Source organism: Chamaea fasciata, unplaced genomic scaffold (assembly GCF_029207755.1).
Source record: "Chamaea fasciata isolate MVZ Bird 193981 ecotype frontalis unplaced genomic scaffold, bChaFas1.0.hap1 SCAF_14, whole genome shotgun sequence".
NCBI classification, from domain to species: Eukaryota; Metazoa; Chordata; class Aves; order Passeriformes; family Sylviidae; genus Chamaea; species Chamaea fasciata.
Window position 1 is genome coordinate 10,482,592 of NW_027094099.1, and position 238,037 is coordinate 10,720,628.

A 238,037-nucleotide genomic window follows, 5' to 3' on the forward strand; every position below is an offset into this window, starting at 1 on the left:
TGCATTTTCCCAGCCCAGTGGTCTGGGGTGATATCTATGGAGGAACATTACCCTGCTTAGTGTAAGTTGCTCTGATCTGAAGAGCAGGAAAGTCACAAAGAGGATCATTGCTGCTTCACACTGTAGTTCTGGAACTGGCAATAACTGTGAAGCCTTTCCTTCCAGCAGCATGGGACTGGCAACATAAGGGCTGAAAACTTGTGGGGATGTAGGTATACTCTTTTTTCAGAAAAAAAAAGAGTTCTCAAAACAATTCTTAGGAAAATCCCTGTCTCCCATGTCAGATTTTTTCTATGCTGGTACCTTGTTTTAATGAGTACTGCTAGCACAGTAGCTGCGTGTGCTGGTGTAACATTTGCTAGCTTTTATTTGGTTTGAAGGCTTTTGAGCTTTTTCTCTCCCACAAGTCTCATGTTATTGTGCCTCATAGTCATGGCATGGATTACTGTGAGACTTCTGAAAGACTGATAGAAAATGAGAAAGTGCAGAGGCAGTTCCTCTTAGTGATATACTATCTTACACATCAAAAGAGCACAGATGAGAACAAGAGAGATTGTAAAAACCTCCAGCTGGGAGGAGTTAGATAAACACTCACCAATAACCTGCCTGTTAAACCTTTTCCAGATTGTGTGAGTCTGAGAGATAAAGGCAGCTATAAAGGGGGAAGCAGCTGGCAGGGCACCAGACCAAACTGACCACAGCTCCCAAAAGGTTGTGGCCCAGGTCTGCATAGGTGCATTCCTACGGAATCAGCATGGAGCCTGAGGAGTACCGACAGAGAGGTGAGTGAGCCATGGCTCTTGCAAATAGGTGACATTTGTTCATGGAGATCAGCTGTTGTAGGGCTGCAAGTGATACCCCAAATTAGGATGAGCTATATGCTCTTTATTTATCTGCTTGTCCCTGGCACTTGGATCTGCTGAGATGAGGCAGAAATGTATCCCAGGGTTGAGTTTAAATGAATAGATTTAGAGTCTGTGGGTAATTTAGCCTTTTGGTCTTACATCTAAGATGCTGTGGGAAAGCTGCCAAGCTGTAATTCTGAATAAACTTGTGCTAAGGGTTATGCACAGTAGCTCTTTCCTTGCTAACACCCTGCCTTGAGACAGCAGTGGTACTTGGACAGTTATTGGAGATGGAGAACCTTTGGTTCCAGGGCTGCAGGAGATTGCCTTAAAAAGTGGAGAAAAGGTGTGAAGCTATGCAGCTGATCAGAGGATGCAAAAGGGGCTTTGCTATAATGCCAAGGAAGTGTAGGACATTATGAAAATTTAATTCCTGTGAAATGCAACTTTAGTTAATTTGTAGGCAAGAAAATCTATCCTTTCAGTAACCAAACAAACTGTACCTGTACTGTGATTGTGTTTTAAAGGTACATTTGTACAATTCAATGATGACACTGAAAAAACCCTTTGAGCCTGTTTTAGAACATTATTAGATGGGACAAGTAGGGTGTAGGAGGGAGGAGCTAGGAGCAGTATTCCAATGCCATTGGAATCTTTCTCCGATGCTAAGGACAGGTTGTGTGAAGTGCTGGTACTGCTAGTTAGTGTTTGCCTGACTGAAACTGAAAACACTGGTTTGCCTCTTCCAGGGAAAGAGATGGTGGATTACATTTGCCAGTACCTGAGCAATGTGAGAGAGAGACGGGTCACTCCTGATGTGCAGCCAGGCTACATGAGAGCCCAGCTGCCAGACTCTGCCCCAATGGACCCAGACAGCTGGGACAACATCTTTGGAGATATAGAGAAGATTATTATGCCAGGGGTAAGAAATAAAGTATAATCATGACAGGAAAGAGCCATTACTACCTGGAGTGAACACCAAATCCTGGGAATGCACAGGTTCTGCAGAACATTGTTTTAAATAAAGTACCCAAAAACATAACATAAATCTTGTAGATGTTATGTCCACAGTTGTGTTCCTAACTAATTTTAGGGGTTAGATTGTGAGTGTATTTTTAAACTACTTTGTATATAACTCATATTTGCTTATAGGGAAACAAATTCACCAGTATGAGAAAATCATTAGCTTCATAACGTCTCTGCCTGCTGAACCATATAATCTTAATTTCAGAGATGTGGAAACTCAGCACAGCAAGGTGAAACAACTCTAGCCCAATTTCATGTACATACAAGGGTAGTCTCCTGCGCTTTGAATGTAAAAGTCTACTTCCTCTTGTACAGAGATAATGCAGATTCTGCTAAGGGAGATCATATTGCCAAATTGTATGTTTTATGTAAGAAACTTTTTCAGCCTGTTCTCAAATTTTTTAATAGATATTTGCAGAAACTTGATCTGATGTAGGAGAGGCAATCAGATTATATGTAATTCTGGTGTCCCCCACACAAGCTCCTTCAGGTGTATAGAAGGGTTTATATAGTTGTAAATTGCTGTGTGTAACTAAAGGCAAGTTATTGTTTGACAAAATGAGCAGTTTTGTTGCAAGGATTCCCTTTATAAAGATATATATTTTGATAAATCTTTCTGGCCCTGATCTTTCAAAGATGGCACAACATTCTTTCCTGTTCAGAATCTTTGTCTGCCTGTTTAATTCAGATAAATGTTTTTGCTGTTATTGGCAATTTATCTGTTAATAGTGCAGTGTTATCATCTGCTAGTGCTGCTCCCCCGTTGATATTATCTTTGCAGCTCTCTGCTAGGAGATGTATAGTTGCACGTATTATGTTGCTGTAATCCTTTTCTCTCACTTTAAACAGATACTAACCACTACATCTCATGCAAAGTTTTGTGACATTTTCAGACTTAACTTCTACATAATTCTATTCTAGGTAGTCCATTGGCAAAGTCCACACATGCATGCCTACTTTCCAGCTCTAACTTCCTGGCCTTCACTCCTTGGAGATATGTTGGCTGATGCAATTAACTGCTTGGGATTCACATGGGTAAATTTTTTGGGGCTATTATAGACATCTCTCTCCTGTGTGCAATATGCTAGAGCAGATCATAGTCGTTCTTTCTTGTTCTCTGAGTCAGTATAATTATTTGTTTAAATTTGTTTATTTGTATGTTGTTGCGTAAATGAAAATTGTCACTTGTAAAAAAACAAACCAAAAGAACATATAAGAACAAGCATTACCTCGTAGTAAGAGGTGAATGAAGAAAATATGCTAGAAATGTCTGTTTTCAAATTCTTTGCATATCCCACTGTGAGCATTGTTCGTTGTCATCTAGTGTCAGTGCCAAGACAGTTACACAAGCAGTGTAAGCAATAGAGCAGCCACCATCCATGATTGCAGACTAGATTGGGCTCCATTCCAGTTCTCTTGCTCCCTTGGGAGAACACACTTCCTATTTTTCCTCTTCTGAAAATAATTGTTTGATGGCCTGAGCCAGAATATTTGTGTATGTTGTATCCTCCTGGTGCAGCTACAGACCACTACTTGCTTATGATTCCGCACACTGCAGTAGTTTCTGAAGCCAATGTTTTCCCCAGTGCCAAAGTTGCCCAGGTTTTAGATGTGTAACTCCGTTTAAGAAAGTGGAAGCTCATAAACCTATAAGAAATTGGTGGGTGTGGTCTCCATGTAGCTGTATCAGATTAGCTCCTTGCCTCTCTTAGCTCTCAGCTGGACAAGGGATCAGTGCCGAGGGTGAATTACAGCCTGATTCTCCTTTTTAAATTTTTTCTAGGCCTCCAGCCCAGCCTGTACAGAACTGGAAATGAATGTGATGGATTGGCTGGCTAAAATGCTGGGCCTTCCAGATAAATTCCTGCACCACCATCCTGACAGTGTGGGGGGAGGAGTATTACAGGTAGGGGAGATTAGAGATGTCTTCATCAACATTTTATTTTCAAGTGAATTTCTTTCTGGGTGATAGTTTTCCTAGAGACAAGACCAACAAAATTTTCTATATGCGTCTGAATCCCAATTTGGCATTATTTCCCCCCATTTTAATATTAAATGTGGAAGATTATAGACTAGAAACTGATATTGCTTTTAGTGCTGGGTTATGGCCAAACAGTAGGTATTCTTGTGGTCTTTTCAAGGATAAATGAGTTAGATTTCATTTCTTCTGCTTCACATCACCAAATTTTGCACTAAAGTGATTCTTACATAATTAGAGAAGGAATCCATGTCACTATCCTTCTGCCACAGTCCTTAGCCACACAAGAAATTATTTTTCTTTTTCTCATGTGTAGTTTTTGTCTCTGAGAGGTGCAAGATCAAGGCCTGAACTGTTACCTCCTTCCAGAAGGTGTAAGCAAGAGTTTCCTGCAATCAGTGCTGCTGTTATAATAGGGGCTTTGTTATTATAGGGGCTTTGATCATGTTTGTAATTTTATGGAAAATGCAACGTTTTATCTGTAGAACAAAAGGAAAACGTAGCTTATTTACTCCCCAGAACTTGGTGCTGCACGTTAAAATAGACAGCAGTTGAAGGGCTTTGTTTTGTGTTGCTGGCCCAGAGAGCTGCTCATCAGCTAATGACTCTCCACTGTGTCAGAGAAAAGCAGGGGGAGGAATAAAAGTGGGGGTGGGTAGCTGGACACTTCACTGATTTCAGCAGATCCCTGGCAAATTAGCAATGAAGTAGCAGATGCGGTAAATGAGCAATGTCTTTGCAGAGCACTGTGAGTGAATCAACCTTGGTTGCACTGCTGGCAGCAAGGAAGAACAAAATTCTGGAGATGAAGGTGTCTGAACCAGACACTGATGAGTCCTCGCTCAATTCTCGCCTCATCGCTTATGCATCTAATCAAGTAGGTTCTTATGACTCCAAGGAAAACAAATTGCTTCTGTTGTCTCACTCAGCCTTTGCCATGTGGAGTCACATTTCTGCAGAACACAGGAATGCCTCACAAGCATGGACCAGTTCCCCTACTGTTGCTTTCTGCAAATGGGGAAGCTAAATCAGTATGAGGCGAGGCTTTTAGGGTCTTGGCAGTCCTCAAGAGATTGTTTCACATTATTGATTTCTGCACTTCCTTCCTGTTTTTCACAAAGCCTTACTCCAGGAACTAGGTGCTGATCTCATGCTGCTTCATCTCATGTTTCTTCCCAGCCTCCTTCCCCTCAGAGACAGGCATGCCCAGGGTATTGTTACCTAAATGCTGCTTCTGATTGTGGGCTCCACTGTTGGCTTTTGCCAGCAAACTTGTTCTGTCCTTGGCCTCCTGAACTGAGCAATTATATTCCCCCGGGAAAATTGCCACAGGAGAGACACTCATATAACTAAAAGAACTTTGTCTTGTCAGGTGTTTTGCTCTATCCAGAAGTAAACACACTTCAGGGGATTTATCTTCTTGCAGCAGGGAGAAGGGAATAAACTGAGGTTGATTCTTTTCTAGAGGCTCCTTTAAGAGCTGAGTTTTGATAAATGGCCCCCCAAACACAAGATGAGGATGCCTATTCTTATATTTTAGAAACCAGTACCCTAGTAAATGAAGCATTCTTTGGAATTACAGTGTACTATTTCATACAGTTACAAAGAAGATGCTTTCAGACTTGTATTAATATGGATTACAGTAAGGTCATTATCTCTGTATTTCTTGCCACCACTGTTCTTCATAAAGCCATAACTTACCACAGCTGTGCAGCTTCAGAGCTTGAGTTCTTACTGTTTTTCTTATTTTAAAGGCACATTCCTCTGTAGAAAAGGCTGGCTTGATTTCTCTTGTGAAGATAAAATTTCTGCCTGTGGATGAGAACTTTTCCCTCAGAGGTGAAACTTTGAAGAAAGCTATCGCAGAAGACAGAAAGAAAGGCCTAGTGCCAGTCTTTGTATGTTCAACTTTCTGGTGGGGGGTATTGACATACTGTTATATTCTTAATGTCGACATGAAATGATATACAAAAAATTTCTTGTTGTGTTAAAATACATCAGCTGAAGATTCAAATGTATACAAGAATTTCTATTTTATTAAATTAAAAAAATATTTTGACTGTCTGCAATAAACTGCCCACTTTTAAAGTGCTGCATCCATGTGTTAAAAGAAACCAAATCCATTATAACGGGTTTGTTTTTTTCTAGGTTTGTGCAACTTTGGGTACAACTGGTGTCTGTGCTTTTGACAATCTATCAGAACTGGGTCCAGTTTGTAAGTGTCTTTTTTCCCCCTGATTTTGATCTATGAAAGTATCTAGAAGATACTCTTAGACTTTTTCATGCCAAAACCAAGGAGAGCTGAGTTTTTCAGACCTGTCTCAGGGAAGGCTGAAGTCAGTACAAGATTTCAGTGATTTCTGTGAGATTTAGATTAGGATGCTAAAATACATTCTATTCAAGATGGATGAAATTTGCCAACTGATAAATACTTAATGTGGTTATTCAGGAAATATAGACCGTGTGGTACTGTTGTAGGATGGATACATTAATATTTAATCTAGCAAAGGAGTTTTGGAGGTAGATTCTGGTAGGACATCCTCTTTATCAACCAGTTTCATAGGTAACCTTGACATGGTTGCCAATTCTATTCCTCCATAAATTCTGACCAGTAGCTGCTGAAGACCTGAGGAGCTTTCTCTTATAGGTCAGATTGTGGTTTCTATTTCTGGGTCCTTTTTTGCTTGCCACTATGACTTTATTTTGGCTTTGTGCAACCAAGGGGTACAGGGGAAAGAGCAGGTGAAAGAAATCAAATGCTAAAAAGACACTCACACAAAATGTAGAATAGTGAATTTTGTTGCAGAGTCCACCTGGTTTCAGTGTTACCCTATATTTTGGTATTGTGGATCCTCATCTTTAGAATAAAACTAGGTTGTCAGTTGCTGGTCTGCCTCCTCCAAAACACTGCACCTGGTTTGCAGAGAGGAGAGATTAGCATGCACTTTGTTTCCCTATACCCTTACATAACAAGAATCGCAATTCCAACAGGTGATGCTGAGGGACTCTGGCTTCATATTGATGCTGCATATGCAGGAACAGCATTTGTATGTCCTGAATTTCGATTGTTTTTGGATGGAATTGAATATGCAGATTCCTTTACTTTCAATCCTTCTAAGTGGATGATGGTCCATTTTGACTGCACTGGATTTTGGTGAGTATAGTCAAAGCACAAGCAACACCAAAAGGGTAACATGCAAATTGCAAAGTTCTTCTCTGCACTTATTTTGCTAAATCTAGTTCCTTCTACAATTGATAGGGTTAAAGATAAATACAAGCTACATCAAACCTTCAGTGTTAACCCTGTCTACCTCAGACATGCCAATTCAGGAGCTGCAATTGACTTCATGGTAAGTTATTATTTAAGTTGATATTTTATATTGCTTATAAAATTTTCAAACAGACTGTTAAATTCCTCTTACATTCTGGAGTATGATTATCTTATAACTGGTCTTAATACATAAACCAAAGTATACTGAGATCCTAATGCAGAGAAAAGAGCAAAACTTTGTAGTAAGTCCTGGTTATGAAGTTTAATTATGAAATTGCTTTCCGACTGAAGTACTTAAGATTTTTACACAGATCCAGCCTTGCCTTTCTAATGCAAAGGGTCATTTCTGTGTATTGTGTTGCTGAAGTAATTCCTACTGGTGCCATTTTTGGTGGATTTCTTGTATCTTTGATATGCAATAAAAGAGAGAAAGGAGTAAGCAATGGAAAACCCATGCTCTGAAACAGCAGGGGAACGAATTACATTTTTTCTTAGATTAAGGTATTCATAGGAGAGCTAAGAGGCATTTCACTGCAGATACATCTTACAGCAGATTTCAGTACAGTAATACAAAGGAATATTCACTGCCAATTTTTTCTGCTATGATCTCACCCTAGTCCTGAAAAGATAATTGTTTTCTTGAAATCAATAGTGCTTTTCACTAGAGTGGAGAGAGGGAGGGACAGAAAAAAAGATAGAGTCCCTCTTGTGGTTAAATTGGATCCTGCACGTGATTGTACAGCTCCCCTGAGATACTACTTTGCATGTTTTCTTACTCTTTTCCTTGGAGCAGGTGTCACTTTGTCTGCAACTGTCTTCCCCAGTATCAAATCTTCCTATTTATGGTTGATTTGGGAAAATGTTCAGGAGCTGAAGTGTGCACTAGTCAGTCCTAAAGTGTAAATGGCCACATCTTAAATTGATTAGGTTCTTAAATGCTAAACGTTGTTGTTATAAGCTGGTAATTAATTTAAAATTCTAAGCATATCGAGGTCATAAATTAGGGGGGAAAGCCCAAATCTTATTTTTGCAAATAATTGAAAAATATGGGGACACAGTGTTTCTTTGATGGTTGTTTCCTAGGCTTAGCGGATTTTCAGTAATATGACGCTGTTCATCTCAAGAGAGGTTTCTGACCTGAGTCTGAAGCAAGAGATGTGGCAGTGGAAGAGGAACTCTCCTTTCTGTTGTTTCTGCACTCACTGATGCACTGTTGTGTTTTCACAGCACTGGCAAATTCCACTGAGTCGTCGATTTCGTTCTTTGAAGCTTTGGTTTGTGCTTCGTTCTTTTGGGGTGAAAAAGCTTCAAGCTCATGTCAGACAGGTGTGTGAATTACCAGTGTGTTGTGTTCAGCTCTTGGTGGGTGAGATTAGTAAACTCAGGGATGCAGAGAGGAGTAACAGAAATCCTCTCACAAGCAAAGCTTCCATGTGAATTCTAAATGTGAGCTGGTTTTACTCTAAAATAATCTGCAAAGATTGACTGTGTAGATAAAACATTTCCAGTCCCCTTCTTGACAGCACTGGACAATGGAAAGGGGCTTGGTCAGACACTGCCTTCTGCACTTTACTGAGCCATAGTCTCAAAGGAGAAGCTGTCTTTGAGGTCAAGTGGCAGCTCTTTGGGAGGCAGGCTGTGATGAATAGCTGAACCCACGACTATGAAAATGTACAGGCTTAAGTCTCTGATGGAGTGTAAATATGAGGGGTCACATTGTGGATCAATGAGTGTGCAAAAGGACTCTAATATGAGAAGGCACATTCTGTTTTCAAACCTCCTTCTAGAAAATTCCTATGTACAGGCCAGTTACTCATGTTCGTTGTCAAGGGTTTGGGCAAATAGAGACAGACTTTAAAATTCTTAGCTTTGATGTAATTTTTCCGTTTGCTCTTATTCATGCATTGGAATGATGTGTTTTAGTAAGGCAAGGAATTCCTTTTAAGTACCCAGTTTAGCGTCTTACAGTGGGTTTGTGATAAACAAATAGATAACTTTTTTTTCCTTAATTATAGGGTACTGAAACAGCCAAATTCTTTGAATCCTTGGTTAGAAGTGACCCACTCTTTGAAATTCCTGCCAAGAGACACCTGGGACTGGTTGTATTTCGCTTAAAGGTAAGGACTGGCCCTTTTGCATGTCTCTTTGGAAGGAAGTGGCCACAGCTGATCTCTCCCCAGACATTAATAACTGTGAATATACTTCCATGTAAGAATTTGTGATTGCAATTCTTAGATATGTTTGGATGTCACTGGAAATTCTAACTGTAGTATTTTTTTTTTATTATTATTCATATTTAAAACAGGGTCCCAACTGGCTGACAGAAAACCTCCTGAAAGAACTGAGCAGTTCTGGCAGGCTCTTCCTCATTCCAGCAACCATCCATGACAAGTTCATCATTCGCTTTACAGTGACATCTCAGTTCACAACCAGGGAAGATATTCTGCAGGACTGGAGCATCATTCAACACACTGCAGCCCAAATCATTAGCCAGAATTATGGGTCACACTACATCAATTCTGGTGATGGGGCAGGAATCCCCACTACAATAGTTCAGCCTACTTCTGATGCCATCAGTAATGTTCCTCAGCTTTATTTAGATGGAGGGAATCACAAAACACCTTCCAGAAAAACAGTAGTTCAGCCTAAGAAGGTATCAGTAAGTCCCAGTACATGTGTGATTAGTCAGCAGGTGAAAGGTCAAGAGGATCCTCTGGATGACTGTTTTCCAGAAGATGTCCAAGATGTGACCAAACATAAGTTAACCTCTTTTTTGTTCAGTTATTTGTCTGTTCAAGGCAAGAAAAAGACAGCACGATCCCTTAGCTGCACCAGTGTGCCAATGACTGACAATCTGGAGCAATGTAACTCCAAAGCAGCAGCCACTGACAAGAAGGAGTCTCGTGCAAATGCCAGAGTTCTTTCCAGGCTGCCTGAAGACATGATGATGTTTAAAAAAGGTGCCTTCAAAAAACTAATTAAATTCTACAGTGTCCCAAGCTTTCCAGAGTGCAGCATTCAGTGTGGCCTTCAGCTGCCTTGTTGTCCTCTCCAAGCCATTGTTTAACAAGTAAGAGAGCTTGGTCCTTAGAAAGAGAACCAAAGTCTGCTTATTCACATGCAATACTACATGTTCTTTTGTTCAAAATGTAAGCTGTGGCAATGACCACTGAGAAAATGCCTGTGCTTTCACTGGTGAAAACCTCATGTATTTATAGATTAAAATGTCAAATAAATCTTGTAGGCCTATAACATGAAACTTTCTGTTTTGTAGACTGTGGTAAAGAAAATGCCAATTTCTACCTTACCAGTCCTGGTAATGGACAGTTTCCAGCTGGTAGGCTGGAACCACTTTGTCAAAGTATGCTGGCCTCAGGAGGGGATAAACAATTTAGGCCTCTATTTGCACCACAGGTTGGGGGTTTTTTGGGGGTAGGGGGGTGCGGTGTTCATACCTTGACTTAAACTGTCCAGACTGATGTGAGGATCTGTGTGAGCAGACAATGCCAACATCATTGTGAACTGCGCAAAAAAGAAGGATGTAACTCCTCCAAGAGATTTTGCTGCAGTAGGGCAATTTTCCCAGAGTTAAACACAGCAGCCCTGCCAGTCCATCTGCTCTAATCAGCTAAGGAAGGCTTTGTGCAACCATGTTGCAAAACAGTTGCCCTTGCAAAGCACCTGTGGCCTTTCTCAGCATTACCTAAGGTCTGTACATCACAAATGCATGAGGAAAGAGAGCAGGAATGGTATTTCCCTCTCTCTCATAACAGAGAACTAAAGGGACATTATGGAAGAAAGGGTCTCTATACAGAAACAAATGTTTTGCTACAAGAGACCGGTGATTTATATATATAAAAAATTGGGGGAGGGAGAAAAATCTATTGGGGCAAATTTCAATTTAGGGATAGTACAGTTGAGTCAGGAAGCATGGCGCTTGCTAGGACTTTATTCTTGGAAAGCACTGCTAGATGCTCACTGCTTTCCTTGTAGTTGTTTTCAGACACCTGCAGTCACCCTGTCTTGAAGGCAGATGGATCTTCCCTCTGATCCAGAACAACTATTCCCAGGTTATATAAATAATGAGCCTGGTTAACGTCTAGACTCTAGAGTTGGAATAGCTCTGTTTCATTAGGACAATCTCATATTCGCACTTTATTTCTACTAAAAAATCGATAACCACGTTTCATATCACTTTTAATAGTGCTATTAAATCTTTCTGTTTACATAATAAAGCAATAAACACACAGTGAGGATGGCAGTCCCTTTGTAATCAACAGCCTGGAGAGCTGAAACCCTCAGGTTTATTGATCGTGAATGTAACATTTTGAGGGACTTTTGTCTGCCTTATTCAGGGCTAATTTGTTTTAAAACTTGTAAATCTTCACACAATATATACTTGGTTTGCTCACCAGGTTTTTCAGAAGATATTGAGTTTCTAAGCTACTCCTTGAGATAAATATTTTCCACTGTTCTCCAGCTATGTTTCTCACGAAGGTTTTCAGCTCAAGGCTTTGCAGGGTTTGTCAAAAGACAAAGACATCTAGCTATGATCCACGAGATGTCACCAGAGGGCAACAAGGAACTGGAAGTTTGTGTTAAATTTGGATTCAGGCTCAATGTACAGTTAATTGAGAGAAAGGTACGTAGAAAGAGAGCATGGGAAAGCACTCCTCATGCTGACTGACATAGGATGCTCCAGGCTGCAGCATTTTCTGTGCAGACAGCCTCTTCTCTTTTTTCTGTTTTGTTATGGTTTAACAGGAATCTTCACTGTACTGCTGCAAGTCAGAATGCACCATTGCAGCCAGCTCAAGGGACGATAATTATACAACAAAACAACACTTACCTAATTACTGATGAATGGCAGAGAGATGCACTCAGCCTGGACGACTGGTGGCTTCAGTGAACCTGTGTAACGTGTCAGCTGGGTTTGTTCTTTCTTTGTTTCACCTGACCATTCCCACGGAAAATCCCAGCTGGGTATTTTTCAGGATTGCTAAATTGAAGCCTTCAAGCTTTGTTTTTCAGTTTCAAATCTCCTTCTGTCACATTTCAAATTAATAGCTACTACAATTTATTCTAAAGGTTTATTTGCAGATTTACCACTGTTTTTCTCTAAGGTTTCAATCAGATCAGATAGGTTGACCTGTTCTAATTAATTGGTGCTGCCAAAAGGGGTCATTCTGTTTCCCTGTCCTCATGTGACCTTCTAGTTCCACTGCCTCCCTTGCTCCAGCTCTGATGCTCTTCTGACAGTACAGTGATGGATTCAGCTCACTAAGCCAGTAAAAAACTGGGCCATATTTTTGGGGTGAGTCACTGAGTAGAACTGACTTATTGAGGAGTCATATTAGGACCAATACTGGAATTAATACAGAGGAAGGAATAAGGAAATAATAAGAAACAGCTTGATCTCCTTTCCCTACATGCCTACATCTTAAATTCTTCTTTTCCCTTCCCAGTAGGAAAGGAGTGTGAAGTATCTATTAACGAAAATAATTTTTGTAAATGTAGGAACCAGGTTCATAGTCTGTGCAGAGATAAATCACCAAACCTACTCACAGCAGAGTTCAAGCCATTCCATTTTCCCCCCTCTGTGCCTGGCAGAGGTTCAGGAGATGAAGGTCAGTACATACATGCTCTGGCACTACTGACACTGTGCTTACATCAGCAGTTTATTGGTATTTTTCCACATCTTTCCTTACTTCTGAGGGATGATGCTCACAAATCTGTAATGCATCAGGATTTCTAGTAGCACAGCCAGGTGAGTTGACTTGCTGGTCCAGTTGCAGCTGATTTGGCAGCACTGGAATACTTTGCAATCACCAACCTTGAAAAAAGTCTCCTTCAAAAGGAGCAAGTCACTCCTGTGACTAGAATTTCCAAGGAGGTCTGCTCTAGTGGATTGCCCAGGTCCCTCCTAAAATCTAGAAATTGAGATGTTACAGGGTGCCTTTGCTGCATTCTGTTACAAGCTCTTTTATGTTCCTTTATGTTAATGGCATTGCTTTTGAAAGATAAAATGGTGCAACGTGGCTGGGAATAAACATGTCATGACTCATTAGACAAAGCCATACAGACAGTCCAGATTTGTGTGTTAAACTGGAGGTATACAGGAGATCTGCTACACTCCACAGAAGATGAGAGGTGTGAGTGGGGTAGCATAAAATGACAATACTATACATATGCATTTGCATATGGATTCATGGATCTCAGCTACTCCATATCATGACCTGTCATTTAGACCAGTGGTCAGAGGACGGTATCTTTGATACTATGGTGGTTTCTGGTCTATTGAAACTAAAATTCTTAAACTATTTTGGATTCAGTGGTGAGCTTAGATTTAGCTCTCTGCTCTTTTATAACTGGCTAAAGAAACTCTACGTGAAGTTGTCTGAGTCACAGTGAGACTCATCTTTCTGTTGCAGAGGTGTTAGAAGCAACTGCTATGAAATTCTAGGAACAAAATTTGAATATTCTGTAGTGACATGTGAGAGATTCCTGGTGCTGGATGGTAACTAAATTCTTGGCACTGAGCCCATCCTCATCTTTCTTGGATAGACATGGTTGGGTTTCATCAGAACAGATGTGCTCTCCAGGATCAGAGAAGGGAGCTGTCAAAGCTCAGGAATTATCTCCTCTCCTTTTAGAGAACTTCCTAAAGGAGCCTTTCTCATTCTCTTTCATGAAGTTGAGAAAATATTTCCATCCCATTAATAGATTTTGAATTCTGTTGGTTCATGACAGACACAGAGCGAAGCTCATTCCAGAGCTATGCCAGCAGAGTTAGCTCAGAGTTCAGTTAGCTGGGTTAGTACAGATACCCCAGTCATAGCAAGCTTTTTGCTCTCTCCTCTGCTGAGAAATTACCTGTCAAAAACTGGAGTCACCATGGGGACATGAAAGGGTAAGGATTAAGCAGAAAGCTTAGCTGAGAATTTAAAAGTATTCATTTCCACCAAATTTTGACTTTGCCATTTTTTTTTCATTTATGATGGAAGAGTAATTAACATCCATGTGTCCAAATCCAGTGGGGTTTTTTCACCACTAACTTAAGCTTGACTCGGATTCAGCATAAAACTCCCCATGAATTTATTAAACCCTCTGAAGGAGACACTCAAATCCTCCTTGTATAATTTGTTGCTATCTTACCATCAAGGCAAGATTATACTCAGCAAAGTTTTCAAAGGCGGTGCAGTATGAGCAATGTTCAAGGTGCTGCCAAGAACACCATCAAATGACAGGGTGTGCTTATCAAAGAACAGTGTTTTCTTAGAAAGAGGAATGGGGGAAGAGGCTTTGCTCTCACAGCCTTTATTGCCTGGGCAGCAGCAAACTGAATAGGTGAGCTCTGCCATCAGGTTTAGTGTAAGGGTACTTCAGCCTCTTTCACATGAATAAACCCCTTCAAATTACAGGGTCAGTAGCTTGCTTGCAGTTGCCACTCACACAATGGTTAAAGAAGCTAGAATTTGTATAATGTGACATGGCTGCAGTTCTAACTCTAGTGTGAGTGAGGAGGAAACTGAATGCAGGTGTTATGTCAGGGGCACAGCAAAGCCATATTAACAATTTCTATAAATATTCTTCAAGAAAGATGTGAAGTGGTTTTCAAATTTTAAATGCTTTAGTACAATGGGCAGTGTTGCAAGACCATATATTTGAGATGAAAGAAATTTTAAATGTCCTAGAGCCATGAAGTCCACTTGGCAGCCCTGAGAGAAAGTATTGTCACAGTACTGACCCTAGAACATGTTGGCAGATCGTGTTACGGTATACATGGAAATACTGGGCTGAACGAAATCTATCCCACCAAGTGATGTGCCTCTTGCTGCATGAACCTCCAGCATTTTTCAGTAGTCAGCACTGCACTGCCTCTGCAAAAGACAGAGTGTAAAATGTCAGGGATTATGGCCACCAAATCCTTTGCCTTCATAGAACTTCATTCAGCTCTGTCACCTTTCTATAATAGAAACGTGACATCTAAAATTAAACCAGGTATTTATGTGTATGCTGAAACTCATCTTTATATGCACATACAGTGCAGCTAATCAGAATGCAGATTTCTGCAAACTCAGGGAGGAAAAGAAATTAATTATTAAGTCAGTCATTTCTTTGATGTAACATAGTTTATGATTGGCCAGAACGACAGTGGAAACGTTTATCTTCCTGAAATCAGGTGGATTCAGTCAACAAGACCTATTTTATTTGCTCAAAAAAGTTCCAAACTTTTTTTTTTAGTACTTTTAAGCCAAAAATTTAGTCTAACAATTATCTCACCATAGCTCTGTCATTGTGTTTTCTATTTCTTTGCAACTTCTATCTCCTCACTGACTGATGTCCTGCCCTTCATGTTTATGCACCTCTACTACCTGTTCTGTTTCCTTGGCTCAGTTCCTGAGCCTTACTTTGGGTGGGGCTACATAACTGTATTTCTCTATATTCTTTTAGTATTCCAGGTACGTGGGTCCCAAAAAAATGAGTTAAATTATTTCCTAAGTTATCAGACATGGTTGAAATTCAGTGCAATCCAGATTAATATTGGCATATTATATTATATATGTTGAAATGCATTTTTTGATTGCATTTGGCAGTTAATTTTTAAAGACATTTTAACAAATACATATGAAGTGCAATGTTTGCTTAAATAAAATGATGCACTAAGAATTGCCTGATACCAACAGACTTACAACCTTACAAAAATTTGATGTATTGCTACCTAACTTTCCTGTAGAAAACATCTACAGAAGTCATCTACTTTCACCAGAGGAGGTTTGATTTCTTAAGGACAAGGAAGGTTTTGGCCTTTCTTCCAGGAACATGAGGTTACACGGCCATGGGTTGCGTATGTGCATCTATATGTGTCTGCTCTCTCCTTTCCCTCCCTGCAACTTGAACCTGCTGGCTGCTTTCAGGCACACTTGGGAAAGGGTCATAAGTCTCAATGGCATTAGGTTTTTATGAGTTTCATGATAATAGCTAGCAGGATAGAAATAAAGAGACTCCTTAAATGCCCTAGCAAAAAGGGGCAGAGCTATTAGATACCAGTGTGTCCACATAATGGAGATTCCATTTAAATCCTCATCTGTGATTGTAGTAAATGTGAATGTAGTAAATAAAGGTTTATGTTTATGATTTAGCATTTACCATAGGGATTGCACAAAAATACAGGAGATCGGTTTCATCTTAGTTCTTGTGCTCATATGAGTGTTTCATTCTGTAGTCAAAACTCCATAGCAGCAGACTCTGTTCAGTCTGATGGACAATTTGGCATTAGCATGTCACACAGGGAAGATGTCCTGACAAGGAGAAGCAGAAAATCTCCCAAGAAATATCCAGAACTGGTGCCTGGGGAAAACTATAGGATCCTTCAATAACTACAGAAGATAAATAGGCAGAAGCCATGTGGAATTTGTTAGGAAATTTAAAGATTAAATCGGGTTTGGTGAAGCTGGGATTAGGGAGAAAGAATTTCCTGCCATTTTATATACGCAGCTTGTTTAGTTGGATACATTTAATTATATCTTTTGAGTGTGAAGAATGATAAAGTAAGACTTATTAAATTAAAATAGAAATATCTTTTGAAGTACTTTGACAATAGTACACTGCTTTCGCTCCATAATAAGTCACAAGTTAAAGTAAGATATTTTAAATTAGAGAAATTGTTTTAATTGTGGGTAATAATATTTTGACTCTTTTTAGAGTTCAGAGTTAACTGCAAAATTATGAGCTTAAAGGAGCGGGAAAACGTAATTTTAATCTTTCCAGATGCATTTATTCTTTCCATTTGGAACAGTTCAGACTTTTGAACTTCAGGAAGTTTGAAGTTTGCTTTCTAAGAAGCTTACTCGATTCTTCTGTGTTGTTTCTCAAAGCTAACAGATAAGATTTGCTGGGCCAAATTCTCTTCCTGGGGGCGATGGTCTGTTGGAATTTAGCAAGCAGTATCCTTGACAAGGCAGTAGAAGGAAGGAACTGAAGTCTCTTACGTTTGTATTTTTGCACAGATTAAGTTTCTGTAAGTAACGTAAAAACTGTTGAGTAGATGGAAATGTTAAGACTAGCTCACACTAGATTTACCAATTTTTTTTAAAATCAGTAATATAACAGAAATACTGGTAAGAAAGGGTAAGCTGTTCCTTAGCCTTAGAATCATATCCCCCAAGTCACACATGTTGCTGTACCACACTACAAATCTAAATAACAATTGAGTGCCTCAGTTACTGGGCAGATGGAAATTCACATCTAAGCAGTAGGAAAAGCCACTGAAACTTCTGTTTCTCTAATAGAGATGTCTTAGAGATAAGATAGGTGAAGCTAAGACAAGATATTGTCCTATAACATAGATGAGTCTATACTTTGAACTTCAGTAAATCTGGTTTCGTTGCCAAGGATGATTTCTCTCTACTATGTCTCCTGTTGCTTTTTCTAGTTCTCTAGTTTTAAGCTAGATTTTTACTACTTAGTATCCTATTCTCTCATGCTGTTGGGCCAGAATGTTGCTCCTCAGTAGCTGGGACTACACTGTTTTAAATGCATTACCTAGTGGTCAGAATGAAGTGGTTTTATATAAGCTTTCAAGGCACCTTGTGTCATTCAAAAGTGATGGATAGACTATTACGAAACATGCATAGAGCCCCATTAAAAAAAAACAAATCACAACTTGCTAGTTAAAATTCATAGGCTAAATGAATAGCAATAGCAATAGCAATGTGAAGCTCTTTCTTCTGTTTCAAGTTAAAATCCCATACTAAGGTGAGGTTTGCAGAGGAAGAAAGTATTTTTACTAGATCAGCACATAATTTAAAACTAATTGTCAAGCTTTTGGTTAATGAGGTGAGCTTTCAAGGTGTTACAATAATTCTCGCAATTTTATGTAATAAAACTAACCATGGGATCTTTATAAAAAGATTTTTGATCCGAAAAGTTCCGTGCCTGCTTAGACAACCACATGTTTACATAAACTTCTTGTATTTGAATGAATGAACTTGGCTTTCTCTAAATCTGGACAATCATTACTGGTGTTGTGCTCCTTGATTTATGTCTCTGTTAAAATGTACACTGCTAGATCAAGTCCTTCTTGTAGGAGTAGAGGAATAAAGAGCTGCCTACTATACAAAAAGCAAGAGAACTCCTGTTTTGATGCCAGAGGGAACTGTAAGGAACGACACTTTCACACACTACAAATGCAAACTGATGCCTGTATTGGATGTTAAGGAATAAAAAGATGTAAGCAAAGAAACAATAAGTAACTGCTTAAGGAGACAAATGAGGGTTTTTTTCCAGTGATTCAGAAGATGGTCAAGTGAGGACAGAAGTGTAGCCATACCTCTAGGGTGCATTGTAGATGGTTAGGGCAGTCTGGGGGTCAGACGACTGGCATAAAGGCTGGGAGGAAAATGCTATTTATCATGAGTAAAGGCTTCATGGTCAGACTGCTAATGTACCAGTTAGTAAAAGGAAAAAAAATTCTGCTTTCATTGTGCTTAGATGAAGATTGGCTTGTGTCCATGAGGACCTACCCCTAAAAAAGGAAGAAAGAGACCTATGAGATATGGAAAGAATGTTTTCACTAAAAAAAAAAAATCTAAACAGAAAAAATGCAACCCAGAAGAAAAATTTTAAAAAATGTTGGAGCATTCAGCAAAAGCTTGTTGCTGTGATGGTGAGGACTCTATAAAGCATCAGACCTATGTAGTAAGTGGGGAAAGAAGGGTTGTGCAGAGTCAGAAAAACTATGTAAACTGAGTTGATAAAGAATGATTCAAAGGTCCAAAACTAGCTGATAAGTTGAAAAGGACAGAAAAGGAAGCAAGACCTTTGGATTTAGCCACAAGCCAATCATTAATTTTTTCAGAAGGTCAATGTGAGTAGAGTGACCTTAGCAAAATCAACTGAACCAAAAAGCAAGAATTTGAGCAGAACTAGTATAAACTTCATGGGTTTTTTTATTTTTTTTTTAATTAGATGACAAAAATTGGTAACTAGGAATTAAATAGCATGAAGAAAATTTCTTTTTGAAACTTGAAAAAATAACCCTGGTATACTTTTTGGAACAAGAATAGTGTTTGATGCAATTAATGTTACAAATGAGTCCTAACAAGCTGAGCGAGCTATGAGAAAGTTCTGCAGTCGTATGAAACTGGGTAATGCATATTTGGTATTGTGCCAATTAAAATAATCTACTTTTCTCTGAGACCTATATAAACTCACACTGTGTTATTTGTCCTGGGAAGGTGTAGTGTTTACCCGTGCCAAAAAGACAAACTGCTGAATGAATAATTACCTAGTAGAATAAACCATGGTTACCTGTGTATCTAAAGCATGTTAAAACTGTGGCTGATTTGCTGTATTCTAAGACCATAGCTTATGTTTTAATATATGTAACCACTGGTGATGTTTACCCTTTCCTGCTATAGATATGTATGGTGAGTTCACCAGCACTACATGCAATTGTGCATGTAGAAATAATATTAAATATTGTGTCTGTTCAAGCCGTGCCCCACTGTAGGAACTCTGGAGAGCAGAGCATAGGCTGGAGGAGCATTGAGCAAGGCACTTCATGGATGATAACAGCAGAACCAAAAATCATGTTGGAAGAAAGATACAGATTTTTCACAACTTTAAACAGAATAATCTGGAAAAGACAGATTTTTTCTATGTCTGCTTTTTACTTGGCAAAGTGAAATTATTTAAGTGAACTTATGTCCAGAGTAAAGGAAATGCAGAATAAAAGGCTAAGTGGGATATACTAAATATGAGTAGAGCCGGTTGCAACCACGCTTCTTGTAGACTATTTCTGTTGAGATAGAGGTATTTTTGAAGATAAGTCTGTTGATTTCATCATGGAGAGGTTTTTCAGAGAAACTAATGTACAGGTCTACTAGGAGCTAACCAGTGTAGGTTTTAAATTTAGCGTGTCTTTTCATCATATCACAATATGGATTTTGAGAAGCCAGAATTTGAAATTGTTTGGGATATTCTTGAAAAACCGCTTCAGTAATTAAAGAATTTAAATATTCTTTTAGGTGAATCACAAACTCTTTAGGTTGTAGTTTAAAAATCTGAATTGTCAATGTATGAAATACTGGAACTTTTGGTAAAGTTGAATTTGTCAACTACAGGCTTAATAAAATTCTTTATGCGTACTTGGTGACTAAAAATAACCATGTGGTGTGCTTTCAGTATACTTTTCAGAGAAATTTTTTTTAAACGTGACTTTTTCCAAGCCGGGTTGCTGCTCAAGAGCCCTTCGTGGAAAAGAAATCCAGGTGTGTTGGATTCGGTCAGCTCTGGGGCCGTGTCTCCCGGGGCTGCCTCCGAGCCCGGCCGCTCCAGCTGCCGCTCCCTCGGGACTGCCGGGGCAGCCGGGCTGGGAGCGGGAGAGCCGGGACAGGAGCGGGGGAGCCGGGACAGGAGCGGGGGAGCCGAGCCGGGCAGCACCGCGGTAGCCGGACCGGGAGAGGGGGAGCCGGACAGCGCAGGGGGAGCCGGGCCGGGCCGGCCCCGCCCGGGCGCCGCGGGAGCCGCGGGCGGGCGGGCGCTGCCCCCGGCGGGGCGGGCCGGGCCGAGCCAGGCGCGCATAAAGCGGAGCCCGGCCGGGCCGAGCCGAGCCGTCGTGTCCGGCCGGCCGAGATGCTGCGAGTGCGGTGCCTGCGCGGGGGCAGCCGGGGGGCCGAGGCAGCGCACTACATCGGCTCGAGGGTTGGTGCCGCGCGGCTCCGGGCCCGGGGATGGGGCTGAGGATGCTCCGCGGGGCGCGGTCCCGTGGGGCCCCTCCGCCGGGGCGCTCCGAGCCGGGACGGGAGGGTGCGGGACGGCCGCAGGATGAGGTTCACCCGGTATCCCCCCGCCACAGTCTGCCAGTGCTGTGTTCCGATCTCCTTACCCTTCGAAACTAAGCGTATCTTAAAAGGCAGAATTTCCTTTAGGCGTCTGCCAGGCTGTGAATAGATTAGAATGGATATAACAAGCCGTGTTTCTGTTAATACTCCGAATAATATACATCTTTGGGGTTACAGTGTTGAGGCATTTGGGGGCTGAGCCAGAGCGTTTTGTCTTTTGTAAGGGCAGCATAATTTTGTTTTTTATTTTTATTTTAAGCTTCGAGGAGTCTGTACAGGATGGGTGCAGCGAACTTTCCAGAGCACCCAGGCAGCCGCAGCCTCCCAGAACACCTGTGCTGCTGATGACAAGGCTACAAGCCCTGTGCCCAAGGACTGTCTTGTTTGCTCATACAATGAATGGGATCCACTGGAAGAGGTCATTGTGGGAAGAGCTGAAAATGCTTGTGTCCCACCTTTTTCTGTGGAGGTTAAGGTAAACAATAGAAGCTAACCTTAAATAGAAAATGTGGAATTTATATTTAAAATTTACTTAAACTGTACAATGCATAAGGTATGGTGTTCACTCTTGAGAATTTTTCTTTCAAGGTAGCTGTTTACATCTGTGAAACTTTTCAGCATAGCTGTGTTGGTGAGAGATGTGCTTTTTTCTTTGGACTTTCAACTGAATTAGCTGTTTTAACAGAAGTCATTAGCAGAGACAACTCTAATATATGCAATCTGCTCTAGTAATATAGCCCTGATGTTATCAAAGTACACACACAAACTTTTGAGATAGTTGGTTGGACTGATTAAACTTTAATTTGGCTTGAAGCTAAGTAGAGTTACCACTTGAAAAAAAAAGTGTTGCTTTCTACTTAATAGTCTGAGCAAAATTGAGTTCTGTACCTGAAGACCAACAGGACTCTTGTCAGACAGCTCTGAAGTAGTTTACTGAAACTCCTGTGTGCTACAGTAAATACTTTGTGGAAATATATAGTCCACTGGTTTTTCAGGATTTTTCTGTGCCTTAAACTATGTCACCAACCTAAATAAATCCATAATTCTTTTATTCTCTGGAATCTTGTATTTAAAACAGTTACACTCAAATAGTGGGCTTGCTCCAGATTTTTGTGCTCTTCACCTGGACTTTAAAGTTGCTGAATATGTGTGTTACCTGCATTTATGGGCATGCTCTTGGATCTTTCTCTTTCATTGTTACAGTACAGTACTACCTGCAGGGCAGCATGTAATCCATGGCTATCACAACAAAATGAGCTGGCACACAACTTCTGCCCAAGAGATCTTAGTAAAAACCCAAAGGATATCCTGACAAAGTTGACCAGAAGACCTCAGTTAAAAAAAAAATAAAAATCTGACATTGAAATAATGGCAAACAAAGATACCAAAAATATGTTTAAAGTGCTGGAAGTGGTTGTTTAGAGGAAGTTTGGGGCATACTTGTATAGAAGATTTCTCTTCCCTTAGCCCTTTTTGTATTTCTATATATTTCTTTTTTAGAATCTAGGTTATGTCTTTCAGAGACTCCAAAGATATCTGAGCAGCTTCAGAGAAGGAGGTGAATGAGGGTTAGCATGTCTAATATACAAGTGTATGTATGTGCATTTATGTAAAACTGACATAGTGAATGTATAGAAACAGTAAAGAATGAAAGGTCTAACATTTTACATTGTGACCTTAAATGTGGCAAAATTCCTAAGCAGTGGACAGGGGCTTGCTTTGGCACCAGAAAAAATATTTCAAGTGTCTAACTTGCTGAAGTGTCACATGCTATACAGGTTTTACTGCCTATTAAGCCGTAACTATTCACATGAGGTCAAGAACTTCACTTTCTCTTACGTGTGATATCAAAAGCTCAGTGAGGAATGCCAAATATAGGATTACCTCTGCAATTCAAATACCTATGATTTAGAGTCAAAGCAAGATTTAAATTTGCTTTATGTCGATTGCCAAGTCCACAACAGCTAATGGGAACAGAGCCATTTGAGATGTTGTTTCCTCTAATTTTCTCTGCTTTTGTCTGAAATACTGCTGTAGGAACTGGAACAGTAACACCTGGAGGTTGTTGCTGAATAATCCAAGCAGCAGTCCAGTCCTACCTTGACATTATTACTATTAATTAATTAATAGATTCATGATTATTTGAATCTCCATGTGGCCAAGAGGTAAGGTCTGTATGTGTGTATTGCTCCAGTATAATACAGCAACCATAATTCCTTGTTCCTGCCCCTGTAAGCACAAAACTTGAGTTGATGGGTATCATGTGCTGTCTGCCGAGTGCATGAGGGTCACTGCTTAAAAGAACTGCCGCTTAAAACGAATGAATTCTACATTTCTAAGGAAAGTTTGAAGCTTTGGACCTGAGACATACTAAAAAATGTATCCAAAATTATAGCAGTTTGATAAAGACTTGCGTTGAGATTGTGTTTTAAGATTGTATGCGCGTTTATTTACTAAATATTTAAATGCAGGAAGTATGGCTGCATTCAGCACTCTCTTCCACTTCGAGACAAGGGTCTAGTATACTCAAGTGTTTTTGCTGTGATGTGGGAATGATGTGCTTGGCATTAGAAGGAGGAAGGAAGGAGTTGAATAGGGAGCCCTGCATCTCTGATGAATATTAATGAGCTGACACTTCCTTGCATATCCTTTTCAGAGCTTGAAATGGGCTATGTAGAGGTAAATACAATACTTGAAAACTTGAAAAATGTTAACATTAACTAGGCAGATGCCCTTTTTTGAATCAGAACTTCTATGAAAAATCCCACAACTGAGATGTATTCTTCTGAAGCAGTTAAGAGTCAATCAGTTGAATTTTACTGCTTTGTATTCTGTAACGTTTTTCAGTGTATTTTGTGAATAATAATGCATTTTGGGTGAGGAGTATTAATAACATAGATCCTTTTATTTTGAGTGAGAAAATGAGAGTGTGTACATGTGTTTACTACTGAATTAGGCAAAAAGAATTTTGATCTGAATTTAAGTTTTAATATCCTAAATTTATTAACTGTCTTTACTAGGTAAATCATGATAATGTTAATTATTTTCCATGACATATGTTTAAGGTAAATAGCAACAATAAGGAACAATACTGCTGTTTCTTAAAGACAACTTTTCCTTACAGAACACTCTTAAATTTATTTCTGAAAAGAAAGAGTTTGTTTTAAATGTTGTCTTTTCTGTGTCATATCCATGGTCCTTTTTGAACATTCTGAACTGACTTGTATGTCTATGACAAAAGGGGCCTGAAATGCCAACCCTGATTTGCTATGAAATACATGTCCCAACCATATATAGCCTTCTCCCAGTTATTCAGAAGGCAGGGAATAGGAATAGTGTTACAGTGTTAACCTTTATTCTGTTGTAACTTTAAGATTACACCATCCCATTAGTGCAACACAAGTGTGGTTCCTCAGGTTTGAAAATAAAGCAGTACTAGAGGATGTGGTGGAGAGATGAGCTGCACCTCTTAGGGATTGGTGATATTCACATACACCATGGCTGGCTCTGAAAATAACCGGCTTCAATCCACAGGACGAATTTATCTCATTAGCAGAACATGTTTCCATAGGAATGCTAAGCACTTCATGTGATCTGCATGTGACTTCTGACCAGCTGCCAAGTTTGAGGTGATCAAATTACCCAAGACCTTACTTACAGAAAAAGAACAAATTCCCTCAGGAAGGATGGGAAGAAGCTTCAGTACTGGAGGAGCAGGATGGCCATGCTGAGGCTCTCTATGTAAATGTTAAGGCTGAATTTTCTTTCTTCTCTCTCTTACCTCTATAGCATGAGGCAAATACCCAGAAATAGCAGAGGATAGAGTGAATAGGCTGGATTGTTAAAGGGGATCAGGCATGCCTTCAGATTGATGCCCTTCCCTGCTCGGGGCTCAGTGGCAGTGCTAGCACAAAGGAACATTATGGCTCTGATTTTGGTGAGAACATTGTGTTCTGGGAGGCAGCCAGGACTGCAGTGCCAGGAGACAACCTCATGTTTGGAAGGGCAGGTTCTTCTGCATCCCCTTGCTGTTCCTCCAACTTGCTGACCTGTTCTGACCTCTTCTGCTGCCATTCCAGAAGGGCTCCATATGCACTTGCATCTCAGCTGACACTGACATGGCAGAGGAACATCAGATACATCAAACTGAAGGAGCATCATTTGTTTTGATTATATGTCTCTTTTTTCTCATCCATGAGAACTGGGACATTATTTTGAATTTGGTTTTAATCGAAGAAGGCTATCACAGCATTTCAGCAGAAGATTTAGGTCTGTAAATGTTGACCATGTTTTAATCCAACCTTGGCAGGTGAATTCAGCATCTTTTGCCTCTTCTAGACTGCTGCTGCACCTGAAGAATGGCCCCTTCTGGGCCAACAAGGCATATACTTGGGATGGCTTTAGAATTTCTGATGTCACCATTGTGACATTACTGAAGTAAGGTTGTAAGAAGGTGACTATAGATGTATGCATTTTGCAGATGAGCTTAAGCTTGTTTTAATTTAAAAACATGTCTGATAGCCTTATATATAGCAGAGTCTACAGTGTTTGCCATGTTTGGTGTGTTTGCACAAGTGTTCTGTAATAGGGACCAAATGACCCCTTGGCAACACTAGTCACTCAATACTTACTGAAGTGTAATGTAGTCAAAATACTGCAGGACTCAGATAAAAGGCACACTCCAACATATTAGGATTGAGAACAAGAAACTTTAACATTAAGAATTGCATCTTATGCCTCTATTTTGCTCCAGAATAACTGGTGATTATTCTTTGTCACTTCATGTTCTTTTGTTTTAGGCAAACACATACGAAAAATATTGGGGATTTTACCAGCAATTTGGAGGCCAGGGTTTCCCCAAAGACCATTTAAAAAAAGCTGTTGCTGAAATTGAAGAGATGTGCAATATTTTGAAGGGAGAAGGTGTTATTGTCAAGAGGCCTGATCCAATTGACTGGTCTGTGAAGTATAAAACACCTGATTTTGAGTCTACAGGTAAATGGTTTTCTATTATTTAAGGTCTTGTCTGTTTAGCTCTTGTCTGAGACATTTGGGATGTCATCTAGTCTACCTTCCAGCTAGGAGCAGGATTATCACCAGCACGAAGTGAGGTCAGAGATTGTTTTCTGTAGCTAAGACTTGGAAGATCTCCAGGGATGGAGATTCTGCCCCCTGATTTGCTGAGCAGTTTCAGTGCTGGGTGAATTTCCTGAGGAAAGACCTTTTCCTGATACCCCACCTGAACCTCCCACACCAGCATCTCTTGCCAGGTTCCCCCTCTATGTTATCACTGCCACTGCCAGGAAGTGCTAATCTGTCATGGCCCTCAAAGTGGCTGTAGAGTGTTTCTGCTTTGTCCCCTACTTGCCACATGAAAGTGAAGTGCTCAAATTCCCTCTGACTCTCTTGATAGTTCTCTGTTGGATCCTGGAGTTGGATCCATCTTAAACTATGGAAACAAAACAGTTGGAGGCAACATTTTACCAGGAAGATCCTCACTAGTGTCCAGGAAATTTGAATGTCCCTTTACCTACACACATTCCTCCATGTATGCGTTTGGTTATCTGCAGTGAGAGCACATTGGCTCACCAAGATTTGCATCAAGTGTAGTCCCCACGCTTCTTTCATGTAAAATATGTTGTTAATTTTTTCTAGTGGAATTCAAATTCATTAAGGAACAGAAAATGTTAAGGAAAAGTCTAATGGGACTACTTTCTGCACTGGTTTTGTGTTTCATCAAATTCCTCTTCTGTGCTATTACTTTTTAAAAGGATAATATATAAAGAAATGCTGTTCACTTGGAAATTTGCTGCCTGTCATCACTTTCTAAAATCATCTGCGTAATGCATAAGCCTTGGTCTAGTTAATTTTCATCAGCCAAATTATGAAGTGGAGGTTTGATGGTGGATGGCTTTCATCTAGTTGTGAATCTGTTACGAGTGAGGCTTTGTAGCAAAAGGTCCCTGTATTTTGAAAGAAAAATATTACTTTGAAAAATTACTGAAGAATGCAAGGGTCTGATATTACATGCTGGGTTCCTCATATTGCTTAGAATTATTTTTGCTATCATTTTGGGTAGAAATAATGGTAAAAAGAAAAGGGAAAAGTGCCTGAGCTGAAAGAGCTGAGAAAGGCTTATGTGTCTCATTAATGGCCACTTTGCTTTCAGGTATGTATGCTGCCATGCCAAGAGACATCCTGTTAGTGGTGGGAAATGAAATTATTGAAGCACCTATGGCTTGGCGCGCTCGGTTCTTTGAGTACAGGGCATATAGACGACTAATCAAAGATTATTTCAACAGTGGTGCTAAGTGGACAACTGCCCCAAAACCCACCATGGCAGATGAACTCTATGATCAGGTACTGCTCTAATTTTCCTGCAGAACTTCAGTTCTCGTTACACAGAATTTTGTTGATAGTTTCAACTTGATTTTTAGGATTCACAAAATTGTGAGGGGGAATGGCACAAAACAACCTGGGAGACTTGGGGGTTTTTTTAGTTTTGTTGTTTTTTTTTTTTTTTCTAGTGTATGCAAACATGCTGCAGCCTTTCCAGCTGAAACTCAGTGTGTGCAGTTAGAGAACAAGGAACAGGAAGTTGTGTCTATTGAATTCCTCTGCTTTGAATTGTTTTGGTTACTGGCTGTAACTGAGCATTACTAAAGAGGAAGGAATGCTAGAAAAACATCACAGAGATTACTTTCAAGAATAAAGATTCCCTGAGAATGTCCATATGTCCTGAGTGCAGTAAGAAAGTGGGAAAGAATATATATTTTGTCACAGAAAAAAACCCCAGCTCATAATCCTTATTTTGCATGATGATTGGTATTTTGAAAATTACATAAAAGAAATAGTGAATGATCCAAACTGTATTTACCTTCCAAATATTATAGCGAATAGTTTCCTAATTTTTTTCCTAATAATTTTGACTTGGACAATTTTGGTAGTTTCCTATAAGGCCCCAAATGCATCAGAACCTTTGTGACAGCATTTACAATAAATGCAGTAAACTAATTGTTAAATCATTGCAACTTTCTGGGAACAGTGTAATCAATGATAGAAGGGAGACTTTGTTAAACAAAATTACCGTAGAGTCACCTTCAGTATTAGAAAATTTTAGAGCCTGTAACTACTTACCTGGTATTTTTTATTTGTGCTGGATTTTTACATCTCACTTGTTCTGATCTGCCTTGTTTAGTTTTAAAATTATTTGTAATAATTAACCATCTTCTAGCTTTAAGTTCTGCTCCATTCTAAAATGTGGAAAAGTAAGGAGTAAGGGAAATAGCTTCCATTCCAGTATTTCTGTCACTGTGCAGTGATTTGTTGGACTGGTATTAAACTCCACTGGTAATGAATACTTTTGATCGTGAAGTCAGAATATTATCCACACAGTGGTTCTGAAGAGCAATTAATTTCTTGATATAACTCGTCTCTTATCTTGTGACCTATCCTTGAATGTGCTTAAAGCCTTTTATGTCCACATTTAGATTTTCTTTTCTATTCTAATAAGAAGTAACCAAAACTACCTCCAAGGAACACTCTAGCTATCAATATTAACACATTTTCCTAATTTCAAATTACTCTCCACTAGCAAATTAATTGAGAACTTTCTTTCAACATCTCCAGCCTAAAGTTTTTCTCTTTTCTACAACTAGAATTATCCAATTCACTCTGTTGAAGACAGGCATAAACTGGCTGCTCAGGGAAAATTTGTAACTACTGAATTTGAGCCATGCTTTGATGCTGCTGACTTCATTAGAGCTGGAAGAGATATCTTTGTACAAAGGAGCCAGGTAAACAAAGCTTTCTTTCAACAGTTTTTGTATCTCTTTTAATGACTCGTATTTTGTCTTTTAAAATTCCTGAGTAGCGTTAAAACAAGAGAGTTGGCAAAAGAAATCGGTCTTCATAGAATGTTTGATATACAGATTAAGATTGCCTTCCAGGTAAGGAGTTAGCTAAAGGCACAATGTTCTCTATTATATTGGCTTTAAATATTTAATGAAATAAAACCTTAGACAAACTAAGCTTGGATGCAGTCTATATTCTAGCCTAGTAAAGCTTAATTTGTCCTGTTTTTCAGGTTACAAACTACTTGGGTATTGAATGGATGAGGCGACACCTTGCACCGGACTACAGAGTGCATATAATATCCTTTAAGGATCCCAACCCTATGCACATTGATGCCACTTTTAATATCATCGGGCCTGGTCTTGTGCTCTCTAACCCGGACCGTCCCTGCCATCAGGTGAGAGTGTACAAGGGGGGAAAGTGTTTTGTGTTTAAAAACCACTCAGCTGGGTTAGTTCCCTGCTGGGTAATTACTGTTCCACGCATTCCACTGTCTGTTGCTTCCTAGGTCCAAGGTTAAATATGATGGAAGTAACCTAATTTTTAATAACGTATGAAAACAAGCACCTGGGATGTACTACTTCTCTGAACACTTCCACTGCTTAAATACTTTAATAGCATCTGAAGAGAAAGGCTTCTACTGCTCAGATGAAAAATCTCCCTTTTTAGTCCTATTTTGAAAGCCTCTGCTTTGGTATTAATTGAACCAATGGCATTCAGCTTTGAGTACCTTCTGAAGACAAGAGACGTATAAAACCTGCTACTACACTGAGAAAAAGCTAATATTGCTGAGCAGCACAATGAGGTCAGAAAGCTTTCCAGAGAGTGAGAGCTCATCTCTGTTACAGTCATGTTCTCTGCACTGCAGTGCTTGGGGATTTTTGTGAGGATCCCTATGACTTCAGAAGCTGCAAACCACAGGGAATAGCTGAGCTGACACTGAATCAAAGGGACAGAGCTGGGTGCTGCACATTATGGAGCCAGCTAAAAGCAGAGTTAGTCACTTCTTGGCGAGTCGTTTCAATTCGAATGGTCTAATTGAAATACGACCTCCTTTAGCAACCATTCTGAAAACATAATTTGAAAAACAATCCTTTTTTCCCCTCCTCTTTTCCCTTCCACAGTTTTTCATAATGTTACTTGGAAGAGGATGTTCTTCTTGGTCTCCTTGTATTAGACCCATGTTCTGGGACTTTTTTTCAGGGAAAAGTGCTGTTTGTGTAGATAGAAAAGATAAATGCAGCTCGCTTCCCCAAAAACTGGTTTGGCAGTTCTGGATGACAGGGGAGTGGTGTGTGTGAATGGTGCGGATGAAAGGGAGCGTTTCTTTAAAATCCTGGCAGGCCGGGCCGGTTATTAAAGTGTTCGGGATTGGAGCTCCACCTCGTGGTAACGCTGGAACACTCGCGAATACTCTTCCAACTATTCAGACAACGGAGATGAAAAGTCAATTCTCCTTCGCCAAATTATCGTCCTCTTCATTTTAACTTAATTATGTAAATCTTAGAGACACAAATTATTCCTTGGGATGCCCTTATATTGTTCCCTTTGTTGAATGAACTGCATATTAATTTTCTTATAAAGTGTGAAAGAAAGGTAATTTTGTGTTATTTCTGATGGGTTTGTTTTTAGAAGCACCAGTGTAACTCATATTCATGGCTTTTATAATCATATGGGAAGAAATAATACAAAAAAAGGGCAATTGAATATGTTTGGGTGTTACCAATACATTTACTTAACAAGATCCAAACTGCAAATGCTAGCTTTTGTCTTTAGCATATCTAGCATATATGAACCCAATAGAAAGAAGTAAAATTGGTGTGCAAAATCTAAAAAACTTCTAAAAATGCGTGTATGAAAGCTGGGTTTGTAGATGAATGAGGGCCAGAATAGTGAACTGAGGGCAGGGGATGTCATGTACATTGGAATATTCTGAGAAAATCTGGCATAGGTTGGACGAAATAATGTGATACTCCAAGAACCCTCTTGAGAATATATTAAAATTGCTCTTCCAGATTGAGCTCTTCAAGAAAGCTGGTTGGACTGTGATTCAGCCCCCAGTGCCACTCATCCCAGATGGTATAGTCACCTTTCCCTTTCTAAGGATTCCAAGAGTACCCTTAAGGGTATTAATATGGAGTAACATTGGTGCAGTACAAGGTTTATTCTCCTGTTTTAGATCATCCGCTGTGGATGTCTTCTAAGTGGCTCTCCATGAATGTCCTGATGCTGGATGAGAAACGTGTGATGGTGGATGCCAATGAGACATCTATCCAGAAGATGTTTGAAAAGCTGGGTATGTCCTAACACACTTCTACAGATATTTAAAAGAAAATGATTGTACTACCAACCAGGGTAAATGGAGCTTTCACTTAAAGTAGTCAAAGCAGCCAGCACTTGAAAAAGTACTCAAACAGCTGGATTAGCAAGGAAGAATAATTCAGTGATTTTTCTGCTGAATACTTCAGTCATAGAAATACGGTCTTCCTTTCCCCCTACAGCTTGCAGCACATAAAGGTATGAGTAGGAACTGAAGTTATTGCTAGGATGCCTTTGAAGGATCTTTTTTAATGTTAACTGTCCAGTTTGAGGCCAACATCTGTCTTGCAGAGGTTGAGTGCACCTATTGCTGAATTATATAGAGCTGGGAATCCATCATTGCCAAAATACTTTTTCTAGTTGCAAACTCATTGTACTTTAATATGTCAAATTAAGATCACTTAACCCAGGTATTTCTGCTCATTTACGGAGAATCTCGGTCCTGTGAGATGTAACTTCATGATAGTGTGGAATTCCTTCAGATATGCAGTGACAGAAGAACTGTATTTGAACATAAAATACGGAAGTCTTGTTTTACACAGCTGCTCAGTCTTAGGTTGTTTTATTGCATGACCAAAGAGTTGAAGATTTAAAAATACTTGAAAGTACTTAAAGAATGAGGCTATTAATGCTAATCATGGCTTATCTTTCACCCTTGAACTTCATCCTCTATATAAGTTCTAAATAAAACTCAGAGTTTGTAGGACTGAGATGGGTCTACTGGGAGCAACACTATTGCTGACCTAGGAGAGATTCTACTGAGCTGCTCCTGAGCTCCTGAAAGTGCTGAGAAGCAAAAAGGCAAGCTCTGTAACACAGAAGTTGTCTGATCCTTCTGTTAGGACTTTGTATAGGAACCTTAACCTAGGCAAAGAGCCTCTTTTCCCTTTCAGAGAAAGAGGGAGTCAGAGCTATCTACCTTGAATACTTTTTTTCTTGAGAGGCACTTGAAAGAGCCCATTCAGTGTCTGAATCATAAATGCACACACATATTTATGAAAATGTGCCCTGATCATATATTGTAGCAGAATTCCAGCTAATCCTTCACATACTGCAAAACCTGAATTTATCTTTTTAGTGCTGGCACATCATAACACATCAGACACTGGCTGTGCTCCAGGCACTGTGTATTCCTGAGGGTGTCACCAGAATAAACAAGCCAGCTATATTCCTAGTTTTTTCTCTGCCTAAAATTTGGGAAAACAAATTCTTAACAAACTAGTAGGAAATACCTTCCACATTTACATCTAGCCATATGATCTGATAAAGTATCATCTAATGTTCTGATCAGAGCTCGCCATGTGAAGCTGAGAATCTAATTTTAAAGTGTGCCTTGTACATTTCTTCCAGGCATTTCTACAATTAAAGTGAACATTCGCCACGCCAATTCTCTGGGAGGTGGCTTCCACTGCTGGACGTGTGACATCCGCCGCCGGGGCACCCTGCAGTCCTACTTTGACTAGCAATGAGCCCAAGAGCTCAGTGAGCCCAACAGCAATGGTTCAGCTTCTAAAATAGGCATAGGAAATGAGCAAGTCACTGTCACTCTTGTTAAAATGACTGCATGAGCTCTAGTGCTTGATAAGTGGTGTCCTCATAATGGTCTGGGTAATGTTTTATTCTTAAATACCCTTCACTTTCAGTAGGATAATTGAAACTACTTCCATCAGCAATACAGGTTTTCTGGCTGCCTTTTTGAAAGACATCCTTCATCTGTGAAGCCTTTTCACATTGGCTTTGAATGTAAAAGCTTGACAAGACAGCTAAAAGGTCTTGCTAGAATAGCTTGGCCACTAATACTGGATATCTACCTCTGTCTAGTTACCTTATCAAATAGGCAGCTTGAAATATGAAACTTGAGTAAACTTTCCTTATTCCTTTTAACCACTTCATCATTCTAATACATTCATGTCTAATGAAGTTGAAATAGATGCAACTGTATAGATCTCTTAGGGAACCAAGTAATTTTATCATGTTTTTCATGTCTAGCCATACAGATATTTACAGAAAATTTTCAGTACAATCTAACTTTTAAGACATGTTCACTTACTTGCCATGTTCTTCTACATTTTCTTCTGATGCATGTCATGCACCTGAGTACTTTTTTTATATTGCTTTTTGTATTGCTGAAATTGGATTTTATTTAACTTTTAAGTGCACAAATGATAGCTAATATTCTGCTTGTACAGGTTTCACTCTGAGTTGTTTACATAACTTAAAAAGAGGCACAAAAGAAAAACCCAACAATAACTCCCTCCCAACCTTCTGACATCTTACAACCCGGACTTCCTTCAGCTGTAGCAGATACAGAAATATGTATCAAACATGCCTGATGCTATGGAGGAATTTGAGTTTTGATTCCTAAATATGTACTTTTTATGCTAATAAAGTTTTTTGCATTCTCAATTTGTTGCCCTTCTGTTAATGTGTTAATATGAAATGTCTGGATGGAGACAAAATACACATGGAATTTTTTTCCCCTGTAAAACGGGTAGCATCTTAAACTCTTTTATAATGCAGAAAACCTTTGTAGTGTATTATTCATATACCATGTTTCTACTTCTGTTTTTCATAGAAGCATGGCTGATGGGGGGAAGTACCGCTGATATATCTTGCTACACTATAGATGAATCTATTACAATGCAGTGTACCCTGAGAGAAGAGATGTCAGGCACATACATGCTGTATGGCCACACTTTAGAGCTGGGTAGGCTTAAACATATCAACAATCAACAGTTAAATATCAACATTCTAGAATGATTTGACATGTGCAAAATAGAAAGAGATGATTAGACAGCTGCCAACACTTAACAAGGTAGAAATTGTGTCAATTTTCCCTTTAAAATCAAGGCTTGATAGATAATGGAAATTTGTCTGAGTCTTCCTCTAACCCAGCTCTGTTTTCCACCATTGGCACTGGAGCTGGGCAGCTGCATTAGAGCAGCATGCACAGCAGGTCATCTCCCCCACTGCTCTGCATGCTGCAGTGCTAAAATATCTGTGTGTGTCTGCTTGTCATAAGATACCACCAACTATGACTGAAACCACTAGAAACTGGCCAAATGTGGATTAATAACAGCCATGCGCACCCTGCATGCCTCCAGGATTGAGGAGACTATATTTTCATATGTTATACATGACAGTCTAGTTTTATAAACATTTCAGTGTTCCCCCCCCCTTTTTTTTTTTGTTTATCCCTCATTAAATGCCTTTTTTTTTTTTTTAAAATCTTAAACTCTGCACACAGTAGCAAGTCTTTCAGCTTGAACACCAGCATTATGTTTCTGAAGTTGTTTGGGTTTTTTTCTGCCAGTAATACAAGTTCTTTTAGCTAATCCATGGATCCCTTGACTGGTTTGGGAACAGACTTATCTCTTAAGTCATCTTTCCTTCAACATGAAAGGCAGAGAAGTTGTTCCATTTGAGCAGAAACTTCCTGTTCAATATCATCAGTAGTGTCAGAATACAGATTGCAGACACATAGTAGTAGGAATGCACTGGCCTGAGGAAGTGTTACTACCATCATTTTGGGACAGAGCAGGATCTGGTGCTGTGAATATCTTTGGGACTTTCTCAGACCTGACTCTTTCACTGACCATGAAGCGGTCAATCAGCCAGTCCATTTCCATGTTAAATTGCAAGGGAACTACGCTTGGGTACTCCATGAGGTACAGTGAGGGGTAAACAGTAAATGCCTGGGACCTGCTCCAGCCTACAAGAGCAAGGATCATTTAGGAACAATGTGGGATTCTCTCTAAGTCTTCTGCAGCACAAGACCAGGGAGGACAAAGTTTGTATCTCTCCTGAGCAGTTATATTTTCCCCCCAGTGCAGGGAGCCATTTATTCACAGGTATGTTTACAAATGTCCCTTGGTGGATGTGCATGTCTGAATTGCCAAATGCAAAAACTGCCCTGTCTTACAGTCTCTTCTGTGCTATCAGTGTTAGCTGGAGATAAAATTGTGCAGCTCTAGGGGAGAATTTATGAACTGGAATGCAATGATAAAAAAAAGTTCAAAGGTAAATTTTAAAGCTCCAAGGGGCTTTCTTTACAGTGGAATAACTTGAAAGATACTGATAAGAGGCAACATTTTCCCCAGTAACCTGTTCAAGAGGGACTAATACAGAGACAGCAAAGCCTTTAGAGGAATGATGAAGGGAACATGATATGTAATAGTGTTATGGTGGATGCTACCACATAATAGTAATACATATAATCTTCCAAGTTATTTTTATTCTTGCGTAAAGGGAGGTCAGCCTGTGTCACAGCTGGTTTTGGTTAGACAAGAACCTGCAAATGGGAGTCTGCAGTGAAAAGCAGACCTGGTTTCTGCTCTGATATTGAATTACAAGCAATCTTATGAAGCCAAATTACATGTGGGCAACAGGATCCTACTGGCCACAGGAAGCAGGCATGATGGTGTTTGACCACCTCTGTTCCAGACTGCAATTTATATGAAAATAAAGCAAATTGAATGGGGGCTGGACTTGAATTCTCCATAATTAATTTCCACTGGCTATGCAGGCCTTAAATACTTGCGTCAGAGAAGGTCAGCTTCAGCTTCCAAAACAGACAGTCTAAAGCTGCAGTTAAGAGCTGTAAGGACAGATGATAAATCAGTTGGCCAATTCCCAAAGAGGTTTTCAGGGTGGGCTCAATTAGCTGACCACTCCCTGGGCAGGGGTCCTGGGGAGTTGGGATTTTCCTCCCATTTTCCTGCTGAAACTAGGCTCCAGTAAACTTGCTGGTTATGACAAGGCATGTGTACTCACATAGATGCCTGTAATAAAGGCTCTTCATGTCTGCTTTTTAGATAAGATACAATTCTTAAAGTATCAGCACCAAGCTAGAGAGGATGTGGGAGGAAGGTAAGTCTCTGAGGCAGGAATAAGCTCCTGTTTGTAGGTGGAGTTCATGGTTGGGAATGCTGAGGGCCAATGTGAGACAAACTGCAGGAGGGGAGGGGGGTGTTTGCTCTACTTAGTGGGCAAAAGGAAAAGCATGTTTTTATCCAGTCAGTTGCTTTCAGCTATATCTGTCCTGGCAGAAATTGGTTGATTCTTGCTTCAGTGTCTTCTGAGTGTTTCTGCTGTCCAGTTTAAAATACTCCATTTTGGCTCCACTAGTTGCCACCTGTGTGATTAAAACCCCAAACTGGAAAGCCTGGTGGACAGTTCTACAACTGCTGTTAAGGCCTAACAAGGGTAGGCTGATGTCTGCTCTCTTCCATTTAAAATTAGTCTTGGTTTCTAGGTCAGAAATTAGGGCCATTGCAGATTTTTTCTTCTGGTGTTATGCAGTGCAGGTGGGAATTTGAGTGTTGGATCCACTCATATTTCTGGTACTTCAAGAGGCTTCTAGAGTTGATTTCCTTGTTTCAGTGTTCCAGACTATCTGAGGCATTTTGTTCTTGCTAGGGAGCAACCCAATGTGTTTAGCTGTACTGAAACTGTCAGGATACCCCTCAGCCTCCAGCATTTATCGCTTCCCAAGAGGGTCTGCTTCTGCTTTCCTTCTGCTAGAGCATTCTCTGAGCTTAATTAAGCAGGCAGGAAATAACTTTATGATAATGAATGATGTCCCAAGTTAGCGGTTCATTCATTAGTTTATAGCAAATTGTTGCAAGTTATGACTTAATGAAGTTGAATACATGAATGAGAAACACAACCTTCCGAAGAGTTTTTTACTGCTATGTTATTTTCGTAAGATTGGGAGCGTAATGAATCGTGCAGCCCCTCAAAAAATGAGCTACCAAAATCCAAGGCATGCCCTGTGATAGTTTACAGCCTCTCTCTGCTCTTTCTCAAATGGCAAGGATGAGGGAGAAACTCTTTGTCTGAGACCCAGAGAGTGTAACATGAGGGTGATTCCAGCTGGCAGAGACTGAGGTATTAACATACCCTCAGGTATGTTAATCTATCTGTTATCCTCAGGGATGACCCTTAAAGGACCTGATAGACTCAATTATGCTTCTTCAGGAAGAAAAAAAGTATAGAAATACTGGTTTGTGTTTTTGTGTTGGTATCTCACTGGTGTCATTTCCCAAGATGTAATATACCTGTCCTACTGCATCAGAGGATTTTTTTGACATTCCAGCACTTACCTTTGGGGAGTTTTGGATGTTTGCCTTATCTGTTTGGGGTATTGGACAATGTGATTAAAATTGTGGCCTTGTCCCACGTGAGGCACTTAGAGAAAGGCATGTTGTGAAAATTGCATGTAATGGGATGAAGGTTGAGTTGTTAACAGGTTTGGATGGACGTGTCTCTGTGTAGCACTTAAGGCAACTTAATTTCTCCCGGGCTTTCCCTACAGCTGGAGGGAAGGAGGAGGAGAAAGGGTGGTGGTCACTGTGGCTTGGTTGCCTTGCAGCTGCTCCCTGACTTTAGGAGAGCATTAACTGTTTTTGTGAAGTCATGCTTAACATTCTTATTCTCAAGTATGGTACCTCACCCACCCTGTTTTACATTCTCAATCTTGCCTTCATCTTTTTATGTTCACCACTGTGGCAGATGAGTACTTAGCTCATTTATGGACTTAGACTTCTGCACCTATTTTGTTGTGACAATGTGCTGGTTTTGGCTGGGACATAGGTAATTTATTCAAAGTAGCTGGTCTCGATTTGTTTTGGATTTGTGCTGGAGAGAGTGTTGATAAGACAGGGATGTTGTAGTTATTGCTGAGCAGAGTTTTCACAGGGCCAAGGCCTTTTCTGCTTCTCACAAGAAGCTGGGAGGGGACAGAGCTGTGACAGCTGATCCCAGCTGGCCCAAGGAATATCCCAGACCACGCTCAGCATAGAAATAGCATGGTGGGGAGGAGGAGGAAGAGGGAGATGTTCAGAGTGATGGTGTTTGTCTTCTCAAGTTACTGTTAGGTTTGATGGAGCCTTGCTCTCTTGAAGAGCCTACCCATGGAAAGTGGTGAATAAATCTCTTGTTTTGCTTTCCTTGTGTGCACAGCTTTTGCTTTACCCATTAAACTGTTCATTTCAACCCATGAACTTCGTCACTTTTACCTTTTCAGTTCCCCATTCCACCAGGGAAAATGAGCAAGAGGCTCCGTGGGGCTTCATTGCTGCCTGGGGGTAAAACACAGCAGTCTGACTGTTGGTAATTTTGGGCTACGTCTCTACATTACTTGGACTCTGTGGGAGCAGTCTCATTTCTTTTCCACTGAACAACCAAAAAAGAATCCCTGCCTTTGCACTGGTCTTTATTTCCATAATTTGGGAGTTACTGGGCTGTAGGTGCTGTTAACACAGCTAATTGCAAGCTCTCTCTTAAAATATTTGTTAGTAATGGTGGATTTGTCTCCACAGCCAGCTATGTCTCATTTTGTCCATAAGATGATGTTGATATTCTGACCTTATTGTGAGCTGTGTCTAGGACAAAAGAAGTTTAATCCCGACACCAAATGTCAGATTTTATCCAGGGAGTGCTGGCAAAGCCCAGCGGCAGCAGCACTAGAGGGTGCTGCTGTGACACCAGTAGCTTTCCTCCAGCCTATCCTAAGGGATGTTTTAGAACCATTTTTATTGACTTATCTTTTTTCTGATGATGTTTTGATCAAAGTCCTTGTAAACACCTCAAGATTTTTCCCAACTGTAGATATAATTTGTTTGATAATACATAAAGCACTATTTCTCAACATCAAAAAAGTGCGTATCTACACAAGGGGAAACAATGGCTCTGAGTGTGGGGACACAGACGTTTCCTTAAGGACTGTCTGTATTGTTTAGGCTTACACAGGTTGTCAGAAATCAAGTCAGGGCCAAATGAGGATGATTGTTGCCTTTTTAAACCTCCCTCACATGGGCTGAGCACCCCATAATTTAAAATTATGGCCCCAAAGCCACATATATATAATTTCCTGTTCTTTTAGATACCTTCTTGGGGTTCAGTTATGCTTCCTGATTTACAGGAAATTAGGACCAAATACTGATATTTTATTGGAACCCAATACAGGTGAGATTTCTGTGGATAATGTGGTCTATCTTGGCAGTTCCTGTTCCCTCAGATTAAGTCTAGAGTATTTCCTTCAATTAATGAAAATATGCCACATGTTATTAGAAATATAAAATATACTTGGAAGAACTAGAATTTAAGATGAACTAGAATCTATTCATATTACCCTTAAGAAACTCCAGCTCAGGATAAAATGCAATTAAATTTCTACCAAAGCAGGGGTTGCCTGCAAATTGCATGTTATTTCTTTTGCAAGTTGAAATATCATCTTGGTACAACCTCATGCTGCACAGCAAATTCAAATCCAAACACAACCTCTCCTGTTTCTTCTTTTGTCTATATTACTTCTGAGTCAGCAAGGCACTGAAATAACTGCTGGGACCTGCTTGATGCTTATAGGGATGTTGAATAGAGTTTGGCCCTATCTAGTTTTTACACTGAACTGTGTTCAAGGGAGCTACAGTTCAGTGACCCAGGTTTTGTTACTCAGCTCATGCAGAACTTGTGAGGTTTTGTCCTGTCAAAGGACTTTGATCAAAACAACATCAGAAATAAGATGAGTTGTCTAGTGAGCAATACAACTGTCACTGAGCATGGGGCATCTGTGTGGAATAGGAAGTGATAGCACATTTGGGATTTTTTAAATATCACTGAAAGTACCATTACTTAACACTTCATCAGTATTTATCTAATACTTAATACATACAAGTATTTGGTTTACCACAGTCTTTTCTCTCATGGGAGAAAATAGTTATTGCATCCTTCAGTGTGCTAATGGCAATGGAGGGTGTGGGCTTGCTGTTCTCCAGTCATAAATTTTGGAGACTGAGAAATTGCATACCTCCCTCTTCATTTCAGGGTGAGAATGTGTAAATCATTTCTTTGGTCTTGTGGTGGGCTGGACTTTTCCTGGGATTGCTGACATCAAGAGCTGACATCTCATGCTGCAAGGTGTTATGGTGTCCTAGGGAGTTCCTGAAAAGAAGGGTGAAATGGGAATGACTGTCTTGGTTTGAAACAAGGCATGAAAAAACCTCATTCTGCAAAGCAAAGGCCTCCTAAAAGAGTCTTCTGCAGCACCTTGTACATGGCACCTGACATGGCTTTCTTTGAAGGGAAAGAATGAGGTTGGGGTTTCTCCCCCTACCCTATTTGCAAAGCTCCATTTCTTGGGAGAGCTCAAGGGCTGTCAGAAAGATTGTAAGTATTGTCATGAAATGGGTAAAAAGAGGAATTGCAAAGACTGAATTACTTGGCCAAAGGTGAAAGAGGAAACCAGACTAGACATGGAGATAAATTCTCTGTCTTTTATGTGTGTGGCTTGTACTTTACCCACATTGCCATTCTCCTTTCTATATATCCAGTAATGTGGTAATTGGGATGCTGGCCAAGGGGAGGCAGGGAGAGGATTGCAGCAGTTGTCCTTATCAATTGTTAGGCAATGATTTCACAATTGTAGCTCGTTTTCTTCACTGTGAAACTGAGAGACAGGCTGTACTCCACCACTGCTGTCTGCAAACACCAGCATTTTCAGATTCTGGCCCTGCTTCTGCTAAAAGATAAGCACAATATCATGAAAAATGAGATTTCTTTCCTAAACAAGAAAAGATTTATAATGGTCAAACACTCAAGGTATGCCTAGCAAATACCAAAACCTTTGCAATGGTCTTCAAGATGCTGCCATTTCCCTGATAACTTGGGCTCCTGAGTTCAGCTCACAACCTTTTGTAACTGGAACAAACAGGTTTATTTCACTACACCAAGAGTCCATGTTTTCTCACAGCAGCCCTGATCCCTGCCTTGTGGCTTATCTTGGGAGAGAAAAAAAAATAGTAAACTTTTGTTTAATGTTGGCTAATAGCGTTGAAGTTACAGCGGGATGTCTAGTAACCTGTTCTGGCACCTCTGCTTGAGGCAGCAGCTTGGAAGTGCCAGGCCAGGTCTGAGGTCCCAGACCTAGGCTTGCACCCACCATGTGAGCAGCTGAACATGCAGTTTGGTGAGGTCTGAACAGCACTGGGGTGTCACTAATGGCCAGCCCTGCCAGGCTCAAGGCAGCTTGGAATAAACCTGCCCCTAGACTGATGTCAAGTGCACCCTGTCTGCGACACTGGTGCCTTGCCTCTGGTCTGCCTTCCCTTGATGGCAGGAACTGAGCTGGGAGCCTTCCACTCTGGGGATATTTGCAGGACCTCTCTGGTCTGCTGGACTGTCCACTTTTGTGAACCTGATGTCTCCTCTCTATTGAGTTTACTTGAACCTGGCCCCATTTCAAGGAACTCGGGCAGAGCTCACAAGCAACACAGTGCAACTTCCTTAGGAAACAAAATAAGAAATAGTTTTTAGCTTTCCTGGCTGGTCCAGAAGTAGTAATTTCAGACATGTTCAAGGTACTTTCTGTTTGTCTCTGCATTAGAAATGCAAAGAGCTGTTTTGTCTCTGTGGCTCTTCCATTTAACAGCAGCTTCTGTTCTCCTGTAGAGGTGAGTGTTGTTCCTGCCTGCTTTCTGAGGGAGAAACTCCGGCATGCTGTGGGCGATCCTGAAATAAAAAAGGAAACTGATACCCAGCTGCAATTACAGCTCTCACTTCCTGATCTCCGCTCCTGGGCTGTACTTCAAAGCCATCTTTAGAGCCATTCTGCACTTTCCCTTTTCTTTTTCATCCTTTCCTTTCCTTTCCTGGTGGACTTTGACATCAGGACTGCAGATGCACAAATGGGCTTGGTCTTGGGGCTACATCCTCCAGCTGCAAGTCACCTCCAGATGGGGGAAAGAGCCGCCACCCGTTTTACAGGGAAAACCACCGAGTGCAGAGACAAATGTGTCTGGCCTGTCATTGCCCAAGAAGCTTGTGACTCATCCATGGGGAGAGTTCTGATTTCCTAAATTAGTTTGGAGTAAACCAAGCTGTGGGCTATCCTTCCTGTGATCTGACACAACTCGAAACAGATGTCTGGTTTATACTAAAGGTTGAAGCTGAAAACCTTGTGAGTTTGCTTCTCCACAGCAACCATAGGAAAGTTTATCTTATGTTATGCTGCATATGTGGAAAGCGTTTCCTTTGATTGCTCTGTTTCAAATTAGGAAATGGCCAATTCAAAACCAAAAAAACCTGTGAAAATTACTGCCACAGAATGTCATCAAAGCAGAAGACATAACATGGACACCTACGTGGATAATGAGATACAGCACTTTTGCCTGGTATTTAATGCAAGCAGACTTCAGAAGGCTGGGTTTGCCTACTCTGGAACATAGCTAGTATGTCACTAAACGGGTGACCTGTAAAGAGAAACCAGAGAATAAACAAAATACAAAGCAATTTGATATTTCAGGCAGGCCCCTTGCCTGTTCTCTTAAAATTCGGATGGCAATTAGTGATCAGAGACTTTTTGCCCAAGAGAATTAAAGGAATGGTAGAAAAAAAGAGTCCTTGAAGCTGCTGTAACAAAAATAAACAACCCTTGTGAATAATTAGGGCAAAGATTGGTACAGTCCCCTCCCCATTCTGTCCTGCACCCTGCCTGAGGCTGAGCTGGCTCCCAGCTGGGCAGGGAGGGCTGGCCAGGGGTGCCCCAGGAGCCAGGAACGAGAGACTCTGGGGTTCTGTGCTGGGAAAGCTCTTTGGCTCTCAGAAAATCACCTGGGCATACAAAATCACAGAAAGGGACATTTAAACTTGGTGAATATTTGTAGCAGAATCTTCTAGCTGGGAAGAGAGTACCTCATCTGGTTATCTGCTGGTTTGGATAGTGAGCTCACGTGAATTATTTCAAAAGAGACAAAACTTGCTCAACTGTGTTGCTGCAGTGAAATGAGCCAGTGCCCGGGAGCCCAGGGACTGCAGGCTTATGGTGGGCCCTGGGAGAAGGCTCGGCTGGGGTTACACTTGTGCATGTTGGGGTTAACTCAGCTTTGCTTTTCCTTGAGTTTCTGTGGGCAAATCATAGAATCACAGAGCCTGCCTGCCTGTCAGTAGAGAGAGGTGCAAGTTTGTGAAGATATTGAACATTGCCAGTGCACTGCTTGCTGGTTGAGATACTAATGCTAAATACTGCTGGTCTCACAGCATAGGAGGGGAAACTGAGGCACAGGCATTTTGATTATCCTCTCGAAATCACAAAATCAGTGGCAGAGACAAGCCAAATTGCCGGTTTCCAAATCTGCACTCACCTTTTGCCTTGCTCTCTCCCTGGAGACACACCTATGCCCTCATAATTCTTGCCTTTTTTGTCACATTTGTCTTCACTTCCTTGAAATAAATACATAATCAAGCAATGTGCACACTGGGCTCATCAGATATACCCTACTCAGTGTTTGAGGGCCTGTAACTATTGTCACAATAAAACAGACACTTTCAGTTACTGACAATTTTGATAAAATGTAATCTCAAACTACTTAAAAACTGTTGAGAAATATCTCATGAAATCCTATGTGACTAATTATGAGTACAATAGAGCATGTGATCTCAACCAAATCACTTGTGCACTTTTTGTTTCAGTGGCAGAAAGAGGTCTACAAATCAGATTCCTGTACAGCTAATTTTTAATGATGCTGCCAATATGAGCATTGGATTAACATATTTTATATTTGAACAGAATTAATTTTAATCTTTCTGCCCAGTTGCTACTGTCCCCCCTGTCCCCCCCACAACCCTCCCCCCCCCCCCCCAAAAAAAAAAGTTGTTTCCTGCCATATAGAAAGAAAAGTTGCATATCAGAGGGGGGAAAGTCGCCTTAATTTCTCAGAGCAGCCAGTGACCCTGGATTCCTCTCTTTTTCTTTAAAGAGAGGCCTTTCCTGAGACAGACCAAGTGGCTGCACTGAAAATGAAGCCATGTTTGTCTTTGAATAGATGTCAGAGATCACAGTTGGTTTCGAAATTTTAGAGCAGCAGTTATCTGCAGTGGCACTGCCTGATACACAGTGCAAACAGAACAAAGCGGGTCGATCTTTTGTTATCTGCTTTTATTTATGTTTTTTGTAGCCCTTCTCTCTAACATGTACGTGTATTTAGAGAGAAACGTCACTTTCTAAATTGAGTGTGCTCCTTTTGGTATGTGGTTGCTCCTGAGAAAAAGAATCCATTTGCTTGAGAAAGCTCCCATAGGCAGTTTTATGGTATGACCTGATTTTTACTGACTCTGGCAGGGAATGGAGGCTATTTTGTAAATTCATCCCTATTTCATGTAGACTTTTGAGAGTGAGTGGAACTTTTTTTGAGCTGAGCATGTAGCAGATAAAAGCCTTGTGGGCACCTGGATGGGATCTCTGCTGAAAAACATCCTGTGGACATTACCCACCCAGCCCACTGGGATACAGGGTCTATGCATCCTCAGGGAAAAAAGCTCAGGGGTTTGACCCCAATGGCACTCACAAACAGAGCCTTATGGGTTTGTATGTGGCCATGAATGTCTGCTGAAAGCTGTGCATCGATCAGAATTTATGTATGTCAGCTCAGAACAGTTAGCCCCCTGCCATCTTCTCTGGGCTGCTTTCTTTGGATAAAAGTATTTATCTACCCAAGCAATAGGTTGAATGTAAGTTGGCTTTATTACTGTAGTGACGTTGAATGGCTGGTTGCTGGGTGACCTTGCTTCTGATTTTATGGTCTAGGCCAGTTCTGGCAGCAGAGAGGTGTGGCCACGTATTGCGCTCCGTTGTCAGGCTTCTCCTGAGATCATCAGGGGTTCAGTGTCAGCTCCCCTACAGCGCCTGGGAAGCTGTAAACCTTTGCCATTTGTTATGTGGAAGCCTGGATCCACAAGGAAGGGTTGAAGGAGATAAATGCCTGACAAGAGGAACTATTAAAGCTTAAAAGAAAGGCTAAGCTCTGTGAAATCCAGCACGGAGCCAGGATCTGCAACCTTGGATTAGACCAGTGACCACAAACCCGACATGTGACTTACTGCAGGGCTCTCACAAACTGGGGTACTGGAGCCTGCATGGTTTGCTTTGCTTTTACTTGGAGGGTGATTTGATGGTTTTCATTGGAAAACAAAGTTTTGCAACTAATCAGACATGGAAGAAAATGAAGGAGCAGATATTTTGGAAACCAGCTCTGTCTCTAATGGTCCTTGGTGCAAGGTGAGAACTTTTATTCCCTCTTCCCCCTCAGTTACAGAAAATATTATCTTTCTGCTGTTTACTGGTGACTTCAGCAAACCATTGCCCTTGGACCAGACTGAATGCAACCTCTGCATCAGCTTTGTAAACAACTTCAGAAATTCCTTAGAGCAAGGTTGTGCTAAACATTAGGGACAGAAATGAAATGGTAATGTGTGTGGTTAAGTGACTGTCATCCACCTCACTGGAAGTAACAAGTATCTGACTAACTGTAGGTTTCTGTGCTGTGGAAACTACCAAAATAGTTTTCTTAGGTGCTGGGAGAATCCAGAAACTTCATATAATTTTAGCAAAGTCACTGCTTTAAGATTTGCAGGTCAAGTGTGCTGAGTAAAACCGTAGCAAGCATAGGGTAAGATAAGCATTAACTTGGGAAAACAAATTGACAATTTAACTGCGTGGAACTCAGTGTCCAGCAGCAACTCCCCCTATTCCCCCAGAGCTCACTCGAGAGCATTTAACCTCCCGAATGGGTCAGCTGTGCTTCTTGTCAAATCCTGAACAGTGACGTTCAGAGATTGTTTTCTGTTTGCTTGTGTTTGTAATTTGATCTCATGTAACAACATTGTCCTCGGCTCACATATAACCACGGGGGTAACTCTGACATCCTGCCTGAAAAAAAACCCTTGTTGTTTCCTGTGTTTGACGTTTGAAAGATTTCCAGTTTGGACAGGTTAGCGTGTTTATATTAATCTCATCCTGCTTCTTGAAATTAAACGATTAGCATTTTGGAAGTTGGACATTCTACTTCCATTTTGGTTTCCCCCCCAAAAAAAACTGGGGTTTGTTATCTTCACGAGTTTTGGAGGGGACTGCTGAAAGTTTTTCTGTTTCCTGTGCTGAGGCCAGGATTTCAGTCCAGACATTTGTGCTATGAAAAAGGATTCTCTGGGAGGTCGTGTCAGAAATGTGCCAGCTTCGATTTGAGCTCAGTATTGCCTTCATAGGAGTTACTGTAAACTAAGAAAACTAAGGAAACAGGAAATCTGAAAATATGAGTGCTTGCCACTTGTTAGAAAATATTCTTAGTCAGTACTGACACGTGTGTATCTAATGAAAAGAAGTTTGAAGAGCTGGTCAAGCAGAAGAAAAACAATCACCTTGTCCTGTTGGAACGTCTCATCATTGATTGCTTGGCGCATGTCCCATGGCACTGCCCAGACAGTCGTTCTCATCAGTGCTTAGGGTCCTTCACTTCAGCATGTCTAACAAAAACGAAAACTGCTGCTGCATTTGCTGTTTACCACGCTTATTTTTTTGCTTACAAAGTTGGATATCCAGTCAAAAGGCAGAAGCGACACTCAAAAAAAGAAAGGGACAAAACAATGAGAGTAGTTTGTAAACATGAAGGCTGAAAATTATTCACCTCAAATATTTGGCAACAGGGCAACAATAACCAAACACATTCAGAGAACTATAGAGCAGTTTGCAATCAGAGAGTCTGTGTTTTCATAATATATATTATTCATCTCAGATCCTGATTTCTGTGGAGGTGGAGGGCTAGAAACTGATTTCTGGAAGTAGTGTACTCAGTCAATTTTTACTACATCTACAAGTGTGCCTATTGGTGCTTTTTAGACACAGATTTTAATTCATGGAGCCTGGGCAGGATGCATGGTTGCAGCAGGAAAGAATATATTGAATTGCAACATGCCTATCACAGCCTAAAATTCACAGAGTAAGTGAAGATTTACACTATTGTTTTGTGCCTCATAGGGTATGATTTTCTTTCTGTGAAACTGATATTTTCTAGATTTTCTTTAAAGAATGGGGAAAACTCCCCCCTACCCTGGTAAAAACCTAGAGGATTTTTTCAACCATATTTTAATATGGTTGAATATTTTAATAAATTGGTTACAGTCTTAAAATTTTTACTTCACTGTGTTAGCACATTTTTTCTAAATAAATATTGAGAAATAATATAGAGTATAGCTCATTATTCAGCTGTTCAGCAACTGCCTTCACATCTTTCAAGTGCAAATTTGTGTTTGCAAATAACTTTGTCTGCCTCTCATTGTGGGTACAAGTGTTACTCATTAGAGCTTTTTGTCAGCATCCCAAAATGTGGTAATTGAAGATCCAGCTACAAATATTTCTGTTTGTGTTTCCTATCTTAGTGTTTAGTTTAAGAGGGTTGAATCTTAAGCAGAAGTGTGTTGATGTTCTTTTGTTTATGTTTATTATAAAATCATAAAATACTGTCAATTTCTGTGGTTAGCCTGGGCTGTGCCTGTGCTGTGGCTGAGCACGGAGACCTGCACGTGGGCTGGCTTGCACCAGCGCCAGCAGAGCCTTGCTGTCATACAATTTTAAATGCACTTAGAGGTTTTTAAATGAAAAAGAACTGGTTAGTTATTAACTTGAAGAAATATCTGATTTTAGAGAACAGAAGATTACAAAACAAACTGGATTTTCACCAGCTCCTGAAGGGCAAACAGTACACTACTCTCCACATTTCCTTGCAGTGTGTGTTTGTGTTGAAGCTTTTTCACTCTCATAGTACTTGATGTAAATGTTAATTAGCACTCCAGGGGAAATGTGTTAACAAATGTACCTTTGACACAGGTCCACAGCTATGCTTTGCTCTGTAGCTGCAGGCTGGAAGGATTAGCTGGCAAAGTAGCTGGTGCAGCTTTTGAGGAAAGTTTTCAAACAGGAGTTCAGGAGAGCTTGCTGAGCGCTTGGACTTTGTTGCTCTGCTGCAGCTCAGGCTGCTCTTGCTGCTCTATGGAAGAGGTGCTGGGTAAAATGTGAGCACTTCTAAGAAAAAAGAACAAACTCCTAGAAAAGGGATACTTCTAACCATTAACAGTCTTCAAATAAGACTGCCTGGGCTATGGCTTTCATGTGATGAAGAAAAAATGACTTAGCACAAACTTTGTGGCAGAACTTACTCCTTCTCCTCCCCCAGTGCTGAGCTCGATTAGCAATAAGTAAGTGGTAAAGTAATTCCTGTAAGTTGTTAAAGTAGAAAGGTAACAGTAGTGCATTCATAAACACATTTACCTCATCACTGCACTTCTTTGCCTTTCCATAAACAGCAGGGCAGGAATTCAGAAATGGAAATCATTCACAGGCTGAGATTTTTCAGCAGTATTCAAACCTGCCTCTACTCAGGTTTGCACGTAGATATATTGGTGGTTTCTGGCCAGATTAATTCCAGAACCTGCCATGACTTCTATGAAAACATATGCAGAGCCACTTCTCAAGACTTGGGTTGTTCAGCTATTCATTTCTTTGCAGCATCAAGTCCTGATTTCTCCCTGATGAGGAATAGCTCATATTTAAGACACAGTGAGAAGAGTCCAAGGTTATTAACAACTCTCTGGAAATGAGGTCGGTGATTTAAGCCCAGCCCTCCTGAAACTGGTCTGGGGTTTGCAGGAGCATGCCTGTGCCTCCAAGAGCAAAGGGGAAAACTGCTGTTGGGAGTCCCCTCCTTTCCTGGGGCAGGGTGTTGCATGAAGGATGCTGGTGTTACCACACGGGTCTTGATCAGCTGGGCTAACCCTGGCATCCTTCTTGTGTTGCTCTCACTAGGTATTTGCAAGAAGGGTGCCTTATGCTTTTCTCCTTCCTGTAAAATTGTTTCTTTCTGGCTTTTATAGCCCTGTGGGGGGTTTCAAACCAGTGAGCTGCTGCTGGCGAGGGGCCATCAGGCTTTGTTTCAGAGCTGACTTGGAGGTTTTCAGGGACTTCAGCAAGGAGTAGGAGGGTGGGCAGAATGTGAACTGGTGCATATCTGAGTGGTGAGCAGCCCACAGGACACGGTTCAGAGCCCCTGGGCAAGCCTGACCTCTAAGTAGGTCAGCCATGGAGAGACACTGCTGCTTTCTGCTCACCCCGTGTCCAGGCTACAAGTGTGAACCAGGCTGTGCAGAGTGCACTTGGGCTGTAGGTCCCAGCCATGCCTTCGGGTTGGCCTGGCCTGTGCGCTGGGACAGCCCTGAGAGGGCTTCCTGGCAGAGGGAGTTCATGGGAGCACTCTTATTTTGAAGTGCAGGTGAAAGAAACACCAATCCTCTCCACAGTGGGAGATCTCCTCACTTTGAATTGCTGCTAAATAAATGTGGCCTTGACTCGGTCAAATATGTCCAAAACTACTGGATGGAAGCCCTCTGGCAGGGTACTGCCTGAAGATGCTGCTGCCTGGGAGGAGAGTTTACTGTTTAAAACTGCTCCCTCCTTGTCCCCAAAGAGCACGGCGCACCCCAAACCCACCATGTGTGAGGCACTGAGCAGGGATGGGGAGCCTGGGAAGGCACCCACCACCGCCCAGCACCTGAGCCTGTCCTGGCGGGTGCACCTGTGGGTCCCCTGACTCCGGGAGCCCCTCTGTGAGCAAGGCTGGATTTTGGCACCATCCAACTGCCCATGAAGTGGTGACAGAGGTCAGACCAGAGCTATGCTGGTTGGTGCCATGGATGTGTTAAATCACTTTATTAAGAGTGAAGGGCTGGATTAGCATCTGGCCCTGCTTCTGCTGAAAAATTCCGTGTGGGAGATACTGGGACGTGGGTTTAGCTGCCCAAAGAGGAAACAGCACATGGCACCTCCAGAGTCAGCTAGTGATAGGTCATAACCAAGAAGACTGCCTGCTTCTGTGTCCTGTGGCAGTGACAAAAGATAGAAGTAACTTTTATTGTAAAAAACCCCTTGTTTCAATAGCCCCCCTCCCCATCTGATTGCAATTAGTTTTCTCAGCTGCTATACTTTTGCTGTTTGTTTCCATATTCATAAATCTTGTCTTCCAAATTTTAGCAACAATAGATATACCAATCAGAAATCGTCCAAGATCATGTGAAAGTTGAAACTTTAATTGAAACAGTTTCATCCAGAGAGTTGCTGTCTATCTGGCTGCTTTTATTTTGGCTCTTGCTGTAAGTAATCTGACTTCACAGTATCCAGCCAGGGGTTAAAATTCAGCTCAAGACAAGTGCAAAACTCTCTCAGGTTTTGATAACTTGTTTGCTGTCTAACTCAGCAATAATCTGGTTCTCGCATTCAAGTAAACTGATCACCCAGCAGGAACTGGACTTTTGCCTTGTTGAAGGATGAATGTTGCTTTAGTTGCTCAAAAGGAAAACATACAAGAAATGCAGAATCCTTGTTGACCCAACAACTGAAAGAAACATCACAACATTTCCTAAATCAACACATGGCAATTCTCAAAACTAAGTCTGAATAGCAGCCAGAAGTTTACAAGGCAGGAGATGATACTATGAGCAATCTGAGACCTTGAATCCTCCCTGCCTAAGCCATGGGGGTGAGCTGGGAGCTCTGTCTAGTGATGTTCACTCGTGTCTCAGAAGAGCTGTTTGTGCATGAACCTACTTGCTTTGCAGTCAGGAAATTTAATTATTGCTTCCACAGCAGCCCTTAAAGAGTACCCTGCGCATGAAATCTGCATTCATACCTGATATGTCCCATAATTTCTTCTGTTTCCACATATGGAGTTAAGCTTAATGTTCCATACACCGTGGACAAATAGTAGTTGTCATGGGTACCATAGCCTTGAATTTCCTGTCTCCTGGGTGATTAAATTCCCCACAGTAATTTTACTTTATTGGTTTGTGTCAGTAACTCCTTGTTTCCTTGGTTTGCTCTCCTTGAGGACGTTTCACAGGATACTTGGATCTCCTCAGGCTTTTGCACTTTGTGCACCAGTTTCAGGAAAAAATCGTGTGTTCTGTACAAGGTGTGTGAAGCAGCAGGAAACAGAGCGGAGCCAAGCCCCCCCAGGGGCTCTGTGAGCCCCAGGCTCTGCAGTGGATCCACTTCAGCTCGTTGAAGTCTGTGCTGCTGGAAAACCCCAGCCTCACTGGGCAGCACACTCCAACACTTGTACAGCTTTAGCACAGTTTGCAGTGTTTCCTCCTACCATGCTGTCCCTGTGCTGTGTGAGTGCACCTCCTCATGCCCTGTCTGCAGGAGATGTGCAGAACAACTTTATCTGTTCTCCCCAGGAGCCTGGTGCTGGTAACAGCCAGAGTGAGTGGCCAGCCTGCCTGCTGGAATTCACAGAGTGTCAGCAGGAATCTGATGGGCTTTGAGATATTCTGTCTCTGGTCCTACAGAAACAAAAGGTCTACGTTTGGCTGATGGGATTTGGGAGCCTTTGCAACACTGCTAGCTGCTCTGCCAGTGCTTTACAAACTGCCCAGATGTTTAGGTTTATTCCATAATCCTAGCCCTCCAGAAAATGACATAAAATAATATGGAAATGGGAACAACAACCTGTAAAAATGTAGCCTTAGCTGGTAAGTTAAATGAGCAAGTAGCTGTTAAATGCAAAAATTTCTGCAACGGGCATAAAAAGACAGTGGGAGCTTTTGCTGTTTAATATGAAATGCTCTATAAATAAAGCTAGGTGGCTACATATTGACAAAATTGGTCACCCCTAATTTAAGGCATGTCATAGGCAGTGGAAAAAGTGTTCCCAGAGACCTCACTAATGTGGATAGAAATAGAGAGCAATTTGGAAAACTAAAGCTAGAATGGCATGATTGTAACTGCAGACCCTGCAGGCTGGATGTCAGTGCTGCCAGCTGAACAGCGCTTTCCTTCAACAGCCTCCCTGGTACTGGGCTTGATTAACTGGCACTGCTTACTTTGAAGTCCTGATAATTAAAGTTGGAGTGTCATCTGCATTGTAATTAATATGCTCCTCTGCACCTAATTCATTCTGACAGTATAGATTAATGATGGTAAATGACCAACAAGGATTTATCATGAGATGATTCTTAGTTCTACAGGCTGCCTCAGACAATTACAGGAAGCGATTGTTAACTTCAGGTTATTGTCCTGGTGTAATCGTGCATGTGCATTCTCAGCGTTGTTTTGCAGTAAAAACCATCCAAGGGCTTCATAAAGGTTCAGTTATGGCCCCTAAGAGGCTGAGCCACCCTCGTAAAAATGGGAGAGGGGAAGCACAGGGTGGTGATACCGCTCTGATTTTTCAGTATCCCAGTGCATGTAGTCTCTGCCGGTATTGGCAGGAGCTGAGACTGAGCACTATTTCTGCAGATCAGATGCTTTTATAAATATAATTGCGTTGGGAGGTTGGGCAACAGGGTCATCTGTGCAGCGGGGTGCACAGCTGGGGCTAGGCAGCTTCGTTTGTTACCAGTGCTCTTCCTCTGTGGCAGTGCTGATGTCTCCTCCATCTGTGCCATGGTGAGGAAGGACCTTTACCTCTGAGCCACAGTAGCTCAGCAGTCCTGTCTGCCAAGAAGTGCTGTGCATCTAAGCAATAGCCTCAGGAGTGGTCATTATTTTGAACCACCAAAACACACTATATAGAAGAGATGCTCCCTCAAAAGGAAGGTACTGAGCTCCCTGAAAGCTTAGAGCCTCAGGAGGTTTCACTAGTCAGGCTTGCAAAATCTTGACTTTCAAGCCAAACTGGTCACAGCTGGGGGACAACACCACGTCATGCTAAGCAAAAGGTAATGAAAAATGATAAAAATGAAGTGAAAATTTCCAAAGCATATAAAGCGCTCAAGCTCTGCTTGCTTCTTGCAAAAAGTGGTTTCATCATTACTTTTTCTTGTAATAGCTTCCTTGTGTACACAAGGAACTTAACCTGGCTTATTTGAACTGCATCACGCATTACTGCAAGAATACCTGATTAACAAGATGATCAATGTGTGCTATTCCACTTGTCAGTCAATAGGAATTAATATACAGGAGACTAGTTCAGAAATGAGAGATTATAATGGACGTTTGCTTTTCTTTGTGCTGAAGTGTTGCTGCGTGAACAAACAGGTGCTAATATGATGAACGGAGCTCCACTGCCTCCCCTCCCTAAAGGCTGGCATTTTCCTCACTCCTTGACTGTTGCCTCATTTGCACCAATCCCAAACTCCCTCCTAGGAATGGTGAAGCTCCTTTGTGCTTGTAGTAGAAGCCTGGGATTTTTTTTCCCTCTGCCCCTGAGGTGTTCCTGGGAGTGCCTCTCCAACCTCCTGTCAGTCCTCTCCAGCCTCTGCAGCACCTTTTGCAGTGCTGGCCATGAGCATGTGGTTGGCTGAAGCTGTCATTGACCCCAAATGGACCCGAGTCAGTCTCTGGTGTGGTTGGTCTACCAATGTCATGTACTCCCATGCCAGATCAAGGCTTAACTGCAAGTGGTTTTAGTGTTTATCGGAAAATATTGCTCCGTTTTGCCCGTGCTGCCCTGGGGACACGAGCGTGATCCTGGTGGCTGCTGGTTGTGCAACACTGCTCCCTGTGCTACTTCTCTGCACTTTAATGACATTGTTTCTCTTCTACCAGTAACCACATGGGATGGGTAACAAGACCAGAGCAAATATGAAATGTGGGAAAATAATGAAAAAACCAGAAACACTTTCTTTTCTTCCCCCTTTCTTCTTCCCCCTAGTAAAAAAATCTATTGGTAAGTGGGTGTAGCTGACCTGTCCCTCCTTCTCCATGATGCCTTGAGAGGCCACCTAGAACAGAGGCTAGACAGGGTTAAAGCAATAAAGTAGGTATTTATTAAAAGGCCTTCAAAGGATGGACCTTGGGCAGTGCAAGAGCCCAGCCAGGGCTACACCAAGATAGACAATGGGTCACTCGTTTTCACACTTTTATAAGTTTTGGTCCATTTACACATTGAGGTTAATTGTCCAGTTACAGCTTCAGGTTATGAAGTCCCATCCTCCCAGACTGCCCTCCTCAATTTGCTGTTTGTACTTTTTGAGCCTGAAGCTGCCATGGTGTCCTTGGTTCTGGGGCTGGAAAAAGATTGTTTTGTCTAACTAAACTGTGAAGAGAACTTGCTAACTTGCTATATGAAGTTCAGAGTTATATACTAATGCAATACGGAATCTGTAAAACATGAAAGCTAAAACTTAAGGCATCACCCAACCTCAGAGAGAAGGTGGTGAGGCAGCTTTGGAGGGGAGGAGTGTGTGGATGAAAGAGGAGGTCTCTGGGGCACCATGGCCATGGAAACATGCATAGCTGGTGTTAGTGTTTGTTATTGTTGGCTGCAGAGACACCTGCTCTGCACCTTCAGCCCTGAAGGAACTGGGATACATCTGAAAGGGTTTATCTGTGAATAAGAAAATAGGGGTTGAGAGCAGAGCTGGATCAATGGTGAGTTTTTCTGTTTGCCCTCTGACCCTTCTCCCTCTGCTACGAAATATAAACATAGGTCTAATGAAACTGAAAGCAGAAGTTGTTTTGTAGAAAATTGAGGAGGTTTAAGAGGAAAATTCTTAAATTTTGCAAAATGTTTTTATTCAGTCCAAACAGAATGCCTGCAGTTGCTTTATAAGCTGTTTCTGTTTGTCCCCTTTCATTTTAGAAAAAAAAAAAATCAAACTCAACCCATTCAATTTAGAAAATACCAAAGCAAAACATTTCACAGAACCATAGAATAGTTGAGGTTGGAAGGGAACACTGGAGATCATCTAGTTCAATCCCTCTGCTCAAAGCATATTTGAATATGCTATACATTTCTGTTTTGAATTTTTTTCTGTGTCCATAGTAATTTCTCAAATTTGGCTTGAATTTCTAAACAGATATGTGTTCCCTCCCTAGCTGCATTTTGGGATCAACTTTGTACTTACTGATTTTTATTTTCTTAGGTTTCTATTTGGGAAATCTATGTCCTCTGTGCTAGGCTGGCAATGTATGCTGTCTTCAGACTCCCTGTAGAAAGTGTTTTCCAGATGTCATGGATTCCACATAGCTTTTCTTTTCTTCCACATAACTTTATATAACCACAAGTGTTTGACTTAATATTTGCTTATTGCAGCACACTTGTGACTTAAAAAGATGTGGATACTCATGGGAGCAAAACATTAGCATTTATTATAAAAGGTAGTAACATACTGTCTGGTTGGCTTCCTAGCTGTGTACATACATAGAATTACAGAGTCATTTAGGTTGGAAAAGACCTTTAAGATCATCAAGTCCAGCCATAAAACCAACAAGTCCACCACTAAACTGTGTTCCTCTCATCTCAAAATGCTGACCTGTGTCTGCCAATGATTTACTAAAGAGACGTGGTAGTGTCTGTCATTTATCCACTAACATTTTTTTGTCGAGTTAATATAAAAAGCAACCCAAAACTGAAAAAATTGCGAAACATTCGTAGCCCATAAAGAGCAGCTGAGGATACAGACACATGAATGACTAGGATGCCTCAGACTTGGATGTGCCCAAAAGCTTACACAAAGACTAGAAAACGGTTGCTTTGTGAAATCCATTTGTTGGTGCCCATGACAGTGTCACCCTTGGTGCCCTGTGGGGTTTGACGCCTGAATTCCTGCTGGTTGGGGGTGAGTGCACTGTCTGAGCTGCCATTTTGGCAGATATTAAATGGAAATTGGTGTGGTTTGGACATTGGCTGGGGCAATACAATTGTATTTGTCCCATTTGTAGTCACAAAGTGCTGTGGGTCGGGACCGTGGAAGTGTCTTTCACCTTTGTATGAGAGCTGCATTAATGTCAACTTCATGGAAAGGAAATCCCTGACTTCCACTACAGCACGAAACTTGTCCACTCTGTGAAATGGAAGGACAGTAATGAACCTCAGAAAATTTAACTCAGCCCTTCTATAATTTTTTTTTTATCAAGGATTTTAATTTCCTTTTCTGCCTTTTCTTATTGCAAATTAAAAAAAAAAAAACAAACCAAACCAACCCAAACGAACAAATACCAAATGGCTAAAACTCCAGGGTTCCTTAGCAAAACTATTCCCTCGTGCCTTCATCTGGAGCAGTTTTCCAACAGTGACATGAGCTCCCAATATGTTAGTCTGACTCTAAATAAGATTTTCCAGAGTTGGATGAAGGTTTTGGCTTAGTTCTAGAATAAACTGCTTTGGAGACCTTTCTGGAGTGGATTCTGGATAACCTGGCATCATTTAAAGGATTATAAATTATGCATAATTTGCCCTTTCAAAATACTCAAGGCCTTTAAATTTCTCACCCCAGAAAATCTCTTTCTTTTCATCAAACATCAGCTGCTTCCAATTGCTTCATTCTATTTTGGTCACTTATTCCCTCTTTTCCTTCCCATGCATGACTAAATATCTCCTTTAAATCAACGTGAAGCAATTTGTTTTTCCATTCATCCATTTGGTTGTGCTGGTTCCTTTCACCATTGGAATGCCACATGAATGTCATACATTGAGGGAGGAATATCATCTATGCAGTCCTGAGTGCAGGAGTACTCAGCGCCAGTTCTGCAGCTTAGCATGGGAAAAACATGCCAGCTGCTGATTCCTGCATGTTTTAACTGGTTCATTTTCTGCAGCCCTTACCAGGAATGCTCAGGCCATGGCAGCCCCACACAATGGTGCAATGCCCAGGCTTGTGGTCTCATGGTGAGCTCTGGACCAGTGGGACCCATTCTGCCTCAGCTCAGCACTAAGCTCAAGCAAAGTGGTCCTTCTGAGGGTCAGACAGGCTGAGCCTGTGAACCAGGACAGGCCAGGGCAGGCTGCTCTGGCCGTGCTCCTTGGGACGGCTTTCTGAGCCACTGGTGCAACGCCCGGCTGCTGGTTTGGCTGTGCCGGCTGCTGAGAGGCACAGGCTCTGTGCTGTGCACAATTCCTGGCGTGGATGGGGCCGAGGAACAGCTTACCCTGCATAGAGGGGACTGGATCCCTTGTTGAAAGTGCAGTGAGGTGCAGGTGTCAGCCTTCCTGACAAGATGGTCCATGCAAACCCTGCATCAAATTCCAGTGTCCAGACAAGCATCCGCAGCTCAGTCCTGCCAGCTCTGAGGCTCCTAACTGCAATCTTGCATTTGCCTGCATCTGTACAGCTGATGAGCAGGCACACTGCTCTTCAGTAACCTTGTTTTGTTGCCCTCAGGTCAGAATGAAATTTCTCTAATCTTTGATCTCTTGTATAATACATAAACACCCACCAGATTTCTGACCCATTTGTATTTGATACATGCATTTTCCTTTCAGTTGACAAACACAGAAGCTGAAATTACCCAGAAAAAAAAATAAATACCAAGGCAAGGCATAGGAAAGGGTTTGTTTTGGTTTGGGTTTCTTCTTTTGGTGAAGTAAAGGATATGCTGGAGACAGATTTGACAAAATGATTGATCCAGATTTTTGTGGCAGCTGCATGCCAGCTCTAGCTGTCATAGCCACAGCTGATCCAAGCTGTGCTGTATTCTGCAAAGGAAAGAGTCAGGTTCAGACCTGCCAGAAGGCCCTGAGCACTAAACCCTTCTGTCCAGAGTGGGATATGTAAAGCTACATTTCCTCAAGACTGCTGCCAAATGACTAATCTTGGACACTTTCAGGCATTCCAGCGTGTCTGGTTAGTGGTTGCTCCAGCCATCCTATCGTGATTTTGGGAACCAAATGTCTTGCACACTGAAGTAAGGTGCATATTATACAAGGAGTCCCTATAATGGATGTAGGTAGAATTACTGGCCAGTGCACAGTGGCTTTACATCAAAGATAACCTTGTGAGCAGGGAGCATTTTGTGAATGCTCAAAGTCAGACATGCAGGGGAATCGGGTCCCTTTCTTTACAGTTTACTTAGGAGTCATGGGCAGTGAGGGATTTTTAAACACAGATTGAATGAATTAGTCCATCAACTTCTGTTTTCCTTTCCATGCAAGTGATGACTACCTGTTATGGCCAGAGGTGAGCTAACAAGACAGTGCTCTGCAATCAGCCACTGGTCAGACCAGATCACACTATTTACAGTAAAAGAGAGCTTGTGCTTTCTGCAAAGACATCCCAAGCTCAGACAGTATTCTGTCACCTAACCCTGCTTATTTGCATTTACTGAGGGACTCCCTAAAATTGGGCTGTGGTGATTCTTTCACTGAATGTTGAGAGCTGTCTCAGGGTATACTCCAGGGACTATTCAAGCTTCATCTCATGGGAGTTTCCTTTTTGTTTAAGGTGCAATATTATTTGTTTTCAAAACATAATGATATGTCCAGACCCTGACTACGTCCTGTGCATATTTGAATGCTTTCCTGCAGGCAGTACATCTCCCAGAGGCTACTTCTGGTTCATGTCAATGATCCTTGGGGTTTCACTGTACTTTTTACTTCCATAATAAATTATTGTGGTTTCCAAAGGTTAATCATTAGTGCTCTGCAGAAGAGATGTCCTGTCTAGATAGTGTGGTTTCCTTTTAATTGTCTTTTTGGATCTAGCTTTGTTCTTATACTGGGGATAATGTGCCAAAGATGGCACTGTGCAGGCTGTGTTGATGAGTTGAACTATGCTACAAAATACTCCTTTTGATCCTGCCTTTTTTTTTTTTTTTCTGAACTCCAACAGCTCCTTTTTTTTTCCCCTTATATAGAAGCCTTTGCCTTGTATCTCCTGTTTGCATCAGGGCATGATGGGTTGGATCAGGTCACAGTACTTTCTTGTCTGACTGAGACAGGATGGATGTCCAAGAGGATGAGCTGACCTCCATCATGGCTGGTTTTGTGAGGAGGGAGCCATGCACCAGTGAAATTGGCTTCCCAGCCCCAGCTAATATATTGCATTGCCTTGTCTTCATAGGTAACACGGAATTTTCTTATAAATCTATTCAATTTTATGGCTACATGAATCTATTTTATGAATCTTTCTTGAGAATTACAGTCAGTAATGAGTTGTACCAGCGCAAGGAGCTATTGTCATGTCCTAACCTGTTACTTAAAATACCAGCTGTCTTCACTGAGGAGGCTTAAAAGCTCCTTTTCAGGGTCCATCCACCCTGGCTAGCTAAGCCCAATTTTAAACTCACACAACGCAACACTCGTGAAACACACTTCAAAAGAGGACTAAATTGCTGCTTTAAATGGGAAGAAGTAGAGTCTATGAGTGCACCCACCAGTTTCCTGCCTGTCTGGCTGGGCTGTGGAAGGGTTGGGGATTTTCCCCCTGAATGCCATCTCCCAGGCAGTGCGGTGACCCATCCAGGTCTCTGGACAGCCTTGCCTGGCCTCCCCGACTCCCCTCTGCACCAGGAAAGGGAGGGAGTGCTCCAGCTGCATCCGGCCCGCCCGCCTGGCCACGGGAGGCCCTTGAAGTACAGAACAAAATAAATTCCTTCAATCCTAGCAATTTTCCCCAAAGCAGATCAGCAGGCAGCAGGCCTGTGTTCTGTGGCTTGCAGTGGGCATCACTGAGTGTCCCAGGATGCCTGTGTTTGATGACTATATCCCAAAGCCATGTCTCTGATGGTTTTCTGTGCCCACAAACAGCATTTGAAAGACATCACATAGAGAATCAAAATCAACTCCAGAGTGGAGTTGCTCTTGATGCAAGAGCTCCTTTCCTGGGTACCAGCACTCAGGCACTCCAGGTGATTTGGCTGCAGAGAGCACACCAGCACACCTCTGGGTCTGCTCTCCATCCCACCAGGAATGCTGCTCTCCAAGGCCCCCTTGAACAGGAATTGAACTGTTATACAGAAAACACCAACAGTTCCATGCTCAAACAAGAGTTAGGGCGTCTTTTAAGTAAGCAGAGTTAAGAAAATAGATGGCGATGAGAATTGTTTCCTTGTACAGCGGTGTAAATGTTCTTTCTGGGTTTCTGAGCTTCCTCAAAAGTGTCAGGTTATTCCCCAAATCCAAGTCAGATATGAATAAACCCACTGCATGTGTCTCCACAGCCACCAACTCCTTTTTCTGCAGTGGTTCCCCATTAGTAAAAAAGCTGGGAGACATTCCTTTCTAGGAGCAAACCTGCTACACTAAATGTCATCTCTCCTGACTGTTACCAGCATTTTCCTGATAAACTGACCTTCAGAGAAATGCACTCTTATCAGAAAGCTGTTTTGTTTAAAACCTTTTAGATGATCATTAGTCAGCTCAAGCTTTTTCACTGGTGCAGATCAAGATGTGCTAACTCTAGGAGAGGCAAAGAGTCGCTGCAGAATCATAGGTTATGTTGCACTTGAAAAATATGGAATTTTACTTGGCTATACTAACTGTCTGAAATATATGATTTCCCAGAAACCACTGGAGCTTCAAAAGGTGGAGGCTGATGAAAGAGGTCAGATTACAGCCTTGCTTCTGGGCAATGACAAATACTTCCCAGGTCATTAAGAGCAAATCACTCAATATTTTCCCATCTCTAAGGAATTAGAATAATAAATCAACTAGTATTTATGATGTGTTCCAGTATGTCTGTGATAGGGCCATGTAAATTTAGATAAAAGAAAGTTTACTTTTATTTGTTATTAAGAGATGAAAGGAAGTAGTACAGCATCTGTTCTAGAAGAAATCCATGGTTTCTATAGTCTTTTCTGAAGTTCTTTTCTCACTGAAGTGGTTAACAAAGCTTGGATGTAATGTATTCTAACCTAATGTGCCTAATTTAGCTGAACACTTTAAATTCTTTTAAGTATATGGCTCCGGTCTGTCTGTTTTTGTTTTACCTTTTTTTTCCACTGCTGAGCTCCATAATTGTTCCTTTTAGCCACAGTCACCTAAGGTCAGGCTGTACCTTGCTAAGGAGCCGAACTGCAAACAAGGCTAACTCAATCACGTGTCTCCAGCCCATTCCTGTTATTAATCCTCCCAAGTTCTGCCTAGCACTTGGCAGAGCAACTAAAGTAAACTTTTTATCAGAAGTTCACGTTCTCCTCAAGCGGAGGAAGAGCTGGATAATTCCTGCCTTTATTTTTTTGAAGAATATTGTGACATGGGAGCTACCTCAGGTTTATTTCAATAATGCAGGGGGCACAAATGTATTGAAAAAACATTGTTTGTGCAATGTGAATTTAGTCTGATAAAATTCTGTTTCTCTTTCCAAAATGTCTTTCAGAGTGCTGTCATCAGTAAATATGCTGTCATTGTAACAAATATGATGCTGGCTTTGAACTGATAAGAACATGGCCAAAGTATAGACAGTTTATACTCTGACAAGAAGCTGGTCTGGGGATTTAACTTTTGTCTGAAATCTACAGCATGCAAAGAATTTTTATTTCTGCTTCAGTCTCTGTGTAGAAAAGTCCCGCTTAATTTACTTTCTCTTATATAATTTTTGCAGTCTTCATCTCGGCTTCCATTCTTTGTCTGTTAGGTTCACTGCATGGGAGCAGACATTGCAGATTCAGAAAATCTAATTGGAAAGGAGAGCAAGGTTAATATATTTTGCCCCCAGTGCCTCTGGGACGCCCAGTGCTGCCAGCGCCTTGTAAATACAAAGATCTAACTCAAAATGCTACACGGGGATAAAGGTGGGATCAATCTGTCCTAATTAGGGCAGCTCAAATAGCATCAGATAAATGCCTCAGATGGGAAAATAGAACTGTAATTCTTCAGGTGTTGATATTATCAAAAGGGTCCTATATTAAAATAATAAAAACGTGTCATGTGACAAAAGGGTGAGAAAATTTAAAAAATAAAAATAATAATAATTAAAAAATAGAAGTAGAAATTATGAGGGATGCCAGGAGAAGACATTGATATTTTTATATTCCTCATCCAATATAGAGGGCTGCAGTGAGGTGGTGCCATTATGCTGCTGTCAGGACGAGCTCCTCACACGGTGGCTGCCCACCCTGCCCAGGGTGCTGTGACAGCCCAGGCACCTTCACAGGGTCCTTTGTATCCCAGAGCCATCTTTTGGTGATAATTTCATTTCTCTCTTCCACATGTTAAGAAGCAGCCAACACAGCCAGCAAACGAATAAGTAACAACGTGTTTTACAAAGCACTTGCAATCTTATTTAAACCTGTGTGGCAGTGATTTCCCGGCGCGTGTGTAATTTTGCAAGTAATTCATACAGTGATGAAAATCCTTTAAATATCATTGTAAGCTAATGCCCTTTTCCATTCTTAAATGTTCAACAACCTGAGCTGACAGTCAAGAGAGCTTGCATTTTTCTGGTTTGTTTTCTAAAAACAGCATCTACATGAAAGAAGTTGAAGTATGTACACCTAAAGTTTCTCTCCTAGCAGAGTGCTTCCCAAACAGCCCTTGAATACTAATTGTTCTCTGTTGCTTATAATATTAATAAAAACTTGAATATAAGTGCTATGAGGGATGGAATTTTCTATATTGCTATTTACTTCTTTAATGTGTTTTTCTTTTTGATCACCCATTACACAACCAGTGAAATATTTCACAGCTGGACCCAGTTTCAGTTGTGAGACTGGGCTTCTGCCTAGACACCAAATTAATTGCAACTGTAAAGGGCCTGTTACATCTCTCCTCTTTCTCTCTGCAGGGAGTTTGGTAGAGACCTGACGGGTGCCTTGCTTAGTCAGTGGCAGGTGTCAGTCCAGGATAACTGTTGCTATTTTGAGGGAAAACCTGCAAGAGTAGGCAAGTGTTTCCTGATGTCCCTCTCCCAGAACTTCCTAAAAATTCTCCCTGGGTGGCAGTGAGCCAGGGTGGTGGCCCCAGCAAGGTTTGCCCACCTGTGCATGATGTATGCATGAGTCGGAGCACTGAGTGAAAGCTCTTAAAGTAAGAGCAACTCTGGGTGCAGGATGTGGGGAATAACCCTCCTGCTGCCCAGAACTGATCCTCTGGAGAACCAGGCACAGCTGAGTCACAGTGTTCCACACAGCTGCCATCACTGCCTGCCCCTGTGCAGCACCAGTCTGTGCAGTCTGCACTACATAAACTGAATTTAAACTGTTATCTCTTTTAGTATTTTTCTTGAATACCTGTATTTCTCCCCAGAGAAAGACTGATTTTTCTGAGATTCGCTGTTTCTCCTGAAAAAGAAATGTGGCTGTGTTTGGAAAAAACTTTTATAGTGAGGTTATCTTACAAAAGGCATCTTATGTACGTACTTTGTTTTCTTCTCAATTTACCCCCCCTCCTAAAAGGCCACATAATTTTTCCCCTGTGAATCTGTGAAATGCAGAGTTTCTAACTTAGTTTCTTTTTTAAAGGATAATCACTTTAGATCAGATTTTTGAAGTCCTGAAGATTCGGCTTTGTTTTGAAAAGTGGTTATTTCTTTTGGTGCCCAAGACTGTCAAAAGGAAAATGTGGTTTTCAGGTGTTTATACCAGCTGAGCAAGAGAGAAGCAGTTTGCATGGGCTCTGAAGAGCTGTCGTGTGCGTGGCATGATCCTGACCTTCTCAAACAACTCTGACACTTGCCCAATGAACTTCCAAGAGTGCAAGGAGATGAATAAATCTTCAATTGCTTTGTCCAGATTGGTATACCTGTTGTGGTAGTGAATTTAAGAGTGATTGTTTTGACTTGGTGAAATTAACTCATTGTAAAGGGAATGTGTGGAATGGTTTGCTCTGAAACCCCCCAAAAGCAGAAGTGTAAACCAGATTATAGTTGTGGGGAAATGTGTGTTTGGCACTGGGGCCGTGTGGGAGATAAGGGTTACCTGCAGCCACCACGGTGAGAGGCCTTTATGTGAAGGGGTGGGAAGTGGGGAGCTGTGCCTGGAGATGTCTCGGGGAGACAGAGATGGCACTGGAGCTTATTTCAAGTGAGCACAGACTAAAAAGCCTCTTGATGGAGCGCTAGTAACCCACCCACTTGGGCACAGTCAGTTCAGACCCAGAAGACCTTGCCAAGGCAGATCCGAACCATGAGATCAGCCCCCTCAATTCATCAGATCATTCCCCACCCCATCTGTTTGGAAGTCTCTCACAAATTTAAAGGATGTGTTTTAAAAGTATTTTTCAACTCTGTTCCCAAAACATTTTGAAGATTTTTTTTCTCTTTTTTTTAGTGGTTGCTATTGTGCTCGTGTTACAGAGCCTGTCAACCCCTGCAGCACCCAGCTGTGCTGGCTGTAGCCATAATTCACACAAACTGCCAAGTGCTGTTCTTCTTAATATGACAGATCCTTCCGTGATCGCTGTGCTACAGCCAGCCCTGGTGAATGTGTTGGGAAGGATGGTGCCCATGTGAGTAAGATTTATGTTTGTTAGGGCTGTGGTGAGTGAGCCTGCAAGCGCTGCCTTCCCCTTTTCAAAAACCCAGAAGATTTATCTCCCCGACACATCCTGAGTCTGTTTCTTTTTTTAAAATAGCTATCCCCAGAAAACTTCCATGGCTTGGTTTTTCTACTTGCCCTCTCCCTTGAGTGTGGTTTCTCCTTATGTCTCCCCCAAGCTGTCATCTCCTCTTGCAATTCTTGTGGTGTTGCTCTTCCTGCTGCTCAGCTGGATGCACAAGAGCTATAAAATGCAGTTTACAAGAACCATGATCTATGGGTGATGTGCCATGGAACCACCGAGATTCTTGTACATTCCTCCTTACAACTGCCTGCATGCAGAACTGCATGTTGGCAACAGACAAGGACTGCAACTTCCCTGGTGGGAGCTTACAGAAATGAGAATACAGTTGGAAAAATAGTTGGAAAGAACAGTGTTGGATAAATGCTCTGCTATTGCTGGGCAATCAGAGCCTGATTACAATGAAAGAATGGATGTGAAACATTCCTAAGACAAGGGATATATTCAACTGCACAATCATCTCTGGGTTACCTGTTGGTGGTAGAGTATGATCCTCTTTGTTAATTAAGGGTTCAGGTTCTTGCATATACTTGCATAGATGCTCCACAGAAAGACTTAACACTGGGGAAGGACTGTACACAATTAGGTATGACTGAGTGTATTTAAAGGTATTGTTTTGACCCAAAGAAAGAAAATGTACTTGAGAACACCGCTAGGAGTTAAATATTCAAATGAGGTCCAGTTCCCTGTGTTATATTCAGACAAGTTTGTAGGATAAATTCTTCAGTAGTTTCAGTGATCTAAGGACATATATCTCACAGCCAGGACACGGGATTTTTTGCTATTGTGAATATATAATAAATCACTGTTCAGTATGACCAGGGATGATGTATCTGTTCCTTAAATAATAAATTCAGCAACCATGAAAGCCATCTGTTTTGCAGGTGTACAGTCTAGTCTTAAAGAGAAATTTTAGAGAGTTTTTCAGCTTCTGCTGCTGCCATACAGCAGGGATGAGTTTCTAGCTCCATAGTTTGTTGTTCTCTGTATAATTTTTACTCTGTCTGCCCTTGGGAAGGGTTAAGGATGGGCCCAGGAAGGCAGGCTGCTGGCCACTAGCACTGCTGGTTAACCAGGAGCAAACAAGAAAGTGGCTGCTGGGCAGGAGACAGTGGGATCCCAGGAGAGACTCGGGGGCAAGGTGTCTGTGGATTTGAGAGCCTGTCTTGAATGAGTATTCCCTCATTAGCCTGAACTGATCTTTTAGTTGCTGGGGTAGACAACAAAGACTAAGAGCTTATCCTTCTAGCTCTGATGACCAAAGAAAACTGACTTACTGATGGAGGACACAAGTTGCTTGTTTCTTTTACTGATTTGTTTTGTTTTCTCTTCTTGGATCCGGGCAGGCCACAATATAAAATAGGGGGTTGTGGCATTGGGAACCAATTCAGGAGTCTGAAGGGTCCTGAGGCTGTGGTCACTCTTGGGCTGAGCCTGGCTGAGGCTGACTAGCTAAGAAAAGGATACAGTGCCCCTAGAAGCAGAAGGACAACAGGCACTTGTAGGGTGTAAGAATTTGGTATACCACTCCACCTAAAAGGACCAATTGTCATCCTTGGTTTAGTAAATCACAAACTGAAAAGGTTGCATGCTAAATAAATGTAAGTTGGCTTAAAAATACTTAGGAAGAGAGAAGGGGAAATTCTCCAAGAGGGGAACAGCTAATTCTCTATGGTCACAGCTGGCTGCATGGCACTGTGTATCCAGACAGATAATACTGCTTGTGAAGCACAGGGTAATTATAGGGGAGTGCATGGGGATGGCAGTGCTTTGTTCCTCCCTTCCCCACAAACTTTTGGTCAACTCAAGGCGAGGCCAGGCAGTAGGAGCTGTTGGAGGCTGCTTTGGCAGCAGGGCCCCCTCCTGCTGCTCCTCCTTCCCGCTGGGCTGTGCAGCTGGCAGAGCTGGAGCAGCTGGGTGAGGCAGGGCAGCCTCCTGCATCCCATAGCTGTTGCAGTCCCTGGGCTGTGTAGGGCTCCAAGCACTGGACAGATAGGGTTAGGGGTGAGCAGTAGACACTGCGGAAAGGCAGGACTGGGAGGGAGAGCAGCTGCATCTGAAGGCCTGTGCCCAGTCATTAAAGTTGAGTGGCAGAGATCTGCTCACTTTCACTCTGCATCTGCTCCTGGGCAGTTTGGGGAGAGTCTACTAAAAACAAAGTGGAGAAAGTATAATGCTGAGAAACTTGAGAAGCATTGGACAGATGGACAAAAAGCAAAGAAGGTAGTCAAAGTGGAAAGAAGGTACAGTGGAGAAGGGGGTACATTCATCTCCTAGAAATAGTGTGTCTATCTTGCTGATCACTGAGCAGTGCTGAGTGTGATGTGTAAACTACAGCTACAAAAGCTGTTCTGACACTAGTTATGATGATGAAGCCTGTACATACATGAAGTATCTGAGCCTGAGATTTGAATGTCTTTAGTGCTAGAATTGAAAAAGTTGCTGACTTAGACTGCCTTGAAGGCTCTGATTTCCAAGTGGTACAGACAACTGTCTGTGTTCTGCAATTGCAATTACACAACAGCAGCAGCTGGACAGCCTGCCAGGACATCAGGACGGTCTGCTCTCAGCTGCTTTGGGGCTTTTCAGGACATCAGGAAAGTAGTGCAGAAAACAAACTAACTCATTGTACTTCTGTACATTCCAGGAGCTGGAGATGAGCTGTCTCAGGACAAATTTTACTCTTGTGTCACCTGAAAACATGCTGTTCCATGATACCTAATGCTTATACACAAACAAGCAGATGTACCCTCGTGGAGTGTAATGCTGATACTCACCTGTGGCTGAGGCAGCACATGGTCCTTGTTTCCTCTTCTAGAATATCTTGGGATGGAGAGACACATTCTGTCACAGCTTGCACGTGTCAGTAGTTAGTGTTGTACAGTCCATTCAGCTGTTTGCGTGCTGGCACATTTTCCACAGTTCCTTCTCCTCCTTCCTCCCACTACCTCCTTCACTGGTCTAGAGACCAACAGAATTGCCGAACTTTTCAGAAGGCCAAAGACACAATTGGAACATACAGCTGACTTAGGGGGAGAAGCAATTAAAACCACATAGAGTAATCTCTTACCAAGACTGCTGTCTGTGCTCACAGGACTGCAGTCATGCTCCCTCTGCTTTTGCTGGACAGACACTTTTCCAGACGACACTGATATTTGTTGTTCATGCAGATGTTAGTCCATCATTCCTTCTGCATAATTCTGCCTGCCTGTAGCTCGGGTACTGAAGTATTACCAGAACTGGATTTTGGCAACAAATTTTTGCTCTGGGCCTTTGCCTGCATCTTTGTGTAACTGGACAGGAGTGAACTGTCCCAGTGCTCATGCATGAACTCATAAAATGTGCAATGGGAATTGGTCAAGGTCTGTGTGAAATGGATGGACACTGCTGATACATCAAGGGAAGTGGTTTTGCTTATGGAAATTTGGGGGGAGATAACAGATATGGGGGATATCTGGGGGGGCAGTGTGTTGTTCAGTCTTTTGTCAAAAACATGCAGGATCTAATGTAAAATTTCTCAGTGAGAAGGATGAGGATGTGGCTGAATAGTGTCTTTTCAATCCTTTTAAATTTTGACACTTATGTATTTGTTCTCTAAATGCTTTGATCTTCCCCAACACCCACTTGTCTGCAGATGAAGCTGATAATAATTCCAAGCTCTTTCCTAGCATTCTCTCTTATTCTACAATCCTGAATGAAATTCAACCTTATTCTCCATAAAAAACCTTTCTCATTCCCCCAGCTGTCTCCTAGAGCTAGTTCTCTTCTGACCTTTCCCTTACTGACTCTGTACTGACCTTGCACTTCCCCCACAGCCCTAATCTGCTGGTGTCTACACTCCTAGGTTTCCTCTGCTATTTTGCATGATTTCTTTTTTTTTTTAAATAATAGGGCCCACCATTTCCTGAGCTACACTTCAGCAATAAGTGTGAACAAGGCTCTTTATCCACACACTTCATACAGTGCAGTGACAAATTACTACCATTGGCAACAATTTTGATGTTTTCACTCCTTCTCTCTGATTCTAGGTTCTGTGTAAATCTATACTTTCAACTGTACTTTTGTATCTAATAAACCCCAGCATCAGTGTTTCCAAATTGTAGAGAAACAAGACAATTCCAGTGCCAGTATGTTTGAAGAGCAATTCTGTGTCTTTAGTTGAAATTTTATCAGTGTAATGATAACTCCAGTGATTTTTCAATGGCTTTTATTAAACTACTAAGGGATTATTCAGTCTCATCTCACCCTCCCATTCAAGGCACTGAGTTCTCATCTGAAAAATCTTGCAAATGGATTTGGTTTGGTTTTTTTCATTAAGTTAGGCTGTAGAAATAAACAGTAATAACCTGCCAATGGACAGTTGTGGAAAAACTTTAGAAGAGCAAAGTGTTCATGCACATCATATCTGCATGTACATTTTCCTTGTTTTGCCATGCTGTTGCCAAACAAAGCGTTCTCCCCTCCTCCCAGTATTTGCCTGTCATTTACATATATTTTTGTATTAGTTGAGTGGGAATTTGTTTGCATTCAAAGTGGAAAGCAGACTTTTTCTGATATTGATTTTTTTTAAATGACACCATGATTTGTACATTTCATCTCTCTGTACCTGCAAACCAGACCCATTTATTTTACAAAGTAGAAAGCTTAACTCTAGGTGTCAGCACTGCAAACTGAATGTGCAGCTCTGAAAATGAAGTTTTGCTGTCTCTGACTCCTCCAGTGCCACCAGAAATAAAGTGCAATAGCAGTTTTGCTGACAGATCCATTAGGGCTGAGGAAGGGAGCCTGCATTTATGCTTAATGACACAAGTAGGAATTGTAGCATTCTCTTCTTCCAGTTTTTTTTTCTAGCTGCACATGTGTGTTCTTTTTAATGGCATCTAGTAAATAATGTTTAATGTAAAGGAAAGAATGAGGATGAGATCCATCTCCAAACGGTGCCCACCGCTTCAAATGGGTATGTTAAGCCTTTCCCTTTGTTTGTTGTTAAATGCTTATGTTAAGTGGGTGTCCAAAGTGATGAGAGGGCACAGGAAGCTGACTTCTTTTTCTGGTTCTAACAGGGTGTATAGATCAGCTAAACTAATGGGGTGGATGAAGTTTATGTGACTATTGCTTATACTCGAAACTGCCCAGTAGCAGAAACATTGGGGAAGGAAAGACTTGATTTTCCAGCCTTTAATGCTAGCAATTATGAGAAGTAAATAAAAGCATTTCTGCATCGCAAGTACTGTGGTTATCCTAAGAAAACCACATTTCTCAAAAGCACTGACATTTGGCTTTGCATCTCTCAACTTTACAAGGTGCTCTCATCTGGATCAACTGATGCTGTTACATATATAAGTGAAAAGCTGCTTCTTGCCATTCTTCTTGTCCATAGTCAGCACTTACCTGCATGTTTTGCTTTTAATTATGACCTGATGGCATTTGTCATGTAGTTAAGGTACTGTTAAAAGTGTGGCTGTCCTGAATGCAGAGAAGTTCTCCTGCTGAATTGGATTCTTCCAAAACACAATGATTTTGCCAGGGGATCATGGAAGTGTTCATGGCGTGAAACTGGAGTAAGTTAAATAGTTTCCTCATGTAGCACATCATTTTTCCCTCTTCAGATGCTGGCGCTTGTTGATAGAAGTCATGTCTCTGATATTTGGTTTTCACCATGCTCCTAAATCTAAAGTTTGGTTGGGCTTTCCCTAAACTGCTGTTGCCTCTGAGCTGTTCCTCAGCTAGCAAAAACAGGCAGGACCTTGGAGAAGCACCTCTGTGAGTCATTGAGAATAAAGGCGGCAGAAGCTACAAATGACACAGTGAAAAAGGGGAAAGGCATGTGAGGATGCCGTTGGGTGGTGTGTGGTCTGTGGTAGAGTATGGTGTTATAGCTCTGTTGTTGAAGCTGGGCTACACTTGGGCTGATACTTCTGGAACACGAATTGTCTATGGCAGTAACTTGTCTTGCCTTGGGCATGGTGTCTAAAAGGGCTTTAAATACAGCGTGTTTTCTCTTACAGTACATACAGACATCTAGTCTCCCAGCACCTCTATAGCATAAGGAAGCATAGTTACTTTCGCATGACACAGAAAGAGAAAGGGTTTATTTTACATACATATTCCAGGAAAAGTCTCCCTGCAGTTGATTTCCCAAGCCCCGGGGCCTGGCTCCACCCATAGCACCATCTTCCCTTTTCACAGGCTGTGCTTTCAAAAATATTTTCAAAGAAATTGGCACGGGCAGAGTCGAAAAGGAAAACGATGGGAAGCAACAACCGAGCCCGTTGTCCGGTTTCTGAAGAAGGGCACCAGGTGTCTCACGGAGCGGCCGCTTGCCGGCTCCCCGAGGCGGCGTCGCGGGGTTACCCCGCGCCCTGAGCGGGAGCGGGCCCCGCAGCGGTGCGGCTGCGAGCGGCGGTGCGGGGCCGCGGGCTCGGGCGGGGCTGGCGCGGCATTGGCCGCGGCCGCTGATCTGCATTGACGCCAGCGCGGGCCGGAGGTCAGCGCCGCCGGGCGCTGCATTGGCTCGGCCGGGAGCCGGGGCCGGGAGCCGGGGCAGCGCGGGGGGAGCCGCGGGGCGGGGCGGGCCGGGCGGGGCGGCGGAGGGGCCGCGGCCGCCGCCGCCGCCGCCGAGGAACATCAATAATAACAAGGTGAGCGCGGCGCGAGGGACGGCGGCTGCGGGGAGCCAGGCATTTCCCTGCTGAGGGATGCAGACACCACGGCCCCGGGAACCAGAGCTCTCGCCGCTGCAGCCCTTGCCGCCGGGATGGGACGCTAGGATCGTTTTTCTTCTACTTCTCGCTCTTTTGAATTTTTCTCGCCCTTTTTTTTTCTTTTTTTTCCCCTCAAATTTTAATTTTTCCCCTCTCGCCGTTTCGCATCACTTGTCTGCCCAAAAAACCAGCCGCATCATGGAGGCCCTTTGATGCGTCCGCCCGCCGCGTCGGCTGCCCCCGCGGCTGAGGGAAGCCCTCCGGGCCGTGCCCGATTCCCCGAGGGGGCTCCCCGCGGCCCGGCCCGCCCCTGCCCCGCGGCGCTGAGCCGGGATGCCGCTGCGGCGGCCGGAGAGCCCCGCTGCCGCCTGACGGGGGGCTCTTCCTTCCTTCCGACGACGGGAACCTGAATGTCACCCCCGCGGCGGCCGCCCGCCCGCCCGCGACCGAGGCGGCGCGGGACGTGCCCAGCGCGGCGTGAGGAGCGCAGCCGGCTCCCCGGGGCGGCCGGGCGGGATTCGCTCTTCGCTGTTATTTTTTAATAAATAGTTGATTTTTGTGGGTTTTTTTGGCCCCAAAGCGCGCCCCAAAGCGCACCCCAAAGCGCACCCCCGGTACAGCGCAGCGCCGAGTGGGACCGTGAGGAGTGAGCGCTGCTCGGCGGGAGCGCGGACGCGGAGGTGGGGAGCGGCCCCCGGCCCGGTCCCGGGTTAATCGGTAACGCGGAGCAAGCCCGGGTGGAAAATGCGCCGTGCTCCGGGCTCAGGGGAGGAGATGGTGCCGTGCCCCCGGCCGCTCTGAGCGCCGAGCCGAAGCCGGGGTGTGTATTGTTTGGGGCTTGGGGTGTTTTTGTTATTTTTGCTTTTGATTTTTTCCCCTTTTCTCTTTTTTTTTTTTTCCTGCTTTTACAAGAAGGAGAGAAAACCTTACCAAGATTCTCAGATGGCTTAGAAAAATTAATAATAATCTGTGAAAATACGAAGTCGACCGGTTCTTGATTTCCCCCCTTCCCTCCCCTCCAGCTCCCCAGCCCACTGCTGAGATTGAGCTAAAGGACCTGTTTCCTGGAGGACGAGAACAGACACGTTTCTGGTGGTGTAGAAGGGACCGATGGCAATGCTTCAGAGTGTAGCGGAGACGCAGGAGAGAGATTCAACCTGTTAACAAAAAAAATTAAGCAGGGGGAAAATATCAACGGGAAGGAAAGATATATATATATATATACATATATATATACACGTATATATATACAATTTAGAAGTATTCCCCAGGTGGCCACAAAGCATGGGCTGTGTTCCAAGCACCAACCTCTCTGACAGCAGAGTGATCTGTCACAGTAGCAATGAGTCTGAGGAGTACAATTTCCCTCACCAGACCAACACAACCATGTCTCAACAGCAGCAAGGCAACCCCGTCCCAGGATTATTCATTAAATGCTACAACACATCCACTTATGAGGCGAGGACTAATTCCTCTAAGAAAGACAAGAGGGAGAACAGCCAGAGCATGGAGGCAGAGGCCCAGACCGGCAGACCCAATGTTAAGGTAAAAAGGGTGCTAAACACGAGCACTGTTTCTCTCAGAACAGGAGTTGGCTGTAGCGGTCGAGCCCAAGGAGTCTCCCTGCAGTTGTGCGGGAGCTTTTCCTGGCTTGGGCTTTACTTTCGTTTATGAACTAATCAGTGTCTTGGCGACTTTGTGGGGATACCCAAGCCTCTTTCTCCATTCCACAGAATGAGTTTTCCTAATTCTGGGGAGGACAGCGGTGTTAATTGTCCTCGTCGATCGTTCGAGCCGGGGGTCCCTCCGCCCGCGCCGTGCAGGGGGGATGCGCTGAGCCCCGGTGTGTGCTGGCTCGTCCCGCGGGGCCGTTTGTGCTCGTCCCCTCTGGAAACGGGCAGATCGCGGTCTGAAGCGATCTGCGAGCTGGGCTGATCACTCTGCATACCTCTTCCATTTGGAAAGTTGAAGGGAGACAACTTGTTGACCTTGTCTGTTGCTGCAAATAGGGTATTTTTTGCAATTTTTTTCCCATGTGTTTGCGCCCATACTTTTGAGTAGAGGTACGACACAAGACTACATGGAGTTGACAGACACATACTGAAAAAAAAAAGTGATTTGTGATTATTTTCTTGGAAGTGAGACAGTGGTGTGGAGTGCTTGCTTGTCTGTTTGCTTTTTATCGATGGACTGTTTATTTATGGGTTGTACTTTAGCTCCTAATGTTATAGGCTTGGATTACATCTTTGCTTTTTTTTGGAAACTACTTTTATTTTGTAAAAATGAGTAGTTGCAAATGTAAGAAAAATCACATTGTAGCAGCCCTAGGGATATTATATAACATGACTGATCTGTTCTGGTTGCTGTGATAAGAACTGAGATACACACGCTGTAAATATAAGATACAGGCTTGATATGCAAGTGAGATCTAGCTGAATGTCAAGTGTTTTGCAGACTAACAGAAACTCTAATGACTTTGTTTTCTTAGGGTTTTAACTTGCTTATTAAGATGACTTCTAGAGTATTGACCTGGAATAATTTACTTCAGTTATGTGGGTGATTTTCTTTGATTGTTTTCTCTCAGATTTAATAATCTTTGTTCATAGTTCAATAAGTTTCATAGTTTGAAAAAGTCTAGAAAAGTAGCAGATACTTTGAGAGTAGTGAGCTGGGGAGGAATTAACAATACTTAGCGCAGAACATGAAGCTGAATGGTGGTGTACTAAACTGAATTTTTGTGTTAACAACACTGCACAGGAAATGAACTTTAGGGCCCTCTTCACACGCGATAGAGGTGCTCACGGCATGTTTAATGCAGCAGCCACACTGAGGAAGCTGAAGTTGTCATCAAAGTCCTGACAAATTGTTTTGCTAGCTGAATTTTTAATAGTGATTATGATTGTATGTTACAAAACCTAAATCAAAAATAGTATATTAAAAATTTTGTTCTGTGAATTTGTCTTGTGTGTAATTGTTTAAGGGGAAAGATCCCTTAAACTTGTTTCCAGAAGCATGTGTGGGCAGCAGTCTTAATTTTGTTAAATTTTGTTGTTCACCTTCAAGAACTTAGTACAAATTCTTGTTACTAGGTTTGGATAATTCAGCCAGACACTATAGGTTGCTGTTGGTTTGTATGCATACTGTCATCTCACTGACAGTCACTCAGATTTTTATCACTCAGTCACATTTTCTGCCCTTGTCATCACTCTTTAGCACAGTTCTGTGAAAGATGGGTTTTGAGAAATGAAAATGGAGTTCTGTTTGTGATCAGTTGAATACAAAATGTGTTGGACACATCACTTCTACATTATTTTCACGTGTGAAATCCTGTAAGAGTCTTTAGAGCTGTCAGGCAGCGTGGCATTTCTTTCTCTGCTTTTATCATTAGCGTGTGTAGTACGATCAGATTTGCAGTTCTTAGAGTGCTAGATAACTGTGCTGCCTCAGAGATTGTGCCGGAGTGAGGGATCACTGCAGAGCAGTTTTCACAGCTCAGTGAAGTTGTTTGGAAAGAAAGAAAGAAAGTGTGAGATACTTGAAAACAATGTGCAGGAGCCTGAAATTCCTGAAGGCAAAAGGAGCATTGAGCAGGATGTTGTGCTGTTTTGTAATTAAAAGGATTTTTGATTTAAGGAAGAACTGTAGGAGTTAGGGTGCTACTAAGAACCATTGCTATTTCTTGGTGTGTGTCATACACTCTTTATGGCCCTGGGGATTCCTTCGCACAAACATGAAATGCTACAAAACTGGTGTCCTTTGGGCACTGCTGGTGTCACCCAGGATTTGTGTGAATCGCCAGTAATCTGCCTGAATGACATTTTCACTTGGTTTCAGGGCGTTTTAAATTGTTGTATATTCTCAGATTAAAGCCAACAGAATGCTGTGTTAGAGCTATGAAAAAAACTTGGCCTGTGTGTAAATTTCATGTTTTCACTTTGGCTGGCATTAGTGTCAACATTATTAAAACATGTGTAATACATAGTGCAATAATATTTACTGAATCTGTTTGCTAGCTACAGTGCCCATTTTTCAAGTCAGAAAATGCAATAAAAAGGAAAAAAAATCCCATGTTACTTGTAAAATGGCATTATGTCCACTATTAATTAACCCCTGACTTAACTCTGGTTTTGTGTTAATGTCTTGTTATATCTTTCTCCTGGTCAAGTAGCAGAGGATCATTTTCTGGATGGGTGGTGTGAGCATACTGTATTTTGTGATATGCATCAATTTTTAAACTGTACCTAAAAAAAGTGATGTGTTCTTTTCTAGTATGGGGAACCTTAAGTTAATCCACTCAAATTTGGAGAATAATCCTAAAAGTGTGTGCATGCAGAGGTAAATGCTGTAATAGCTGTTTCTGTTGTGTATGAATATGGTGACAGTATGTTAGCTATGGAAGACCTCTTTTAGGTCATGGCACCTGGCTCTCCCTCCTTCATTAGTATCTTCATATGTGGCTTTTATTTGAAAATTATGAGCATCTTGGAATAAGTGCCATATTTAAACAGTGAACCAGCCATGGAAACTCTTCCCTTAATTTTCAATGTATTGCCTCTGCAGATTAAATCCTGTGCTAGTGAAAGATGAGCAGGACTTGGATCCAAGGACTGGGGTTTGATTATCTAGTGCTACATAAAGAATATCAAATTACACTTAACCAGTACTGTTGCAAAGAGGAGTTTCCCTGATTTTTGTTTTAACTCTGAAAATCTCAAGAAAGTGGACTCAAAATTTTGACAGTCTGTCCTTTTCATATATATTAGTTACGATTTTGAGATTTTTTTTAGTTGGATTTGTGATAAAGGTACTTGGATTTATAGAAACCTGCTTAAACACTGTTAGAATAATAACTGTTTAATCTATAACATACATGGAATAAATGCTGAAAGGCATAAGGATTTCATGGGCGTTTATTTAAAATTGGCTTGGATATTCATAATCATTTGCTATCCCAGCATCCTGTGTGTGCGTGGCTCTTCTCCAGTGTATTAATATACACTGTAGCACCTTGATTTTGCTCTGTCATTCTTTTACGTATGTAAGATTTCCTTCCTCTCTCCTTGAGTAACTCTCCCTGTCGGGTACATTTCATACAGAAATATCTGCATTTGGGTGCAAGGAGATCAGAGAGTAAGCCCAAACTTCCTTTGTTTGAAATTACTCCCAAGTCAGAACGACCAAATGTGAAATAGTATTTTGGTTTATCAGCTGACGTGGGGCAGCCAGTTTAAATCCATGCCCCTACAGCCAGTAAGTTTTCTGCATTCAAACCCTGAAATTGCCTGTGAATTTTGCCGTCGCTGCAAACCCATGTTGCATGATTCTGCATAGGCTGTATGCTATATGGCACCTGCAGTGCTGAAGGGGATCTCATTTCAGCAGTTAACAGCACGTTATTTAGTCCATTAAGCTGTCTGCTCTTTTCCTCCCTGTCTGGTAATTCCTTTCCCTTGGAACACACCAGCACTCCCTCCCTTTGATACTCCCACACTTTCTGTCCATGCTTCCACTGAGGCCATCCACCCTTTCTTGAATCCTCCCTGTTCCCACTGAAACTGTCCTCAATCATTTCCCCCGACAAACTTCCCATCACCATTTCCCTCCCACTTCCACTGACGTCAGCTCTTCTGTACAGAGATCCCTGCTTCCACTGAGAGGATCCTTCCCACGCTGAGATACATGAACTTTTCTCAGTCTTTAGGGCTCCCGACTTCTCAGACTGATAGTTTTTATGCTGTTGTTATAAGGCATGAACCCTTTCTCCAGAAGATGGGAATCTAATTTTTAAATTGTATGAAGTGAAGTGCTGTAGTAACATGTAATCTGGGCTCATATTTAGGTTTAATTTTTATCTTTTTAAATTTCCTGTTGTTTGTTATGTAAATTGGAAAAAACCCAAGCAATAAATCACTCACAGTATATAGATGGCTACGCTACAAAGCATAAGCTGTGTTTTCAATTTTTAAAGCATTATTATTGGTATCTCTTCTTGCAAACCAACTCATGCAAAATGTGTCACTGCATCTGAGGACAATTCTTGGTGTGACTGAGATGAGCAAGGTTAGATCCTGAATTTTTGGAGTATTTACTGTTGATAAAAAACACTTCACTGAAACTCCTTCCAGCTGAAAATTCTTGTGCCTTTCCTGTTGTTCCTCAATGCTGCTGTCTGAACTCGCTCTGTGCCTTTTCCCTGGCCCTTTTTATGTAGTTAAGTACTAAGCTTTTCCTTTTCTGCCACCTGAATCTGCTGATAGAGGAAGTATTAAAACCAAGCCTTTATTTCTGCAGTTCTAGATATTTTTCTTACTGTGTTGTACCTTTTATATTCTTAATTGTATGGCTCAGATTGAAGTGTAAGTACACCTACAGTGAGAAATTTTCTATTTGTAGAATGTACTTATAAGCCACTCAGAATAACAGGAGGTGATGTATTAATGAGTTTCTACCATTCCCAATATCACACTTGGTGTGAAATTCCAATGCAAGTTAACAGCTTTGCCTTGTCATTTAAGATACCCGCAATTCAGATTTTACATCCAAAATGCTAAGTATGAATTAAAGATACATGGTTACATGGGCTTGCAAATACTTCTCATTCAATGAATGGTAGATTAGAGGCTGCTTACAAACTATATGACAATGGAGAATGTCTTGCTAAGAAAGTTGTTCCTGGTTCATTTGAATATAAGAAAAAATACTGTTTGGAAACTCTTTTGCTTTCCATTTTACATGCATATTTTCATATTTGTTCCTCATGTTCAAGTAAATGTCCACATCAAGAAAGGGAGAGGTATTTGAATGAGAATTATTTTTATCATCCATTGAAATTGTTTTATCCAGCAGTCGCCACCACCAACAGTGATAAATAGCTGTTTTGTTTTAGTTATTGTATGAACATTTGTTCACCTCTCTTGGCTGTCACATTGAGAAAGGACTCCAGAATTGGGTTACTTCAGCAATAGTAACTATACGCTGAAAATATTACACTTTTTGAGAAGTTGAAATCTCAACTGACTTTCAAATGAGTCCTCAAAGAAGAAATAAGTATTTTGAGATATGGACAGCTAAAGCTTTTATTAGGTCTCAGCAAAAAAGTGAAAGAAACTTAAAGCAAGTATGATAATGGGCAGACTAGCCTCAAGGTGAAATAGTTTCTATACAAGATTTACATAAGTTGTTTTTTTATCAGGGAGTCACAGAAGCACCTGCACACGTAGGAGAACAATTTAATTTAGCATTGTGCTCTGTTTTGGTGGCGTGTATGGCTATAATATGCCTACACTGTAAACTGCTTTACCAGCCATGGATGGTATTAAAACATTGTTAGCAATGTTTCCAAGGCTGCACACAGAGCATGTTTTCATTCATGTCCCAAGCTCAGTTTTCCATGTGAATTTCAGTGTTTTTATATATAAGATCCATTCATCCAGTGGAAGTTCAGTAGGAATTTCCTTGGCCCCTTGGCATTCTACACATTGCTATCTGTTCTTTGGGTAAAATAATTAGGTATCATCATTTAACTGTAATTTAAACTGGCACAGGATGACAAGATACAAATTGAATAGCTTTAATGTACATGACATACTAAATAGTTTTATTGCCCAGAGTCAGATTTTTAAGTTTTCAAAGGCACCAAGGAAGTGATGTTAAAGTCCTCTGCTTTGCAAAAAGATTTCATCATTCAGTTCCTTTTAGGTTCTTTCTTGATACCCCTTTTAGGGGCAAAAATGTAATAAGTGATGGTGTTACACATGCTGTGAAATTAAACAGCAGAGTCTCTAATTTGTGCATTCTTCCAGATCCTTCTCTTTTGCTATGGGTTGTGCTGTTGGCCTCAAATCAAACTCCCAGGCCCTTTTTTTCACTTTCTTATAAAATCTGTAACTCTGTCACTCTACATCAAGTAAAAGGCTTAGTATTCTGTAAGCCAGCTCCCACATGCATGGCTTGGTTCCAGAAGAAAGGAAGAGAGCTAGAACCTGCTTTATGACATGGAAATGTGTTGACATAAATTAGGTTATATCTGTTTTGAATGTGGTAGACAAGGTAATTTGAGATGGGTTTTGATAGTGTTTTAAATGTTCAAAGGTAGTCTGCAGATATATGTAGAGAGTTAATGTTCTTGCATAGCAGAAGAGTTTGGAATGGAAAAGGAATATTCAAGATTTAAAAACAGTTTTGGGAATAAAATGTTGCTCATGAAAAAAACTGATTCCAGCATGAGGGACTCAAATAAGAATTCCTACCCTTGCTTGGAGTGGGAGGAAATGTGGTTTTTGGTTCTGCCACTTCATTATCTGATAGACAATTTTTGAGCACTAGATCCCAAGAAATTAGGATAACATATTTTTGTTGGTGTAAAGAAGATCTCTTTGTTGGCCAGATGAATCTTTCATTTCTGAGCAAACTAAACTGATACTATTCCAAGGATTTTTTAAAATCAGGATATGTATTAATCTGTTTGTTAAATAATATTTTAACATATTTAAGATGTGTCTTTTTCTTTGTTGGAAATGAGAGCTCACTTTTTTTGGCAAAACCAGGATTATTTTGCGTGTTAATTTGAAAGTTGCATAGAAAACCAAACATTTTATATGCGTTTTTCACGGAAGATGTATTTTGCTTTGTAAATCAAGCATTTGATACAGTGACATGAACAGATTATTGGTCTTGTTACAAGGAAAATGGTGACATTGAAATCTTTTCATTGTGTTTTATACTTCCCAGTTTCCTAAGTAAATCCATACAAAGAAAACACAGAATCACTGGACAAATATGAGAGAATGGCATCCTTTACTTCCCATTGTTTTCATTTTGAGTTAGCAGTGACCTTTAGCACCCTGCTGGGATGTGGTGGAAACCTTAGGAGGCCCCATCTTACTTGCCACTAAAAGACAACTTATTTTTAAAGTTACACATTTACTATCCCATTCTGTCTTTGAGTTGGAGGTTCTGTTGTCTCTAATAAAATTTAATCAGAAAAACAACCTCAGTAAGTGATCGGCAAAGTAAACTTTCTTTATAAGAATCTTGCTTGAAAAATCCCTATGCTGATTTGTTAGTTAAAGCACAACAAAAGAACCTTGATCTGCATTGAATGCAATCTTCCTGTATTTAGGCATAGCTACACTTTTGCATCATCAGAAAGATGTTTCTCATTCACACTGAATTATCAGGGTTGTGACTTTTCTGACACTGAGCTGAGGTTTTAATTCCAGGTTTAAATGCACAAACATATCTGTGGGATATGTAGGTAGGTCAAGATCAGTGTTCACCTGAGATGATTAGTTTGCAGATATATGTTCTTTTTGGAGTACTGTCTGCTCTTCCTTCCAATTTTTAGTTTTTTGGGTTTTTTTTTGTTTTTATTTTTTGGGTTTTTTTTTTTGGTTTTTTTCTTTCTTCCTTCATAACTTTTCGTAAGTTTGGTGAGAAGTTCCACAAATGGTTGAGGACAGCCACACCTAGTACTCTGGTAACTTGAAGCAGAAGTGATGTGTTCTGCACACAGTTTAACTGCCAGGTAAAAACTGCACTTTTACATGAGCTTTAACTCAAATATTTCATCATAGGATGAGTATCAGAATGTAGGTCTATAAATACTGGAATCCAGAGTTTGTACTGAAGTGTGTGGATGGTGCTGGGATTGCTGGCAAGATCCCTGCTTTTTATTCTTCAAACTGAAGCAAAGTATTATTCTCAAATACCGGAGAGATTTATTAGTGGGCCAAATTCTTACTAAAATGACACTGTTTCAACCTTGTTAAGATCTTTGGGCTCAGAAATTGTGGCTGTGGCTTTAGAGTAACTTTGAGAGTGATGACTCTCGAAGTTAAAACCTTCAAGTTCTAAGCATTCTGAAGGATTTTTTCCGCATGTATTTGTACCTGTGTTGTTCTTCACTTGCATCGGAGGATCATTCTGTAAGCAGTGAAGCAGTGGTGATCCAGACTTCCCCTGGATAGTGTGTGCCTGCCTGGCCAACTTGCTGTCTGTTTCCACTTGGCTGCCTGGTGTTAATTGTGTGTCACGCAGGATCAGGGCCCCCATGTACCCAGGGACACAAGGGCTGCGCTCAGACCAAGCTGTGCTTGTGTGTGCAGGGCTTTGTCTCCACCAGCCCTCAGCTGAGTATGCTTTGGAGAGAGATGTGAGGGAGATACTTGAAGGTACAAAACTGAGAAGAGTTCTTCATGTTCCTCTTCTGGCTTTAGTCTGAACATACTGATTTACTTTTCATTTTTCACTATTTTGGCAGGTAATATGATACCGATATTTTAGTTCTATGTCCTTAAAACTTGGGTGATGAGTGCAATGACAAATTGTACTCTTGAGGGGAATTTGTGAAGGGAGAATTAATTTCCAAACCAGTGTTAGCACATACTTATCGCGGCAACACCACCGATGTGAATGGTTGATGTATTTGTTTCTGCAGATACTGTTGCAGGGACCATGAACAAACAATGAAAGAGTTTAGAAGAAAGTAGGGGACATGAATTGAGACCAAATATGGACTTGCATTCTGAAGAGGACTTCATGACCAGGGTAGTTTGGTTTTTTTTTTTTTTTTCATATATAGGTCAGATTGTCCTCCAGATGAAAAAAATCTGAGAGTAAAATTGGTATTTTAGAGGAATGAAACATGTCAAAGCCAGGCAGAAGAAGTTTTGCAAACCCAAACAGCTTTTGTTTTATTAACAAAAGGAAGAAGAAGTCCTGTGAACTCAGGTACTGCTTCATGCTTCCATTGATGCTGCTTTTTCCTTTTCTTAGTATTTGGGGTTTTCCTTTTTGTCTTTGGCAGGAATGGGTCTACTTTCTGCAGAATTTCAGATGAAAGGGCTCTTCTGCTCATCCCGTCAATTAGTGATGTTATTGGCATGTCCTCAGTTCTGGAGGTTGTGGTCTTGTTCCTTGCTGTGCAATGCTGTGGAGCTGAGATCTGTCAGGAGAACACCCAGCTCGTGTTTTGTGGCACTGCTGTCACTCACAGCCCCTAAGCCTACCAATGACACTTCTTCCCTCAGCAGATAATGTCACATTGTGTCTCTTCCAAAGCAGGGAATATTTTACTGTGAGGCAGCTTCCTAATTTTTAGGAGGGATTTATGTTTCCTGAAAATTTATTGCATGTTACAGCTCTTAGAAATGAATGTATTAGAGCAGTAGCTTGTTGGAAGCCAAGTTTTATCCAAAAAGCAGTTGCCTCTGGCAGTGGTACTTGGTAGGAAAAGACAGATGGAGATAAGAGAGATTTAGCTTTTATGATCCTTGTTCATCTACTAAAAACTCATTGAACTAATGAAGCTGCTCAGTGTGGAGGCTGACCCATCCCTTTCCCCCTTGGCTTTGGTGAGAAGGGCAGGGATTGTATCTGTCTGTCCTTGAAGGACAGGCAGTCGTGGCAGCTTGCTGGTTTGGTAGCAAATAATAAAAAAAGAAATTTTGTTGGGAATTCTATACTTTTGGTTCCGAGAGCTAAATACTGATGTATTCGCTTATGATAGTTTTCTGAGAAGCATTATTCTGCTGTCGCTGTTTGTAAGCTGGAGGTTTTTTTCCCCAACACTTCCCAGTTAGAAGTTTTTTTTTTCCTTGTTTGCTTGTATCAGTGCAGAGCCTCAGAGTTTGAGTGGGAGTGGGGCAGGGGGAGCAAGTCCTGCCAGTGGTTGGCGGGAGGTGTGGGAAGTCCAGAGGCTTGTCACATCCTCAGACTTAGCCTCTGGTCACAGGGTGACCATGGGAACATTGCCAAGCACCAAATTTTTGGAGAAGTGTGGCTGAAGTTCACATTTTCTAAAAAGCTAAGCTCTCCTATGAATTACTTACAGTGAGATTTGTAGCTGGACTGTCAAAAAAAGCAAGCTGAAATTGTAATCTCTTATTTTGCCAATTAAACTGAAAGCAACTTCTTTTTGGAGGTCACACAGCTCTGAAGTTTTCTGCTAACTTTATCTTGGCTGTTCTGATGCTAAGAGCTCCTACAAGGCTCTCTTGTGCTCTTTGGGCAAGATAAACTCTCTCCTGCTGTGCCCTGCTCAGTTTGTGGGACGCTGTTCATGGGGTAGTTTTTGCTTTGTGGGGTAACCTTGTTTGGTTTTTTACAAAGTCTAAGCAAACCAGAGAATTTTAAGGATTGTGGAAATGAAATAGGCCTGGTGCAGGATTAGGGAATGGCAATCTTTTCCTTCATTTCTACTGAGAGCCTTTGAGCTGTGCTAGGAAGTACAGGCTGTGGGTGTTAATAGGTAGCTGTGATTTTCACCCTTTTATTGGGTGTACAGGATTTATTGTGGGTTAGGAGGTGCCTCCCTGATATGATGCGCTGCTCTGTCAGTCCCTCTGAAATTAAACCAAGACCAGAGGCCAGTGGAGAGTGTAAGTGGTGGGGTCCGGTACTTGCAAGGCTCAGAGGTCTCTGTGAGGTATGGTTTAGTTGCAGAAATCACTGTTGTCTCCACAGGGAGATTTACCTAGTTATGGAAAAGTGATTTGTCCTAAAAAGTTGAGAAACCTCATAAATTCTCCCATCATCAGTTTGAACAAGGACACAGTCTTCCTCAGTCTGTTGTTTTCTCAAGTGTGTGTTTAGCAGTGAGGCCGTGTAGTCTCTTGCCCTTTCTCCACGGATGACCTGTAAAGAAGAACTATTAACCCCCTTCAGGAAACCTGATGCTTTTGGTCAATGGTCCCTTACATTTTTCCCCAGCTGACTGATATTCCAGCTGACTGATCAGAGAAGTACCCAGCTGCATCCACCTGTTAGGAGTTGCTGTGCCAGGGCTGTTCCATTCCAGGACAAAGGTACCAAGGAAGTGAAGTTGTGTTGAGCTCACCTGAAAGCTGAGCAGCTTCCCTGGCTGTGGCCAATCACTTTGACTACTTTGGGATCTGGTTTCCACTTACCCCCGTAACAGTAGACTTGGTAAATACTCATGTGAAATATTACCTGGGAATCTTTAAATGCTTGACTGCTGTTGCTTCCTGCCAGTTTGTGAGGTCCAAGGATTTGTATCATACCTTTTTTTTTTCTTCTTCTCTTTTTTCCTCTCCATTTTGCAGAGACAGATGTGGGTGAAGGGCTTGGTGTTTTTTTGTCATCTTTCCTAACACCAGGGCATCCCAAGACAGCAGGTAGAATTTCTAAGAGATTCTTCTAAAGGAGGGTCCTTTAGCCCATCCCAAAATAGTTTAATGATTTTTTAAGGCAAACCAATAGAACAATCATGTAGAGAAAAAAGCACAACAGAGGATTGCCAGGATAAAGGGATTATGGCTTACAGCACTGCCCCTGTGCTTTTGCTGGGTGTTGCAAGAGGTCTTCATATCCTTAAGAGTCTGAGTTAGGTTTGGGAAACCTTGATCTCTGTACCAATGAATGAAATGAGGCCAGCAGTAGTAATTTGCTTAAACACAAGTTCTTAAATGTAGATTAATTGATTGCCATAACTACAGATACTTTTGTCCTAGAGCAGACATGAGCAGATTGCCCAATGTGGCAATTCATATGGACAGGATGTTTGCTAATTAGCTGGTGGTTAATTTAAGTAGAATACAACCCCCTGACTTAGTAAACCCTCAACTGTGGCAGCGCCGCAGCCACTTGTCCTCACCTCAGCACCACTCTCAACCTGGCAGCCCATGTAAAACAGCATTGCCTTTAACATGCAGAGTTTATCTGCAGTGATGTGTAGCACTGCACTGCAGAGCAAAGTATTTTCAGTGTCTCTTATAGGAGGGCTGAACTGGCTTTAGAAGAAGCAGAACTTCAGTAATAAATCTGATCTCTTGAAACATGGGTTGGAAGTTGTAGCTCCTGTCAGCAGGTTCACTCTATGATGTATTGTGGAGCCTTGGCTGCAAAGAAGCTGTAGCCTGCAGTTAATGAGCTGTTCAAAGTAGCTGTGAAATTGTCAACTTAATTAAGCCAAGTTTAGTTACCAGTCTTCTTGCAAAGATTTTGTGTGAAGAAGCAGGCCCTGGAACTGCCCAGCTGTGCACTGTAGGAAAGTGCTGTGTGCTTTTCTGAACTGACAAATTAAGAGCTCATGTGGTAAGAGAGAGTGCTATTTTGCAAAGTGTTTAAAGAAAGCCCCTAGCTATCCCAGCATGTTGGGGAGCTTCATAGTTATTTCCATTTTTAGATAGTTAAAAAGCATAAGCGCGCTAAAACAGTCAATGGATTGCAGCTCCTGTGTGATTCTGATTGAAGATCTGCTGTAGTTTTTTTACTTTTTTTTATAAATGATCATACATGTGCAATTATTTTAATTGTTATCTGTTTCTTTATAAAATAATGGATATTTATTTTTGTGCTTTCTCTTGAATCCTTTTCACTCCTAACAGTATCGAAAATTTAGTCTGAGCACTACTAAAACACTTGTTGAAGTCAGTGGAGGCTGCAGTTCAGTTAGCTGGGTTTCTTCAGTTTGTCCTTGGAGAAAGAGTAGATACTCTTGCAGACATTTGGAAACTTCTTCTGCCCATGACCTTGAAAGGACACATCAGATGTTACAGAAACAAGTGTTTAGGGTCTTGGCTGCTGAGGCATCTCCTCCCACCTTAAGTGTCAGTTATTGCAATGCTCTGTTCTTCAGGTTGGAGATTTCTTTCTGGCGAAAGTAGGGTAAAGTCCTCTTCTAATTACAGCAATACTGATACTACTGTGCTTGTAACAGCATAGTTTATGCCATTTGAGAGTACAAATACAATGTTACAACTTTTTCCACAACAGAAAGCTTTCCTGTGCTTTTTGACATGTGGAACTGTTCTTAGGACATGTTTAGGTGAAGTCTTAATACAGTCAAGGACAGGACTGTATGAGGAATGTTACCTAGATTAGAAACATCGGTGAGGGATTTGGGTTGTAATTATATTTTATTTTGGAAAAGATCTCTGTTATGAATATAGTGGTAGTGGATAGAGGGAAGCATGCTTTTGTTAGAATAGCTTGTTTCAGCTGAGGAACTGATATGAAATATACCAGCAAAACCAGTTTTACTAATGTTAGCTCCATTTGCAATAAGAAGGCTTCCCGGGACATTTGTGTTATACCTGTGCCAAGAATTTAGGACTGTGCAAGTGAAATGGAAGTGAAGTGAGCACATGGAGCCTTTTGCTCCTTGTTGAGCCTTTGGACTGTAATAGTTTCTGGCAGCTGATGCCTATGAGCCACTTACCTGCTTTTATGGTGCCTTTACAGCCAGCATTGCTAGCAGTGAGAGCTCCAAGGACCTCTGGAAGCACTCTGAGGGCTGCCACCACACTGGTGCTTTTTTTGGAATTTTTCCTCTTTTGGACAGATAGATTTAACAGGAAATAGTTTGGCTGAGGTGTGAAATCATGATGTGTGTATTTGCACACTTTTGGGAAGAATGGATATTTTCTGTCAGAAAGAGTTTGTAGGCTAGATGAGGCAGTAGAACAAACAGAGGGGGGAACAGTCCTTGAATTAGGACAAATAAATGATTGTTAATGGCCTTTGTCCTCTGTTGCTGTTTGTTTGCCTTTTGCTATAGGACACTGCTCTTCAGAACAGGCTGTAAGTGGCTCTGCATTCTGTGACTTCAGGTTATTAAGGAAAAGTTGAAGTATCAGTTAATTAATTGCATTGTTTAGAACCGACTTAATGTTAATAATTACCTCATGAAACGAGTCCAGATTTATGTTTGAGTATGGGACAAGTATGTACAATAATACATATAATAAGTATGGAAGATACTGAATTATCAGGTGGGATTTAGTGACAATTTGATTGTAACGCCAAATTGTGGCAATTTGTGATAGAAATGTTGTCACATCACAGCTGCCTCTGTGGCAAAACTTCGATTTTACTGCCTGTTTTTGCTTAACCTTCTTACTTTGTCATCTGTGGTGGTCTGTAGTTTTTATTAAACTTGTTCAGTCACACATAGCAGAAGTTTCTTCCTCCAGCCCCTTTTCTTCTTTTTGCCACTATGTTCTACCTTTGACTGCAATTTTCATGTTTCTAATGCTCAGAAATCCATATATTTATAATTTTGGGGGGTTACAAACAGTGTGTGTCCCCTTCACTGACAAAACTGATATCAACCCCTTCAGGGCTTTTTTTACACGAAGTACTTCTGTTGGCTGAAGGTCTTTGAGGAAGGTCCAGCTTCTTCCCACTCTCTGGCATAGGACACTATCCTGGAAATGGCAGAATCTTGCTTACAAAGAGGCATAGCTAGTAAACAGATGTCTCCCTGAAAATCTTTATTTAGTACACACAGAGTACTCTTAATCATTTGCACCAAGGTCAATAGCCCTTAAAGAGCTGTTATTATAACTCAATCTGATATTGGAGGAGTATTTTCGTAGATGTGTACACAAACACAAATAAACAAACCAGGGATTTTTCTTCTCTAACTTCAGCTAAAATGCAGTAAACTTATTTCTAATCTGCTGTACTAGAAAAATTATTTTTTTTTCATCTTTCATAAAGCTTTCAAAACTGCAGTGCTGTTCTATGCTTAAAATGTTTTCCACTCTGACATGTTAAATTTTAGGAGTGTTCTTGTGTTGCTTAACAGAAAGTAATATTGTGGGGAAAAAGAATTTTGTTTTTCATAGCACAAAATAGAAATAATCAGTTGATGGGTAAATTGCTTGACTGAAGTTTGTGGACATGGATTTTAGTTGTTTAACTGTGAAAAGAAACTGTCATGAATGACACTAATCTTGGACTCCTAGTCTTACATGATTCAGCTGATGCTCATACAATTTCATGATAAAAATTAGACATTTTTCACCTATTTTGTAACCATATCAGTTCAGATACTTGTAAAGGGAATATCTGCACGAGTAGTTGTGATCAAACTGAACTTTGATCTGAAATGGAAATTGATTTTTCTCCTTACTAGGAATTTTACAATGTCTTCCCAAAGTGTTGAAGCTCAAGCTGGTTTTATGACAGCTTTCTTTTGGACAAGGACTGAGTGAAAGAAATTGTTACTTTTCCTCCAGGTACACTCCCCATAACTGCCATAATTCCCATATTTATCATGGAGTCATGTTCAGTGTGTCTCTAATGTAATGAACTCCTTTTTTATATCTTTAATATCCATTCTTTCTTGCACTTGCAGAGTTGGTGACCATTACTGAAAGGTGGCCCACAAGAGCTCTTTTGCTTATGGAGCTTCACCCAGGAGCTCCCTGCTCTGATTTGGGGCTACAAACTGGTCCTCTTTGTTTTCATTTGAGTAGTGTGACAGCAGATGAGAAACCTGACTCTCATCTAGCTGGCATTGAGGGTGGGGTGATATTTCATTTCAGTGATACTCTGCAGGTAAACCAGAGCCATGTGCAAGACTCAAGAGTTGAAGCCTCTTGCCCCTGTCTCTGTACCCACATTCTGGAGCCCAGGTTTGTGTCTTGTGGGGAAGCTCTGTTGAGCTCTCTTAGCAGTTGTTTCTGTTACACTTCATCATCTTCCAGTTCAGTCCACGGAAAATAAACCTGAACTCTAATTACCGTGTCTGTTTTACTTTTTGCTGTTTAAATTTTCTTCACCTTCTTTATAGCATCCTTCCAAAATGTGTTGCCGTCTATAAATGTTAGGCTATTAAATTTTTGAAGGTCATGACAATGTTGTTCCACAGATCATGCATTTGCATTTTCAGGGTAAACACCCTCCAACCAGAAACTAAGCAAGCTCAGTCTTTCGTGGTCCACTCTGTCATCATATGCCCTGGGATCAGGAGTCCCTTGCCTGTTTTCATGTCACTCACATGATGTTGTTTCACACTTGGGAATTACATTTTTGGGTCAGCACTTCCTTGCTTTTTGGAAATACGCCTCTCTTTAGAGAAAGCAGTTGCTTGATTTTAACTGCTCTTAGTCAAATCAGTAGATTTTAGTAGATTTTTAGGACTAGTAAGTAGGTCTTTCTAAACTTTACAATCCTTCCCCAGAGGAGGTTAGCATCATAGAATTAGAAATTACCATAAAGAAACTTAGCAGCAGCAAATCTAGCGCAGATAAACAAAGAGAGTTATTGGGGAAAGGCATTCAGTATTTCCAGCCATCATTTTAAACCCACCAGATTCCTCTTGGAAAAATCCTTGAGACTGATCACATTGTGCCTTGGCAAAGACTTTTGGGATCTGGAATGATATTTTACTTAGTGACTCGTGGGTTTCCTCACTCAGGCAGGGAGATAAAGGAAGATAAGATGGTCAAATAGAAAAATGTTAACGTTGAATGATGTATTATGGTCAGTCAAGGCCGTGGTGTGGCTTGTCTGCTTAGTGACAGATAAGCAACTGTGGTGCAAGGACTGCACATGGTTTTTAGATTAAAATTTTTTATTTAGCTATTTAGCTTTGCCTAAATTATAGGAGGGTTTTTTTTTATTTATTTTTTGGGGTTTTTTTTGTGACTTGAGTTGTGGTTATTTATTTTTCTGTATTTTTTTTTCTTCTGGATACAAATGATACCAAATCTTGCTGAAGCAATGTGCTATTCAAAAGCTTAATCAATGTGATATTTGAAAAAAAAAAAGTGCAAATATGTATAAAATATCTAAAAACTGTTTTTCGTTTCAATATTTTGAGCATTTCAGATGCCGTTGCTAATGTTCAGGAATGACTGGCTGTGCTTGGGAGTTCAGTGTATTAAGCTCAGTTGGATAATTTCTGTTCCAAGTGTGTTGCTGGGGAGGGCAGAGAGGAGATGGTCATACTGCATTGTGGAAAATGGATTTAGGAAAAAGCCCAAGTAATGATAAATCTTATTTGTGTTAGCAGATGACAGCACACATAGTTTGTAAAGGTCTTTGTAATTGTTTTTGATAATCAGTCCAAGAAAGTGGAAAGAATTAGTGCTAACAAGAAATTCCATCTTGGAATGCAAACTCACTGGGACAGGGCTCATATTTTCCTGTCTGTTTGTAGGGCTGTTGTACACTTCAGTGCTTACACAGTACAAATGTAAAAATAAAATAAAAACCAGTGATGGTGATGTCAGGAAGTGAACTCTCTGTCAATTCACTCCCTGTAATGACATGCACTTTTAAAAAAAAGACATGAACTTCTTTATGCATAAGGAGAGCGCAAGAATTGAGTGTGCAATTAGAAGTAATTTAGCTCAGAAATAGATGACTTCTTTGTCTGCTGGCAGAACTGATGATAGTACTGGTATCCAGTGTCCCAGATATTTACTGTAAAACCAGGAAATTAACAATAAAGCCATCAAACTGAAGTTATCAACTGATGAGAAAAAATATCTAGGCAAAAACATCACTGGCTAATATTCCTTCAGAAACAAACCCATGTGGCCAGTTAACCACAGCATTCCCAGTGCTCCTGTGTGATGCTGGCTGGAACAGTCCTCTGTGCTTCCTTCCTGCCTCTGCCCTCCTGTCTGGGGCCTCTGCTGGCCAGGGGATGTGCCTTGGGAGTCCTGGCACAGCTGAAACTCAGGGTAGCCTCAGTACTTGATATGCTAGGTCTGGTGGTTGGAAAAGAAACCATAGTTAAAAATTAAAAAACTTAGGGTTTCTTTGATAAGATCTTGGCTCCTAAGGCAAGTGCTGGAATCACCTGAAGTACATCTTGATAGGAAGATATCCAAAAGCATGGTCTCAAGCAATATGGTCTAAATTGAGACTTCATCTTCTCATAACAGTTTTTTCTTCCCTGCTGGAATGGGCAATGTCCACATGTATTCTGGAAAGTAGTCCCTAAAGGATGGATAAGGGGGCTGGCAGCTCCTCTTGAAACAGAATGCTGACCTTAGAGTGGCTCAATGCCCTGGGAATAAAAGGTTATTTATTTAGGGTTTAAGTTATTAAATTTGGATTAAGTCATAAAAGATTGTTGTTGAACTCACGTTCTTGGCTCAATCTTAGGCTGTGCAGAGATTAAAAAAACTGTTTCCTGGATATAGAAAGAGGTTTTAATATGGGCCAAGTGGCAACATTTTTTGTTTTCAGAGAGGCAGGAGACACTTATCTCACATCCAGGTGTAGAGGGTTGTATTCATGGCATTTGCTTTTCCCAGTTTGATTCTTCCTCATCTGATCCAGTAAAGAAATCTCCTGCTGTATCTGAAGGGCAGATGTGGAGCAGTAATACCCAGAAAAACATGAATTAGTTTTGAGTGACCTGGTCAGCCTGGGCAGCAGCAGTAGGAGAGCTGTGTGAGCATCAGCTCAGATGTGTGCAGGGTGGTGCAGCTCCAGTGCTTCCAGTCCTCGAGTAAACTCAGAGCTACCTCTGACACCACCTACACCCTGCTGTGTAGGTCCCCTCACAAAAAGCTGAGGAGATCAAGCCTTTAACAAGATGAGTAAGGAGCACAGAGCTGCTTTTTTTTTGTTCGGCTCAGCCTGACCGAGGACTGCCTTTGGCAAAGTGTGGGACAGCAGGTCCCCAGTCCTGCAATAAGGACTCCAGTTCCTGTCAGGAGCAGACCAAATCCCAAGGGTTGGGGAGTTCAGTGTGCAGGAATCTTAGAGGAGGTCAGCAAGTCTGTAAGGGGTTTTTCTAGGCTTGCACTTTTAGGTCTTGTGAAGATGGGAAAATCTTTCTCTCAGGGGGGCAGTGGCAGAGCCCGGAGTGTAGCAGGGCAGAGCTCCAGAGGAAGCTGCATGTTTTCTTCTACATCTCTTACCTCTTGGAGTAATCCAGAATGATCTCGGCATACCTCAGGAATACTCAGAGCTCTGCAGCACTCCAGCTTGCTCCTGCAGTTGTGCTTGTGTGTGGTGGATGAGGGCTGGCAGAAAGGGAAAGGGGCAGAGGGTTGTAACCCTTCAGCAGAAGTGTTTCCAGAAGTAACTGTGAAAATGACAGCAGGAGATTCTGCACTCGGTCCATCTCTTTCTGATAAAACTTTGCTAAGTTTACAAGTCAAAAGGTGATTTTCCTAACAGCCAGTCTTTCTTTCACACACTCGGGTTTGACAATCAAGCTGTTTTCTGTCTGAATTTTACTTCATTGCCAGTAATAAAAATTCCAGCTTGTTCAGCCATGGTTATATTGGTTTTGCAGAGCTAACAGTAATAAAAGCTTGTTTTTGTCCACAAAGTTAGTAGATTAGGTTTCAGGGAAACATCACCCAGACAGCAGATGTATAGAAAAATCTGTATCTTTTTTTTTTATTGGTGACTTAGCTTGAACCAAACACTACAGAAACAACGGAGTACTTCTTTTAGCACCCTCAGCCCCTGTGCATTGCCTTGCATAGGTAAAGAAGGGATTCTTGCTGTGGAAGTACTAATGAAGCTTATGCCACTTGCCATGTATTACTTACTATTCCAACAAAAATACTCGTGTTATAGGACATACTTCCTCGGCCTTCTTATTTTCAATGCCAATATTTGAATCTCTGAAGTGAAACTATGTGTTATCAACCAGTACTTTTTTCCTCATAGAATTTTTAAAGCACTATTAAAATGCTGATGGCCTCTGTTTCTTTTGTATGTCCTCTCACTTCTATTATTTCCTTACTTCAATGGCAGCAGACAATTTCTGTTATGATTAATCCTTTGTAGAGGTGACAACAAGAAAAGATGAAACTTTGGTTTAAAGAAACATGAAAAATCTATCTGCTTAATTTTTATTTGTTTACTCTGCAGTCTGTCACCAGAATTATCTGTCTTCCCAGCCTCCTGCTGTTTGTAGTTTTCTTGCTGTTACGGAAGCTGCCAACATACAAATGTCCCTTTGAAGTCAGAATGTATTTCCAAAGTCATTGGTCTGATTTATTCTTTCCTTTCACTTCTAACTTCTAGGAATGAGCAAGGCAAGTATTTTGTAGTGCAATAAAATTCATTATTTGAGAGTGTCCTTTGAAGGTGTAGATGAAACATCAGTTATGGAGAAGGCTGTTGCTGCAATTAAGTGATGCAATCCTTCTCTGATTGCTACCTTGATCTTTTATTGGAGAGTAGTAGTGTGTGCTAGGCTTTTCCAGCTGCTGACAGAGATCTCTCCTGGCTGTTTAGCCATGGCACTTGTTCCTGGCAGTGCTGAAAACATGGGAATTGGTCATGCCACCCCATGCACTGTGCAAGCTACCCTACCTTGCCACTATCTTAAAAATAAATTCCTGATAGCATTAAGAAAAAACTTTAATGGAAAAAGAACAAATAGAAAAGATCACAATACTATAAATCACTGCTTCTGTATCCTGAATATACAACATGGAATTGGGGGAGGGGAACTACTTTCGAAAGCTCTGTGTACAGCTCAGGAACGAGGCTGCAGCATCATGTGCCCATGCCTTCATGGATCTTGGATACCCACAGGCAGCAAACCATGGACTTGTTAAGTTGTTCTAGTATTTCATTGCTCTCTTTTCTGAAGGGTCTAAAGTCCATTTGTTATTCCATAATATGAAAAATCCTGCTTCACGTTCAAATACTGGGCATTCGTCTGTTAAATGATGGTCGTACCTTGGTGCATAGGCACCTGCTGGCTGGAAATGGACATACCATGTGCTTGAAAAGCACGTTATCTGGTGCTTGGGTTTTGCTCAGTGATGAATGAATTTCTTTCTAAGTGACAAGAGAAGGAATATGGCCTTCCAGGGGCTCCATAAAGGCACTGTGATCTGTACCTCTAGAAGGATTTCTTAGTCTGATTTATCTGTAAGATGAAACATGGCAGGGTACCCTGAGTATGGAGGGCTCTTGTTTTAAAGCATAAATACCACCTGTATCCTGTAAATTAGGCTGACAGCATTGAAATCTGCAGTATCCTTATTTAGAAAGGAAAGAGCTTCCAAAATGTCATGCATTTTTTGGTGGATGCACTGCCTGGTCACAAACCTGGGATAGTCTCACAAGTATCTAATGGAAAAGCAGCAAGCAGGATATTTTGGTTTGCCTTTCTTAACTGACTTGTTTTCTTTTTAGGCAAATACAAAGTGGCTTTTCTAACCACTGGATGTGCTGTGCTTTCTGTACTGGAATTTACAGAAAGCTGAAAAGGGTCTAAGATATGTGGAAAAAATGAAACGATGTGGTGAGAGCAGGATTATGGATTATTGTGCAGATACTGTATGCTTTGTGGTCTCCTGGGAAGCTTGTGAAGGCTTCTCTAGTGGGGCATGTCACAGTGACTGTCAGATATTTCTCATGTGGCATGTCCAAGCTATTCAGTCCCTGTCCTTGTTAAAGGATAGACGTCCATGTCTTGTTTTGAAATTAGTGTATCTGTTAATTAGAGATTCTGGTAGGAGTCACTTGGGGGTTAAACTGTTCCCAAGGGATTATTTTCAACACTGTTCTTCTGCTCTCTCTCCTCTCCATTACATTTGTTCTACTGAGCTCCTGTTTCACCTCATTATGGGGCTGATGCACTACCTTCATGCATGCTGCCTTCTCCTTTATTCAGAAGACTGAAAGACCCTCTGCTGTGATTGACAGAGATCCCAGCCTGCAGCACCAAACTGAAACACACCCTGATCTCTGTGCAGAGACCTTGGGGCCACTTCCAGCAGTGCCAGCTACTGCATCTGATTGTCTCTTCTGATTTGGAGCAGGAGGAATTATTCTGAGATTATTTTGCCTCTGCAGTTTTTACTGGGGAGGTTGCTGGTCTTAGCTGTTGATTCTAAGCCCTGTGCAGATCAATAGAGAACATAGGAACATAAACAAAACCAAATTAGACACTGCCCGTTTGAGGTTTCCCCCTCTGCAGGGCCCTTGTGGTTCCTGGGCTCAAGCTGTGAAAGGAGGCGACTGTGCTGCCACAGCAATCTCCTATCCCATGGCAAAGGCTGAGTTCCTGAGGCCATGGTTGAGAGTCTGGCAGGGAAAATAGTGCTTGCTCTGATCATTCTACCATTGTTCACTTTCCTTGCGAAGTTAGCAACTCTGAAGGCCCCAGTTTCCAATCTCTAGGGGAGATTTAGGGGTTTCTTTATTTCTCTTCATGGGACCAAACCTGTTCACAGGCCAGGTGTAAAGGCTTTGGATGGCTAGTGGGATTTCTTTTTTCTTCAGAAGCCTACACAAACCAGTTTTAGTAGCAAACAGGCTTCCTTTTATAGTTTCTGTTACGCACAGAGACCCTTTCAGTTTACATTTGCCCCATTCCTCAAGTGAAGATTATGTTAACAACTCTTATTTCTTTCTTCTGCCTTCTTTTCCTAATCTGTTTGTTTATTCCCATTTATTTCTGGCATAGTTTAACTAAAGCTGAGAGTTCAGTCAAACCTTCTGGTTCAGATTGCTTCAATGCTTCTGTGCAAACTATTTCTTCACGACACTCAATTTACTTATACCCTTCCTTTGGGAAATGAACACTGTTTGAAAAAATTTTGGTAGCTGCAAGAGTGGATACCTCTTAACCATGTCCTAAATCATAAAATACTGGAGAAGCTCTGCAGACTCCTACAACTTATTGTATTGAAAAAACCTCAAACTTTTTAATGTGCATGGTGATACATATCTCTTCTTTCTATTTAAGATTAGCTATTTTTTTTTCACTTACTGAATTAAAATGTGTACAAAATCCTGATTTAGGAGATAACATTTTCTGGATAAAACAGCAGCAAAGTGCTGCTTTTGATGATCCACCTCAGTGTGACAAATGCTCTTCCTTTTGATGAGGCATTAACCTTTCAGCTGACACATTGATGCTTTCACTGCTATTCAAATACAAAGAAGTTCAGGAAATGAACAACACATAGATTTTCAAAAATTTGCTGTACAGTCTCAGCTAACTTTGGCATCTACACATTGCTAATGAGATACCACAGACCTGTTTTTCAGTCAGAATTAGGGTCATCTGCAGCTGAATGGAAGAAGGCTGCTGGTGTCTTAGCTGCTTTGGAGAACAAACTCTCCTTGATCAAATGGTGCTACAGTCTAGGTATTAAAAGAAGATGGGTTTGTTAAATGAAAACTTCCTTCCTGTTTCATGGCAGGGAAATAAACGTAGCTCTTGAGCTACTGTGAGGGGAAAAAGAAAAAAAAAGTAGAGAAGAAATAGTTAGTAGTCCTAAAAAATCAACATTCTGGATATGAGCAGCTATTTTCTGGGCCATGCAGATTGGGTAAACTTGTGTGGGTTGAGTACTCTTGTTTGTGCATGTGGCTGATTAGCATGAGCCCTGTACCCAAGATTGTTGGTCTGTGTCAATCACATGTGGATCTAACAAAAAATGGCATTCTGCAGCCAAGTCCAGTTCTGATGAGTCAGCGGGTTGGGTGTGCAGCCAAGCTCTGTGCCCTTCAGTGACATGGAAACCACAGCCACTGGTGGAAAACAGGGCTCTTTTCCTTTCCATGAAGCAAGTGGAGCAAAAGAGTTTGCAAATATGGCATATTTTCTGGATTATATGATTGGTTTTCAAGGGCATACCATGAAAAATTATCACTTTATGGAAATGTCCCTAAGAAAAGGCAGCATTTTGTAACTGTATCCAGTCTGGTGAAGTTCTTATGTGCACAAAGAAGAGATGCAAAATGTCGGTGTCTTGTTTAGTAAGAAACAGTTTAAGAAGAAAGTTAACTCGTAGGAAAAAAGATTACATAAGGCTGTGAATATACGTTCCTTTTCTTGCCTTTTAAAGTAATCTGAGCCTTTACATTAAGTAAACCTAATTTTGTCTTGAAATTACTGTACCCAGAAGAAGAACTGGTAAGCTGATACCTTTTGTAACCAAGCAGAGTAGAAATTTATTTCATGCCAGACCTGAGATTTAAAGCAAAATAGTTTTATAAGGATGTAAATCTCTAAGACTTAAAAAAGCCCCATTCCCCCCCCAATCATTCATCATTAGTAAGATTTAAATGAAACTATATTTGATAAAATACTAGGTATATGTCCAAAATAAGAATGATCATATTTTCCTCACATGAATAGAAACTCGTTTGCTAATGCATCTTATTGAAAAGAAGATTTTAAACAACAACATGTCGGTTTTCACACACGTAAACTGCACTACAGATAATCTGCAGTTTTAAAACACTGATTATTTCGGGGGGAGAAAAAAAATCTCTAGATGATGATCCCTGCATTCAGATAACCTTCAGAAAGCCGAGAGCAGGAGCAGGTCAGGGAGGAGGAGGAGGAAGGAAAGGGGCTGTGGGGTGAGGCAGAACCCGGGGAGTTGGAGCTGGGTGTGAGCTCCCCTGTGTCGCCCACCGACAGAATCCCTGGTGGTGCTGCGGCTGCCACGGGTGACCCTGAGTGCGGGGCTCACACCCCGCAGGAACCTCCCGGAGCATCCCCGACCCGCAGGTACCTCCCGGAGCATCTCTACCCCGGAGGTACCTCCTTCCTTCCCTCCCGGAGCATCCCCACCCCGCAGGTCCCTCCCTCTCTCTCTCCCGGAGCACACACCTGGCCCAGGTGTTGGAGCGAGCTGCTGCAGTGTCTGCAGTGTGTGGAAGTTCTCTGGGGCACAAAGGAGGTGGTGGGCACTGGGCAGTGCCAGGCTGGAATTGGGACAAGGCTGCTCCTTTACGTGTTTGAGTGAAACAGGAGCTACTCCTGGGAAAGAGGAGCTGTCTGTGCAGCTAATAAGCATGAGAAGCTGATAGGTGATGGTGCTCTGTGCAGAAAAACATTCAGTTAAAGGTAAAAAGAGGTGAAATCCTCGGGAAGGTACAAATTCTTGTACTTTTTTGCAGTTTAGTGGAATCCTGGGCAACTAATTTTCTTCATTTTTCAGTGTTCGTGGTATATCCTTAAGCCCAGTGTTGTTTTTTCTTTAGGAGATGGAATGTTTCTTTAGGGAGTATGAAATCAGAAACAGAAGCGAATGCTACCTGGCTGAGAAGACCATTTCTGAATTAATTTTCTGTTCCTTTTGTTGTTCCTGTTTCTGTTGATAACTCTAAATATTTCTACACAAACTCAGGCAGTGTTTTAGCAAAAATGGAATGTGTTGCTTTCTTAAAACAGCAGATTATGGCAAAAGCCTTTTCCTCCTTGTCTTCTGAACTGTCAGCAACAAAGATTTAAGTACTTTCAGTGGAGGTTTAATTGACTGTCTTTCTATAAACATTGCAGCTACCCAGTTGTGTATGTAATGTAAGACTTGCTGGTTCTTTGTAACAAAATCACAGACTATTTATTTTCCTCTTTTAAACAGAGCATTTTTGAGAGTGGCAATGTAACTTCTTAATATACATAACTCTTAGATTTATAGTAGTTTGTGATGTTCTTTTAGAAATCTTGTATAGACAACTATTCTGTTTATTGTAGAGACCTTTGAGCTATTTTGCAATCCAACATTAAAATAAAATGGTTTGGATATCTGGATGAGTTTTCTGAGTTAAAAAATAAAATTTAAAAAAAATCGTGTTTTAGAATTAAGGGATATTGCATAATCATTCATCTGAATATTTTAAAAAATTGTCAAATTTTAATTCTTCAAATACAGACAATAACAAAGGAGCAAATTTGGAAAATGGCTGAAATTCAATTACAGTTCTTGGAAGAGTTTGCCATTAAATTATCTAATGGCGACTGCATTGCCATCCGGAACTCCACTTTCTAAGTCTTGAATAAGAGCAGTAATAAAGTAGTTATATAAAGTCATGTTAGTAAAAGGGGAGAAAGGGAGATGCTCAGAAAATACTGCCTTTAGGAAATGATTTAATGAATGAGCTTTTTTTCTTAAACTACAATTTCTGAGATATTTTTGCAGTACCAAAAGCTTCTGCTCTATTAGAGAACTGTGATGTAGATAATGATTTTTGCCCTTTTATGTTTCTTTATTCCTTTTCTTTATTTTTTTTTTTATTGAAACAACAGAAGGGTAAAATCCTTGCTTTTTTTCCCTGCAGTATTTCTGTATCACACATACTGCTTGGCTGAGGGTTTTCTCTGGGCTAAGAAAGTTTTGCTCCTGCAGTGGGCATGTGGGAAGCACACTGGGACAGTGGAAGTGACACTGGGTGGGCAGCCAGTGTTTGCCCTGTGCTGCTCCTGTGCAGCTCATCCCAATCAACCTGGTTTTCTGCCCTGCTGTGAAAGCCTGAGACAGCTGACAAAGCTGAAACCACCAAGATCCAACTGAAATTGCATTAAATTAACAGAGGCCAAAGCAAACGTAATTGGGTAGGAATTTATTTTGTGGTGGGGTGTGTAGAGTGACTGCTGTAAATGTTTCCTGACACAGTACACTAGTAAGCTCTGGGGTTTTTATTTTGTTTTATTGTTATTTCATCAGATTTCAAGCACTGAGTTTAATTTGTCTGGGGTCTGCCTCAGGGGTAGTGTATGTTTCTGTTTGATTGCGTGCAAAATCTTCAGCCAAAATAGTGCCATTGTTTCTAAGAGCAGTGTCATAAAAATATGAATTTGGGTCATGCAAAACTCCTGGAAGTGTTCTCTGTTAAAATGTATGGTATCTTGGGACCAGGAGCTTGATAATTATTTGAAGTTTGGTGGATCGATGCTGTCCTTAAGGATTCAAACTCATTTGAGGCTTTATGGAGAAAAAACCCACTTTAAGGAGGAACAACTTGATGGGTAGCTCTCTATATTAATTTTGGGGGTTTGTTTGAACAATCTGACCGTAAATATTTTTCTGTCATATAAATGATGTTGATGTTATGTGGGAACAAACAGTGTTTATAACAGGAGGAAAAAATTAAAATCAGATTATTTAATCGAAGCAGAAATTGTTGCATATTGTACATTTTAGGAAATAAGAAACTGTTGACAGAGAAAGGACAAAATGCAAGAGAATTGGAAGAAACCACATTTTTGTCAGGTTCCACTAATGCTTGAAATAGCATGCACAGTGTAAGTATAAAACTGTGATGTTAATAGGAACCACAGCACTTCATCTTTATTACTTTTTATGATAGTAAGTAAACAAATGGCCACTACATATGTAGTGATTCTATGGCTGCAAGAAGCATATTTTTAAAGTCAACTGAAATGTTGGTACACAAAAAGTTATTTTTAAACTTCACTAAGTTCTGTTTTCCCATTGTTCAGAAATACCCAAGGGAAAAGGCTGTATAGAACAGATTAACAGTTTATATATTTTCCTGTCCACAGCTGAAAAATAAGATTGATAATGTATGGGCATGCAGAGTCTGAGTATGTGGTGTAAAGTTATAGACTTCAAAGGCTTTCATTCGTAGTGATTGTCAGAATTTTTCAAGTATTTTTAACCTCTCTAACATGTTTTTCCTTTATGGATGCTTTTAGCCAAAATGTATTACTTACTGGTATAATTTGTGACTGGACTTAATAAGCTGACAATTTATTGAGATAAATCATGAAAATATTATAGTCAGATAGCCAGATGTCAAACAGTTAAAATTGTTGTAGTACGTTTGTTAAAGCTGTGGGCCATTCTTCAGCCTGGTAACTATAATTTTTATGCAGTGACTGTTTTGAAAACTTTCTGCCTTTCAGCCTTGCTTACTTTTATTCCCTCCCTTTCCTTCAGCCCAGAGTCTCACCAACAAAAAACCCCAAAAGAGAGCCTATGCTTTGACTGGATTGCTCTTTGTCAGGAACGCAGGGAATTAGAATACTATTCAGTTCTTTAAACAAATTCAGAAGTTTTTCCAAGGTCAAGCTCAGAGAGAGAAGAGCTTTAATAACACTACTGGGCTTCATTTGGCTTAAAAAATTTGTGCCTGTTCCCACTGACTTCATTAGAAACTGCTCTGGGCTGCGGGTGTGAAGGGGCTGCTCTCACCTCTCTTCTAGCCCACATTTTCCCTGTTTTTCACTTGGGTGCTGCAGTGCTGTCCACAGGCACCCGTGTTGGAGCCAGTGCTGAGTTACAGAGGGAAATCCCAGCTCCCCCTGACACGGTGAACCTGGAGTTTGTGGGACTGGGTAGTGCTCTAGGGCTGCGGCCATGTTAAATTTTAATAATGCAATAATTGTGGAGCAAATATGATTCGTTCCCTCTTCATTCCTTGTTTTGAATGCCTCGCTTCAGAGTATTTGAGCATTTTGTGGAAGATCATTTGGTTGGCTGGAAAAGGCGGGACAACATCTCTTTCTATAAATGGAATAATAATTGCACTGTGTGCTGGCCAGCAGAGACCAACATCTGGATCCTGGTTATCAGTTATCTTTTAATCATGAACGTGTAAAACGTCTTTTTTCTCAGCTGCTCTTTGCCAGAGCCAAGGCAGTCAGGAGAACAGAGTTACTGGCCTTGTATTCCTTGCCTGGAAAGTCAGGAGAGATCCAGAAGAACAAGGAGTGATAGCAGATTAGGATGGCATTTTAACTGCACAAATGTTCCCTTAAGAAACTAAAACCTCACCTCTTGCCTAATGGTACCATTTTTGCTCTTCGAGATTTTGGAATAAGTAAAGAATAAGGAAATCTTTGAGCATATTTTACATGTTGAGAAGAAATACACCTTGTGTTAGTAAAACTCAAGGCATAGATAGTGAAAGTAAGCCAAATCCTCCTGTTTGGTACAGAGTGGGGAGTATGCAAGTTCTCCTCCATCCCCCAAGGGATGTCCTTGCTCTGTGACACTCCAAAGTGCTGCCTTTGCTGAAATTAAAAAGGTGCTGCTGAGGACTTTTGGATATCTTTAAAATGGAGTATGAGTGTGTATTTGAAAGGTGTGGAGTTGGCTGTGGTGCAACAGATTATTTGTATTGATTTGAACAGAAAATGAATCTTTGTCTAAAGAGTAAGAGAGAAAAAACTGGTAGTTCTGTAACCTAGCCTTGAGGCACAGAGGATTTGAAGCCTTGTAAAAATCAGTCTCTAATTAGTACAGGAATTTTGGCTGGAATATGATCTGAATGCATACCCATTTGGAATTTCCAGTTCAGTCTTTTTGGGCTTCCTTTTTCAGTAGCAGAGGTTTTCTTTTTCCCTCTCTGTATCACTGTAACTAAGTCATTCTTAAGCCATTGTCAGTAATGTATCAGTTCTTTAAAAGTATGTTGATTTAGTGCAGCCTAATTTAATAGAAAAGGATGGGATATTCTCACACAAAGAGTTTAGCTGCTAGCACTTAAAAAATAGCTTTAAAGGCCTGTCTTTTCAAAGTGTGACCTTTGTCTTCCTAGTCTTCAGGGAAAAGGAGGTTGGAAAAGCAGAGCTGAGTTCTGCAGCTATGATAAACACACATTTATCAAGTGCAGTCTGCCTACATGCTGGGTTGTGGAAGTCCATGGCGTCATATTCTGGTGAATAGAGCCCTTAGTTAGGGCTCTATCCCACAGAAAATATTTGAGGTTTTTCAGTCTATACAACCCTAAAAGATGTAGTTTTCAGCTTTGCAGGAGGCCTACCAGTGTAAAGGGAAAGTGGCCTGCTGTGAAAATGGGAAGCCAATTCAAGCACTGTCAGCTCATGTCTGGAGTGACACACTCAAGCTCTGTCAGTGGAACGGTCATCAAAACACTGTCGCCTCTTCCCTTTGGAAGATGCTTGGATCTCCCGGGACTCCTGTGCCAGGTTGACCAGGTAAAATTCCTAATGTGGGCAGGGACAGTGAAGGAAGGACTCTGTGGTTATAAAAAGGAAAGAAACCCAAATAGACAAAAGTATTCTGAAAGATGAGAGGGAATCTGTGGGAAAGGAAAATGAAAACTGGAAAGTGAGGCTGGAGAAAATGAAGGCCAGAAAATGAACAGAAATGCTAGGGAAGGTAGATAGAGAGAAGGGAGAAAACTGGAGTGTGTGGAATAAGCAGTATACCGAACATGAGAAGTAACAAACCAAGGATTTGGAAGTTGCTAAAGGAAAAAAATCTGAAATTTTTTGTCTCAGCTTTGACTGGGAGGAGACCTCAAGCTCTGTCTCCTTTGAATACTGCAGAGTGCACACACTTTTTCTGAATATGTGCCATGGGTAACCTTTGTGGGCTGGCAGCTATGGAGATACATTTAAAAACAGATCAAAACTTTAGGAAATGTGGCTGCTTTTTAATTTCTTTTTAGTTCTAAATCTGCTTGCATAGGAAACTGGTAGAATAAACTCTTCAGTCTAGAGATAAAAATGTCACTGAGGGATGAATACAATTTTTCAAGCTGAAGAGATGAGTTATCTGGTAAGAAAAGTATTTTCAAAAAAGTTCAAAAAAATGTAATTAGTAGTGTGCTGTGGTCTGATGGGGGGAGGACTGAAGTGAATTTAGTGTGCTCACGAGTCTGTTACCAGAAATGCAGCAGCACTGCAAAAATGAGATCGCTGAATGATTTAATGTGAACAGAGTCTTAAAAAGAATTATAACCATCTGATGTATCATTATGAATGTCACCAAGAATTAGAGGCCTGAGTAATGCCTACTGTCTCCTGCCCTTTATCATGCTGCTTGCTGCTAATTTAGTTGTGTTTCAAAAAGGAGAGCAGCCCAAGGACAGACAGAGAGGAGGATTTTGCAGGAGCTGGTCTGTGGCAGTGCATTTTGAGGTGGTATCTCTTTTGTGCTTACAGATATAAAGATATTTAGATTTGGGTGACTTGGCAAGGCTTGAATTTTATCTTTCCCTGAACTGCAATCTAAAAGTCACTTATTTTAGTTTGTTACATGGGCAGCACTGTTAGAGTGAGTGAAAAGGTGGATTTATGGTTGAGGAAGATTATACAGTGGTGAATATGACTGAGTGATTTTACTAACTGAATTGCTCAGGCTAAAGACTTTTGCTTATGTGTTTGCACAGCCCGGAGCAGAATGAGGTCTGGTATAGGGGTGGGGTCTGTGGGCTCTATCACAGAATGAATGATGCAGCAGTAAGGAATAATAGTAAGTAAGGCAGTAGTACTGGTTGGCTTCCCTGGGAAATCTTAACTCCTCTTCTGTGGACATATATTCTGGAATTTCTTTGGCATCAGCCTGGAAATGAAATACTTCTGTTTGCCTGAAGGAGTTTTTTCAGTTCTTTACGACACATAAGGCTGAGATCCCCTTGAGGCTACACACACACACAAATGTTTCTACGAGCTGGCTTTGGAAGTTAACAATGGCTGCCTAAATTACTGCTAAATGGATTAGAAATCTAAGCTTACATTTTTAAATCAATGCAAAACATTTTCTGTACCTTTTGTTGTTTGCATTTTATTTTTCTCTAAGACGTTTGGGGTTCTCTACTGTCCCAGACAGAGTGAGGCACTTCACTTGCAAGAGGGAAGTGTCTTTTATTGATACAGTGAGTCAACAAAGTTCAATGATAAATGTGACAGTGGTTTAACAAGATTTGATGGCAAGGTACACGTGAGTATTTAATGCATAGAGAGCTGCATAAATCAGATGTGTCAGGGAGACCCTCCCATCGAGTCATGAGGTTCAGATTCTTCCTGTGCAGAGCAGTCCAGGTGCAGCTGTATCCAGTCTTAGGCACAGACTTGGTCAATGGTTTATACCTCAAGGATTACGTGTGCACAATCCATCTAAGATAAAATATTAGTGAAGCTTAGCAGGCTCTTAGCCACTCACCAAGGATCTGCTGCAGGAAGGAATCTCAGCCTGGAGGAGTAATGCTGGGAGATGTCCCTGCACAAGTGGGAGAGCCTGGCATGCAGAAGAGCCCCATGGGCCCTGAGCTGGCCACTCTTTACAGAGTGAGATAACTAACTTAAAGTCATATTTACACACTGGCAAAACCTTTGGGTTGCTGCTCCAGACGGCCTATTGCTACTGAGTTGCCATTCATTTCCCAAAAGTCCAACCTAGGGTGGATGCAGCCCTCAGGACACTCTCTGGTGGTTATTGCTGAAGTGGAGGCACAGATGGGAGCACACTGCCACATCTGCTACACATTATAACTTTTAGCTCCGTCAATTATAAAAGTACATGTTCAATTAAGCCCCAAAGCTATTTGCCTTTGCATTTTAGCATAAGACTTTATTCAGTTCAGCCTTAAAAAATCAATTAGAAAAGGCAACACATCAGGTAGGAGTTTGAAATCCAGTTTCTGCTGATTAAGACACAGCCACATTGCTGAGCCTATCCCACCTGCAGGTTAAGTTGTATATTATTTGATGTGAATCTCTCTGACTGCTGTTTTCCTAAGTTTTTCTATCACACACCATTAAACAAATTAAAGGAGCTTTAGGAGCTAACAGCCAATGCATTTGTGAGAGGCTACTGAAAGTGTCTTGACCTGCATGGGAATGGCCATACTGTGCCTCTCCTGCAGGCCACTGCACTCATCTTCCTACAGCCTGGTCAGGGTGGGCAGAGGGAGGGAGAGGAACTGCTCTGTGGGCTGGTGCAGGCAAATTGCACCTAGAGCCAGGCTGGTGTTGATGGTACCACTGATAAATGAAGCGTTGAAAACAAATACTGATGCAAAATGATAAGCAACAGATTCTTGTTTACACAGTGAAAATTGTGCATTTAATCCTCTGTTTCCTCCCTTTTGATCTGTGGTGGTATCATTAGTTAGCCATCATCATCGTCATAGTTTCTTTCTAGTGCATCTCCTTTGTTTCTGTTCTTGTAGTTCGAAAGTCACAACTACAGTATCCAGAATTTGTTGGGTTTTTTGGGTTTTTTGCTTGGTCGGTTTTTGTACATTAATATACTTCTCAAAGAACGTGAGTGGGAACATGGGTACTTTGCAGAACATTTCCTTGTTTTTTATATTGTTTTTTTCCAGGCTATTTTGGTTCTACCATTTCAGCCTCTGAACTGGGCATAACTGCAAGAGCTCATTGATCTAAATTTCCAGGATTGCCTACTCTAGTACCCTGAAACTGGTGGTTTTTTATTGAGAAATCTCTTTTGTTAGCAATTCTGACATCCTTTAGCACTTTGTTTGCTACATAGGATATTGAGACATAACTGTTCTTTTAGGCAGTTATGTATTCGTATGCAAATAGTTTATTTATTTTCTATTCATTTACCCTTTCTAACACGTCCGATGCTGAGTATATTGCCTTCCCTCTGGGGAAAGGAGGATGTCAGGATACATTTCTTCCCAGCACTTTTGTGAATGAACAACATGAAGCCTCTCAGAAACAGCCCAGGATTGCAGTGGCCACTGTGTCTAAGGGAGTATTGTTTGCTTTTCTACCTGTACACTCATTTTGTCTTTGAAAGCTCCTTTAACAGTTCCCTCTTAAATATTGCTTGTTCCACACCTCATTGAGATGAACGAGCCCATTCAATCAGTGGAGGAAGAACATTGCTAAGTATTGCTCCAGAGGAACTGAGGCAGGGGTGGCTCTTGGCCATGTGTGTGTGTTTGCCACAGAAACTGTATACAAAAGGTAAAAATACTGAAAAATGTTTCCTACTAGGGAGGGTCCTCGCTTCAGCTGCTGCTGTAGCTTTTGTTCTTTGAATGGCAAGGTGTAAAGGCAGGGGGGTGCTTTTGTCATTCTGTAAAGCTTCCAGTACTTTTTATCCTTTGCCTCATAAAACCATTCTGGTGTTTACCAAAGGGGCAAAACTTAGAAGAAATGTGTTTTGAACATGGATATTGATGTAAAATATTAATGAGTGGTTTCTTTAAAAAAAAAAGTTTGAGCGTAAGACTTCATATTTCAGCTGCAGGTCACCTGCTTACATGTGAGAGGGTTTGAGATGGTGGTTGGAGCTGTACTTTTTGTTTACGTCATTAAATGTTCTCAGGACTTTAGTCTTTGTGCACCAAATATGCCATGCTTGTCAAAGATGCATGAACTGTGTGCTGAGTCAGAGCCATACGAAGTAAAATGTTTGATTTGGGGCCTGTAAGAAAACAGAGAGCAAATAAAAATACAGTGTCATTTATGCTCCCCTTTAACAAAACAGATCACCCAGCCTCGAGGGTACATTATTACTGAGTTTTCCCTAGCATGACATAATAGTAAATTAAGGCTCCTTGGTGTGCTGAGGCCACTTTAGCAGCTCCTACCCTCACCCTAAACGTGAGCAAATTGCAGTTGGTTGGGTGATTCCTCAGTTGCATCTGAATTGCAGAGAATTTTCTGTAAACAGGTCCCAGAAAATTGCACGGAGATTGCTGTTAAAGGAATAACTTTGTCCTGTTAATTCTGTCTCTGCACTGACCAAGGACGGGAGTTAAACATCTCCATGATTTTATGCCAACCAGGAAGAATTTCACTTTTGCTGGCTCAAACTACTTGATGTGTTTTTGTGCTTTGAAAACCTAAAAGCTTTGATATGGTGCATACTATGAACTGATGCCAAGCTGTGACTAAACAATCTCATTAAAAACGCAAGGTAACTGAAGCAAATATTTCCTTTGAAGAGACAGTATCAGTTAAGTACTCATTTCCTCTTTAAAGCCTGACATTAAAGGGGCAGACAGGTGGGCTAATAAGAACGAGATAAAGCTTGTTGTGCTAGTTTACCAGCTAATTTGGCAAAAAAGCAGGGTCTTGTTTCATGCAGTTTTAAGAGCTTGTATCACTTGCATTTGTTGTATGAGGGATCAACTGTCTAAATATCTAGTGTAATTGTGAAATGCTTTTGTGTGCACTTGTAACTTGATATATTTACATATTTTCCACAAGATGTCGTATCACTAAGATAAGATCTCACCTTCATAGTACCCATAATCTCTGATGCTAATTCTGAGCCTCTGCATAAGCTTCTTTAACACAGCAAACCCAAACCAAATGCAGGAATGTTTGCCGTGGCACTGCTGGAACTCACTGGAACCTGGTCAGGGGTAGCTCCATTCTGAGCCCTTCCACAGGCTGTACCAGCTGAGATCCAAAACACCCAACTTACATGAGTCTGTCATGCATTTCCAAAATAATGAAATAATGCATTTTTTGTTAAATCAGTGTACAGGATGAGGTAATCTTTCTTAGCATTACGTTCTGGTTGGTGGATTGCCCCAAGAGGAGGGTGTTCCTTGAACACTGAAGTAGAACAGCTTGTGTTCTTGGGTGGTTTTGCCTGTTTTCTGTAAGGATCTGGACTCATGATCCCTGCTGCCAGCCATTCCACACACATTTGGGCAGGGGGCACCTCCTCTGCAGAGCAATGTGTGTCAAGCTCTGGCACTCCAGAGCAATGCAATAGGTGCAGGACACCAGAGCAGCTGACGTGACTGTATTTTTATGGTAGTCATGGTAAAGTGAGCAAAATTATTTGCCATCCAGGCACCAAATATCATAGGCATGAGCATGTTTGGTGATCAATGGCTACTCACTGTTTTATAGTTTGTTCCTCAAGTCTGTCTAAGAGACAGAAAACAAGAATTTTCTTTGCTTTCTTAACATTTTGAACCCCATTGAACACCACCATGCGGAAGCCAGGAAAGCAAACTCCTATGGCAGAACTCTCATAGATGTATTTTATGTATCAGAGCATCTTACACCATCTTGCCCACAGATGTGACAAGAATATAATTGCACTAAGTGCTAAAGATGTGTACATCAGTGTAAAGGCTAAAGCCCAGGCCTGGAGAGATTCCCATTAGTTTCAGACAGTGTTGGATAAAGCCCTAAGAAAACACGTAAGACATTCTACAGAAGAGACTAAGTTTTTGGCACATTGCTTGCCTTCCAACCTCTACCGTTTCTCTTTCCATGCCCTAAAAATATATAGATATTCTGATTCTGAAATACAAATGTGTGCTATCAGAGTCTGTATCCCAGACTGAGCAGCAAATACCAAGATACTGGACAGATTAGCTCTGTTGACACAAAGTATTTTGCATCATTACAAAACACAGAAAACTGCTCTAGAAACTTCATAAACGAAATGTATAGATTCCTGACTGCTCTTGTGGGACTTTCAGCACCCTGTGGTGAGTCATAACATTGAAGTCTGGAAGGAAAGAACATCTTGTAAATTGTTTCAGAATTGTCTTTCACCTCCTATTCTAATGGGCTCTCAAGCTTTTCTCTGGGTCAAGATGCATTTAATTATAAAAGATGGGAACATGAGGGATTACAAGACATCCGTGACTTTTTCCATGAGAAAATAATAATAATAAACTTTCAGTAATTTAAGGATAAGTTCAAACTTCCCTCTGGAGACTTGTACATGCATTTGCAAATGAGAGAGTTCTGATGTCTGCTAAGAAAAAAAATAAATATCTCACAACAGGAAAGGATTTGTTTGGAAGAATCTCTCCTCCACAGCTGAGACTTTTAATCACTGTCTGCACTAGAGAAGCTTTATGCTGTGTTCCCAGCCTTGCAAACACCCTCTCGTGCCCACAGTCAGTGGGGAGGGAGCAGTGAGGTGCACACATTTCCTCTGGCCCCTTTGTGTGCCAGGCTGGAAGGGTCTGGTTCTGTCCCCAGTAGAGCCCAGTGGGAGTGTTCCATTTTCTTCATGAAGGTCTGGATTCCTGGTAAAGCAGTGGAGAAGAAACATCAGGGCTATAAAGCCACATACCAGATCTCCTGGCTTTTAATCACAAGAGGCACATTAGTGCCTCCCTGGGAGAAGGGAAAAGGGATCCTGGTGAGGTGCAAGAGGAACCTCCAGTGTCTTTGGTAGTTAGATCGTGTCAGAAGGTTGTATAGGTAACTGCTAAGCTGATGACTGTATTCTTCGAGCAGCACCATTGAAAAAAAAATCCTGTACTACAAAATGTCTTAAGGTCTCCTCCCTCCCCACCCTAATTCTCTTCCATTTTCCTGGGCTGCACTGGGGCCGAGAGCAGCATTGTCTGGCTCCGGCACCCTGCCTTGCTGCTTCCTCTCAGTCAGTGGCAGGTCCTGCCTCTTGCCCTCCCGTGCACCTGCATCCTTAGCTCTGGGCAGGGGCCTCTCCTGCTGCAGAGAACCTTTCCAGGGAGCAGCAGGACCATGGGGAGGATGATTGGGGCAGCCTGCACAGTGCCCACCGAGGCCTGACAGCACAGAGCCTCCCACGCAGCCCAGGGCACAGCAGCATTCAATTTGTGCAAAAGGTGAGAGCACTTCCCAGGAAAGCTCTTACCTGTGCCTGGTGAACAGGCAAGCGGGTAGTTAAGGCCCTGACACTGTCATCTGCTTTATTTTTTTTTTCCCCGTCAACTTTCTGAACGTTCTTTCTGGGCATAAGTGGCCCTTTAATGGAATTGTTTTTCCTGTATCTCATCACAAGTCCTGCACATTTATCTTCGTGTTTGGAAAAAATTCTAAATATTCACATGAGCTTAAGCATAATTTATTTTCTTTTGTAGCTTAATAAAACCTTGGGTTTCATTCCATCTAGCTATCTTCAGGGATTTACAAAAGGCCAGTGGGGCTGAACTGCAGGACTGAACTAAGAGATAAAGGAAAACAAACAACTGTAGGAATACCTAGAATTGGCTCAGAATGCAGTGATGCAGCTCCAGTGCTGCTTTTTTTAAAAAAGATGGTAAATTATTAATGCTTCTAGGAGGAAATAAGTACAGTAGTGGTTCTGCAATGTCTGGCTTGCTCTAAAATGTAATGTATTTATGCAGCCTTCTTCCCTAGTCCTGTTGAGCTGTGCTGAGTTCCACGTGTGCCCCCAGGACACAGCTCTGACACATGGGTTGGCAGTTTCCTTGTTTTGCTGGAATGTCACTGGTGTGGGGCATAGGAGAAACAATTCTGTAGGCAGCCATCCTTCCTTGGCAGTGGAAGGTCTGTATCTCGTGCAGGAGAATCTCTTACCTGGTAATGATTTACAGCTAAACAAATGCATTTTCTCCTGTCCCAGCCTGGATGTGGGTAAGTGTGGATGGAGTGTGTGCTCTGTGCATTGGGGCCTCAAAAACCACTGATTTTATGCTGGCAGTGACAGGCTTTGGACTCATAGAACTCATAGAAGCCCTTTTTTTTTTTTTTTTTTTTTTTTTTTTGAGACCACCAGCTTCTCTTCGTGTGAATCACAGATGTTTATTTGGCATAGTGAAAAAATGATGCAGAAGGAAGAGTTTCTTAAGTTATTGTCATGCTACAATATTTTGGCTCCCATATCTCATGCCAAAAAATAATAAAAAAAAAGCCAAAAATTAGAGGTTGATTTTCAACATTTCTGTAACAGACATCTAAAAATATTCTACGAAGGTGTCTGCGTCAGTAACTCAATAGAATTCACAGTTCTGTAGAAATATGATGGCAATGATTATTTCAGACTGCCACTGTTTTCTTTTTCATTTCTTCAAATGTATGATGGTTGTGACTTTACCGTAATTTCTGCACTTCTTTTGGAAGGTAATTTGCAGACTAAGGCAGGAAAAGGGAATTTGCTATTCTGCCGTTTCTGGCCTCAGTGAATGATGATGAAATGAAAATGAATGCATTTAAGTTCCTTAACATCTCTGAAGAATCAGACATATTTCCTAAGCAATAGAAACAAATTTAAAAGCAGTATAATATTAGGGGACCTTTTTCAATTTTAAAGACTCATGTTTATAAGGAAGTGAGGCACCATTACTAGAAATACTTTGAATATTCTAATGGCATGTATTTCAGTATAGTTTTACCCTGAAAATTTTGTTGCCATATCAGATGTTTTGCCAAATACAAACAAATATTAGTAAGTGTTTGTGAGTTATGGAAGGTTTGCTACTAACTTAAATCCATACCATGCAGTACAAGTTGCATGAGCCCAGGGGGGGTGAATTTGTGTGCCCCCCTCTTCATGCTGTAGGAGATTTTCCATTTATTAGCCCTTAGAATCATTTTAGGTACTTGGGACCAATGTATTTTGTTTAAAATATTCCTTGTATCAGGCAAAGATGATTAAACCCAAGTTTATTTAGTTTTAAAAATTATCTATCACCCTTTTAGTGAACGAGTGATACTGCATTCCTCAAACTGGAGACATGCTTGGATTTCTCTTAAAGCAGACAAATCAGTACAGTAAAAATACTGGAGTAGTTAATTATGTTTTGCATTTTGAAACAGTCTTTACTGAGACATTTACTATAAACATGGCAAACGAGACGTATTCACTTTAAAAGTCCTTCCATTGTGTTTATCAAATAGCTGTTACAGTACTTTCAATGCTGTATTGAGTTGGAAAAAATCTGAAGCTGCTTTGTGTATTTTCCCTCAAGGTTAAAGGTTTGAATCATGGGATAATGTGTGATATCTCTAGGGCTCCTTGAAACAGTTCAAGAACATGCACAAAGGACTGTGGTTTGTGCTATATTTGCACAGAATTTAACATCATGTTCCTTTGGCTTAAAAACAAAGATGAAGATACTGGGAAAATATCCCCTCCTTTAACACCATGATATACATTTTCACAGAAAAACCCGTAACTGTTTTGTGAGGTGCAAAAAAGTAGTCATGCACCATTTTTATCTGTTGTGATTTTTCTTTTAAAACTGCCCTATCAACGAGGAATGAAAAGAAGTGCACTTTGAAAAGCAAATGTTCCCTTTTTCAATTAGAATTTAATTCTTTAACAAGTTATTTATGGTTTGCTTTTGGTATGGCAAATTACAATATTTGAACTCAAAATCTCTCTCACATTTAAAAAGTAATTGTTAAAAATTTTGTTCACTTAAGAGAAAAGCTGTAAAAAATTAAAACCCTTGGCATGTATTTTTAAAATATATTCATCATGGTTTTTCAGCTGACATGTCCCAAGAAATGCTAGTGAGCTCTTGGGTGAGACTTGTGTCCTCTCTGATTAATGAGGATTTCCTGTTAGCTGCTGGGCAGAGGCTATACGAGCCAGCCCGTGTTTCCACTAGGAAGAGAGTTAAACTTGTGCTCTCTGGCTCTACAATGGCATTTGACTGTCTGCACAAAGCTGGCTGCAGCTGCAGTCACCATGATTTACTCTGCAGCCACTTCCAGTCGTTCCAGGTCAGACAGGACACAGCACACAGGTGCTGTTTCTGCTCACTGGCTTTATGGGCAGATGTAATCCCTCACAAAAACCCCCGCAAAGTTAGTTTTGTAAGAAAAGACCTTTTCTTGAGTTGTAGGACCGTGTGATTAGCTGAGGGAAGTCATCGCTGTTGTTGTGTCCCCTCCTGGTTTCCTCTGTTTATTCTTACTTCAGCATTTGCCATCAGTGCATTTATGCTTTCTGAGCTATTGTCTCTGAATGTTCTCTGTATGTATAAATATGCCAGTCGTACAGTTCTTAGGTACTCCTGTATCCAGACACCTCCTGGTTTTTAATGTATTTCTCCTCTGCACCACCCACGGAGCTATTGCTCAGGCGTGCAGGGAATAAACAACTCCGCCGGAGTCACACAAAAACTCTGTGGCAGACCAGCAACTTGAACCTTGCCTTCCTCAACTGCCTGTCAACTCTTTTTCTGATCTTTTTTTTTTGTGCTTGCTTTTCTTACCACAAAAATCAAACATGCTCCACTTCATGCTTGCTTAGTCGTTGTCATGGGCTGTGTGTCACATACGGACCTGAGGTCTGTTCTGTACTCCTGGTGTCCGTGGGACACCTTTTTATGGCAGTCGACACTTTGGAAGCCGAAGGGGCAGCAGGGCCAGGACAGTCAGGTTCTGCCCAGGGCCTGGCTGCCCTCACCTCCTTCTGGTGCTTTGAGGCTGTGGTGTGGTGTTAGCAGTGCCCACGTTCCTGTCTGGCTGGGGACAGGGTGTGTTTCTGCACGGGTGGCAGGTTGTCTCTGTATTTGCTGTCTCTGTGAAGTTTGTCCAGAAGCCAGGGGCTGACAGTCTGTCGAGTGAGCAGTGAAGGGGTGGAGGTTCCTCTTTCATTTTTCATCATTTGACCTCTGGACGTGTGTGAGGCTGTTTCCATCTATTCTCTCCTGTGCACAAATAGCATGGTATTTTATGACTAGAAAAGGAAGCAAATGTGGACATCTGTGTTCCCAATGTATACAATTCGATATCCATTTATCTTTTACTTGAGTAAGAGATGAAGTGCTGATTTTGCTTTCTGTTATCTTTTTAGAAAGTTGTCTCTGAGTGTATTTTCAGTCTGTATTGTGCATGTGTGACACCTTGGTAGTGTTTACTGATCCCTCATTTCGTAGCCTTACTCAAATACTGCCTGAGTTGCTTTCTGGATATAATCAGAGGATTTGTAGAAGCTTAATACTGATGCAGTCTCTACGTGAATGATCACATGGAACCAGTTATGATTCATTCTTTTAGAGGGCTGTTTGAAGATTCCACATTACATCCTATTCATGCATTGCAGCAAGTTCCTCAGACAGCAGTGTCATGCTTGTTACCTTGCACATTTTACCTTGCTGTGCATCATCTTTGTTGGTTCTGTTTGGGTGGAAGTTGGTCTTACGGTTTTAGTCTCAGCTTTGACCGTTCTCCTGTTGAACCTGTCTTTTCAGCAGTTTGCATGAGTTTTAAAAGGGGACAACAATGCTTTGGATTTTTTTTCCAAAATCAGCACTACTCCTGGAATGAAATAAAGTGCAAAACAAAAAGGCCATATACATCTTTGAAGGCAAAAGCCTTCCTTGGTGAACCGTCGTCGCTCGTTGGACTGCGCTCGAACAAGTGCAGGTTTAGACAGCTGGAAGTGTCCCTAGTGAAGCACAGAGCTTGCTTTTTATTAACTTCTTCAGCTTCAGTTTTCAACTGTGCCTTCAGAAAAAGGGAAGACTTACAAATGAAATCATAGTCTGGTTGCTGAAGAAAGACAATAGAGTGAGCTTCCAGAGTAAGTATCATTCTTTGTGACTGATGAATCTTGCTCAAGTAATTTTCCATTGTTTTGGCATTCTGTGGTCACTGCATAAAAAGAGCATCAAATTAGTTAACATTGCCAAGTGAAAAAAATACTTTAGTGTTAGAAATCAAAAATAAGGAACTACTTTTACACTGAAGCTAAAAGTATACTGAAAGTATATTCTTTCTTTCCCCTGTGATATGATCACCTTTTCAAGGTGGCAACACTTTAGGAAGGGGAGCTGTCTTGTAGGTTCATCTAGAGCTGTGCCATTTCCACCTGAACAAAAAAATAAAAGTACAGTCATGGTGACTAATAAATATATGAGATGTGCATCTCTGATTTGCTTACAGTTAAGTAAAATTCCCACACACACAATTTCTTCCTGTAACTGTGTGACTACATTAGTGATTGCCTTTATTGGGTAGCTTCTATTTTTAATTTTGAGCTGCTTCTGTGTTCTAATGTAAAACTTGAACTCCCACTTGGATTCAATACATTTATCTTCAAGAAACTCCTACAGCACGGTGGTTATTTGTTCCAACCTTTTCTTCCCTGTGAAGAAATGCTGAAATTATTCTCAGGATGGGATTCTTGTATTGAAGAGGTTAGAAGTTAATGTAGGGAGAGGCAAAATCAAGCCATGAAGAAATACTTTAGGGGACAATCTGAGTATTGGTGGTTAATGAGTAAAGAGCAAAAAGAAAAAAAGGACTTGCATAAACTGGCTGAAGAGAAGTGAAAAGCTACTCTAGAGGGAAAGGTGGAAAGCTGAGAAAATAATAGTGGGGACAATGGTATGGGAGGAGCTGGTGGGGAGCAAAGATGTAGATGGTGTGAAAAACATCTACAGTACTGACAGTACTGTAAGTGAGGAAGAGGCTTTTTTAGTTAGCAGCAGTTACAGGAAACCACTGGAGAAATTCAGAGATTTTAGCTGCTCAGTTTAGGGTGGAGTAAAAAGTCTAGAGGTTGGGAAGCTGGACAAATAAAAGCTGAACAGTCAAGGTGGTGAACCAGTAACAAAGAGTTTTAGCAGTAAGGAAAGGGCACATCTTGGAGCTGCTGGAGAGGAGAAACACAGGACATATGCAGAGAGTGAATTTATTGTCTAGTTTTGCAGATTGTTTGTAAAACTGATAGCAACAGTAAGTTTTGCTTTTAGCTTCAAGGCAAAGATTTTGAAGCAGAATCCTCCTGCCTTAAATAGTCAAAACAAGTTTTTCTATGTTTTAATCAACACTGCCATTTTTAGATGAAATCCAGCAAATGTTCAGAAAGTAGAGTAAAACGTGTCAAAGGAGAACTGTCTGTATTGTTTGCTTCCTCATGGTATGGGTTGTTGCACAGGTCAGAAGTACATGGCATGTATAGTACTAGATTGATTTGCAAATGGTCAGGCTGGAAACTTGGCAGTGTGGTCGATTGTTTCATTAAAACCAAGTACAGAAACCAGCTCGTGTCCTTTCTCCCATTGGCCAGGGAAGCTGGGACGTTTCCTGAAGGTGAAACACTTGAGCTTGGAGGGAGGAAAGAGCTCAAACTGCTAGTGAATGTCACAACCTGGAAGCAATAGAGAATACTGGGGGGGAAGGGGGAAGTGCATGTTGCAATAACAGCCAGTTGTAACATCTCAGAAAATGCTTACACCCTTGGGAAGGAGGGAAATGTCATGGTTCAAATGGCAGTACATTCACTACTATTCCCAGAAAACGCAGAGGGAGCTATATGAAAAAAAATCAGATGAATGTATTTTGAAAGGTGTCTTGAGTTCAGTAACCTTACATAGCCCAGACAAAGAGTTTCTTCTGAATTCTGCGTGGCTGAGAAAGACAGGCTCCTTGGAGTCCATAAGAAGGCAGTGTCAGCAGGGCCTCCTGCAACATTTCCATGGTTGGCTGAAATGTAAAGACACAACTTCCCAAGGTTATTTTTGGGAACCCAGAATATTGTGGGGGTGTGACATGCTCTCCTGAAGCACTGAGCACCTCAGAGCCCTCACTGGCTTCTGTTGCTTAAACAGCAGCTATGAAGCACAAAGGGTATCCTAACCTTTAAAGTAAAATGAACAGGGGAAATGTTTGACTTGTGTTTTTTCCTCCAACTCTGACACTGTTTCCCTGAACTTGCGAGTATTTTTAGTTAAGTTAGTTAAATACAATTTAAGTAAACCTATTACTTCTCATCCTAACACTGCTTTTTGGACTATGGCTGGGTGTAATGTAGTGTAGGAGAGGAAAAGAAAGAGATAGATAGATAGATAGATAGATAGATAGATAGATAGATAGATAGATATTTTTTTGTTGTTGTTGTTTATGTCTCCATTTTATTTCTGTACGTATTTCTGTAAACTGATTTTTTCCCCTTCTTATTGTTGTCCCTTTGGTGGAAAGTTAGTGAGAATCCAAAGCGTCTGGGAGAGTGCATGGATAAATTAGGGTGATATCTAAATTCGTAGATTTTGGATTTAGGCATGGTGCTTTAAACCCAAAGGTCTCTGTCTCCATCTGTTGGAACGAGAAGGACATAGCCCCAATGGCTACTTGTTTGGGCCCATCACATGGAAATTGTAATTTTATTTTATTGTCTTCTTCCACTATGTTCACTTTACCCAACATTAGCAACGGCAGCGACTTGATGGTCGTTTTGCCATGGAGGCTGAAGTTTGTCTTCACTGGAAAATAACAATTGTGGCAAGCCCTCTTAAGGTGCTCAAACATAGAGGTGCTCAAACATTCTGCCTCTTTAAAGACAGGCTGAAGTACTTAGAAATACTTGGGATATGAATTACTTACGATCCAGTGCCAATCAGAGTGATCACTGTCTGACAGTAAGGAATAGACCTGAGCCTTGGAAATAGGAGAAGTTTCTATCCTACTCCACCCAAACTACGCACCATATGTTACTACCAGGGGCTTGAGTGTGGAGAGGACTGTGCAGCCTCCCCAGGGCCTCTCCTCAGAAGCTAATTGTTCAGAATCTTCTTCCTCAAAGAGAGCTCCCTCCTGACCCTAGAGCACATTCTCTGGAGAGTTCTCTACCTCTGCCTGTCCTGGTATGTCAGGAAGCATGTCATGGATATCACAGGACTTAGCAGAGATGGGGCAACTATATGACTTGGACAAAATTTGTTTCTGAATGTTAAAGTAATGTGTGATTGTATTTTTCTGCTCCTATGACAAAGGGAGAATACTGCCTATAAATGTTGGGGTGAGTTTTTTTTTCTTCAATTAGTACTGATACAGTTACACCCATGTAAAAGGTAGAGAAATGAGAGAAGCTCATTCAGTTTTCAGACATCCTTACATTGCATCACAATATTCAAAATGGTCCAGTGGTAAAAAAGATTTTTGTAAATGCCTGAAAGCAAACATTGGAACCACATGGTCTTTAAGGTCCCTTCAAACCCAAACCATTCTATTTGTTCAGGGATTAAAGGACGAGCTTTGAGAGGTTGCCGAAATGCACGTGAGCATCAACTAGGATTTTCAGCAATACTCATCTTACGAATTCTCTTGGATGCTTTAAGAATTCATGAGTCACCTCTCTGTCTTCATGTGCTTAAACACCCATAAAGATTATCCCTGTATTTGTTCACTAAGAAAATCTCAGCCTTGTAAAGATTAAATTAGGGAGCTGTCTTGATATGAACTGTGTAGTTCATCTAAGATCTAAGAATTTCAGTTTAGCAGGCTAAACATATCTTCTTTTGTTACCATTTTCTCAGAGTTTTCTCCTCTGTAAGAGAACTTCCTTCTGCCTGGCAGCAGATGTGCTGTGGCTCCTAGCTGGTCAAGTGGCCATTCCCAAGAGGGGAGAGGAGGAGTCGTGCTCTGATGCTAGTGCCTTATCTTGAACTTGCTAACTGGTGGGGAAGAGTCTGTCCTTTGAAATGGTAAAAGTTTTCAGCGCTGTCTGAAACAATCACATAGCACTTTCCATTTCTTTCTTGTTCATGGTGTCTCACCCTATCTCAGCCTGAGTTTTAGACATCCAGCAGAATTTAGCTGGGTACTCACTCACTTATTTTGGCTTTTAATGAACTTTAATGAGTACGTTTGACTTTGGAAAGGATAGTGTTTCCTTCGATGGGTGTTTGGAACTTCCTGGTTTAATAGGGTTTTAATGTAGTGCTTGTTAGGTTTATTAACCCACTCAAATCATGTCCCTTCTAAGGGAGGGTTTTTTTCTGTTAGTAAATGCAGTCTTAGCAGTCAGACTTACTATCGGGTTTTTCAAGAATAGCACGCCTAACTTAAATACAATGTTAAAAAAAAAAATCATCACACAAACTTCAATAAAGCCACCCCATCATTATCTGACACATCGAACAGTCAGATGCAAGGTTGCCAATAGCAGATCTGAGATAGCAGGTTTAAAACAGGTTACACTTTTTCATGCACTGTATGAAAACCAGCTGGACTGATTGACATTGCCTCAGCTCTTCTTCAGAACAGAGAAAATTTTTTGGGGGCTGGTGGTATTTTTATTCCTCATATAGATTACAAAACAAAACAAAGCAGTTGTTGCTTAGCTACCCCTCTGGAGTGATGGTCTCTCACCATTTTGCAACTCTCTAATCTCAGTGTTGCATTTTCTGCTTGTTAGAATCTATTTTTACTGGCTGGTGTTTTATACAGACACTTCTGGAACTTTTTCATCTGCTGGAGTGGGATGGCTGGGTACTGCTGTCTTAAAACTACAGAAGGGAGCCTAGTTGGGGAGTCTGGGAAAGGTCCCACAGCCAGGAATCTTCCAGCAGCACAAAAAGGAGTTTGCTGTAGGTTCAGAGATACTAATTCCGATGAAATCGCCCACTTGGGGTGAAAGGGTCTATATTTCTTTGCCATTACCACATGGCTCTGTGTTAAGAATAGATTCATTTTGGATGAGGATAAATGCCAGAAAGCAAAATATCTGACTCCTATCTTCTTCAAGACTTCCTGAGTGAGAAGCTGTAAATTGGCATTTTGGAGTCATGATACTAATTAGTGCAAAGTACAGTGAAATGGAGCAAGCACGACTGTTTATGCAGTCAGAAATGAATCTGAAAAAATCTCTAAATTATTTCTTCTGAAGGAAGCAAGACATACCTAATGCTCACAGCTGTACCTTTACCATTTTGATGCAGCACTGAGGCATAAGGGAAGTCAAGAGTTTTGCTTAATGAAGAGAAAAATGTGGGTAAATACTGTGGATTCTGTTTGCACCAAAAGGAGGAAAGTATTTGGCTAAGCAGCATTTGATTTTTGTTACTTTTCCTGGAGAAGGAGTTCTCCAGGGCTTCTGCACGCAGAATCAGTCTGAGACTACGTGTGTGCTTTGGCCACTGAGCTGTCTCTCTTTGCCTTCTGCCTTTTCCCCTCCACGGCATCCCAAGCAGCACTCAGCCATGCTTGCAGAAAGAGCCTCGTCTCAAATACAGCCCATTTCCCCTGCTAGTCAACAGATCTTGGCAAATTTCTGTCAACCTTGACAATGCTTAATTTACAGCCTTTAGCCACAATGCCACTTTCTGGCATTGTTAGAGAAATCAGAGTCTGTTCCCATAAAGCTTGTTACTTGACAGTATTTATGTTGCATGACTAATATGGCAATGGCAGCAATTTGCAATTAGCTGTGTGTCTCTCCTTGCCTCCCTGCCACGTGCCCTGGACCGTACGTGTCTGTCTAAGCCTGACCTGCTTCCCTTTACAGTTCTCTTTCTCTATAATGCATTTTTTTTGAGCTCACAGAGGGAAATGTGTGACTTGGATAACTAAACAGTTGAATGAAAACTGTAGACTTTTTATCATCAGTTTACATCAGGCGGTGCTGCACAATCACTGTCCTCTCCAGGCTTGCTGACGTGTGATAGCCAGTGGGCTCAGAGCAGGGCTCAGGTCAGCTCTGCTGGTTACCCACCACCACTCTGCTGGGCCTGTGCTAGGAGCTTTGGTGGAGAGGGCCGCAGCCAAATACCCAAATACCTGAACACATGAGGAGAAGAAACAACACTGTCATCCATGGACTGGCCCCTCCTGGGGAGGGCTGGGGCATTTTGGCAGGCTGTGCTGGGGACCTGGTGCTGCCAAACACTGTTTTGCACTTGACAGGAAAAGCCAAGATCTAGTCTGGGCACAATGTGTGAGTACCCTGCTCCCTGCCAGTGTATGGAAGGTCCCTGTCTTGTGGCTGCAGGGTGTCCTCACCAGCTCCCAGGGTGGTGTGACATTGCTGGAGCCTCTTTGAATCTGATGGCATCTCTGTATCATTGGATTGATTCCCTTTGACTCTGCTTTCACACATCAAAAAAGACCTGGTGAGGCTGGATGATCCAGCAGCTCTGTCTGGAAGGGGCGGCTGAGTGGGTTCCAGGTGCAAGGGACCCCACACCCTGCTGGAGGGACAGAGACAGTGGTGGGTGAGTTGCTGCCTCCAGTTCCTGCTTGCCCCTGGCAGGAGCAGTACACCAACTTGTGTCCCTTCCCCCAGCCACAGCCGAGATTTCAGTGAATCAAAGCTATAGAGTAGAGTTGAGTCAGAGCCAAGGAAAGGCTCTGGCTCACATCCACCATCTGAAAATGAGCAAAGCTTTTGAGCCTGACTGGAATCTCCCAAAAACAAACAAACAAACAAACAAAAATCCTTTCCCAAATCCTTTTTGTCTTTTTACTTGATTTTAGTAAAATCATTCATTGCATTTTCGTCAATTTCTCACATTTTTTCTCTTCTTTTTCTTCAGGCCTGATTATATAAATGTATCCTTGTACAGATGTGTATTTTAGATGCTTTCAGTCAGTGCTGGAAAGTGTTCCTTTTTGTGGTGTTTTCACTGAGACAATGAGGGGCAAAGTTCTTGTGGCAGTGCCAGGTCTAATACCACAGGAAAAGCAATGTCCGCTGGAAACACCACAGAGCACAGAACCCTCAGTATTTTCTAAAAACACAAAATGGTTTTGAAAGCATGTCAAATACTGCAAAGTCAGCTCAGATTATTATTTTGTCTCAAATTGTTTATTTGTCTTGTTTTGTTTTTTAAAGGTGTGCTGGGGACCATGACTTACCTTAAATCTAGTTTTGCCAGTGCCATTCCAGTTATAAGTGCTGCTGGAAAGTAATGGAAATGCCGTGATTGCATCATTTGCAATCCTTAAGAGACACACAGTTCAGTCAACAGCCGGGGGAGCTGCTCTACCTGGAAGTTTTGTTGACAGTGTGTCTGTTTTTGCAGTCTTTATACTGTAGCAGCATTCAGAAATGCAGCTGCAGCCCTGATTTCTGCAGACACATCTCTGAATGAATCCTACTGAGATTAAGTGTGCTACTTGTGCGCAAGTGCTCGCATGAGCAAGATCCCAATCTGGAAAAAAACATACCATGACAAAATAATGTTATGGAGAGGAAGGCGAAGAGTAAATCTCTGCCACTAAAATCAAGGCAGTTCCACCCAGTTATTGTCGTAGAATGACAACGTTTTTAATTTTCCTCTTCCACTTTGACAAGTAGCTTAGGGAACACTAATTCGATCTTTTTATTCATCAGGGCTGTTCAAGACCAGAAGCAAACTATTGAATAAATTGTTTCTTCCTAAAAATCTGTACCACAAGAAGAGATTTTACAAATTAAGACTTTGGAATAAGCAAGCAAGCAAGTGTTGAATGCTGAGGGTTGGAAATAAGTCCTCATGTTTATGGAACAGCTTTCTTTTGCAGGAAGAACAGCCAACTCCATGTATTAATAAGTAATACAGTGACAATGAGTTAATAGTGGTTGTTGAGCAGAGGATAACAGATGGCCCCTGGGGTGAGTGTGCTCCCAGTCCCAGCTGACACTGTGAGCAGCACAGCTCTGCACAAGCGGCTTGTGAATGGTGCAAAGCCTGGGCCCTGCATCTTCTCTTGGGACAATTCTTGTTATTGCTGTATGAGCCCTGTAAGCTTTGACACTCAGCTTGCGGGGGGAACTTCAGCCACTTAGTCTTAGATGTCAGCTTAAAAGTTTCTACTGCTTTCACCTGTGCTACACTTTACTGTTGCTTAATTATTTTGCATGTTAGCCTTGTCTTTTGTACCTGTGCTTCAGGTTTTGTGTGCAAGAACAGACTATTGGACCTGGTCTGCATGCTAAAAAGTCTCCTTTTGTATCATGGAAACAATTCTTTTTTCAAGGTCTAATACTGTGTTTTTAGGATCTGTTGTTCTCCTTGATTCAAAAATGAAAAAGGAGGACAATTTTACACAGTTTATTGTTCACCACTTCAAAGACATGATCTGCCTGAGGGAGGGAGAACTTGGTAGCATCGTGGAAAAAGCCACAGTCAGTGTATAAACACCCTGGAAGTCAAAAGACTTTAGGAGAAATCTGAGTGAAGCTCAGCTGGGGTATTTGTGCAGAGATGTAATCCATTTTCTCTTTGTCTTTACTGTGTCAGCATGGTCCATTCAGGAATTCACAGTGCCAGTGGCTCCCATCAAAGGGAGCTTTTGATGCATCCCTAACTCTCCCTAAGAATTATCCCATGTGAATGTGAAGTCACATCTGTGCAGTGGGGCCTTGTCCTCTGGTGGGAATTGAAACAGAAATCAGCATACTTTTGAGAGTTCTTGCCATGATGTTGGCTGTTTCTGGGGTCTGAGGTGGCTGACATCCATCCTCGGCCCTGAACTCCAGGTGAGTTGTTCATGCTGTTCATGGAAGGGCAGCTGCAGCACAGCGGGGCAGGGCTGCTCTTACCAACCACATCTGCCACTTTTATGCTTATTGGGCCTTGAGGGAAGAGTCTTTCTGTCTCTTTAGTATTGTGGTAAAATCCTGTTTAGCTGCCATGTATTTCCTTGATCCTTTCTTTCCCATAATCACCAATTAGCAGGATGTGTGTGTACATGCAGGTTCTTCCTTTCTAATTGGCTGATTCCTAATGCCCCATAGATTCACTGTCATAAATGAGTTTTTTGTAACCTCTCACTCCTCATGTGCCTCCTCTGTCCAGGTGACACAGCACAGTCAGCTCCAGACAAAAGCACCCAGACAATTGTGTTTCTAAAAATGCCCTTATTACAGGTTTAAAGTTGACACATGTCAGCCCTAAGCAAAGCCCTGCAGTAAATGTGACACTCCTCATTCAGGCCAGCTCAGTCCACCCCTCTGGGAGTCTGGGAAAACAGGCCTTGCAGGGAGCCCCAGAGGTCAGCAAAACAGGCACTGTCAGACAAATTAAATATGATCGGAAGTTGCTGAATCTCTATGGTTTAGCAACAAATCATATATAGCAGTCTGCAGGAATACGAATATGTGGTGTAAATGAGGCATTCTGTGTCCAGTTATCCTCAGGTCCCTTAGCTATTTAGTTATTTATTGCTTTATAGAATTTTCTAAATAAATCCACACAAATGAAGGCAGAGGTACTAAATCAAAATAAAGCCAGCACACAGCCACGTACAGGAGTCACAGGCAGCACACATAACCCCAGCAGGCCAGCTCTCATCTTACCCTGCATGGTGTTTACATGCCACATGCCATTTTCTGCCAAAGCAAAGATTCCTATCATCATGGTGGCTTTCTTTGATGTCCAGCGGGGCAGATGCCTTGTATGCATGGAGGAAACTGAAGAAGTCTTTGTTCTGCCGTATCCAAAGGTCATGTTTCCCAGAGGGAGACTTCTTCAGAGCCAAATCTTTCAGGATTTTAGTGCTGTCTGGGAATAAGTAGAGAATAGTTTTCCACAAATCAAACCTGCATCTTGATAATGAGTTGTGCAGTATTCATGGAGGGAGATTTCAATTTTGAGCTTCAAGAGGGCCCAGGTATGGTAGTCTTTTGTAGCTTATAGGCAACACACTCCACTGCAGCTACTGATGTAGAGACTGTAAGTGTTAAACTGCTCTGTGCATGCAACTAACCCAGCACTGGGGCTGCTGCCAGAGATGGAGGCTTTGTGTGCTGTCAGGGGCAGGGATTAGGAGTGGCAGGGCAGCCGTGCTGCAGGGGTGACAGTCTCTGACATGTCTGCAGGCATCACCAGCCGCAGGTCAGAGAGAGCAGGCTCTGCTGAAAAGGGAGGGAAATCCCAACTTAATCTGCTCATGGTAGATCCTCTTTCCTGGGCTCTGCCCAGAGTAGCAAAAATTCACTGTGAAGGGAAATGGGGTGACTGAGGATCATCCCTAGCCATAGTGATGGAGCTGAGAAGCAATGACATTCAAAATGTTAAAATAGTGAAATGCAACAGATTTATGTGAGAGACAGCACCCTGCTGGGTGCACTGCCTGGTGGGGACTTGGGTGGCACAGGCTGTGGTGGCCATAGGACAGTTCTCTGCCACTGACTGCTTGAGGCTGTTACTGGTCTGGCTGGGACCTCCACCCATCTCTGGTTAATGGAAACAAGAGGACAAGTGGATGCTTAAGAAGGGGATCAAATAAACAGGACTGAGAGGGGGAGATAAGGCAGTGAGAGTGAGGCAGAGAAAAAGGAGGTGAAAGAGAAAAAAACACTGAAATATGAGGTAGGGAGGAGAGAAAAGGTGGACAATGAGGGAAAAGGGAAACAAAAGTATGACAAACAGTGAACAGGAGGAGTGCATGCTTCCTCAGCTGCCCTGCCCCTGCTGGTCCAGCCCTCCTTTCCTACCCAGAGCACAGTGCCCAACTGTTCCCTGTTCTACTGCAGATCCTGACCCTCACCTACCTTGTGGAGGGCAAGGAGTGGGGTAAACAGCCCTCTGGGTAGGTCTGCCTGCTCCTGCTGCATTCTGAAAGGACTGATCCTGCACAGCATCTATTTCATACTCAGGTCTCCCTAGGAAGACAAAAAGTCATGTCCTTCAAGGGGAGTTTAGGGGTGAGAATGGGTTAAAAGACCACGTTTCTCAGTACAGTAAATTTGGCTTGCAGCACCAGAGGATTTTGCAAGTCATTCCAAGGTCCATGGACGTTTGAGCTCCTGCCTCAAAGCAGTGTCAGACTCCTCCTGATGTTCCCCTGGCCTGGCAGTGTGGACTTTGCTTTGGTTGTGACTGGGTTAGAAAGGAACCAGTCCAAAACTCCCCCCTACCCCCAGCTGTTTGTGATTCATTACTTATTGCTTTCCTGTACTTGGCAGACCTCACTAAGCTATGGATCTTACTGCCTACTCTCAGAGCTGGGCCCTGTGTCTTGTGACTGTCTCCTTCCTGTTCTGCTTGTCTCTTTTCTTTTTTTTTTTTTCTGGAAATTTATGGCCATATGCACTAGGATAACTGCAGTTGCTGGTGGGAAAGGTGCTCATTGCTGTGTGCATGCATTCACATGGACTGCTGTGTGCCAATTAAATATACCAATGGTAAGAAAAATGTCTTTCAAATTATAATTCAGTAGCAAACTCCCCCTTAATTACTATTCATTAAAAGTAATGTAACAGTCAATTAAAAGCTTTGCCAAACAATAACAATAATCTTGTAAAACCCCATCACAGTGTTCAAGCAACACTTTGCCAAAGATCATTAATTGGGTATGTGTGAATTTTTATGTTCTTCTCTAATTTAGTTTTCAGCCTTTAACTGGAAAGCCTGTTTTATCTGCTGAAGGGACGTGCCATGTGGATGACATGCTGCTTGAGGCTGGGAAGAAATAGGAAGAAATATTTCTCTGGTGCAATAGGGCAGGAGAGACTGAGGCTAAGCAGGCAGACTGATTTTCAGGGAAGTCACCAGACTGCAGTACTACCTATACTCGTGCTGGAAAGCCTTTGCTTTTCTGCCAGATGGGAAGTTATGACCCGGTTACAGGAGCTGGTAGGCAATCATTTTTCAAAGAACAAAAGAATGAGTAACCGGGAAATGTTGAGGTGGATTAAAGAGCTGAGGGAAGGAGTTCCACTTGTGTAGCTGGAGACACTCATCTGTCCAGAGGAAGGGTGGAAAGAAGGTGCTGAGGTTCTTGTGGAGTGGGGTCCAGTGCTGCTCAGCTGTGGGTCTGAAAGGGCCCCCTGAGACACAGTGGCAGATGACGTCCCATGGTTATGAATGCTGCTTCTGGCCCTCCTGCTGCTTCAGTCTGGAAGCATCTGCAGCCAGAAAATGAGGATGAGGAACAGAAAATCTCTCTTGATTGCCCATGGCCTAAGTGATGCAAATGCCATGGGGATCCCCCTTTAACCGTGACTGACAAGTGAAGGAGAATGTTTCTACTGCTTATAGAACTGACATCTTTGTTCCACAGTAAAATGAAACACAGGTAGTTTCATGCTATGAGCAAATGCAAGCCTTTGATGTGGTTGTGTTTGATAAAGTTAATATGATAATATCAATGTACTTACAAAAAAGGCTTAGTATTGATGAACATTTTTGCCAAATAGTCTTATCTGCTTTGTGGTCCAGATACTGAACCATGTGGAAAACAAAACCCCACAAGAACCTAAAAGTGAACAGAGAGGTTTTGTAACTACATCTTTTGAAGACCTTAAATATCCACATCCTTGAATAGACTTTTATGAACAAAAAGCTGCTGAGGCTTTTACACTGGAAGTCCTTGAAAGTCAGTTTCTTTCCTGCTTCACTGCCAAGGCCCAGCCCATCTTCTTCAAAAGCTGATAAAATTGCAGATGCCTAAAATGGGATGGAGAGCAGCAATACCTTATGCAGCTGATGCATTCACAGTGGGACACTGTAACAAAGAGGTAACAAGCAGATTACTGTATATGATCTCAGGTGAGAGTAAATTACTACAATTTTCAAAACTAAGTATTGATGGAAGAGCTTTTAAACCTGCAGTTAGGTGCTTTGAATGAAATGTTAAGAGGAAATAACAGAAGACTTTCATATGGCATTAACTCCAAGGGTGGATAATGTGATTTTGAAGAGGGACTTACAGTTCAATTTTTTTTTTGTTTTGTTTTGATTTGTTTTGTTTTTAACCTAGAAATACTCTATATAGATGCTGAGTTATCCTGTTCTCACTGAGCATGCCGACTGCACCAAGGGCTGTCTGTGCTTTAGTTTTGAAATGTCATTTGGGTGCCTTTCAATGAATTTGGAGCTGACTTTGAGCTGGACTTTACAGAACTTGTAAACAGAAACAAATTAGGTTTCTCATTCCAAGGACTGAGGCTAAATTCTTTGGGTTTTTTAAAGGTAATTAAGATAAATTTTGTCTGTAGTCATTGTAGTGTTAAGGAGAGTTAGCTGAGTTGAACAGATGTAAAGTAAGGCAGCCTCTGCTGTAGGAAGGGAACTTGAAGTCTCTGAATTTTGCTTTACTTTGCCAGGGCAGATCTAACAGACTCACTGTGTGTGCAGCTGCCAACTGAGAATCACACTGCTTGGGCAGGTAAGAAAATAAACAGTGAATGTGCAGCCCTTTTAAGTATCAGCTGTAGGAGTGTCACCTGAGCTTCTCAAAATGGAAGGCACCCAGAAGTCATTTCTCGAGTTTTGTCTGAATGTTTGACTCAGTCCCATTCTCCCTTCAGTACCTGTGGGAATTCTGTATGGAGCAGGAATGACTAGATCACTTACAGCATGCTATAAATGTACTTCTTGAGGGTAGTTCAGCTTCTCTTTATACTCTGAATGCTGTCTTTGGGACCACTTTTCCTCCCAACTGTCTGAAAAACCTTCTTTCTTCCCTTTTTCTTTAGAATTCAAGCAACTCTCTTGTAGTTTCCAGTACCTGTTGAGGTAATGATGGTACTGAAGGATTTTAGCCCAGGCCAGAGGACTACACAAACTATGTTGTAAGATGCACTCGCAATCACGTGGCTGCGCAGCTGCCTGCTCCTCTTCTCTGGGATGAGTGAGCTCTGTGTGCTGCTGAGCAATTGCTTTTCTTCAAAACCCTAAAATCACATGCTGACTAGTGAGATTACTCTTCAGTCAGGACGTGGCTGTAATTATGTTTAATGTATTAAAGGTGTAAAGAGCCAGAGTCAGTAATTTTTTATTGCCTGTGTAATGACAACCATAAAACCAGGAGATTTGATTCCCCAATCACTTTTGTCCTCTTGTGCTTTGGAGTTGGGGATGGAAGATTCAAAAGGTAAATTTCAAATAGAACATTTGGGGTTTTCGTATAGTGACTTACTCTGTTTCTGCTTAATGCATTTTCTTGGGTTTAAAACCTTTTTTCATACCACTTGTTCACTATTTCACTGGCCACTGTAGAGGTGGATTAAGCACACAACAAGCACATAGAAGCAAAAGGGCTTTGAACAAAGGCCTTTGGCCTTTTTTGTGTTCTGGGGACATACACAGTTATTGGAGTAGGAGGATGACCTGGGTCATGAAGGTCACTCCTCTGCTATTATGGGCAGCCACAGCATTAAATGTCTTCCATAAATGCATCCTGTACTGTCTCAGAGCTAATTACTTTTCAGCCTTTCCCTGTTTTGATTAGAAGGTTGTTATTTCTGAGGGTTTCTAATCCTCCTTATATCAAGCCTAAACTTATTTACAGTGAGTTGATACCTGCTTGGGCTTATTTGCTGCTCTGAAAGCTGCCAGTATTGCTGACAGCAGCAGCAGCCATGCCAGACCCAGTTAACTATGGGGGGAAACTCTCCAATCTGTGGAAAGCACTGCCTTCTGCTCTGGCAGTGCTTTTCCCCCCTGTGTTACAGCCCATGCACCTGTCCCATTGTTCCCTCTGTGTCGTGTACTTTATCTGTAAGATGTCACTCATGGTTGTGTTTTGGTTATCCAGCAAAACAGCATCCCAGGGCTGTTGGATATACTGGTGATAGAAATAAACACAAACAGAGAAGCTGATGGGACCTCAAGGCTGAAAAGGCATTTGAGGCTTTCCTGTTGTAGCAGCAGTGGTAAAGATTGTTACAAGGAACAAATCCAGCAAAGAGAGGAAATGTAAACTTCATTTAGATCTCCTCATCAAGACTGTGATCCTTAGCCACTTGGTCCTGCTGTACCTTGGCTGATCCTCCTGGGGTGCCACACAGTGCACAAAGCACATGATTGACAAACAGCCCTCTGGACCAGCTAGGAAGATCATGTGGGGGACACCAGGACGTCTCAAATGGGGTAAAACACCTGTGTTCAGATGAAAATGTCTGTGGATCTTAAAAGTTGTCTTTCTGGGCATTTTTGTTAGTGTATCAGCATTGTGATGCACTTAATTATAAGTACAAAGACTAACAGTAAATATATTTTGAGAGTTGTAGTAAAGGGAAAACCATGGAGAGCAAGTTTAAAACTAAAACAAACTTAACAGAACTTGCCTGCCCGCCCTTTATAAAACAGCCTCTCTCCATGCTTTCCCTAAAGTATTTAGCAGATCACGATTAATAGATTGTTTTTCTCAGTATGTGTTGTGGAAGTCTTGCATTTCATGTGGCATGTGGTGAGGCTGTTCATATAAAAAAGGACACTAGTATAAGGAAGAATTGAGGGCTCTGTCTCATAGACTGCAGGGTCATTAGGCTAGAGGCCAAATTTCTGATGTTTGCATGTAATATCAACACTTAATATGTTAGAACTATAATGAATACTCATGACCATCTCGTTCAAGTCTTCCTCCTTAGTATTACATTCTCTATTAGATTTTAATAAAAGTTTTCTTTAGACACTGTTTGTCAGTTACTAGTGCACGGTAAAAAACTATTGCAGTGTAGTATTGCAGGTTTTGTGCCTCACCTTCTTCCCTCAAGATGAACAGAATTGTTTAACTGAGCAGCTTTCATGTGTGCAGACTCCATTGATTTATTTCATGCAAGCCCTTTGTAGCTGAGTCGTTACTATGGCAATAAGAAAACATAAACAGAATAAATGAGTAATGGCGATAAGGAATTGTTAGCTGGCAACAGAGATGATACATGTTGACCCTTTGTGAGATTTTTTTGTTGTCTGAGGACAAACAACAAAGGAAAGGGATGGATATCATCTGTCACAGGGATAGTATCCAGGTGGAGAATATGCTGAGTTGAGAAGGGGTGCATTAACTTCAGGACAGCCTTAAACCTTGGTACCTGTGACAAAGCTCTGGGGCCCAAAAAGGTGTCTAGAAATGTCAGGATTAAGACACAGAATTAGTTGCTCTTATTTTGTTCTGGAATGTGAGCTATTCTGGCTGCTGAGGATGCACCTCATTCAAAAGACAGGAGCAGAAATATGTTTTATTAATGTGAAATACTAATTAGACAGATTTCAGTTAATTAGATGGTATTTAATGAAATTTAACAGGGGTTTGCAATGGGTCAGTAAGTTTGATGGCAAGGTTCACCTTATTAATTAATGCATGGAAGAAAGATACAAAGGAAAATTAGATTAAAATCTGGTTAGTATGATTCACATGGAGACCACAGACCTTCCTCTTGAGTCACGCGGTTCACAGTGGACCCCCTTGCTTTCTAAGCTCCTTCTGGAACCTCGGTGCAACCGGGCCAGTCTTAGTCTCAGACTTAGACAAAGGTATAAGTTTAATGAAATTATCCCTATTAAGTTTATGCTAATTAATATTGAGTAGGTACATAGATTAGCAATGTTTTGTTAGAATTAATTCAGCATGCTACCAGTCACTTACTGAGGGGATCTCTCTGCCTTGGGCAGGGAAGGCTCTCTTAGGTAAGGAATCTCAAACCTGGAGAGGCATCTCCTCAAGGGGAGGGAGACTCATGGGTGCTGCAGTTCAGCTGCAGCTGAGGGAAAGCTCAAATCTGGCTGATCTGAGTGAAATATTTATAGAGTGAAGAAGTTGCCTGTTAGTTAAGAGTATAGAAAAAGATACATGTTTTTGGTTTAGCTTTGATATCTTGCTCTGTACTTAGGTTATCTTGCTTTTTTGGGCTTTGAGATGACCTTTCAAAGTATGTTTCTGAAGCATCTTCAGTCCCCTGTGCTCACACAGGGATTGGGGCTTGTTGCACCTTCATCAGCATGAACCAAAGTACAGCCTGTGGTCAGGAGTGCCTGTCACACTGCCCTGCAACCCTGCTCCTGTAGGAATTCATTGTCATCTGTGAAGTGTTGGCTGGATTGAACTCTTCACATTTTTTTCACCTCCTGAGAGATGCCAGCTCTTAGCAGCTACTCCGCACTCAGCAGGAGGAAGGGCAGTGCCACTAGATCTGCTGGAGGAGGATTGGATGTGACCAAGGGCCTCTTGGATCTCACACATCCCCAGGGATCCTGCTGAGTGAGGGCTTTGGAACACAGGCTTTGCCACAGGTTTGCACAGTCCTGACCCAATGAACTGCAACCTGCTGGTCTGGGGGCACTCCAGAAAATGTAATTGCTAAGTCATGTGTGGAGTTAGTAAGGAAAAAATAACAGTTCACTCACACAAGAACTGGAAGTTGTGTTCAAAGCAGGGCCCCTTGCTGGTGTGAATGTGCAGCTCTCGAGCCTGCTGCAGTGACAGCTGCTGATGCTTTCCTGCATCCCTCAAGTGGGTTCTTTGCTGACTGCTCATTCATATCTGTTAGAAATGCTGCAGGGCGTGTAGAGTTATGTGTTAAGGATTTGCTACAGTTGCACTCAGAATTAATCTTTCAAGTCGGTTTCAAGTTTAGATCAAGTTTGCCAAATTTTTTATTTTGCCCAGACTTTTCAAGGAGTAAGGTGCTGCACAGCAGGAGCTAAAGTACTAAAAACTTACCATCCATGTTAAAATTGATTTGGAATCTAGGGATTAATTAGTGGAAAAGAGTGAAATAATGACTAGTGACTTTACAGCTTTCCAGTGTAAACAGATGACAAGATGGATGCTGAGCCTGTGTGTTGCCACTGCTGTTTTTCTTATTTTTAAGGACTGTTAATTTTAGCATCATCTCTTAGGGAGATTTGAGCTTTATGGTACGTGTAGGAAGTAGAAAGCTGTTGGCCATGAAACATAGTTGCAGCTGTGAAAAGTGCAGCTTCCAAAATAATAGTCAAAGGGTTAGGTCCTCACTTGGGGGCATCTCTGCTACTACCACTGCTTATATTCATTAATGTAACATTCTGATGCTTCTTAATTAGGCCTCTTTGAGTGATGGTATCAGCAATAAACTGTTGGTGCACTAAAAGCACTTTTGCCTCAGAAGACATGGAGTTGAAGTTAACAAGAAATTCAAGGTTCAAGACCAGAAGTACTGGAGGTATTTTTCTTAGCATGAAACTTGAAAATCTTGGTATATGTTATCCTGAATTTTATGGTTGGTATATGTAATATAAGGCATAATATTGCGATGCAAAAGAATGAATATATTTATTGTTTGTAGACACTCAAAGCCTATTTTTGTGGTATAAAGCATAGTTTTCTGCTGGGACAGCTCAGACACAGGACTGCAAGAGCTGTGGCTCTGTAGGCCAGGACTATATTTTCTTTTTAGTTTCTGATGTATTTGTTGAAACAGGGCCATTGTAACTCTCAGGGAAGCTGCGCTGAGGAGCAGCACATGTCTCACATCTCCTGAGCAGGGCCAATACCAAGGAGTGTTCTCCACGAAGATTCCCCTTGGAGAAAAAAAAGACCTTATTCATTACCTTCTATCCAATGATAGCACCTTCCAGAGGCTGGGCTATATGAAAGTGGGAAGTATACAATAATGACAGTTTGGCTTTGGAGGTACACAGTAATGACAGTTTCCTGGTAATTTGCAATAGCTGTTAATGTATAGAGAGTCAAAGAACAAAGAAATGGAATATAGATTTATCAGTATCAAATAGATTTATAAATGTATGTATAGACCTATTTCCTAGTCTCCTGAGAATACTTACTCCATCCTCCTTGGCTTAGTTGCAGGAAAGTAAATGTATTGCTTTCGAGCTATTAAGTTAAAGCTACAGCTTCTTAGCAAATAGAAATTATCTCTTTTCAACATGGTTCAAAGCTAGCCTGGTACTGTGCAGTGTATACACACAGCCTTTAAAAGCTTCAGTTGATCATAATCATGATTTCATATTGAAGCAGTGTTGTACTCTCTGACCATCCCCTTAAAACAAGCCAAGATAAAAGAAACATTTTTTCCATTTTAAGCAGTCATTAGGCATTACGCAACTATTTCCTTTATATTTTCTACTTTGCCAGAACCTCATTGAGCTTAAGTATGGTAAGTGTGGCTAGTCTGTTGTTTTCCAATAAGCTTTTCTCTATCTGTTTATAAATCTACAAAAACTTAATTTATGAGTTTGTATGCTCTGGGGGTGTCAGTAAGCACTAACTGAGATTTATATTTTGTTCTGAGATATCTGTGAGAAGTGTAATTATACAGCTACATCCTGCTAGGATTTCTAGTGTCTTTACTAGAGTACATAGTTAATTGCAGCTCTGGTAATAAACAGTGGAATTCTCTCTTTGGGGACTGACAAAATCAGTCCAAGTGCAATCCTAAGAGTAGGATGTAATTCCTGCAATGTCTAGGTTGTCTGATTGAAAATGAAAGTCTGTTGTAAACTTCCTTGTATAAAACACCAAGCTGTGTTTCAGCAAGAACTTAAGCACGATCTTAACTTAAAATTCTCTTGATTGTAGTAAGATCCATTTGTGTGCTGGACATGCAGAGCCTTGGTTTTCAACAAAATACATTCCATGGAAGTCAGTGCCTGTGCTCTCCCTAGGCATTTCCTATAAACTAGGATTCAGCTGGTTAGGCTTGTCAGATATACCTTCTGTGTCCAGCTGTGTGTGCCTGCATCCCTCTGCAATCCCTCCCACAAGTTCTGCTCAAACTATTTAGGACTACTGCTCAGCAGTTGTAGCCTAGACAGCTACCATTACAGGGTTTACAACCTTTCTTTGTGGCTTTTAAAATGTTTTTAAATGCTTTGACTTAAAGGAAAATAACAAGTCCTTTACCTCTATGAACTAACCAACCTTCAGATCTGAGGAGGGAGTAATAAATTTTTCAGAACAGTATGCTTCAAATTACATAAAAGAATGATCTCCAGTACATAAAATAGCACAGTGTCTGCCATAGACCTATATTCACCCAAAGTAAAAGAATAACAAGAACATATTTGTGAGATATCAGATATTCTTTAATATTCTAAGGAATCATTGCTATTTTTACTAGATCACACTTTTGGGTTTTTTTTTCATAGGCCCATCTTGAAAGTTTCCAGTTACTGTGTTCTGAGGCCATTTCTTGAGAGTTAATCATTTGGCTCTAATGTATCTTCACTCCAAATGCCCTAGACCTTGTCTCCTTCTTAAATTTAGGGCTTTTATTCATTTGATATAGTTTTTAAATTTTCCATGTAGAAACAATTCCTTTTTACTGGGAAGTAATCTTCATTGTTTTCAAGGAGAATAAATTGATTCAAAATTATATATAGTGACATGAAGGGCTTTTATAAATAAAAGATGTTAAACAGCGTCTTAATTCTCTTTTTTAAACATTAACTCCATTTCCCACATACGCTAATTTCCCTTGGTATGTAAGTGTGGGTATGCTGCTGAAGCTCAAGGGACAGACCCTCCCAAATCCCACTCCACAAGCAGCAGGTAGCCAGTTCTTTGAGCCCTCCTGTCTCCTAAGCTTCTTTGGATCTGAAACACAGGCTCCTGCATTCCTCTGTGAGTTAAAGAGGTGATGGGAATTTCCAGTTTTTTGGTTCTGACATCTTAACTGTGTGACTGCAACATGGCAGAGGTTCATTATCCTCTTTTGCTCCCATTCATGTCCATAGGGCTGAACTTTGTAGCACCAGGAAGTAGCCACAGTCCCACCAACCAGAGGACTCATGGCAAAAAAAATACTCCAGCTTTTTACCTTAAAAGATGACAGTGTACCTTAAAACCATCAAATTTTCTGCACCTGCATGTTTTCCTTTTTGTGTTCTTTAGCTGGGTGGGTAAGTGGGGATCCTTGGAGTGTCTGTGCATCAAGGAATTGAGTCCTGAAAATAACTGTGGTCAGGATGCTGCTTCTGTTGTGTTCAGGGAAAGAGAAATCACTGCTGGAAATTCAGTTTTAGAACAAGAATTGCCTTATCAAGGATCAAATAAGAAATGTCATGAATCCAAAAATAAAATCATGATTTTTTTGTGCGTGATCTGTTACCTACATCAGCATGATTACTTTCTGTTTGGCCCTTTTTTAGGAAGCTTAGGTTCACTGTTCATTCATGATTTTCCTTCCAAAGTTCAATTGTTGTGTTTCTCTTGCAGTCTGGAGTCTTTTTCCCCTGAGCAGACAGGTTTCTTTATGCCCACCTTTAAATGGCGTAACATCATCTTCTTGCTAGTCATTCAGTGTGTCCATGTAGCCAGAAATGTAGATTTTTTTGTTCCATCTCTTCTGCGATGTTGAGGAATTTTTAAGTATACATTCCTAGTGTATGACCTCTTTGGCTGTATGGTGATTATTAATATTACAGAAGCAGCTAAAAGGAAATTACATCAGTAGATAAGATGAACTGTGCAATAGCAGAAGCTTTATTCACACTGAATGCACTATTCATTTGCACAGAAAGATCATTTCTCAATTCAAAGAGGGATATTCTAATTTAAGTCTAACTTCAGCCATATGTCAAAATCTCTACAGAAACAAAGCTTACCAGTGTGCAGTGATCCTGTAAGAAACACATTCCCCTTTGTGGATGGGCACATGGTAGGTGCATCAAACTCTTGGAGCTCTTGTTTTTCCTGACAAGAACTCTTTTTATATCAGAACATATTTCAGTTTAGTCCATTTGCTAATTTAATGTAAAGTGACCTAAAATTGGGGAAATACCATAGTTAGTGGTCTTCAGGTTCGCTGCCCTCTAAACCTAGGCCGGGTTTTTATTACTAATGTAATCTTCCTAAAAGGTGCTTTTACATTACACTGAAGAAGTAAAATTTCAAACTACACCTCCATGAAATAAAATCATATGTAGAAGTTTAATTGAACATGGGGGATAATGACAGATCCCAGGCACAGAAAGTTAAAAGGAGTTCTCTGCTTAGGTGCACAGGAACAAGCAGGAAACAGTGGCCTAGCTGCTGAATCAATCTTAGCAGTATGGCATTGCAGAGATAACTGGAAAACATTTTGTGTTTTGTGGCATACCTGCTAGTCTGGGGCCTCAGACCATTGAAAGAGGGAGGGAATTTTTGTAGAAATTGCTGTCCTTTCTGCCAGATCCTATTGAGAAGAGTTAGTAACCAAGCCCTATCTGCAGAGTGCTCACTACAGCCACCCACCCTTCCTATGCCGTGCTTGCTTCTGTGCTTGCACACAATGGGATTCCATGGTTTCATTTATATTTAAAACCACAAGCTGTCTGCCTTTGGTCACCTCTGTTGGTATAAATCAGCACCTAGCAATGGAAGGCCCTAAATAAGTGGGCCATGTGGTTGACAGGCTTGTGCAGTCATGTATCTCCACTCGGGTTGTGTCACAGCACCATAATCACTGTCCTTGCAGGTCAGAGCAAGGTCTTTTTCCCTGGCCACAAGCCGTAGCGCAATGAAACTTTGGAAAGGGAGTTGTAGCAAAATAATGGTTTCATCCTGAAGCCATGTGGGGTTCACAGAAAACCTGTCTTCTGACACTACTAACTTCTTGACATTGTTGGCACACCCAGGTGAATAACATTCTCTGATAAACACTTTTGAGTTTCTCCAGGTTGATTTTCTTATTCTTGGAAGTTTTTGCTAGTGATGTATATACTTCTAATTTCACCATGTAAGCAAAGAAGAGGATTGGGAATGATTAGCTTCAGAGGGGAGTTTCTTTTCTAAGCTCTTAATTCTTACATTCAAACTGAGGAGTCAGGGAAGAATGACAGAACTGGTGCAAACTCATACTCTGCTGAAAGAACAAATTAATTGGACCCAGGAAGATTCTGTTGTAGGTAGTGTGATGAGTGAAAAGCAGTTTTCTTTTGTTTATAGTCCTGCTGGGTTTTATTGGAATTTGTTTCTCTTTGGGTGCATGTATTTATTTATTTTTGCCTAGCTGTTTGTTAGCCTGTAGCTACTTGCCAGGATTTAGGGAGAACAAAATTCTCAAATCACTGGTTATATTGCAGATAGATTTGGCCCCGTGTGTTTGCCTTGTCATTTGACTGCAGTGTTGACATGGTTATTGGTGTGTCTTCCTCCCCACGATTACACAGTACATTTTCTGTCTCCAAAGACAGGCAAATTTGCCAAGGAGAGCCAAGAAGCATCTGGCTCCTTCCTGTTGTTTTCTCTCTCTGTTACTGAGAGTAGAGCAGTCTCATGGACAATTCTAAATTTAGCTGCTAATTTTCATCTTAGGCGTCAGCCCTGCTTAGATTTTGGCTAGAGGGGATACCTGGATGAGATGAGAGTCCTGGGTGGTACCTACTGAATTGCATCCCCCTGGGAATACCCCTGTGTGTTTTCTGTAAGATCCCCAGATGATTCCAGGTTATTAAGCCCCAGCTAAGTCCTGGTCTGACTTGTTTGTCACCAGTTTAAGAACTAGTTCAGAATAGGAGTTAATTTCTCTACATTCCTTTCAAAGGGATAATAGAAAAGGCAAAATTACATGCCTTGGTGGTCTCGTTGCACGTAGATGTGTAGGCAACAGAGGTTTTCCAGGGGTTACCATCTTTGTCAACAAAATAGATTGGAATTCATTAGCGAAGCTCCATGCTTGTGGTCACTGGTCAAATATTACTTCTTGCAGTTAAGAGACTGGATAGAAATGGGCAGAATGGCATTCTGTTGGAGCAAAAATATCCTCCCTTCCATTTCCTTCCTGCCTGTTTAACCTGGCTTTGAACATCCTTCATTGTATGCCTACTTGAGAGGCTGATTTTTCAGATCACATTTGACATTTGCTCACAGCTGGAAAATAGGAGAGCAGATTCCACAAAGCAAACACTGAAATCCGAAAGGGAGCTGTCATACCTACTGTGTGGCCCCACCAGCAAAATGCTTCCTTCATATCAAAGCATTTTAACAAGATTATAGGTCACATGTCTACATATCCATTGTAAATATAAGACTGATGGTGGTATGATCATAATGAAGTGGAACCTGCATTACTGGTACTGGCTTCCCTACTTTCACTGAAGTTTATCCTTTCTACTCAAATAAACTTTTTGTGTGTTCTAAAAGAATGAGAATATTTGCAAAATATGTAGAATATCAACAATATGAATTCTCAAAAAACTTTTTTCAGGATCAGAGAGGTAAGGACTTGGAGTCAGATATTAAATAGACAAAACTGGTGTAGTTCCTAGATTTCTAAGGAGCAGCTCCAACCTGAATCAGCCAAAGATCTCTCCCTATTTCATTGAAACGGTAATTTTCATGCAAAACACACCAGACATCACAGGATTCCAGTAGTTCCGGCCCATTTGTCTGCTGCTGCTAGGAAGTTGTTTACTCTTTTGTATCACTCTCTGCTGACGTCTGCTCACTGAACAATGTCATCAAATTTCCTGTTTTTTGGCTTGTGGAAAGTAGCTCCCCCACCTTATGCTCAGGCTTTGCTGCGTGGAGCCGGATGCACCCAGCAGACAGGATGGAAGGTTAAATGCAGCAGAGCTAAATAAATAAAGTAGGTGTTCAGTTGTGAACTAGAGCTGCCTACTTGCCAGAGGGATAAATCTGGCAGTTCAAACATTGAGCAGTGATAAAATACTTGTTTCAGGTTGTGGGGTTTTTTAATGGCCTTTGGGGTTTTTTCCATGAGTTTGTGTTAGCAGCTTCCTGAAGCAGCCTGAAATAGTTTGTAATGTGGTGCTGTGTGATGTATGTGTGAAAACACCTCTGTCAGGTATTCAGAGCATTCTGCTGCTGGTGCTGCAGTTGTGCAGGCAGAGGGGCTGCCAGCAGTGTGTTCATCAATAACTCCTCTGCTGCCAGAGCAGCATTCTGGTGCTGAGCCCAAAAGTGCTGACACTCTGCCAGGGGGATGATCCCCTTGCATTTTTGGTTTGCTTGTCTTCTGGCCAGTGCCACAGGGTCATTAACTTCCACTTGGGCAAGCACCAGCGATTAGCAGAGCAGACCCTTGTTCAACACGTCTTCCAGACAAAGTTTGGGGTGCTTTCATTCATCACACCAACGTTGTCATATTGGCCTCCTGCATCCATAGCAGGAGGGAGCACTTATTGTTAGAAACCCCACCCAGCCTCTGTAAAATAGGGCATGCTGTGTGCTGTATGGTACCTGAGTCCTGTGCTACCCTCTCTTCTGTAGGTCTGTCATGCTCTAGGTGGTTCCCCCCAACTTAGTGTTGCTCTGTCTTGGAATTCTATTTTTGCTTTCTCTAAAGACCATTTGATCACTTCATGAAAACAATTCTTGTAAGGATTCTCCTAAGATCCTTTATTAAAACAAAACAATGCCCCCCAAAGAAACAAAAACAAACAAACAAAACCAGCAACAACCCACACCAAATCAACCACCCCTCCCCCGCCAAATACCAGAAAAATAAAAATCCCACAGCATAGAACATTTGGAGTCAGCTTGCAGAGCACTGGAAAAATGCAGGAGTGTCTGATGCCAAACAGAACTACAGGGTATGCTGGAGCAATTTATAGGAACTATCCCACCACTGAGGGCATTGAGTTTGTCTTTATTTTTTAAAGGTTTTTATTAAGGTACAGCCAGAACATTTTGCTTACTGTCTTTCTCTGCTAAATTCAGTGTTGTTGCACTGTCTCACTGATGCTTGCAGTAACTGGAAATAGTCTGAGTGTGTGAAGTACTGCGTGTGGAGCATGTGGGCTGTCACCTCACTGAAATGCCGAGTTCTTGTCATAATTTCTGACATCTTCATGCTTGGATCTCTGCAGAGATAAAAATGCTGTTTGCCTCAGAGTATCTTCTGTTATAATGAGAAAGGAATATCAGAGAGTTCCCTTGGAATACCAAGTTCCTGTTCTTGCAGCATCCTGCATCCATAATGGGGCCCATAGTCAGTATGTACAGAAATGGACTGGATGCAGGACCCAGCCATGGGTACCTGTATGAATCTGCCTTACACCTCCAGGTATGGGCTTGTATTTTGAATGGGCTTGTCTCAATAAAATCATACCAATGCCTAAATAAAATCATACCAAGACAGGCTGCCAGGCTGGATAAGATGCACTTCAGTCAGTTAAACACTTGTGGTGCAAACCTTGCACTGTGCACAAATGAAAATACAGAAGTTGGTCTAGTCCCTGGTACAGACCTGCCAATAGTGCAGAACCCACATCAGTCACCTTCCGATTTGGAACAAGCACTGTCTGCTGAGGGGGGCTCAGGAAAGAAGCAGGAAAGGAGAAGGCTGCAGACAAGGAGTTCAGTGCCTAGGCAAAGGTAACTCTTCATCCAAACAATTGGCAGGGATTTCTATCTCTTTGTTTCTCCTCTGCCCTTCTTCCTCTCTGTGTATTCCCTGTTCCCTCCTCTCCACGTTTCTGAGGTTAATCCTGTATCTTTGTGCCTTCCCATCAGATAACAGTGGGGTATTTGATTCTTTTGACCTCTGCCCCCCTCCATTACTATTCTGTTTGCAGAACTGTCCCCTTAAATTTCTCCTGTGCTGTTTTCCATTCCCCATCACAGATTCTGCAGAAGTTTGAACCTCCAATGGTGTTACAGCCAACAAAAATAACCTTCAGGGTTACGTTTCCTCCATGGCAAAGGTGGACAAAGCTCCCAGTTGCCTGCGTGCAGTGTAGGGCTGGATAGCCCCCTGCATTACAGGGGAGAGGGTACCAGGGGGGCTGTGCCCCCCATGTTTTCTGCAGAGCTCTCTGCACAAGGGCTCTGCCAGCATGGGAGGCCCAGCAAGCCTAAGACAGTCTGTTCCTTATCCTGCAGTGGAAGAGGAGAGCTCAACAAATTGTGTCTCCAGGGCATCCCAGGAGCAACGTTCTTCCTGGGGCCCTGGACAGGGACTGAGCCAAAGGGCTCAAAACCTAAGCCTCTGCCTCCTGCTCCTGGTTGAATTTATTCATAACTTGCCCTCATGGAGATTTATAAGTACAGGTGCAAGCTAAAACTCCTGAAAAGATGTAATTCATTTTATTTCTAACAAATAATTTCCAGATGTTTGCCTCTAACTCCTGGAGTGCTGATATGATCAGCTTGGGGCTCCAGTTGTTCAGTCTTATGTTAGATGACAGAACAGAGAGTGAAATGAATGCTCACCATTGCCAGCGGTTTGCAGTCAAAGGGACACAAGTTTTTCTAACAAGATGAAACTGAGAGTTCTAGATGAGACTGGGAGGGTTGAGTTGAGAAAACAACTGGCTGGCACTGCAATGATGGAACAGTAGTAACTAGATTTAAAAGAAAATGAAAATAAACTTGTATGACAGAAAAAGTGGAAATAACGGAACATTACTGAAAGAAAGTGTCCTATCATGTACTGCAAAAAATAGGTCTATACTTATCATAAAGTGTTTCTGGCTGCCGACTCTGAAAAGCTTCTTATGTGGGAAACACTGATTTGCATAGTGCTGCTTGCAAAAGCTGTAGCTTAATTCTCAATGTCAAACTTGGGGGAGGAAGTGTTTTTCTTTGACTGGCAGAGCCAAGAGAGTATTCTTACTCTAGAAAAATACCCAGAAAGGTAGTCCAATGGTAGTCTTGGTAATTCTATATGCCCTATGTGCAATGCAGATTAGAAAAAAAATCAGAATGGCCTAAAAATACAGAGCAGAATTGCAAAGGAAAATCATCAGTTAATCTATTAAATTGTCATAAACACTGTAAAATTCTGTCTTGAAACTTGGTCTGAAGTAGAAATATAATATGTGCAGTGTGAGTTGTGATACCCATGGCTTCATATATACACTATCAGAAAAATATTTTACCCAACGTGGGCATGTTTCTCTTGTAAAAAATTTAAATTGCTCTTAAATGTTGTAAGCAGTATTCATTCATGGTGCAAACAAGCCATGCTTCACCTCCTTCCTGAGGAGCACATGGGTAGGAATGGCAGGGCTGTGTTATTTAAGAATAAAGAAGGGCATGAGGGTGGAATACCACATGCAGTTGGCAATGGATTTGTTGGATTTGTCTGACAAAGGAACTCCTGGGTGATCAATTACTCAGCATTCAGGGCCAGCCGGGCAGAGAGGGAAGGACACGGGGAGTCGCGATGGACCTTGGCTTGTACAAGTGCCCTCTTCAGCTTTCTGTGGAACTCAGAAAAGGAGATGTGCAAGGACACAGAATCCGGGCAGCGAATGCACCAGATAACCTCTTCCACTTGCAGGAAATTGTCAGTTGTGTCACAAAACCACTGCAAATCTTGCTTGCTTCATCTGGAAAGTATTCCTGGGTACAACCTCATAGTGTGGCCTGCAAATTTTGTTACTCTGTTCTGGTGGGGAACATACTGTGAGTAATTTATGTCTAACGGAGTAGTGGTTTGATGCCACCTCTAATGTGTTCCTGCTGTTTCACATCAGGGGTGTTTTTTCGCTGGAATATATTTGAAGGTTCTTAGCAAAATTAGATTACAGAATATAACTGGATTAAATTATGTGTCTCATGGTATATTCTGAATTCATCCAGAGGATGACATATTGGTCCAAATTAAGCAGTGAAGAAAACAATTAGAACTGTGGTGTCCCATGGTAGGTGCTTAGACTGTACGTGGTAGTGGCTCATGGAGTTAGTCAAAATATATTCCTGCTGCAAACTATTACTAAAATTATAAAGTTCAACACTGAGCAACACACCATTTGTTTTGTCTTTAGAGGATGAGGACAAAAGAAATGCAGAAAAAGCTGCTAACCACACAAATATGAATGTGGTAAGAACATTTGTCCTGGCTTAAAGGAACATGCAAACACATAAAACCAGTCAAATGAAATTTCCCAGGATTGAGAAAAGCTTCCATAATCAAGGACACTGTTCTCTCCTGCATCTATAGTAAGTAATTACAGCCTTTTGCTCAATGTTCGTAAAGGAAGAAAAAAAAATCAGGTGACATGTCTGAGTAATAAACATTTCAAGAGTCAGATCCACATCATTCTTCAGTGAGTTTATAGGTTTACTTTTATTTTTTAATTCTCAGAGCAACCTATAGTTTTACTGTAGCTTTACTGGAGCTGTAATAAAGTGAGTCTGTTTTTTCCTTTCTGTTGCTTATGTATGAGACATGAGACTTTATACTAAAAAAATATTTACCTTTGATATCTAAATTATTTGTAATGGGTTATATATTTACTGATTCACATCGGCTATCTTTCCCATTAAACTGGTTTATAGAAATGCAGTATAATTTTTACATGAAGCAATAGTTTTTGTTTTATTCTAGTTCTACAAATTTCCAGCTGCGTTTTGTGTCCTAGAAGTCTGGCTGAGCTCAGAGTCAGGCCATGAAACTGCACTAAATTGCATATTTCATTAATAGAATTTTTCTGTTTGCTTTGGACGTTCTTCCTAGTATTTCGTAGCTTGGGGGAAAAGGCAAAAGAAAATAAATGAGTACAGTTGGTTTTTTACTCAGCTTTGCTGGAGATACAGTGGAGTTTCTCTTCTGCCTTTTGCAGGCAGGTCTGAGGAACTCTAAGTCCCCACAGTTTGGCCATGCAGATACAGTGTCCATCCTCCCCAAGGGAGGACACTGAGGCTTGCAAATTAACATTTCCTGCTAAAATTTCTGGTAAAAGCTCCCAGCCAGAGCTATCAGCAGTCTGGATCACTGTCTGGGAAGAAGCACTTGGTGCAGGGGAGGAAGAAGGAAATGGTGACTGTGAACTTATTAGTGGTGTCGCCAGACAGGACTTTAATGTCTATTTTCTCTTGTTTGTTCTTTGGCACAAAGCTTTCACACTCTCAATAGAAGGCCGAGGGCTGCTGCATCCTTTCCTTAGAAAAACCAGCAGAGTGAGAAACATATTCTGGATAGTTGCAAAACAGATTAGAGAGGCTTGTTTAATGCCAGAATTCGGATCTCAAGGGAGATTGATTTTGGATAGAGGCCAGTTTTCCTTGCAGCTAATTATGGGGGTTTTGCATGGGTGGACACTATTTCATTATTAATGAGTCAGTAGAGCCTCTCTTGTTTCATATTGCTCCTTCTTTTAGTTCATCATTGTTATCCAAGTGGAATGAGGATGTCTCTGCCAGACTGAAAGGGGCTATATGAAGCTCTGTTCCATGTGACAGAAGAGCCACCTGTGCACAGCTCCAGCACTGGATCCTATTGTAAAACGTTTGTGCCACTCTCCTTTGCAACATCAGACCTCTTTAGATGAGACAGATACATTTAGGTGTCAACAAAATTGTGCAGAAAGTGATAGGCACCTGCTGATCCTAATATTTGAGAGGTTGTTTTTGCCACTGTAGTCTCAGCTTGGCTTGCCTCAAATTTTGGAGTCCTTGCAGGGAGGAGCAGAAAATCTGTTTCAGAGGGAGAACATGGTGCTTGGTGTTCAGACGTGCCCTGTGGAAGGGCCCACTCAAGGGTCTGAGGACTGGTAACCTGAGTCTGATAAAGCTTCTGAGAAAAAAATTTCTGATACCCACTCTCTTTATAGGGAAGACAAGCACTGTTCTGTAATGCCTCTTCAAATGACACATGAAAAGTCCACATCTGCTCGACCAAATGCACCTTTCAGCCACTGCTGGCTGTGTGCTTATAAGCCTTCATGGTTTATACAGCACTTATGCCAGGCAGTTTGCAGGTGAACACATGTTTACATTAAAGATTTACTCAGTGTTTTTGCATCTTCTCTTCTTACTCCCCCACATTACGGATCTTTGCAAATCTTTCAAACTTTGTGACCACAGCAGCTCTCTGTGACAAAGCTTCACTGATGCCATACAGCTTGTGAAAGTATTTGATGCAAATATCTCCAGATATTATCTCTCTTCCCTGGAAATCTCAAGGCTAAATAATTTATGTGAGGCTATTCAACATCTATAGATTCTTATCTGGATAATTACTGCCCATGTACTTAACTTGAGAAATGCTAACATGGTACCTGGAGAGAGTATATTTGGACAGTAGGGCAGGATTTCATCTTAAGTGGATATTTGATACCCAGCTGGATTTGTTTCCAAGTTAAGGACTACAATGTCAGAGTGCTTTATGGGCTTCCTTGATGATGAGTTGTTTATTAAAAAGCTGCCTTGTGGGAGATTCCTATGCTGAGGCCTTGTCTGCCACAGCATTAATCCTGCTAGGTTTTACTAGGAGTTGGTAATGTATTGATTGCTTGTGCGTTTTTACGAAGAAAATTGTGCTGCTGGTACAAAATAGTAATTTATTTTGTACCAGCAGCATCTCCTTTGGCATATCCAGCAGTTCTTTTGTAAAGGGAATGATACTCGTAGGCAGAAGATGCAGATATTGCTTTGTTTCAAAGATAATAGTATAATTACACAGATTTTTTTCATTTAAATGAAATAAAATGGAGTGTGCCTACCACAAATCCAGATAGAGTGAAATTATATTTACAAGAAAACTAGAATGAAAAACTGCTTTGTTGCAATAAATTCTACTTAATTGCAGTTCTGATTATAATGAAAATCCCACTTTATTAAAGACATGCAGAGTTTAGGGGGATTGGCAGAACTGTAAAAAGGTTCTACTCTACTTAAGGAAAAAAAACCCAACGTGATCCCATCCCAGGCGTGTGATGTTTAACGAGCCCTGTGGGCTGGCAGAAGCACTGTGTGTTACTGAAGGCAGAAAACCAGTGTCAGGTTTCAAACTACCCTGTAGGTCCTCAGGAATGAAGAGGCATCTGTGTTAGAGGAAGCCAGTCGCTCATCCCCTCTGCCAGTGGAGTTCCTAGTGGTCTAAAGAAAGGGATGCCCAGGACTCTTAAATCTTTTTGTCTGTTTTCCTCCTTATAAAACCTGAAGTTAGTCTGTTGGATTGGTTATGGCTGTGAACAAGCAAAATTAACGCTAAACCTTAGAGCGAAAAAAAAAGAATGTACTACTGGGAATTTCATCCGTTTTTTTAAAAAGACATCTTGAATATGCCTGCAGTCTCAAGTCTTCATTTGTTGGAGACAAAGTTCCCTATTTAGAAAAGATTTGACTGCCAAGAACTCCTCTTGGTTTTCTCAAGTGTCAGTTGACAGCTCCACTCAGTCTGAGTAACATGTACTCAATAGAGAAAAATACAGTTATGTTTATTATCAGTATTGAACATTTCTCCTTTGCTGTACTGGCTGCTGTCCCACTGACTTTGCATTTATTCTACCTGCAAAATCCCATCTCAGAGACAGCACCTTTGTTGTTGCTCAGAGCAGTTCCCAGGCAAGGTACTGGATGGAGCACAGGTGAGTCTGTGCATCCTGAAGACAGGCAGAGCACACCCCTTGGAGCCTAAAGAATTCTAGTGATGTCCAGCAGGTTCACAGACACCTGAGTGAGCTGTGTGAAGGTGTTGTGTGTGGCAGATGGCTGGGAGAACAGGGAAGGAGAAGGAGAAGGAGAAGGAGAAGGAGAAGGAGAAGGAGAAGGAGAAGGAGAAGGAGAAGGAGAAGGAGAAGGAGAAGGAGAAGGAGAAGGAGAAGGAGAAGGAGAAGGAGAAGGAGAAGGAGAAGGAGAAGGAGGCAGCTTCATACTGTCACCATCCAGTCTTGGAGGACTAAACTAGCACATATAGGATGCCCACTTATGCAGAGGCTGGAGAGCTGTAAGATAAAGATAACAGATGGCAGCAGGTAGAAAAAATTACTATGGTCAGTTAAGCCTGAACTGTGTCAGCACAAAAAATGTGTTACTAGTGACAATAAAAAGAAAAGTTTATTCCTAAACAAACGGAGGTTTAGGACAAAATGGAGATCTTCTAGGAAGCCTAGCACTGACTGAATTATGCTGGTTTTGGGCTGTACTCTCTTGCTTTGCTTGGTCTGTTTGTGACAATTGCAGTGTTGGTAGATCAAGCCATGCAAAGTTTGTCTGGCATAAAGTAGTTGGAAAACTTCCTGGTAGACTGGAACTTCCTTTTTGTCAGATGAGTCTGTTCAAATCCAGATGGTTCAAAGAAAACTGTCACTGAAATTCATATTCATAAGGAAAAAATGAAAACTGATAATGGAGTTCTGCTGTATTCCGATGCATCTGTAATCATCTCTAAAATAAAACTAGTGAGTGGTATCCACCAGAAAAAAGAGACCTAGCTGATAGATAGGAAAGAGATTAGCACTTACTGCTATACTTCAGGATCTTGCCGAATCACGAGAGAACAAGCAGTTTTAATAATATTAAACAATAGAACTACTGTGCCATATTTAAGTCTCCCAGAGTGCCGTGCAGTTTGACTGTTAAAATGCAGGCAGGAAGAATTTCCCTCAGGGCCAGAAGAATGTTGTATTTGTACTAAAGTGTCTGCTCAAGTTGGGGGGATGGAAAGTCAGCCACAGCCTGCCTGTAAAATTAATACACCTGAGGCGACAGCAGGCGAGTGAGAAGTTCCTTTCCTGTAAGACAAAGATGTTGGTAAAGCCAAAGACTGCATTTATTTGTTTGGAGTTATGTGAACCCCAATATATTTAATGCTCTGATTTTTAACACATCTTGGCTGATGGCCTGCAAGACTTACAGACCAGTTTCTTCCCTGTTGACTTGGCTAGCCTTTGCATCTGGGTAAAAGTTATTGCTGCCAACAGATGAGAGAGGACAGCACACTGGAACTTTTACAGCAGTGCTGGAGTACGAGGACGGGGTTGGTCCCCAGAGCTCAGTTACAGCTCTCCCAGCCAGTGGAATAACCAGACTTGTGTCATCTGAGGAGAAGAGGGGAGAGGAAACAAACCTCTCAGCCTTCTGGGAGTTGCTAGGCACACTGTTTTTATGTGGCTGCCGTTAAAGCATTTTGTGAGATAGAGTGTGGCTGGTCCTGATTGTAAAGGGGAAAACAGAGGAGTCTCAGAGTTGCTGGAGTACAAGGGAAGGAAACTCAGCAAGTTGCAATATCCACCCAGGTGTGCTGTTCAGCTGCCCATGAGGTACCATCTCACAGAGGCAATCACAACCCTTATTTACACGTAAACCCAGAATACCAGGGATGCCTGACTGCAGGACATTTGCTCTGAATTGCAGGGCATTCTATCTGATGCATTTTGCCAGAAACTAATAAAACATGGAGTTGGGTGCTAGTGCCTTAAAGATGACCTCTTTTTCTCTTCATCTGAAGCAATTCAGTTTCTGCATGTTGCACATTCTGTTCCTGTTTGAACAGCTGAAAATGTCCCTACTACTTTTTTTTTTTTTTTTCATTGATAAAGGCATCCATTTCTGTAACCTATGTATAGAAAACCATTATTACAGGGTTTAAAAAATTCTTCTTAAGTACAGGCTGGATCACTTAAGCTGCTGGTTTTCTCTTAGTGCAGGATATAACTACAGATGCTCCACAGCATGCCCTCACCACACAGAAATACTTGACTCTAGTTTAGTGAACAGCCCAGGGATTCAATATGGGGAGACCTCACAACCTCCAGACAAAGTTCTGTGCATATTTAGCCAGAATGGAGAAGTTCTTTCCAGCACTTTAAGTCAGAAAGTGGAACCTTAATGAAGACCCCGGTGAGCTATCTCAAATCTTAAGATTATGAAGACTTAGGGCAGTTTGAATTCTGTGCTGGTTTGTCAGAATAGGGTTTGGCAAAATGACAACCATGAGGCACAGACCAGCATTAAGGTTATTCACATGTGTTGTGCAGTGTATGATTCACATTTTTTTTCTGTTCTGAAGAGACATAGATAAAATTTCTTTCTCTAAAGAGAAATAGATGAAATTTCAAGCCCAGTGTACTTGTGCATAAAATGCAGGTCTAAAAAGGGTCTTTGAATCAGGTAGATGCTGCAGCAAATATAACTTGCTGGATTTGAATGGTTTTCGATGTGAGGACTGGTTTCCATTCAACTTTGTTCTCACTGGACAGAAAAGTCAGTGTGGATTAATGAGTAAATGGCTCTCTTTTTCTGACTTGGCTGATGTATTCCATCCCTTTTTACTGTGTGATTCATTGAGAGTGAGGACTCTTGTGTAAGTATATAGTGTGAGATTTGCAGAGTTGCTTTGTAGGAGTTGTATTTGCTTAGCTTAGAAACCTACAGTACTGCTGTGATTACCAAGATGTGACATAACTTGTTTGAATTATAACCAACACAATTTTGAATTTCAGACATAAGTGGGTGTTTGTTTCCCAGGTATCAGCCCCATGGTCCCAGTATTACCGGTGCCTGCTGCTGTAAGTTGGCCAGCAAGCAGGGGCACTGGACACACTGCCCAGGGATGCCAGGGCTCAGCACAAGGAGGGCTGGGGTTGTCTCTCTCCCTCAGTTCCTCTGAATCTCAGAATGAAACCAGCAACCTTCCTTTTCAAGTTTGGAGATCTGTGGAATTTTTCCATAGGCACGCTAAGTGATAGTGACATTTATTTTGTCACTTCAATATCCTATCATGAGCTAAAAAAAGTCCCCCAGTTTGTCAGCCTGTTCTGTGTAAAAGTTCAGACCTTTACCAGTGGCAGGGACTGCTGGCTGGCTTTTTCTGCTGTCATTGTAGAACGTGACCACAGTGGGCCATTCATCTGGGCCAGAGGCCATCCAGGCCTTACCACAGTGCAGATGAGAATACAAGTCACTTTGGGACAGCATCGTTAATTATTCCCAGCCAAACACAATGATTCACTTTTGCATGTGCTACGCTTGCAGTTTGATAACCAAAGTTTCCTGTAAAGCATAAAGGGAGAACTTACAAACAGTAGAAAGTGGGAGTTCTTGATTCTGTCTGAAGTGTGCATGGAGACAGCAAGTGTGATTTCCCAACAGTATTGCTGCAGTTCTCTTCTAACTTGGCTTCACTTCTTGCACTGAGGAAATGCAGTGGGCAGCCAGGCCCAAAACACAAACAAACAGACAAACAAACAGATGTATATAATAGTGGTTGGCATGTGTGGCAAGCTGAACATATAACCAAAACTCAGCTGTGCCAGGGAGAACTCTGGTGGAGCTCGGATAGTCCTTGTGTTCAGCGCTGTGTGCTGGCATTCCCCTAAAGCAGTCCCAGTCCCACCAGGGTGTAAATTTCCTGGTTTAACACAAAAATTGCCCCCAGGCTGAGTAATGGAAGAGTTTCTGGGTTTTGGGAGGAGTAAAGGTGTTGACAGGTCATTGGGAATAAGAAAATGAGTCCTGTGGCTGGTTACATGCCCAGAGAGAAGGGCCAGCATCCTGATGTGAGAGCTCTAGCAAGTCATTACACTCTATAAAGATTTTCTTCTCACAAAAACTGCAAGCTGTCTAAATTGTGTGTTGCTAATGATGTGGATTGGAGGCCAGAGTTGGGCTCTCAAGAGCTCATCTATGTAAAACAGGTTCAAAAACGGGAACTGAAACTTAAGAAACAGATTAAGAAAACAGAGGATGTGTTTTCCCATCACTTACTGTCTGCTGTATTGTTGCATGGCAGCATTGTGGATAATTCTTCTAGGAATCAATTTAAAATAGGAAATAGATAAAAAGAAAACCATGCCAGAACAAAACATCCAGTGATCTTCAGGCCTTGTTTTATAGATATAAATCTGTATTGTTTTGTTGAGAGAGATGCATCAGTGAGAACACGATTTAGATAAATCTAAATGCTAGATTTTATCAAAGCTCTGAGTTAGGATGCTACATTATGAGTTCAGAGTCTGTGACATTTGTCTACATATTTTATGAAAGAGGAAATATCAAGGGCTGGAGTAACTGGTTTCATCCAGGTTGAAGACCAGTTTTGGTAAATTTTAATCACCTTTCAAAACTCATGTCTTTGTACTTCAGCAAAGAATAAACTGACTCTGTACAGCACAGGGTCTTTGAAGGCCAAGTTTACCTTTGTCCTTGAATCTGTTGAGCAAAGGCAGAAACCTTGGACACTTTGTTCTCTCGTACTCGTTATTCAAACTGTTGTGGCTTCCAAACAATAAAAGAAAGAGCTGCACAGGGCCAGACTCCCACTTCATTTACACTGAAGTAAATCCAGTATTTTTTCCTTGTATTTGATGGAATTGCTTTGGATTTCACTGGATTTGCTAACCAGGTCGGAAATCAGTCCGTGGACTATAAAATTCATTTTATGCTCTGTACAGTTGTGCCTGTTAGGAAGGTCTGCTTGGGCAGCATTTTACGTTACTTGCACTGATGTTGATTGAGTTGGTAACAAAAGAGTGCTGTGGAAGTCTGCAAGGAAGACATGGACAGTGATGTCCAGTGTCTAGCAGAAAGCGCATGGAAAATAGGAAGCTGAGTCTTAAGTCATCTACCTTTCCTCGGAGAAAGAAATAGGTAAATGAACATGGATTGGGTTAGTATTCATATACTTCAGAAAGTGATGAATGTTATGGTAAGCAAAGAAAAATGTGAGAGAGCACAGAGAATTTCTTTTCCCAAAGTATGAGGTACAACGAGTCACAAAGCCTCTCTCTGTTGAGAAAAAGGAGCCATGCTGTTGTGACCTGGCTGGACAAGATCCTTTACCTTGTCATGCCAGTTCATAGGTAATTGTTTATTTCCCAGCTTGCAGCAGCCAGGAAGATTTGGCTACGGTTTCTGAGAAAGTATATTATCATGCAGAATTCAAATTTTTGCAATAAATAGAACCTGAATCAATGAAAGTTTAAGGGTTGGTATAAATCTCTCAGTTCACTTGAGCTTTTGTTTTCTGGGGTGATAAATCTATGCCAAAAATGGTAGATTAAGAGAAAGGATTTTTTCTTTTGTAAAATGAATCTCTGCTTTTCTTAGAATTACAGAAATTAAGTTTATGTTAACAGTCCTGTGGCTTCCAGCATATCTTGATAATGAAGACTGGTAATTCTTACTGTGATGAGTCAACTCATGCGGATTCATATCATGTACCTAGTATATGTAGAAAATATAAGTATGTATTTTAAAATCAGATATAAAATTTTGGTGATATCTTAAAACATTGATCTGAGGAAAATGATGAATTTTGCTGGCTGTATTCCGTTAGGACCAGCAGTGAAGTCATATGTCTAATCACTGCAGTTATTTGTCATATATTACAATGAGTCAGAGATTCTGTCTGCCCACTGAACACAGATGTTGCCCTCCAGCAGCAGCTTCCATCTGCAGTCCATTCAGCAAAAGTTCAAGGCACCTCTTTGTTCAAGTGAGCTGCAGGAAAGAGAAGCTGTGCTCACCTGGAAAAGGTGAGAAGAGCAGCAGGAGCCAAGTGCTGCCAGCTGCTCTTTAGGGAGAGGTACTGTCAGCAGGCCGGGGCTGTGCATGGAATGGTCAGCGTGGGAGTCATTCCTGTCACCAGCACAGCTCTGCTGGGGCAGGAGGGAAGGGATGGAGCACTGTGGATATCAGGGGAGCATTCCTGCTTCCCCAGGCACCAGCAGCTCCCCACCAGCCCCTCTCACGGGTGGGCAGTGCTGCAGCAGCTGCTCTGCTGAGTGTTGCCTTGGGCTGCACAGGGCTCTGCTTTAAAACATCCCACAAAAACTTCAGCTAAGAGGTGTCTTAAGAAAATCAGCCTCCAGAAGTAATGCATTTGCACCTCCATAGCAGGAGTATTGCATGGAAGTTAATAGCCTAAGGATTTTTTTGGGACTTGATTCTGCCCAAAATTTTAGGTGTGCTCTCCTCTCCAGTGGGTAATGGTAAGAGATATTTTGGAGAAAGCCAGGTTACACCACTTCTAGCAAATAGGAGACCTACAGGCTGCATAGATCTGTCCCTGTCAACAGCCAGGCAATTTATCACCAAAGGGTGCATGTTAATCAAGGTGGCTTTATGTCCACCCTTTATTCCTTTTGCATTTATTCATTGAGCAAGTTCATCTGAAGTTTTTCTAACTGTAGGAAGAAAGAAAAAACAATCCAGCAGTGATGAACAGACCATTCCTGTAGATTCTGTTCTGGTAAAATATGAAGAATGACTCATAGAAAGAAGTACTTTACCAGGTTACATCGGGTCAATGCTGAGTTTGTTGTACTTTAATCAGATCAGTCACAGTTGTGTAGGTCTGTTTTTAAAGCTTATTTCACTTGTTTTTATTTACCCAACATTCACTTTTTCAGGGCACTGGAAACATGGGCTATTTCTATCAGCATTTCAATGTTTGCAATGCAGCTGCTACAACACAGAGATAATTTCGGGCGTGTGCTGAGCTGCTCACAGTAGTCAGTGGATGACCTTTCCCATTGACAGCTGTCAATCACTTACGGCTTATGCTATTGCCTTAGGATGAATCCCACTTTGTGCCAGGGCCAGGCTGGTTCCACAGGACAGAAAATACAGTGTTCAGATCAGGAAGGCAAATTTGAGGGGCAGTAAGTGCTACCAGCAGTAGTTCAGGGATCAGGGAATGTAAAATGGCTGCAGTTGCTGTGTGTGTGTTTGAAGAACCGCAGTCACACACGCTGCACTTATGGACTTTGCGTCAGCAGCTCTTTGGCAACAGACCCAGCTCCATCACAGTCAATTCCAGGAACCCACAACTAGTTCTACCCCTGCCTTCTCAGACACTCGTCTCAATCTGTGCCTGCCTGGAAGGCTGTCACATGCCTAAGTTGTCTGCCAATCTGAAAATGTACTCGAGCTATTCGACTAGGAAAGAAATTCCAAGGAAGAAGTAGAAGAAGGTGTGAGTGAATAAAGATGCGTTTGTGCAGTTACTATATGTGTGAACTTTGGCTGGTTTGGTTTTGTTAGAAGCTTACAGCATTAGAGGTATTTTTAAAGCTCATTTAGTTCAGTAGTAGCTGAAAATTTGTGCTAATCCTTGCTGAAGCCTTGATTTTTGACACAATATTAATCAGCATGTTACTTCTCAGTGCTACCTGCAGCACACAAAAAGTTTAAATTATTAATCAGGTTATTCAAACAGATTTCAACAGGATTAAGAATTAACTGGAGTTCACCAAAATTTTTCCAGCTGAGATGCACACCAAGGCTTTGATTCTACTCAGGACAGCAAATTCATGTGTAACAAGACAGGTTATCTCATCTGGTCACTTCTTGTGACTTAGGCATAAATGGTACATAGACAGGTATTTTCATTGCAGCAATAGCCACAGATTTCTGGCAGAAAAATGTTTTTCAGGCTCAGTCCTTTAAATACTTTGATGGCTATTCATTCACAAACTTCTTAAAAGAAAGATGCATCTGAAAAGCAGTAACTGGCAATACTGTGTTTATCTCATTTCTTAAAATTCGCCTTGGGCCAGAACTGATAGTCCAAGGGTATACTGGTGTGGTAGACGGGGTTTTGTATTCCCCCAGATGCCAGTGGAGTGTAGCTCTGGATCTGACACTTCAAGCTCAGGCCATTGTCCGGTGACACAGAACACTCGCTGTTTATGCTGCCAGGTAGAGTGTAAAGAAAGTCCAAGGTTTGATTTGAAGTACAGTTCTGGACAGAGAAGTAACTGTGAGAAGGCATCTTTTAGGTATCTTCTACTCAATTGACATGCCATCTCCATGACCTTCAGGTATTTCTTCCGATCTTACTGACTCAGGATGATTAGTTACTACTGTTAGTGCTGCAAAACCAGTAACACTGGAGCAAAGAGCTGGATTCTCTCCTGCTGTGTGTGTTATCAGCAAAAGTCTTTGCTTTTCTGTAGTGCAGATTTTGAATAATTGGATGACGTACCACAGGGAAGAGTAAAGCAGCTTGAGTTTTCCAACTGAAGAGAGATTTTTGGTCTCAAAATCAGAAAAAAATGAAATGACTGGATTGTATTTAAACGAAGCCAATCTGACCAGTATGACTGAGTAAATCTGAAACCCCTCCATGTCATTTTAACCTCAGCTCTTAAAGGCCCACTTAAGCAAGACAAACACTGGCTTCTGGCATGCTTCTGTAGGCACTATGTTGCCATTTTTCCTTGACTTGTGTTCGTTGCTTATTTAATGTGGCAGTGATGACTTCCAAGTTGATAAATAAATAAAATCACAAATGACATACTCTTAGGGCTGAGCAATGGAGCATTAAGGTCACAGAAAGAGTGGAGTGTGCAGTTCTGAAAGATTTTTCTGTGGGATGTGCTGATGATTCTTTAAAACTCCTTATAGGAAAAATTATAGGTTGCAAAGCAATAAATCTGATTTTCGAGTGCGGTTTTAATTTTGAAAAAGAACAATGTAAAAATGCCACTTTTGTGTTCAACAGCCCTTTTCTTTTAGTGTTTCAGTTCAGATGTGTCTTACATTTACTGCATTGCCAAAGATTATTTTCTTCTGTTTTCTTACTTCAGCTCCTTTTGTCGAGTCTATGTGACTCCAAGGACCAATGGTTGGACTTTGTTTCCGATTTTGAATGGGGAACATTGTTATTCCTGATTTTTAGCTTTTATTTCTGGGACAAGAGGTGAAAAATATTTAAGTACATTGAAAGTGCTGATGCTTGCCTGGTGGGAATTCTCAAAGGACCACACCTGTGTAATCCTCTTAGCGTGTCCCTCTGTATTTATGTGTTTAACTCCTTTAGAAGTAGTCTCATACCAGTTGAAGAGTCATTCATGTTGAAGTTGGATTGATGATATAAAAGAGTAGCAGTTGCCACTGCTACCTGAACACTACCTGTGCAATTGCCCTATCAGCCATTTGACCCGGTGCCCTAAAGACCTATTTAATTGCCCTGACACTCCTCTATTCAATCTCATCACTGCCAGCCTGGAGTATCAGCAGTGGGTAATAACCATAGGGCTGAATCAGCCCAGGGAGTCCCTCAGTGATGTCCTGTACCCAGGCCCCAGGGAGGCAGCAGACCTCTCTGTGGGATGGGTCTGATCAACACATGGGGCCTTCTGTTCCCCTCAGAAGGGGGTCCCCCACTACAACTGCCCTTTTATTTTTAATGTCAGAGATGGTGATCCATCTGACAGATGAAGTGTAATGGGGAGGCTCACTGGGCAGATAATTTTCTTCTGTGTCTTCTATCTGGCTGACCCTCTAGCTCCAGGGCCTCATCCCTATTCTGAACTGACACCTGCATAGGTAATGAGGGTCAGGAGGAATTTTTATTACCTCCCCACATAGGGACCCATCTCCCTTTCATCCACCAGGTGCCCTTCTATTCCCTGACAGTGGGAGGCATGGGAGTCCTCTGACTCTATCAAGGATGGGGGGGGAAATTCCACCAATCTATTTCCCTTTCACTTTCCCTAATAGTCCTTAGTCTTTCAACTTCCTCCCTAAGCTGGGCCACCAGTGAAAGGAGATCATTTACCTGTTCACACTGCAGGCAGGCTTCTTCTGCAAGGCCCCTGCTACCACTGATAAGCTCAAACGCTCTGCACAGGAAGGGGTCTGGACAGACACATCCTTTTTGGAGGGTTCTGTTTGGCTACATACACTTTTACTCACTGCGGCTTTTGATCATGTAAAAACCATTACTGACAAAAAAAAAAAACCAACCCAACCCAACCAACCAACAAAAACACAACAAACAACAACCTGAAAACCCCACTAGCAGGAGGAAACCTGCCACCCTGCCTGTGTGAGCTGTTTGCCCACTCTGGGCACCGCGCTCCCCTCTTCTATCACCCGCCCGCCCTGCGCCTGCACAGCCAACGAGTTCCTGCATCCCAAACTGAACTGTGGTACTTCAGCAGAGTCTGATGTGGGAATCCCTGACATGTCAAAAGCATGACATATCACAGAGTTTTTGCAGGGTTTTTTCAAACAAAGCTGTGTGCTGAGTACATGCTCCATCCCAACGTGTTCGTGAGTTCTGGGACCTTCCCTGGAAGGAGTGGGTGGGCAGCAGGGAATGTAGCAAAATGCTCTTGGAGAAATGAAATCAGTGTTTCTGTAGCACCCTTGGGCACCTGGTAAATGTGAAATTCGGGCACCTGTTACATTTGAAATTCTAAGAGAAGAATGATATATTTTTGCATTTCTCCTGGAGCTTTAATACTTTTTTGGACTTTAAAGGAGCAGTTTTAAAACACTTCCATGTTTTGCAGAACAGCTGGAGTGATACAGAGGATACAGAAAAATAAAAATCTGTCTCCCAAACTTTCATGACTAATCTGTTAGTTTACATTAAAAAAAAAAAAGACTTGAAGATTAACTTGTTATTTCTAACTGTTAATGCAACTTAGCATATAAGTTTACAAAACCAGAATAAGTCCCTCATGAAGATGCAGCCTCATAATGATAGCAATATATCCCCCAGATAATGGTAGATAATAGAGATAACAGAGATATTTTTTCTTCTTCCTTAGGTATTATTCATTAATAAATTCCCTTCTTATTTCTTGTAGGCACCGGTAACAGATGTGCAGTTTGGCCCTATGAGACTTCATCAAGATCAACTTCAGGTAACACAGCAGTTCAAACTGAAGTCTTGATTTCTAAAATATCACAGTTGTTAGCTTAAAATTTATGACTGGAACTTTTTGGATTATAGAGATCTTCACAGGGTATTTTGCTCAGGAGATAATGTGCACATAACAGATTTTTATCATGACATTCTGTCTATGTGATATCCTAAAAACCCTGCCTGTTTTCTCCAACCATCTCTCAGCTCATAAAAACAGAGCTATTTTTTCTGCTATCAGTTACCTTGTATTAAATTTAGTTTGTGCTTCATTTTGTATTTTACTGGTAGTCAGATTCTTAATCAAAATCTCATCAAACTGATACCAACCAACCAAACTTGCAGTATCATTAAAAAAGATATGAAATGAGCTTGGCAAAATATATTTTTTATTATTCATTACTGACTGACAATAATTAATACTCTTTTATCCCTTCATGTTTTATGTCATTTGTCCCCTTACTTTGCCTGGGATGGACATGAGGTTTGGAGATACATGACTCCTTTGGACTTCTTTTGGAAATTCTCCCATATCCCAAGGCATACTGAACAAATGATCACCCAAGATGTTCCTCAGTCAGTAATTGCAAAAATCCTCAGTAGAGGCAATGTGGACCTAATAATTTGAAAATGTCTGTCTTAAGAACTGCAGTTTGACACCTTCTTCAACCACTGTCAGAACAGTAATATCATCAAAAATCAGATCTTAGGACATCCTCATCCAGCTGTTCCCCAAAATTAGAATAGCCCTTCAGTATTTCTGCCACCTGTATTGTTTTTAATGATTGTATCACTTTTGTCCAGTCATAGACCACTCTGAAATGCTACTGATTTATTCTGGTAATATAGCTGGCAGGTGTGAGGGAAGGAGAAGGTAGGCAACATCACATTTTTGCCAGAGTCAATCATACAACTCAGATCTGCTGACTTTCTGTGCTATTGTTGAAACCCATTTTTCCCCCCTTAAGGAGCGTTCTCAATTAACTTCACTAAATATAACCCAAACTATGACATCTTTTTGCAAACAGTTTTGCAGGTTGCTATAAAAGGAACCTGAACTGAATGTGTGCAAAATCCTTCATTCGTACAAAAATATACAGTACATGGAAATGTTAAGATTCACTGGTAGACATTTCACCTGGTCCAAAGTGTAACAGCACTGGAGTTCCTAAAATCACGCAGAAGATAAACAGCAGTGGGATGTGATGTGACTTACACATGCTTCACTTTGCCTGACCAGAACTTATCTGAGTGTGGTTTGAGTCAACTACTGAAAGACTGGTCTATTGTCTTGGGACAATAGACCAAATGCTGGCTTAGTTACCCATCTTTCCCAAAAGGCTGCATGTGCTGAGCCGTCCCCAAAATCAACACAACACAGATCTGTAGTCTGCCATGCTGTATTCTTCCAGGCAAAAGAAGTTTTCTTCTGCAAAACATTATCCTGACACAAAGCACAATCACATCAGCAAGTCTTCCCTAGCAGACTTTGTTCATCTTCTGTACTGTATTAAATCCTGGAACTGGAAATACATTTTAAAGGAATTGGGCCTTATCATACTTTTAGTCTGTAGGCATTGTGTTGATTTTAAAAAGGCTTAGAGAGATTAGTTACTGGCAATTACACGGCAAGTTAGGACAGAGCAAATAGTGGCTCACAGGTCTGACCTCCAGGTCTGGATTTCAGCTCTGATAATCTCCTTCTGTGATATAAATCCCATGGCAGGCTTTGTGTAGGAGTCACACGGGGACACACTCCATATACAGTGGCAGTGCTTATGATTTCAGTCTGGCATGAGTTCCTTTTAACCAGAATTTGCAGAAACCTCACAGAGTGGGCAGCATCCAGTACTTTGGGGAATTAGGATGAGATGGAAAGGAAAGCAGACTTTTTGTCATGCCACTGAAGCAGCATTAAATACTGATTCACACTAGATGAACTCTGGTGGTTCATTTCATTTCATTTCATTTCATTTCATTTCATTTCATTTCATTTCATTTGTTTATTTTTTAAAATTTGTTTTCCCCTTTTCTGGAATATGATCCTGGCAAGAAAAATAAACCCCAAGAAAACGGTTGCATGTGAGACAGTTTCGGAGAAGTGGACTCACTGTTGGTTCATGCACACTGTCTGAAACACAAGCAACTTGTCTCAGCTGATTGCTTCAGCTCTTTTTGTAGATAATGACAAGAGAGACAGTTCCAAAACTTGTTTCTCCCATGTGGATTACATGGCTCTGGCATACTGTTTCACCCACTTGAAACACCTCTGTAAACACAGAACTATAAAAGAACCGTGGTCTGCAGAAAGCAATTCTATGGTAAACAATGGATTAAGCCTCAAAAGCGGCTTTAAAAAACATGTTAAGAACAGGGAAAAGTCACCGAATCTACTGTAGGTGTGAGATTTGTTTGTGATGATCCACTGCCTGTCTTCACCTCAGGTACTTTTAGTGTTTGCTGAGGAGGACGAGCAGAGTAGCGGGTTCCGCTGGGCGTGTGACAAGGCTGGATTTCGATGTCATATCGCCAGGACACCTCAGTCTGCACTAGAATGTTTTCTAGATAAACACCATGACATTATCATTATTGACCATAGACATTCCAGATACTTCGATGCAGAAGCATTATGCAGGTAAGCACAGTTTCAGTGTAATTAATTCTTAACAATATAGTTAAGACATTATCAAAGTTTTTTTGCTTTTATGTGACATTTTTATAAACTCTATCCAGCATTGATTTTTTCAGTTTTAGACGGGTGTTCACTGGCAGCATCAAATACTGTTACTTCAGTGCTTTATATCTGATAGCAGCAGCATTTTTGGTTGTGTCCTAGGGTCTCTGAAGCTCCATCTGTCTTGGAGCCACAGCATACAAATTTGTTGCTGTAATGAACTGTTTGGTATATTTTTTTGTTTTCTTTTGTTGTTTGGTTGTTTGGGTTTTTTTCAAATACCTGGTTCCTTGTTTTCCCACTGAATCAACTGCAAAGATAGCATGTGCCACCAAGCACCTTAGTTAATTCATTCGCTTTATTGATGTTCTAATTTTTTTTCAATGTCACTTCCTGTTGAATAACTCCCAGTGCAAACAGGCAATATTTGGTGTGCACGTTTCCATATCTACAACATTTGAAAATATGCTATGAAGAGCAAAATTTCATACAGATTCCAAAAATAATTTTAGAAACTGCTGTGAAGTATGAAAAAAGGAGGAAAGGATTTGGCTTTGTGAATGTCTCTACAAAGAGATGACAGGCAGCAGTGCCTTGCTCCAGTGACTTCGCCCTTGGGAATGTGTCTAGACTGAAAAGTCTGTGGGGTGGAGTGGCAGGGTCAGAGTGTGTGCCCTGGGGGACTGTGGTGGGGGAAAGGCTCTTCTTGCTGGACTGAGGCAAGTAGATAAGATCTTTGTCAGGCCAAGACTAGGTAGCAGCACTGTTCCCCTTGTTCCATTTTTACCGATCTGTCCCAGAATTCAGTAAAATGCACCTTAAATGAGCGAGGCCGAGCCCTTCAAGCAAGTCCATTATACGCTGTTTCAGAGAGGATATTTTTTTGCTATTCCCCCACTGAGAGTATTTGAGTTATAGATTCATCTGTGTTCATCTAGTCTCAGATATAATTTACTCTCCTTTCTTAGCATCAAGCTTGGATTTGACTTTTGTTTTGTTTTTTACATGATTTAAAAGAGATATTTTAAGAAAAGTGCTGTCTGAAGGTTCTGTAAAATTATGGTTTCTGAAATGTGAGCTTAAAAAAAATTTAAATGGTTTGCTTTATATTTAAAGGTCTATCAGAACAACGAAAGCCTCAGAAAATACAGTCATTATTTGTGTAGTACAAAGGTAAATACTCATATCTTTACTTTCACCTGTGATCAAAACTCTAAATCTTACCATCGCAAAAGTAAACACTACATTTAAAAAACTGAATTAGAACTTCCTGTGCTAATAATAATGTTCTGTACCTGAGTTTTTACTATCCTTGACCATAGGATTGGGACAGAAATTATTTTGATTTCTTGCTTTTTACTTAAGAATCTCACTTTGAGTTTTGTTTTGGGTTCCTCCTTGCACTCCCCCCCATCACTGCAGGCTTTCAGAGTATGTTTCAAACAACTTCTGCAACATCCTGTACAAAACTATCTTGCAGATCTGTGTTTTGAACCTTTCTTAATCTGCCTTTCAATGTGGTTAATCTCAGCTAAAACCAGAGATCTGCTGAGTAGGAAAAGTAATATAGAACAATTTGATCAGTACACAGTAACATCTGATCATGGAAATTTTAAAAGAAATTCTGTATATTTAATGAAAGGAAATAACTGGAAGATCATTTCCTCAAAGTATAATTTGGGAATGGCCATTTCTCAGAACACATTAATTCTGAAAACCAATTCTGAGGTGTTGAAATTTCCCATTAAAAATACACTATCATCTCCACCAAAAAAAAAAAAAAAAGACCCTAATTAAACATTTCAAGATCCAAAACTTCCCGCATAAATAAAAGCTATTGTGCTATCTGCTAAACAAGACCAGCTTCAATCTGCTTATTTACAGAAACTTCACATAATGGCCTTTCTTCCAGATTCCAGCCATACATTCACATATGTTGAAGGCTCTTTTAACAGTATAGCCAGATTATTCAGATACTGCATTTGGGAATGTGTCCCAAATGTGACTTACTAGAAGGCAATGGGTAGACAACACTAGAAAATCCGTCTTCATTCAGGCACCTTGAGCTGCCCATCTAAAATTTGGTACATTCAGATAACAAATAATTCCTTAAAACTTTGGCTATGCAGACTTTTGGGTGCATTTCTGACTAATGACAGAATAAACAACAAGGATCCAGTATAGAAAAAGTCCAATGATCTAGCTCATTAATTGGTTTCCTTGAAGAGGTTTTTTTTGATATAAGCAGCTCGTTACGTGCAGGAAGGAAAATAACATTTTGGCTTATCCATGCCAAAGATGAAAGCTTATAAAAATACAAAAAATATGGGTTTTTCCTATATTCCGTAAGGATCTAGCAGTATTAGCCTCAGTGTGACATCTGGGGTACAAGTAGATGAATGGATTTTGAAATTTGGTCTGAGTTAATTACAAAAACAATCTCTGACTTATCCTCCTTGTTTCAAAGGCACACTGATCGTGAAGAGTCATCAATATTGCCCCTGATCTCTGCTGGCTTCACAAGGGTATGTGATGTACTTGGCTGGCTTGCTCTGACTTTTCAAAATTGTCATGCAAGAAACTCTCCAGAAGTTTGGCTGTCAGTCACCATTTGTGTCAGTGTTCCAACCTGCAGATCTTTTTTGTGCTGCTCATTCTTCTATGTCCCAATTCTGAACGTTAACATGACACTCTGGGGGATATAAGAAGAGGGTCTGAGACTTCTCTACTTCATACATGTATTTCAGATTAAATACATGATCCTTTCCTTGAAAAGTTGACATTGACAAATTGATTAGTGGCTGTGGCAGAGCCAGAGAGCAACTTTCAATGAACAACAGAATGTGCTGTGGGAAATGTCTTCTATCAAATGCCAATTCCCATTGTAAACAGGCTTCACACACTGTCAAGTGCTATTAGCTATTGTTTGGAGGCACCTGAGAAGTATTGCACTGAATCTGTTCCTTGGCAACTATTCCATCTGAGCAGAAAAGGTACTTATTAATGCATCAATTAAGTGGGTACCTTATTGCCTTCAGACAATAGAACAAGAATGGGCCTGATTTATAACACGATTTCAAATATTTGTTTGCATGCTCTCCAGATTTTTGCTGTCCCATCATATTCCATTTGCACCCATTTGCTTATTTCTAGTAAAGTTCCAGTCCAGGAAATGTTACAGCCTGAAGATAATGGCATTTATATGAACAGAGTCTTTCCAGTGGGCACATAAGTAATTCAACACAGGTTCTGAATTATTTATGGATCAGAGCCTTGGAGATGGGGCTAATGGCAAAGCATAGAAAATTTTGTTTAGCAGCTTTGATTGTGGTGGCTTACCTGTGATAATCAATCCTCTCGCCCAAACTATCCATGTCTGTGGGAATTTAGGGTGAACAAAGATTTAACATTCAGGCTCATACATGGTAAACATAAAATGTTTTTTCAAAAGTGAAAGATACTGAGATCAACGCTATAAAAGCCCCAAGGTCAATAAAGGTGTATTTCACAGGAAATTTTATTTTCATCTACATAGACAATTCGGGATATTAGCAATTGGAAACTCATAATAATTTCAAATTTTAACTACTTGAGACCAAACATTTTTTTTCACTGTTATTTTAAATAAGTAGCATGAAAGCTAAAAGTAGTTTTTAAAAAATACATTGATCCTGCTGATGATCAAAGGTTGGTTGAACCTCATTGCCATGAGGACCTGTCACCTTTTCAAAATCCAGTAACTTGAAAAATTTTGCTAGTACAAAAAATAATCTCTCATTGCTAGTGTCCCAGCATGTTCATTTTTGGCATATCTACTCCGTTGCTTGTTCTTTAGCAAGCAAAAGAAATCAGAGCTTCAAATCCTTGCAGACAGGAATGTGTATTAATGAAATATTTCTAACTTTTTATTTGCAGAGATACATAGAAAATTCTAGTAGAATGGCCTGTTACAATGAGTTGATTCAGCTGGAATATGGACAGGTGCAGGCACAATTCAAACTAAGGTAATTTTACCAAAAACATTATCAACAAAGAATTTCCAGTTTAGCCAGATCCTTAATAGAGTATTTATTTTAATGTGCAGTAGTTAATTATAGAATGTCAGTTACCTGAAGAAAATATATTAATTGTTAAACTACAACATTATTCAGTATGATGTTGTAATTCTTTATTATCATATATAAAAAGAATTAAGTGGATAAAATTTTGGTTGCCTTTTTCTATTTTCTCCAGGGCATGTAATTCATTATTTACAGCATTAGAGAAAAGTCAAGAAGCCATTGAGATCACAAGTGAAGACCATGTAATACAGGTTTGTTCCAGTCATAAGTACAGAAAATTGCTCTATATTTTGTTTTGCCTGTGATTACACTTAGTCTTTCTTACAGCACAAGAATCTAATCTAACTTAATGGTTCTAAAAGATTGAAGTGAATTTAGCTGTAGAGTAGAATTTTCTCCATTTAAAGTGTCTGGCACAAGCCAAATAAATTTTATGGGAGATTGTTGTTTCTGAATGAATAAGGATTTACTCTCTTGTTTCTATTTTTTGTATTGATTTTTTATCTCAATTATTCATTCCTTCTCCATATCAAGAATGAATGTAGCTACTGGCTTATGTGCATTGTTTTCCAAAATGTTGTATGCTAATTTGATGCTCTTTAAAATCTAATGGATATTCTATCCAAGTAATTGTACTTTTCTTTTCCTAAAATCTGATACTGTTTGATATATCAGAATTTTTGGGCCAACTATTTTTGAATGCAATCCTCTCTTAGAAATTTCTTTAAGACAGGGAAAAGAAATTGTGCTTAGTTTTGCAGTTCAGAAAACCATCATCTTTTTAAAAGAGTTAGTTCCATCCCTAGCTATGAAGCAGTGATGAGTGATTTTATTATCAGTAAAGAGCTTGAGTCTAAGCCTCTGGGAATTATAACATGCATGCAAATTGTACCTTCTTGGGCCCAATCTTGACAATGGCAACTTCACTGAAGGATGTGCCTTCTTCATCCCTTTTACAAAAATAGCAGAACACATCCTGAAGTTGTTTTAAATACACTTTTTTCAGGTCAAATTTTGTCCCTCTGCTGACAGCCCCAGCGTATGAGAGAACTGACACTTGCAGAAGTCCTGAAGCTCCAGCAGGCACAGCCCTTGCTCAGGGAGGGGAAGGAAGGGGTTCCTTTGGGAAGGAGCTCTTAGTGGAGAACCATTAGAAGCAGAGTGGCACCTTTTCCTTTCTCTCATATTAAAACATTGTAAGTTGTAAAGGCATTCAGATGCTGCTTTGACAGGACTGTGCCTGTAACTCAGTGAGTGAGAGGGCCATGAAGGGGTGGGCTGTCAGTACCAGCCTTCAGCCTTACTGGGCAAGGGCCAAAAACTGTGCTGAAATGCAAAATTCACTTCAGGGAGAAGCCTGCTTTATTAAATCCCACATCTTCCACTCTGCTTGGCTGGGCTTTGCCTGGACAGAGGAATAGTGCTGGTTTGCCCTTACACAGAATAAGATGGTGAATTTGCCAGTAGATATGGATAACGTTCCTATGGTATTCCACCATCCAGTTTGTGATTTCTAGTAATGCTGAGGTAGATTGAGGTTTATTGGTTTGGGAACTGACAGAGCCCATTTTTCAGGAATTTATGTTGTCTGTCTGAACTCTGTGGATATGTGATACTCAGCTGTTTGCATAATTTCCCTCTCTTTGCTGACATGCCCACACTCTGCACAACTATTCTAGCATGAAAATTCCTGGTTTGCTTCACAAAGAAAAAAATGTGAGCATCTCTCTGAGGAATAGTACATGCAGACATTTATTGCAGGCTGGGAAAGAGATCTCTTGGTTAAGCAAACAAAACAAGGGATTCTGTTGTGCTTTAAGTACACTGTTGAATGGGTATTTGTTTTTTTTTATTTCACAGTACGTCAATCCTGCTTTTGAAACAATGATGGGCTATCAAATAGGTGAACTAATAGAAAAGGAATTAACAGAAGTGCCTATAAATGAAAAAAAAGCTGATTTCCTAGATACTATTAATTCCTGCATAAAGATAGGAAAGGTGAGTAATGGCATTGTATGACTTATATTTGCTACCTGTAGAAGTTATTGTAGTCCAGCAATGATACGCGTTGGGACTTGCAGCTTCACAGACACATAGCAGTTGCAACTTACTTAAAACAAGAACAGGAAGTAAAAAATTGTTCTTTTTTTAAGGGCTTATTTCTCTTTCCTTGCTCAGTAGAGGTACTTGTTTTACAAAAATAAGTGACTTGCTATGTTTCTTTATAATTTATGCTGTTCATAGCAAATGGTGTGGGAGTACTGAAGAAAAATGAGATGGATGCACATGTTATCTGGTGCTGTGTAAATGAGAAAAGTACCATATTGAAGGATTTCATCATGAAATGTGGAAGCTGATTTGCAAGTTGAGAATGTAAAAATACCAAGGAGACATTTGCAATATCACTTGAAAGTGATAGGCAGTGTCAGCTGCCAGCAGCCAATCTGTTTAATTCCCTAATGGCATGGGAGCTGCCTAATGGATTTCCATTAGAAATGTTCATTGCACCGAGGTGAGCTGGTTTCTGCTGTCATTGAACATGACACGGTGCCTTGTAGGGAGAAGGTCATGGAGGTCACAGAGATTTGGGAAGGGGTGTGTTTGATGATGCCCCATGGCCCAGGCTCAGGAAAGCTGGCTGTGTCATGGGAACTGTCCGTGGGCAGCAGCACAGCAGTGGCACGGAGCAGGGAGATTCCAGAGTGAATCATGGCACTCTGGGTCTAGGCAGGGATGCAAAAGCACAAATTCAGAGTTGTGGTGAGTTGTGCTCTGTAGGTCAGGGAGCTACACAGCACTCAATGGCCAAAGCCGGGTGCAGATTCCATGTGCCTTTCAAGGAGATTGTGTCACTCAGTTCCACGTGTGCTGGCCCGTTGGAAGAGATCCCAGCAACAGGCAGTAGTTTGGATTATGGTGCTTCACACCTCTGTTGCCTGACTGAAGTTATCTCACTAAATGTGTGCAATACAAAGCTGATGTTAGGAGGGAGTATTTATTAAGCTGTAATTCAAATATATCAGATGTGTCAGGCTTTAAATCCACACCATCAATTCTCAAGATATAAAATGATAAAAAATTAATATTTTAGTGAGCTGATAAAAATTTATTTAATAATGGCAATGTATTTTACTCTATGAATGATAGAAATCTAAACCTAATTCATCTCCTTCATGTACTAATTTTACTCCTGACTGTGTGGCTTCAACAGTGAGGGCTAATGAAATACTGCCCACTTAAACCTGTCTGTCTGGAGCAGCTTAAGCTGTTTTAGGTGAATATATTCTGTTTCCAGGTGTTCCGTGTTTCCCTCTGGAACATTTTGTAATATGTAATCTATGCAACCTTACATTTATATATTAATATAAAAATGAATTGGCAATTAAATTATTACAGGAATCATTTGCAAGGAGAGGTTAACTGTGAGCAACAAACTCTGAAATATTTGAAGTTTTGAAATCATTTGTGTCAAGATATTACAGCATTTTCAGAGATGCCTGAGTTACCTGGATCATTCTGACATGATCTGTGTGTAGTTTTCAGGCTTGTGATTTCTTTATATCCGAAATTTAAAAGACTGCTTCTCGCTATGATAGGTCATATTTTGGCTACTGTAGGTTACAGCATATCAAAAAAAGGAAACTGTCTGCTGCTGTGATAATCTCCTGTCAACAGGTCTGACTTTTCTGTTTCGAGCAAATGTGGTACTATACTAACACAGTCAAAAATTATAGAAAGCAAGTTTTTCTGATCTTTGGAAAAATCTAAGCTGCATGAAATTTATCTTGTCTTTAAACAGAATTAAGGAAGATGGACTCGTGCAGCATTTCACCTCTTGTGCTGTCAAGCATAGTGCTGTGAGCCAGTTCAGTATATTCAAACAGAAGTTCACAGGTGTTATATTCAAAAATTGGTAATTGCAAGGTACATAGGGATTCTTGGGTCAGGATGTTGTTTCCCTTAGCAAAAACCATATCTCTGGAAGTTAATTTTTGTTACTACAGCTGGCTGTAATTTACCAGAAGTCAATGTTATTGAAATGTTCGTTCATCCATACTTGAGGAGTTAAAAAAGAGTTGTGCTTTTCTTCATTCTTCTGTTTCATGATTCAAATTGCATCCATTAAGATGAAATGTGCAATTCTGATTAGAACTCTTGCTGCCTCTGATCTCTGCAGTTTGCTCTTAGTTTTGCTTTTTCTGAAGTGAGATGAACAGCTACTGATAAAGCAGACAAGGCATGCAATTCCTCTCATTCTTTGGGAACTGTTAGCAAGGTCTTTCCTGAGGGGGTGGGAGAGCAATCACACTCTGTCATAAAGGTCTGTGGCAGCACCTTCCTAGCTCAGCCTTCAGTTCTGTGAGATTGTGTTGATGACATCTTGTGTTTATCTTGTGTTTATTTTGGTTTGCTGTGTTTTCTGCAAGCAGTTTGCTGAACTTTGCTGTCTAGTGCAAGAAGCCCCAGTCTAAAAGGAAGGCTGAACTGGGGGGTTCCTTACTGTGCCTGTGAGAGTGCTCAGTGGATAGATGTGTGCCTTGGCCTTCCTCCTGGAGTTTGAGAGCTCAGCATTGATTCACTCTGTAAGGAGTGACACTGTGGGGTTTGCTGTGTGTGGTGTTTGCTCTTGATTGATCCCAGCACTCCCCACAGCAGGAACTGGTCACGGTGCTTTTGTGGCTCCAGTGCAGACATAACCATGGGCTTGACTGACAGCACATCTTGGGAATAGCTCTTCTCTGCTGGATTGCTGACAGGGGCTCTGGGAGAGACCATATGGTGTTCTTAAAATACGTTTAAGTTGACATCCCTGGGAGAACTTCACCTACCAGCAGGAGTTTGGCTTGGACCTCCTGTTTCTCAGAATTGCACTGACCTTTTCCCTAACACATTTCCTGCCACAGTTTCACAGGTTTTAGAAATTCACAAGTTGAAAAATCAATCTGTTGACTAAGAAGAGCACATTAGTGAATAACCTGCCTTGAAAAGGATGCGCTTTCAATGAGGGAAATTATCCAATCTGGAGTTTATTACTTCACCCCTTTGTGCACATCCTGGGTTTATTACCTGGGTTAGAGATCAATTACTCATCTCTGCCTCATCCTGGTTGTCAGGAAACTATTGATGTGCACACTTTTAATTATGAGAGCATTGGATATTATGCTGCTTGCTTTATCTTCATTTGTATTCCTCAGGCGGCTCACAGAAGACATTATGCTCACTACACAGTTTGTTGTGCACAGTTCTCTTCTCTGATAGATCCTCAGAAAAACCTTTCATATTTTTTTCTATACAGCCTGTCACCATGCAGTTCTCGGTAGGCTGGCTCCATCAACATAAATGTAAAACTATTCGCTCTGTACTGGTGTTCTGGCCTGCTTGACTGTGAAATCTGTCAGTCTCACATAAATAAATACATACTGTGTGCCTCATGAGGGTATTTTCACATACATAAGATCTGATCTACAGTTTGTTGAACTCAACTGAAATACAGCAATTGGCCTGAGCAGTTTGTGTTAAGTGAACATGCAAGATGGATTCAATTATTCATTAATCACTTGGTATTTAGTAAATGCCCAGCTCAAAATACGCATCTGTTAAAAAAGACCACCAACAGCTATTCTAGGGATAGGAACATTTACGCAATCCTAAAACCAGAGTGCTTTTGGAGGGGAGGCAGAATGCAGGAGCTATTCTACTGGGCTCTCTTCTGCCTTAAAAGAAACAGAATAAATCTCTGCTGCGTTTGATAGTAAACTGACAGTATAGAAAGTAAACGTGCTGGGATACCAAAGCACTTTTAGCCACAGATACATTTAATGTTGGCCAGTGATAAAACATCCCAGCCATGCAGGAGAGATGATGTATCCAGCAGGGAAGGTGATCAGGTGGTGTAGCAGCTTTGCAGTGACCTTCCTCTCCTGGGTCCCTGGGTGGGGGGAACCTTGCGGCCCTGGGACTCTGCTCCAGGCAGAGGCTGCTCTGAGCTCCTGCTCTCATGGGGCTCTTTGCCAGCTCTCCCCAAAATGACCCACAGCACCACTGAGGTAGGATGGGGAAGAGAACACAGCTAGTTCACACAACTCCTGAGGTCCAGCCGTTGCCATCAGAGTATTCCCAGGCTGCTCCTCTGGAAGTTGTCCGTGCATTGGCAGCGACATAGTGACCTACTGGTTACTTACAGGAGAGAAATTTGAGGGTTCGAGCACAGTTCAGCCAGTCCTGCCTGGTTTTGTATTGTGAGACAGCTTTCAGTGAAAGAAGGTATGAAGCTATAGCTTCTCTTCATGTTTTATCTGAACTTCCTTCCACTTGAATTATTTTTTCAGGAATGGCAAGGAATGTACTATGCGAAAAAGAAAAATGGAGATAGCATACAACAAAATGTGAAGATACTACCTGTCATTGGACAGGGAGGGTAAGTGTGAAAGCTAAAGTCATGATTTGTGTCTGAATGAAGGCTCAGTTTAGAGTTCAGTTGCCTTCAGCAGATATTGGATTATCCTGCTACTGAGTATAATGAAAGCTTATGCAAGGATGGGTGCCTCAAACCTCTGCGCTTAATTCCTTGGGGCAAAATCAACTTTACATGCTGTGTGCAGGGAAAGTGAAAATCTCCTAATTCTCCCCATAAAGGAGCTAAATATGCAGATCTGCTCACTTGTGACTCTGACTCTTCTAATTCTACTCTTTTAATTCTCCCTGAAGTGCAAGTGCACCCTCCTGTCTTTCTGTGCTTTGTGTTGGTGTCACCAGGACCTACATCCTGTTTCACTGAGTGCCTGTACTCTGTCCTTCCATGCTCACTTTTCTGTGCTCCTTTCATGGCTATTGCCAAGGATTGTCATGGGATGAGGTCACTGTGTGCTTTGATCATGGGCAAAATTCAAGCATGTCAAGATTTTTATGCAACTTTCACTTGGTCCCCAAATTGAGCCTTTGGAGCACCCAACTATCAGTACTGAATTAGAGCTGAGGTTTGGATGGGAATTAACACACTGTTTTTTGCCTACAGAAAGATTAGACACTATGTGTCAATTAGTAGACTGTGCAATGACAACAATAAGGTAAGTGAAAATAGTGCTATGCTCACTTTTGTTTGAGCCCTAAGTATAACAAAATAATGGCAAAGTTCTGACTAACTGAATTTCTCGTACTGAATTGTAGGTGGAGAAGACATGTGAATGTATTCAGGCTGAATCTCAGACAGGTACGACACGTCTCTTCTGTCCCAAGAAGTGGAGAACATACCTGGGGAGAGAATAAAGGACATTGTTAGTCATTTAACTGAAAACTCAGTTTCACAGAACAGTCCTATTTACCTAGTGATAAGCTGGGAATCCAACTCAAAAGGCAGGAAAGTAAATACAACCCCCTCTCTACCTGCCTCACTTACTTTAGAGGTGACATAAAGCAACCCACCTTTGAAAATGCTGTCACAGGGCCCCAAGTTGGTATCATGATGTTGCTGGATTCAGTGCCACAATTCAATTGTAGGTGGTGGATCCCTGTTACAGAATTAGAAATGAGAAGGATGCTCTCATGTCATCGTGTTGCTGTGGCTGCTCTGTAGCAGATGGCACCTGTGTCTGCATTGCTTTGAGCTGCATTTTAGGGAATTTGCATGTGGGTGGAAATGAGGATGACCAACACTCTCATTCGCCCTCATCCCACATATCAGCACTTCAGTTAGGACATCCTTGGCATCCATGCTGTAGGTACTTGTTAACTGTAATCCTAGCACAGGCTGAATCCTGCAGTCCACAGGGAACCTGGGATACACTGCCCTGTTTATTGGCATGTGCTCTGCTTTGGCCCACCAATTTCTGGTGGCAGTGCTTGCTTGAATTAACTCAGGTGTGCTGCACAAGTTATGTTCACAACTGCAATTGTGTCACAGTGGAAAAGAGGAGCTTTTCTCTCCACACAGTTTCCTTCTGCATAGACATTTAGGCATGTTCTGCCTGAGAACTTGACTGGGTTCAGGACAGTGTAATAGGGCAAGAGCTTTAAAAGGCGCTTTGATCAGCTCTCATCTGCTGAAGCGTTGAGGTCAATGTCACTCAGCTGCTGCCAGGCTTTTCTGAGCTTCAGTTCCTTTAATATACATCTTAGGCAAAACTTTGTGTTGTTATGCAATATAATTTTCTTCACAGATACTCAGACTTGCAGACACAAAGAGATGAGGAAAGGATCCCTGGATGTCAGATCCACAACATCACGTGGGAGTGATGGTATGTGAAACAACTCATTGTGTTGGGTCTGGCTGAGTTGGAGTTGTCATGCAAACCCAATACACAAATTATTACATTTCTTACCTCTTCCCTTGATAAAGATATGAAGATATTTTTTCTTAATTTTGTTCTCACTGTGTTGTATTTTGCTCTGTTAGTTCACCCCAAACTTGATAGATGAGTCATATATTCAAAACTGTTGCTGACACTTACATGCTTTTGTTAAATCATACCTCATCACAGTCTAAGCAGCATACACTAGTGAAGCATGTCTGTGGCAGTGAGAACACAGTCATGTTCCAGTATAGCAAAAATAGCATTGACTCTTCATAAGAACTGCTCAGCACAATGAGTAACAGTGTTTGCATTTTACAGGTAGCACAATATCCAGAAAAATCTCATCTTGATCTTTTTTCTGCAGAACCAAAATTGCTGATAAAACATTTGTTTTAAAATTTCCAATGAATAATAGGCCAGAACCCCTGCTGTTTTTTATTTGGCATAGGTCCCCCCTTCAGAAGAGCTTCAGTGATTTACCTCAGCTTGGAAGCTGACTCATTATGACTTGCCAGATTGCATCAGGCAGCAAGAGTAGATACATCCTGTAATAATCCAAATTCAGTGGTTACCTACCTGTGCCTGCCAGTTTATACACACACATCTGTATAGTCTTTTAATGGACTTTGTAACTGAATATTTTAATCAGTTAAAATAATAAAGCAAAGCCATGATTTTGCCAGGCTGTTACAGCCACTTATCTCTAATCAGGGACATTCATGGTTCAGCCAGCATCTCTTTGCACTTGTGCATTCTGCAGTAGATTGCCTCTGAAAGGCACAGCAGGGTAAGCAGTGCAGAAAAGGCCTCAGGAGATCCTGGCTGATCCTCCTGTCAGGCCTTGACTCTGCAATCAGGGTACAAATTCTGCTCTGTTTTGCACACAGGCAGCTCCCAGCGGCGCCGCTCCTCCATGGCCAGGGTCCATTCCATGACTATCGAGGCTCCCATCACCAAGGTAAAGTCACAGCTGGGCTGTGCTGCAGCACTGGGGCATGAGGCTCCAGGACAGCACCAGCCTCTGGTGCAGCTCCTTCCCCTGTTCTACCTACCCACTGCTGTAGCTTCAAAAAGGTAGATACCCCAAACAAAGATCCCCCAAATCTGCTTGGTAGAGTGTCATCCATGGGGTCAGCCATCACATGATCCTTCTTAAGGAGGAACTGGAGTTCCTCCTTCTTACTTATGCATTGTCAACTGCTGTCTGAAACCATTCAAGGATTTGTCAAAAATCAGCTCTTCAACAAATTGCGAGAGGCAAGTGGGAGAAAGTTACATTAAATCCAGTCAGAGATATTCTGAGGCTGTGCCTTGGAGGGGAAAGTGATTAATAAGATTGCTGTCTTTAAGGCCATGATCTTATTCCCAGAGTCAGTAGCAAACATCAGCATTTCAGTAACATTCCTTTCATTCTGATTTTCCCCCATGCAGATTAAAGTTTCAGATCTTGTTATTTTCCAGAGTTTTCCATAGTAATTAATGAGTGTCTCTGTTTTTTAAAAACGCTTCTAAAGTTCACAGTATGTCTGATGCTGCATTAGGTAATAAACATCATCAATGCTGCACAAGAGAGCAGTCCCATGCCAGTTGCGGAAGCTTTAGACCGGGCTTTGGAGATTTTAAGAACCACTGAATTGTACTCTCCACAACTGGGGACAAAAGATGAGGATCCACATACAAGTGACCTTGTTGGAGGGTTAATGACAGTAAGTACTTACTACCACGAACAGCTCTTGATTAATGCTGGCTGCCTGATTTTCCCAGTTACTTGATCTTTATCGTCTGCCATGTGCTCTGCCTCTACAATGCCAAATTTTCAGGAAAAACTGCAGATGTCTCTTTCTGTGGACTTTCTCCCCCTACTTGAATAATGTAGCTCTGAAAATGGGAAGAAAATTGATCAGCCCCTTTAAAACATTAGTTTAGCTAAAAATGGAAAAAAAAAACCCGATTTTTTTTTCAATGTGATTTGCTTGAATAAGGTATAGATGAGTGAGGAAGAAAGAAAGAGAACCAGATACTTGTATTTATTAGTGAGGATTAGAATGACATGCTTTTGGGGGGGCTTTTCAGTCTATCAAAAGATTGTGTTTTCAAAAGAATGCAAAATACAAATTTTTGTTGCTGTTTCTTTGATTATATCTGTATGAGTAGCACAGTACCCAAAGTTAAATAAAGGGCACACAGCAAAGCAAGAACTGAACCCAACCCTTCAGAGCCTGGAGTCTGATCCTCCTGATGGTAATGAGATGAGTTTAGATGAATGTTACCTGTGCCCAAAGGATATGTGTTCTCATTAGTCTGTAGGTTGCATATGAAAGGCTAGATCAGGAAAAAAATTTACAGTGTGTTGGATGCAAAAAGGCTCACAAAATGTGAGCTTTTCAGAGATGCCTCTGGGCTATTATAATTTCATGTTGGAACTATCACGATGCCTTTGCAGTATCCATCAGAATCTTCAAATAGTTTATGTGTATTTTTACCTTTACTAAATATCTAATCAGAAACATGTGGGAGACTCCAGGAATTCCAGGAGAAGACCTGAATGGTTCATATTGGGTTGTATTTACTAACTGAGTAGACAAAATTTATTGTTACCTTAACTATAAAAATATAGGAAGAATATTCATTAGTCTTGAAGTGAATCTTTTCTCCTGCTGAATACATGAGTCCATAAACTTGACTGTCTTCTCCTTTTTGTGGATTGTTGATTCTTACATGCATTTGTATTCTGATTGTATTTGTTCCATGAACATGGAGTTAACAATATTGCAAAATATAAAATCCTCACTAAAAATAAACGCAAGGCTCTTTTATGGAGCAATAAGAAAAGCTGAGAAAATTAATTTCAGAGCATATGGCATGGTATGAGTTTTAAAGTTATTGGAGAGAAACATTTTTCCATCAAATGGTCTGCTGAAAACAGAATTATATCATTCCATTTGCATTCAGAAGTTATGTCTGAGAAGGAAACAAGTAATATGTTATTGGATTTGAACTCTCAGGCAGGAAGGGCATTTGGAGTTCAAAGATGGATTTACCAGATACAATTACACCTGCTATTTCAACTCTTAAAAACTAATCTTTGATTCTAAATGATAGGCAGCATCTGGTGACCTAAATATTTGTGTCATAGCAGTTCTATTGAACAGCCACTGTTGTACTCCCTTTCCTTTTAAATCACAAAACTCCACACTCATTTACTTACAAATGTGAAAATAAAGATTAGATATAGCAGTTTTTTAAGAGCAGTTATTCCATGTTCAGATACAACATCCACATTTACTTCTGCTATACTGCGTGTGAATAACATTTTTAGTAAGGTGCATTCATGAATATTTTTTTTAAACACTGTGGTTTTTTTAAATCATGGGCTAAACATGAGCTAACAGCTGTAACCTCAAAAGAGCAAGCAGGATTTGGGCCACAGCATTTAGAATTATAAAATGAAAAATAAATATTAAATACATAATTCTGTTAGTTTTAATCCATCATCTCAGTGTTCACATCTAGGCAGCATGCCAGAATTAAGCCTAGGAGGCACTGAACTGAAGAATAAACAAGCATACGTTCTGTGTGCTGGAAAGGAAGCCTCAGGGTAATTTGTTCCTCTGCAGTCATGAGATTCTTCAGCAGCTGAGGTGACTGGATCTGCCAATACCAGGGCAGGGGAGCAGGGGAATGTCTCCATCCATTCCCTCCCACCTTTGCTTGTTGGTGGGAAGTGTGTGCACACACCGTGTCTGCTTTGAGGCACAGACCCACATGCTGGGCAGACAAAGACACGTGTGAGGCTGCAATTCTAGACCTCCATCTGCACCTCAGAAACTTGAGTTTTTACCTATCTGAGTCCACATTGTATCCCCTAGCCTGCAGCTCCTCATCTGTTACGAGCTGTATGTAAACCAGGTGAACCTGAACAGTACAAACAAATAAGGGAGAGGCAGCTCTGATGACTATGGCAGGCTGCAGTCAGGCTTCTCTGAAGTTGTGCTACTCCTTGGTGTCATCATCTCCTAGATCTATTGTGCAATAGCCTCCATTTAACTTGCAACTTTTATTTAACAGGATGGTTTACGAAGATTATCAGGGAACGAATACATATTGTCAGCAAAACGTAAGTTTTAATTTGGCAGACACTAAAACATGTTCAGAAATTTAAGAAACGGGAAATGTGATTAGATGTAATTTTTTATGAGCTTTTTTTTTGTTTGTTCGTTTGTTTGGGTTTTTTTATCTATAAGCATTTTCCTGCAGCATTACTGAGCTGGGTGTTACTACAAAGAGAAGTCATGGTCATTCAGTAAAATTTTATCTCGCTATTAAATATACTACTTAATATACTGTTAATCTATACCTATAGTAATAACTGTGTTCCTCAAAAGAAACTCATCAGGTCGCTGGCAGTCTGAGCTCTCCAATCTCCCTCAATGACATACCCCCACGGATAACACAGGCAATGGAAAATGAGGAACAGTGGGATTTTGATATCTTTGAACTTGAGGCTGCCACCCATAAAAGGTCAGTAAATGCAAGAGTTCATAAACTGAAGTTGCTGAAAAGTGGCTTAAATGTCATCCTGTAATCAGATCCATAAGTTCTCTACCTTTGCGTTTAAAACTGAATTAATCTTATTTTCAATGTCAGATGTTTGAAATTTTCTCATTGTCATTTCTAGTTGTGTATGCATCTTAAATATCTTCTGTTTCATCATGCACTATTTCCTGCAAATTCCCAGTGGATATAATTGAAGATTATATATCTTTGGTATGGTATAATGACGATACAGCATAATTTTTAAAGCCTTTCTTTATTTAGTAATAGAAAAGTTATACAAATCAAATTATTTTCTTGTGGGGATTCAAATTCCTATTATGGAAAACTACACACAGACTCAACATGCTGGTCTTGATTTGATCAGTTGACACAGATCAGGTTTATTTTCTTTCCATTTGATTGGGTAGGTTTTATTCCTGAACAGTTCCAATACAGCTTTTCAGCAGAATTCCCATTACCTTTCTCTGGGATTAGAGGAAGGTCTTTATTCTAAGATCTTGGCAGGTTACATTTTATGTATAAGATAAACTGAAGAACATTTACTGATAAAAAGCAAGGCATGCAAATTTCCATCACAGGAGTTTTCAAAAGCAGATCAGCAGCTTTGATAGACTGTACTTCATTAGTAGCAAAGGCTCCCACTAAGACTGTGAATTGTTCTTTCTCTTTAAATCCTTGGTTTTATTTTCTGATGCTTATGAAAAGTTCCCCTTTTGGGTCTAGTTTCATGTATCATGCTTTGTCTTAGGTAAAAGTTTTTGTGAGACACTAATTTGGAGGCCGGATCCTGCAATGAATTGACTATCTTAAACCCTTTGTCAAAATCCCAGATCTGTGAGAGCTTTGAAAGTTATTCAAAACCAAAGTCTAAGAAAGATATCTGGCACTGAGTTAAAAAATATGAATTCATTTTTATACTGTGGTTATATGAACCAAAAAGGTGCAAAACCCCCTAGGGGTTTATTCTTCTTTAAAATTATTTTTTTTAAAATGAAGGTATTTACATTCATTTGCTTTAGGTTTTTTGCTGCATTTTTATTTCTAATGAAGTAATACAGATAAGTAATTAAAAAGAAAAATTTAAAAATACAGTCAATTTGTGTGATTTACAACAGTTAATGGATGCATTGCAGTAACTTAATTATCTCAGTCATATGAATGTATTACTAGTATTGCCTTAAGTCCGAGCAGACATATGGTAATAAAGCCAGGATAATTAATTGTATTTTAGTGCATCACAGCTCCCTGACAGAGAAACCTGGAGACACCTTTGTCTGACACTGAGGGGGATTAAGGGGGATTTGACTTTATGTATGTTACAATTCTAGTTTATGACACAGTAATTCCGTAACTAGTCCTTATACGTCATTTCATATGTCATTAGCTAAAAATGCTGTGTGAATTCCTAATGTTTAGGCTATTTAATATTCTTTCAGCTGCATTAGTTTTAAAACTTTCTGTTTATTTTTCTCCACAGGCCTTTGGTTTATCTGGGTCTCAAAATATTTGCTCGCTTTGGAATCTGTGAATTCTTAAACTGTTCAGAATCCACTCTGAGGTCATGGTTACAAGTTATTGAGGCTAACTACCATTCCTCCAACTCCTACCATAATTCAACTCATTCAGCTGATGTACTACATGCTACTGCTTACTTCTTGTCTAAAGAAAGAGTAAAGGTGAGTCCACGTTTATGAGAAACCGTGTAGGTGGGAAATACAGATGCAATCAAAGAAGGATCTCTCAGAAACAGATTCAAAAGCCAAATGTCTGCCTAGTGCCAACCAGTTTGGTAACTCTGAGGTCAAAGAACTGGGCTGCTTTATGTGACTTCTAGGATCTCTCTTATAGTGTATGTAGAAGGATGGATACTAATATTACAGAATTGAACAATTCGTAATGGGAGAATAAGAAAACCTTCTTTTCAAGTAAAACTTCTTCATGTAGTTAAACCTTCTCAGATAGGTGAGCTAATGACATAATTACTTTTGTGGTGGTACATGCCAAATACAGATTTAATGTGATAAATTACCATCTCTTATGCCTTGTGATGGTCATTTTGCAAAAGACTCCCAGGACAATATAGGCCATAAAGTAGGCTATATCACCCACTGGAGAAGATGCCCTGAGGCTTATAGAGACTGCATTGGAGGAGAGTATTGAGAAAAAATTACTTGTCAGTAGCATAACACCCACTGGGGTATTAGAGCCGCTGACAACCAGAATAAATCAGAGCAACTTTTGCTCTCACATGGCCAGACTGGAGAAGGGGAATAAAGCAGTGCTTGGTGTGTGTGCAGCAGAGTGCTGGGACATATTTCTGAGTCAGTCTTGGGTAGAAATTCTGAACTGGGCTGCCTAAGGATAACGCCAGTGATGGGCACCTGGCTGAGAAATCTGTGACTGTAAACAAGCTTCTGACAGCTCATTAAACTGCAATAATTCCGTTAACTTGGAGCTGCAGCTCATTAGTGTGCTTTCCAGAGGGTAATTTACAAATACTATATGCCAAGTGGGGATAGAACGTCATTGGATTTTTTCAGCCCCTGATTTGCCAGAGGTTTAGCTGGTCTTCCCAAGAATATCTATGAAAAACAGACACGATCTGGATCCATTTCACTGCCACAGAAGCATGACTGCCTCCTCTTTTTCCAGAATGTTATTTCCATTCCTCGGTAGGCATAGGAAGAGAAAAAAAATGTTTCAGCAGCAGAAGGAGCAGAATCAAAGTTCAGAATTCTCTCTTTATCTTTTCAAAGTTATAGCCCAGATGCTTTTGTGTTGCCCAGAGTTCAACTTAATCTAAACACAAAAATCCCAATTCTGCCACTGAAATTCATGCTGAGTTTGTTTTTTTTTTTTTTTTTTGGTTTTTTTGTTGTTGTTGTTGGTGGTTTTTTTTTTTTTGGTAGTTTGAACTCAGTACAACTTGTCTAGGAAAATTTTCTGGCTCCCAAATTGAAGCCATATTCTCAGAATCATTTCCACTTCTGTGCCATGGGAGTTAAGATAACAAAGTTAGAATCCTTGATGTTGGGTATAAAAGTGCTGTAAATCCCTGAAATAAGTGCACGGTAGACTGCTGTGGTCCTCCAGGTCAGATATTCTCATGTTTGTGGTTCCCATCTGCAAAGGTCTTTCTCAGCCAGATTGAATGCCGGTCAGTGTATCCCTCTGAGGAGAGCCTGTTCCCAAATCCCTCCTAACTTCGTACCACACAAATAGGATCCCATGAGCAGCAGCTGAAAGAAAGAAGGAAGGAGCTAACACATAGCAGAGAGTATTTCAGACAATGCTAACTATGAACTAGAGCAAAAAGAATTATTTGTCTTCTCTTGCTGTCCATGAGACTCTCTTGACAGTCCTCAATGAATAATATCCCTGCTCCTGCAGTCAAGTCATTGGATAATTTCAGGAAGTGTAAAGAAGAGTAGGGTTTGTCTTTTCACCTACCCAGTGTAACTATTCTGAATGGTAGTAGAGGGCCCATAGAGAATTTGGACCTCAAATTAAAGCAAATTGGAATGAAAAATATCTGCCCTACTCCCAGATTCAAATGGGAATATTTCTCCTCTTGTGTCTCTTTCATTTTATTAAAATTTTTAATATAATTATTTTGTATCTTGTATCCTTCACAAATGCCAGCATAAAAACAGCACAAAGGCTAGTTTTCAAATGTATATGAAATATTTCTGAGATGCTTAGCTCTCCTTCTCCTTTATGCTATTAATAAATTATTAACACTTAAGTGTAAAATCTTAGGAGTCAAGTAATTTTGCATTTCATGACAGGATAGATAAAAGCAGACATAAAGCAAAGCTCATTGCACGTAGACATAAAGCATGCAGTGCAGCATGTTATCAGAATCAGAATGTGATAAAGTACAGAACACGTCATGTAATTTATCCATGGATGCAAAACATCAAGTATTCACCACAGAATATGCATTTGCTGTAACCCAGGGACACTGTTATTAAAGAACTGGATGTATGGATAACATTCCTTTCAAATTGGAAACCTAGCCAGCACATAAGTGGAACACGATTAGGACACATTAAATTGCCAAAGGAAATTAAGGGGTCTGGTGGTAATGGAATAATTTTTAGCAGTATTGGTCTTATTTCCAAGCCAAGTACCTTAACTCCAAGTGAAGGTGGTTTCAGTGTTGCTAGAAAACACAAACTAATTTATTACTTTACGTTTGTTTAATGTGATGTGCTGTGACAAAGGTGTGGTTAAGGCAAAATTTAAGAGGTACAAAATGGCCAAAAAAGTCACACAATGTTCAGTGAAGCTTATAATGAATTTTCCACTGCTCTGTGTAGAACATTTGACCCTTACTGATCTCTGGGGTTTTGGCTTTTATTCCTCAGCAACTTGACTTAATCTTATGGACAGAACAGGGATTCTAATGAGTCTGCCAGGAAAACTAAGCACCCTTCTATTTTCAGCAAACTCTGGATCCAATTGATGAGGTTGCGGCGCTCATTGCTGCTACAGTCCACGATGTGGATCACCCAGGAAGGACAAATTCTTTCCTGTGCAATGCTGGCAGCGAGCTGGCGATTCTCTACAACGACACAGCTGTGCTGGAGAGCCATCATGCTGCCCTGGCCTTCCAGCTTACCACCCGGGATGGCAAATGCAATATATTCAAAAACATGGAGAGGTAAGCTTAACCCTCAGGGTCCTGGTCTGCCCACTAACATCTCTCACTTCCTTCTGTGTAACCTAAGGCAAACAGGCATCCTAGAGGAGGGAAGTGCCTGGTGGATAACTGTCTCCATGGCCCTGGTGAAATTAGCTTCTAAAAGAGTAGAATGTTTCTGTCTCTCCTGCAATGACTTCTGAGTAATTCCCCACTGTCAGTTTTGCCTGTGCGCAAAAAGGAAGACCCTATCTAAGGAACTTAGTGTAAATCTTAATGTAGAAGAGTTATTTTGTGTCATTGAACGTGGAGAACAACCTATGGCTGAGTGGGTAGAGAACAAGGAGAGAAAGAGCCACTGAGCATCAGTCAGAAATAAAATACCTTGTTGCAGTGTGGAGGATAATGAAGGACCTGCTGCTCTTGCAGCCTCAGAGAAGCACTTAGGGCAAGGATGTGACCGTTGCCTTGATTCTCTCAAGATACAGTAGAAAAATACTGCTGAAAAACTTGACTGGAGAGTGAACCACTGCTGAGTGTCTGTGCTAAAAGCCTTGGGAGCATACAGGTGTGTCATGTCTTAGCAGCCTTCTAAGCTGCTGGTGCCTCTGCTTCTGCCCAGCTCTTGATACTGTTTCTCCTAGAGACACAGTCATGCCTGGCGCACACAAGACTCTACACACCAAAGGTACTCCATCTAACAGAGATGCAGCTGCCCAAGCCTTTATCACCATTCTTTCTTCCCCCACCACTTCTCTCAAACAGGAATGGTCTGTTGCATTTTTTGTTAGACTTGTTTTAGCAACCAGCCCTTTGTGACCCAGCCAGCATTCTTAATTGTTTCCTTCTTTAAACAGGAATGAGTACCGAACCCTTCGCCAAGTCATTATTGACATGGTCTTAGCAACAGAAATGACAAAGCACTTTGAACATGTCAACAAGTTTGTCAACAGCATTAATAAACCCTTGGCAGCACTAGAAGAAAATGGGGTAAGCAACACTGCAAGTCCTCTTTAAAATGCCTTAAAATGCTAGGCAGGGACTGGGAACCCTTGGCAGCAGGAAATTCCCACATGGTGTTCTGAGAAAGTTTATCAGAAATGTGGAGAAAGAGAGGCTGGAGATTTATCTTTCACCTCTGGGTTTGAATCCGCTTCTGATTAACATGGTTGTCACTCATTTTGAGGGTGAGTGGGACTCACTTGGATCCTATTAATATCACAGTGCTATGATGTTGTACTTGGAACCAGGGCCCTGTATGTTTTCATGTAAAGATGCCATTTTGATTAACCCAGTCATTCCTATGGACAGAATGGCAAGACTGGGCATTGTTGTTGGCTGTTTCTGCAGAAGAGTCAAGGTTTGCTTCAAAGCAGAGCCTGCTGCGGGTGCAGCATGAGGGCAGGCCTGTGGGCTGGCATGTGGTGCCTTCTCTGGGAATAAGGGCCCTCAGCCCCTAGTGCTGCCTGGCAGCATTCATGGGGTTTCTGTCTGGTTTCTTTTTTAATCTTTAAAATAGATGATGGTGACATTATGTATCATATAGACATAATCAATAGCCATCTGGAACCCCATGGACACAAAGAAATTGCCTGTTAAGAACTCTTTCTGAAAAACCACACCAGTTTCAATAACAGCTTCAACCAGCAGTTTTGTTGCCAGTAAGAGCAGTGTATAATTTTGTTGGAATGATTTTTGCAAAGAGAAGACTTGAAGAAATGGTTATGATAAAGTTTGCATTGGTGGCAACGTCATACAGGAGCTGTAATGGTTTTCTGTATTTTCTTACCATGTTCTTTAGAAAGCCACATTTATGGCTGTTGTGTGTAATGGGGGAAGGCAGTCTTTTCATTATCTGAGAGTGGGAGCGAAACAGGTCTTGTTCCTTTACCCACGAGAAGAAGACTGGAGCTTAATTGGAGAATTGTACCTTTGTCCACAGGAGTTTAGGCTAGAATTAGCTTTGTTCTTGGCACCTGGCGATGCTAATGGGAACTCTGTGAATGTGAAGCCAAAGTCCCAGTAGGACACTGCTTGTACTGAATAAATGAGAAGAAAGGATGTTAAGTTCCCAGCTGGACAGCCTCTCTGGATGAGCATAGCAACATCGGTGCAGGAGGAGAACAAGGGAGCTGCTGCTGCTGCTGCTGCTGCTGCTGCTGGGTGTAGTCACTGCACTGGCCCTGGGAGTGTATAACTCTGTAGTGCTCCTGGTCCTGCTGCAGGGCTCTGCACTGGCCTGGCTCGGTGTGCAGAGCCCTTCCTCCCAGCCCCAAGGGTTGGGATGCAGCAGCATCCATCCCAAGAGCCAAACTCCTCTTCTTGCCTATTACAGAGAGCAGAACAGCTGGTGCTGATGAAGAACAGGGCTTGGATCTGTACAATCAGAGGGTAAAAACACAAACAGGGACACAGAAAAATGAAACAAAAATTTAGTTCTACCCTTAAGCCCCAGAGACTGCAGGAAAATTATCTGTCCCACAAGGCATTTGTGATTCACGGCAAATTGTGCCAAAGAATGGGAAGAAAGACAAAGAATATGTAATTTCTATTGAAAACAAGAAGAAAAATGTTTCCCTTCTTTCAGCTGGGAGTTTCAGTTTGGCAAGTTCCTATTAAAAGGCCTGTAATGTGTGAGTGGGTAAAGCAAATTATTTACTGTGCTGAGCAGAACAACACTGTCAGCCCCTCTTTCAAGTCTGTTGTCCCTCTGGCTGCAGCAGCAGTGTGTGTTTTCTGGCCTGCTTTCCAGTCATGGTGGTGACTCAGTGTAGTGTTTGCAGGCTGAGCTGCCAACTGCCTGTTCCAAATGGGACAGTTCCACTTGTTTTTTTTATTTATTATTTTTATACAAATTTGTTCAAAGAGCCATGCTGAGAAGCTGCTCTGTTTGTTTTCTTTCTGCTTTTGTTTCATAAACTGAAAAAAATCCTTTCCAGCTCCAGCATCCTTTATCCTCCCATTTCCCCTCATGATGTCACCTAAGCTGTGACAGGAAGCCAACATCTGACACGCAGAGCCACCTCTGCACTCTGAGCAGGATGCTGGGACTAAGCATGCTTAACACATTTTATTCCCAAGACATCTGCATGCAGCAAGTAGAACTGTGCCTTTGGTTTGAACAGATCCCAGAGGTGAACATCCTTTCTTGATTCCTAGTGGTTTACCTACTAGGATATTTTCTACTCTCTGTAACTGAACAAACACTAATTTTCCATACCTGATTTTCATACTTGTGTTTCTGGAGCTTCCATCTCTTTATGTTAGCTTTCTCATATATAATTTTTCCATGCATTTGGAGGTGTATATGTCTCACTTTGTTTCTTCTGTTTTCCCTTCCACGTACCTAAAAATGAGGGAAAATAACTGGTTTGGGCATCTCATTTTGGTGAGAACTGTGGAGTTGGTATTTCTGAGCCATTTCTATACTACCAAATAATTTTTTAATTACTGTCAGTTTCTTCTTTTAGGAAGAACTTTCTTCCCCAAAAGAATTTTCTTCTGAAAAATGTCATGGTTATTCTGACCTAATAAAAGGTCAGAATGTTTCTGCTGCTTTTTATTTCTCTCTTTGTACAAAACACTGCAGGAACTGGTAGCACATTACTATTATCATTATTGTTCCCTGCTCTGACTGTAGAGCAAGACCTTGTTAGGTGCCAGAGAAATCTTGTATGTTCCTTGCTTCAAAGAGTTTCTATTCTGAGTAGACAGTGTTGTAAACTCCTGTACCTATCCATCCCTAAAGAGTCCAGCAACAAGGGAAGGGAATAAGGAACAAACCTGGGAGGCAATGTGGGATCTGACTGAATAGTAGCACTGCTGTCAGAATGATTGATACACTGATGGGGTTTCTGTGCCAAGGGTGACTCTGCATCTCGGGTCAGTCCCTCTTCTCAAACCAACTATTCCACTCTTAATGTGCAAGTCTATTAATCCTTGGGTTGCAGCAGAGAGTTACATTTTTCTGCCTACATGGTCCTCATCACTATGTGTGTAGTGATGAATTAATCCTCTCCACACTTTGAGAAGGCAGATAAGGAATAGAGGGATTAGATGACTCGCCCGAAGATGCCCAAGAGATCTGTCACAAAGACAGTGACTGAATCCAGAAACTGGAGTTCAGTGCTAGCTCAAAGCTGTGGCTAACTTTCATAATCCACCTATAAATTCAGTTAGACATCAAATCTGGTAGCCAGTAGCAGGACTGATCCCTGTAGCATGTGCTGAAAGCATTCCCAAAGCACAAAAGCTTTTGAGTTAGTGCATGGAGACCTTGCTAATGGATTGTTTTTAATTCTTAAATGTTACAGAATAATGGTGATGGAGAGTCAATCAAAACTGTTCTCAGGTCTCCTGAAAACCGTATCCTTATCAAACGCATGTTGATAAAGTGTGCTGACATTTCCAATCCATGCAGACCCAGAGAACAGTGCATAGAATGGGCTGGACGCATCTCTGAGGAGTACTTTGCACAGGTAAGGCAGCTACAACAGGCTGCTGAAACTGCAGGTGAGCATCTCTAAAAGGGAGAAGGGTGCCAGTGTCACAGAATATCTCAGGCTGCATTATGTAATGTGAAAAATAATAACCTTTTTATTTTAAATGATGGGTATTACTCATGCCAATACACAACTAGATGCCTTCAGAGAGATGAAAGTTGGCAGCTTCTATAGTGCAGTTTCTGAAAAATACAAGCTTTCAAGTTGTTCAGTTTGGAACAGGGCTTTTTGAGCCTTGTCTGCAAATGCACTCCCATCACATGAGACAGAGCAAGGATGCCTTCTGTACCCACATGCTGGCTTTGCCTGAGGAATAGGATTCTAGTGTTTGGATGGGAGCAGCACCCACTCCAAGAAATGCTGTAAGCCCTTAGCACAGTGTGCTGAGGCAAGGTTTTAGGAAGATGTGGAAAAGGAGAGGGCAGTCATTATTACAGATGATAGACCAAACACTGCAGTTGGAACTTGGCACCCCAAGCAAGGGGCAAGGGCATAAAAAAAGTACTTTGCCATGTCTGAGTGGGACAGAGCACCACTTCCATCAGAGATTGAAAATGGCTGAGCAGCTCTTAGGTCCCAAGCAATCATAACTTGGTAATATGGGAAGTTACTTAGGGTCAGCTTGTGTGCAGATGCAGAAGGTAAATATAACCCTTTGTGGGAAACACTGGAAGGCACTATTTGTCTGCTGTTTTGCTGAAAATGAACAACGAGGTGCTTAAGATTAAGTCGCTGCTGCTTCAGATTTGTTCAGGTTCCTCCTTTGATTTAGCAGATGCATGCTCTAGCCAGAGCCAAACAATCTGCTGCTAAAAGAAGCCTATTAACAGAAGGTGTCTTAGATGAATAATCACTAATGTTTTTTGCAGACTGATGAAGAAAGGAGACAAGGTTTACCTGTTGTGATGCCAGTTTTTGACAGAAATACTTGCAGCATCCCCAAATCCCAATTATCATTCATTGATTACTTCATTATTGATATGTTTGATGCCTGGGATGGTAAGCAAAACTCTGCTGTTTCCTGATGTGAACATTTTGTGAAAATTTGAAACTGCTGTGATACAAAATTTCTTTTTTATGGTTCCTAAATAAAGGGAGAGAAAAGGGAAGATTCCTGCAGTTCAAGTAAGATTAATAACTTCTTTATTGCTTATAAGTATTGCTACAAGCAATTCTCATGGCTTGTCTTTAATATACTAGATCCAGGCAATCTTTAACTTTTTAAACTTGCTTCTCTGTAAACGGAGAACAGAACACATTCTCTTTGATAGCTCTTTGAGCACAGTCATTTAGTCTATGTTAATATTGGTTATTCTTCAAGGCAAATTTCTACAGTCTGGAAACTGCTTGGGGGAGCAGCTGTTTCCTTCCAAGTGTTGCCTCCGTGGTAAAAGTGGTCAGAAATGTGACTCCCCTGAATGCCAGATCATGACATGTGACTGAGGTTTGATGGGGCAGGATAATTACAACCATAATTAGCTGTGCCCCTCCTGGAATATTGTGTTCCTTTGCTGGGACTTGGAATACAAGTATTAAGTAGATTTACAGAACAGTTCTCAGTGTCCTGAGTGCTACACCAGTACTGAGAGCTATACAGCCAAAACTATTTCAAGCATCAGTATGACAGATTCAAGCTTTTCCACTTAACACAGTTGCCCGGACATTTCAAGTGATACTTAAGCAGACAGAATCTGTGGCTGTTTCAGTTCTGCAAACTCAATACTCTCTGCCCTTTCTTCCCTAGCATTTGCAGACCTGCCAAATCTGATGGAGCATCTCAATAATAACATTAAATACTGGAAAGGACTGGATGCAAGGAACCTGCGAGCCCTTCGACCACCACCAGAATAGCAGTTAGACCATGGTGTGTCATTCACTAGCCAGATGCATATTTATTCAAGCTCACTTTTATCTGTGTGAATTCAGATTTGTTTTGGTCTCTTCAGTATTACAGTAAAGCTAGCCCATGCACTTGGGGAACTTTCACATTAAAGAGAACACGAGGTCAGCAGTTGACCTCCACAAAGTACCATGTGTGGACTCAGATGAAATAAGCCCACCAAGTGGAATTACACTGGATTGCTGCAGTACTTGTACTGAAGAGGGTTTATTATGAACATACTTCTGCGATATCTTCATACCAGCACGTGAAGCTGGAAGACCTTGAAGAGAATCCTCATAAAAAGGACATTCACTAGAAGTTTATCTATCAATAGAGACTCACAGCTTTTATGAGAAAGCTACATGCTTTTTATAAGCACTTAAGACAGTTACATAGAACAATCAGACATTTAAAATGCAACTGTCTATGAAAGCATTTTTGATCTATGAAAAATAGATGTACTGTATTTTTTCACATCACAGAAGGTGCAATCATTCACTTCTGAGCACTACTGAAAGTGAGTTCTCCTTAAGAAATTTAGTAGCAAATGTAAAAAATAACACAAGAATTTTTGAGGTTGATCGTTAGCATCTATGATTAAAATGTTATGTTTTATTTATTTTGTTAGATGTTCAATATTTTCTATGAATTTATAAATACTTAAAAGCCAAAGCCAACTTTAGATGCATTATAAATTTACATGATTCATACTCATTAATATACATTTAATTGATGTACAGACCTTTTATTTTCATAATGCAAATACAAAATACTATACAATGATACATTTTTATTGCACTGTAAGGATAGATGTGTATGTTTAAATATTGTCTGATTTATGTTAATTAAAATAAGTTTTATTAAAAAGGTCTCACTTGAGAATAGTAGAATAAACAGGAACTGTATACTGTCTGAGAACCAGAACTGCAGTAGTTCTCCCACAAACCAGTGAGGGCCGCCTGATCTTCTCTTGGCTACAAAAATAATAATGTGTTGGAGCTCTTTGTTTCCTCCCATGACATTTTATGACTGAATTCCCTGTTAAAATCTGCCTTATTTTATATAGTATTTCTACAAAGCATTCCACAGCATATATGAAGAGGTGATACTAAAAATCTAATGAATTTCAACATTTTATAGCCAATGTATTTTCCTCTGCCGCAAAAGAAAAAGAACATAAAACCACCAACAAAAACCTTTAACTCAAGAAGTTTGTAAAAGCTGTGTACCTTCACAGTTTGAATGAAACCTTCATAGCAACTACCAGAAAATAATAAAATGTATATTTTAAGAAGTGTCAAGTCCTACCCATTTCATTTGAAATGTATATGCACTTTGTAGTTTGCAGACTAACAAACACATGAAATTCTTTTAAAAATAACTGAAATACTTTATGTCTGGGGAAGGGAAAAGCTGAGGGGGTTGAACTGGCATAAGGGTGATGAAAGGTGGTATGTAGCTGGCAAGCCCCTGTGTTTGTGGCCTGCCATTGGCAAGCCCATCAGACCCTGTGTACCCTTGGACAAGTCTTTACACAGCTACGAGCAGTGTCACGCTGTGCTCCACTGAAGGACTCCAGGAGTGTGCTGTCAGCCTTCCCAGTCAACAGAAAGGCATCTAAAGGCACTGCAAAAGTTGCTGGCTATTGTTACTGCAGAGGCAATTGACTTTAGAGACATTTTGAACCATTCCTGAAGAAGCAGAAGCAGGGGAGAGGTGGATGATGGAGCATTTCAGGGACTGCAGCAGTAGCAGCCTTAAGGTAAGAAAGGAAGAGGTGATCTTTCCAGGTGTTACTTGCTTCTGTGTTTCTCCTTCCTCTCCAAGCCAGTGAGACTGATAGGCTACCACCATTTGTTTCTGCTACTGTCCTGTCTTTCTGTCTGTGTGGTCTCTTTATCTACTCAGAATTCAGTTATATGCTGTTGGGGGAGGGAATTCCCTTTCACAATTCCATTTAGTTCATTTTTGGGTGCATATGGCCGAAGCCAGGGGGCTCAGATCCTGTGAGGGGTGCCCAGACTGTTCCACTGTCTCACTGACAGTGGTAGGACAGGAGCTTCTCTGGTCAGTCTTCCAGAGGTTCTAGAGTCAATGCTGAAGGAGCAGATATGTTTTCATTGAAACAATAAAACAAGTATCCTGTTTTCACAGGGAACATGCAAGGACAAGGGAGAGTTGGCTGACAGTTTTCCTGGCAATATTACCTTGTTTCCCTATGCTGCATCTACTGTAACCAGCTATAATTTGCTACCTGGTATTAATCTATTTCTGTTCCTGTGTCTCCCTTAGAGGAAAATTGCATCACGCCATCAGTATCTCCTCCGCTTATCTGCTGCAATGAGGATGGGAGAGGAGGTGTGGGCATGAGCATGTGGACCCAGAGACTTGTCTGCAGGTAAAAAACCATGGAATCATTTAGGCTGGAAAAGACCTTTAAGATTATGGAGTCCAACTGTTCCTCCAGCACTGCCAAATACACCACTAAACAACTTCCCCAAGTGTTACATGTTTTAAATCCCTCCAGGGATCGTGACTCCACCATTGCCCTAGGCAGCCTGTTCAAAAAAAAAAAAATATATATATATATAAAAAAATTCCTAATATCTAATATAAACTTCCCCTGGTGCATTTTGAGGCCATTTCCTCTTGTCCTATCATTTGTTTCATGGGAAGAGAGACTGACTCCCACCTGGCTACAGTGTCCTTCCAGGTAGTTCTAGAGAGTGATAAGGTCTCCCCGGAGCCTCCTTTTCTTCGGGCTAAACACCCCTGGATCCCTCAGCTGCTTTTCACAAGACTTGTGCTCCAGAGCCTTGCCCAGCTCTGTTTACCTTCTCTGGACACGCTCCAGCACCTCAATGTCCTTCTTGTCATGAGGGGCCCAGAACCGGGCACAGCCCTCGAGCTGTGGCCACCCCAGTGCCCCGCACAGGGGACAATCCCTGCCCTGGCCCTGCTGCTCCTGACACAGGCCCGGTGCCATCGGCATTCTTGGCACACTCGGCTCATGTTCAGCTGCTGCGACCAGCACCCCGGGTCCTTTCCCGACGGGCACTTCCCAGCCCCTCTGCCCCAGCCCGTAACGCTGTGTGGGGTCGTTGTGACCCAAGGGCAGCACCCGGCCCTTGGTCTTGTTAGACCTTATACCACTGGCATCATTCCACGGATCCAGCCTGGCCAGGTCCCTCTGCAGAGCCTTCCCACCCTGCTGCAGAGCAACCCTCCCATCCAGCTTGGTGTCATCTGCAAACTGACTGAGGGTGCACTTGATCCCCTCATCCAGATCCTCAATAAAGATATTAAACAGAACTGCCCAGAAAAAGTATTTCTTTATAAGCATAGTTATTATTCTGTGTTATATCAATGTATGGTAAAAAGCAGTTAATTTCATCTGCTATAAAAGTGCCTGATGCATCATCATTGAAAAGATGTGATCAATATGATTAGTTCCCTGAAATTCACACTGCATCTTTATTTCCATTACTTGGACTGTAGAACTGTGCTAATTAACTCTCTCTATAAGACAGATTTATGTCCATATTGGCGAACAATAATTTCACTTAACATAAAACACTGATTTTCAGCCACTGCAGCTTTGTTCACTCTCCTGTCCATCTAAATTTGCCAAGGACAGATTAAGATTAAAATCTGGAACCATGATGCCTGATCTTTACTTTCTTCCCACTGAGCTTCTCTCCAAGCTACACCTCTGAAGCTGCCTGTGCACTGTGAGGTTTGTGCCTGTGCCATGGGGGTGATTCCAGGCTGCTGCCCATGCAGCGTGAAGCGCCCTGCCGTGGAGCAGTAATAACTCTAACCTGATACTCACTGCTCCAGGATGCAGATTCTTTGGATCCCATTGCAAGTGCTTCAGCCATTCCAGATTCCCTTCCTTTATTCTGCAAGATCACACAGCAACATCACAAGCCTTGTGCTCTGAACCCTTTCCAGCTTTTTGAATGGTCACTCAGTGATGGAACTTCCTGGGGACAGAAATGCTTTACTGATGGTCCTTCACCATGGAAGGGAGAACACTGGAATAAACTGAGTGTGATTGAAATGTTCCCAATTTCAGCTAGGCTGGCAGTGTTCTGCAGTGTGTGTGCTTTTCATTTGTTCTTGCTTTAATGCTAATACGAGAGTAAATTCCAATGTAGACATGATGAACGAGAGGTCCTTTATGCATCTCCAGGGCTTTAGTATAAAGCTTTGTGTTTTAAAACTTCATAAGGTTCAATAATTCAGCATTAAATGACAGAATGACTGGCTCTGCTTTCCATGCTGTGTATTTTTTATCAGGTAATCCTGCTTCTAAACCTGGGTATCACTGTAGATGCTTCCAAGTGAATCTGAACTATTATGATCTAGTAAAAAAAATGTTGGCTTCTCAGCAATTTGTCCTAGATGAATATCTTTCCCCTTTGTATAAAATTCAGTGTAATAATTGCTTATTCTGACAAAAGGAGAAACCAGACAGGTGGTATGCACAGCTGCATTATCACAGGTCTGAAGATGGCTTTCATACTGCAGTTTACCCAGTGGCTATTTATAAATTAAAAATCACCTGAAATGGAATGAATGCCTTGTTTTTTGTTGCAGTGCCTTTTCGTCTGGGTATTTCTGCTTGTGTCAGCAGAGGAATCATTGATAAAACACTTAAGAAAATGTGTCTTGAACATGAAGGAATTGAGCAATGGCAAAGCCATTCCTTCATAAAAAGAAGGATAATAGATATCTAATAATCACTTGCTGGGTGCTGAGAAACGGCACAGGCAAACAGTAGTCAGTTGTGCCCTTCAGTGAGACCAGAAGGGTTTGAGTCATGGACTCTGCAAGGAGTGCTTTGAAATGAATTCTCAGAGCTATTCACAAGCTTCAAAACAAATAATCTCTCTGCTGATGGGTGACATCATGCCTCCAAGGTACAGGGGTCCCAGGGGTGCTGTTAAATGATAGCAGGATGGAGTGCAGTTTGTCCTGACATGACGTTTAGATGCAGAAAACAAGCTTTCATATTGCTGCCATGTCCCTGTGCAGCTTGTGCTGCTGGTTGAGAACAAAGGGGATGCCCAGGAGTTTCAGCGCTTTTTTGCTGAAGCTTTGGCTCTATGGGCAGATGGCTGTGGCTTAACTCCTAAATGCTTTCTCTCAGTGCCTGCTTTGAATGTTACTTGGACAAAGTGTCTCATGTTTTCCTTTTTTCCACTTGTTTTAATATCTTTAAGACTCTCCTCCCATACTTCTCATGCAAACCTCAGCTCTGTAAACCCAGTGAAGTAATGGCAGTTGCCTCTTCAGCAAGCAAGGCAACTGAGTTAGGAAAGGCTAGGGAACCCAGAGCCATTAAGCAAAGAAGTTTTGAGGCTTCTAAATATCTTTGAAGTCCTGGATCTTCAAGCCCTCCCTGTGGTTTAACAGTAAGTGTTAGGCCCAGGAAACAGTCTTCTGGTCCTCTCATGTTCCATTTTTCCCCCTCTCTTCCAGCTTTTCTGCTTCCATTTTTATTCTTAGCTCATTTCCTAGGAGTCTTTGCTTTAACTCCCACTGGCTGAACATCTCCCTCAAACACACACCCATGAGGCTGGGACTAAACCCTGCCTTTCAAACTGACTCTTGCTGATTACTACAGCTTTTACCACAAGAAAATACTTTTCTTTCTGACCCAAAGTGAGCCTGGAGAAGTATCTTATTATGGCTGAAAGCCTTACATTGGTATCCACAGGCAGAAGGAGAATACACAGTTAACTGAAATAGCTTGTGAGCACTGCAGTGCTGCTGGGGCAGTGGGAATATATGTGTACAAGGTCGTTGGTACTGTACTTCCACATGCAAAGTGAATTTCAGGAGTGTTCCCAGGCACCTCTGCCTTTGAGGTTATGTTAGCAAGCACAAGCAGCTGGGGACACTTGATAAAATTTGAATCTGCCTTTTCTTGGTTGCTTGCTCCCCCCGTCGAGTGGCAAGAGTCATTGCTAGAGCTGAAACTCATCTTCGTTCAACCTATGGTAATTAACAGAAATTACTTCATCCTTTCATTACATAGGTAGTGAAATAGTGCACCAATGCGTACAGTTTTCAAGAGGAAGCCAGAAAGGTGATCCCTGGTTTTGAAACAAAAGGAGGAATTTAGCTAGCGTGTAATTATTCAAGTGAGAAGTTGGTCCTGTCTGTGTTTAATATTTCAGAGTGGTATTTGTTGTAAATCCTTCCCCAGAGTTCATTACATTAGCTCTTAGCTCAACCTGAGCATGCTGAGTGCCAAGTTCACCATGCAGAATGTTTTATCACCAAGGAGAATGATGTCAACCTGGTGATCCTGCAGCTTCCCAGCTCAGAGGAGGAGGTATGGCTTTGTCTTCAGCCTAAAGATGAAGTGGAATATATTTGATAAGATTTTCTTGGTATTTGCAGTGTAAAATGTGTGAGGAATATTGCTTTTTACCTCCAGCAAGAACTGTGCCTTTTTGCCTAAAAAACCCCCCTGTTATTTTGCTTGTAATATTATTCTACACAGAAAATGAAGTTTTTCCTTTACAGATCCCTAAGCTTTACGAGCAGATGCCCAGAGCCCTTTCACAGGTGGGTGAAAGGAGCTGCAGGGAAGCACAGGGGCTTGTGGGCATCCACGCCACGGCAAACCCTGGCCTAGTCCTGGGGCTGCCTGGCTGCTGCTGGGGGCTCTGGCGAGGATCCTGCTGACTGCCAAAAAATGGGAAGAGAAATGTAGAAAGCAGGTGCTTTCATAAGCGCTTGTCTCTGGTGTTTTTTCAGAGATACTGGTCAGAGCTCCTGAGATGCCAGAGCTGCATCCTCTCACCCCACTGTGTGCCGAGCTTGGTGAGACTCCCGGGAGAGCCGAATGCCACGGGCGGGCACAGAGCCCCAGCACTGTCCCCACGGTGGGTGGTGCCGGCTGTTTCAGGCTCTTCTTAGCGTAAGTAAGGCAGACTGCAAGGATACAGCAGGAGTGTGAGTGCTCAGGAACAGGCAAGACGCCCAGCCACCCCTCTGGGACTGGGTTGGGAAAGGCGTGCTTAACATCAGACACGGCTTTTGGGGTTAATGAGGGAGAAAGACTCCAATCGCTTGAATACAGACAGTTTTCAGGACATCGTGAGAGCAGAGTGAAGTACTCCTCACCTGACAACCAAGCCCTAAAAGAGAGCAGCCTCTCCCAGCCCCTCAAAATCCACGCTGGCAGACTCAGTGCCAGTGTGCTGTCCCTTGTTTGACAGATCTCTGACAAGGCAAGGTCAAAAAGCGCAAAGTTTTAGCCACTCTATCATGCCAGAAACAAACAGAAAACCAAAACACCAACCAACCGACCAACCGAAAACTACACAGAAACCCCAACAACAACAAGAAACAAACAACCCAAACCCTTGTTTTAAAACAAGCTGTTTTAAATAAACAAGTGCTCTTTGAACCACAGCAGAGTACATACATAACAATGTTTGTTACGTAAATATCAGTGACATATTTAAGTCTGGCTCAGTAGGTATTAGCAAAGTAATATTTGTGTTGCTTTTGTTTTAACAAGAGTCAGTCATGTTTGTAGAAGGTGGTCTGAAAAAAGGGACCTTGGATTTGGGGTTTTATTTCTTCCATCTGCCTACCAGTAGCCCCACTTTGGAACTGTAAGTCCTTCCCAATGCATTGAATTTGGTGAAGCTAGACTTACTTCCATTGGTTTGGCTCTGTTCATAATCTGCTTCATGAGTGTTAGTTCTTACCCATGGATCCACTTCTTAGATAATTTTGTCTTTCTGAAGGAAATCTGTCCTAAGTCTGGTTGCAAGTATATGGTTACATTATTATAGCATGTACCTGAAATGCCACAGTGCTATAGCTGAGCAAAGTTCATACCTACTTCCAACTCTTCTGATCAGATGCACCCTGAACTTAGATTTTCTTCTTGTGCTACAAGCAGAGAGAGCCACAAACAAACAAACAAACCCCAAACCCCCACCATCAGTTTCCAATTTAAACAGCTGTTTATATAGGTGTTTGTATTTTTGTCTATCATTTGACCTTTTGGTTTATCTCTTTTGAGAGCCAGATATGAACTCCAAGGTTAGTGCACAGAGGAATACAAAGGAAGAGAACAGGTTATAAAATGATGATGCTGAATTGGAAATTCTCCACTGGAAACAAAGGCTTTTTTTTTTTTTTTCTGTTGTACAGGCTGTGAGGAAATTGGACTGATTCATAAATGTCCTTTCCTGTATGTCAATATAAACCATCTCTTTGGGCATGCTCAGAAATTTTGGGCTTAATAAATCCTCACTGTAAACTACATGCTTCCATGTAGGGGAGGCAAAATGTTTATTTCATCAAGCATTTTATTACACAGACCATGAAATATATCTGACTCGCACGCACAGGCACAATTCATAGTTCTATTACAGCTGCCTGGCTGCAGCTTTCATGTCAGCACAGGGGCACAAGGCAGGAGGTATTGGGTTGGTCCCAGGCGTCTCCTGATGATTCACTTTCCAATATCAGAGAGGGAATGTAAAGGGATTTTGTTTATAGAGATTGAGCGAAAACTTGAGTGTATTCAACTGGCTGCAAAATACCTCCAAGGCAAGGGACTTAACATGTTACTTTTGGCCCAGCCCAGCCTGGATGAGGGCGCCCGTGCAGGTGATTTGGGAGCTGTGGAACACCCGTCTCGGGTGAGAAATAGCGGCTTTGTCCGGCCCCAATCCTGCTGGTGGAGACCCAGGAGCTGCTGACAGCTGGTGGCTCTCCCTCAGCCTTGCCAGGGCTGTGCTAGCACCGGGTGTTATTCTCGTGCTTCAGTCTGCAGGATCAAGTACATATTATGGGAAGGAGTTGGACAAGCACGGCAGGTGCTGCACAGGACGGTGGCTGCCGGAGCAACAATCAGCTTTGTGTGGATGGAGCCGTCACTGGGGAAGCCCTCCATGGCCCAGCCGAGGGCAGACACGGCTCCAGTGGCTGCCGAGCGTGGGGAGCTCGGCTTGGTCCGTAATGTCTCGGGAAAAGGCTGCGCTAGTGAGGCCAGGGCTGCGGAAACAGAGCCCCCAGATCGGGGGAGCCTCGAGGCATCTCTCCCCGCCCGAGGCGCTGTCCCGGCACAGGGAGGGAGGGAATGAGGGAAGGCAGGCAGGCAGGCAGTGCCCGCCCTCTCCCCGCCCTCTGTCGGGAGGCACCGGGCCGAGCGCCGCCCGCCGCGGGGAATGGCGGCTGCACGAGGGGAGGTCGGGGGGCGGACGGGTCCCCGGCCCCGCTCCTCCCGCGGCGGGCTGAGCTGGCCCCGGCCGGCAGCGGGAGCCGGCGGAGCTCGGGCCCGGCCTCCCGCGCTGGCTCGCACACGGAAAGGCCCCGTCGCCGTGCGGCCGGAGCGGCTCCCGCGCGGAAGCGCCGAGGCCCGGCCTGCCCGCGGCTGTGCCCGCGAGCCCCGCGCCCTGGCAGGAGCTGCCGCCGCCCAACGCGTCCCGCGCGGGGGCCCCGCGGCCGGCAAGAGGCGCTCCCGCCCGGGCCCAGGTAAGCGCTGCCCGCCGGGCCTGCTGCCGCCCGGCATGGGCTGCTCGTGGTTTTGTGAGGCAGCCCGGCACCCACTACTGCAGCCTTTCTGCGGCTGTTCAAGCCACAGCTTTGCGTCTGGATTTTATTTAGCTTTTATTTAGTTCCAGCTGTGGGACGAGCATTCTTTTGGCAGAGGGCGCAGCCCCTTACAGCCATTTTGTGAAGCGGTTTAGGTCTCAGTATCGCTTACATCAGAGCAAGTAAAGCTTAAAAAATAAGCTTCTTTGGAAAAGATTTAAGTAAGGCGAGCTAGGACAGCTGTGTCCCAGTATATATTGGCAACTGAGCACACCACCATAAACTGGATGGAGAGAAAGTTCAGTGAAAAGGCGGTGTTGTGTTTTGGACTGGCCCAGGACTGCAGCAGAGTCTGAAGAGGGAACAAAGCCTCAGCTTTGCGTGGTCCCTGGTTGCTTTGCTGTGTGCTGCTAACGAGTGATATTGGTTACTGTCGGGAAAGAGAGGTGGGCAGTAAAAAGATTCAATTACGTTTGAAGGCAGGAATAGGAAATTGCCTTCCTGGCTGAGTGGTTAGGCTCTGCAGTCTACTTTAGGAGAGCTCAGTCTGTTCGGAGACTTCTCAGGAGTTTCTTGCAGGGATTCATCTGGAGGACTAAGAAAGTGGAGCCAGTGGCACTATATTGACTCCACTGATACTATCCTCCTAAATTAAATGGTGGACGAACAAGGCCTGCCTGTGAGATAAAAGTCAGGACCTACTTGATCTGCCTACAATGTTTTAATGGCAGTGAGAGAGAGCAAATTAAAAGTCATGTGTTTCTCTAGTAAAAGGTTGGGTGTGTTTGTTTTAAATCGACATTAAACTGTATTTCAGGGCCATTGTGTTGTCTCTTGTATTTGTGCTTTTGACATGTCTTACCTTTGTAATTGCTCACAGGCCCTTTGTTCCCGGCTCCAGCACTGGGTGAGGACGGACACTGGACATGCCTTTGATTACGGTAAGCAATTTGAAAACTGTTTCCAGCCTTAGAAACCTGTGTGAGACCAGTGTGGCCTTCTGAAAGGCCTTCACGTGATGCCCTCCAGTGGCAACAACGTGGATTTGAAATCACAGGGAATTGGAAAAAGAGATCCTTCTGGCCTGCCCTGAAGGAGTTTGGGCAGCTCTGGCAAAGTCCCCGGATTAGCTGCTGGGAGAAGCGTGGTTGGGGGTGTCCTGTCCTTTGGCAGTTCTTGATGCTGCGAGTCCTGCAGGGATGCATGGATCACTGCTGCACATTAGGACTGCCTGTGGGCTTCAGCTGGCCAAAACCAGAGCTTTAGGCACGAGCTTCTGTCCTTTGCAGAGGATTTTGCTGTGTGCCAGTAAATGCCCATAAGGAAAAGGAACAGGAAGAAAAAGACACAACAGGTACCAGGAAAAATGCAGCTTGCAGCGCATAATGTTAGAGAAAAGGACAACTCATTTTTAACTGACTGTTGCCCTACCACATGATGTAGTTCAGCCAGAGTTCCTATATACAGGCCAGAGGTAAGAATTGGTTTTGCCTCATACGAGATAACCTTTCAATGCAGAGAAATAGATCTCAGATCAACAGCTCAACACAGCTTTCCAAGTTAAGTGCTATACCCAAAGTTCCAATAAACTGAATGCACCTGGTGAATAAACTGAATACAGAGACGTGCAGGGTTGGTGTGAACTTAAATCTTAGTAGACCTCTGCAGTAGAAGTGGTGGCCTCCCTGTAAAGGATTTATGTAGAGATTGTTCAAAGCACCAGCTGGTTCTAAGAAACACGTGTTGTCAAATTTCCTTTGATGTATAAATATTTAAGTGATGGGGTTTGGATTCCTAAGGGAGGAAAATCTTGGGTAAGTGCCAACAGGTGAAGCTTTTATTAAATAGAAATATACAAACTGATTTCCCTTACTGTTTCTTACCTAGAAGCCAATTAGTGCATATTTGTTCTTTCTTTCAGGTAATTCTGTCACTGCCTTAGCTGCCATGCCTGGTGATGACCATGGGGTCATTCTCCTGAACAGACTGCTCTGTACTCAGCCACCTGGCCTGCATTCTTCAGTAGATTCACCAAGCTGGTAGCATAACAACGGAACTGTTTGGTCCCTGTGGAGTCCCACTGCAGGGATGTCTGAGCACCTTGCATTTAGCTCAGGAAATCTGCCTTTGCACAGTCCAGTGTGAGGGTTGTGAAGTCTTGGGGACTTGCCAGTTCAGTTCACTAGTTGGAGAGTATTTTGCCAGGTTACAGCTATGGTTTGAACACTTGAGGTGAAAGCTGGTGGTGGGGAGTGGAATCATGGGTTCACCAGCAGCCTTTGTGTATTAGAGGCTCTGTTTGGAGGCTCAGATGTCCTTATACCTCTGCTCTGATACCTGTGTGTTATACTCTTTCAGGTATCTACCTGAAAATAAAAGTGGGGCTCTCAGTTTTTGGCTGATAGAGGTAAAACATGTTCCAGTTGGTACAAGTTGGACCCAGAGTCAAGGAGTACATTTTAATGCAAAGAACGGTGCTTTCTCACAGCTTCAATCCCCTGCACAGGGGCTGTGCCCTAGAGCTGCTGTTCCCTGGGATGGCCATACCAGCATCAGCAGGGCACACATAGCCACAAACTGCTCTGCTCACTGGCAGACAAAGCAACTGAAAGTCTCTGGCCTGCTTACAGCGGGTCTGACAAAGTGACCATAACAACCTTTTCTGCCCTGAAAATATCTTAATTCCTGGAGGTTAAGAAATGACCCTGTGCTGGTAGAGCTAAACCCATCTTCTTCTGAGTGAGGCTTTTGAAACAGATATCCAAGAGCAGATGGTACTAATCACTGCTGTAGCGACATATTCAGCTCCTGTTTTTGTGGTTTCTAAAGGCCTGTTTTGGCAAGACTTTTTTTAAAGCTATTTGAGAAAGAACAGACAAGCTTTTGACACACAGTTCTATGTAAAATCTCTTCAGTTTTGCCAGTGGCGTTTATTTGTAGAGACCCTGCATATTGTAGAGGCCACTGCTTGTTCCTGTTAATTCCCTAGAATGGAAACCTGAACTAATGTTTTTTGTAATGAATGTACAATAAATCTGTGGAAAAGCTTCTGTGTTAATGACTCTTGATTGAGTTCAGGTAGTTTTGACATATATGGATGAGGCTGTTCAGAGCTGGCTAAGCCTGCTTGACAGGCAGGGCCTGTCTTGATTGGTTTCTGGAAATGAAACCCAAACAAGGATGTCTCAGCTGTGTGCTGGGCCAGAGTCCTTCCAGCCTCACTTGACACCCAAACCTTCCATTGGAGTGGAATTCTTCAGCTGAGGGGGAGTGCTGAGGAGGAGAACAGTTCTGTGAGTGTGGAGGGAGGATACACCCAAGCAGAGGTGTGCGTAGCTAAAAAGAAGCAGCTAAAAATGTTGCTTTAGGTTTTTCTATAAGGACAATCAGGCACTCCAAAAAGCCTGTCTTTTTTTCCCTGGGTGAATGAGAAGCATTCTGTAAAAATGGCTTGTATCTGCGACTGGAGTGCAGGCTTGGGTATTCCAGGAAGCCTCACTGGGTATGTAGGCACTAACAGTTCACACGGGAGGCGTTTTTGATTTTCTTGTGTCACAGACTTCACATAGCAACAAGAACACTTGATTGGGAGATCAGCTTCATGGCTGGAGTGTTTTCAGCTCTAGCAGCTGTACAGTGATTATGCCTTTTGCTATTTTTGTTTTTCTTCGAGTTTTTAGCTCTTGAGTTAGAGTCAGGACTAGAATTAATGATTGCTTTGGATCTGGGGAGTTCCCTAGGCTTCAGGTGGCTGTTGGGGGAACCTGTGATCCAGCTGCCACTGCTGTGTAGTGACAGTGTCTCCTCTGAGAGGCATGGTATCCATTTCTAATGAGAATTCTGGGATGCTGGTGGGTGGCTTTTTGCTAAGATCCTTTTTGCAAGAGGATATAAACTGAGGGCTCAGGCTTGGCAGGTGGTTTGGGTCAGGGTTGCTTTGCTCTTACTAGGGGGAAACAGCTGGTGTATAGGGAGTATGATGGAGTAGTTAATGTTGGAAGAGGGCATTGCTCAGGGCAGGTTACACATAGGTGTGGTAGCTGCAGAACACAGGTTATGGCAGGGCAGTCCATGGTGGTGTTGTAATTCCAGTATGTATCCTTAAGATACCAGGTGTTTCCAGTGCAAAGCAGGGGTGGACATAATGCTGGAAGTGTGAGTTGAATGTGTAAAGGTGCTGGGCAAGGTCTGCATTGAAAAATGACAGTCTGCAGTTCTCATAGTCCAGCAGGATGCCAATCCTTCGGGGGGGAGTAGTAATTCTGATATCAGGTGTCATCCCACTGTGCAGGAATTCATACTTGTGCCTGCAGGTGAGAAAAATAAACAAAAGAGCTGAAGGCACCCTGGCTGTTCTCAAAGAGGACTTTGTGCACACTGGTGCCCAGGTTGCTCATGAGAGTAGAAGACAGTGATGTCAATATACCAGTGTTCAGGGGAGAGCCAGAAGTGCAGCTGAGGCAAGAAGGGAACTGGCATTTCTGCAGGTAGGTATGACATACTTCCATAGGTAGGACAGAGATCAAACTGGGTTGGGTCTAGCTGCGTTTAGCCAGATACATAGTTTCTGGATTACATAGATCTATTACTGTCTTCCCACTGAGTTAAATTCTGCAACTCTGATTTTATTCAGATTTATTCCTGCAACTTCTTGTTTCAATGTGACATCTCATTTCAATGACACAGTGTACCACAGAGAGACCCTTCAGCTTAATTCACTAGCACCCTCAGAGTCAAGGGAATTGGGTGCTTTGAAGATGCAAATCTGCAAAAACACAAGTTCTGAAGAAAGGAAGTTGAACAAAATAACCTGCTCCAAATGCTTCTGAAACACCCTAAAAAAGCAGGAGGATTTGCTTAAGCATTCCAGTATCCTTCCAAACAGCAGTTTACAGTGACAGTGGTGAAATGTCAGAGGCCCTGGTGCCTGGTCTGAGCTGATATAAAATCTCTGGCTGCTACAGAGAGACCTACAGCCTCCACAGCCCTTACCTTGAGGGTGTGATGATGTGCCTCATGCACCAGGATGAGTTGTTTGCCCCCAGGTGACCATGTCTCGGGGTGTTCTCAAAAGCCACACCAGTTCTGTACTCTGTATCTTCTTCAACTTCCACCTCCCAGTAATGCTTTCCTTGAAATGGGATCAGACTGCCCAGGATTGCAATACATCTGTGGGAGACAGACATGAATATGTGTTTTGGTAGAGCCTCTCTATAATGCTCTTTACAGTGTTTAGATATGTCCAGGTATGTATGTACCTGGACATTACACAGCAATAAAAAAAGCCACTTCTGCTGTCTCCTTAGCAGTGCAGTGTGGATTTTTGACTCCAGTGAAATCCCCATGCTGCAGAGCTGACACCCAGCCTGCAGGTTTCTTTGTGACACCTGCTCTGTTTTTCACTTGTGGGTAGCTTTGTATAAATGAGTGCCCTGGGCACTTCCAGGAAGAGGGAGAACAGCATCCCATAGTGCCTGAGTTTTCTGGGATAGTTAATGCTTGTTAGAAGAGGGAGTGCTCTGGTGAGCCCCAGCATAGCAGGGGAAAAGAAAGTCTACAGATTCTGCATTTTCTTTCCAAAGAGCTCAGGGTTTTGAACGTCACTCATCTTTAGGAACTGAGCACTGTAACAGCATGAAGTTCCTGGGGCAGCTGGGGAGGAGGGAACCTGTCTACATTGTGTTTGGAGAGATTAGGAAGAATTGAACACAGTAGGAGAACTGGTAATATGCTGGGTACCTGGGCCATGAAATGCATGATAGGAACCATGCAGAAAATAACTCTTTTGAAAGTTGGGTAGTAGAGACAAAGACAATGTACTACAGAGAGACTCTTCAGCTTGATTTACTGGCACAGTCTTGGAGTCAAAGGAACTGGGTGCTTTGAAGATACAAGTCTGCAAAAATACAGGTTCTAAAGCAAGAAAATTGGGCAAAATAACCCACTCCAAATGGTTCTGAAACACTCTTAGGAGGGCAACATGAGCCCTGTAAGCTTACACCTCAGCTTTTTCTCAGGAAAAGTACATAGTGCATTAGCTGTCATTGTCAAGGGGGACAGCAGGCTTCAAACACACACAACTTCTATGTTTCTATGGAAATGTCTAAAGTTTTAAGTTACAAAGGAAAAGGATGTTGCTGGCAGACACTAAGCTCTTCTAGGCAATGCTGAGAGAGAGCTGCACTCATCATTTGGAGGGCCTGTTGTGTGAGGATGGGTATGCACAGCACAATAGCTGTACTCTGTCTCTGCAGCTGCACTGGCTTAGAGCAAGTGTACACTTCATTGCAAGTGCATGTAAATGTCTTGGGAACAACTTAAAGGCTGTTGAAGGCAGAACTCAGAGGGGCTGTGTTGCTACAGCTTGAGAAGGAAAAAGAATGACGCAAAATGGATGGGTAAACATCTGTGAACAAAGCATGACCATAATAATGAGAGCTGCAAAGCCACCAAGGCAAACCTGAGCTGCGCTGAAGAAGTAGTTAGGAAATACATCAGCTACATCAACTTAGGAGACCACACAAACTTCAGAAAAAAAGAGTTGAAAGAAGAGTTTGCCATGTGATTTCCTTGGGAGCTTATTTTGTTTCTTGTTGGGTTTGGGGTTTTTGTGGGGCGGGTGGGGTTTGTTGGGCTGGTTTGGTTTCAGTATCTTGGTTTGAAGGAGGTTTGTGAAAGTTCATAGTGGTACCAGACCTCAGCCTTTGAATGAGTGCCACCTCTGGCTGTTTACATGAAACATAAAAGCATCCCATAGAAGTGGGATGAAATCCCATTGAAGATTACCATGATGGCTTTAATGAAAAGGATCACCAGTCTCCCAACTCTTTTCTACTGAGCCCTCTAGTAGCACTGCATTTCCATGGAGGGGATCAATTGTAGACTTTTATTATCCTGCATCTGCAGATGCCTGTCCTGGTTATATGGTGTTTCTGTGGTTTTGACTGGAAATATGCATTTTGGCAAGCTTAGTCTCTCACTTCAATGGCAAAGGGCCTATTTCTTTTTTGAAAGAAATACCTGTTGGTCCAAATAGTATTAGTTATATCTTTCAGCAAAAGGTAAGTTTTCAGCTCCCTCTCCTTTCCTTAGCATTTGTTATGGCACCTAGATACCTGTTCAAATTTAGCTCAGTGTGCCAGACATGTAAGTAGGCTTGTACATAATTGTGGCTGCTGCATCTGTAATCCTATTTAAGAACTTGCAGTAATTTCCAAGTTCCAAAGAGCAGCTGGAGAGAGAGATTTCAACTCAAAAAATTAATCAGAGCTGCTGAAAGCCCCATTAGACATTTCCTGGCATCTGTTAAAAGAACCAAAGAAACTGAAATGCCCCTGAATACCTTGTAAAGCTGTTATCATAGACAGGCAGATCACACTCTGGGTTTTCCAGTTCATCACATGAAATGGTAAATCCATCATCTAGAATTGCCAGTAAAGGATGGGCTGTGTCCTCGTTAAGGTAGAAGCAGGTGCCTGCAAGAGAAAATGCCTGAGGATAACTCCAGTAACTCTGTATAACATTAGAATTGCAGCAAGGGTGTGATGAAATGTTTGGATCCACAAAAAGATTCACCGATGCTCTGGAAAGAATCTGTGGCTGACATTGAGAGGACAAAATCATCTTTTAAAAGTTTTTTCTAATAAATGGCTGTTTTACAGCTTAACACTGTTTAGTTTCAGCCTTGTGAAAAGTAGGGGACTTAGCCTGGTTTTGAACCCTAGCAGGGCTCAAAGCTGCAGGCATTGTGCAGGAAGTAGCTATGCAGAGATGAGGGGTCCTCCCTGCAATGGTTTCAAAAAAAAGTCTGGTTTCAAGTAATCTATTTTTAATCACTGAAATGAGAAAGGAGGCTTAAAGGACTCTCCTCACTCATCCACATAAATGCTGGGCATAGTTTGAAGAGAAAGGATCCCTCATGCTTCAGCACCTCTCTTGTCAGACCAGCCCTCAGAGAGGTAAGTCCAGCCCAGGATAAAAATGCTTCTGCCTTTCTTCCTGCGGACACTTCACAGAGCAGGTCTGACACACTGGGGTCTGAGGAGCAGCCACTATTGGCACAGCTGCTGTTTGTAGTTTGTGCTTGTTTATCCACCCCAGAAAGGATCAAAGGCCATTCACAGTGTTGGAGGTGGGTTCTTGCAGCTGACAGATCAATTTGCATCAGCTGTTTGCATAATGTAGACTCCGAGAAGATAAATCTCCCCATAGCAATCCCAAATGAAATCATTATAATCAAACTGCAAGTTACTTCATTGCAAATACAATACAAACAATGACAGGGCAATTACAGGCATGTGCTGCTGAAAACAAACACATGCTGTGCAAACAGAATGGGCAATTTCAAACATTGAGTTTGATTTAAGCAGTTGGAATACGCACAAATGATGGCAACACAATGACAGTCTTCCTCTCCAGGGATTTAAGGATGAGCATTTTTTTTTCTGTGGTGTCACTGCTCTGTGGCAGTCAGATTTTTTAGTGAAACATAACTTTGTGTGGTCATTTTGCTGAATAAATACAATTTTCAAATGTCTCACAGAAGGCAAGGGCAGAAAGAGACATCGATAAGGTGTGAACACATCTGTGAGTGGCGTGGGAGATTTGAGATGAGCAGTGAAGTTGCAGCGTGATTGCAGCAGTGATGAAGGTGAGCACTCAGGTCTGCTAAATGGCTCTAGAAAGTGCTGTCTCAGCCATGATTTACCTCTGCAGCTTCATTATATGGTAATCTCTGAAGTAAAGTCACACGACAACTTTCCTCATAGGTGTGTCAGTACTTTGCAGGCTGGCAATATGTGGGCGTTGAGTTGACACTCTTAAAATGTTTAGAAATTAGTAACTTTCAAGTATCAAATGTACCAGACAGCAATAATAGAAATTACAGAGCTAAAACAATGCATTTATTGTTACAAGAAGTTGTTTTTTCGGTTCCTAAAACGTTACCAGGTGTGTAATTAGATGTAAGAGATTAGGACCTGGTCCAGAGGCCATTGAAACCAGCAGGAATCTTTCTGTTAAGACAATGGATGCTACAATAGGCTGCTGGAGTTGTTCCAAGCAGGACAGTACAGTACCTGTGGTGTGTATCAGGACAGGTTCACTCCTTTCACTGGAGCCCCCCAGGTTTTGGGCTCTGACACAGATGTGATACTTTTGTTTTGGCTGGAGGTGAATCAGGACTTCACAGTTAGGGATCCCAACAATAGATCTACGGAAAACAAATCCATGGAAAATGATAGGGTAGAAAACAAAGGTAGGCCTTCGAAATTATTTTTCTGAGCAACAAAGAAGAAATTACACTTCAACTTGTCTTGTAACCAATCAACAACATTTTACCTTGTACAGTTGCCAGTAGCAGGGCAAGAGAGAGATTGTGACAGAGTGCAGATTTTTACATTTGCTTCTGCCCTTTTCCCATACCCGTAATTCTCATATAGTAATTTTTAATTAACATTTTACGACTAATTTTACTAAGAGGATTGGTTGTAAATGCAAATTCACCAGAAGGTCATGGGTCCTTTCTTAGTTCTAGTTGATGCCACACGATTGAAACGGCTTCATCTCTATGGGTCATGGGCTCAATAGAAGAGTAACTCACTCAGTAATAATATCATCATTTTCTTCATCTGTCAGCTTGGACAATTCAACTGTGTAGGAATCAACAGGGTTAATGTCTCTGGAGTCCCAGCACACCAGTGCTGCGTTTTCACAGCTTCGGATCTTTTTATTCTTTATGGTAGGTGGTGAAGGAGCTAAAAAGAAGGCAAAAGAACAATTCTAAGCAGTTGCTTGAAGATGTTTGCAAACAACACGCTTTGAAGACAAAAAATAGAAGAATATTTTTTACTAATACTATATAGTTAAAGAAACCTGCTTCCCCAATGGACAATAAACAGCAGGTAGAGTTCTTAACAGTACTATTTAAAGACTTCATTTAGACTGTAAAGGTCTCAAGAGAATTAAACAGAGAAGGAACATAAAGACTGATTACACAACTGTTTTCTGTCATTAGTTTTATCTTTGTCATAAAGGTGCATCTCTGCTCTGAGATGTCAAAGACATCTGGAACAAGCACTCGAAGGTCTCACACTGACTTGTTCAATCTGATGTCAGGATTTCACACAAAGTCCTAGACTAAACTGCAGTTAAAAAGAACAGCATAACAGGTGAATCCACAACATAACTATAGGCCAGTAAAAGGAGAGCTGGGATTCATATGGCAGAACCAGGAAACTTGAACTTTATTCACAGCTGGTATGCGTGTTTGCATTTAAATAAGTTGTTTTGTCTCTCTGCTTCTATTTTTTCCACTCTAAAACAGGGACAGTTGGCATGATAGGGTCTCCAAATAGTAGGAAAAAAAGTAGGGAATTCCCATGCAGTCAGTAGGCTTGCATCAGAAGAAAGAAAGTGCCCAAAAAACATTACTGGCATAAAATTCAGACATGATTTTGAATTTCACTATGAAGGTTACAAAGTCATATGAATAAAATATTTTTACCTGTTACATAAACTGCTCTTTCACTTGGTGGACTGATACCGGAGGCATTTAAAGCACTGACCCAAAATTCATACTGTGTGTTTGGCAACAGATCAGTAATGGTGCAGTATGTTTCTTTGACTTTTAGCGTGTGCTCTGAAATGACAACAACAAAGCATTTACGGTGCCTTTACACAGTTGCCCACTCTTCCCCAAAGCTGCATCACACTGTAGAGTTGGGGTGCATTGTTTTGGGTGCTGAATTCAAGAGAGTTCCTTGTGCTCCGCACCCTCTGATCAGCTGTCTGGCAGTTTCATGATGCCTTCCTCTAAAGCAGCATAAATCACAAGGGACAAGAGCTGAAGCTATTTTACTGCTCATTTCTCATTCCTCATCTTAGAAAATTTGGACAAATTGCTTTTCTTTCTCAACTGGCTTCCACTCTTGAAAGTTCTGTAAGAACAGTATTAGCAAACGCAGTTTTGTCACAACGCTGGGACATTTTGGTTCTGTGGTTCTTTGTGTGCCTGTGCATCTTAGGGAGTCACAGCCTAATATTACCACTAAGACAAGCTGTAAAATCATCTGGGGGTTTCAGTGGGAGTGCTGATGATATGATGATTTGCTCTTTAAAAGTACAATGCTTTTCTGTGGATGCAGCACATGTTCTAATGCAGTGCCCACCCTCCAGAAATCCTCGTGACTTCATCCACTGTCCCCTTCCCATTCCTGCTACCCCTGCTGCTGCCATGTCCTGTCTTTGCTCCTGTGATGGGTCCTGCTGCAGCTGGCAGCATGGCATACCTGGCAGGGGAAGAGGGACAAAGCAGACGGTGGTGGCAGATATGACAGTTTTGGTGGCAGAGTGCACAAGACATGCAGAGGCTGTCTGGTTTTGCCAATGGAGGGCTGAGGTGTCCCCCTGGGCCCCGGCCTCCTTACCTGCTTGCTCATCACTGTGCCTCTCGTTGCTCACTGGTTTGTAGCACAGCTGGTAGCACTCCACAGTGTCATCCGAGAAGAGGCCCCAGCAAACCCTCAGTGAAGTGCCAGTTGCTGCATTGGGAGCCTGGGGATTGATCACAGGGGCACAAGGAGCTGCAGAGGGAAAAACAGGTCAGTTTTTGAATGTATAATCATGGTTTGTTGTACCTCTCCTCTCACAAAGGTGTTTGCACAAAGCCTTGGCACTGAGTAGGGTCATATTCCTCCATTCCTCCCACATGGAGAAAAGTCAGGAGTTGACTCTGTAAATAGTTGCAGATAGTAATCAGGTCACTGGTGTGTGAGAACTAGTCTTGCTTCAAATCAAAGCCAAAACAACAAAATTAATAAGCCTCAGCCAACCCATCCTCTGTAAACTCAGCCTCCCCTGCTCTGAGGGCTGTTCCAGTGAGCCCAACATCTGCCGTGCCAGCACTGCTGCCAGCCACCCCAGGGATCAGGGAAAAGCTGTACAACAGGGAGGCATCAGCACAAGCAAGTACCAAATGCTGTTTTATATTAAGAAAACAGAGTACTGAGTGTAAAAAAAGAACAATGTCCTTTCTCACCATTTGTGATGCACCAGAAAAGATTTTAAATTTTAGGCCTTTTTTTAGTTATTCAAAATTAGTTTCTGTTGTGCTGTTTCCTGTGGATTATGGGGGAAAATTGCTTGCTAAATAGCAGAGGAATAAATCACTGAAATCTGTTTATCAAGAGAAGCTGTGTAAGTTATTTAAAGCAGTCTGGGGTTCATCTCTATTTTGTTCAAGCAACTACAAGTTATCACCAACTAAGTGGGCCTGACCCCTCAACAGACGGGGGTAATCTTCATGAGTCTTCTAGGGAATCATCCAACAAAAAGCAAGGAAGTCCCAATTTAGCAGTAATTCTGGTAATTTTATATTGAAAACAAATAGAAAAAAATTCCAAAAATATCTTCCACTGTCTCTGTATATACAGGCAAATAATAAAAGAACTAGAAGGAAAACTAGGGAGAAGTTAATTCTGCCTTTGCAGATCTCCTTTGAAAGAAGTAATGTTTAATACATACTCTTACTTAAATGTAAATAGGTGTGAAATAGTGATCAGTTAGGAAGACTACCTGGAATAGCATTAATGGAGTTCATTAGTTGTTCAACTTCAGAGACATCTATGACCCGCTCTTCAAAGTCTGGCAGCGTTGAAAGCTCTAAATCCACTTCTTTTTTTAAGAATTCTTCCAGCCTGTAATTGTAGGGGAAAAGAAATAATGTCTAATTGGAAGTACCATAGCATTGGAGGTATCTGTCTATGATGCCTATTTGTAAGAGAAAAAGAACAGCACACTCCAAAATAACATCTATTTCCTTAAAGCACTGTTTTCATAGGTGTACAAGCTCAGCCTCCTTGTGCCTATAGCTTCGAGATCACGATATTAATGCATAAATAAGCCTGTTACAGTATATTTAGGGAACTCAGTTTTAGTCTCATTTGGATCCAGAGTATTTCTTTCAAGAGCTTTAGCAATCCTGTTTCCCAGTGAAATTAGTTCCTTATGACTAAGCTGAAAACACTGATTTATTCAGGCTCTAACTCTCCTTTAAGATTTCTTGAAATTGGATCCAAACAAGTGTTGTGCTAAGTTTCTTAGAGCAACTTTTTCTGATGCACTTTAAAACAAAAATACTAAATATTTCAATAGCTATAGTGGCTTAGACAGCATTTGTGTGCCTGAACAAAGTCCAGAACATGCAAGCATCTCCAATAACCTGTCCAATTAGCAGGAAGAAATGTGACAAAAAAATCCCAGACTGTGATACTACCTGTCAACCATGGTTACTGCTGCCTGTTGGAAAAAAAAAAGAGTATTAGATGTAGAAAAGTTCAGAGTCAGACTACATCATGCTGTTGGCCTGTCTTACACAAACTGCCCCAAATGCAGCCCTTGAGGTGAAGTAATTGGCTCTCAATCAACTCTGAGAACAAAGCCAGCCCTTTCTATTCAAATGGACTGATCTTGGCTGAATTTACAGTAAGATAATGAGCAATATCAGGTCATCAGCACCTGCCCATCTAGACTTTAGACCAATTCCTCCCTTAGTTGTCCAAAGTGCCAAGAGATCCCTCACAAACAAACACCAAAATCACCTGGGGAAAGGAACTCAGTGAAATTATCTCTGCTGGAGGAAGTCTGAGCAGTGCATGTAACTGGAAGACAGCTGTACAGTCCCAGGAGAAACCTAAGCAGCTGGGAGCTCAAGACCAACATTCACTTCTTGATGAATAATGGTTCTTAGGGGTGATGTAAAACTGATTACAAGCTAAGGAGAAAATAAGTTTATTCCAGAGATGCAGAGGAATGAGAAAAGTCAGCTCCTGTGAAGAACTCAGCAGGTTGGAGTCACAGCAAACTGACCCACTGGAGCAGACTGGAGCTGTTAGGAGATTTATTTGTTGACCAGTTCAGAAATTACTGTCTCTGTGCTACAGAAATACTCCCACCCACCTTAGTCACAGGACAGCTCAGGTGAGAGAAATCATTCATCATCAGTGAAAATTCTGATTTTTTTCCAATTATTTCTCTACCTGCCAAAGAAAAATACCTTCTTGACACCACCACAAGAGTGGGATTTAATCTATCACTTTGCAGGAGCTCTTGACGTATTTCAGCTGAACTTTCCTCCAAAATGAGCAAGAAAAGGAAACATCTTCCTAAGTGATTACATCAGCCTGACTGCTGTGAGCCCAGAATAGAGCAAGAGAGCTGAGCCTGCACAAGGCAAGGAACACTAAGTGCTTCCAGAGTTTCCCCAGATAAGCATTTCAGCAAGATATCTTCTCTCTGAACCCCAGTGTGACTCACAAATCAATGAGCATCCAAATTACAAACTTCTGCTTCTGCATTTTGCCCCCACTGTGTTGCCCTACTAAGTCAATGCCACCATGCCAAGCACCTGGAGCAGTGACAGCAGCATGGACTGAGCATCCCAAATTCTCCCTAGCAATGAGGCTGCTTGGGACTTCTCAAATGGGGACTACTTGCAAGCAGCAAAAAGCACTTTGACAGTTAAAGCTCTTTACCTTCATGAATTCAGCTTTGTCATTTTCCAGGAAAAGTTCCTGGGTTTCATCTGTCAGCTCCTTGCAGGTGTCAAGATGTTTTCCACAACTGACCAGCTGTTCATACAGAGCTTCCAGCTTCTGCCTCTTCTCTTCTCCCAGTGCTTCCAGCTGCTCTTCATACTTCTGAGCAAGCACTTGCACTGCATCGTTGTAATGCACCTCAAAGTTCTGCTCCTGCCTTCCAAAATTTTCCTGCAAGGTATTTGAGGGTTTGTATCTTGGCATCAAGCCTGATCCACAGGTGATGCAGAGGAAATTCTCACTCTGATCTGTCTAAACTTCTCCTTACCACAGAGGTAATATGTCATGATTTAATTCACAAAACTAGGACACAGTACCACTACACAGAAGCTTTAATTTGACTTATGTCTATTTTTAGGGGTTTGCTCTGATCATTAACCACCACCAAAGCACAAAAGTGTTGGATTATGTTCCAGACATAAGAGCAACAGTAATTACAACAGGAACAATGATATAAGGCAACCTAAACCCAGGGAGCACAACTAGGATATATCCTAGCCATAATCTCACAAGCATTTCCACCAACACAGTCAAGCACATCCTTCCATGAGGGAAACCATGGCAACTCAGTGGGATCCATGGATTTGTGCTGAGGGAGCTGGGCAGCTAATGCTGGTACCCTCACTCACAGCTGGAGAAAGCATTAGGCAGGAAGATTTAAGGAGCAGGCAAGTCTTTACTGCCAGCAGCTGCCCACTGTTCAGGCACCGATGTCCCCCTGTGCCACATGCAGCAGAGAAGAGACTGTAGAGCCTTGAGTTATTGCTTCAGTTTGAACTTGCTGCCAGCTGACCTCCTTCCCCTGGGGCCAAGTTGACAGCCTGAGTGGGAGCACAACTCTTGAAGTCATCAGCTTGAAGCAGCTGGTCCAAGGATTTGCCTGGATCTGACCCTTCTGTGAATGAAGCCAAGGGAACACAAGGGCTGCACTCTGGATAGACTAGTTAGATCACATCTTTTTGGCCATTTAAAACTAAGATGACCTGAGTGGGGGTCACTTTATTTCTGAAGGCAAATTTCTGTGCAAATTATAAATGTGGTTTCACTAGCCCACTTAAAAAAATCTTTAGGATGAGTTTTACTGAGTACTTCAGCCTAGACAAACCCCAAGATAACTCTGTGCTCTGTTACTCTAAGTACTCTCACCTCATTAAAAATGGAACACTGTGAATGTCAATATGACTGTCAAAACTGTTTAACCCCAGCACCATAAAGTTAGCCCAAGAGAAAATGAGTTACCTCCACAGTGATGAAGATCTCCTCCAAATGGCTGGCAACATTTTCCATCTGAGCAATCTGTTCTTCCAACTTGCACATGTTTTTGTGGATCTCCTCCTACAAAACAGCTAGTGTGATTCTTACTGTGTCTGAAGACTGTTTTAGAGGCACCACAGTACACCTGTGTTATTCTCACCTTTTCACTTTCCACAGCACTGGGGAGCTGAGCAACCTCATGATCCTTGTGTTCACCAAATAGTTTGTCGAAAGCTCGGATTGGTATCTTGCAGGTTGAACAAAAAACATTTGCTGCTTCTTCCTCTTCCTCCTCCTCCTCCTCACTGACAGCCTGACTGTTCCACTCATCTGACATGCCACTACTTCTTAGCCCCCCTCTGGACCGTAAGTTGCTCTCAGCCTCATCATCTGCTCTGGCTTTGCTCTGATTTTCACCTTGAGAAGCCTGATCATGAAGTCCTTGTTGCTTTGTGCTTTGACTTGGATCTTTCATGGAAGAGCTGCTTGACATGTTATATGTGGAGCCCTGTGATCCTGCTTTTTCTGTGTGAGCAGGTGGCCATCTGCTCTCCACCTTTTCCAGATGTCCTCCAGGAAACTCAAGCTCTTTTTCTCTATCCTCATCAAGTCCATACATCTTAGCCAACTCTGCAACCTCCTTTTCCAAGTCATAGCCAACTTCTTGTGGGCGCTGAATTTTTTTACTACTCAATGCAGATTCCCTTCTCATATCCCCCAGAGATGTGTCTCCTCGACCAGAGAGCTCTTCAGGAAAGATTTCAAACCTGTCCTTTGATCCATAAAGATCCATGTGATAAAATATCAAACCTTCAGTCTCAGTGTCACTAGACTCTGGGACTGGTGGGGAAGTTGAATGATCGTGTGACTGGCTGTTAGTCTCATAGTCCCTCGTGCTGCCAGATCTGGATGACATTGGTATCCTCAGGGAGGCTTTGGAGATGATGAGTCTCAAGCTTGTAAAAGATAAGAAAGACCTTTAGCTACATATTAGATATCAGGATCGAGTTTTTCTGGCTTAAAAGTATATCGATAGAAAAGATATGGCTGAGGACCAAAAAATCCTGGAGGTAGGCATGGGAAAGACCGAAGTCAGTAGCTTTGCTCCCTAAGTGAAGCATCTGAAGGGAAGCCACAGGAATCTTATTTTCTTCTCACCTCAGTGCAAAGCACAGCAAAGAGCCGTCTCTGGTGTACATTCTTTTTTCTGAGCACCTCATCTGCCTGATGCCTGATTTTCAAACTGTGGACTAGTCCTGTCCTTAGACCAACACTGTGAATGTCCTTCAGGCACAGTTAGTGCTGTTCTGTGCAATTGGAAATGGCCTGGTTTGAAGCCTGCTCACCCTTCAGCTGCTGTCAAGCATGTTTTCTGAACTGTCAGTCAGAGCATAATGTAGAATGTTGTGACCTCTGATGCCACAGAACACACTAGTAAATGCCCTGAAAAGTCCTGTTCTGTATTTTTCAAGTTGCTGTTCTTAATACTGAAACTTGAGCCCAGGTCTTGGGTCCTTTCTAAAAAATACCACAGAGAAGACATACTGCCCTTTGGGGCTTCTCATGTGCTATGGAAAAATACACATTTTAAAATATAAAGCATCCAGTAACTAGGGAGCAAGGCAGGCCATTGACCTCTGGACTGAGATGCCTGCTCTGACTCAAACCTTGCACATTTTGTCTATTCTGTGCAAGGAGGGAGGTGTGAACAGAGCATGTGCAGATGACATGCAAAGCTGTATGATAAAGCAGATGCTTGTGGGACAACATTAAAAGTGCAAAGGCAATTTTAATGCTGATTCCCCAAGCCCACTCTTTCCAACCAGCCTGTATTAACAGCAGTGAAATAATGCCAGTACAGAGTCAGAGCTCTCTCTGAGCTGAAATGTCCCCACAGCCCTCCACTGCTCACCAGCATGAATGGAATCATAGCTACAAAACTACTCAGATCAATTTCATCAGCAGTTTAGTACCACAAGCAAAAGACTTCATGGAAAGATTTCAGCTGAATATCAATTAACCTGTAGGTTCATCTAGTCCTAGGTAAGTGAAGCATATGAAAACTTTAAAATCACTTTCTTACAGAAGGAAAAAAGCCAAAAGATGAGTCGGACATCAATGTTATCAGAGCTTCTGGATAAGCTTTCACATAGATTTGCTTTCAAACTACTATTTATGGTCTTTTTAGTTTTAAGTAGTTGCTATTACCTCAAATTTATTTCATCAATATTTTACTAATTTTCCTGAGAAATACTTAGCTAACAGAGTCAACACAATCAGTGACTTAATAGAAAGCAACTTCCTAAACCAGTGAAAAATACTGAGACATTTTGCACTCTGTGGTTTTATATCCCTGGCTGAGTCCAGCCCTACAGATCTGTAAGAAAACCCACACAGAAGTTCATCATTTGTCTTCTGGCACTGCAGTCATGGGTGTGGATTCTACAGCCAGCAATATCCTACTACAGACAAAAACACTGAAGTTAGGCAGAAATACTATTTACGCTAAAGGCAATAAAATAAATCATGCAAATTCTAACATTTTAAACAGAGAAAAGGTCTTAACACATACCAGAAAATGTTGTCTGGCTCCCGCAAAGACTTTTTTCCCCATAATTAAAACAATAAGGCTCGCTATAGAAGCTACTACTAATTAGAAAAGTGAATTAACATTTATTTTTCCTACCAAAATGAAATGAAATAAATTAAAATGAGCATAATTAAGCTTGTCTGCAATCCTGCTGCCTAAATAAGATTTTCAGATGACTACTCAGTGTTTGCTTGCTTTGCAGGCACAGATAAAATTACATGAAGCACATTTAGATCCATGACCGTCAGTTATCGTAAATACATAACAAAGAATGTTACTACCTAAAAACTTGCCTTCTATCTTAAGACGTCATAAATTCTTCTGATAGCTCAGATGGCATCAAAGTTAACTTCTATTCCCCCTAGTAAAAATTAATTCACAGGAAAGCAATTCCTTGCCACTTTCCTATAACTGCAGTTGGAAGACTTATTGCAGTAACCTTACCCTGCCTCTTTGCTCAGATAGGGACATGCCAGCAATGAGCAATGGCACAAATATAGACGTGCCCCGGCTGTCCTTCAGCAGTGTGCTACTTGAGTGTCACCAGGATGAATGTTATACACTGAGAACAGGCTCTGAAGGTGGATTCCTGGATCTGAAGTACTTAGAACAGTTACAGAGAGCCCTCACTAAAGCCAGAATGCCCTCTCACTTCTGGAGATGGTATTAATAAACACTGCCGAGTGCATTCATTGCCACTGGCTGTGATTTCCAAGGCTGGGGTGTTAGGCAGAGTATTGTGTGTGGGATACACAAAATGTACAAACAACTCACATGGCTGGACATGTGTTTACAGAGTTGCACAACTTAATGGAAGTACCTGTTCTGTTCTTTGCAAACACTTACTGGTAAAGTCCTCTCTCTCAAATTAGCAGGAACTTTCCTATGGGGCTGAATCTATTAGAATCATAATAATATATTAGAAAAAAATGAGAAAATTTAGAAATTTAAAAAAAAAAATCATACCGTTGCATATGCTTCTTATGCATATCCATACATCCTCACCCTGTGTGTGTATGCCAGACCTCTGAAAAGCTAACTATCGTGAAGAAAGGGGACAATGGCCCTGCTAAGGAGGTTTTCACAGGAACATAGATTTTTAAGCACAGTAGATTTTTAAGCACGTTTGAGAATGTCGTATTATATATGGCTTGAGCTCAGGGTACACCACAAGGGACAATGTCTATTAGATCTTGACACAGCTCTGCTTTTTCCTCCTTTTCCAATTATCTTGGTGTCATTTCCTCACTTTTCTAGCAGTGCAATTGTTTGCTGCTCGGTGAGGAATCACAAGTTAATTGCCCATGTAGGCACGATCTCATTACCGCTAACAGTGCTTCTGTCATCTGTGAGATTAGCGCAGAAGTGTTTTCACATAAGTGATGCAGCCCTTGCTGAAACATTAACATTTATGCTGCCTGACAGATTTGATTAATTTTTCAAATGAGAGCTTACTTTTGCTTTCTGTTAAGTTACGCTATCTTGTAGGCCTTAATTTCTCAAAAAATTAGCAATGTCAGCTTTGCTGCCAAAGACTGGAATATAACATTTGGTGGATAGTGAATTACATTCTGCCTGGGACACAGGACAGAGTAAGAGAGCAGTGACACTGCTCTTGTTCAATAACCCTGCTGCTCTTTGTGACTCTCGGTGCCTACGACGCAGCGTTTGGGTGGCATTTAAACAAAGTATGGTGACCTCGGGGCTGAGCTGGGTGTCAGGACAAGCACACTTTGGCTGTTTGTGGGCACAGGAAGCGTGAGGAAGGAGTGTGTCGTTTGCCTGGCTTTGGAGAAGGCAACAACTCGTGGACTTTTGCAAGGACCACAGGAATGATGGCCGGGAGCAAAATCGCCCCCTCAGGCAGCGGTTCATATGTGGGGCTGTGTGTCCTGTGCTCCCTGTCCACCACTCCTCACAGGAATAGCAGCTTATTTCACAAAGCTTTCCCCATGCAAGAGCATGTATTGACAAGGACAAGGGGGAATGGATCCAAATTGAGAGTACGTAGGCTACATATTCAGAGGAAATTCTTTACTGTGAGGGTGGTGAGGCCCTGGCACAGGGAAAGTGTGGATGTCCCATCCCTGAACGTGCTCGACGCAGGGCTGGATGGAGATCTGAGCAACCTGGCCTGGTGGAAGGAGTCCGTGCCCATGGCAGAGGGGTGAGAACACGACGCCCTTCGGGGCCCCCACCCAACCCAACCCATCCCAATATATCCCATCCCATTCCACGATGCTGTGACAAACGACCTTTCCCGGAGCCGCGCCTCTCGCTGTGGTTTTTCTATCGCACTGTTTATTTTCCACGCCCGCCGTGAGGGCCGCCCTGGCCCCGCCTCAGTCTCGGCCCCGCCCCCTGGCCCCGCCCCCGCCCCTGGCGCTCCCGCCAATGGTGATGCGGCGCGCGGCCCCGCCCCGCCTGGCGCTCGGTTTCTGTTTCGCTCCGGGGCCGCGGGGCCGCTGTCGCCGCTGTCGCCGCTGTCGCGATGGAGCCGCAGCCCGACAGCCTGGAGGGGTGGGTGGCCGTGCGCGACACCGCCTTCGCCGAGCCTCAGCCGCCGCCGCGGCTCCGCTTCCTCGTGGGTTGGAACGGCGCGGAGGGCGCGTTCGCGGTGACCTGCCACGGGCGGGCGGAGGCGGCGGAGCAGGCCCCGCAGAGCTGGGCCGGGCTCTTCTCGGCGCCGGCCCTGCGCGGCGTCCACCGGCAGCTGTCGGCCGTGTGCCCACGCCTGGAGCCCGCCTTCCCCGAGCTGCCGCCCTCGCTGCCCGGCGCGGCCGCCGGCGGGCTCTGGGCCGTGCTGTTCCCCGGCGGCGCCGCGCCGGATGAGGCCGAGCTGCAGGAGCTGTGCCGAGCGCTGGAGCTGTACCTGGGCTGGGCCCTGGAGCTCTGCGGCGGCCGCGTGGTGCTGGACGCGCTCTTCGCCGCCGACCGCCGCTGCGACGACGAGTACTTCGAGAGCCTCCACGAGCTCCGCGGGAAGGCCCTGCGAGGCCACCTGGCCCGGGCCAAGGAGGCCCTGCGGCGGGTACGGGCCCCGGGGCCGGGCGCGGGGCGGAGGGAGCGCGGGGCCGGGCGCTGCCGGCCGCCCCTGCGGGCAGGAGACGGGCCTCTCGGTGTAGCACTGTCTTCAGTGTTCGGTGCTGCTGCTCAGCTCATGGGTGCACCTGTCTGAGCCTCAGCTTGGCACCCCGTGCGCGATAAGCCTGGCAGCCACTGCTGCTGCGCGGCTTCATCGATCAGGGCAGGCTCGCCAGACTCACGTGGGCAAGGGTGCCCGAGTCACTGATACCAACTTGCTCGTGGTGTTGTCCAGAGTCCAGATTAGTGCTTACACAACTTCTTTTCTATTGTCTGGAAGCCACGAAGTCAACTTTCTGAAGTACCAAGTGTCATTGGTCCCATAAGTGCACCTTTATTAAGTGGGGAACAAGCCAACTCTGCGTGGGCAGTCAGTGTAAGGCATTGGGCCTCTTACTTAAGCTGCAGGCACTCCTACAAAAACACATTGCTAAAAACATCCCGCCGTGTTGGGCAATGGGTGGAACAGTAACCGAAGAGGAGAATACAATCATGTGCTAATTTTCTAACCTCCCTGTGAAGGTCTCAGACTACATGTTTACAGTAATGCTTGTAACTGCGGGATTCTCAGTCTTTTATTAGGACCAAACTTAGTCCTGGTCCTATACAAATAAGTGGTTTCTATTCAAAGAACTTGTGTGTGGGTTTGTTGTTTTTTGGAGTGTCAAATTCTGCCCTAATGGTTGAAGTAATGATGATGTTAGTTAGCACTTTCTTCCTTCCGATACCTTAGGTCTCTTCTTGCTGTGGATGTGTTCCTGGATCTTTTCCCCTTCTTGTAAGCATGAATTCAAAGGTGGTATGTAGTAACAGAGTTGCAGTTAGCACATCGGAATGTTGAAGAGTTACAGATAGTTCAGGCTCTCCAGTGTGTTGCTGCTGTTTTGTGCAGTACCTTTTACAGTCTCTCTTATCAAAGTAATCTGAAAGGTATTTTATGAAAGTGATCATGCTTTGGAAGAAAGTTGTGACAGTTGACTTCGGCCTTCTCTTTCATATTGCAGTATTTAACAGATGAAACAACACTACTTTTTCAGAAAGACACTGTTTTTAAAAACAAAGTTTTAGTTTACATGAACGTGTACCTTGTTGTATACAAAAGTCAGTGTCTGTCACTGACTAACAGTTCACAGCCCAGTTAGAAGTACATTCCAGCCACCACGTTCTTGTTCTTTTGGAAGCAGCACAAGCATGTTCAGCTCTGTGGCAGTTTGGGGCTTGGTGCCTCCGGTAGTTACTCTGCAACTTCCAGCTATGTTTTACATATGGCTAAACATGCTGTGGAGTGGTGGTGTACTTGCCGGCCTAACAGGGACATAAATTTATTATATTGTAGTTTAGACCAAGTTATGGTCTAAACCAACCTGAAGTGTCAGAGCATCCTTTTTTTCCTTTTCACATTCATGTCCTTCACTAATACTTCCCCTCTACTCACTCGAAGCATCCTCCAGGAGAAGCATGACCCTCACTTCTTGGTTTTAGAGTCGGAATCAGAAAGTCAGCTCTAGCATTTGTATTTGGTTTCCGTAGTGGGGCCAAAGCAGGCTGGGAAATTGCTGCAGGTGGGCCCTAGGACTGTGTCTGAGCTGGCACAAGCTCCTGGGGATGCCCAAGAGGCTGCCACACTTATGGGATTATCAGAAATGTTGCAGTTCAGATTCTCTTGTTCCCCTGTCTTGCCTGTGCCAGGTCTGCAGACAGGGTGGGTGGGAAATGCCCTTGAGCTGACTTCCACAGATTTTTGCTGGGGAAGTTCCTCCATACACAGGAATTCTGCTGTCTTACCCAGACTCAGCTGGCAAGAACAAAGGTGATGGTTTAATTTCAGTGCTTTTCAGTTGCAACACAACCCAAGCTTATTTTTTTAATGCTTTTTCTCGCTACTGGTCGCACACGCACCCCCCCCCCCCCCCCCCCCATCCTCTTCCCTCTTTATGGAGCTGCAGGGCACACACTGTCCTTCCAGGAAGGTCTGTTTCTCAGTGGAACTTAGCTGTGTTCTCTCAGCCAGCTCACTCTATCCTGGCATGTAGAGCATGCCATGGTCTCTGCCAGCTGGTGTCAAAGAAAAATCATTGAAGCTTATATTGGTACCAGTAAACAAATGCAATTGAGGGGAAATTCCCAACTTTTTATTTTCTCACAGAAGGAAATAAATAGGGCCTAGTGTATCGAAAGGCAGTAATTTCATGGAAGAATTATGACTTAGAAAGTGTAATACCACTAGAACTGAGGTTAGAATAAGCTATTATAAATTATACAAATGTTAAAGGAATTTAACTGCAGGGTGTATCAGAAGTAAATGCCAATCTGGTTTTTTTTCTGTGCCTGAAGTCAGAAATTCAGGATGCAGAAACTCATTAGCAGGCATTTACTAATGTTGAAAGCAATGCAACAGCTAGTTTAAGAATACCTTGCTTGTCCTTCCAGTACAGACTTCCCAAGATTCCCATTTATGTTTATAAAAAGCAGCAAAGTCATCTGCACACAGTTATTGGAATGTTTCTGGTGGTTGCCCTAGGCAGGATGTTTCCTGCAGGCTCCTGATGGAATGTGCAGCAATTAGTGCCTTTAACAGTGTGATGTTGGAGGTGTTTTCATCTGGGGTGGCTGCAGTATGCCTTGCACAGGCCTCCTGTGCAGTGGGAAGTCTTGGCTGTGGAAGGACAGGTCCTTCCCACTGGAGCCTGGCAGCATCCAGCACACACGAATGCAAAGCAGCTGTGTCTGATTTACCTTTTATCCCACTAGGTTTTGCAGCAACATAAAAGTGCTGACACAATGGTGGCTTTGATGAAGGTTTATGAAGAAGAAGATGAAGCTTATCAGGATTTGGTCACCATGGCAACACAATTCTACCAGTATTTACTGCAGCCCTTCCGAGATATGCGAGAGCTGGCGACACTGTACAAACTGGAAATCCTGGTAAGTTTGCCTTTACAAAGTGAAAGGCCAAGCTACATTGTGGGGCATCAGCTACTCTTGGAGCAGCTCAGGCTCAAATCATGTAACATTCCCTCCTGTCTGTACCAGCTTTTTTTTTCCTCTGCCAAACTACCAAACATGACTGACAAATTCAGAGTTAGAGCAGAGGCACTCTCAGGGGATCGTGGAGTCCATGATAATGGCTCGACTAGAACTGCAGCTGACTTCCCACCAGTGTCCCACTTAGAAGGAGACTATCCCTAGGCTCCACCTCCCTGGTTTACTCTCTGGTGGCTGAATTTACTGCGATATGAGTAGCCTTTGTTGTGCCACCTTCCATGGGATTAGTTTTTGACATTGAGAATGTTGTCCCCCAGGATCCCAATGCACCAGATTAACTCAGCTGTGGTGGTAGAACAGAAGACAGAGGAGACCTTCCCACTCAAAAGAGTTTTCTATTACCGATACAACTTGCTAGAACTGCAGATGAAAATGTATCAGTTGTCACTGCATTCGCTTTGTTTTATGTGCATCTTAAACTGGAAGCACATTCTGAAAGTTATGATGCCCCTGGAAATGGCAGCTATTTACTATGTTGGTTTTCCTTAAATAGTGTGTTAAAATTAAAGTGAGCTGTTAATGTTCTCAAAAAGAGCAGAACAGTTTGAAGTTTGGATTAAGGTGCTTGGATACTGAAAGTCTAAACCTGTGACAATAAAATGTTCAATGTACTGTTCTGAAAATTAAAGTGGAAATTGGAAAGAATGAAACAAAGTTCATATTAAAAAAAAAAAAAAAAAGCCCTGTAAGGGATACATAGCCTTATTTGAAATATAATTATTTTAAAAATATATTTGAATACTAGACTTGTACCCATGTCTCTTTTGTGGACTTGAAGACCTTCTCTTACTGCCAAACTGGAGAACCTGCTGGTGCAATGTGCTGTCAACACGTGGGGAAAAATAGAAGAGAACATTGCATGTAGAAGAGATACTTTTAGTAACAATAAAAAGCACTTGTATTGGACGTAATTTTAAAGATGATAGTTTAAAAATATTTTAAGAAGTAAACTAATTGAAATGTGATGTCAGGATTGGGGAACCAAGGTTCTGAATTAGCCTATGCAGTGAGAGTTAGGAATGAGCAGTGGTTCGCTCTGTGACAGGTGAGGGGAAAGTCATTTTTTGCCACCATGCTTGAAGTGTCTCCAAGTGTAGCACAGTGTGGCTGTACCTCTGTGGAAACCAGGTGGTAACTGACAATTTTGTGTCCTTGCAGAAATCTTTGCGGTATGATAATTTGGGGCCTAGAAGAGTAGCAGCTTTGCAGAAGGATGCTGAAGAATGGAGTAAGCGAGCTGAGAGTGCTGTGTGCTCCATTCAGGATATCACAGTGAACTACTTCAAGGAAACTGTAAAGGCTCTGGCAGGTAATCAGAATGATTTACACCAAGGGTTCAGTGACAGTCACTGAACTGATAAGGGCTCTTATCTCTCTGCAGAACCTGAGGTTTGGGTGAGTGTCCAGTTTAAGAACTAAGTACTTTATTCACCCAAGATTTATATCTTTTAACCAGTTTGGTTTACAACTTGGACTTGACTTGTGTGAGACTTACGTCTGCAAACCTCTGCACAAGAGCCATGGGTGCTTTTAGTGCTTGATGTGCAGCCTCAAGGATTTCAGCACGTGAACAGAGTATGTTGCTGTGCAACTGTTAGGGTACGTTTCCATGGTGCAATGAAGTATTTTACTTCCATGTATAAGATCACAAATTCAACCTTGTAATCTTGTAATTTCTAAAGCTTCAGAAATCGTTTAATAAGATTAGCATTTTTAATACTTCAGAAACATACGTGGGCTATTAGTGCACTGCATTTCTCATGTTTTACTGCCATGTTTTAATCTCCAGCAATGCACAAACAGATGGAACAAGATGAGGAGAGATTTGGGAAAACCACCTGGGCATCAGCTTTGCCACGATTAGAAAACCTGAAATATATGTTAGCAAAAGAAACCCTTCAGCATCTGAGGGCAAGAGAATTGTGCCTGAAACAGAAGAGAACTGGCATTCAGAAACTTGTAAGACCTTACAAAGCCTCCTTTCCTGTCACTGTTCTTTGAAGGGCTGATCAAAACCTACCAAAATGGTCACAAGAGTAGGCTTTTGAAGTCTTCGCCTATGGAACAATTCTGGTTTTCAGCACAGTTTTACGTTGTGAAAAATGCCTGTCTGCAGTTTTTTAATTTCTCCTGCATGTTTGAGGATACTCAGCAAAGCTTAAGATACATGCTTTTACAGTTCAAGCATTTATGATAATAATCTTTGAAATGGTTTAGTTTTAGGGACATAAAGACCAGGTATTATTTTCAGAGGACACTGAAAAATAAAGATACTTAATATTAATCTTTGATGCCATCTAACTGCTGCTAGGAGTACCTGATATTTATTTTCCAAGAGTGGTGTACTGTAGCATATATAATTGTTTTCAGCAGCAGTGTTGTTTGTGCAGATTATAATGAAGTCTCTCCTGGTAAAGTTAAGGTAAATTTATCCTTTAGGTTAATAAGGCTCTCTGGTCCTCTGAGTTTCTGCTCCAAGCCATTTCAAATGCTCTGTTGTTTTCCATACCAAAGCAGCTGCCAGTTAGACCAGGCTCCTTACAGGCATTTGTGCATCCAGACATATTTCATGTGTGCATATTTTGTTACTAATGCTTTTTATTTTCCATTACAGATGGAGAATCTTGGTGAACAAGAAGAGAACTTAGGTATAGTGGAGGAGCTGGAAATACAGTATTATGAAACACAGCTGGAATTATATAATGTACAGCTTGAAGTATTGAAACATGAAGAGATGCTGCTTATTGTACAGTTGGACACTATAAAGAGACAGATTAAAGGTGAGAATAAAATACTATTTAAGCACATATTCAGAACACAGAAGTGACATAGCCTGCTCTGTTTTCAATTTTAAATAAAAAGGATATCACTGCTTGAGTCTTGCTACTAGAAAGCATTGCTGGAAAACATTAATGCTGTGACACCATCTGATATTGTCTTTTGATTAATTAGACACTAATTTGATAACACAAGTTAAAAAAAAAAAAAAAAGCCACACTGGTTGCTCAGCTTGCCAGCAGCTGTGATACGTGCATGCCCTGGTTTAGCACGGAGTAGTTTATATTGACAGCGCTTAGCTCCTCTATTAGCTACAAGATCTATGCACAGAAACTGGGTATTGTGAACCTGCTGAAATAGGTCCTGTAATTCATCCTAACCTATTCTAATCTAACATGTAGAAATTACAAAATGCATCCTGTAATGACAAAAAGAGGTGATTATAGCTAGAATACTACCATCTTCCAGTTTGTGTCTCTTCGTGACATAGTAAAACCAAGTAAGCACCAGTTGTGTTCATATTTGTTCCTATGAATTCTCTGTTACCATGTACACTGTGAAGTAAACATTGCTGCCACTTGTTACATAACTGAAGCGTGGTAAATATTAAAATAAGACACCCAGTGTTGGTCAGAAGAGTCTTCTGTTTTCCAGGAAAACTCCAGTTGGTGAAGGTAGGAGTTAAAACACAGGGAGACATTTGAAAGAGGAAGCTAAATAACAAATGCTAACAGCATAAATTTGATCCTGCAAAGCACCCCTGTGAGTAACGTGACATGTTTGCATATGACTGTGAAAGACCCAGCTCAGGTCTGGAGCTTTACACTTACTCATAACTAACTCACTGCCTTCAATGGCTTTTAAAATGTCATTACCTCTTTAAATGTTTAAATAACTGTGGCAATTTTTGGTTTCTTAAAAAATGCCAAATGCCTTTTTAGAGAAACAGGATGAAGTTGTTTACTATGATACATGTGAAAATCCTGAGGAGCTCAAGGTCATTGAACAGAGCATGGGACAACATTACGCTAACTTGTCAGCAATGACGGTGCTGAGGCAGAAGACTAAGCAGTTGGAGACAAAGCGTGGGACTGTCTGTGCGAGGAGAGCCTACCTCAGGAACAAAAAAGTAAATGCAGTCCTGGAGATGTGCATTTTCATCAGCTGATGGCTTGACTCATGAGGGATGGACAGGAAACAATTAGGAAGGTTTGGGTGGAGCGTACAAGAGGATTCATGACTCAGTGCCAAGACCTGCAAGCACAAAGAGGGGCAATGTGATTTTAAGCCAGCTTTCCACTCCGTGGTGTGGTGCAAGTGTGTCTGTGCCTTAGAAAGAGAGCACAAGCTTACCTGGGTGACCCAGGTGTTCCCCCATCAGCTAGACCTTACCAGAGCCCTGTGGGGCCAGCTGGAGCTTTGCTCTAGCAGCCTTTTCCAAAGCAGCTGCAGTAGGAAACGCCTTCTGTGGAGGAAGCTGCAGTGATAGGACAACTCACACACTGATAGTTCACCTTTGAACAGGAGGAAGGGAAACTTTAACAGCTGCAGTTCTCTCTCAGCCTCTCAGTTCTGTGCAAAGGGCAGTTTTTCCTTTTTTTTCCCATTCAGAGCAGAACATTAGGAAGACACAAGTTGACTCTTATGAACCTTATCAGTAAGATGAGTTTACCTTACACCTGCAGTTCTGCTGGGGCAGAGAGCAGAGTTTAGGTGCGAGTCTGTGACTTTTTATCCCTCACTAGCCTGGACAAACTGGGAATTTGGAAACACTGGAAACATTGCAAATGTTTTGTGAGCCATCATTGTCTCTTGCTTGCAACTGCTTCCTTGGCAGGCACTTCTTTTGCTTCTGTTTTCATTTACTTAATTGCTGTCTATTGGTTGTATAACAGTGAAGCCAAATGGCACATGATGTGCAAATGCTTGTCCAGCCATGTGGATAATCCCCCTCTGTACAGAGACAAAAAGTGACTCCCAGAGAAAATACTGAAGCCTACAGCTTCTCTGTGGCACTTGTTACTAACAGAAAGTACCCTTGCTAGGCATTCAGGGTGCTTCCCATACCTTTGCTTCCCTGCCTTTAGTACTTGGGAGCTATGGCAAGTAAGGGAGAGGGGAAAAAGTAGCTTTGTGTTTTTGTAGTACCCTCCTAGCTTCCTTCTTGCCTTCTTCCCCATGTCTGTGCATGAGCTTGTTTCCTCTTTTCTTTTTGTCTCCTTTCGTCTCTTTTCGTTGGTTTTTTTTTTTTTTTTAACCAAACTGTAAGACTGGGGTTGGGTCACATCTGGATACATTTTTGCTGCAGCATGAATAAAAATACGCCTGATTAGGAGAACCTTGGCTTTAGCCATGGAGGAGTCCTAGAGACTTCACCATCAGGGTCTCACATCTGACACTAGTTGAGCTTAGCCATCTTTCTTGGCACTGCCAAGCACCCAACCGTGGTTGCTATTTATTTAGTGGCCTGTGCTCAGGAGTTAATGGCACAGTTGGTGCACAGGAAGTGTGAACTGACTGAGAGTTGCATGAATTCTGCTCTTCTCCCAGGATCAGTGTGAAGCAAGCCATCGGCAGAGACTGCAGCAGGCAGAAGAGAGCAGAAAACGCTTCCAGCAGCATCACAGCATACAGATAGTGAGTACCAAACAGCAGCCTTGGGGAGTCTGGCAGCTGCTTGTTTTCACACTCTAAGGCTCACTTACTTGTGTTTCAATGCAGAAGAGAGACAAACAAAAAGAGGAGGAGAAAAAGAAAAAAGCTTGGATAAGCCAGGAACGCCAGAAAACACTGGAGAGGCTGAAAGTATTCAGGGAGGCAAGTACTGTGAACTGCAGTCGTCCTAAATTGTGTCAAAACAGGTCAGAAAGTAGCCATAGCTCACATGTGAGCCTGGTCTCAATCAGAGACAACTGTTTGGATAGCCTAAAATAGGATTATGTATAATGAGTAAAGAGGATTAAATCTCCTAAAGATACAGTTTCCAGTTGTGGACCCTGTTGCAGAGAATACAGGTGAGGAAATGGCTTTGAAGTAAATGCTTTATTATTCATCTAAGTTTATTCAGGGTTGAATTTTCTACTTGGATGGGTGAGTGGGACAGGTCTGTGCTCTGTGGCTTCTTTTCTCATTGGGGTTTATGTTTTGGCCAGTCCCATGGAGTTGTGACCACCTGCCTTATGATTTCTTTTTCAGAAGCGTCCAGCTCATGTTGTTCTGAAAACATCTCGTCCCCAGCCTCCCAGTCCCAAGTTGCCACAAGGCATCCCTCAGCAGGCTGTGGTGCTGTCCCCTCCCCCTGCATCGAGCACAGGGGCAGCCCCAGCAGTTCTGTCCCCTGCACCCTCTCCGAGAGTAAGGGCAGATCTTGAGCAGCCACAGAGCATTCTGCTTGTAGAAGACACAGAACCAAAAGCTTTGTGTCAGAATACCCCAGCAGACATCCCTGTCCAGATTTTTGTTACCGATGGTGACACAGAGGAGCAAAAGCACAGCGAGAAATTGATGGTCTCTCCATGTTCACTACCCCCTCCTCCACCCCCTCCTCCCTTGCCCCCTCCACCCCCTCCTCCTCCACTACCTCTCCAGTTAAAAGCACCATCAGCAACAGAGGATAAACCACTTCCCCTCAGCTCTTATAGCCCCTCAGAAAGTCCTGCACTGCACAAACAGGATGACTCCTCCAGGAGTTCTATAAATAATTGCATAGGTAAGTAGGCTTCCATCAACTGGTGCTTTTTAATGCATTTCCTGTATTTTTGTGGTCTCTCTCTCTCTGCTTCTGGACAGGAATAATGTAGTTGTGTAGTTTTGATGAGGAGAATGAGGCTCTTGGAAAGCTTAGTCTAAGGAACTCCATACAGTAACACTGACCATAGCTCAGGATGTTAAATGAGTAACAATGATTTGTGTGTCCTATTTGAGACACTTCACAGGGTCCTGATGCTCTAATCAGAAGACCAATGTGGGTAAATTTGTAGCTGTACTAAGGCTACACTTTAGTGTTTATGATTTATGTACTACAGAGCTGGCAATTGGCCTGCTTGCATTTCTAAGGCGTCCACAGCTTGTGTCCACTTAAAATTTGCTTGGTTTCTAAATAAAGGCTTCCTAAGAGAATTCATGCAGAATTTAACCAGGATTTGAAAGGTAGGTGAATAACTTTGGCATACATTCCTAGGGAAGAAATTCTGCTCTGTTTCACCTTTGCTTTATTAGCAAGATCATGCAGGTGTAATTGAAGGCTGAACTTGGCAATTGAAGGAGTAGCTTGAATGAGAATAAAGCTCAGCAACCTCCCAGAGCTGCCCTGGTTGCATCCTGCTAACAGGCTTATTTTTGTCTCTGAGGTGAGTGGATATTTTGACTATGTCAGAGAGATTGATCTGAGCTGGAAGGCAGCAATTTTTTTTGTTGTTTTTCACAGTGGAGCTTATGCTAGAATGAAGAATGTCTTTAAACGTGGTACATTCCTTTTCCTTTTCAACTCTTCAAAATACATCCAAGCAGCCTTTGTGTCCTATCAGTTAAGAGGCAAACCACAGGCGGAAATACCAGGAGAAGTCCAGCAGTTTTAGTTCGTCCAAGCTGTGGGGAAATACAAGCAGCTGAAGGGCTGAGACACAGTTGAGTTACCATGGCAAACTACTGTGCATCCAGTGCAGACTTCAGTGTGGGATATCCATGGGATAACTCTACCACAGATACTCTTAAGAAGCCTTGATTAGCAACAGGAGTTGTTCACCACAGTAGACTGATTACTATTGGAACAGCCTTTCTGGTAGCTAATATTTACTGCCATTCACAGCCTAATATTGATGTCTTCATTATTTTTGCATAAGAAAAGGTATTTTTTGTTTATTGGAGAGATCTGATAAGTTGTTTATGCCTATTTCTTGAAGAAAGCCATCATGTCAGTAGTTGTAATAGTAATTGCTAAATTACCATGGGAACTTACTGAAACATCTTCATAGACATGTTGGTTTTAGTTATGGGCTACTCATGTCTGTGTATGTAAAAAGTCAGGAGAGGCTTCTTTTGTAATTTGTCTGACTAATCTTTTACCAGGCAGCCTATTTAGGTAGTAGACTTAAGACTCTCTAACTTGTAGGCTTTGTAAAGCAATCTGCCAAATCTTTGCTTGATCATTTTTAAGTCTCTGGAGGTACCACAGGATTTTGCAGAATGTTACATTTCAAGTGGTTGATATTAATCACATAACCTTGTGTGCACTGCACATGGCAAAAATATTTCTAGCTGTGAGGCACAGATGGTCTGGACCTACTGCTGTCCAGGGAAACAGCCTCCCTGTCTGGCAGTCTGGAGCACAGAGTCAGCAGGAGCAAAACACAAATTAGTGTGTATCAGGAGGTCTAGTGAAAGCTCTCAGTATGGTGTCCTTCATGGTCTGAAGTTCAGAAACATACACCTGAGATCTAAATCATCTTGTAAAATAGGAATTGTTTTCTAAGTCCATGCAGAAAAGGGCTGCCTGCATAGGGCCTGATCTGGCTCCCAGTGACTTCAGTGGCATACTTTAAAGCCCTTCTACTCAAATCCTTTCATTTCTCTCTTGGCTGAGCAAAAATGCAATTGATGGTCTCAGCAGGCTTCTGGGCAAGCCAGGAGGGATGGTGGATTGTTTACTACACAGAATGCAAGAGATTTTTTTGGTTCAGTGAAGTTTTTTTGAAAGCCCATAAAGTTGTAATGAAAAAGAGCATTGTCCTTTGTGTATAATTTCTTCCTTAGAGTACAACCTTATATAATGATGAAGAGGCAGTGGATTCTCAATTCAAGATATAAAAGCTTTAACTGCATTTTAAAAGCAGTTCCAGAGCCTGCTGTTGCAGAGCTTGAAAGAATCCATGCCAGAACTGACAATTCTTTTTCCTGTTCCTAGCAAAGATTAAAGGAAGAGCCCTGAACGCTTGGGTAGGGCTTCATACCTCTTAAGTGTGGTTATCTCCTTGTTTCTTCTGGTAACAGTAGATTTATCTGTTGCAGGTTCCATGGATGAAGTTTTGGCTTCTCTGAAGCGCAGTGAAGTTCACCTTCGCAAGGTGGAGCAGCCAAATCCGTATGCCTCTGTGAAGGACAGCATCCTCTCTGCCATAAGGCAAGGGGTTAAATTAAGGAAAGTCAATCGAGATACTGAGAGAGATGTCAGTAGAGGATCCCCTAATGAGCTAGAGAGAAGCATTAAGGCAGCCATGCAGAGAATTAAGAAAGTGTCTGCTGATTCTGAAGAAGAGGAGGACAACGATCAGAATAATGGAGAATGGGACAGCTAACCAGCATAACAGACTGGAAGAGTGTGTGCCTCATTTTGCACATTGTAGAAGACTGTCCCTTTCAAAATGAAAGAACTGTGATTGTGTGTGGTGTTCTCATAGTCCAAAATGTCTTGTAAAGTAAAAGAATCCTGCTGATTTTCTATAGGAGCTACAGATTCATATTTTTGCATGACAAATCATACTTCAAATTATGCTTGCACTAATAGGTGTTCCTAGCTCAACCATGTAGTGTTTTCACCACATCTGAAGACGGCTGAAATGCTGGACTGTTATTACATTGTTACTACACAGTAGGTAATGCTATCACAACAAATTTTAAGGAGTGACAAAATAACTGAAAATCTCTTTTGTCATATAAAACTAGAAGCAAAGCTCTGGTGACAGAGGCAGACCAGAAAATTTAGCGTAATCGGGAATCTTTCACTCCTACCTCCATTGTCCAGAAAATTAAACATTTTGCTTTTCTAATACAGCTTGCTCTTAAGTAACTACGTGGATACTCCATTTATCATCATGTTAGAAAGTGTGCACTTACGGATGGCTTGATAATGCTGATTGGAAAAATCAGTTTCAAGTTTGAAATAAACACTACTGCAGTAATGACTGAAAAGCTTACTTTTTTAGCTGAAAGATTAAGTATAGAGAACTTCTGGATGTTAAATGTTTTTTCATACATCTACATTTACAATGACCTGTTGACATGAAAGAAAGAACCAAACTATTGTATACAATATTTTTCAGGATTTAGTCCTGTAATGCAGGGCTGCATTTCTCCACTGAGAACTTCAATACATGTTTATAGCTACTCTCATGAATTTACATTACCTGATGGCCTTATAAATGGCAGGTATTTACATTCTGCCTGGAAGCTGACTGTTTCAAAATTCAGCTACATTCAATTTAGAGACTCTTGCTGTTTTGGGTAGATAGTGGCAAAAATTATTCAAGTTATTTTTTTGAAGTTTATACTGACCCTAATAAAAATATATCTTGACAGAAGAAGTGGATTCAATGTGTGGTCATTTTAGGATACTGCCATGAACTGAGCATTGTTTATACCATGGTACCCTGGCTTTTGATAGCAAGTGGCAGCCATACGGCAACTGCATTCTCACTAATGGTATATGTAAATGCCCTTATTTTCCCAAATATTTATGAATTGTAATTTGGTAACAAAATTGGAAATACAGTGCTTTAATTCCCTGTTTCACTGTAGAGCGGCAGATCTGTTTAATCAGCACAGTAAATATGTATGCAGCAGATTTCATGCGAGAAGCAGAAGCAGCAGCTGGGGGTTCATATTTTACTGTTTAAGCATCTACTGCTGTTTGGATGTTTAAAAAAAAAAAAATCATCGCTTTTTGTCCACTGGTCTTTAACCAAACAGAGACAAAAGGAACATTACACGTCGGGTGTTACTCAGCTTTCCCAAGGAGATATCATGGAGGGGAGCTGGTCATGATGACAGTGTGCCCACAGCACCCTGCTGCCCCCTGAGAATCCACCCCAAGTACTGAGCACTTCCCCTATGGGGACCAAAATCTGGTCCTGTGAAAGCAAAGATTTCTCTCCAAGGATACCCTGGCAAAAGGGGTGCTCAGCCCATGGTGGTGCTGGGGCTGAGAGTTCGCCCAGGCCATGCCCTTCAGTGGTGCAGTTGTTTAAAGCTGGATAAAGGGTGCAGAGTCTCGACTGCCTCCCCCTGGCTGGTACCTCCTGCCAAATGGCAGCACAGAGCCCTTTGCTGATTTACTGATGTTGCATTCCTAGGAAGTTGAACACAGCATAAACTATGTAGTTGTTGAGTGAGTTAGAATTTCTCCAGTAGATCTTACAGTTTTTGTGTGTTTAACAGCAGAGCACTTTTACTCAGGAGAAGCTGTCTGAGGATCAGAACCACTGGACAATGATTTCTTCTGCTTAAGGGTTTCTTTCATAACCATGTCTGAAGCTCATCTGGGTCTGATCTCATGTGTCCAATAGAGCTCTACATCCCAGGTTGAAAAATATTCTTGAAAACCCACTAAGAAACTGCTGAACCCCGTGTTTTCTGAAGCCCATTTAATTTGCTGGACAGCCAGCAGGTCTGCTCTGTGGAAAATGTGCTGCTCCAATTTTCTGGTTGGTGCAGAAGATTTCTCCTCTATCAAGTAATCCTCACTGCCTGGTTCACTACCAGAATTTAATGGATCCTACACAGCAGAGTAGCTGCTGGATCACCAATTCTCCTGGATGTCAGAAGCATGGCCAAGGTAATCACCAAAAGCACTGGCATTAGACTAGAGAGAAGAGGGTGAGAGAGCAGTTTTCAAATACATAAGAGGCTGTTGCAAAGAGGAGGAAGTAATTTGTTCTGCGTGTTCACGGGGAGGTTACGGGGCTTAAATTACAGCTGAAATGATTCAGGTAATGGTAGGAAAACCTTTCTAACAAACAGTGGGAGAAGAGAGGTGCAGGGGCAGGTTGCCTGGAAAGGTGGTGGAGTTTCTGTCACTGGAAATCTTCTCAAGCAGGTCAGATAAACACCCCGGGGTGCTGCTGGTATTGCTGACTGCTGTGGCAGGGAAAGGTTTGCAGTCCATGCCCAGCTGAGCCAGGCGAGCTCAGTATCCTGCTGCCTTGAGACTCAGTTTGCTCTGCAGAAGCCACAGCATGTTTTCTGAGAGATGCCCAAATGTAAGAACACTCAAAAAAAACCTTTCTATGCTGCCCTCATATTTTTCTTTTGTCCCTCCATGACCATGACCATACCGGGCTGTGGAGGACATGAAATAGCCCCGGTGCCACAGGTTGGTGGGGCACCCAAGAAAACCACCTGCAAGTGCCAAAAGGAGAGAGGCCTTAATCTGAGCTCAGGCTTCAGCAGATGCCTTCTCACCTCAATATGCTTGGTGCAGCTGCTGGTGCCATGCACTGTCAGCAAAGTGCAAGGGCTGATGGACAGAATAGAAGAAACTGGGCTGATGGGTTGGATCCATGACAACAAACTCTACCAGGCCAGTTTAATATTATTAACGTGCAAAAATGTTGTGGCACCTTTTTGACATTAAATACCTCACACTGGGTTAGTAAATTCCCTTGGTGGGAATAGTCTGCCCTAATTGTTCCTCTACAGAAACCTTTTTTTTTTTTTAACTGAAAAAAATACAGCTGTCTGGCTTTAAAGAGTTAATAATGCACAAATTTGCTGGAAATCCCGGACATGAGGTAACGAGATCAATTTCTACAAATCAGTACCACTGTGGCGTGTGATCTTTCTAACTGTGATGAGGGCAGTCCAGACAGCATCTGCCAGAATTTTTACAGAGGTTTAAAGCTAATGTATTCAAAGACTACTTGGTCTGACTGAAAGAACTTCACTTTGAAACACCAGTGCTTTGATCACAGCAAGAGAAGAGTGGTGGCAGCAGTGCCAGGGCACGGAACACCGTGGCGGTAGCAGGTGCTGTCAGTGCAGCCTGGGATTTGTCAGCATTCCTGTAGACATGCTGCTTTTTGGGGTTTATGGACCTTCTCCATAGTGAACCCCCCGGCTCAGTGCACAGGGCTGGTCCACCTTTTTTTTTTTTCTGCAAAATGGTACTGAATCAAGCAAATCAAGTCTGGATGTGAATATTTTAAAGTGACCCAGACTTCTAAGACTTACAAGACTTATAAGCAAGTGTGTCACATTGTGCACCTCTGGGACTGTGGGGACAATGGGTAAGTCTGAATAGAAGGGCTTGAAGTGATGAATGTTTTCAGGGCAGCACCCATGATCTATCCTTCAATCACTTCCATCTTTTGTCCCTTAAAATAAAAACATGCACATGTACACCAGGAGAAAGAGGGATAAAGAGGATGAGTATGAAGGCATTCATTAGAACTAACAAAAAGCTGAAATGCTTCTTTTTTCAGTCTTCCTCTATGAAGCAGTTGGAAGATAAGAGTGTGCACCCTTTGGAGAAAATGGGACTTAAGGCTATGCATGCCCTCACTCAAAAAACATGGATTTAATTCCAAAAGCTGTATTTGCATCTGAGAGCACATCTGCGCACTACATGCAACAATAATGTGATATTGGTAGGAAAGAGGGACACATCATTTCAACAAAACCCATGGTGGTGATAAAAGGTGAATGGTATTGAAAGCATTTTTTAATAAATGCCACAGCCAACCTTGGCAGCAAAAACTGCTCAGAACAATATGTGAATGTATCCCTGGAGGAAACACTCGAAACTGCTCTGGAGCATGGCATTTTTTCCTGGCAAAAAGGTATGTGATTTTCATTCTCAGCATGTCACGCTAAGCTGAGAGCAAGAAGCAACACAATTAAATCTGCTCAGGTAACAGCGACATTAACAGCTCAGTTACTTGTGAAAATGCTTTGTAAAACAAGCCACCGTTAGCAAGCCTTTGCTCTTGCAGTAAGAGTGAGCCACAAACTGCTTAGAAAACATATTTAGCAAAACTGTGTGTGCTCATTTTCCACTAGATCCCCCTCCTGCCCCAAATCCCCATCCAAGTGCTGAGGATGGGGGGACAGCATCCTCCCAGGGCAGCTGCCTGCAGCTGATCACGTTGGTGTGGCTCTGGCTTGGGGCCAGCCCTGAGCAGGTGCCTTCTGGCAGAAAGGGGACACAAGCAGCCCTGACCTACAGCAGCATCCAGCACCCAAAAGGTGAGCAGTCCGGGGAAAGGCTGGCCAGGCTGCAGCTTGGGGGAGAAACTCCATGTCCTCCTGGGACACTGGGGTTCCCCCCACTTGAGCATCAATCATTCTCAGTGTCACAGAGACATTTGCAGCTCCCTTCTATCCCAAGGCAACAGACTAAACATCATCCTACGGATGTCTTTGCAGAGCCTTGGCAAAGGTATTTCTCTGAGCCTCTACTCCACCCCTGGTTCCCATCCCCTTCTCACCCAGGAGGAGTGGAAAGGCTGCCAGCTCTGACACCAGCAGCGTGGTATCCGTGTGTCTCGACTCCGTGGAAGTGGGCACGGCAGACACTGGGGGTGAGGAAATGAGTCTGTCCCACTCCTGGAGACATGCTTAAATCACTTATTCATCAGCAAGTGAGTCACTGCCCTTCCCACAGTCTCTTCCTGCGAAACAGAGGTGACAGCAAAATAGGATCCAGCGCCTACGCTTCCCCAGCCTACGTGGGGAGCTCTGTGCCACCCCCTCCTCCCGAGTCCTCCTGGTTGGAATGGAAGTCCTGGGAAGTGTGCAGGCACAAAGGGTGAGGAGCCAGCAGTGCATCCTGTCTGCTCTGCCAAAAGGAACTCTTTGCCTATGTGAGCAAATATCCAGCAAGTATCTGCTGCAGAGAGAAGGGCTGATCTTCCCCTTCTGGTTTTAAAACATCATTCCTCTATCTCTCATCCCTGTCCTAAAGCCGTTCCCCACCCACTGAAATGACTGTGCTAGTGACCATGGGACCTCCACAGCATTAGGAAGTGATTAGTGAATCACTGCAATTTCTCAGGTTTCAGAGCCAGGGATTATCTTTATAAATGCACCCAACGCTGCTATAGATGAACAGGATTGGAAAGGTCTCCGTTCTTCAGGGAACTCCAGCATCCTTTTTTGCAACATTAATCTTCAGGCTAATGAACAGTACAAACCTGCATCCAGAGAAAAATTAAAGCCACAGCTAATGGTAGCAGTGAAATAAGTGGCAAAAGACTAAATGTAAATAGCTTTGAAAGCTGATACGTTTCAGTGTGACATGATGATGCAGAAAGATTGCCAGTGCTGCCATTATTTGTAATTCCCCAAATGTCTGAATTCCCTCCAGCCAGCGTGCATTAAGTGCAATCCAGGGCATATGCAACAAATCATATTCAATGATGAAAAGTCAGGAGAAAAGAAAGAGCTCAATCTCTCTTGATTACAGTGGCCACAGATTTCTTTTTCATTGACTGCCAGTACTAATGAATGGAGAGGACATAGAAGGAAAACAAAAATATTCAAATCAATGTGCTTCATGTGCCAATAGATGTATCTGCTCCTACACTTGATTAATTAAATGCAAACTGTTGTCAAGAAGTGTTCAGGGGTTTTAAGCCCTCACTCTGACTGCAGCATCCAGCCATGGATATGGAAGTATGGTCCTGGAAAGCTGCATGGGATTTAGCTCTGGGGTCTTGGATGCACCCACTGCTACACACAAACACAGGAGGGCAGGTATTTATGAAGAGATCCATTTTATGGCGGAGAATAGAGCAGGACTGATTCAGTAGTATGTGTCTTGCTGCCATGCCTGCACAACTGGAACAACAGCCCCAAAAACAGAAGCTGGGCCTCATGTCGGCTCCCAAAAATCCCCAATTTTCAACATAGAGTTTTCCATCTAGAGATTATTTCATTGCAGAAAGTGCTTCTGAGAAGATCTAACATTTCTGAAGTTATTGAAATATGTTCAATGTTCAGGAAAATTTTGAGACCCAAAGGGAATTTCATAGCACAAAGAGCTGTGTTTGAAAAATTCAGAGGCAGAGGTAGAGTTAAGCACCACTCGGCTGCAGTGATCTGTTACATGTTCCTAGCAATGCATTATTGCAAGAGGATCGGAATGTTTGCCTTGCAAAGGTTAGCTATGCTTTTAAAATTCACCAGGTCTCAGATCTCCACAGCCTGAGCAGCCCCATGGCAGTGCTGCCCTGAGGTTGTTAATGACAAAGTGGAGAGCTGCGTGGCAGGCTCTGGCACAGCCCTTGCAGAGCTGCCTCACCAGCCTTTGGATGGCCATTTTTAGCCTTGCTCACTGAAATCAAACCTGG

At 41.9% G+C, this 238,037-nt stretch overlaps 5 protein-coding genes and 1 non-coding gene across 14 annotated transcripts; 5 read left to right on the plus strand and 1 right to left on the minus strand.

Annotated features, from left to right (window-relative positions):
- Positions 1-693: 693 nt before the first annotated feature.
- HDC (histidine decarboxylase) lies at positions 694-10,239 on the plus strand. Its single transcript, XM_066196132.1, has 12 exons — positions 694-782; positions 1,595-1,767; positions 2,793-2,906; positions 3,655-3,777; positions 4,592-4,726; positions 5,604-5,747; positions 5,998-6,064; positions 6,841-7,003; positions 7,109-7,199; positions 8,348-8,446; positions 9,136-9,237; positions 9,426-10,239. The coding sequence occupies exons 1-12, from the start codon at positions 755-757 to the stop codon at positions 10,185-10,187; spliced, it is 2,001 nt and encodes a 666-aa protein (XP_066052229.1). The 5' UTR covers positions 694-754; the 3' UTR covers positions 10,188-10,239.
- Positions 10,240-20,736: 10,497 nt separating this feature from the next.
- GATM (glycine amidinotransferase) lies at positions 20,737-33,628 on the plus strand. The gene is made up of 9 exons (XM_066196471.1): positions 20,737-20,827; positions 21,227-21,442; positions 25,767-25,962; positions 27,137-27,327; positions 28,626-28,763; positions 29,054-29,218; positions 30,837-30,900; positions 31,001-31,117; positions 32,491-33,628. Exons 1-9 carry the CDS (start codon positions 20,759-20,761, stop codon positions 32,601-32,603), a joined length of 1,269 nt encoding a protein of 422 aa, XP_066052568.1. The 5' UTR covers positions 20,737-20,758; the 3' UTR covers positions 32,604-33,628.
- An 11,196-nt stretch (positions 33,629-44,824) lies between these two features.
- PDE8A (phosphodiesterase 8A) lies at positions 44,825-194,908 on the plus strand. Of its 7 annotated transcripts, none has more exons than XR_010723080.1 (24): positions 70,754-70,819; positions 71,905-72,427; positions 157,388-157,444; positions 159,888-160,078; positions 161,234-161,290; positions 162,585-162,642; positions 164,033-164,121; positions 164,351-164,429; positions 166,039-166,176; positions 170,508-170,596; positions 171,194-171,245; positions 171,346-171,388; positions 172,335-172,412; positions 173,357-173,427; positions 174,011-174,175; positions 176,538-176,586; positions 176,855-176,990; positions 178,504-178,702; positions 181,475-181,692; positions 182,529-182,661; positions 185,985-186,149; positions 187,043-187,172; positions 187,918-189,817; positions 190,348-191,007. XR_010723080.1 is itself a non-coding variant. In XM_066196698.1 (22 exons), exons 1-22 carry the CDS (start codon positions 72,167-72,169, stop codon positions 188,022-188,024), a joined length of 2,565 nt encoding a protein of 854 aa, XP_066052795.1. In that variant the 5' UTR covers positions 70,841-72,166; the 3' UTR covers positions 188,025-189,826. The 7 variants fall into 7 exon arrangements, 1 of the variants encoding a protein (XP_066052795.1); XR_010723078.1 differs by lacking the exon at positions 70,754-70,819 and adding an exon at positions 194,830-194,908 and having other exon boundaries at positions 70,841-72,427; positions 190,348-190,453; XR_010723079.1 differs by lacking the exon at positions 70,754-70,819 and adding an exon at positions 191,643-192,594 and having other exon boundaries at positions 70,841-72,427; positions 190,348-190,453.
- Positions 194,909-198,218: 3,310 nt separating this feature from the next.
- Positions 198,219-198,350, plus strand: LOC136297115 (small Cajal body-specific RNA 15). Its single transcript, XR_010723099.1, has one exon. It is a non-coding gene; the product is annotated as a small Cajal body-specific RNA 15 (non-coding RNA).
- Positions 198,351-200,667: 2,317 nt separating this feature from the next.
- On the minus strand, positions 200,668-216,425 carry FSD2 (fibronectin type III and SPRY domain containing 2). 3 transcript variants are annotated; one of them, XM_066196700.1, is made up of 13 exons: positions 216,363-216,425; positions 213,640-214,435; positions 213,465-213,560; positions 212,163-212,396; positions 210,905-210,927; positions 210,205-210,326; positions 209,058-209,213; positions 208,136-208,270; positions 207,233-207,386; positions 206,709-206,842; positions 204,974-205,106; positions 202,624-202,800; positions 200,668-201,938 (listed from the first exon to the last, which is right to left on the minus strand). In XM_066196700.1, exons 2-13 carry the CDS (start codon positions 214,393-214,395, stop codon positions 201,686-201,688), a joined length of 2,373 nt encoding a protein of 790 aa, XP_066052797.1. In that variant the 5' UTR covers positions 214,396-214,435; positions 216,363-216,425; the 3' UTR covers positions 200,668-201,685. The 3 variants fall into 3 exon arrangements, with proteins under 3 accessions (XP_066052797.1, XP_066052796.1, XP_066052798.1); XM_066196699.1 differs by having other exon boundaries at positions 216,351-216,425; XM_066196701.1 differs by lacking the exon at positions 216,363-216,425 and adding an exon at positions 216,052-216,184.
- A 2,120-nt stretch (positions 216,426-218,545) lies between these two features.
- WHAMM (WASP homolog associated with actin, golgi membranes and microtubules) lies at positions 218,546-232,279 on the plus strand. Its single transcript, XM_066196143.1, has 10 exons — positions 218,546-219,100; positions 221,905-222,078; positions 223,357-223,507; positions 223,988-224,157; positions 224,813-224,978; positions 225,918-226,105; positions 227,527-227,613; positions 227,698-227,793; positions 228,172-228,685; positions 230,983-232,279. The coding sequence occupies exons 1-10, from the start codon at positions 218,561-218,563 to the stop codon at positions 231,267-231,269; spliced, it is 2,373 nt and encodes a 790-aa protein (XP_066052240.1). The 5' UTR covers positions 218,546-218,560; the 3' UTR covers positions 231,270-232,279.
- Positions 232,280-238,037: the final 5,758 nt, after the last annotated feature.

Bases quoted from the DNA above. Each gene is read 5' to 3' on its own strand.
- HDC (XM_066196132.1), top strand. From the start codon at position 755: ATGGAGCCTGAGGAGTACCGACAGAGAG. The intron at 7,004-7,108 runs GTGAGTATAGTC...TACAATTGATAG, and splicing joins TTTGACTGCACTGGATTTTG to GGTTAAAGATAAATACAAGC. The intron at 7,200-8,347 runs GTAAGTTATTAT...GTGTTTTCACAG, and splicing joins GAGCTGCAATTGACTTCATG to CACTGGCAAATTCCACTGAG.
- PDE8A (XM_066196698.1), top strand. From the start codon at position 72,167: ATGGGCTGTGTTCCAAGCACCAACCTCTCTGACAGCAGAGTGATCTGT. The intron at 157,445-159,887 runs GTAACACAGCAG...TCTTCACCTCAG, and splicing joins TTCATCAAGATCAACTTCAG to GTACTTTTAGTGTTTGCTGA. The intron at 176,991-178,503 runs GTCAGTAAATGC...TTTTCTCCACAG, and splicing joins GAGGCTGCCACCCATAAAAG to GCCTTTGGTTTATCTGGGTC.
- GATM (XM_066196471.1), top strand. From the start codon at position 20,759: ATGCTGCGAGTGCGGTGCCTGCGCGGGGGCAGCCGGGGGGCCGAGGCA. The intron at 20,828-21,226 runs GTTGGTGCCGCG...TTTTATTTTAAG, and splicing joins CGCACTACATCGGCTCGAGG to CTTCGAGGAGTCTGTACAGG. The intron at 29,219-30,836 runs GTGAGAGTGTAC...TTGCTCTTCCAG, and splicing joins CGGACCGTCCCTGCCATCAG to ATTGAGCTCTTCAAGAAAGC.
- FSD2 (XM_066196700.1), bottom strand. From the start codon at position 214,395: ATGTCATCCAGATCTGGCAGCACGAGGGACTATGAGACTAACAGCCAG. The intron at 210,327-210,904 runs GTAGTATCACAG...CTACAATTACAG, and splicing joins GCAGTAACCATGGTTGACAG to GCTGGAAGAATTCTTAAAAA. The intron at 205,107-206,708 runs GTACTGTACTGT...TTTCTCTTGCAG, and splicing joins TGTCCTGATACACACCACAG to GCACCTGCTTCTACCTTAAC.
- WHAMM (XM_066196143.1), top strand. From the start codon at position 218,561: ATGGAGCCGCAGCCCGACAGCCTGGAGGGGTGGGTGGCCGTGCGCGAC. The intron at 227,614-227,697 runs GTGAGTACCAAA...GTTTCAATGCAG, and splicing joins AGCATCACAGCATACAGATA to AAGAGAGACAAACAAAAAGA. The intron at 227,794-228,171 runs GCAAGTACTGTG...TTTCTTTTTCAG, and splicing joins GGCTGAAAGTATTCAGGGAG to AAGCGTCCAGCTCATGTTGT.